The 288358-nt window shown below is 41.0% G+C and overlaps 6 protein-coding genes across 7 annotated transcripts in view; 4 read left to right on the plus strand and 2 right to left on the minus strand.

The window, feature by feature from the left end:
- The window catches only part of C1QTNF3 (C1q and TNF related 3), a 14171-nt gene extending 7223 nt beyond the window's left edge, over window positions 1–6948 (plus strand). For both annotated transcript variants that reach the window (XM_005527984.3, XM_005527985.3), the window contains exons 3-6: window positions 475–629; window positions 3216–3345; window positions 4038–4137; window positions 5265–6948. In XM_005527984.3, the coding sequence (XP_005528041.1) occupies window positions 475–629; window positions 3216–3345; window positions 4038–4137; window positions 5265–5424 (545 nt within the window). In that variant the 3' untranslated portion in view covers window positions 5425–6948. The remainder of the gene's footprint in view (window positions 1–474; window positions 630–3215; window positions 3346–4037; window positions 4138–5264) is intronic.
- A 7075-nt stretch (window positions 6949–14023) lies between these two features.
- On the plus strand, window positions 14024–34154 carry AMACR (alpha-methylacyl-CoA racemase). Its single transcript, XM_005527986.3, has 5 exons — window positions 14024–14369; window positions 17039–17182; window positions 19688–19848; window positions 24444–24630; window positions 33369–34154. The coding sequence occupies exons 1-5, from the start codon at window positions 14111–14113 to the stop codon at window positions 33776–33778; spliced, it is 1161 nt and encodes a 386-aa protein (XP_005528043.2). The 5' UTR covers window positions 14024–14110; the 3' UTR covers window positions 33779–34154.
- Window positions 34155–35821: 1667 nt separating this feature from the next.
- Window positions 35822–52370, plus strand: SLC45A2 (solute carrier family 45 member 2). Its single transcript, XM_005527987.2, has 7 exons — window positions 35822–36260; window positions 37341–37517; window positions 40845–41170; window positions 44851–44994; window positions 46199–46322; window positions 47145–47350; window positions 51177–52370. Exons 1-7 carry the CDS (start codon window positions 35822–35824, stop codon window positions 51399–51401), a joined length of 1641 nt encoding a protein of 546 aa, XP_005528044.2. The 3' UTR covers window positions 51402–52370.
- Window positions 52371–66135: 13765 nt separating this feature from the next.
- On the minus strand, window positions 66136–71390 carry RXFP3 (relaxin family peptide receptor 3). Its single transcript, XM_088054249.1, has one exon. The coding sequence runs from the start codon at window positions 71293–71295 to the stop codon at window positions 69961–69963; it is 1335 nt and encodes a 444-aa protein (XP_087910375.1). The 5' UTR covers window positions 71296–71390; the 3' UTR covers window positions 66136–69960.
- An 8468-nt stretch (window positions 71391–79858) lies between these two features.
- ADAMTS12 (ADAM metallopeptidase with thrombospondin type 1 motif 12) lies at window positions 79859–241324 on the plus strand. The gene is made up of 24 exons (XM_088054251.1): window positions 79859–79988; window positions 84497–84858; window positions 141079–141253; window positions 169828–170024; window positions 171912–171995; window positions 173660–173784; window positions 174967–175116; window positions 177716–177859; window positions 178529–178673; window positions 182662–182754; window positions 182984–183129; window positions 185432–185601; window positions 194671–194804; window positions 201761–201881; window positions 206707–206951; window positions 208291–208432; window positions 215826–215952; window positions 222798–223008; window positions 225031–226164; window positions 231050–231202; window positions 234316–234489; window positions 236086–236232; window positions 237963–238116; window positions 240772–241324. The coding sequence occupies exons 1-24, from the start codon at window positions 79859–79861 to the stop codon at window positions 241005–241007; spliced, it is 4899 nt and encodes a 1632-aa protein (XP_087910377.1). The 3' UTR covers window positions 241008–241324.
- Window positions 241325–265787: 24463 nt separating this feature from the next.
- On the minus strand, window positions 265788–280821 carry TARS1 (threonyl-tRNA synthetase 1). Its single transcript, XM_005527989.3, has 19 exons — window positions 280714–280821; window positions 280385–280465; window positions 279362–279552; window positions 278198–278321; window positions 276994–277115; window positions 276659–276776; window positions 275710–275774; window positions 275550–275628; window positions 274875–275021; window positions 273902–274000; window positions 273040–273206; window positions 272362–272524; window positions 272136–272273; window positions 271368–271445; window positions 269508–269608; window positions 269290–269394; window positions 268551–268623; window positions 267693–267807; window positions 265788–267057 (listed from the first exon to the last, which is right to left on the minus strand). Exons 1-19 carry the CDS (start codon window positions 280732–280734, stop codon window positions 266909–266911), a joined length of 2136 nt encoding a protein of 711 aa, XP_005528046.1. The 5' UTR covers window positions 280735–280821; the 3' UTR covers window positions 265788–266908.
- Between the last annotated feature and the right edge of the window lie 7537 nt (window positions 280822–288358).

Below are 288358 nucleotides of genomic sequence, written 5' to 3' on the forward strand. Positions count from 1 at the left end.
AGCAAAATCTTATTCAAAATTATCTTACCCTTTCATGATTGACTTAATTTACCAGGAAATTGGTTTTTTTACACTAAAGCAAAGACTACTTCTATACAAAAGCAAGAGCACTTCTGCAAGCTACCTAGTACCTGTCAATAGAAAGTGGCTTGTGCTTTTCTTGAGCTTTCTGTCTGCTGAGGTCTTCTTGCACATCTCCCCAACAAAGCAATGACTTGAAACACCACCATTTTATACAGCAAAACCAAGGCAACATGAGGGTTAACTCCCAAGATCTATGTCCTTTTGGAAACTTGCTCACCAAAACCATCAACCTGACCAAACAGCAGTTTCTTACCCATTACAGCTCAGCTTGGGGTTTATGGCACTGGAGAGTACCCATGCGGCAAGCTGGTGGAAGAGGACCCTGTCACACTTATCTGTTAAAATACAATAAATTATTTAAATAAAACAGAAAACCTTGTTTCCCTTCAGGAAATCATGGAAACAATGGAAATAATGGAGCAACTGGCCAGGAAGGAGCCAAAGGTGAGAAAGGAGACAAAGGAGATATGGGACCAAGAGGAGAGCGTGGCCATCATGGACCCAAAGGCGAGAAGGGTTACCCTGGGATTCCCCCAGAGCTACAGGTACAACATCTCTGGGTCATATTAGCTACAGCAAATATCAGTTTATGTTTTTCTTCACTGAAAAAATAGCATCTTATTGCTGTAAGATACTTAAGAAGCAAATCTCGTTGTAAATGAATACTGTAACAGGCATATACAGCCTTTGTCCTTACTGAAAAATGTGCTCTGCCAGATCTTTCTTGAAAAGAAAAGCTTTACTCAGAATCCAGCTGAGTAAGAGGCAGGAAGAATCATATATGTTTCCCTTTGAGGGCAAAAAGCCAGAATCTGGGTTATTGAAGGAGAATAGCAGGGACTATCGTTTTCTTACCAAGCTGTATCACATAAATAATTGCACTTCCCAGAGCATACGAAAAGTAAAGGAGTCATGTTTCTCAGGGCAGCCAGGCTTTGTGAGATTCTCAGAAGTACATGTATCCAGCTCCTCAAAGTATGGGCTCAAAATTTTTGAGTGCAGTAATAGTCCTGCAGTTTCAAAAAATACCCCTCAGTAGTTATCTGTATAGTTATATGTCTAGATGCTTTAAATATGTTTGGGGCCACGTAGTTTCTGCCTGTGAATGAGTAACTCAAAAGCCAGATGAGCATTTAAATATGGGCTCAAGCCTGAGCTGCTGAGCTCAACTCTTATATTGGCACAATCTCACAGCTTTTGTATTAAAGCTTCTTCAAATCCCAGGAATCTGGTAGAGAGCTCGTGTGTGTATATATCTATATATATATAAATATATAAATATAAATACACACACACATATATATATAGATATATACACACACATACACACAGATACATATATTCATATATATGCATATACATATAGTATATGCATTTATATATCTATATAATATATACTCACAGTGTACTTGAATATCTTATAAACATATCTTTAATTACATTCAACATATGTCCTTCCACAATTTTTAAATGAGCTACCACTATTTATTTTCTTACATAAAGACTACAGTAGTAATATAATTAATGATGAAAGAGGATGAGCAACAAAAGCACATATTGTAATACCTATTTCCAACTATTTCTACTTCTTTTAACAGATATGCTTTAAAATGTTTACAGTATAGCATATTATTTCTTACCAACATACTTAAAAATTTTCAAGTAATTGGTGGTATAGGAGAAAACACTTTTGAATGCAATACTGTTCTAAGTACAAGATTATTTTAAAAACTTTGTGTATCCATGTTGACCTGCTACTTCATAATGAGACCTAAGGAGAAGAGACATGTTTTTCTGCTGTTCTGATCAGCCCACAGAAAGTAGCTCAGGGTCAAAGAGACTGTGAAATGGAATCTAGACAAAAGCAATAAATTCCATCAATCTGCCACTACAGCTGCTTTCCTTTAACACATGATGAACTTTGATGTGATCCTGGCTGAGAAGCAAGATTTTAACAATTTGCCGTCATAGAAAATGCATCCATGCAGGGGTAAGGAAAATCAGCCCAAGCTTTCAGCTCACATCTGGAACTCCTTAAATTTCTGAACAGATGGCTAACGATTTCCGTTGTTGGATCCAGACTTGCATTTGATTGTCTGTTTTGGTTTTGTTCTGGTTTGGATCTGAAATCAAAAGGAGTTTGGGCTGTTTTTTAATATTTTTAAAATACCAGCATAGCTGGAATCTCAGAAAAAATGTAATTTTTGTGATGGCCAGTAACAGCTGCAATTGAACTTGTCATTTAAGAAGCTGAGATAGAAATGAAAAGCCAAGTCTCTATGTAACCTTCTGGCAATGAGGTGCAGCAATTCTGATGCTGTCTCATTTACTCACATAATGGATGAGGGGGAATGATAGACTTACAGAAAAGGTCACTCCTTTCCCTGACCAGGCCAGCTAGCAGGGTCATTCCCTGGTATTTTGCTAAGGGTAATTTAAATTGTCTGGTGTGGGATGTTTTGCACTGCATCCTATGAAACATTTCCATGGCAAGAAGTGAAGCATGAAGTTGAAGCACAGTTTTAATTTTCTTATTTTCCCCTCCTGGTCTCCACTAGCCTCTGTTTTCAAGACTGAGAGCAACTGACAAGATAGAAAAAGCATTGAATATTGAGTCCCAGGTGCTGCACTTCCAAAGGACCTCTAATAAAAGTGCTTCATATATTCTAAGCAAGAAACACTAATCTGCATGGATTTTACCAAGCATTGTTTATTTTCACATATGCAGTTAAAAGCAATATCCAGTTTAAATGCATTGGGGAATACACAAAGACTATATAAAACCCTTTTCTCAGAAATACCATCCATTCAATACTATGTTGCTGTTGCATCATTCTAGGGAGACTTAAAAGTAAATAAAATCTGAAATTAAGGTTCTGAACTGCAAACACTTACCATACATTTATGTTACAGTCATGAATAGTCCAATTGAATATGAGAACCCTAGTCTTCCAGTTTCATTCAATGGGAGTTTTGTTAACTGAAGTTTATTGGCCTTGGAGCAAGCCCTAGAAGAACATCTCTGTCAGGAAAATAAACAGACTGCAAATACAAGAAAAAATCTGTACCTGATTGCTCTACACATGTGCTTTCTGTGAACAACTGCCTGAATAAGAACTGGATTTTTGCAGGTTGCGTTCATGGCTTCAATGGCTACTCACTTCAGCAACCAGAACAGTGGGATTATCTTCAGTAGCGTTGAAACCAATGTTGGGAATTTTTTTGATGTCATGACTGGGAGATTTGGTGCTCCAGTGAATGGTGAGCATTTGCAAAACAAAGTAATGCAATTATTGGAGCTATAGGGAGAAGTGTAGTCAATAAGGACGAGGCACTATTTAACTGCCTTTGCACTCGCTCTGCATAGCTCTTGCTACCTACTTTCCAGAAAAATGAATTGAAAACTGAGCAAGCCAAGAGAGGTCTTGCCAGCCAGTGAGATTAGTTGACACCAAGACAGGAGGAAGAGGAATGGCCTGGGCTGGGGAGGGAGCTGGACTGTCTGCTTTGCTGTGGCTCTTAGCCTTTCAGCCACTGTGATGACAGAACCATGGCCTTGATGTAGCAAGCAGCAGCAGCTTCACAGTTGTCTCCTCCACCTCCTCCCTCCTGTCATTCTCTTCATCCCCATCTTACCCCAAGCCAGTTCAGCTGTGAGCTGACCTGCAACAGATGTGTGGCTGGAAATGAGGCATTACAGTTATTCATGGGTTATTTTTCAGCTGCATCAATCCCCCCTCTTACACAGCTGTGATGCAGGAAGAACAACCCCTGCCATACGCAGAATTAGAATTAATCAGATTTTGGAACACTATAAGCAGAAGGAAAATATCTGCAGACAACTGGAAGGCAGTTTCATCCACAGCTGTTGTTTTCTAAGCAAGAAGCACAAATCTGCAGCATGATTTCTTCTTTCTATGAAGCAAACAAGTTGTATTTTATAACCTTTTCAGGTGTGTATTTCTTTACTTTCAATATGATGAAACATGAAGATGTGGAGGAAGTGTACGTGTACTTGATGCATAATGGTAATACAGTGTTCAGCTTATACAGGTAAGGACCAGGCCATCTTAATGCAAAAAACATTTGTATGGATAGGGTAGCTTGCTCATATTTCAAGAAACATAAAATTGTTGATTATTTTGAAGAAATTCTCTAGGGTAAAATAACCAACAAGAAAAACTATTTTATTTTGCCATCCTCAGCTTGCATATTTGGACTATACACATCATAGATGCTGGACCTAAAATTTAGCCTTGATCACCATTTCCTCAAACTCAAGGGAAAGGATTTAGCACTGCAAGTCAGGGCTGGAGTTCAGTGGTATCATGCTGTCATTCTGTTAAATATACCTTTATCTTCATTTTGCTTGTCAGAGAATGGAAATAATAAAGTGTTCAGTGACTAGTTACAGTCTTGTTAACATGAGGACAGAGAAATTTACTTTAAAGTTGGAAAGTGTTTAAGTTGCAGTAGTAAGGATGAGTAACATTTGCTGAGTGTAAGGATGAGTGACATTTACTGTCCTTTTTATCATTAGCACACCACCACAGGCTGCTTCATCCCCAATAGATCTTTTCTGCAAAAGAAAAAGTGTTTCGTTTCTATTCCCCCTGAAGCACTGATGTCCAAAAAGGCCAGAGGTAGAAGAAAGGGGACCAACCCTCAGGCAAAGCCAGGAGGTTAGCCCCATGTTGAATGTACCCATGTTCCAATGAAAGGCTCAGTATGGAGTGAGCTGCCTGTCTCTGCTCCCTGCCTGTGCTGGGAGCACGGGGGCTCAGCTCAGATCAGCCTCCTGGCCTGGAGGCATTTAAATTTAGCTGGGATGAATTCAAGGGAAGAAAAGCATCACAGAAAATCTGGAGTATTGTGATCAATGAGTAGCATTTCATTTTTTCAATTTGTTCCTGTGTCCTGGAAAAAAAAAATAAAAGTTACAATTCCAGAACTTCAAAAAGGAATGAAATAATGCAGTAAGTTAAGGTGCGAAATTTGATCAGGAGATCAAATGCAGAAAGTTGCCAAAATTTCCTTATAAAGCTGAAAAAATGTTGGCAAGTCTTTCAAGAAAGTTTTGCTCAGGATAACAATGTACTTCTTGGAATGTTTTTTTTAAAGTTGTTTTTTGGTCATTGTTGAGAAACAAAAGGCTGACTTGTTAAAATATTCATCTATAGCTATGAATCCAAAGGGAAAGCAGATACTTCAGGAAACAGTGCAGTCCTAAAACTCGCCAAGGGAGATGAAGTTTGGCTACGAATGGGAAATGGAGCTCTCCATGGGGACCATCAACGTTTCTCCACCTTTGCTGGGTTTCTTCTTTTTGAAACTAAGTAAAAAGAGGAAACAACCCAATAGATGTTTATCTGAAGAAACATCTTTTTTGGAACTGGTATGTTTCACTGGACCGTGAAATAACATTATAACATTGGAGGATCAAGAAGTCTTGTTTTGATGCAATGTGCTGCTACTTGTGTATCAGAGATGAATACATTGGGTAGCTGACACAGATTCACAGAGTATGTATTGTCATCTGGGTTGCACCTACTTAATCATTAAATGTTGCTATTGTTCTCTTCCCCAAAATTGAATGAAAAATAAAGGAAAATGAGTTTAAAGAATTTAAAGAGCAGTTTACATAAAGTAAATTTAATCTCTAAATATACTTTAGTTAAATATATGTCAGGAACTGAACAACTGATGCAAAATTTTTGCATCACTTATTCAGTTCTTCTTACATGTTCATTTTAAGTTTGCATCATGGAAACAGGCCTGAATGTATAACAAGCAGGCTCAGGTGAGACCAGATCTAAAGGAAGAAGTTTGTACTGGATTTGAATGAGCTCAAATCGAAGAAAAAATGTGAAAATATAGATGTCAAGGATTCAGGTTTATTGCATTCCCATTTCAAACCTCTGAAGATGTATCTGGTGTAATTTTCCACAGATTTTTAGCACATATTTATGCTTAGTCTCTCTCTCTTAGAAGAGTGTCAGTAGTTCTTGCCTTAGTAGCAGCTTGAAGCTAAGGTAATTTAGTTTGCAGTGTGAAGGGGATCAGGCAGGGGAACTGTAATGTTTCCCCCTAGCCTTAGAATTTTTAAAACCTGATGTAACCCAATGCTGGGTATCAAAGCAAAGGCATATACGCTAGAGAAATCAGGATACACCAACCGCACAGAGACACAGAGACTTTGTGGTGTTTGGAGCTCCTTCAGAAGGATGTACCTTATAATACTGTGTATTTACTTAACAGTGAAGTTGTTGAAACAGTTTTCCAAGCAGCCTTCCAAGAATCAGTATTTCAGGAAAAGCCATTGCAAAGCAGCAGCTAAGCCAGTTCAGTATTTAAACCGGTGAAAGCAAATGTTAGCTGGCTTAGTAGTTCTGGTCCCAATACACTGGGCCACTCTTCAGCATTCATGTCACTGGCTTTTCAAAATTCGGGCACCTGAAATTCTGTCTTGCTATTTTCAGTTGAATAAGCACCAAAATCAATACTGAAGTTTGAATGTAACTTTGTTCTGGCTCTCCACATAAAAGCTAATGAAATATGAATTCCTTTTTACAGACATTATATTTTAATCAAATATTACCTGCCATTAATGTATGAAAAGAAGGTGAGGCTAGGAAAATATTTATTTGAAATTATTTTATACTGAATACAGGTATCAGTAGCACAACAATAGAACAAATGAATCAAAATCTGCCCTATGAATTTGTATGTCTTTCTACACATTCCTAGCGTATGTAACCACATCTTACGAAAAAAAATGCATGTTGATACTTGATGATTATGATGTGATTTTTCAGTTTTTTGCATCAACCACTGAAAATATTAGCTTTAATGAAACTGTTGTCTGATGAGTTTTTATTATTTCTTTTTGAACTTGGGTCAGGTCTGCACCACATAGGTTTTCAAAACCTGAGACCACGTTATTTTGTTAAGCTTACTTTGTAAAACGTACATTTATCCAATAAAGATTAATGGTTACAAAGCTATACTGGTTTGTTCATACCTATATTTACCAAGGACATTACCATTTGGAGACAATAGAGAGACACTATTTTTAATATGCTTTTCCTAAGCATTGTTTTGCTGCTGAATGGAAGAAAGCCAGCACTAAGGATTAAAATATGTTTACTTTACACATGTATATATACACAAAGAGATATAGATATATATATATACATACATATATACATACACATATATATATGTGTATATAAACACACACACATAAATTTTAAATTTTAAATCTGTAAGGTTTCCTTTGGGGTCTTACTCTTCCTTTGTGACATGGCCATTTTAAGCCATTTTGGCCAGAATGAAGCACTTAGAAAGCGTATGGCATACTCTAATTTTAAGCTTCTTATTATCTTATTATCTACTGTAATCGCCATAATATAAAAGAAAGCAATGTTTTGCCATACCCATTTTGTGCTGTTTTCATGAGTTTTGCTGAACTTGGCCTGCTAAGAGGGGACTAAGTGACAAAGAATTACCACAAAAGCTTCTCTGAAAAACAAAGAGCTGTTCCGAAGTTAAAGCTAAATAATTTTTTATATCAAGATTAAAACTTTCTAGGTTTTGACTGAAATCTCAGCAGTCTTCTCTCTGCAAATTACTGCAATCTCTGCTGATTGAGTGTCATAATACTTTACAAATAAATAGTTAACTTACATATTAATTTCCTTCAAAAGAAGAAGGCAAATCCTTCAAAATACAGCAGCTGGTGTGTGTGGGGGTGTGTATGTGTGTTCTTCTTCTTTAAAATTAACAAGCTTTATATTCACTAAGTCATGTGGAGTACAAGATCTTTTTTCTCAGAAATGTTCATGAAGATTAGTCATCTTTCCATTGTTGCTGATAATTGAAAAACTCTTGCTTAACAGATGCTCAAGACAAAATATCTTCTGCCAGAGACTTTCATCCTCTGTTACAAAATACATGGTGTCTTGTCATTTGTGTTAGAACAGAAAAACTTTATGGAAACTGCAAAGGTGTAATTTGGAGTACACTTAATGGCTTCTTGTCTTTGCTAAGATGAGTCTGTACCTCTCTCCCTCCCTGAGCTCCCAGATTTAACCAAAACTTGGCCAGACCCACAAGTCCCTGCCTGCAATGAGTGGTTTAGTAGGTGATATTTGACCTCTGTGGAAGGCGCTGGCATCCTGGCAGCAGAAAATGCTTCTCAACACACTGCCAAGTTGAGCTCTACTCTGTGTGAAACACCACCCCCAAATCCTAGCCCCCCCTTCCTCCAGAGTCCCAGAGACTGCTGTCCTTGCCTGTGACATCTTTGCAAGGCAGCAACTCTCATCTCCAGCTCTGTCACAAGCATTAATTTCTGCATTGTGCAAAACAGGGCTGTGTGTGACTCTGATTCTGGGTGCGCCCCCTTGGCAGGGGTAAAACACAACTTCCATGCAAGACAAACATGAACTAGAACAAAACCAAACTGGGGGGAAAATGTTACAGGTCTGGGTCCCGGTTTCACAAGTTTAAAGGAAAGAGAAATAGTTTTAATTAGAACTCTGTGAGAAAATAAAGAATTTTATGGTTTTACTTTCAAGTTAGTCCATGGCCTGACTGACTGAAGAGCAGTTTAGACTGACAATAGTTTGCAGTCTCAGCCTTACTGAAAAGCCTGTATGCCAAAGGAAAATCTTTAAATAAAGTAGTATTTTTCTAAAGAGAGAAAAAAGAACAAACTTTACACTCAGATCTTCCGTCTTCCCCTCTCTTTCACTGAACTTCCTACATTACAACCTGCTGTTTCCTGAAGCAGTTTTTAATAAAGGTGGCTTTGAATCAAAAATTTTTTTGCCTCCTTCTGTTCAGGTTATTAAAATGATTCTTTTGTGCTCAGAACAAAAAAAAGAAAATACCACAGGGACAAAACATGCAGGGTGTCGTTGAGTGGTGTGTGAAAAGACCCACAGTTCTTAATTTTGGAGAATAAGTTGCAAAGTTCCTCTATTTTGTAGTTAGTTCTAACTAAGAACAAAGAAAATACAACCTGCGTGATCAGATTTAAAAATCTGAGGCAACAAAAGGCTGTCATGCTCAGATACCAGTGAAGAAAGTCACAAACTCTAGACTATCCTCATAAATTAAAATAATTCAATAGAAGGTGCACTTCCTAATATGACCAGGTTCCCTCTTACACCAAAGGGCGAGAGCTCCTTTAGTTCTTGGGCCAAACCACACAGTTTTAAAAGGAATTAGAGCATCTGCAGACCCCCTTTAATTTCTAGTCTTCTGCCACTGGACTGATAAACTCAGTCCAGTTTATGCACAGATGTTGACATGAAGACTTAAGGACAACAGCTGGAGAGGCTCAGTTTTGTGCATCTGCATTTGGAATGGAGCAAACTATCCTCCATGAACACATTCACAGAATAATAAAACCCATGTAGGGCAAGGTTATATAAAACAAAGAGACTCCTTGTATTAATTGGTGAAAAATTGCACAAATAGAGGGCTATTCTGCTGCTTTTCTGGAAACAGTCCATCAGACGTGAAAAAAAATCCTCAAAAAGAAGTGTTTTAAAAGAATCACATTGCTATAACTTCGAGTGGAAACACCCATGTTTAAACTATCTTTGACATCTCAGCTTCTGTTTCCTGTGAATCTGTCTCATGGTGTGTTCCTCCCATCATCTAGTCACATGCTATTTCTTGGCCTTGTCCAGAAGGAAGTATAATATGCTTGCTGAATAAGGACTTGCCCGTATACTGGAATATGATAGGAATAAATGAACACACAGAACATCTTCATCCAGTAACTCCATCCAAATATACAGTTAACAAAGTGACTTTACTGTAGAAAATAGTGCACACTAATTCTAAGAAAGATCAGCAGAACAAAATTAACTGCAGCTACCTTAATTTTAGAATAGTTTCTGAGCGATTTTTTTTGTGGGGGTGGGGTGTGTTTGTTTGTTTGTTTTTGGTTATTTTTTTAATCCTGGCAGCTTTTTGACAGAAAAATGCTCCAGGCTCTTACAGCGTAGTAAAGATGATGAAGGTCAAGGGAATCTGCAAAGACTAGAATTTCAGGAATGGAAATTGGAGTTCAGAGATTGTGCAGTTCTGCCACGTGCAAGTTCTGGTCTGCAGCTAGAAGTGCTGGATGGAATTTAATTTGTCTACTGTTCATTTTTTAACTAGAACATAGTAGAAGTATGGGTGTTTTAAGGAAAATTTTTCAGATACTGCATGACTTCAGGTCAACATTTTCCTTCCTCCAAGACTACCTGCTACACAGAATGCTTACTCTGTCAAATCATTAAAGACTCACAAAATAAGTAACATGTATTAGTTATATCATAAGACGCAAAATAAATGGCTCATGGGCAAAATGAAGGAAACAGTTGATAAAAATAAAGTTTCTCAATATATTGCCCTAGCAATGCAGGAGAAATTATCTCTAGTGAATGTGGCAGACAACGCTATCTGGCAGGAATGGCTCACTGGAGGTTAGTTTAGGGAAGGATGGTTAAACAGTAGTTCATGTGATGTCCAGCATAGACCTCAAGCTCAGTATTCAGGCAAATAAAATGTGGAAATAATCCCAGTCTAGAATTTCCGGCCTCCAGCAGTTAATAATAAACTCATGGGGATTTATTTTCTCCTGGTTACCAAAAATAAAGATTAGCTGTATAATGTTTCTTGCCATTTTCTTCATCTAAATCATGAAAGCACAGTAACACCATAAGCTGTGTCCCAAAGGAAAAAAAAATATTTTGCTTCAGGTACAAGGGTTGAGGTCCAAAGTACAGAAACCATCATCACAGGCATTGGTAATTTGTTTTCCTACTTCCCAGAGTACCAGGGGGCAAATTTCTGACAATGTGAAAGTTAAAGGCAAAGCCTCTTTAGTACAGCTGGGACAAATCACCACCTCAGTGACTGACTGGACTAAAAAAACTTGCAAACTGTAGTTTTTCATGAATATGTCTATTTTAGTGAACAGGGCAGCTTATACAATTACCTTCTGTGAATGAGACAGAGCTTTTATTTCTATATCTATAATTCATTATCTCAGACAGACACAGATATAGCCAGATTTTCAAGTACCATGAATTCACAGCTGCTTTAAAAGCGTATCATGATCTCAGGATAGAGTTTTTGCCGCTGAGTGGTGGGAGGTACACATGGGAGAGCAGCAGTGCACAAATCCACACTCACACAGAAGCATAGAAACATAGAAAGACAAAGTGGTGCTCCAAGCTAATGAACCTATTGAAATGGCATGGATTCAGGTGCTGCATTTGGCAAGAACATTGTACAAGGGACAGTGTGTCTGTCACAACAGCACAAGATACGAGGTTAGAAACGTGGAGTTATCACCCACACTGTCTTTGTGGATATCAAGAAGTGTTATGAATGGAGCACAGCTTTTATTCAGACAAGGCATAAATGTGAGCTTTGGAATAAAGCAAGTGTTTGAAAGCTTTGACAAGCTTGGGACACAGAACTACCATCACAAAATCCATGAGAATCTTTAAAGATCTACATTTCAGTTTAATGCAGGTATCCTTCAATTTACTAGAGAAATTCCACCTGCTACTACATTTTCAGGCAAGATTTGAAATATTATAACAAATGTAATTTTTGCTTTCTCATTTAACAAAAACAATATAAACTGTACAGAGATCAGTATCTCTTTAGCCATACATTAAGACGGACTATATCGTAAACAATACACATGTGAAAGAGGAGAATCCGAAGTTTGTGTACAGCTGTAACTTCACTTTGCTGCCTTAGTATTTTTCCAAAGGACTGAAATGTATGGGTAATTGTAACCAACAAATCTGAGACCAAAAGACTGGCATGCAGTCTGTATTGAAAAGTGCCTGCATCTCTGCAAGAAATGTTGATATAATTCACAGTAAAGATAATTTTAGTCTTTTAACACTGACTGTGAAATATGCATTTCACAGAATGACACAGCAGCTCACTGTGATTTGTACACATCATTGAGTACATGTACTCAGTATTGATTACTTACGTAATACAATAAAGCACACAAAAGCACTCCAACACAGTGTGGATTCAATCCCAAAACAACTCCTTTCCTACACCCATTACCTTTACAATGATGGATTCGTATGCTCTCCTGATTGCTGCTGCTTATTAATAAGAAATATTAAACGGCATCACATAGATGAACATCACACTGTTTTTACTGCAAGCCCATGGTAGAGAAGGTCTCCTTCTTTTTAACAAGTTGGTCTGCTGACCAACTCACTGTTTCAGGAGAGTTTGCTGAACTCAAATCACTAGCCTTCATCTTATGGTTAATTAGAATATTTTTTTCTCTCTCATGCCTATTTATTTTTTGGTTTGGTAAAATCCAATTTTACAAACTGGAATTAATGCTCATAAAATGCTGCCCTCACCTCCCTGAAACTGAAATAACTAAATAGGGTTCTGACTTAAATGCTTCTGCCACTGTAATTCTGATGACAACTAAACAGCAGGTGCAAAGGACTGCTCAGTGAAACCATAGGAAAACCCAGACATTATCCAGTGTGTGATTATGGTGTTATTTAGACAGGGTAAACTAAAGAGCATCAGGTGAAATCAAAGGTGACACAACAGAAATTGCTTCATATTAAATACAAACTCCAAGATGTGAGGGGACAAATTAAACTGAAAATAAGCCAGAGAAACTGTCAGAGTAATATCATAATGTCTGTGAAAACAAATCCTTCTATGGAATAGTATCTCTAAGGCAGGTGGATAACAAACAGAACTAGCCAGCTTAATTTGAATGAAAAAGCAAATACTTTTCTCCTGGCCATTTCTTGTGGGTGGCACCATAGTAGTAGACATAATCAGTGCCTGCACTACAGGACCTGGTGTCTGCGTAGAAAATGAAGGGTAGTCTGGTGACAGACCTGTTATTGTTGAATGAGAAAAAATTCTGCGTTCATATTAGCAGCCTTTACACGTTTTTGTAGTCTAACCAATTTTAAGAAATGTATAAAATGAGCATGGGATTGATATTAAGGTCTTTTTGCTCTGCTTCCTGGTAACCTGAAATACCAGGAGCAGGGTGTAAGTTTGAGAAGCTGAGTCAATATAATGCCAAAGGCTTCATTACCCTTTCTGCATTTATGTCTGTTCCCTGTAAGCAGTTGATGCTGCAAGACTAACAGGGCCAGACAGCCCTCTTTAAAGAAACATCTGGTGAAAAGAAATCCCAAGTTTTAACCACGTGTCCTGTTAATTCCCAGCGTGTGACCTGGGGGTGCTGGCGGTGTGGGTTTTGGCTCATCCAGGTGCCCCAGGCATAGCTGGACCCTCAAACTGAGAACCGCTCCCCCTTTTCCTAACAACGGGCACAACCCTAACAGGGGACTGACCGACAACACCCAGCCTCAGACTTCAAAGGTTGGACTTGAGCATGCTGGAGGTCTTTTCCCTCCGGAATAGTTCTGTGATTCTGTGACTTTCCCCACATTAGGCTGTACGGGTGTAAAACCCCACGGTTTCCTTTGTTCACTGTTTCCATGGATCCCTACATGGAGGCAGCAGACTGTTCTGACATTTTTTGTTATTTGGTTATTGGTATATCAAGGTTAAATTATTTTAAGGATTTGGTTCTCCGAGCCACTGCTATGGGAGAGCTGGTGACTGTGAGTGTGGGGGGGCTGTGCAGCTGCCAAGGGCACCTGGGCTCAGGTGGTGGGAGTCTGAAGGCCAGGGTGGCTGGCTCACGGATGTTCGTGACAAGGGGACCTCTGTATCCCTCAGGAGTTTTCCCAAGAACAGCTGCGTGCCAATCCCAGCAGCAGGAGACTGCCCACTCCTCCTCGCTGCGAGCCGGGGCGGAGGGCAGTGGAGCCGCCCGCGGGCTATCACGGGGTCGGGGTGAATAAACAGCGGACGCGTTCTCCCGGGCGAGAGGCGGCCGGAGCCTGCCTCGGGCGCCGGGGCCGCTGGGGGGCGGCGGGGTGGCCCCAAGCCGCCTCCGAGATCGATGTGAGGGCGCTCGACAGCGGCGGCGATGGCGCTGAGCGGGGTGCGGGTGCTGGAGCTCGCCGGACTGGCGCCCGCGCCGCTCTGCGGGATGATCCTCTCCGACTTCGGGGCGCAGGTGGTGCGAGTGGACCGCCTGTCCCGGTCCGGCGCGGCCTTTGAGCACGCAGACGTGCAGGCCCGCGAGAAGCGCTCCTTGGCGCTCGACCTGAAGCGGCCGCAGGGCGCCGCGGCGCTGAGGCGGCTGTGCGGCCGGGCCGACGTGCTCATCGAGCCCTTCCGCCACGGTGAGAGGCCGCGGGCGGCAGGGAACCGCGCCGGGGCGGCTCTGCTGCCGCGGCAGCCCGGGCCGGGCTGTGTGGGGCAAGCGGGAGGTTGGAGCTGCGGGGCCGCGGGGTGCGGCGCTGGGGGGCTCCCGCCACTTTGTGGCCTCTGCTGTGCTGAGTAGGAAGCGGGCAGGGGGAACGGCTTTAGAGGTGTATTTCCTGTGACTGGGGTTGCGTGCTGTGTGGCGGATTTGTGCAGTGCAGCCGCAGGGAAGGTCCGGCGAGAGCGCCGAGACAGAGCCGTGCCGCCCCTGCCGGGCTCTGGAGGAGTGTCCGAGCCGTGGGTCACACCGAGCTGCGGGAACCATCCTGCGTGATGTACAGGCCTGCTGCCAAAGTCCAGCTCATATTACGGTTGCCGTGCAGGTCAGCGTTCGAGCTTACAGTTCCTCTGAAAACAACAGATCTGACACTATGGTTACACATTTACAAAGCACATATCCCAGGGAGGTGAATATACGACTGTGTGCTAAATAGAGTAGTATGATTCTGTTTTGCAGGGTTACTCTGATTCAGGATCAAATCCAGGTTGTGAACTACAGTCTTCGTCTTCAAACATAAAATTTTATTTTAGGAAGTTTCTTTCCACAAACTAATCACTTCCTGCCATTCTTAAATCTACTTTATGAAAACCTTCCTTGTGTTTTTGCAGGTACTTTGCATTTTTAACATCAGGTTAAAAATAAGACAAATTCTTCAAATACTCTATTACAGAATTTTTCAGTTTTTCAAAACTGTCTTTTAAAGAGAACTTTTGGTTCATTTTTTAATTACAATACGCATATTTACTAGTTTACCACATTTCAGTACTTAACATCTGGTTTTCAAGTAGCAAAATTAATGTCATTTTAAGATCAATAGACTTTTCAGGTTGACCATGTGCCCTCCATTTATAAGCCATACACAGGTATGTAACTGATGGTTATGTCAGTGTGCCCCAGTGCTCCTTGAGGAAGCTGTTCTGTTAGGAAAAGTGCCATCAAGGTCAGGCTGGACAGGGCTCTGTGTACACAAATCTAATTGAAGATGTCTGTGTTCCCAGGGGTTTGGACTAGGTGACCTTTACAGGTTCCTTCCAACCCACACCATTCTGTGATCATGCTTCATTGAGGAGCTAGCTGAAATGTTTTGGGGATTTCACAGACAAGTCAGAAATAGGAGACTTTATCAGTTAGGCATTGCACATCATAGACAGATTGTGTGTCACAAGTAATTCTTTTCTTTGGAAAATGGATTTATTCTTACAATTGTTTGTTCTACTTCCCAGAAGCTGAGAAAAAAAAAATTAAGAAGGTAAATTCCATTTCTTCCTTGTAGCTGATCTCCTGGTTTTTCCTTATGAAATTTTCTTTGTTTTCTTTGGTTTTATAGGCACTTGCTGGGTTTTTTTTTTGCAGAGTTGGAAGTGCAAGCAATTTTGTAACTAGATATTAGACTTTGAGGGCCTGTAAGTGAACTAGGCAAACCAGTGACTCTTCATGGGACTGGTAGAAAACAATGAGAAGGTGAGAGGACCCAAGTGGCTGAACAGTTTCTTTCAAGGCATGTATGACCTTACAGCAATGACTTTGTGAGACCAGAGGGGTTATTTGTTACCCTGTTTCCACTTGTGCATTTGAAAGTCATGCACTTTGCCAAATTTCACTGCTTTCTTCTTGGCAGTAATCACTTACCACTGCCCAGTAATTAATGTACTAGAAATGGATTTTCATTAAATTGGCAGTGTAGTGACAGTATGGATTAGTTTTGTGAAACAAGCTGGAGTAATAGTTTCTGGGGTGGAACAGGCATTGAAGCTACATTATTCTTTCCATTCCAAAATGTGTTGCCCTGCACAACACATATATATATAGATACATATAGATACATATAGATATAGATATAGATATAGATATATAATATATATCATATATATATAGATCATATATATTATAGATCACAGGTAAAAGTCTGACCAAGCTGCACTGTACCAATCAGAAAGTATAATTTATTTGCAGTTCAGATTTCTTCTCTGTTTTATGAGTGCAAGATTAAAATTTTAGCCTTAATTTTTGTAAATCCATGCTGATTCAATTTATGTGCCACTGATTCTAAAAGTTCCTTATTCCCTGCATTACAAAAGAACATAGTTACTTGTGTGTGGTTCCTGCAGATCATCTCTGGAATACTGGCATGGTCCATGCACATCAGTGAGTTAGAGCACACAGGAACGTGAGGTACTGAGAAATGGTGAGGAGAGTATATTCCAGTGAAATACAGATGAAATTTCAAGTGATTTTAATACAGAAAATGTAAGAGTTTTCTCTTCCTCTTTTTTCCTTGTTTTACAAGCCTTTGGTAGCTTTCTCTCTCATCCAGTAGTGCATGGTTTTCTGTCAGTCTTTTGGAGAAGTAAAACAGGAAGAAAAAGTTTAAAAAAAAAAGACCCCTAAAGCCTAATTTCCACTTGGTTTTAAAAATTGTTGGTAATTTGTAATGTTCATGTTGTAACATGGACACTGAAGTAGAATGTGCTGCTTCAATAAGCACAGTTCAGTTCTGCTGTTGTATAATCTAACTTTGAGCCATTATGTTTCGAGTATTACTAAAATTAAATGTAAATTAGAATTCCTTGCTTATGTCTTTTTAAGGTGTCATGGAAAGACTTGGGCTTGGCCCAGAGGTCCTTCTACAGGAGAATCCCAGACTCATCTATGCTCGACTTACTGGGTTTGGCCAGACAGGAAAATATGCCAAGTCTGCAGGTCATGACATCAATTACTTGGCTTTATCAGGTAGGATATAAAATTCCCTGTTAAATAAAGTTTCTTTCCTCTCTTTGATCAAGACTCAAGAACTTGTTGAAAGCAGATAGCTCAAAATTTTTTTGAGGTGCAGTCTGATGAAACACCTGATTTCAAGTGTCTCTGTCAGTGAAATGGGGCTTTCCTTTCACTGTGCTTTTCCCTGATGCTTTCAGTCACTCTGGCACTTGCTTAGTCCCTCTGTAAACTTCCTCACAAGTCAAAAATTGGTCAGAAGAAATGAGGATGTTTTCTGACAGGTTTTTAAGGTGAAGCAGTCAGCACAAGAAAGCAGGAAACATGTCCTGGGCAGGTAGTTTGTTTTGCCAGCAGCAGCAAGCTATATTACAGGCTGGATCAGCATGTCTTCCCAGGCTATACACTGCTTTCCTTCCTTTGTGCTATTCTATCTGAACAAAGGATCCAAATGTTTATCTGAAGACAGAACTGAATATTTGCTTCAGGGCCCCTCTCCTAAAAAATCTGTATACCTATAATCATGAAAGGGCTTCAGATTATTTTATGTGCTTGTGAGTGGATTTTTTTGAGCAAAGAAAACGTAGGTAGCACAAGACAATTGAGCTCTTGTGCTTTTCTTCTTGTAAATATGTCTCCACTGATACCAACTGAAGGGAAGCAGGCTTCAAATAAAGTGGAAATGCTACATTTCATTAAGGTGTTGTGGACATTATGCTAGTTTTAAGCAGTAAGATTTTACAAGAATGCAGTAGCAAAGAGAAACAAAATTACGCACCTCTGGTGCTGCTGGTCCATGCGCGGCCCTTCTTCCTGCTCCTCACACTGCTTCTGTCACTGATGCATCTCTGAGCCTGTGCAGGAGCAGAGAAAGTGGCCTAAAAGTTCTTGGTTTCCCACTGGATAGAGTAGTTCTTTAAGCCCTAGGGAAGGCAGAGGCAATGCAAAACTGGTGAAGTGGTATAACCTATTATGAGGACTTTTAGTGTTGTGGAATTAAATTTCTTTAGGGATGGGTTTGGTCTTCCCTCGTGGAAAACTGTTAGAGAGTAGAAAAGATTAAAGAAAAGATGTCTTGTTTGAAACACTTTTAAGTTCGTGTTAAGATGATTTCAAAGTATTAGGATATTTTTATCTGTTATTAGTGGAGGGAAAGAGTTAGTCCAGAAACAACATGGTCTGTCCCTACGTTAGTTTGTAGGACTTTCTGGTTTGAAAATAGAGTGATTTTTTTATTTTTTTTTTAAACTGGAGCTGATTTAATCAATAATGTTTTGGTTAGTGATACCTTCCTAAAATAAATTTGCTTGAAATTTCACAGATGAAGTTTTTTTTGCCTATTAAAAGGAGATAGAACAAGGTGTTTGAGAGGTATCATTCCTTAAAAATGAAATGTCATATTCTGAGTATTTTCCTAATGAGTGTTGGCTTTCCTTAACTAAAAAACAGTTTGTGTTAGGGACTCCTAGGAAGTCAGTATATTAACTTTCTGGTGCCTGTGTGTCCTAGGGTGACAACCTTTTAGAGTATTAAAAGGAAAGTTTTAGGCAGCAGCAGGGGTTTTAGTCCTGCACTACAGGATTTGGAAACCCTTTATACAATGCACTCTATTGCTTGCCTGTAGGAAGTGCATTAAACCATCAGTTAACCAAAGTCAGAATCATACAATTCTCAGGAAATTCTGACTATGTGTTTTGCAAGTCTCAGACCTCAGGCTGCAGACAAAGGAGAGGAATGATCACACTGCTGTTTCTTGCTTGCCCAGAGGGAATCACTATGAGGCAACTACAAAGAGTAAGGTCACAGTAAAGAGGTTATCAGGATGGCAGAGAAATGCTAACAAATTCAAAGCTCTGACTGAAATAAACTGGCTTAGCCTTTGCTCTAATTCCTTTCGTTTCTGCATAATTGCTGGCATAAACATAGGCTCCCAGTGTTTACACTGCATGCAATCAGAGATAACCTTCCTGTGCTAGTCACCTGTTCTTATATGTTACCTTTTTTTCTCCAGAGGTAGTTGGAGAGGGAGGACTGAAGCACAGTTGTCGGTGTGAGATCCTTTTTTATGATTATCAGTTCATTTGTTAGGAGCACATAAGACTATACAGCTGCATTTTTACTTCAAAATATTCAAAGAAGAGCAGTTTATCAAAGTGTCTCTGAGACACATTCATAATGCCTCTTGCACGTGAGATTCAATGCATGTACCAAGTACTAATATAGAATTATTGCACACAGGGTTGGATTTTTGAAGTAAATTTTTGTCCCTATATAGTCAAAATGTCAATGTTTATCTGTGAGAGTTTTGTTGACCTCTTTAATTAATTACCTCTTCACTAATGTGATTTTATATATTTTTACCCTTGTGAATTGAAGAGTCAGCAATGCAGAAATAGAAAACATTAGAAGATTGTTTTATGCCTTATTTATTTGCATAGATAGAAAAAAATGAAACTTTAACTGTAGAAAGGAATGTTTATAATTTATGCTTATATTTGCTTTTTTTTTCCCTTTTGTCAGGTGTGCTGTCAAAGCTGGGTAGAAAGAATGAAAATCCTTATCCACCTGCAAACCTTCTGGCTGATTTTGCTGGTGGAGGTGTCATGTGTGCACTGGGCATTGTTATAGCCCTCTTTGAACGTGCCAGATCTGGCAGAGGGCAGGTCATTGATGCAAGTATGGTAAGCTTTTTCTCAAGGAAATTGGGTTTTCCTTGGCTTTCTTGGGTGTTCTACTCTAAGTCTGAGAAAGGGAGAAGATTGTAAGGTTTAAAATTGAGAATTAGGGAAAGTAACTGATCTCATAAAATGGTTATTTCTTCACATGCAAGCAATTTTCATGAATCACTGCTGCCATAACATCCTTATGACAAGGAACACATACTGCAGCCTCTCCTCTCTCTCTACTTTTGCCTGTCTGCCTTCCTCCACAAAATATTAGCTGTATATGAAGAGTAAGTGTGGTGTATGGAGATAGGGTGTATAATAAACAATTAGCATACTGTGTAACAGCAAAAATGACAATACTGTTGGAATAAAAATTGCATTAGCTTTATTCAAGATACATCTTTTAATGATTTTGTGACAGGTCATATCCTATTTAGAAGCACTGTTTCCTGGGATAGTTACAGTGGCCATTGATCATTGCCAAGAAGTTAAACACTTTGTGGATGTGCTGTAAAAGAAATGAAAGGCTAAATTAGCTTAATAATGAATACTATGATTTTTTTCACTGAAAGGCTACCCACTTACACGCAAAGGAAAAATATTACTTACATTTATCCTTGAAATTTATGTTATCTGCAAGTATTGTTTCTCTCTGGTTCTCCTGTTCTCTTTTTAAAGAACGTTGCAGTTAAAATTTGACCTCTGTGTCATTGTACAGTGAAGACTAAGGTTCAAGACTAAGCCATAAATATAAATTGAAAAAAAAAAAAAAATCATTAATTGAAACAAATCCCTTTGATGAAGTTGTCTTGAAGAGAGTAGAATAACAAGAGATGTTGGATCTCTTGACTACAGTAAGTTTTTGACAAATTCACATGATGATGTCAGAAGCAATCCATGGCATTATTGTCTAGATGTAAATTTTGCAGAAACAGTGCAAAACAGGACTAATGTTTTTACTGGAACAAAAGCTTCAGTAGATGATTGTCAAAATGAAAAACTTAACAAGTGTAGTTCTATAGATATTTGTTGGGGTTTTTTTCTGTGTTTTCTCCAATAAGCTGAATGACGGATGAACAATTGTATTTAGTAAATTTACAGAGGATACACATATGTGAAGGACTACAAGTATGTTGGACTTGGATTAGAAATTAAAATGACCTTTTCAAATTGGATAATGACCTGAAAAAACTGGCTGCCATTCATGGACATTGCTACTCTGTAGTCCTCTGTAGGCAGAAACAATTTGCTGCACAAATGCAGTAAGAGAACAATTGGCTAAAGTACAATCCTGGGGTTTTGTAGTAGTCACAAGCTGAACATGAGTCAACAGTATCATGCTATTACAAAACACATACATACTGTATTAGGATGTATAAACAGGAAATAGAGCCAGCAAAGTTTCTGAAGTAATTATTCTAACCTATTCAATGTTTATGAAGTCTCAGGAAAATAGTGTTTCAGATGCTGACCATTATCTTTCAAAGTTGCTAATTTGGGGAAGTCCAAGTAGCACAACAAAAATTATGACCCTAAAAACATGATCTAAAAGAAGAATTGAATGAGATTGTGTATATGTGAAAGAAAAACTGTGGAGAATTGTGACAAGTCTTCAAATACTGAAAAAAGATACTTCTTGTAGTTTGTAGTATTACCAAATTTTCCTTGTCATACTCCAGAGAATTAAAAGAATTTTTTAGAAGAATTAGGTAAGTCTGCTAATGTTCTAATGAAATTTGTAGCTCATTTGGAGTGGACTGTGTTGTGGGGGTTTTTAAGCCCTTAAAAATTGTCCCTTCCAATTTTTTCTTGTCTCAACATAATTGTGGAATTTACAGTTCCCTGCTGATGTGCCCTGGTGACCTGTGAAGTGGATGGAATATTGTCCAGTGTCATAAGATGTACTTTACCTGGCATTTGACCGTATTCTTTATTTCTTGAACAGACTTTCAGTGACAGAGTTGATGAAAATCTTACGTGAATCTTTAGCAGTAAAGACTGCAGTAAATTGGCTGGTGGATGAACCTGTTTTTACATCTAAGTTTTTTTTTTTGTGGAAGAAAATATTTTAAAAATCACAATACTGTAGCATTTCAGCTGTCTTGTTGTAACACTGTTTTTTGTTTGAGAGACCCTTTACTTCAGCTGTTGTACAATTTAGGTAGCCTGAATATGTTAATGACTCAGACACATGGTAGAATTTTCTACAGTAGAAACTGCACTGTGCAAAAAGTAGGCACTGGGTCCTGCTTTTCATCTGTCTGTCTCAGAAGAATTAAGTGCCTGGCCTGAATTGATTCCTGCTGGTTGCTGTCTCTTCTCATTGACTCTGTAGGGATCATGGCTGTCTTACAGGAAGCCAGATTGCTGCCCACGTGGAGTGGACACTGATGTGACACAGTAGGCACAATTGTACCTCTGCATTCTTGCACCACACTGGAACAGAGGCATGTGAGTCAGGGCCACAGTTTGCGTTCACTAGTTTCAGCCACAGAACCTTCTGCTGATGGTAGGCATCTGACTAAGCATAACTTACTCTTTGTGAAAAGACAGCCACAGCACAACATACCAGTAGTGATCGCTTGCATAACAGTCTCATGGCAGGAGCATTTAGCAGTCCAACAGAAGACTGAGGTTCCAGGTTTTTCTCAGCCTGGAGGTACTCAAAACCAAAACTCCCACATCCTAGAAGCCTCCACCAGTCACAAGGCTAGTTTAGGTTGGTATGGATTCATTCCCACTTCTCTTTAAGCTGTTTTCAGTCTGTGGAAAGAATAGAAGACTTGTGGAGCAGCCAGGTCATCCATCGGGGTGATGCGTCTGTATTCCTGTGCCTGCTTAAGAGACTGCAGATGTTCTTGATGTGAGGTAGACATGAAACACATGAAACTACTATAATTATTCTGCAATTAGACTTAAGTGGAGTCTCTCCATGTTATCCTTTTCATGTTGTAAAAGAAGGTGACCACATTAGCAAGTGTGTGGTGTTATTTTTACATGCCTTTGGAGGTCTGGTGCAGATGTTAAGGCACTTTTTTTTTACTTGTCTCTGAGTTGCAGTGGGCCTCAGGCATAATCTAGCTGTCTAGTTGCCAGAGATATTGCTAAAGTCCCTATACCAGTCAAAACCAGATGTGCTTATTTTAACTTAAGTGTTTCCAGGGTAAGTAGGATACAGGTATTGTGCAGGTGCTGACTAAGAGTTTTGTCAGCACCAAAATCTAATCTCCAGTTAGGGCTTATTCTGATATTTTCCCTGTCTTTTATAATCCTTACTTTCAGTGCTTTTTGTGAAATACTACTTTTTGTTATCATGAACAATGCCAGATAATTTGTAAAACAAACTTTACTTTATTTTAACATCCATGCAATAATTTTGCAGATATTCAGATGAAGGTGTGCAGTATTTTCTCACAGGAAAGTACTTTAATTGACTTCATGTGACAGTGAGGCTAGAAGTATTCCTGTCCTTGAAGCAGTACTAGAGAGGAGCCGAAGTAACACTCATTAAATGAAGAAGCCCTCTTGACTGCAATTTGCATGTTCTAAATTTTTGCATAGAAAGGTATAAGCTAATATATCTTTCTACATGAAAATTTGGTAGCCTTTTTTATGGTACAGTATCTGTGCTTTTCTCTGAAGACAATATTATGCTCATGCAGCTGAAAATGCATGAATCACGTGATACTCAGGATAAAACAGCTCAGCTTTTAATCTGTTCAACTGGAATGTTTCTGGCCATACACTAGTAACTGGCTTATCTTTCCTTACAGTACTTCCAATGTACTTTGGACAATTGTACAATGCAGTTGAAAGAAAATCAATTGTGCTGATGAGAAAAAATTGTAGGATGTGATTTTTCTTGAAAGACTGGCACAACCCTGTTAAGCACTGAAAGACTGAACAAACCGAATTTTCATCTAGGCATACTCCACATAGACAAAATTTTGAGGAGCAATTTGGATTACCCATGTTTTCTAACACTGTATTCATCAGACTCTTGTCTATGTAGAGATTCCTTTGCTACCTGTGTGTAGCTGCCAGTGATGACAGTAGGAGAATAGTTTTTGTTTAAATTTAGTGTTGGAGGTTTTATTTGATTTCCTTTAAATTTTTTTCTAAAAATAGCAATCTTCCTATAATCAATATATTTAAAGGAGATAAAAACTTGGTATTTATGGGGCTGGTACAGGTATCTTGTTTTCCAGAGGTTTAGAAGGTGTTGATAGCTTTCAGATGCTTAATGTTGTATAGAGCCAAGAAGCTTGTCCCATCACTTGAAATTACTCACTCATTGTGAACATCTAATGACTCTAAACTTGCTAAAGGGGGAAGCTTTGTACATTGAAAGTGTGTTATCCATCTGAAGCTGCCTCAATATGTTTATGCTCTTTCTTATTCTCTAATTCTAGATGATTTCCCATATGCAGTAATTGAACAGTAATTGAAAATTTTAAGAAATTAAACTTCTTACCAGAGATTCTTTTATTAAAAATCTTAGCAAAGGGCAGTACAGGTAGTAGCTTTTTGTTGTTTTGTTTTGTACAGAAATTGTCTAACATTCCAACTAATTTACTGGAACTTTTATTTTTTTTCTCTAAATCTTCAAGGTAGAAGGAGCTGCATACCTAAGTTCTTTCCTGTGGAAATCGGAAAGTTTGGGACTTTGGAGCCAGCCTCGAGGTGAAAACCTGCTGGATAGTGGTGCGCCTTTTTATGAAATCTACAGGACCTCTGATGGAAAATTCATGGCTGTTGGTGCCATTGAGCCTGTATTTTATAACCAGTTAATAAAAGGTGAGTGTGTTGGAGCAATTGTTTCATAACAGAAGAGTATTATTGAGTGAATTCTTTCACAGTTGGTTTTGATTCATGATGCATGGTTCATGGGAGCCTCTCTTGGAATGAAAAATGTAAACTCCTTTTCTCTGAATTATTATAATTTTGAAATCAAGGGGCTCTCAGGCAGAGATCTGGGGATAGGAATAACAGTTCTTTACTAGTATGTATAACAAGGCAAACAAACAATAACCACAGCGTTAACAAGAAAACAGAACCAGGGACCCTGTGATAGCTTTCTCAGCTGAGATGGGAAGGGATGGAGGAGGGGCTTTGTTTCACAAACCCCCTCGGGCAGTCAGTCCCCGTGCTTCTGCAGGGCTCTGAGGAACAGTCGGCTGGAACTGGGATGAGCTGAGATCCCGGGGCGGTGGCTGAGGTGTATCAGCAGAGGAATGAGCAGAGATCGTGGGCCGGTGGCTGAGGTGTATCAGCAGCTCTGTGGCGGTGCCTGGCACTGCAGCACGGCCCGGCAGGACAGGGGGTGCAGAGGCCCACAGAAGAGGAAGAAGAAGAAGAAGAAGTAGCTCTATTTGTGTTATGGTGAATTCTTTTCTGTAAGCAGTAACAGCTCTGAGTGTGTCCTTCTCTGAAGCTGAAGAAACGAGACAGCTAGTAGCTGCTTCTGCTCTCATTTTTATTTGCCCCCTTTCCCCCTGGGGCTAGCTAAACTTCCTGTCTTCTCAAGTACCCAATAAGTAGTAGCAGTCAGGTTTCTTTGAAACTAATAGAGAAGATTCTATAGGTGAGAAGGAATAAAAAGACACTTAACATTCAATAAAAAACTTTTTCCTAAAAAATGTGATATGTGATTTCTTTGTAAAAGCCAAACACTTCTGGAAACTAGTTGGGTAGTTGTGTCACAGTTTAATTAACTTTCTTTTTCTAGCCATTGATTTATTTCCTTTTTACCCTTAGCAGCTACACTTAAATTGCAAGTTTTCTTTTGGAGTTACTGTAATGGTAGCCTGTGATGTGACTGAATACTAAACAACTATTTCTGGAAATCACTTTTTTCAAATGATTGTGAATATACTTTAAAAACACCTAATTCTTTGGAATTGGAAATAGAATTTCAAGCAATTTTTATTATTTGTACTATAATTAAACATAAAACCTATTTAAATTGTTTCAGAAAGCAATATCCACTGGAAGTAGTTCATAGTATTTCTTGATAGAAAAAAAATTTATGGGAGCAAATTCTGCTTAAATAATTAATTTCCACCACACAGTTTCAGAGTGCTTCTAGTGTCTGGCTAAAATTGGATATAATATTTATATTTGACTATGACTCTTTGAATATGACCATTAATCATGATTTATCTCTTCAGTAAATTACAATGGGTTATGCAAAATATTTAACTGGATGAAATCAAAATGAATTTTCAGGTGCATCTTCACTTCTGAACTCATGTGCTTCAACCCTTTTATCACATGGACTCTTAGCTTCTTATTAGTTAATTTTTTTTTTTCTGTCACGCTTCTCTGGTAGATTGCCATGCTTTCCATACAAAATATATAAAAATATAAAAATTTCATGAAAGAATTTAGTATTTATTTTTTTGTTGCACAGGATATGAAGACTATAAGCAGTTCTCAATTTAATTTTAGTTTTGGTTCAATGAATGAGTTCAAGGAATGTCAGCAAAGAATTCCTAAAGTGGAAGTGGATGTACCCAGTGCTTTGTGAAGCATGTTTTAGTGTGCACAGCTCACCCACGGCCCGTCTTGCATGTCAGGAGAGTAGTTCCTTACTCTTGCCCAGTCTCTTTCCCACTGATTATTCCTTGAATTGCAGCATTCATTGAATTGTATCCATTCTACAATTTGTACTGGCTTTGCCGAGGATAGAGCTGAATTTCTTCTTGCTGTGATTTGGGTTTGTGCTGGAAGCAGTGCTGTTACACAGGGATGTTTCTGTTACTGGTAAGCAGCTCTTGCACAGCACTGAGGACTTTTCTCCTCCTCACCCCACTGCACCAGCGGGAGGGCTGGGGGTGCACATGAAATGGGAAGGGATCACAGCCAGGACAACTGAGCCCTGCTGACCACAGGGATATTCTGTACCATAGGATGTGGTGCTTAGCAATAAAACCAGAGGGGAGGTTGGTGGGTGGTCACTGCTCAGGGACAGGCTGAGCATTGGATAGTTGAGGATGAGCAACTGTTTTCATCTGCAGCTCTTGTCTTTTTCGTGTTACAGGGTTGTAAGGTGGGGTATCCCTTTGGTGAGCAGGATCCCAAAGAGAGAGCTTGTTCTTTATGCTTTGGCTTTGTTCTTTTGCAGCCTATGATGCTCCCCAAATTCTTGCACTGCTGTAGCTGTGAATGGCTGCTGCTTTTGTAACTTAAAAGAGTCCATGCCATTGTGTGGAATATCTAAATTGGTACGTGCTGCTTTGTGAAATATGCGAGGAAAGCTCCTGGAGTGACTCAGGGACACGTCCAGCATTATGTTGGACAGATCAAATGTCTGCTTTTGGAAATGCCATATTCTTAGCTGAAGAGGATGGTGCTTTTTTCTCTAATTGTCCTGAGAATAACTTGTTTGTAGACTTAATTTGTAAGCAACCTGATCTTGAAAAAGAAAGTATAGTTGATCATTCCACATTATTTGCAGTTCTTAGAAATGTTTTTCTCATCCAATCCCATGAGATTTTCTTGCTTGTATAGGAGTTGGTGAACAAAAGTAAATATAATAATATAATATAAAACTGTATCAAAGTAAAATGCAAGCCCCTGCACTGGGAATCAGGTAATTTGGAATTCCAGTAATATCTTCAGGGAGAATGCTTGTATTAAATACAAAGCAAATGAGAAAAAAATATGGCTGAATACTCAAATTTCCATATGTTTGGCTTCAATGATCAAACACTGGCCTGCAGTATTCAGGGCCTGCAGTAATTTGTTATTTGGAGACTAAGTTGAATCACACTTAAGCTACAGAACTGGGTTGGAATCTGTACTCGTTCAAAAAGCACAAAAATTCTGCAGTAGGGTGTGGTTCTGTTTGTGACACTTCGTGAACTTTTTCTGGACTGTGAATGTTTTCATGCTTTCTTTTATTGGTCATTGTTCCAGGGTGAGACTTGGGCTTTTCTCTCTCAGCCAGGTTATCTAGAGAGAAGCCTCTGATGGATGAAACCAGTGGCCAGGTGATATAACGTGGTCTCTGTCTTCTTTAGATAACTCTTTACTGAGGAAAATGCTAAAATTCTGCTTTTCTTTTAGTTGTTTCTCAAAAATTTAGAGCATAAACTTAGAGAAGCAACTTTGAATTCATCTGCTTATGTTGGGCACCCCCACTGGACAACTTTATTTTCATGTTTGAAAGTACTCCTTATGCTTGCGGTGCAGAGAAGTTGCTTGTTTTAATAGCTGAGGTTTCAAAACTAGTTATTCCAGCAATAAAGAATGGGTGTCTATCCACTTGTAAGTGCACAACAACTGCAATCATTGTTGCACTTGTTTCAGTCTGGTTCTGCTGTATTTTTAAAAAACAACTTATATGCTGCAGTCTTTGAGGATATTTTGTGTTTTGCCTTTGATTGTATCACTATCTTTGCTTGTTTATGCTCAGTGAGTTTCCTTTATTTGTTTTGTAAAAGTGCATTGTTTAAATTAGATGACCAAACTCAGGATTTTCTCACAATATTGAATTTAAAGTAACTAGTCTTTTGTTATTGTGTTTGAGGTGCATATCATGATCTGTTCAGATTTTCACATAGGAAATACTTATTTTTTTCAGTACTTAGGGTTTTAGTCTTTTTGAAGCAATAGTGTACTAAATTAGAACAGTACAACCTTCTTGTAACTTAGGGATTATTTCCTTTCTGGGATACCTATCGCAGAAATTAAATTCAGAATTTAAGCCTTTGAAAATTATAGGAAAGAGAAAGGTGCCTGTGAGAGTTGTACTGCTCTTTCACAAACCTGAGGATCTTTGACTTATGCTGAGTCTTTTCCAGGCATCAACTCCAGCTTTGAAGTGGGTTTAAAATGGTGTGTTCCAGTTGCACTTTCCATAATTTCATTTCATAGCTTTTCTCCATATTTCTGGTCAGTTCTGCTGATGAACAATTTGGTGCTGTTCCAGATAAAATATATATAGACTTGATGTCTCTCTGTCCATATTCAGAGGGTAAATTAGTTTTGCCTCTCCCATAGAATGAGAGTAACAAGGATATGAATGTTGCAGATGTCAATTGGAGATTTAAGGACTTCAGAATTGCGAAAGGAGTGTGATTTCTAAACCATTTGTCTCTGCTCACAGAATTCTACTTAGCCAAAGCAGAACTGATTTCCTTGTGGTTTTGGTTCACTTCAGTGTTTCCCTGCAGAGTTCCTGCAGGTACCCATTGCTGAACCTGAGTGCAGTTCATGACATGGTGAGAGAAATTTTTATGGAGGCTGCAGAGGGAAACTAAATACCAGAAAATAGAGCATATTAGTTTGAGAAGATTGTTGGCTTTGTAGATTGTGCTAACCAGGGACAATTGTTTTTATGCATGCCAGAAATTTATTAATTAAATAAATTTTTAAAAGGCTTCATGAGAAACTGAAGCTATGTAAAATAGATGCAGTAGAGAAGTATTTTGGGCTCACTATTCAACAGAAAAAATGTCTTTCACCTGACCTGTGAATTGTTTCTGCAGGTTTGTTCTGTTTTTTAGCAATAGGTACTTAGTCTTGCTGCAGCCAGGCTGCAAGGGGCATGAAAAACACAGTAAATACTGTGGAGCAGGTGAGAGTAAAGGTTTGATTCTGAGTTGTATGGTGTAGAGTTGGTTACACAAGCTGAACTTAGTGTCCACTTACATTGATGTGGAAAGCACTGACAGTCACTGAAGTCCTGAACTTTAGTTTGTTCCCCATAGTACCCCTTTCATACTACTTTAGTACTCCTACATTGTATTATTTCTGTTGAAAAAATTAGGAAAAAAATAGGAAGCAATTAAAAAACCAATATGAAGGATTTCTGTGGGACTCTCCATTTTGTGATTGTGAAGTACTGTGTATTGTGTTAAAAATGCTGATACACTGAATGCAATACCACATTGTCACTGAGACATGCAATATGGATAAACAGTTATGAGTCTAAAACATTATGTTTTAGACTCAGTTATACATAATGCTATGTTTTCTTTTCATTTACTTACTATCATTAGCCTTAAACATTGTACACATACTGTAGAGAGCCAGGCTCTTACTGCATCAGAACATTTGCAATTGTGGTAATTAAGTATGTCAACTTGGAGTATGGCTATGGATGCATTTGCAGTGAGGCCTGGTAGCAATGTGACCTTGATTAATAGTCACTTTATAAAAAATCCTTAAGTTTCAGAAACGTTGAGCAGGGAAAAAAATTTTACATAGTTAGTTTAATGAAAATTCACTACTCTGTTGGAATATTTGGAAATTCAATTCCCACTCACAGTGAGAACAAATTCTATTTAGTCAGAATAAGCACAATGGCCTTCACCTTGCAGCTGTTGTTTGGGCCAAATTAAGGTTTCCCATACTAGCTGATTGTATTCAGTCATGTTATGACAACATAATTTTGAAATTACTCTGTTATGACCATACATTTTTGAAGAGAAAATTAGCAAGTTAAACCAAGAAGATCCTGACCAAAACTGTTTTTAAAATAAAATGACTGAAATAATATAAAAATCTCTTTCAATTTCTGACATACCAAAGCAGCTTCGCTGATTTATCTTATGAATGTTGCTGGTTTCTCTCTCTTGAAATTGGTGCCTGATTTTACTAGAGTTTGTCTAAGAAGTTCTATTTCTAAGTAGAAATTTCAGTTTGCTGCATCAAATGTGGGGATATATGTCAATAAAGCTATAGCTTTATTGAAGGAGATTTAAAGCTATAGCTATTTGAAGGAGATTTAAAGCTACATCATTATAAGGACACAATTTTTTGGTTTTCAAAAATAATTTCAGAACTGTATTAGAGTAGGTTGACTGGGCTTTTCCATACAAAAATCCTAGATGATTTGGAACTTGGAACTAAGCTGTGATTGCTTTATAAGATAATCTGTGTAAAAGATACTTTGCTTTTGATTACATTGAGTGTAGTCTGTGCTCCTGTGGTATCCCAGACAATTCTGTGCCATGTAATAGTTTCCTCATTGAGTCAGTCACTCCTGCTCTGATACTGCTCATCTGCACCACAAATGGTAAGCACAAGCTGGAAAATGAGAAGTCGTAGTGCTTAAATGCTTTCAGTTCATCCAGTTTAAAGTTGAAATCTTCAGTGGTAAGCAGAAAATGAGCATGTAATATTAAATTCCAGGTTCTGCATATTGTTCCAGTTTGCCAGAGTATGTGCTGTGAGACTCAGCCAACTTCCCATCTGCCACAATCATCAAAAATAATTGTGTAATGGGATAATAGTAGAGCTCTGCTCATGTTGGACTGGCTGCTAGAAACCAAACCATAGTAAGAAAATGAGTACTGTGAAACAAAGTTTCCACTTGACAAGTTTGCATGCTTTGAGACAGAAGCTCAGGTAGTGAACATACATACACATTTGTGGAAGGTAAATTTGTCTCATGTCATAGTTCTCAAGTAAACTATACTGCATTCTTTGTCTCTAGTGGAAGACTTTGAAAGTCAGTAATCAAATTAATTTTGAAGATACTGCAAGCTTTTATTTGATTACGATGTTCAACCAGTGTGAGTTACCTTCAGCTGATCTCATTTTTAGGATGACATGAATGGTTATGGACACAGGAGTGTAAGGTCAGTGATTTAAGGTGCACATGGCTTGATAAAACCGCAAGGACTGATCATTTGTAGTATCTTCTTCCCTGGTATCCACAGGCATTTCTAATAAGATGTGAAAATACTTATTTTGTCTTTGACTGTGATGAATTTCTTCTGAGAGTGAACAACTGCAAGGCTGTTTTTCTGAGTCTGGAGACTGGCAACTTCTGTGTGTTTTCCTTTGAAGTGCGAAAGTACAATTTCAAAGCACGTATTCATTTTTTAAACTATGTTTAATAATCTTGTGATCAACAGTGAAATTCTTAAATACTGTGTTAAACTGGGGGGGTACTGAAATACATATTGTACAGATTGTGAATGGAGAGAAAGAACTTAATGAGCAGAAGAAAAGGCATTATCTCCCTTTATTCTCCCCTATATGTTTCAGCAGCAATATGTTTACCCTGCTCAATGGTAAGAAGCCATAGAAAGATATTTTAGGTGTTTTCTGCCTATCTACAGCTAAAGACAAGAGGAGGTGTGCATAAATTCTGCCTGCAAACAGCCCTCTGTTACCCAAGGCCATAACAGTTGTTTGTCTAATTATCAATCTGATACCAGATAACCAAAGATACAAAAAAGAATGCTCAAAATTCAGTTTTGTAGAGCTCTACGTTTTCTTTGCATTTTACAGGGAGCTGCTGTTTTCTAAGAAGCTCATTTGTTTTGTTACTTGTGAAGCATTATGATGATATGTTTCCTGGTCTTCCTGATTTCTCAAATTAACTTCTTTCATATCCCTGCTTTTTCTGAATTTTTCCTGCTGTGTTCATGCTCCTGAATTTCAAAGTGGGCTGTTAGAACAGTCTTCAATGTATCACTTCTGATTTCTATTTGATATCATATACTCTTCTTATACCTCTACTAGTACTACTGTACTATCTCAACTTTGTAAGTGTAGTTCAATTGCCTTCTCTCTTTCTTATTTCTACCTCCTTTTTGAGACAATCTCTACAAGAAGTGATGAAAATTCTTGCATCTCCTTGAAGTAGCAGAATGAAAGAGCAGAAACTGCAGAGAGCAGAATCCATGAGGACAGGAACAGATATTGGAAACTGGCAGCACAAAAGAGATGTAAGCTCCACAGTGAGAAGGGTTGTGACACTTAGTTCAGGGATAGACCTAGGACTTGACTAGTTCAGGCAATTGTCATTACAAGGCCTACGTGCCCATGCTTTGCTCTGCTGTCTCAGAAGGGATGTGCTTAGTGCGTACTTGGATGGTCCTTGGAACTGAGATGGCAAGCAGGGTTATTGAGCAGTTAGTGAGAGAAAGGGCTGTAGGAATTGTGGGAACCTGGGAGCTCTGCTGGAGCAGAGGGAGCAGGAGATACTGTGGGAGCCTCTTTGGGCAGTGGAGTGAAGAAGCAGGTCAGTCAGCCTGCAGGCACCTGCAGCTGAGCTGCCACATGCAGATCAAGCTGGGCACATCCATCCACACCATCTTCTCTGTGGCATAGAAATAACCCCATGATGTTGAACTTCAAACACTGTAGCCTGCTGAATGTCCAGCTCTGACAGATCTGCTGGCGCCTGAGAGATAAGTGTATTGCTGTAGTCCAATCAGCAGATTTCTGTGTTGCTACTGCCAGGAAGAGAGTATGATACCTGCTATACAGGCTTTTCTCATGACATTATTACCTTGAGGCAGCTGCTGCTTCTATGTAGTGTTCATATAAATGAGTGTTTATTATACGTACGTACTTAAAAGGCTGTAGATGATGCGGTTTTTAATCTAATTGCAAGTATCATAGAACATTTTATTCCTCTGCTCCCTGCCCTTCACAGATACTCAAAGTTCAAAGTGACTTTAGTATTGCCTGCAAAATACTACCTTCTTGAAGAATATACTTAATTGTGGGAAGCACTTAGTAAATTATCTAAAACATACTACAGTTAAACTTTGCTTTTCTCCTTTCAGGTCTTGGGCTAAATTTTGATGAACTCCCTGCTCAGATGAGTTTCTCTGACTGGCCTGAAATGAAGAAAAAATTTGCATCCATATTTGCACAGAAGACACAGGCTGAGTGGTGCAGCATATTTGATGGCACTGATGCCTGTGTGACCCCTGTTTTATCTTTCAATGATGCTGCCTCACATCAGCATAACAAAGAAAGAAGTTCTTTTATCGAAAATGATCAGGGAGAGATAAGTCCTAGACCATCTCCTGTTCTATCAAGGACTCCTGCTGTTCCATCATGTAAAAGAGATCCTTTTATAGGAGAGCACACAGAAGAGATACTTCTAGAATATGGTTTCACTAAGCAAGAAATTGCTAAACTTTATTCTGATAAAGCAATAGAATCCAATAACCTGAAAGCTAATTTATAATTTCTGACTATGCACATCAGATAAATTACAGGCTGATACTGCAAGCTTTTATGCTTTAAAATTTAACTATATGACAAATAAATGTTTGCATAATACTGCTTTTAAATAATTTATATTTTTCAATTATTGACATCTTTAATTTGAAAACAGTGGAACTTATGTACTTGTGTACTGGGATGATCTGTTGTGTAGAATGATACTCTGCATTCTGAAGATATACACAGTTTACTTAGGAAGCACCTGTAAACTCTCAGAATGTTTGTTTAAATATTGTATCCTTTGGCTTGATCATTTTAATTCTTGGTTACACCACTGATTTGTAATACATATTGTAATTACCTGAAAGCAATTATTTTAATAAAATGTAGTTATATTCTTCTTGAATGAGTGATTGTGATGTTTATTCATGAATTAGAAGGGATTTTTTTTCATCTATTTTTTATATTAATTAATTTGCTTTATTATGCTGAAACTATGGTCTAACTAAGCTATTCCTTACGTGCTGCTGCAGAGCTATTATCTAAAGTTAATCTATTTAACAGCCTGACTATATTTTCTCGATGCAATCTTATTATATTACATTTGGAATATCAGCTTGGCTAGAAACTAAATTCAGAATAATTTTTTTTTATTTTTAAAGTATCTGTCAACTAATAATCCTTTCCTCTCCTTATGGAAAAATTATAGGAAACTTTGCTGCACAGGTTTTAAACAATGGTTATTCCATGTTGGCTTTCATTTCATTCAAACTTGAACTGTCATTTGAAATTATCTCTTTCAAGGCAAAAGAAAATTTGCTTTAAAAAGAATTAGTTACATGGAATTAATACAGTATTGTCTAGTCCAATGTATGAGGAATTAAGACATAAAGGGTTTTGATAATTTTGTCTGTGTTTTGCTGAAGATTGGTTTGTTGGTTACAAAGGCTTCCAAAGCTGAGGTATACTTTAGCTCATTTTGAGCTAAAGTGTCAAAAATGTCAACATTATTACCATAAACAAACCTTTTATATTCTACTACATAAACCCCAGCCTGGAAGCAAGAATTATCTCTTAGGTCCTGGCAGGTTGTCTAAATCATGAAGTTTCCAGCTGATAATCAGTCTAGTGTAAGTTATTGAACATTATAGGCTGTTGCTGTAGGACTTGACAAGTTGCTTAGTCCCAGATATATCTGATCACGTTGGAGAAAAACCAGTGGTGTCAAATGGGATGTCCATCATGGATAAGTTTTGAGACCAAAATTACTGATGTCAATTTAAAAACTCTTGCTGCTTCAGGATAGGTTGGATCAGCTGCCACACTCAGGTGGCTAACCTGAAAGATACAGGTAAAGTTTGAGTAAGGTCACTACAGGTTTCTTTTAAGGCCTTCCCCTGGCAAGTAAGACTGTTTAAGAAACCCACCTCTAAGTAATTCTTATATTCTTTGTGAAATAATCAGTTCTTTTGAGGGCAATACACAGCATATACAAAAAAGTTCTCAACAGTTGCTGCTTGACAGATTTCTGTCAAGCTTTGTATCCGGCTCTAATGCTCAAGGGCAATGGATAGGTTCACTTACTTATCCTTATGAAGTGCATTGAAATCCTTTTCCGGGTAGATACAGATTTTTCCTCCCAGGTTAGTCAGCAGGGAATGGTCTGATGCTCATGTTTTCTGAATGGAAGGATGAGGACTAGGTTCCTGGTGCCACTGCCGTCTTACAGCAAGATCTTACAACAAGAGGAGCAGCTTTGTGTCAGGATAATCCTGTGCCCAGACCATGTGATGTATGTTCCCGTTATATGTGTGCTTCATGCATAAACAGTAATTCCTCAGTTGTGGATAGTCGGGGGCAGTGCAGATGCCCAAAAGCTCAGATCTGCTAATGTGAACACACACTTCCCCGCCCCCTTCCTGGCATAACTTGTGATCGCAGAGCCATGAAAGTATGTGAGTCCCTCCCCCAGCGCAGACCGATCCCACCCGGCATATGATCTGGGCCCCATGTCAGCCGGAGCAGGCAGCACCAGCTCGCCACGGCACTGCTCGCAGCCGGAGCTATGACCTTAACGAAAGAGAGCTTCCACGGGGCTCTTCCGCCCATCTCTGGAGTGGCCAAGGCCGACATGGATGGCAGCAGGGAGAAGGAGGAAGCTCTGAGGCAGTCAGTGATGAGGAGCGGAGCAGCGGTGCCGAGGAGGCGCGCGGTGCGAAGGCTGGTCATGCACAGCATGGCCATGTTCGGCCGGGAGTTCTGCTATGCCGTGGAGGCTGCCTTTGTCACGCCAGTGCTGCTCAGTGTAGGGCTGCCCAAGAACCTCTACAGTCTCGTGTGGCTCATCAGCCCTATCCTGGGCTTCGTGCTGCAGCCCGTGGTAGGTTCAGCCAGTGATCACTGCACCTGTAGCTGGGGCAGGAGGCGACCTTACATTCTGGGTCTGGGCATCATAATGCTGTTAGGCATGGCTTTGTACCTCAATGGGGACGTGATGATCTCAGGTGAGTGAGGGGCACGCGCTATGCTAACAGACAAAACTCATCCTAGCCTTTTGAATCAGAAAAAGGAGAGGGATTCCCCCTTTCTTTCCTAAAATGCACTGTTAAAATTTGGTGTCATGTGACTCGGGTGCACTGAAGGAGCTGGGAAGCACTGTAATCTTTGTGTGCATTCAGTCATAACACTGCATGTTATGTACCCTGTGTATCGTGTTCTGTACTCTGTGCATGTGATTGCAGTTGCTGGATATTGGTTTGGTTGCCTGATAAGCTCCTACAGGTAAAGATTTAGGCCATAGAAGTTTTTATGAGCTAAGATCTACCTTGTTAACTTAAATGGTAGTATTGGTTTTGTGATGTAATACATATCCCAACTGAATCCCTGTTCATCCCTATTTTAGATGGATTAGTATTCAAAATACTCGTCTTTAATTACGGCAGCACTGGTTTGACTCAGGGCTGTTGTGCTGGTGAAAAACAAAAATCCCTAACTGCTTAGAAACCCTGTTGCAGCTGAAACATGCAAAATCAAATTTGAGTGCCATCCCTATTGTTACATTTTAGCTTGGGATGTAGCTTAAAGTGTTGATAGAAAGTCGTTGCTGACTAGGCAGATGGGGGAGGTGTGTGTTCTATGCATTATATAGTCTGTCTTCCTCAATATTATTGGTGTTGAATGTACTTGATCTCACTGACCCAGAAAGAGATGTTGCAGTCAACTCTTGGTTATCTAAAAGAGTATGAGGGACAAAGAGAATAAACTGCAAGTATTACAAAATGCATGTGTTAGGCTACCAGAGCATGCCTTGAAGGTGTAAAGGAATAGATTAAGGATAGTGATGCACTTGGTTGTGGAGCTTGAAGCTTTCTGAGTGTGTGCTGACTCAAGGCAGTAAGTCAATCTAGCCCAGCTCAGTGCACATGGACTCAGCTCTCCTGCTTCTCTGTTGAGATTGTGGTGTTGCTGGACTCTCTCACGTAACCAGTCATTGCTTAGGTTTTGAGGTATCAGGAAAAACTGAATATGGTTTTGCAGAACATGGCATTGTTGCTGTCAGAATGAGGGTGTTTTTCTTTTTTTAGCTTTCATCGATGAGAGAGACAAGCAGCGGACGTGGGCAATAGTCATTACCATGCTGGGAGTAGTACTTTTTGATTTTGCAGCTGATTTTATTGATGGTCCCATCAAAGCATATTTATTTGATGTCTGCTCTCATCAGGATAAAGAGAAGGGTCTGCATTACCACGCCCTCTTTACAGGTACCCTGATCCCTTCTTTTTCTCCCTACCTCTCAAAGGAGGGGAAGCTAATTGCATGGATTTTATCCTCACTGTGTTTCTAATCTTGAATGAACTGATCATCTGATCCTGCACTTCAGTCATGAGACATTTGTTGCTGGGTTTTCACTGCTCCAAAGAGCAGCAACTTGTGATTGCTGCTACAAGAATTCTGAAGAAGGTTGCAGGCACGAACAATTACAGCAACATAGACATGATTTAAGAGTAGTTTGTTATTTTAAAAAGTGAAGTTTGTTCAGTTTGTTTTGGTTTTTTTTAAAGTTTTTGCTAAGGCAAAAATGAATGGATGTAGCTTGTTTCATTGCTATTGCGCATAAAAATAACATTTTAGACTCGTCATGTGACATAGAACAGGAGCTGCACAAACAGATTGATTTCCATTCTTCAGCAGCACTCCAGTATGTGCTGTATAGAAACAGGAGTTTTGAGTAAAATTCAGAAATTCATAACTCCCACAAAATAGGTCCAAGTGATTCAGTTCAACTTCCTTCAAATGAAATTAACAGCTTCATTTGCCTTCATACATTTTTGGAATGTTGCTGAGTTACAGAAGGACACAAAATTGTTGGAACAAGTCCAAAGGAGGGCCACAAAGTTGTTTAAGGGACTGGAGAATCTCTCCTATGAAGATGGGCTGAGAAAGTTGGGGCTGTTCAGCCTGGTGAAAAGAAGGTTGTGTGTCTGAAGGGGGGCCACAGGGAAGTTGGAGACGGACACTTCTTTAGGAAGATAAGTGGAAATTTAGACTGGATATTAGGAAGAACCCATCTATGAGAGTGGTGAGACACTGGAATAGGTTTTTCAGGGAGGTTATGGATGGCCAACCCTTGTCAGTGTTCCAGGCCAGGCTGGATAAGGCCTTGAACAGCCTGGTCTACTGGGAGGTGGGTGGGTGGGACTGGATGATATCTAAGGTCCATTCCAACCCCTGAACACTGATTCTATGAAATCATCTGTACAGTGTGAGCCCTGTGTTGAGGAAATGCATAGGGAAGACACCTAAGGCTGTGTACATGTAAAGTGACCCAGGAGGAACCTCCTGCTATGTCTGAGAATAGTCCCTATGAAAGTACTAGACAAAAAGCAGACTGCATGGGAAGTCATGCAATCTTTGTTAAAGCAGATTTTTGTGGCTACTGAGCCCCCTCCAGGAGCAGAGATACGTAGTCTCAGTAGCAGCTACTCTATTCAAGGAGGGAGGGGTAGCAGCTACTGACAGCTGGCTGATTTTGGACACATGAAATACCTGTGTCCAGGAACACAGATAACAAGGGAAGCTTAAAGCCACATGGGAATGAAATCTGTATTATCCATTAGAAACAGACAGATAAAATGTTAAAGACTCACTTGTTTGGACAGAGAGAGTATTGAGTGTCCATGTATATTCAGCACAACTCTGGTTGCAGTTTTAGTTTGGATGTCTCCCGAGTTTGAAGCTACAGATTTAGCTGCCTATGCATACTCAGATGTGAGAAGGGATGTGGGACAACATGAAATAAGACTGGGGCAGAGTGCGTGACTTAGTCCAGCATCCTGTGCTCTCCACAGCAAGTTCATCAATATCTTAACCCTTCCTAACTGAAAGTTCCCTGGCCTGGTGTTGAAATCCTGCATTGATTGGAGTTCTACAGCCTCCCAAGGCAGTCTTCTCCAGCAATTCACTGGCCTTGGTGTTAGTTTTCCCTAAACTGTAACATTAATATCCATTCCCTACAGTTTACGTTTATAGTTCCCCATTTTATTCCTATTAGACACTGAATGCAATCTTCCCATTTCTTTTCCAGCTTCTGTTTTAGATATTCATTCTTTTTCCCACTTTATTTCCTTCCTTCCTTTTATACTTAATATTTCTAAGATTTTACTCTCCATTTTGCCTTTGGTTCAGGGTTAGAACATGAAATTTGATAGCTGTGCAGTTATGAAATCCATGGCCACTTATTCAAGTGGAAGAAAGAGTGCACACATCCAAGAACTCAACATTCAGGCTGCATATCCAATATCATGATGCTTTTTTTTCAAAACAGCATGCAAAGACATCCTCAAATGTCAAACATTCTCTCTGCAAACATACACTGAAAACATGTAGTGTAGATTTTCTTTAAAAAGTTACTAATAGCATAAATTTTTTTCTGAAAACAATCAAGGATACAGTCCCCTGTGAAATGCCATAGAACACAATGAAGGAGGGCCATAATCAGATGCAGGAGGGCAAGAAAGGTACAGAAAGTCCAGAATGAAATCAAAATCCCATGTTTTGTTCAGGAAGCAAGTGCAGGTGCTGTTAGTTTTTATTAGACATGCAGCTTTGTTGTACACTGTTATCAGTTCTCCTAAGCAGAAGGAGAGAAATGCTTCCAAGTTCTTGGAAGGTGCCTATCCTGTGGAACTCCCAACCATCCATCACCCCAGAGCCACCTGGTTAACAAGGTATCAGGACTCTGCAAAGGTGCCACCCCTACCAGAGCTCAGAGTGTAACAGAGAGCACGTTCCTGTGCACCTCTGTGTGCATTTATAACAAACAGAAGAAATTGTAAAAAAACCCAAACTGACTGAAAACTGGGTTTATTACTTCAAAGCACAAAGTAGCATTCTCATTTTACCCTTTAGTCTACCTCTTCTGAGAAAATTAGTAAATGGATTACGCATTTATATTTGTTCCTTTCTGTTTTCTTTTCCAAGTGGTGTGGTACTTGGATTTGTATAAGTACCTAACATTGCTTTTGGGTGTATGTATCACATGGAGGCAGTATTTCTGCTTGGACTAAGATAAATAAAATACATTTTACAAATTCTAAAGTATAGATATATCTATCTATATAGATATATATCTCTATATATATCTATATATATCTCTCTCTATATATAAAGTATAGTCTCAATATAATTTTAAAAATTTAAAAAATTTTGTTCTGTGAAAATTAAAAAAAAAGAGAAAACCACATAAATTCTTGTAGGCTTTTGTTTAGTGCTACTTGTATTATTTACCATTTCAAAGAAAATGGAGCTTCAAAGAGTCATAAAAAGAGATGGAGCCTATATTGCTTTATGTTCAGGTAGTTTCTGGAGAGCTCTGCCTGACAGATCTGAGATTTTTCAAGAGATGTTTTAGTAACTGCTCATGTATGTGATTAGCTCAGTATTCCTATTTCTTGTGATACGTATCTGTTGAGTGATTATTCCATCATTTCTAGAGGGCATCACATATTGAGGGTATTATGTACTCTTTGTTTATTTTATCAATGCCAGTAGACATTTTTTTTTCCTTTTCTTTTCCCCCACCATTGTAGGTTTGGGAGGAGCCCTGGGTTACCTCACAGGTGCTATGGACTGGGGTCAAACTATACTAGGATATACCTTGGCATCAGAATTCCAGGTGATTTTCTTCTTCGCAGCCTTGGTTTTCATAATCTGCCTTACTGTACATCTGTGCAGTATTCCTGAAGTCCCACTCAGATACGAGAATGAAGAGACAAAGTTCTTGTTGGAAGCGACTGAACCCCATAAATACAACTCCACAGAGGAGCAAATCAAGAACGGTTACTTAAAATCAACATGTTCCGAAATAAAGGCTGCAGCCAAGCCAGAGAAATGTGCGGTGGTGTCACGCACAGAGGTGAGTGCAGAGATGATTTTACAGGATATATCTGCATCCTTGGAGACCCCTTAATTTGCTAATGATGATTGTTTGTAATGGAGTCCTTTCACATGCACAGGGATACAGAAACAGGAGAAAGCCTGCCTGGTTTTTTTAATTTTTTTTTTTTTTCCTTTAGACAGTATTGCCCACAAGAGGGATGAGGGAGATGGCTCAGCTTTCTGTTCAATGTCAGTCTCTTGATATCCTCCTCATATGAATATTGTAAATAGGATCTACTTTGTCCTTTATGCTTGATATAATTAGCATAAAATTGTGGACAAAGACTGCAGACCATTAATCTTTGGTGTAGGTCTCTAATTCTCACCAAAGTCCACACAGTTTTCTACATAGTACCTGTGAAATGTCTAGTAAACATTTAGGTTTTCAGCTGCTCAACATTTCATTGATCATTAATGTGTTTAAAACTGATGCTTCTACAGCAGTACTTCCTTGCTACCTGAGCCCAAGTGATACTGTAGCTGTGCCTTTGGCAAAATTTTGTGGTGCAAGAGAACAGTGAGTTCTTTTAAATCCTCACTGTTACTTTGTTTCTGATGCATTTTTATGAGATTTTTCTTCAATCTAAGGCACCTAGGAAAAGGTGAATCTACCAGAAAAATATCTGGGGAGCCCACTTCTAGCATGGTTTTGGGAACAGATGATCATTTGTTTGATTGATGACTTTCAGTGTTAGAAATCCTCATGGCTATCTCATGCTACCCTAGGTAAGCAAAGTATAACACAATAGTGGTGATACAATTGCTTCTCACTTTAATTTCACTTTTGATGTCTTGGCATTATATCCATCCCTGATAAACTGATAGAAAGGTTTGATAAATCAGGTAAAACATACTAAGCATGTGCAAATGGTTATAAGTAAGAATGCAATACTCTTGTTTAATCTATAAATAAAAGGGAAATATGATCTTTTACTATTTGTAATTTGTTTTATAATAGCACTTGGTGTTTCTAACCAGAAAAAAATATTATTACACCAGATGCAAGACATAGGAAATAAGCACTGCCTGATGAGAATGCCACGCAAACACAGAGTAGGGCAGACAGTGAGGCAAAAGTTGTAGGGAGAATCTGGTAAGAGCACTGTGATGCTGCCTGAGCTTCCCCACTTGCAGGGCAACTTGAGCAGCCAGCACCCTTCACCAGCACTGTTCACTCTGCATCCTCCAATTGTTAGAGATGCTGAGCTTCATTGATTGCTTGGACCATGTAGGCTCTTAAAGAAAAGAAAAAGAGAAGGCAAATAAAGATGAGAGAGCAATGCAGTGAAAGTGGGGGGAGCAGACTGTGGTTTGGGGCAGGCTCTGCCTTGGCAAGAAATAATTCCATGGAGTCAGTAACATGAGTAACGTGGAGCTCCATGTCTGGCACTGGAGGTGAAGCTGTGGTGTCCACTGTGGGTGAGCCTGTGCCATTGCCCTCCTCTCTGATTAGGCTGGGCAGCCTGTTAGAGTCCCCCAGTGCTTTGATCAGTCTCATGTTTCTTTGTATGTATGAATGCCAGACACTCCCTGCTCTAATGATCTGTCTCCTGTGGCACATGTTTTCTGAGTTCATTCATTACCATAATCACTTCCTTGAAGAAATGGTTTGGCTTCCTGTTTTTCAGTCTCTTTTTTTCAATTTTTATTGAAGGCATCATGGCTATATTTCTTCTAAATTAATCCTATGCTCTCACATACTAATAGCTAACATGATTATCAATAGAATTTGACCTGTCACAGCATGAACAGACACCCAAAACAATTAGCCTTGTATTCTTTTGAATGGTGCCAAATTATTCAGTTTCTACTGCCGTAAAACCCAAGGCATATTGCTTCCTCTGTATTCTTACTACCTTATGCCCTGAGTTGTAGTGATTTTGTAGAGATTATTTGGTATTGTGAGGTTTTGAAGAATAAGATGCTTAAACAGAGCCAAACTTCAGAATGTTATTTAAATTAGCATGTAATTTGTGTGCCTGCATGTTTTGAATGTGTACATGAAGCATTTTTTGGTTTCCATTTCCACTCTCTAGAGTATCTAAATAGAAAGAAAACATTTCTATTTAGCTGTCAAACTATTGTTTGTAATCACTGCATTGTCCTTTGTAATTCCATGATCTTATCTTAAAGCTTTGCTTGGAAAGGCTATTTTAAAAAGCAGAGTGGAAGAATTACAAGCTAAATTAAGCCAAGCCAACGATAGTAATTATCTTTGAAATAACACTAATGAGTCCATCTGGAATTTTTTTGTTTGTTTTCCTTTTATAATTGTAGAAGAATATAAAGCTTACCCTGTTTAAAAAGAGACAGTGATGTCAAGAGAAATTCCAAGGGATTTGGACAATATACAGTCCAAGGTGGAAGTCAGCAACTTGAATTTTGGCATTCCTATGAGGATTAAAAACCTCATACTGAAGCAGAGTATTTTCCAACTTTATATGTGGTGATTATTCATAGAGTAGCTTGCAGCATAGCCTACTTCAAAGGAAAGTAGAATTTTGAGAAGTACAGCACTGAAGAGAGAAGGGAAAACATGACATCTTACAGCAAATCGATTACAAAATCCGGTCCAGGAATTTCCAGTAATTAGCATAACTTTTGCAGTTCTTCCACATTTCATAACATACATCTTCCCTTACCATTTCTCTGAGACTGTTGTCTCCAAACATTAGGAAAGAAATTGGAAGTTTCCATCGCGCACAGTTAAAATAGTATCTTTTTTTCTTTAAAAGCAGTGAACCATGCAGGAGCTTTAATACAGGAAGAATTATGTGTCAAAATACCTGATATCAAACACACCTATAGTACTTTAAAAACAAAAAAGTAATACAAGTTATCTGATCAATGACTGGAAAAGAAACTCAGAGTTTTTGGGCACAGGGCTGAGATGAGGGAGATAACATGGGTGATTAAAGGTGGTGAGAAAATTTTATTTTCCTCATCAGTGAGATTTGTTAGCCAGCACCAATTAAGTTTTGATTGTGAAACGAGTTATTTCTCCCATGGTATGAGGTGTTCAGATGCTGGAGCTCACATTCTCTGTGTGCTACCATGGTGAACCATAGCTCCTCCCTGCTTCAAGGACAGTGCATAGTGGAAATCTCATTATATGCCTGAAGTTAGAAGTTTCTCTAGAAAAAGAAGTTTCCTGGGGAATTTAACACATAGACTGGAAAGGGAATAAGGTCTCAGAAATCCACAACTGACACATTTTAATTTTCAGGAGTATTTTGAGCATAGCTTTTTTCTGCAGCAGCTTTAAATTTTCAGTGTAAAGCTGACGGCTTCTTTAAATAAATAACTTTTGTTTCTGGTTGTTTTTGTTGGTGGTTAATTGGGGTTTTTTTCATTGATGAGTTTTTTTAACTCCCTGAGTCTGCTTTGGCAGAAAATTTCCCTGTGATTCTACATGTAAATAATTGTCCTACTGATTATAACAGCAAGAAATATTACATTCCTACTGGTATAATCCATCTCTTCTACAGTTTTTGTGAATTTAATAAATTGAAGGAAACTTGGTACCAAGCAACCCTTCCAAGCAGAAAAGAAAAGACTGAAAGTTTAGCAATTAAAAGATATTACTAAGGCCTTCTGTATTTGCTGTCAGCTATTTCATTAGCCTTCAGGACAATAATACTGAATATTTGCTTTCAGGAAAAAAGGCAGATGACCCTTAAATCACTCTTGAAGACACTTTTAAGCATGCCATCCCATTATCGCTGTCTGTGTGTGAGCCACCTCTTTGGATGGATGGCTTTCCTGTCCAATATGCTCTTCTTCACGGATTTCATGGGACAGGTAAAGCATAATAACCTCTCACTGTTCCTTCCTTGTAGCATCTCCTGCTCCATCAGAAGGAAATGAAATGGTCTTACTATCCTGAGGAAAATGACACTGGTGTCAGAGCCATTTCTATCCGGATGGCTCATCAATAGTTTTGTAAGCCAGCTAATTAAGGTCAGGCCATTGTTCCAAGCCTGTACGTGAAATCACTGGGGAAAACCTTTAGTATTTTTAAGGCTGTTTTTGACTGTTCTAAGGCAAGTTCTCAGAGCTGGTCCAACCACATCCACTTTCAGCTTTGGCTTGGGAGCTGTTCCCACATGGGCAGGTTTTCTAGCTGGGGCAGTGCTTAGATGCAGCTGGCCTTGTACTGGTGTGTATGCAGCATCCACACAAAGCCCTTCACCTGTTATGCAGCCTCCCTGGCCTCAGGCCATGCAGCTCTTTGCACACAGGGAGCTACTTGGTAGCAGAAAGTTTTATCTTCTTGCATTTGTCTGTCCTGAGTCCCTTTTCTCAGCAACTTCACAATACCCAGTGATGCCTTTTCTGTGCCATTCCCAGGGACTGAATGTCCTTGCCAGTGATTCTTCCCTATATGAATGTGCCTTCTTTCTTCCAGTGAATTAATATGCTCCTGGCACAAATCTCTCACTGCCACTCCCTTATTTTCTGTGGTTTCTACACAGTATTCCCATTTCCTTGCCTTTTTTGTCTTTGTAGGCAAGGTGAGGGGGAGGGTTTTTTTCCCTGCAGCATAGATGAACAACTGAAAGAAAAAAGTTTTGCTTGTCTAGAAAAGTAACTGAATAAGACAATAACTGTTTGGAAAAATGAATGTGTTGAGGTAAACCTGAAAGAGAAAACAGAAAAAAAATTGTAGATAAATTAGGGAAAGAAAGGCTAAGGCAAGAAGGCAGAAGTGGAGAGAGAAAGTTAGTTGGAAGTGAGACACCCAAAGGATAAAAGAGCAAATGAGTTGATGTAAAGTAGACAGTGCAGGAAAAGACAGAGGGTAACAAATGAGGCAAAGCCTGGGATGTGATAGTCCAGGAGACCTGAGTGTGAAACCTAGAGAATTACACATGGGGGTTTAGGACACTACTTAACAGATTTCTTGGGTGCTCCCTACCAGGGAAGGGGCCCTGTGCCCATAAGGAGGAGACATTCCCTACACGCAGCCATCCCTGCCTCCTGTGACTTTCGTGGTCTCTTTCAGGTTGTGTACCACGGGAATCCTTATGCACCTCACAACTCCACACTTTACCTTACCTACAAAACAGGGGTAGAGATGGGGTGCTGGGGACTGTGCATCAATGCAGTTTCTTCATCAGTCTATTCTTGTAAGTACCCATGAATGAACCCCCAACACTGTGTTTGCTGTTTGCCATTGTTTAAAAGCATAAAGGGATGCTAAATTTCCTGGACTTCTTTTCTACATTAAAGCTTTAAGGAATGTTACATTCTCAGTGTTGTTAGAAACTCATATCTTAGTACAAACGGTTCATGACCACATAATGACGGGTCACTTTGGGAGTAGGACATTGTTCTGCACATGAACTGATCCTAAACACTAAAAATCATTCTGTAATTAACTGCCACACCAAATTCTTAGGTGCTCTTTCACCTAGCAATGCTGTAGCTGTAGGCTCTCAAAGGTGGCCTCTCCCCATTTGCATTCTTCATACAGAAGGTCTGCCAGAAGCTTGAATCTTGATCTGCAAAATTACATGTAAGCATGCTAGCACAGCTGCCCAGCTCCCCATAACTCTTCCCAAGGATTAAAAAAATTACTTGTGATCCAAAAATTCAAATAAGTAGCATTTTGAGGATTGATTTGAGCATCTAAAAGAGGCTTGAGGGAAATGTTTTCACCTTTGGAGCCTTAACTGCAGGCATTTCTGTGTGGCCTTTCTGTGGATGAACACCTATTCAGCACTACTATCTCTGGGTGCAGCTGCAGTGTGAGCTGCAGGTTGAGCTCTGGGTGGTGTGAGCAAGTATTCTTTGGCAAGTTTATACCTACAATAATTTGCGGTAATTTCCAAAATCATTAAGATTATCTCCATTGCATTTTACAAGATACAACCCCTTAAAAGGAGCTCCCTGATAAAATGTGACCTGTTTTGTTTAATCTTATCGGCATTTTTGCTTTCTTTTAACAGACTTGCAGAAAGTCCTTCTGCCATACATAGGATTAAAGGGACTTTATTTCATTGGATACCTACTTTTTGGACTGGGTACTGGATTAATTGGCTTGTTTCCCAATGTGTATTCCACTCTGGCTCTTTGTTCACTCTTTGGAGTCATGTCCAGCACACTGTACACAGTGCCATTCCACCTCATTGCAGAGTATCACAGGGAAGAAGAGGTGAGTGCAATGTCTCAAGAAGCATTATATCTGTCTGTTCAACCTGTTTTGGGGGTAAACTGGATAGAAATGATGAGCAGCTTTTAATTTTAATTTTGAAGTATTAATAATGACACATATGAATGGGAAGTTTCTGACAGAGAGAGTTAACATCCCAGCTCCAAACTCTCCCAACAGGCCTTCAATGGCCTAACAAATAATTATTTATCATCACGTCTGAAACAAAGCCAATCACAGTATGAGTTCAGGCAGTAAGCATGTAACAGGGCTCCCTCCACTTGTGTTGCCTTCAAGTCCTACCTTCCTTATATCTTTCCTTCCAGCCACATTAGCAGAAGACTTGACTTCTGAGTTCCTGAGGTTAATAACAAGCCTGTAAAGGCTGTCAGAACTTTTATTTAACTGCAAAGTGTTACAAAAGCTCTTCATTAATAAACAAATGACATTCAAGCAGAAACAGCTTTATATAGTTCAGTATTAAATCCTATACCACATTCTCATTATCTTTCTAAATGTCTGTGGTTGGGTTTTTGTCCTCCATGGCCTTAAATCCTGTTTCCAAGGAAAATCTGGAAAAACTTGCACAGCTTGTATCATGTTACTGGACACAGCAGGATCTTCATGTATTGTAAAGTGTTGAGTTCTTTAATGGAAGTTCTCTCAACTCTCTTAAGTCAGTCAAACAGCTGGAAACAAGAAAGATTAAGCAGAGTTGGAAAAAATTAGAAGTTCTCAGTATATCTTGGGAAATCTGAAGAAATTAATAAAGGCAATGTTGAACCATTGGAAGACCACATAAAACATAGTTGAAAGTGGCACATAGATCAGGTATAGATCAGGATAGACCAGGTGCTTCCATACAGCTTTTACCAGCACCCTCTGAATGACGAACACAACAAAAGTCTTTAATTATTCAACTGAATGCTAGAAGGGTGTCTCAAAGTGATGAAATATTTCATATATATGCTTCTTAATTTTTCAGTTCATTTCTTTGCTCCTTCCAACAGAGAATTATCATGATGTTTTATAAACACACAACAAAAGACTGGGAATGAGCCCAGGTTAGGGTAAGATCTTAGTTCTAACCTCAGGTCAGCCAACTCAGAGAGGAGGAGTAAATGCAAAATTTGTATCCATTCCAAGACAGAAGTGAAATAAAATATGCTAAAGTGTGCATGAACTTTACACTTAATAGGCCAACATATTTGTGTCATACTTGTAAGACAACCAGCTGTTTCTTGTTTGGTGTATAGTACTAGCTATGACAGATGTCAAATGATATATAATTCTATGTTAGATTTTATATGAATGGGTTTAGCTCAAATCTTCTATAATGTACAAGATAGGAAAAAATTAAAGAGCAAACATCAGGCACAATTCATTTACAGATTCATGTATTTGTGGTCAGAACTACTGCCACACAGGAACACTGGGAACAGACCAGCAAAATAAATATAATTTATTTTAAAAAGTGTCTAAAATTGGGACTTTATAATTTCAGAACAAGGAACAGATATTTTCCCCCACTATACACTCTACCAAAATCATGTGATGTGTTTTATAATGCTCCTGTTTCAGCTCCTGTTCTGTGCTACTGTTCCCTAGGACCCAAATTCAATTTTTTTCTACTGGATTAGGAAGAGACTGTTTGTCTCCAGTACTTGTGAGCTTTGTGTAGCTCAAAGGCAAGGTAATAGGGTTTGCAAAAAGCAAAAAGCATCTTAATGGCTAAGAGAATTTGGATACCAGAACACAGTGGTGCCGCTGGCCTACAGTGTGGGAACTTCTTGTCGTTGGAACATAACATCCTTTTAACAGCCTATGCAGGAAGAAAATAAGTATGTAAATTATCACATCATCTCCCAATAAAACAGAGTAATTTCTTTCTGGAGGAAGGGACCCCCAGAGATCATGTAGAGGCTGCTCATGAAGGGCAACCTGAAGCAGGCTGCCCCAGGTCTGGTTTGAATGATTCCAAGAATGGAGACTCCATCACCCCTCTAGTTAACCTGTTCCAGTGATCCAGCAGCCTCACAGGGTGCTAATATGCAAGACACTTGTACATAATAAACAAAGAGTTTTGCTCTGCTATATATATATATCATAGCAGATACACAGATTAGTAATTAAAAGTGGTCCTCAGCAGTGTAGAAGAATCCTAGTCCGGATGTTTGTTTTCAGGTTGCTTTCATCCCCAGCAATAAAAGTGTTATATTTGTATTTTAGTACTGATTTCCTTGATGTGCTCTGAGCCGTAACTTCAGGTTCCTGCCTGTATGAGTGTGGGGTACATCAGCACTGCTGTAAAGCCTTTGGATATGTTCCTCACAACATCCTTCCCTCTAAACTGAAAAGACGGATTTGATGAGTGGACTGTTAGATGGATAAGAAAGTGGTAGGATGTCACATCCAGAGGGTCATGATTAATGACTGAGAATCCAAATGAAGATCAGTAACAAGTGGTGCCCTCAAGGGTCTGTATTTGGGATCAGTGTGATTCAGTATCTTCTGTAGTGACATAGATGAAGGATTGAGTGCACCCTCACCAAGCTTGCTGATGACACCAAGCTGAGGCATGAGGACACACCTGAAGGACAGGAAGCCATCCAGAGGGACCTGGACAAGCTTGAGGAGCAGCCCATGGGAACATCATGAGGTTGAACAAGGCCAAGTGCAGGTGCTGCACCTGGGTGAGAGCAGCCCCCGGTATCAGCACAGGCTGGGCATGAACAGACCCAGAGCAGCCCTGCCCAGAAGGACCTGGGGGTGCTGGTGGGTGAGAGGCTGGACATGGCCCGGCCATGGCACTCACAGCCCAGAGAGCCAAACGTGTCCTGGGCTGCATCCAGAGCCCCGTGGGCAGCAGGGGAGGGAGGGGATTCTGCCCCTCTGCTCTGCTCTGCTGAGACCCAGCTGGAGCATCCAGAGCTGGGGTCCCTGCACAGGAGGGACAGGGACCTGCTGGAGCGAGTTTAGAGGAGACAAAAATGGTCATAGGGCTGGAGCACCTCTCCTCTGAGGAAAGGCTGAGAGAATTGCGATTGTTCAGCCTGGAGAAGAGAAGAGAAGACTTCAGATTGACATGATTGTGGCTTTCCAGTATTTGAGGGGAGCTTGCAAGAAAGATGGAGATGGACTTTTCACAAGGACACATAGTGATAGGACAAGCAGGAACGGCTTAAAAGTTAGAGAGAGTAAATTTAGGTTAGATATCATGAAAATATTCTTTATTGTGTGGGTGGTGAGGCACTGGATGAGGTTGTCCAGAGAAGTTTTGGATGCCCCATCCCTGGAAGTGTTTAAGGCCAGGTTGGATGTACCTTTGAGCACCTTGGTTTAATGGAAAGTGTCCCTGCTCACAACAAGGACATTGGAACAAGATGATTTTTAAGGTTCCTTACAACATGAACCATTCTGTGATGATTCTTTGATAATACGATAGTATGGCTCCTTCAGACATGAGTCAGAGCTAAATTATCCATTACAGGAAGACCTGTACTGTTAAATGTCAGTTTAACAGAGCTCAAATTGACCTGAACTTGAAAAAATGTACAATTTTCCCAGTCAATTTTCAATTACTTCTGTAAGAGAAGGAATAGAGGAAAAAATTGCCGATGAGAAAAACTGGACAATTTGGTGGCAGCTTGGAAAATTCACTGTTTCTTGTAAAATCTCTGTGATAGCCTCTGTAGCCTCTGTGGTACAAGAATGGGAGCAGCTATTGACTTGTCCCGCTGCCCCTGGGGGGTGTAACAATGTCTTGGCCAAGAGCTGCATGTTGCTGACACTGTCCCGTTTCTGGGGTTTGTTCTGTGCTTCTTTGCAGAGCCTGAAGCTGCAGGAAGGGGAAAAAGCAGGGGAGCACGGGCGAGGGAAGGGCATTGACTGTGCTGCTCTGACCTGCATGGTCCAGCTGGCCCAGATCATTCTTGGCGTGGGCCTGGGGCTCCTGGTTAGTGTTGCTGGCAGCACCGTCACCGTGATTTCAGCATCCACAGTGGCGCTGATCGGCTGCTGCTTCGTGGCTTTCTGTGTTCGCTATGTGGACTAGGACTGCAAGAAGCAGTTGGAAGAAATCTCCCCAGGGGAGTGTTTCCTTTCTGGGTCAGTAGCACTGGTGCTGTTGCTGTGCTGACGCTGCTGGCACATCATTCTCTCTTACCTCCTTGGATCGGTTGCAATTCCAGAGCTTTATGAAATGGAGACTTGATGAAACTGATTGCCTAATGCCTCTCTCACACAAACACACACACACACTCAGTGTGTTCACATGCTGTGACATGTGATGGTGTGTGTGTGGCCATAGTATTTTGATGCTCTGCACTGGGAATCATTATGAAACTCCTCATTACCAATTTGTGAAAGTTAACAGATGAAGAATGTGATAAATTGAAGTAATATAAAAGGACAGAGCTAGGAAGAAAAATCTTTATTTATCTTGTATTTCAAGTATCTTATGTTGGGAGCTGTTCCCTCCAGTAGATTCAAACAGGTGTCAGAGGCCATGCAAGGTGCAGTTCTGTTATTAGTGGTACTGCTAAGTGGGATCAGTTAATTACCTGCTGCTGTCAAAGCAGAAAAGAGTGTGAAAAATGACCGGATTATAAAAAAGATTGAAGCCTATTGTTTAAAAGCATTGCTGTAAAGTAATTATTTTGTTCTGGATCCTGCTGCTTCTGTATAAATGAAGTGAAAGTATTGACTGAGCTTGTCAGGAAAATCTTCCTAGGGCTGCTTTGCAAATCCATGTGTAGGTACCTAAAAATCTGTCTATGGGAAACAACTGCCATTTCTTCCTTCTTTAAAAAGTAGCCTCTCAGTTGTAATTTAAAAAATAAACTTGGCCAATGTAAGAATTTGATGGCTTGTTGACCACATAAATCTTGACATTGGATATGACAGTGTTTACCTTGAAGAAGCATCTCTCTTTTCTCTGTTTTCTTTCATACTTTGACTGAAATGGCATTTGCTCTCTACAGAATACTGTAAATAAATACAGTTCTGCAAAGCACTGTCAGGAATTATTGTACAGTAAATACGTAAGCACCAGTTATTTGTATTTAATTGCATATGACGCTTCATTCTTATTTTTTTAATACTGCCAGAATTTTGAAAACCTGTTTGTGAAAGCAATATACTGTATTTATGCTGTCCTTACTCTGTCCTGAGAATTATCATATCCATCGACCATGTTATATATTAAGCCACATGAAGCCATCTGCTGATGCAACACTCTTAATGAACATTGAGAGACTATGGGCAAGTATGGTGTTATGGTTCTTTTTGTTCTTAATGTTGCACATGTATCATCAACACCGTTCAAAGAAATGCAGTGCTGAGTTTATGAACTCCTAGATGCTCTGCAGGACATGAACTGACAACACCAAAAATAAACAGCTACATTTGAGCATCAAGTGCCTCTGAGATCATCAGCTTCATCCTTTCTCTATGTTTTCAACAGTAAGAGTGAGTCACATACTCTCAGGAAAACCAGCTTTCCCCTAGGTAAATTCTTATCAATTTTAACAAGTCTGTGGGAGCCTCAGATATCTTTTCTTGATAATGACTGTGTCTCCACTGTAGGCTTCAAAGGAGGCTCAGTGCGTGGCAAACCTCACTACAGCATCTGCATCCTGCCTTTTGAAGGAAACATGTTTTATGGTTTCTTTTGGTTTGTGGTTTTTCATTTCACACCCACGAAAGAGAAAACCTGGGAGGACAGTGTTTGAAACAGTTTGCAGGCACTGAGACAGGTGGATCATGAGGGCCTCAACCAGGACAAACAGGAGGAAGCTAGAAAATAAAGGATTGTTGTCTTCCCAATTAGCTTTATGACATCATTAACTCACTAACTTCCATTAAATCTGTATCCTCTGGGAGGAGAAATTTTCAAGGGAAGAGGAAGGCATCTCTGAAGCCACAAAAACAGATAAAGAAGGAGGTGATCTGGTCTTATAAGACTGCATCATGTAAACCTGTGCACCAGAGCTGAGATCATAAAGCTCTGATTCTACTGTGAGGCTGTGAAAGAAATTTTGCAATGTTTACCTATGTCTTTGTCAATATTTTTTTTGAGGTTTAACACTGTTAGAACATTAACATTGATATGGTCAATGTTATCCCTGCTCTGTTACACAAAGAGGATGCTGGCATTGATTCAGACCAACAAAGGGACCACAGATCTGTGGCAATGTGAGAAGGGTTCTGAACCTGCAGACAGAAGACAGACAAGCCCATCATGAATATCAGTGCTTTTATTTACAGATTTATTCAGAGAAAGTAATTTCAGGAACTCATTATTATTTCTTGTGATCTCATGATCTTTCTCTTTAAAACCCACTGTGTGCTACAGAAGACAGAAACATTTAAGTCATCTTTTCTCTGGAAATCTCCATAAAAACATCCTATATTGTTCCCAGGACTTCAACACAGTATCTTTATGAGTCTTGTTAGAAATAGCAAAAAAGTATATAAAAGTATATACAATTTGGAAAATAGTGTCTAAACAAAAAAAAAATTATGATGGTGCTCATTCTAAAGTTGAAAATGTATCTCAAGTGTTACTGAAAACAATATTAAATGTTACTAACTCATAAAAGGGGATAAAGCAAGTATTTCTTTTAGCAATAGAAATGTACTAATGTACGTTACTAATATATTACTAATACATGAAAGGGGATAAAATATTTATTTCAGCAAAAGAAGTGCTAAAATGTTAAAAATGTTGAAGATATTGAAGGATTGTACTGTAATGCTATTAATTTAAAGAGTTCCACTTTTTCTGTGCTTTTACACTAGTTCTGGACTTTAGCCATCAATATGATCATTTACTGTACTTAACATCAATTTTTATAGCAATGATGTGAGTATAAAGTTAAAAGCACCCTGTGCCTGATCTTTCTCATCTGGTTTTATTTCCATATACATAAAATCAAATAAATAAAGATCATCTCTGTATCATGTTTATGCAAATGATACACTTAGACAAACCACACAGGATCCCAGAACAGGTCAGGTTGGAAGGGCCCACTGTGGGTGATCTGGTCCAACCTCCCTGCTCAAGCAGGGCCATCCCAGACCACAGGGCACAGGATTGTGTCCAGACAGTTCTCAAACGTCTCTGGTGAAGGAGACTCCACACCCTCTCAGTCACCTCTTCTGGAGGCTGAACAAGCCCAGCTCCCTCAGCTTTTCCTCATAAAAGTGATGCTCCTGTCCCTTAATCATCCTTATGTCCCTCCTCTGAACCCTCTCAAAGACGAGATGTCCCGCCACAACCAACCCTCCTCCCTCCCACCCTCACAAAAATAGTCATGGTTGAACAAAACAAGTGTCCTGGGTTGATTATGATGTTAAATTGTATCCCCATTCGTCCACCTAACCCAGACACAGGTTTTGTATTCTTAAAATTCCATCTAAGAGTAAAAGTGAGTGGAAAAGAAGCACCGAGTCTGTTATCAGAGACTGTACTTGCTCCCCCTTGCTTCGGGAGTTTTGACTACAGCACAGACAGACAACAAGACACAGATCACCTTGGCTTTCCAACTAGCCAGAGCAGAGAGGTCTTCCTGGACTGTTTTCTTTCCCTTTTTCTGAAACGAATCGAACCTGCTCTGGACTGGGGACTCGGGGGAGCACTAGGAGCTTGCACCCGTGGACTACCAAGAGCCCAGCCTGGGCAGCGGCATTTTCCAGCACCAGAGGGACTGATAACAGAGAGAACACCCACAGGAAAGAGACCCTCTGAAGTTTGTCATTTCTTCTGAATGGCAAGAGGTTTTGTAATTTGATATCATTCATTTTTGTGCTGGGTAGTGCTGTGCCTGTGAAATAAACAGGTTTTTTCCACTTCTCTCAGAGAAATCTCTTCCCGAACCAGTTGGGGGGTGGGAGAAAAGGGCCACGTGGGTTTGCTTCCCGGGGGGGAGCCCCACTGGAGGTTTTCTCCCAAATTTGCCGTAAACCAGGACAAATACATTCATTGGCGCCCAGCACGTGGCACGAGAGAGTGGAAAAACCCTGTACTGATTGTATTGAAGTGGCAATTACTTTGTATTGGGATAAGATAAAGCAGTCCCTAGCCATCCAGCCATGCTGTTTGAATTAATAATGTCTTTTGGGGTGCAGGCCTTCATGTGTTTCTGGTCGCTAGGCTTTTTTGAGGTTATAATACCTTTATGGTCCCTTGGTTTATTTTCTTATCCACAACTAGCCCCAGTATTGTCCCTAACACATAGCTTTTACAGTAGAGGGGCACGGATTAGAATAGCTATTGGGCCTAGTGATTATGATTTCCAAGAAGTTTATTCAGGTGCTGGAGTCTGTTCCAAATATAAAGGATTCATGGGTGTGGTTATGCACCCAGTTTGTTAGAGGAGGAGCAGGGAATGAGGCTTTTCAACCTTTCCTTTCCTTCTTCTCCTCTGAATTGGTTACATCACTATTGGAGAGTGTTCAGTTTCCCCTGGATGTTAAAGAGACCATCTTTCTGGCATTTATTCTGGTAAGTTTCCTCTATACAGTCTTCAGCCTCTCTAAAATGAGGGCTGAGATTTCTAGAGGGACTGATGAGACCCCTGAACCAAGCATGGAAAGTCCTGAGTGGGGTGGAGAATGGGAGGATAGGGGCCAAATCCTGAAGGAATTTTCTGACCCTGTAGTTTGGGACTTTCCACTTGAACAAATTCTGAATCCAGCTGAGGTGGGGAAATACCTGAAAGAGAAGTGTCAGGATAATTCCAAAGAAAAAAAGATCATTGCAGTAAGCTGGGCCCTGGCATATGCGTACCGTACATTGCTGGATACTGTAGGGCAGCAAACAGGAGGAAGGGGACAGGGAGGTAAATCAACAGCTACCCCAATTACTCAGGCTGCAGCCAACCTCCCAGTTACAAAGCTGGTAGCTAAACTGGACAGCAAGCCTCAACCAATGGCTGTTGCTACTAGCACAAGAAGTGGAAAGTGCACAGACAAAACCAATCAACCAGTGGATGATTATGATGATGATGCAAGAGAAAGACCCTCAACGCCTCCTGACACAAAACCAAGAGTCAAAGCAACTGGCACAAGATCAGAGGCTAATATTGAGTCCTTTTCCCTGAAAGATCTTCGTGGCCTGAGGAAGGACTACACTCGACGAGCTGATGAATCTATAATTAGTTGGTTAGTCTGTCTGTGGGACGCCGCAGGTGAAGCTACAGTTCTGGATGGCACTGAAGCGAGGCATCTGGGATCCCTGTCACACGATCCGGTTATCGACCAGGGGATGATGAGGGGAGCTAACCCTCATAGTCTCTGGGCATGGGTCCTTGAAAGTGTAGCCCAAAGATATCTGTGTGTAGATGATCTCTACATGCAGCAAACGCAGTGGAAAACCATCGAACAAGGGATCCAATGCCTGAGAGAAATGGCAGTGGCAGAGAGTGTTTTTTCAGATGACATACCAACTAAGAATCCAGACTTGGTGCCATGTACATCTGTGATGTGGCGAAAATTGGTACTACTTAGGCCACAAGAATATGCATCTGCTTTAGCAATGATGAAACGGGATGAAAGCGAGGAGACCATGCTGGATATAACGAAGAAGCTTCAAGCACACGCAGATGCCATGCATGGCCCCACACATGCAAGAATCGCAGCTGTGGAAACATGTCTGCAGGAATTAGAAGATAAGATAGAGGAGAATCACAAGAAACTTAGAGATGAGATTAAAGAGGACCTTCTCCAAATCTCAGCAGTACAGATCAGAGGTCCTGGCACTCAACACAGACGTTCCCCAGATCAGAAGAGAAGGTATACCCCACGAGCTGAGCTGTGGTTCTTCCTGTGTGACTGCGGAGAGAACATAAGGAGATGGGATGGGAAATCTACTGCAGCTCTGGCACAACGGGTGCGTGAATTGAAGGAGGAGAAGAGTCACAAAGGAAGTTCCACCAAAAGGGAAGCAGCTCCAGTTGCCCATAGCCAAACTTCCAGGTATGATGATGATGACATGTCCGATCCCCTTGAAGCAACATCCAAGACATATACCAAAGGAAAGAAGGATAACCAGGCTTAGAGGGGCCCTGCCTCTAGCTAAGTAGAGGCTAGGGAAAACCGTGTTTTTTGGACTGTGAGGATTCGTTGGCCTGGCACATCAGAACCACAAAGATATGAGGCCTTGGTTGACACTGGTGCACAGTGCACACTAATCCCATCAAGACATGTAGGGGCAGAATCTGTTTCTATTGCTGGCGTGACAGGGGGATCGCAGGATTTTACCTTGGTGGAAGCAGATGTGAGCCTGACTGGAAATGAATGGAAGAAACACCCTATTGTGACAGGCCCAGAGGCCCCATGCATTTTGGGCACAGACTACCTCCGAAGTGGGTATTTCAAAGACCCAAAAGGATTCAGGTGGGCATTTGGAATAGCAGCTGTGGAGACAGAGGGTGTCCAGCAACTGAACACCTTGCTTGGACTGTCCGAGAACCCATCTACAGTAAGACTTCTGAAGGTGAAAGAACAGCAAGTACCAATTGCCACCTCGACAGTACACCGCCGACAATATAGAACAACTCGAGATGCTGTGATCCCCATCCACAAGATGATCAGAGAGCTGGAGAGCCAAGGGGTGGTCAGCAAAACCCACTCACCCTTCAACAGCCCCATCTGGCTTGTGCGTATATCTGAAGGAGAATGGAGACTGACTGTGGACTATCGTGCATTGAATGAAGTGACTCCACCTCTGAGCGCTGCCGTGCCGGACATGCTGGAGCTCCAGTACGAGCTGGAGTCCAAGGCAGCGAAGTGGTACACCACTATTGACATTGCCAATGCATTTTTCTCCATTCCCCTGGCAGCAGAATGCAGGCCTCAGTTTGCCTTCACGTGGAGGGGAGTGCAGTACACCTGGAACTGACTGCCCCAGGGGTGGAAGCACAGCCCCACCATCTGCCATGGACTGATCCAGGCTGCCCTGGAAAAGGGTGAGGCTCCAGAACATCTACAGTACATAGATGACATCATTGTGTGAAGGAACACAGCAGCAGAAGTGTTTGAGAAAGGAGAGAAAATCATCCAGATCCTCCTGGAAGCTGGTTTTGCCATCAAGAAGAGCAAAGTTAAGGGACCAGCTCGTGAGATTCAGTTCCTGGGGGTAAAGTGGCAAGATGGACGGCGTCAGATTCCTACTGATGTCATCAACAAGATCACAGCAATGTCTCCACCAACTAATAAGAAGGAAACACAAGCTTTCTTAGGTGCCATAGGGTTTTGGAGAATGCATATTCCTGAATAAAGTCAGATTGTGAGCCCTCTTTACCTGGTCACTGGTAAAGAGTGAAGTTACCTGGAAGAAGAATAATTTCCATTGGGGCCCTGAGCAGCAGCAAGCCTTTGCTCAGATCAAACAGGAGATCGCCCATGCAGTAGCCCTTGGCCCAGTCAGGACAGGACCAGATGTGAAGAACGTGCTCTACTCTGCAGCCGGGAGCCATGGTCTGTCCTGGAGCCTTTGGCAGAAGGTGTCTGATATGGTGGGTGGTGGTCCAGATACAAGTATGGGGAGGCCTGGCAGATTGACTACATCACACTGCCCCAAACCCGCCAAGGCAAGCGGTACGTGCTCACAATGGTAGAAGCCACCACAGGATGGTTGGAAACCTACCCTGTGCCTCATGCCACTGCCCGGAACACCATCCTGGGACTTGAAAAGCAGGTCCTTTGGAGGCATGGCACCCCTGAGAGGATTGAGTCAGACAATGGGACTCATTTCAAGAACAGCCTTATAAACACCTGGGCTAGGGAACATGGCATTGAGTGAGTGTACCATATCCCCTACCATGCACCCGCTGCTGGAAAAGTGGAGAGGTACAATGGACTATTAAAAATCACCTTAAAGGCACTGGGTGGAGGATCTTTTAAAAACTGGGAGCAACATCTAGCAAAGGCCACCTGGTTAGTCAACACCAGAGGTTCCACCAACCGAGCAGGTCCTGCCCAGTCTGAGTCTTTACATGTAGTAGACGGAGACAAAGTCCCAGTGGTACATGTCAGAGGTCTGCTAGGGAAGACAGTTTGGGTCAATTCTACCTCGAGCACAGACAAACCCATTCGTGGGGTTGTCTTTGCTCAAGGACCAGGTTGTACATGGTGGATAATGCAGAGAGATGGAACAACACAATGTGTACCTCAGGGAGACCTGATCCTTGGGTAAAAGGTTACTGCCATTGTCTGTACATTAAACCACACAGACATGAAATAGAAGGAAATGTGTAAGTGTTGAAGGTATGAGCAGGAGAAAGATGGTGTTTTGAGTGAGTAAAATGAGAGAGTGGAGAATCCTGCAGCTCTCCAGCGTGGGGGTCTGGATTCAGTAGCTTGGTGTGGGGCTTGACAGGGGCATGATGGATATATTGCTTGTATTTTTTGAGTGGAACGGAGGGAAGTTTCTATGTATGTAAATGTGTGCAGAGTTGGAATGTTAGTTTTGGCAGTAAGTCGACGATATGGGGATAAGGGGTGGAATGTCCTGGGTTGATTATGATGTTAAATTGTATCCCCATTCGTCCACCTAACCCAGACACAGGTTTTGTATTCTTAAAATTCCATCTAAGAGTAAAAGTGAGTGGAAAAGAAGCACCGAGTCTGTTATCAGAGACTGTACTTGCTCCCCCTTGCTTCGGGAGTTTTGACTACAGCACAGACAGACAACAAGACACAGATCACCTTGGCTTTCCAACTAGCCGGAGCAGAGAGGTCTTCCTGGACTGTTTTCTTTCCCTTTTTCTGAAACGAATCAAACCTGCTCTGGACTGGGGACTCGGGGGAGCACCGGGAGCTTGCACCCGTGGACTACCGAGAGCCCAGCCTGGGCAGCGGCATTTTCCAGCACCAGAGGGACTGATAACAGAGAGAACACCCACAGGAAAGAGACCCTCTGAAGTTTGTCATCTCTTCTGAATGGCAAGAGGCTTTGTAATTCATTTTTGTGCTGGGTAGTTCTGTGCCTGTGAAATAAACAGGTTTTTTCCACTTCTCTCAGAGAAATCTCTTCCCAAACCGGTTGGAGGGTGGGAGAAAAGGGCCACGTGGGTTTGCTTCCCGGGGGGGAGCCCCACTGGAGGTTTTCTCCCAAATTTGCCCTAAACCAGGACAACAAGGCAGGAGACAAGTCTGTCACCTTATCTTCAAGGCACTTCTCTTCTTCTTTCTCTTACAAACATCTGCCACTTATTCCCCTTTAACAAGTAGGCATGTGATGCAAGCAAACCCTTAAAGGAACTTCTGGTTCTCTTGTTTAGAGGACTTCAAGTCTTAGTAAGGTCACAAGTGTCCTGATATTTTTTTCCCCAGTGTTCATTTTGTGTTTCATTGTGTTCTCACTAAGTTTCTTTGACTTGCTTGAAAACAAGCAACTGAGGTGGCTTGTGGCAGATAAACCATTTTTTCCGGAAAGGCTACACAAGTCAGCATGAATCACAGATCTCTTTGCCTTGGGAGAACTCACAGCTTTCACACTGGAGCCTATGAATCACAACCAGTCCCTGCAGTATGTCCAAAGATGGTGTAAGTGAATGTGCAATGGTGACATTTGATATTTTTGAACTGTAGAAAGATTGGGTGGAAGTATCTGCTGTAAAATGTCTTTTACTTTTGGCATGATAAAGCTATAAAAAATGAGCTATAAACCAAAATTTTCTTGTCTAAGTTTCCAGCATTCATTTCCATTCTCTAGCTGCTCCATCTTGTTTATTTAAGAGGCAAATGTTCAGGGTCACTTGTTGTCACTAAACTGTGAAAAGTGAAAAGGGCCCTGACATGATGCATCCACGAGTGCTGAGGGAGCTGGCAGACATCATAGCCAGAGGCTCACGATCATCTTTGAAAGGTCATGGAGATCAGGAGAGGTGCCTGAGGTCTGGAAGAAAGCAAACCCTGGTCTTCAAAAGAGGCAAGAAGGAGGACACAGGGAACTGGAGCCAGTCAGTCTCACCTCAATCCTTGGAAGAGGCAGAGGTTTCCTCAGGATTCACTGATGACACAAAGCTGGGAGGAGTGGCCGATACCCCAGAGGCCTCTGCAGCCCCTCAGAGAGACCTCAACAGGCTGGAGAGATGGGCAGAGAAGAATTTTCTCAAGTTCAACAAAGGCAAGTGCAGCGTCCTGCCCCTGGGGAGCAACAACCCCTGCTGCAGGCTGGGGCCAACCTGCTGGAAAGCAGAAGGACAAGGACCTGGGGGGTCCTGGTGGACAAGCTGTCCATGAGCCAGCAGTGCCCTGGTGGCCTGGAGGGCCAAAGGTGTCCTGGGGTGCATTAGGAAGAGAATTACAGCAGGTTAGGGAGGTGATCCTGCCCCTCTGCTCAGCCCAGGTGAGGCCTCATCTGGAGTGCTGTGCCCAGTTCTGGGCTCCTCAGTAAAAAAAACCCCATGGGGCTCCTGGAGCGGGTCCAGTGGAGAGCTACAAAGGTGATCAAGGGACTGGAACATCTCCCTTACAAGGACAGCTTAGGGGCTGGGCTTTTTTAACCCCAAGAAGAGATGACTGAGAGGGGACCTCATCAATATCTGTGTCTGCAGGGTGGGGTCAGAGGATGGACCACACTCTGCTTGGTGGTGCTGAGCAACAGGACAAGTGACAATGAGCAGAAACATGCACAGGAAGCTTCACCTGAATCTGAAGAATTTCTTTACTTTTAGAGAGATAGAGCACTGGAACAGATTTCCCAGAGAGGCTGTGGCATCTCCCTCACTGGAGTTATTCAAGAACTTTCTGGATACGTGTTCTAGGATAACCGTGCTTGAACAGGAAGGCTAGAACAGATGAACTCTGGTCCCTTCCTACCTGACCCACTCTGTGATTCTGTTGCCTTCTACGATCAGTTTCATGCGTTGCTCCTACAGATACGCAAAATGTGTTAAGCAGTTGTGTTTCCTAATTTATTTTTTTTTTAATTGGAAACAAACATTTTACCTCCCGTGTATTAGTATTTTACCTGTGTATTAAGGATAGTGACTTCACATCTCGCAGAGCCGTCAAACTGGAGGCTGTTCCCGGGGAGTAAGCACTTGCAGCAGTAGGAAAAGAAAAGTCAGTGCTTTCCAACCTGGATGGCGCAGCAGACTGAGCCCTGTCTTTGCAGGGAGAGGGCAGTGTGGGGCGAGGTTTCCGGGCCGTGTGGGGCGAGGTTTCCGGGCAGTGTGGGGCGAGGTTTCCGGGCCGTGTGGGGCGAGGTTTCCGGGCCGTGTGGGGCGAGGTTTCCAGGCCGCGGGGCCCACAGGCGAGGCCCGGCCCGCTCCCCGCAGAGCCGGTGGCTCGGCTGCCCCCTGGCGCTCAGTGCCGGCACCGCAGCCCCGACCCCCTCCGCCAGCTCCGCGCCTTCCTCAGCGCGGGGCCCTGCTGCCGTCTTTTGTGCTCGGACAACCAAGGAAAGCTGCTTGTTGCCAGCTGTAGCCCGGCTGCCTAATGCATTGCAGACGCTGCCCCATGGACATGTGGTGGTAGGAGGCCCCCCATGGACACGTTTTGGAGCATCAATCTCATGGCAGAATCTGGCCTTGGAAACCTTCAGTGCTGAAGCCAAGAGTCAACCCTGTAGTGCAGCCGTTCCCTGCTTGTTTGGCAGATGAGGTTTTGTTGCACTGGCTCACAGCAGGAAACGTTCATCACGGGGGGACTTTGGTCCCAGCACAGAGGGAGGCAGCATCAGAGCCTTGGACACCTGTTTCCAAGGCCTCTCTGCTCATTAGATGCTGAGAAGGAAATGTGACAAATAGCAGATTTGTGGAGCCTAAGGAATGACAAGAGGAGAAGGAAACGTTTCTGATAGAGATGTCTTTTGCTGAAGTCTGGTTTATACTGGGGTTGCATGGCTGGCAGATCAGTATATAGGTGCAAATGTATCTCAGATGATTTGCGGTTTTTTTCTACATTCAGATCTGATTTAGAAAAAAAATGTTAGCTTGCAATGCAATTTGCATATTATTTGGTTTCCACAGATTTTGAGGGCTGAAGCACTTCTTTCTTTAGTAAGTGCTGCAGTTTCAACAAAACACCTAATCCCAACAAGCAGGCCTTTAAGAAACATATCCCAAATATCGTTAGATTGTTAGATTATTATAACATTGCAAAGCATGGCAATAAAACAATTTTTGGAACAATGATTCTCTCTGAGAGGAAGATGGTTCCTTATCAAAGGGTGGTGGCCTTTTCGGCACAGGGATTTTGCATTTTGGAATATTTTCCTTGGAATTACTTTATATCAAAGGTGCTCAAAATTCAGGATTTCAGTTTACATCTCTGAAAATGTAATCCCAGATCTGAAATTTAAACCAGATTCTTCTTTTCCCTATTATGATCCACTGTGCACTGAGACCAGTACTACTGTACTAATATACTACTGCTGTAGGACCTCTTTTACCTTCAGTTCAGGAGCTCATGGTTTGCTCTCTATACCTCTATATCCATCACTGGATTGGCCTATGAACTAGGGACTGGATTTCAGCAGGAAGTGATGGGCAAGAGGAAGACTATATTTCCTCTGAGCCCCCTCCATCATTTCAGCAGCAATTAAAAGCAATTACAACATTTAAAAAAAAATATTTAATAGGTGATTTGAAATACATCGTAGGATTTGAGGGCATAAAATTTTTAGAGATTTTTTGAAAAAACATCAAGCAAGACACACACTAATGCTAATTCTACTGTATTGGAACAAAGGCATGTCCAGAGCAATCTATCTGCTATTGCAGAATCACACAAAAGCACAGAATAGTTGGGGTTGCCTCTGAAGATGACCCAATCCAAGCCCCCTGCTCAGTACAGTGTTGCTAAAGCAGTAAAAGCAGGGTGAGTATCTCCAAAGCTGGAAACTCTACAGTCTCTCCAGGCAACCTCTTCCAATGCTTGACCACACCATTCAAAAGGGGCTTTTTTCCCCTTAAATTTAAATGATGGAGTTTCAGGTTTTGTCTATTGCCTCTCTCCCATTCCCTGGCCAATACTGGGAAGTGTTTGATTTCATCTTCTTTGATCCCCACCCACATTAGATATTTACACACATTGATAAAGTCCCCAAGCCTTCTCAGGTCCAGGCTGAACACCTCCAGCTCTGTCAGCCTCCCCTCACATGGCAAATGCTCCAAGCCCTCCATCACACTGCAGCCTTCCTGGTAAATAATCCAGAACTGGGTAACCAGGACTGGACATCACACTCCAGATGTGTCTCACCAGGCTGAGCAGAGAGGAAGGAGCTTCTCACCTGACCTGCTGGCAGTGCCCTGCCCAATGGAGCCCAGGATGGCCTTTGCTGCACGGGCCCATTGCTGGCTCAGGTTCACCTTGTGAACCCAGCTCCTTCTCTGCTTTCCAGTCGATTGGACTCCGGCCCATGCTGGTACAGGGAGTGCAGGAATTTGCATTTCCCTTTATCCAGGTGCCTGAGGTCCTGTCAGCCCATTTCTCCAGCCCATTGAGGACCCCTTGAATGGTGGCACAAACCCCTGGTGTGGGAGCCACTGGTCCTGGTGGCAATGTTACTTCTTCACAAATGCAGACACAAGTAATTTTCCACAAGATTCCAGTTTTATCCAGTGTGAGGTTCAGCTGAGTGAAAGTGGAAGGGTTCATTGAACAATGATTTTAGAGGTCAGTGTTGAACAGTTAATTTGATCATTGTACAACTGACCGTACTCATTCAGCTGATCTGAAGGAAAAACACAAGTCCTAGGAGAAACAGTATCTCATCCCAAGAAATAGGTGAGTAAGGGAGAGAGCTGGTATCTGAGTAAGACATCTTTATTTTGCTATTTCCCACATGGAATAGTAATCAGTCCTTTCCAAAACAGAAAGTCAATGTTTCCAAAAAATTGTTAACTAAAGAAATCACTTCTGTCTGCAGCTGATCTTTTGGCCTAATATTCTCAGCCTGTGAGTTTATATTTAAAAGACATGATTTTGGGAAGGACTATGAGGCTCTGCACAGACATAGGCAGAGAAACCTGCTGATGTGTATTATCAGCTGCACTTTAGCACAGGAATGAGCTGAGTGGCTAGTCATGGCACCAACAGCTACTGGGATTGTACCTAGAGGAGATTCTTTTAACTGCTCTTATCATGATAAAAAGATATTTTCAGTAAGCCCCTTTAAATTGAAAAATATGAATTCTCTTTTGAGATATAGCCCTCACTAAAAAAACAGAAGATCCAAACTCTCAATGTAATGTACTTGAGCTGCACCACACCCATATCTGTTCCTTCTCTAGCTCAGGGATACGAATTAGATCAGAGCTTCTGTGCATGCACTCAATTGAATAATCAAGTTTTAGAGCAGACAGTCGTGAATGGGAATGAAGGGGACTGGACTTTTTTTACTGCTAAAGTGAGTGCCAGAATAACTCGCTGTGAAAGTGAAACAGCATTTCCACCAAAGAGGCATTTCAAAGGGAAACCTGGAAATGCAATTGTAGATTGTTATTACATTAAGACCTTGGTTAGTTATTTAAGGGGATGAGATACTTAAGCATCCCTAAAGAATCAAAGTCTTTGCCTGATGATAATATCCGGTCTTTAAAGGTTCTCTCAGTTTGTCACTAGATGTCAGCCTGCACCTTCGGGTCCCTACCCTTCTATAACCAAGTGCACCTCTCCACCAGCACCCCACCAGGAACCTGTAACAGAAGGAGACCAAGCACAAAAATCTTACCAAGAATTCAGTAAGTATTGTTTTGTATCCTTCAGCAATGTTTATTTTAATACATGAAATGAGGATTGTTACAAATGAAGATATGAACATTTGTGGGAAACAGTGTTTTTGAAACATGTTGTACTCATTACTTATGAAACCCCAGGATACTCAGTAGAATTTGTTGCTGTTCAGCTGCAATGATCTTCTGAGAGGATCATCATGCTGAAGCCACACACCCTATGCACACAGAGCAACTGCACCTTCTGCCAAGACCCAGGCTGGTGCCCCTGCCCATGCAACACGGAGCACAGATTTCATGCTGTCAGCTGGGACTCACGGCACAGGTGAAGCAGAATTTCTCTCTGCTCATGCGTTGCTAGAGCAGTGCTCTTTGGCTGTGCTGGACACACACTGACCTGCACAGCCTGGGCTGCTGGTCTGGCCTAAATCAACATTTGGCCAAGTGTGGATGTGTTGTGCCTCTTTCAAACAGCAGATCCATGATTTCAAACAGCAGATCCAGTGGCATGTGAAAGAGCTGCCCACTAATTTCACTGTCCAGTCCCTACACACTCTCAAGGTATTTTCATGTTTGGGTGATTTGCCAAATGGGAGGTCTTTATGTCTCAAGTGATCAGACACCTGGGGTTTCCTCTGAGAATGGTACACTGGTACTCTGGGCTAACTACATGTTGTTCATACTGTGAACCTGTTTTACTATGTTGTTTTCCTGGCACAAAATTATGTCTACACTGACATCCACAAAAGCACATAGGTTTTGCCATGCTGAACACCAGAGAGGCTGTCTTTCAGGCAGCTTGCTATCTACTGAAATTCATAGTTACACTTTAGACACTTGTTCAGCTCTTTATTAAATGCACAAGAATAGTTAAACATTAGATAGGGAAAAAAATTCCAGCAAGTTAAGCAAGAAATCATGCTGTTCAAAAGCAAACAGTAAGGAGAGCTTCTGTGAGATTCCTCCCATGTCCTTAATTTAGATACTTTTCCTGGTCTACAGAAACACAATTATCTCTCTCTGAACTCTGGACTTAAGAGCTCATGGTATCCTTTTCTCCATACAACTGTGCAACTTTCTTCACCTGCAACACAGATATTAGGGCTTTCTCCCAGAACATAAAAGCAGCTTTTTGCAAATTCTTGAGCACATTAAGCTGTTTTACCTGCAGGTCTAGAAAGATATCAGGTTCCTGGATAGCATACTGGAATTCTAATTGAACCAGGACCTGGGAGCAAGTTAACCACTATTCTTGGGAAGGGGAGACCTAGAACCCAGATCTGGATCCAATTTCTATTCTGTATTTGCAGTGATAAAAAAAAAAATAAAATCTCCACAATTCCTCTTTGGAGATTACACTCTAGCCACTGTGCTGCCAAGCAGAGTTTGAGGGCTTTCACTGCCCCTATGATCCAGCAACAGAGAGCAACTCAGGCAACAAGGAACTGTTTCAAGCCAGTTCACACTCACAAAGTGGACCAGAGATTCAACCATTCCCCTGGGATGTGGGAAAGGGGAAACTGAATCTCTCAAGCTGAAGCTGTGGGGGATAGCTGTGCCCACTAATTTAGCATTTCATAAGGGAATAGGAAGGAGCACAATCCACACTTACACTGAAGCTGGGACAGAAGCAGCACATCCAGGCACAGATTCAAAGGGATGGGGGGGAATGAGTTGAGTTCACAGCCGCTTCTGACTTAATGTGGCCTGGCACAGGGTCTTCTGTGTTGGGATGCAGAGTTGCTTCCCTCACAGGATACACACTGTGGCCAGTCACAACAGAGATATCCCCATAAAGCACAGAAATAAGTGCTACAGAATTAAGCAGATTCAGGCATGCTCAGGAACAGATTTCTAGGCACAAAAATTTCACTAGAAAAAACTTAAGTACCTACAAACTTCACCGGTCAACCAAGTCAGGATTTAGGAGGTTAGAGAGGCAGTTGTACAGTACTTAGATGCTCAAGTTCTTCTGTGAATATGTCTGATGTCTTCGGAATCTTTGCATCTGTGTAAGTATGCCCATCAGCCGCCAGCTCACTTTTGCTGTTCCTCTTCAGACCACTTGTAAATCAATATCTTCCCAATTAGCAAATGCCCGAGGCTGGAGAAGTCTTACCTGCCCTGAAAAAAAGATAACAACTTCTCCTTGCAAGTAGCAGAACCAGCTGCTTTCAGACCAAACACAAATTTTACAACAGGAGTTACCAACACGTACAGTATACCTAACAGAGTCTGAAAAGTGTAATTTCCACTGTGGTGTTGCAGTTTTCTCTGGACACAAATAGCAAGCTTGCTCTATTTCAGTATTTAGAGGTGACAAACAATCCTCTGCATAAATACCTTTTTAGCAGAATTGGGCAGCTGTTGGAGTTAGACTGCAAGGAAAGGGATTTGAAATAGAAAACAGCTTTCAAAATTGTATTTAAATAATCATCTTATATGAACTACTAGGGATTAATGAACTTCTTTTCTGAAAACAAAACCAGAAACACATTTTTCTATAGTTTAAAACAAGTATTTTCATATTTTGATTTCAAATTTTTTCTCATAATTAATTTTTTTTTAAGAAGTAGATATATAGCCTTATCACAAAAACTTTCACAGCTTAAAAATACACTTTTTTAATCCCCCTGAAAGTTTGATTCAGATAAGCCTCAAATTATTTCCCAGAACAGAGGCTGGAAAAGGCCAATCCCTGATATTCTCTAGGCTACATAAGCACTGTAGGCCTTAGGGCTGCTCAGACTAGAGGAACTTCACTTCACTGAAACACTGGCAAGAGTCAGTGCAAACCCTCAGCAGAACTAAAGCCTTTGTGCTTGGTCTTAAGTGAACCCAGAAGTATCCCAGAGCAGGTGATTTGAAGTAGCTAGGATTGTTTCTTTTTCCCCTTGTTTTTTGATGTTTGGTTGGTTTGGTTTTTTTTTTTAATTTTATTTACAGTTGTGCTGATTTCCTGAAGTGAAATATGAACAGTCTGAAGTGCAGCAAAAATTAAGCCTGCAACCTCAGTGCCCTGGGAGAGATGCTGTCTTGCTACACATGGTCTGGGGATGTAAGGTTTCCTTTCCCCTCAGTGGCCTAGAGAGAAGCTGGGGACCACTGGAACATGGGAGTATTAGGGAGCTCACACCCTCCCTCCAAACCCAGGCAAAGGAACACCCCATGAAGCTGCAAATTCTGTCCTTGGGCTTCTCCTTGGCTGTCTGCTCTATACTCTGGCAGCAGCTGAGATGGGGGTAGCTAGAAAAACACATCCTGCACTGACCTGGAGGGGAGCACAGTGTTCCGTGTCCCTGCTCTTTCCTAAGTCCTTAGAAGAGGGGAAAGGCACAAAGCCTGAACAAGCAGGAGCTTTGTACCCACTTGTCCTGGCTGTTCCCCCATGGGCAGGTTTGCAATACAAGAGAGGCTGTCTGATCCCTTTGCCCTCAGTGGAGCCCAGGGAGCAGTAACCAGTCAGGCCTGCACCATTTACAGGGTCCTGCAGCAGGGACAAGGCAGCTCAGCTCCCTCTCCCTGCCACAGTGGGAGGGCTGCTTGCAACTCCAGCTTGAGGGGATGTGGTTTCAGCCTTCCAACCTCTGTCCACCCCAACTAGCCCCTGTGGTGCTTTGCGCATCCTGCATCATCCCTGGCAGGAGTCCCATCGCCCTCATTAGTTCTTGTTCCCCAGCACAGGTACAAGCACCAAAAGGCATCTCATAGAGACACCCCACCTAGTCCTGTTCTCCAGCTCAGGGTGTATCTTCCAGACAAGGTCCTTCAAGTATCTCCAAGGGCAGACAAAACAGCAAAAGAGCATCTCTCACACGGAAGTCCTCCTTTACTCATCCCTCCTCCCCTTGTCCTGACCAGGCATTCAATATCCCCAGGCCATATCTGGCACTGTCCCACCCCCCTCCAGAGCCCCCTGCCATCTCAGCAGTGATGCTCCATGGAGCCAACAGGCAGCAGGTCGTAGCGGCTGTTGTACATCACCACCCCGGGGGGGTAATAGGCCATCTCTGCCTGGACAGCTGCAGCACGGGCAGCAGCAGGGGCAGGGTGGACAGGCATCACGGCATGCAGGGCTTGCTCCTCCTTCTCAGGCTTGGTGGTGTCAGTGAAAGGGCGCATGGTGGTGAGGGAAGGTGAGGTGATCCTCCAGAGGAGGCTCTTCAGTGCCTTGCGGAACTCCCTGCGCATGAGGCAGTAGAGGACAGGATTGAGGCAGCTGTTGGAGTGTGCCAGGCACACGCTGATGGGGAAGATGTACACTTGGGAGAGAAAGTACTCGTTACTGAAGGGCACTATGTTGAGCTTGATGAGTATCCCCCATGTTGTAAGTGCTTGGTTAGGCAGCCAGCACAAGAAGAAAGACAGCACCACGATGGACACTGACCTAGTCACTTTGGAGCGGCGCTTGATTCTGGGGCCACTGCAGGTGCTGCCCACATGCTTGTCACTGATGAAGCGCACCAGGAGCAAGTAGCAGAGACAAATGATGACCAGCGGCACCACAAAGCCCAGCAGCACCTTCTGGATGTGGTACAGACCCAGCCAGAATTGGGCATTGCTGCCTCGGCCCTCTGGGAACTTGACAAGACAGAGAACATCATCAAAGACAGTGGCAGTGGTGGAAAAAATGGCATGGGGCAGAGAAGCCAGGACAGCTGACAGCCAGATGAGTGCACAAAGCCACTTGGCAGAGCAGCAGCCACCCAGTGGGTCACCTCGACGCTGATTTTTCAAGGCTGAAGCTACAGAGCGGTATCGAGCCACACTCATAGCAGTGAGAAAGAATACACTGGCATACATATTCATTGCTGTCACATAGGAGACGATCTTACACATTGCCTTCCCAAAGAGCCAGTTGAAGTCCAGCGCATTCTCCACTGCCCAGAATGGCAAGGTCAGCACAAACTGGAAGTCAGTCACTGCCAGGCTGGTGACAAAGAGGTTGATGGAGGATTTCCTCCAGCCTTGCTTACTTTTCATCAGGTAGAGCACCAGCAGGTTGCCCACCAGTCCCAGGGCACACACCACGGAGTACACCAGGGAGATGACAATCCGCACCACGTCGGAACTGTCCCCCTGCATCCCGTCGGCTCGCTCCACGTTGATCGTCTTGAACTGCAAGAAGGACACGTTGCTCCCGTTGTCCATCTGAGCGCTCTCCAGGAAACCCAGCGGCGTGTCCCAGGACTCCGCGTCCGCTCCTTCCTTTATGCCAGAGGCTGGGGAGCAGGCACCGCGCTCGCAGGGCTCGCCCATCCCATGCTAGGGTGGGAGACGGGCCCGCGGGAGCTTTTCCCCCAGGGGCTGATCAGCGGCGGCAGGGTGAGGGAGCGCGCGTTGCCGGCAGTGCGCTGGCACGGCTGGCGCCGCTCGGCTCCGCGCCGCGCTTTTATCCGCGCCGGCGGGGCGGGGCATGCGCGGTGGGCGCGGAGCTCTCCCGGGTGCTGAGCGCGCCCCGCTGCCCTCACGGCTGCTCCCGCGGATCGCCCCCGTCTCGTACTGTCTCCTCCCGTCCCGTTCCGTTCTGTTCCGTTCTGTCCCGTCCCGTCCCTTCGCCTCCCGCACACCTGGCCCCGAGTGTGAATCAGCCGGGCGCTCCCGGGGACTCAGTGCGGCAAGAGCGCGGCCAGGGGCGATGCCCTCTCCCCGCTCCCCGAGGTCACGCTCTCTCCCCCGATATGATCCCCCATCTCCCGATGCGATTCCCACTTTCTCCCCGATGTGATTCTCCCCAGTCCCGATAGGATTCCCGTCCCCGAAGTGGTCGCCGCGGATCAGCTCTCACAAAACCATTCCCCTCCTGCGTGGGGACAAGTTTTGGGAATGTCGCACCTTCGCCGAGCCGCCGGGTGACGGGGAAACCACCCGCGCTTTTCGCTTGAGAAACCTCGGCACCGAGCCGGACCGCGCTTCGCCCTCCCCTGAATGACCGCACTCCGGACAGGGACCCACGAACGCCTCTCCTGCTTTTGGGGCTTCGGGAGACGGTGTCTCTCCCTCATTTTAAAGCGAACGGCACGGACATCGAGATGTGAAGCCCAGCTCTCGGGGCAGCGCTTGGGCGAAGGCGAGGCAGCAGCCACCGCTTCCCCGGAGACAGAGGGATCCCGCCCGCAGGGGGCCCCCCTGCCTTGCGCGGGGCCAGAAAATCGCTTCCCCACCGAGTCTGCCGCAGAAACAGGGAACAACCGATGGGAATAGGAACTGAGGCTTTCCTTCTGCTGTTCCGCTTTTAAATAACTGCGCATTTTGAAACCCAAATAGATTCTGAATATACCTAAGTAAAGCACTGTGAATCAGTCATCTGGGGGAGATTTATGGAACATTTAACAAGTATATTATTTCTCCATTGATTTATCTCACTGAACTTCCTGCAAAGACATAGTCATGTGTGCTATTTGTTATCATCACTTTGATTTGTATCTGCAGGGACCCTGTAAAAATATCAGCCAGATCATAGTATGGGAGTGTTAAAGGGGAGCAAAAGTAATTAGGAAGTTTTATACATCACTCATATTACTTGTAATAAGGGTGCAATTTACTGGAATTAGCAATGCAAGGCTCTGGGAAGGTTTAGTCTGTAGATTGCTTACTATAATAAATAGCTTGGTACTAAAATGACAAAAAAAAAAAAAAAAAAAAAGAAAATGAAAATGAGAAAAAATGGACTTTCAGAACACTGACCACATCAAGCCTCAAAAAATGTCATAGTTTAACCCCACTCATTCACTCTCCCACCAACAGAACTGGGCAGAGAGTTGGAAGGGTAAAGTAGTTCAGCCATCTCCAGGAGAGCAGTGCCCATCACATCCAAGTGTCACTTGGGAAGACAAATGTCATCACGCCAAACATGTCCCCTTCCCTCTTCCCTGCACTTTATATCCTGAACAAGATGTCACATGGTCTGGAATGGCCCTTTGGTCACTTGGGGTCACCTCTCCTGGCTGTGTCTCCTCCCGGTCTCCCAAGCACCCCCAGCTTCCCTGACAGTATGGCAGTGTGAGAAGCAGGAAGGGCCTTGGCTCTGTGTAAGCTCTGCTCAGCAGTAACTAAAACATCTCTGTGTTACCATCAATGTGTTCAGTACAAACCCAAAACATAGCTCCACACCAGCCACATTGAAGAAAATTAACTTCACCCCAACCAAATCCAGCACATCTTCACAATTTTTCCAAATCACAGATTTTGGTCCTAGATTTCCATACCTCTTAATCACTGACTAGGGTTGCATCTGGGTGGCATTTTCAATACACATCATTAAGTTGCATCTCTCAGCCTGCTGAATGGCAACCGTTTTTCAAATTCTTTCAACCAGAGGAAATCATCCTTGCAGTGAAATTTAACAACCCCATTAGTCCCATCAGTGTTCCACAGTTGACTGTAAAACAGTACATGCAGAAGAGAAAGCCACTGATCCCCTAAAAACAGCAGTAGAATCATCATACAAGCAAGCAACGTGGAAATGCTGAGTTTCAACCTGACCTGCAGAGCTTCTGAAAACAGTGCACAGGGTGAGGTGCTGCCCAGCCCACTGCAGCAATGACTGCCTTAGCACTAGAGTCAGCACTTAGCCAAAATCAAGGTTAGTAAAATATTTTAAATAAGCAAGTTCTTGATCAATTTTCCCTCTCCACTTAGTCCTCCTACTAGTAGCCCCCAAGGTAAAAACAGTCAGTAATCAAGCCATGCAGAGACTATGGCAGGTTCACTTGGTAAATTATTAGTGAGAATGATAGTGCAGAAGTGGATTTTTTTTCTAGGTTGAATTCTAGAAATTCTAGAAAATCAATTCTCCATGATGAGACCTATTATCATCATATTGCTATCTTCACACCCAATTTTAAATATGTCACTGGAAAACATGCAGCAAACGTGTTGCATAGAATGATTTCTGCTACCATTTCTTCTGTTTGGCACGTCTTGTTGATATATTGCTGAGACTGAACAGTAGTAATGATTCAGAAAGGGGAAGAGGAGGGAAATAATGTCCAACCTTATACTGCATTTTCTTTTAGTCACCCAGAGAAAGCAACAGAGTGTGAACTGAGTTACCTCCTGGGAACACTGGTAGTGGATTTTGAACTCAGGTCTGCAAGTGTGAAATGATTGTTCAAGGTTTTTGCTCGTGTTTTGACCCCCAGAAAAGTTCCTTTTTAGTCTTGGATGGCTTTTCTTTTTCTTTTGTCAATCTTCATTTCAGAGAAGTTTTAGAGGCAGGTAAGGGAACTTGCAACACTTAGATGAATAATAAAAGAAATATTTGCTGAATAATTTATTTAACACACTGACAGAACACTGCCATAGCTGAAAAAAATGTTTAAAAAAGCCATCAGCTACTTTCAAAAAGTATTGCAAAACTCCTCAGATACAGTCACAAGGGTTATTGTTCTGGAAGACATTGTCATCTGTTTACTCCCTATTCATTTCACCCATGCTGCCAAAGCTGTGTGTAACTTTCCAGAGTCTTCTTTTTATCCAAGTGTCAGTGTAATGGGTGTTACTTACTCAAACTTCCTCAAAACTCTAATAAACTTGACAGGCAGAGGCTTCCATGATGCACTCAGGCGATAATGGTGAAAAAATGGCTGTTTTGTGTATTTTGTTAATCTCAAACAAATCAGGCTGAGGCTTTTTTTGCATATACACAGTACCATGCTAAAATAATCCACGGGGCTGAGATTGCTAGTTTGCCTGCAGACAGTACCAATCACTGCAGGAGACTTAAAAAGGCTTTCACTTGTTCAGACCACCAACAAAACTGCCCATTGGTTTTGACTTTATTGTGTCACTGTCCTGCAAGTGTTTCTCAAATAGCATTAAAAATTTTTTTTTAGTCATATATGCCAAATAAACATTTCCTGAAAATGGTAATTTTCCTACAATTTACCCCAAAGAATTCCTATAATTTTTCACTCCCTTTACAGACCTCAAACACAAACAAAAGATTTATTATAATTACAACAGTGACTGAACAAGCTGTATGCTCCTCTGAAATATTTTGGCAAGGGAGATGGTGTTCTGTTTTCAATATGAAAAGCATTTTTATAGCTTAAAGCAGATTTTTAAAATATTGAATGCATCACTAAATGCAGAAATATGGGACAATTTCTCAGGATATTTTTGTAGCAGTAAGAGATTTTAATTTGGTTTTTTTTTTGTATTTGACACACTGAAGCAAAAAGTAGCAATAGTAAAGTTCTAAACAATATTTTATTAAAAATATTTACTAGTGTGTGTGATTTAAATGGGCTCTACATTACTTAAATGTTGCATTCTTGCAACTGAGTTCTGTTTTATGAGTAATTCTTTTTATGGCATCTTCTCTCAAACAAAATTCTGGATCAGGAGAAGGAAACTAGAAAACAGGAAAGGGATATTTCATATTTATTATATTAAATATTTTATATTTAGTTTTTCTGTTCTAATTTCTGGAACCAATGGGGTCTTGTTTTTGTATGACCTAAGGCCTCCAATCTCATCCTTCTGACCAAATTCAGACAGTAACTGTTAACAGTTACATTTTCAGCTGAATTTCACAACTCTACCTTCTCCACCATGAGAGTGAACTTGGGTGACTTGATGTGTGTCCACCACTGGAAGACTGGCAATTCTCTTAAAAGTGTAGTAGGAAATGGATACAGGCCTTCATTACAAAATCTCAGATAATACAATGGTCATACCATGATTCCAGGACCACAGACATATTCTCCAGAAAGCATTATTTTGACAGAGAAATAGGTTTTAATAAAACAAAACAAAACCCCCCAAAATGAAACAAATAATCCCCCCAAAGACTTTGATTATGTTCATCATCCTCTCATCATTTGCTTTCTAGGCAAGTGCTTTCATCATTTGCTTTCTAGACTATTGAGAATATATTTTTCAGGCACTAACTTTCATAAAAGATAATTCAAAGTGATCTGTTGCTCCAGAAACATGCTTTTATTTGGTTAATATAGATAGTATGACCAATGACATAGTGCAAGCATGAAATTATATTTTTTTAAATTAGCTCACCAGTTATAAAAAAAACAATCCACAACCAAAGACTGACTAGAAATCTAAGTGTGAGCATACAAAAAACCCTTCATGTTAAAGAATCACTGACTACTTTAGAGTTTGCTTCATTCTCTAACTTAAATCTGCCCTCAGACATACCAGAAGTGGAATGTCAGCAAATACTTTTTTTTTTTCTTGCAAGAGTAACTTATGAAGTTCCAAAACTCTGTAAAGACTTTAATGAAATGTAAGTTGAGAGATCCAACAGTGCCTCTGGCTCAATTTCCAATAGTTAGCTGTGTTAAGAGGCTGCATCTCTAATGAGAAATAGGGAATAAGACTAAAGATTAGAAAAAGATACATTTAAAAAAGTGTACTCACAAACTTCTGTATAAATCTGGCAGAGAAATAATACATCAACAGTGGTAATTACCCAGCAAATTCCACAGGGTCCTTGGGATTCAGAGTCACTCTCAGTTCATTTCCCTGCCAATAGTCACAGAATCACAGAACAGTCTAAGCCCACCACATCATGTGTGATACATCTTCTTACCATGTCTAGTCTAACCAAACTGTAAGCTGTCTGGATAGCTGATAGTCAGGTCTGGACAGTGTTTCACCTTGGATGTGACAGACAAGGCTGTGTTGTACTCCAGAGGTATCTCTTCTCCCTGTTGACCGCAGAAGCAGAGCAACTGTGTATTATATAATTTTACACCTTTAAATTTTGAGGAGACTCACATTCCTAGTAAAATTTCCTAACTGTCTTCACATGGACTTTATTTTGTAGCAACTCCTCAATGCCAAATATTGTAATTCATGTTTTAGTTGCTCACTGCTCAGAACCTCTGCTTTTCTGTCTCTCTGTAAACATTTCTACATACATTTAAATTGCAATATATAATTATTTTATGGCTGTCCTGGAAGTCTGCTTAAATTTGAAAGAGTCCAGAATTGTTTCTGGTTTGTCAGTCCATGATTGATTGTGTCTCCTGATTGTGGCTTTTCAATAAATGTACAGGCTATTCTGTGAGGAGCTGCACCTACTGAACAGCAATAACTCTGTTGCCACAAGAACACAGATGATGTGGTGCTGTATTCTTTTTCTTTTTATAACTGAGGTTGAGTTAGCAAAAAAAAATCTCACTTTCTTTCAAAAAAGACTCCAAAACCTCAGGTAGCACCTCTTTGGAACAGGAAACCATTGGGAAGATGCAGTGCCATAAATTCTGTTCACTTAGAATAGCTGGCCTCAGTATGTACTCACATCAGGAGAGCGCTTTCTACTTGTACCATTGCTTCACAATTTGACGGTTTTCAGTTGGTTCAGACGTAGTTTTCTCCTTAGTAGCTGGTACAGTGCTGTGTTTTGGACACTGTGTCAGCTACAGCCACAGCATCACTGAAGAAGGAACCCTACTGTCCCCCAGGGTATTTTCAGACACTACACCCAGTGAATCATTTTTCCTGTGTATGTGCATGCTGGCACAAAGCCGAGGGAGTTATAGATGTCAGACCAGATTCCCACAGCTCTCTTTCTCCACTCTGTACAACTTTTCAATCTACAAATTTTTGTCATTTAAAAAAAAAAATAAATAAAAAAAATCATCAAATCAAAACAAAACTCATTCCCACAAACTCTCTTGAGTTCCTGAAGCTTTTAGTTCTCCATCACTTCCAGGGCTGGAGAGAATTACAGTCAACAGGAACTAAGGTTTCCTGCTGAGGAAGAAACCTGAGGAAGATGGAATCCTGCATAAAATGCTAGTTGCCTCCCATCTGATTCACCTACCAGTGAACACCTACCTAAAGAGATGACTGAAAGTAGAAGCAAATGTCACGGAAGAGCTATTTTTCTGATGGTCTTTAAGAAGTATGTCAAACCAGTATTTTGTAAACATATGCCCATCCCTTGAACTGTCATACCTTCTTTCCACTGCTCCTAGCCTGTTCTCCTCATTTTACAGTATATTCCCTTTTTATTTCATTTGGTGTAGGTACTTCCTTATTTGCCAACTGAATTATCTTAAAATATTAATGTCAAATTGTGTGGCTTTTTCTACGCAACAATTGTAAAGTGCTTTTTAGATGTTAAATATTATATATAAAATATCAATTCCAGGTCACACTTAGCTTTAAATTAATTTCAGGGAAATACTGATAAAGAGTTAAGCAGGCTATAATACCCAGTCTCACAAAACAGCTTCTTGCCCACTGTGTGACTAGACTAAGAATCCTAATGGCAAGAGCACCAGGAAACTTGTCACTGTAACAGATGGGATAATATTAGTCATGTGCAGAATATATGGGCATACATATTGAAATAAATACCTCACAATTAACAAATCTTCTCTTAGCAAGTGCTGTTGGATATCAAATATCTCATGTCTTTTGCATGGTCTGTGTCCTTTGGTTGTCTAGAAGAGAGCATAGAATAATTCCTAAATCAATTAACACTCTTATAAATATGGTCTGTTTCCAGAGTTACCTGTCTGAGTCCTGGGGGAAACCACATTTTTTTTCTGATTTAGAAAACCTTGGAGCTTTAACTGTTTTTTGCATTTTTGTGCTCTTGAGTCTGGAGCTCACAGTTCTTACAGCTAAGGCAGTTGAACTGTGGCAGCCATTCATCTTGAGAAAACTGAGCAGAGAAACAAGCATAATTAAGCACAGATTACTATGAAAGTAAACTAGAAGCCCATGGTGGAGTCACCTTTAAGCAGGAGGCTATCAAAGCAGATGAGAAACCCAGTCCAGGTCTCAAAGACAGGACAGCATCAAAATGTGCACCCACCTGTGGAGCCTTCGCCAGGCAGTAATCACAGCAGATGCAACATAAGGAGACTCTTGGCAGAGAGCACATGGCATGTACTTAAAAATGTAGATGCCAAGGCTATCTACTTGGGAACTTTCTGTTCAAAGAGAGGACACTCAGAAGTAACCCTGATGTGCTAGCACACTGCTAAAACACAGAATGGTCTCAGCACCTTGAGGAGTCTTAAGCTGCATCAGCGGAGTTTTAGGCTTGACGTTAGAAGAATTCCTTAACAAGGAAGGATGATTAGACTTTGGCATGGACTGCCCGGGGAGGTGGTGAAGTCAGCATCCCCGGAGGGGTTTAAGAAAGCACTGGATCTGGCTTTCAGTACCATGGTCTAGTTGACATATTATTATTCAGTCACAGGCTTTACTCAATGATGGCAGAGGTCTTTTCCAGCCTAGCTGACTGCGACTCTGTGAGGCAGCCTGGAAACCGGGCTCTGGCTGCTGGGCCCGAGGGTCCATGGAGTACGGGGTGCTTCAGCCGGGGAAACCCCCGCCATCCCCTCCGGCCGCGTCAGAAAGTGGTGGAAAACGGGTCAAACTCCCGCGTGCCTCCAACACTTTCTCCCGCGGCTGGGGAGCCTCTGCCAGGGCGTGTGCCGGGCTGCGAGGCGCCTTGCCCCGGCCCCTCAGCGGAGACCACCGGCGTCAGACCCGGGAAGCGACGCTGCCGTGTGCGGGCGGCCCTCCCCAAGGACTCCGGCCGCCGTGGAGGGCGGAGAGGGGCGGCAGCCCCTGTTGGCGGCCTCGCCTCTCCTCCCTCCCCGCCGGCCCGGCCCGGTTCGTCCGGCCGCGTTAACCCCGGCGGCTCCGAGGCGGAGGCTCCCGGGGGCTGCTCCCTCCCCACAGCCCTCCTTCCTCCGCCGGCAGAAACCAGACACCGGGACGGCCCCGCGCAGCACTTGTGCGGAGCGGCGCCTGTGTCCGGCGGCGCCGGAGCGGCCCGGCCATGCCGCGGCCCCGATAGGCGCCCCGTTCGCAGCTCCCCGCCCGCACCATGCCATGTGTCCCGCGGAGCCGGGCGGCACGCATGGTCTCCCTCTGGCTCCTCGTCCTCCACGCCCAATCGCCCTGCCTGGGCAGGGCCCCGCCGGCCGGCAGCTCCCCGTTCCCCGACGGCGGGCAAGGTCAGTGGCAGCGGGCGGGGCGCGGCGGGGAGCGGGCCCTGCCGAGGGCGCAGCGGGCCCCGGGACGCTGCTGGGGCGGGAGGGACGGACAGCCGGGCCGTGTGGGCCCCCGGTGCTCCCCTCGGCGCTGCCGGGACGCCCTGCTCTGCTCCCGGGGCACAGCGCTCCGGCTGCGCCTTCCTGCCGCTCCTGGGCAGGCATCGAGGTTGGCTGTGTAGAGATGAAGGTATTGCCTTTTGCAGGTCTTCCCCGTTTAGAGGCAGCTCTCTAAATGCCAGAATAATTTTGTGCTACTAAACCGAAGAAGTTTCCTGTCCTGATTATTTATTTTTAAACAAGAGATCGCTTCTGTACCAAAGCAGCAGGCGCTGCAGAAGGATTGGTGTTATCAGGGTTCAATACCCGCTGTGAGTTTCTCACATTCAGTGAGACTGGTAAATTACAAGTCAGACTTCATCCGCGGGAGGGGTTTCTTTGAGGCTGCCCTCACAGTGGGTTATTTTGCCGTGGGGAAATATTCCGTCAGGAATTTTCTTTTTTATTTTAGTTTTTGCCTGTTTAAGAAAAATTGTGGCTCCCAAGGGAGAAAAATTATGAGTAGTTGGAAGACTCTGCCTGGTGGTAGAAGACCCAAAAGTATGTGAGGAAATTTTCCTTCCTGATGCAATTAACAGCTGTGGTGCTTTCAGGAGAGCTTGAACACAAAAGAGAAAAATCTTCTGTACCCCTCAGAGAACATGGAAAAGTGTTTCAGTAGGTGCCTGAAAAGTGAATTTTCAAGTATCCTAAAGTTGGTTCCTTTTGGATTCATTGAAAGTGGATGCTAGCAATAATTACATCTCTGTGATGCCACATGGGACAGAACAGGATGGTTGTGTTAGCATATAGTGGCTGATTTTCAGGCATTTGGAAATGAATGCAGAATTAATTCAACTTTCTAAGCATGGAAAACAGTCTTTCCCAAGAGTTTGCAAGTAGCATTGAGTAAAGGGGCAATTAAAAATGTGGCTAATTTTCTACAAAGTAAGGTTTCCTTACAGTGTGAGGTATGGACTGAAATTTGTATGTGGTACAGCTGAAGTGTTCTGCTCTCTCTACATCCCTAAATGTGGTAGATGGGACAGCTGGGATTGCCCTTCCTGAGTGCTGAAGGCTTGCTCTCTTTCCTGGGTATGATGCTTCCTCAAAGATGAGCCACACTGTTTCCTATCCCAGGGAATGGTTTGAAAAGAAGCCAGAGGGTCTGAGGGGCAGATGTACTCAAACTACAAAGATGGAGATGAAACAGTGGCAAATGATGATGTGTCACATTTTAAACAAATTTTGTCAGGGAACATGTTATGCATTTAAAGTAAATTGTGGTTTTCCTGTCATGTGTGATAGATCATGTATGTTTTTGTCTTTATCCTAGTTTATTCACTTTGTGTATAGCTATTCTTAATAAGGCAGTTCTCTGCTGTGTGTGGCGAATTTGAATCCACAGAGGAGGAGAACGCATGGGAGGGGTTTTGAATATTATCAGATGTTTTCAATGATGCAGAATTAGGAAGGTCTGCAGGGAAGATTTCTCTGACAACTTAAACAATGCTTGGGCTCCTCAAAACAAGTGTGAAGGGCCTGAACATTGCCAGTCCTGCGTTCTCAGAGGGCCTGAGCAGATACTGTGATTGCAGAGCAAAGTCCTGACTTGAATGTGTGCTGCTCGTTACTGTGCTTTGGTCTTGTTCACAGCACCAACGCAAGCCAGCATGCCCAGGCTGTAGTTTTGCAAAGGCAAAACATTCTCTGTAGCTACACAGCCACCTTTCCTGTCCTGTAAATCCTGAGCAGTGCCCACTGGACAGGCTGGACTCCCCTGGAGTGAAGAGTATGCTGGGTGTCCAAGGGAGATGCTGTGACATGCCAGTGCCATGGCTTATCAGTGGCATTCATTATCTCCATGTTTGCTGCTGCTAAGTTTTATAGGAACGTGTGGTGTTTTAATAAGAATTCATGTAACTGTATGAAAATAGAGGCATTTGGTGTTGAAGGATGTAGCCCTTAATTTAATTTTGAGCAGTCTGGGTTGCATATATTTAGTTCTTCTTTCCTAGAAGGGCAGAAAGGGATCACCAAAATTGTACCTCCCATCTTTGTTATAGTTAGGGTTGCCTTTTACCCAACAGTCCAGGCAAAACTGTACTGATAGTGATTTCTTGCAGAAATATCATTAGCCTCATCCTGTTAGACTTTTGTGTTGTAGTCTTATTCCCTCTGGTCTTTTGAAGGCTTTTTAATAATTCATTTCTGCAGTTGTATTACAGTTCATTATTATTGCAGCATAATTCCCCTCTCCAGTGACTAAACAAGTATTTAACAAGCATGTGGAAGAAGTTCAATTTCTCTGCTTTGATAATACAATGCTTCAGCATTATTTTCCATCTTACTGACACTGATGGTCTACTTTTCTTTAACCTCTATGCACTTAAGTGCTGTAATGTGAAGTAAAACACTTCCTTGCATAGTCTTAAATCCAAAACCATAAGTATTTGTCTTGCATGGAGTTCAGCAGTTAAGCCAGAACAAATTAGGTTCAAAGACATCAGGCACAGTGACAGCAAATGAGTAAGTTTTCTTTTTAGGAATTTAATTTGATTATTTAATGTGTTGTGCTGAAAACCGTAGAAATGGGGGCCTGATCTTGCAGCATTCTATGTTAGTCTGACTTTGCTAGCACAATACGGGATGTGGGACTTCCCAGAAGTCTCACAATTTAACATCTGCAGATAAGCTGTATTTTCGAGTGTTTCTCATCTCTTCCACCTACCTTTTTTTTTTTTTATTTTATTTTTCTGCTTCACTGTGGACTGTGAGTAGGGGGAACCATGGTTTAGCTTCAGTTGCTGAATTATCAGGCATCTCGCATCTTTTGTGCTGTCCACAGGCTGTGCAAACTGCAGGCATGAAGGTGTGCACTGAGTGTCAATGTCTCCGTTCCCTAATGTGGACAAGGGCAGATGTCTCTCAGAACCTGTGGTAGGCATTAGTGTCCATGTTGCCAAGACCTGGCTTTGTGAAGGCCCAAAACCCCACTTCTGTGGCTTGTCCTGCAAAGGCTCCAAGTCGCTGCAAGCTTGTGGGAAGGCTTCTGTACTAAGAAATCTGTTGCGTGAGCGAATAAGCTTGCTTCTGAAGTAAAGGTGCTTCTGACACTAGGCCAGATTTCTGATGTAGTTGTGTATATGCTGGGAGGCTGGGGGTTTTGTGTGTTTTGTTTTGCTTTCATTTCAATTGGAAGGGTTTCAGTTCACGTGTCTCAGGGGTCCGTGGCCTGAGGAAACTCAAGCAGCCATATCTTAAACTAAAGAGGACAGCTGAGATGTGTTCCTTCCAGAAGGGGATGAATCTAGACAGCTGCCTGCTTAGGCAGGATTTTTCCTCTGTGACTTTGAAGGAACAGGCAGTGGAGGGAGAAGTGCTTCTAAAAGGATTGCCTAACCAGACCTAGCCTGGAAGCAGCTGGAACAGCCTAATTGCTTTGTTAAGCAGCTTAGTTAATGAATGAGGTGTAGTCACTTCATGTGTAAGTGGTTGGGACTTTGGGTATGAAGGGCAACTCTGGGTAAAGAAGAACTGGATTAATGTGTGTCATCATAACTTCTTTTTAATTAAAAATACTCAGACTGTAATTTCTTGGGTAGAATTCATCAGATCTGGCCCTTAGGGCATGAGTTCTTATGGATTGTGTTTTACATGGATTTGTGTTGTTTGCATGGGGTTTTTGCATTTCACAGTAACTTCAAATAAATAAAACTTGGTACAGGTAGTGTTTCTTTTGTATCTTCTTCTTATATATGCTTCCCCTGTTGTAGCAGGGGACAAGTCAGTAATGCTCTGCTAGATTCTGCTAGATTCAGAGGAAGCTCTGCTAGATTCTGACAAAGTGGTAAGATTTCCAATCCTTCCCTGCTTGGAACTCCTGATACAAAAGAGCACGATTACTTCAGTCTCTTCAAATCCTTCTTTGAAATTTGGAAGCTGCAACTGCAACAGCTGCCAAAGCCTATGCTACTGAGATGCTGTTACTAAAAATAATCAAGCCAATTTGTGTTCTCTTCACCTTTGTGTGTTTGCAAGGCTCTGTGTCCAATTTCAGGTGTTTAGTTTTTTCAATGTGTGAAGGTCACACTCCTAGATAAGTCATGTGCTGGAGACCTAGGCCATGGATGGTTCCCAGCCTTTGTGGGATTGGGAAAGGGGGATGTGTATGACAGTCAGTCTTTTGTATGAGTGGTGACAAAATGTTTGAAAAGAAGAATGTTTGGCTTCTAAACTGAGTGTTACAGTGGGAGAATAGAAAGCCCAAATGAGGAGTGTAGTGGTAGTCTGTGCACTGCCTCCCTTTGTGTCAATCGGATGTTGGGGTAAATTGCTCTCACTTTTGACTTTTCCTTTAAATTATGTGAGATCTGAACAGACTCACTCATTCTAGTTTTGTTTCTTTTATTTTTTTTTTCCCTTTCTCTCAGAGCAATTTGTGAAGACAGTGCCAGATTATCATGTGGTTCATCCAGCAAGAGTAGATGCAAGTGGGCATTTTCTTTCTTTTAATCTACACCATCACATCTCAAGCCCAAGGAAGAAGAGACATCTTGGAAAAAGTGAAAATGTGGTATATTACAAAATTAATCATGAGGAGAAGGATCTGTTTTTTAACTTGACTGTCCACATGGGATTTCTTTCCCATAACTACATAGTAGAAAGGAGACGTGGCAACCACACCAAAGCGAAGATTTCAACTCGCTCGGGAGTTCCTTGCCACTTCCTTGGTACAGTGTGGCAGCCCGGCTCTGGCAGTGGGACAGCAGCAATCAGCACTTGCAGTGGCCTGGTAAGTGGTGCGGCCTTTACTGGGGTTATGGGCTATTTCTGGTGTCATTAGAAATGAGCTGGTACAAATATGTCTGCTAAGAAACTGGATGACCCAGTCTGATACCTGACTCAGAAAAAAAGATTTAATTCTATGGGTGTTGTTTGGATTTTTTTGAAGACTCAGGAAGTCAAAAGGTGATGCTAAGGCCCAAAAGGCTTGGCATTTACTTTTGGCTAGGTTTTTTCGGGTTTTTTTGTGATCTGGAGTGAAGGTTTCTATCAGTCATACAGCTTGAAGCTAGCCAAATATCGAGTCATTGCTTTGATTCCATTAGTAGTTGGATTGCCTTTCCAATGCATCTGGAGCTTCTGTTCTGTTTTCCTCTAAAAGGAATGTAGCTCAAGTACACTGAAATTGCTCTGTGAATCACAGCCATGGATAGTTAGCTAGGGAAATGCAATTGTTTCCTTACGAACTGCACTGCAGCTTCAGATATGAATGATAGGTTAGATGCAACCTTAGCCAGAGCTTTGAATTCAAGTGTTAACCACTGCTACGCATCCCTCATGTCAAAGAGCACTCCTAAGGCTGGAGCTTGAAGTTGAACATTTCTCAGTATCCTGTAGTTTACACTGAGGCAAGGAGATAGAAACCTTTTTTTCCCCATGCTTTGATGTTTTTAATCATGGCCACGGCTTAGTGTGAGGTGCCTCAGGGAGGCAAAGCTTTAGTTTCAGATAAGCATTGTTAAAGTGAGAGGTGTGGCTGTAAAGCCCGGCTAGTGTGTATTCTGAATTTCTGCTTTGGGGCCTGGGCCCTGTGAGCCCTGGAAGAGTTGCCACACCCCAGACCCCTCGTGGAGTGGCAGCCCAGGAGTTCTGATTTGGTTTGAGCCCCTGGGGTTTCTCCCTAGCTGTGTTCCTAGTGGTCCCTGACCCTGAACTCTACCCTGGTTCTGTCCCTCAAAACCCATCATCCTGCTCTCTGTCTCTGGATCTGAGTTTGTTCCCATGCTGAATAAATGACCCCATGAACAGAAGCCTGTCTCGTTGGTGTCCCATGCTGGTTCCTGGTAACTGTAGCTTCTCTGGACACAACAGCTTAGGTTCCTGTTTGTGCTAGAGCATGAGGCTGGGTGTGCCTTTCTGGAGGGGAAGAAGAAACAAACTGCCTAAGTGTGAAGGGGATGTAGGGAGGTGTGAAAACAGCACATGTGATTCTTGAAAGGCAGAACCCAAAGTGTTTGTGGAGTGTGCAGGCAGAGGTGATGATGAAATGATGCTCTCATGCCTTGATCCTGGAGGGGCAAATGATGGTGTTTGAGAGCCTCTGAAGCAGGGGACTGATGCCTTTTGGCTAACACATCTCAAGTCTAAAGCAGGCTGGGTACTGATGCCTAATTTCTGAGCCTGAGCACCACGGTGAGTAAAGTGTAACCTTTCCCTTGTGATCAGTATCAAAGTGTGTTCCATGCTGTATGAAGCTTTCAAAAACTATGGAAAATCTTCTGGCAGTGTGTGAGAAGCAACATGAAGACAGCGCTGGTATATATGAAATAGGAAACTCTGGAGTTCACAAAAGTGCTGATAAAACCTTTGGCATGTTGCCTGGAGAAACAAGCCATTGCTTGAGGCCAGAAGTTTCAGTCCCACAGGTATGACAATCAGGGATTTTATTTTCTAAGTTACATTTCCAGTGCGGACCAACTTATCAAGATTTCCCTGAAACATGTTTTGGTCATACAGGGTCAGTAAGTAAATGGAGATATAATGGTACAAATAGTTTCCTTGGTTGTTTTGTCCTGTGCTTTATTAGAATGTCTTTGCTATTTTTCATTAGGATGAGAACTTGAAAATGAGGTGCAAGATATTCATGATGTCTTTGGAAGTATTTAGTCTGCAACAAGAACTAAAAAAACCTCAATTTGCATTTTAAATCCAGCTTGGTAATATCCTTTAAAGTTATCCTTTCATTTGTGTTACAAACTTTTTGATTGTCCCAGGCCCAGGGGTCACTCAGCTAGCTCCTTGTGTACTGGGGGGAGGAGGTACAACAGTGGACAAAGGTAAAAGACAAAGGAGGCTCTTTATTATGGGACACCATCCCAGTTTATTCTTGGAACAAACTCCAGGGAAAAAACAGACTGAGGGAGAAACTGTGGGATCTTTTAAACTGTGGGAAAGCAGGCTACAGCCAATGGGGTGAAACTGAAGAGGAGGGGCAAGGGGAAGGATCCAACACACCACAGACTCAGGGAGGGGGACAGCAGGGAGAAACCACTTTAGTGAAAACATAACAACTAGCTTAGTGCAACACCACATCTCCCCCTTGTTTTAATTATATAAAGTTAAAAGAAGGGCATTGGGTTTATTCTGATGCAGAACATGAATTTGACCACCACTCATGATTGGTGGGCCCATTAGATTGTTCTTGATCCGTTAGTTCTATGAGGTTGACCTTGACCTCTGAGGTGGCAGGGATTAAATTGCCAAGGGCTTTTAAAATCAAGCAGCGTATAATCCTGAATGCCAACACTATTAGGAACAAAACAACAAAAAACAACAGGATTGTTTTAACTATTGAAGTCCATCACCCTGTGAGTCCCCAGCCTTTGAACAATTCACTAAACCAGTCCTCGGATTCTTGCTTCACTTGTCCAGTCAAACTCCTCATCTCTTGAAGGGCTGTGTGGATGTTGGGAGCTTTTGAGGTTAGATTTAGTCAACAAAATCCTTCAAATTCCTGGCATTCGTGCCCATGCAGCAGCAGGAGGAAGTCTATGGCAGCTTAGTTTTGAAGAGTGGCTTGCCTGGTGACTTTCTTGTCTTCTAGGAGGGGGCTGAGGGTGGTGGATGTTAAGTTTGCCTGTCTGACTACCCAGCTCTCTATGTGTCCTAACTCACCTAGAGCTTTGTCAGCTGCGACCCATGGAAGAAATATGGATGCAGCAATTCTTTCTGATTTGTCCCAATGACAAATTTCAGAATCACAGTTTGGGTCCAAACTGTCAGTGTTTCTTTTATGAACTTTGTTGGTCAAATTGTTTTTCTGAACCCATTTGGTAATTTGGGTTTGGTTGGGTGCTAACAGGGACAACCGCCCTATGGTACATGGCCCTCCTAAAAGCTGAGATGGGATTCCTGCCCATGCCCTATCTCTGCAAATTAGGAACAAGCCCTTAGAGAGATTTTTTGGATGTAAGTGGAATGGTTTGTCTGCTGTAACATGACTTAGAATATTACACCATTTTTTGCAGTGAATTCTTCTCAAAATTTTAATATGTTGTTAAAGGCTCTAGTGTCAGATAATGAGTTGTAAGTAAAGTGAATACAGTAAGGTGCCAGGGAGGAATCCAATAGTTCTAATTCCTGGGGTTCCTTATCTGCTTTGGGCAGTTTTGATAACCATTCTTTTACAGGGTTCCTAATCATTACAGCCCGCCAGCTACGATTTTCACATAGTCGGATGCTGTGTAATTTGGGACCTGTGTTAGGCATAGGAGTGTCAAAGCTGGCTGGAAATTCTCCATCCTGCAGTGGAATCCCTACCAGGCAGGTGGACATAGCGTCCTTTGCTGCTGCAGTGGACAGGCATATATTTTCTTGCTGGAGCATCTGTGCCAGGGTCACCCAGATGTTCTGTCATGGCTGAGGGACGATCCATGCAGCTGTCAGACTGCTCAGCGTGAACAGGATACCAACTGGGATAGGGCTCATCATGAGGTTGAGTGGGAGGTAGGTTCTCTCTAAATGGAAAATCCAAATGTTTTTAGAGGATGTTAACAGTTAGTGTGTGTCTGCTGGTGAGTAGCCAGGTGTCAGGAAGGTTTCCTCTCCTTTTTTCCGTCAGCGTCTTCTTTTGGAAGTGACTGCTGCTTGTTTTTCATCCCTTTCTGCTGGAGCTGGGTTTTTGGGAACGAAAGGCTTTACCCACTTTTGGGGTATTCAGTGCGGGCCCGCAGAGGTGGACACACACACATAGCCACACCCCCAGGGTAACAAGTTCATAGGGCCCCTTGGTCTGCCAGGTTTCTGGGTCCCTGATTAAGACTGGTGAATGCTGTGTCAACTTAAATTGATCACCACTGTTAAAATGCCGAACCACTGGGGGACTCGTTATCAGATGAACAGTTCAGGAAATTGATGGTAAACATAGCTTTGCAGAGCTTTTGCTGTGAAGACATCCACTCTGTTCCACTACTTTGCCTGGCTAGGACTTGTCTGAGCGTCTGGTTGGTACGCTCAACCACAGCTTGACCTGTGGGGGAGTGGGGGATGCCAGTCTTATGTTCCACCCCCCACTGCTGGACAAATTCTAGCAACTCCTTTATACGCCGGGCCATTGTCAGTTTTAATTTCCCTAGGGATCCCCAGCACTGAAAAGGCCTGCACCAGGTGTTGTTTGACATGCACAACCTTTTCCCTGCGTGGGCTGAGGCATTAACCGCACCTGAGTATGTGTCAATGCTCACATGTACTTATTTAAGGCGACCAAAACTGGGAATGTGTGTGATGTCTATTGCCACACTTTGCAGCTCCAAAGGCCTCGGGGTTTAACCCCAATACCCAGCGATGGCATGGCCTGGAGCTGGCAACTGGGACAGGTGGCCACAGTGGCTTGAGCCTGACTCCGTGTTAGTTGGAACTGATGGATCAGTCCTGGCACAATCTGATGGTATTGCTGGTGGCTCAGGTTAGCCTGCTGGAAGACATCTGGAAGACGTACCCATTCAGCTGGGGCATCAAGGGAATCAGTTTTGCAGTTCCCTTCTGTGATTTTGCCTGGCAAATCAGTATGTGACCTCACATGCATCACATAGAAGGGATGCTCTCAAGTTGAAACTAAATAAATTAGTTTTGAAAGCAACCTAAAGAGATGTTCGTTCTCAATGTCTTTGAGAACTGCCTGCTCTGCCCTGGACACTAGCCCCACCACGTAGGCTGAGTTGGTGACCAAATTGATTGGCTCTGAGAACTTCTCAAAGGCTCTCATGGCTGCAGGCAGTTTGGCTACCTGGGGTGACCCCCCCCACAAACTCATTATCAGCTTCCCAATGCTGAGTCTGAGGATCTCTCCAAGTCATCACCAACTTGTGGGACTCCCCAGTTGCATCAGTGAACACTGTAAGAACTTTGAGCGGCCTACACCTCCTTTTCTCACGAGGAATGAGGTGGAATTCATCATGAAACAACTTATGTGATGGAGTGTGGACTGATATTTGTCCACTGTAGCTGTCCAGAGCCAACTGGAGGTTAGCGTTGCTCTAGAGCCGGTGCTCAAACATCTTGGTCAGCTTCTCAGAAGAGTGCTTTCCCTCCTCAGAAAGTTTGACTGGGATGTGAATACACATAAAGTCACAACCAGCCAGTTCCCACAGCCTCACCCTGGCCTTTCAGATCAGCTGAGCCGTCAGCTCTTGTGGCTTGATGATGGTTTGGATCGTTGGTGGGAGAGGAAGACCCACTCTGCAATTAAGAATGAATCTCTCTGCCCTTCGACCCATTGGAATATCAACCCATGTAAGTGTGGTAGTTTCTCCAGGACAATGAATTTGAAAGGCAGCTCAGGCTTATAGCGATGTGCCTGTCTCTTTTTGGGCAAAAAGCCCTTTTTGCGTTTTCAACTGTGGTTTTTGCCTCTGGGATCAGCTCCCTGGGAGAAAGCAGCTCTCTCTCCCCCTTCAATAAATTGAGCAGGGGATCCAGGTCCTCATCACAAGGACCCAGCCAGGGTCTGACCCAGTTCAAAGACCTGCATGGGGAATAGAGATCTGCTAGGGTTTTGGGATCACTAACGGTTTCCAATTTCTGTGGACAACAGTCCATGCAGTGGTGTCCAAGCCCAGGTACTTCCAAAGTGGCATCCTTTGAACTTCCTGCATTTGGAATCCAGCAGAGGTTAAAACTTTAACCACTACGTCAAGTGTGCATTGGAGTATAGTGTCATCGGGGGTGCACATGAACACATCATCCATGTAGTGTAGGATGATGGCTTCCCTTTTTTCGGCGCGCACTGGGGACAGCAATGAAGCCACATATCACTGGCAGATGGAGGATGCACTTCATTCCCTGAGGCAAAACTTTCCAGTGGTAACATTTCACTGGGGCCTTCTGGTTGATTGTAGGAACTGAGAAAGCAAACTGAGGCTCATCTGCTGGGTGTAGGGGAATTTGGAAGAAACATGTCTAGGGCCACTAGTTGCCAATTTTGTGGGAGCATTGTTGGGGAGAGCATCCCAGGTTGGAGTGACCCTATGTCCTCAGTTACTTTGTTTATCTCCTTCAGATCCTGAAGGAGGCGCCACTTATCCTTCCCTGACTTCTTTATTACAAAGACCGGAGAATTCCAAGGGCTGGTTGTTTCCTCTGTGTGGCCTTTGGCCAATTGTTCCTCCATGAGCTCTTCAAGCGCCTTGAGTTTATCCTTAGTAAGTGGCCACTGACTTACCAAGACTGGATTGTCATCCAGCCACATTAACTTTTGGGTAAGGTGCTCCACATTGGCTGCTTCTAAAAATCCTGGGTAGTCTCAGGGATAACTAATTGGACTCTCCACTGGGACATAGGGTCTATTCCCCACGGGGGGCACTTGTAGTCAGTAACAAATAGATGAACACTGGCCAATTTCCCATCCGACCCCTCAATTTGAACGATGCTCTTAGAGAATTTTTCCAGTTTTACTCCTCCTACACCTTGGATTTTGCCAGCCACGGGTTGCAAGTCCCAGTGTGACAGTCACACCCTTTCAGGTATGATGGTCACATCTGCCCCTGTGTCAGTCAAGCCTTCCACATGGAGATGATCTGATTCATGGGTTAGGTTGCATCCCATGATGGGTTTGTCCTCACCAGCCACTTCAGCCCAGTAGACACCAGGTGCTTTGTCATCTACTGGGACCTGTGCTGGAATAGGAATAGCCTGGGTGATGATTTGCCCCTTGGCGAAATGGAAGGGTGGCTGAGGGCAATGCACCGGGAGAGTGAGGTGTGTTAAATCTCCCTTGATTGTCATGGGAGCCACCTCTATTTCCATGGGTGTGTGTGCTGTGTCCCCAGTAACAAAATACTCACTATCCAGTCCTGCCATATCTCATTAATTGTCTGGCAGGTCCACTCCAATGACTGTCCACTGAGTAGATCTGAAAAGAAAAGCTTTGGCAGTTACTGGATCGCTTGTGAGGCTTGTGAGGCTGCCAAACCTTGTTAGGCACAAGTTCCCCAAGATTATTTTTCCACAGTCCCACACTCCACTTCCCTTCCTCCCCATTTTTTGTTAGGAAAGAGGCTTTTCCCACTTTGGGGCCTGCTACATTTATATCATTGCGCTGGGTGGGACTGCGCTCTAGTCCCAGTTTTTTTTGTTGATAGGTTGCCACTTCCTTTTGGTATTCTTTTGGTTTTGGCTTTGAGGACAGTCTTTGGTAAAGTGTCCTGGCCTTTTGCACAGGAAGCAGATGATGTGTTGGAGCTGCTCCGATGACATCTGTGGCTTCTTCATTCCTGGTGTTACCACTGCTGCAGTCTTTGGGTTTGCCAGTCCCAGTTTTCTGTCTTGTGCACCACACAGCTCTGCTTTCTTGGAACACGCTTCTGCCGTCTGCGCTATAGTGGGGGGAGGATCAATGGGCAGTCCCAGGATCACCCTGCAGCAGGTTTCATTGACATTCCTCTGAGCCATCTCCCTAATCAGCTCTGCCTATGCCACTGGTCCTTCTACTTGCCTCTCTATTTGTGTGTGAAGCTGGTCGACAAACTGCAAAAAACTTTCTTAGGGATGCTGTTTAACATTAACATAGCTGTCCTGGGTTTCAATCATTGGTAATTGGTTAGAAACCTTTTCTGCCATGCCACAGATCTTAGCTAAAATGGATTTTGTTAACACCCGAGCTTGGTGCTCGGGTTTAGCCCACACCCCTTTGCCGCATAGATGTTCATATGTGATCTCATTATCATCCGCATCTTTTGCATCCTGGGTGCTTTGCTTGAGTTCAACCACAAGCCCTTTTAAAGATCTCTTCCACGTGCTTTCCCAAAGATAAACTCAAGGGGTTAGGAGACACCAGAAGAGATCTCAGAGATCGTCCAGAACTAGCTCATTAGATGTTAAAGTAGCTCTCACCATTCCCTTAAAGATCTCACTATTTCTGCAAAACTCCCTTTGGGCTTTACAGATTTCTTTTATGTTTTGGTAAGAGAAGGGCTGGTAATGTCTATTTGTTCTTCTTTTACCAATATATATGACAGGAGCAGCTGAGGGTACAGCTTCTTCTTCTTCTTCTTGATCCCCAGGGGCTTCGCCCCCTGGATCCCCCCTCCACCCCCCCCCCCCCCCCCCCGGGTACTGGGCAGGGGCTCAACCCCCCCATCCCCATGGGTGCCGGGCTGCCCTGTCCCCCACCAGGTCTGGGGAGGGGCCCAGCCCTACTGCCATAGGAGCCGGACAGGGGTTCACCCCCCAACCCTGCCACTATGGGAACAGGGTGGGGATACCCCTCTCCCCACTGTGGGAACAGGGGATGGACCCACCCCCCTGCCCACCATGGGATCAGGGTGGGGGGTCGTGGGAACCAGGGTTGCAGCACTTGGGGGCAGGGCTAAGGGTGATGTCATGCAGGGTGGGAACATGGTGGAGGGGGGAGGGATGTCCAAGGGAAGGAGGGGGTTGTGGGCGGGGACAGGTGGGTAAAAGGGGTTGTGGAAAGGAGAAGGAGTGTAAGATGGAGGTTCCACCATGTGGCCATCTTGGACCTCAGCCGTGTGGGGATGGAGGAGTTACCACATTTAAAGCTAACAGAATGTTTTAACGGAGGAGTAACCACCAGGTTCAAGGAATGCAGGGAAAGATCTCTGTCAGTCTGTGCACAGCCACCAAAGACAGGGTGCTGAATGGGAGGCAGGGAGCCAGGACAGCAGCAGCTGAGCTGGTTGTCCTGCATTTCTCAGGCTGCTTCATGTGTTCCCTTCAGCTCAGGGGCAGAGGGTTTGGGAGAAGGGGTAGGGGAAACTGAGGGAATCTGCTGTGACTGTCTCTTCACTTCCCTATTAACCAGTTCTTTCTGAATTAAAAGAAATAACGGAAGAAATTTAGAAGCAACTTTGTCTCCCTGTTCTACTTTAAGAGTTGGTAAGTTTCCGATCCTGTCCCAGGAAGCGACAGAATCCACATCTTGCAGGGTGAACTGGGCAAACTGGAGAGACAGCCAGCGAACAAGCTGTTCAACCGAGTTCTAGAAATTTTAACATTTCCACCACCTACATTTTATTGAACTTGGGAAAACAATCTCCTTTCTTGCACAGAGAGCTGTAAGTCCATCCTGATGTTAAAAGCAATCTGCATAGCAATCTACCTTCCTTTACAGCAAAAACTTCACAGCTAGCTCTGGGAGGCTTTTTCACAGTTCCTCCCCCCACCCCCCAACAGTGGGGTAAGAGGCGAAGCTGCCTGGCAGAAAAAGCCTTTTTTTTTGTTTGTTTTTTTCTTTTAAAACTCAGCTGGCAGCCACTTGGGAACGGTGCTGCTCCCCACTGCCATGCAAAGCTGAGCCACCAAAACCCATGTAACCAGAGCCACTGATGCCCCTTACCCCGCCACAAGCTTGCCGTGCGCTCATGCCTGTGCGTGTGCTCTTGCCGCACTGCAGCACTGAAAAACTGCAGTTCCTGCATGCGCCAGAGCCAAAAACATGCAGCTTTTTTGCCACACTGCATTGCTGGCAGTGAACACACTCACCCCTTCCAGTGACAGGGATGTCAGCTGGCTCGGGGCTGTGTAGGAAGTCCTTATCCTGGAACTAAATTTCCCAGGCTTAGGAAAAGCTGTTGATTCCACCCTCATACGCGTAGCTGCATAAAAACAAACTTGCTGCTGCAAGGTGGCTGACGATCCAATGCTTGTACAATCCACACATGAATTTCCAGCTGCTGTGTGGGGTCTTCCATTCTCCTGGAAAGCCCCACGTTGGGCGCCAGCTGTCGTAATCCTCTTCTCCCAGCCCCAGGGGTCACTCAGATAGCTCCTTGTGTACTGGGGGGAGGAAGTTTGATGATGGACAAAGGTAAAAGAAAAACGCGGCTCTTTATTCCAGGATACTGTCCCAGTTTATTCACAGAATGAACTCCAGGGAAAAAAGAGACTGAGGGAGAAACCGCGGGGACTTTTAAACTGGGGAAAAAGGGGAGGGGGAAAGCAGGCTACAGCCAATGGGGTGAAACTGAAGAGGGTCAAGGGGAAGGATCCAACACACCACAGACCTGGTCAGGGGGGCAACAGGGAGTTTGCAGCTTTAGTGCAAGCTTTAGTGCAAATGTAACAACTAGCTTAGTGCAACACCACATTTTACTTTTATTTTTACTTGAAGGTTTTGAGAAAACACTTGTATCAGAAAAATCCCTCTTGTGATTTTGTGTTTCCATCCTGCCCCAAAATGAAACTTTGAAAATATATAATCATAAATTAATTCAGATTGAATAAATGAGTTTTGCCTCTGGGTAAGAACATGATAATTTTGATGTGATGATTTTTGAAGTCCGGAAGTTGGTGCTCTGAAGAGGCTGCAGTAAGAGTTGAGTCAGTATCTTGATTTCCCTGGTTGCCACAAGCTGGGGAAAGGTGATTTAGCTTGCCTTTACCCTGAAAGTTTTCCAAAAGATCTAGTGTCTTATGAAGACATCTGTTGATGAATAATTTTGTCAGCTATGAGAAATGAAATCTGATTTTCATAATAAAAACCTAACATTTCTGGAACTTTTTTTTTGTGGTTGTCTCCACATTTCTGAGCTCTAGTGTTGATTTATTTTCATCCTGGTGGTCCCAATTTTTTTGCTCTTCAGCATTAAGTTTTTTGCTGTCTTCTTTTTTTCTTTCTGGGATGAATTGTGCTTTTCTATTGAAAATATTTTTTCCATTTACTGTTGTGAAGGAGGGGAGGAGAATAAAGGAGAACTGAGAATAAGTAAACACCATGGAATTAGAGGTATTTATTTTAGATACTAAAGTAACCTATGACATGAGGAGAAATGGATGGCTTGTTTACTGTCATAAAACTGTGTTGATATGCTCAATCCTCATAACCCAAGGGCTGGTGAAAACCAGTGTCTTAGCTTTCTAATTCTGGGAGCAGGAATGTTAGTGATGCTCCTTCCCTGATGCTGTTTTGTCTTGACACTTCGGGTTCATCATGAAATGTCAGCCTACTGTGCAATTGTTGCTGAGGCATTTTTTAATAAGCTCAGTGAAGCACCAATTTACCATGGTAATGAATGGTAGGAAACTCTGTGACCCCTAAACTTCAAATTTTTGGCTTTCTTAGTTATTGGAGTTGGTAAACAAAAATACAATACTGAAAAATACTGATTTGATTAAATAAATATATTTTATGGAATATCCTTTTGATTGTCATTTTTAGTGTCAAATGCTTACATTATTATTTTGTAATGTTGCCCAAGTCAATTACTTAAGAATATGTTTGTCCCCGTTTTACAAATGGTGGCCTGAATTGGAGAAAAATAAAATCCTAGAGATGCCTGTGGAGGGAGAATCCTAGTTCTAGTCTTCTTTCTGGAATGACTGCTTCTCATTTCTTCTGTTTGGTTTGTATTTGACAGTTTCTTAATTTCCAGGACAATAGCAATATTGAACCAAACAAAGATGTGTGCTGTAGGTTTGTGTTTGTCATAAGAATCACTCACATACTGCACTGAAAACATAGAAAATCTGGAACTGTGTTTTCATTTCCCTTTAATTTTCACTTTAAAATGTATTCCTACTTTCCTTGGCATTACACAGGCATTGCTGATGTATTTTTTATGTTCCCAAAATGGCCTGCAAGGGAAGTAACAGAGTGATAGGTGTGAGATACAAGAATGGGTGGCAGAGTCATTGTGTGGTGTTATTTTTTAAAAAAATGTAACTGTGTCTCTGTTTTCAGGAGTATACATGGGAAAAAATGATTCAGAAAGGAATTTGGTCAGAGTTGGACAGGAGGATACAAAAGATAATTAGCAGATATCTGGAGGAAATAAGATGTAATTTCCAAATCCATTTCTTTCTTACACCTTGTGAAATCTTAGTTTTCCTTTTGAGCTAAATAGATCATGACCTTCTTAGCAGGCTGAAGAACATGATGCTGTAATCTCTGTCTTTTGTTCTGTGGGTTAGTTGTTTCATAAAGTCTTTTGCAATTCTGAGCCTTTTTGAATAATGCATGTGTTAACATAGGAAGAGTGGGACAGACCTCACTGTTTATTTTGGGTCACACTTGGATGTGGAATCCTAGAGGGGAAATCACTACTACAACACAAGAAGCATCAAACTGTGGCACTTGGAAGGGGAGTAGACATGAAATCACTTAGATACAGGAACATTTCCAAGATGAAGTAAAGAGAGAAAATGGTTAATTTTTATATCTTTGAGCGAAAATAATGTTTGAATTGGCTGTCTTGGCAGACTATTTAGGACACTCTTCTAATAATGCTTTGAGTTTTCCAGTGCCTTTCCACAGAAGGCTACAATGAACTTTCCCAGTACCAATGCCTTAATTGTCAGTTGTTTGCTAGTCCTGAGAATTCCTTGTGTTGGAGCAGTGGTGTCAGCTTGTCCTCGCAGTAGGGCTGTGAGCAAGCAAAGCCCAGTGAAGTTGAATGAATACCCCAGGCTTATACGAACTGAGTCCTAGGGAGCTGAGAAGTGAGTTTTCCTCTGATAGTCTATCCTCTTCATTAGGAACAAGGCCCTCTTTTATCTGTCAGTAACACAGACATTGTTTATGGTATTCTTAGATGACAGAGCATCATTAAGGCTTTGTTTCCTTGACACTTGTTTACAGAGAAGAGCTGTCAATCAACAGTTGCTTGTTGGGGGATGCATTATCTTCAAAGGCAATGCAAGCTTTAGCATGGAAAAGGGAGGAGAGTGGAAGGGCATTAGTATGGAAATCTGTGCATGAGTATCTGGTAAGCTCCTGGCCATACAGGACCTGTGGGCAGATTCTGTGTTGGCTGTCTCCAGCTAGTTAGAGGGTTGCCTCTGTCCTGGTGGGCATTGCTGTTTTTAAGAAGTGCTGGGTGCCTTTGAAAATATTTTTGAAAAGTTTCTCCCCCCACTTCATTCTTCCGTCACAGTCAGGGCAGTCCTTTGTGGACCTTTAATTGGTGGCTGTGTGACTGTTTGTGTAGCAGCTGGTACGAGATGCTCCAAGTGGGACTTCTCTGGACACATCTTTGTCTATCCTGACACCTGTGACAAGCTGAAGTGGAATGTTGACTGAATTCTGCTTGAATGTAACTGTTCTCTTTCTTGCAGGATATCACCTTTGTATGAAGCCCAGAATGAGCTCCAGTACTCATACAGTTCCACCTCTCTCCTCAGTGTAGCTAAAATCTACCAGCAGCATTTTATCTTTTGCAGACTTGCATCAGTTCGGGGGAATTCAGCATGATCTCTGTTCTCCTTCAAAATGCCAATAAACTTTTCTAATTAGTGTGAGATGATTTTGAGATGATTTTTTTTTATGTTGACCCACATGTTGCTGTCTTACGATCTCTCTGAAGTTGAACAGTTCTGTACAGATATCATAACAGTATTTTAGTAATAGTGGGCCCTATGACAGCGGTCTAATACTGCTGTTTGGACTTTCCTCTCCTATAAAGAAAACATCCTTCAACGTATTGGACTTGATGTTTTCCTTAGATGAAGTTTAGGAATAAAAGAATCTTTAAAACAGTTTTATAGTATTTGTTCTAAAGTAATGGAAGAATAAAATGTCTTGATAAGCTTTTAATATATGTTTTTATCTTCTTCTCTCTCTCCCAGCATTTGAGCTTGTTTGATTACTGACCGTTTGTTAGTCTGTTGTTAAAGGTTGTTACCAGGGTTTAGCAAAAGTAAAGTACTACATAATTCACTCCTAAGGCCCAGAAAAAATATCCCTGTCTTTTTATTCCCTTGTAGTACACATGCAGCTAGTAGAATTGTTCCTCTTCCAATGGAACTGACTTTTGATTATTAAAAGTGGCAAAACGTGGCAGTGAGAAAGACAGTTAAGGAAAAGGGGCATGTTTCCTCACTTGCTGAAACTGGACTCAGTGCTGATCGCTGACCTGTGACTGGACATCACCAGAACACATTTGGGAACATGTGCTGTTTAGGTGGATGTTTCAGTTTTAGGAGTTGAATTGGAATGTGTTCCTGTAGTGCTTCCTGAGATACACAAACTCCACTCTGTGAGCAAGGCTTCTGGGAGACAAAACCAGAATTCTGCAGCAGTCTCCTGCTCTTCTCACATCTCTTCCTTCTTACTCTGTGACAGTCCCTTGCCTGTTTCTTTTTCTTTCCACTGAGGGATGGTACTGGATGGTTCTGCTTGTGTTTGGAAGTATGGCCGTATCTGCCTATCTGCCAGTTGTGTCTTCTTACTTAGGTGTCAGTGGCATCTCCACCGCAGCCTCGTGGTTTGTCTGGCAAGGGATAATCTGGTGGAACCAACATGTAGGAATGTGGTGTTTGGAGAGTGGCAGGAGTGAAGTTAAGCTGCCAACCTTTTTGTCAGGGATGGGAATTGTTCTGTGGCTGGATACTGTGGAGCTTTCACAGTCTGATTATTGCAATTTGGCTTGTTCTGGCAATCTTAAAGAAGGAAAGACCTGCCAGCTAACCTGGTTATGGAGGTCCTGTACATCTCTTCTCACATGCAGTAGTATGGAAAATACTGCAAGTAGAAAAATATGCCCTGAAAATAAATGCGGTTTTTGCTATGCATCTGTTCTTTGTTGTGCTTGGTTTGCCTTATTTCTCCATTATAGTAATAAATATCTGGGTATTCTCCTTGGCTGATTTACAGTTGTGTTATGGTTGTGTTATGTGGTTGCATTGCATAGATTAGTTTTTCTTTTTGAAGATAATCCAAAGGTAGGGTTTGTGGTGGTCTGTGGTGGTCTACCCCCATCCCCCAATGGATTCATCATTCAAACTTTCTTTAGTATTTGCTGCAGTACTTTAATATCCATCCCTTTTCTTTGTGTTTGAGCTTCAACTATCCATGTGCCAGCTCCTTTCCCCCAGTCTTTTGTCTGCAAAAATACTCTAATTGACAGGTCAAACGACTCTCATCAGTGGTCTCAATACATGAGAATCTAGCTCCTGCTTTTGACCCTATCACCTGTAATAAATATGAAGTTGTGAGACCAGAAGCTGTGTCTGACTGGAGCTTTTATAACATTGTGGTTACATTACAGTGGAAGAGTCATTGATGGAGTAGGTTAAAATAAGGATTAGTCTTTATGACCAGGTTTGGATGGAGTACCCAGATTTAGAATACTTCTTTAAGATAATGATTTTTTTTGAGAATATGAAAGAAAGACTCTTATAAAGTAGTTTTAAGTAATCTTAATCTCTTGTTTGAAATGTATCTATGTATTTGCTAATGATTTAGGAATAATATTCATGTGCAGAGCTGTAAATCATATTTCCAGTTTCCATGAGTTTTTGTAATCAATCTACTATGTCAGTAAATTCATTACTTTGGTGTTTTTTTAATAAAATGTTTGTATTTACTGAGAGAAACCTGTGAGATTGTGACTTCAGGTTCAGGATGCAGAAGTGACAAATATGTGTAGGATCTGTTTTGCTTTGATTCTTAATAACGTAAGGTTTGTAAAATGGTCTGTTCTTTATTTATTTTAATATCTTCTATTATCTTTGGAAATTCTGGGCTCATTCTCTGAAAGAGAAATGGAGGTATCAAAGCCATTAAGTTCTTAAAAATTTTGTGGGTAAATGTGGGAACTTTTGTTTGGTGAAATGGTGGATATGCATGCTCAGCTTGGCCAGTGGGTCCCCACAGCTGTAAGTTGTTACTGAGTGAGGTGCAGTGCTACCCATGTCCCTGCTGATGGTGAGGAGCACTGAGAGTTCAGGAGACATTGGAGGAAATTGCTTTGACTGGGAAAATGGAGCACATGTGAAAAGCAAATCTGTGGGGAAACAAGGCTTTGATAGTTCTGCTGTTCATAGAATTATTTTTTTTTCTTTACTCCATTTTCATTGTGGCCTCTTCAATTCTCTTTGTCAGAGAGGAGCAGCTGCAGTCTCTGATGAGTGTTAGCATCACAACTTGGTTTTATTTACACAAACATCAGAGACACACACACATATGCAAATCTGTATACATACGTGTTGCTCTGACGCTGCAGAACAGCTGCAGTGCAGCTAAAGGTCTTGGGTTCAGATCTTCTTTGGTGTGCTGAGAAGGGTTTTGTCCTGTTGTATGTATTGCTTGTTACCAGCCTGTGGCCAAAAAAATTGTGTTTTTTTTTTTTCCCAAGAATCCAGTGCTTAACAATGGACTTTCCCAACTCTTTTGTCAATTGCAGCAAATTTAGGTTTTTAGTGATTTAGTTTGAAATATTTAGGTGCTTTATATACACACTGACTCCAGGCATTTTCTGGAGAAGGACCAGCATTAAAAAATAGTAATTAGTCATGAAAAAGCTGGTAGTCTTGGTTAACCAGTGTCTGTGTTTAAACTCATTCATGGTGTGTTCCAGTTCTCCTGGCAAACAGCATATCCCTAACAAACTGCTTGTTGATGCATGGAAAGCCCAAGAGTAGATCTGAATTTGTTCTGGTTGGAACTCACCATAAAGGCTCACAAAGATGTAACTTTGGGTTTGAAGATTTCTTTTTTCAAGTTTCACTCCTCCCTCCCACCCCCTTTTGAAATGTATATTTTTGAAACAAAGACAATTTTAAATGATCAGTTCAGACTTGAATATCTGCTAATTTCTATGCAGTGTTAATTCTAGCTGTTTTCTTATCTAGAACAGTCACGGACCAAATCTTGTCAAAACCATAAAAAAGGGAGACTGTGAATAGGGTGAATGTCTGTTTTATCCAGCATCCTCTGTCCAGCAATGACTAAGTAAATATACAAGTATAAGAACATGGCAGTTGGACATCTCCCATTTGGTCATCTGTGCTTCTGTTTTCAACTCAGATGAAATTTTTGGAGGAAAACCTATTGATGAATTAGTATTTCATACATTATCTGGGCATCCCTTTACTCAGTGTTAGAAATATGAACCTTTACATATGAATTATAACACTGAAAAAATTATTTAAATGTATATTCATTTGTTTTTCACTAGCTTTTTCTATCAGTTTCATTTGATGCCTCCTGAAGTTGTCATGGAGGACACAGTGAACAGTTAAACACTGAGAAGAATGCTTGAGATTATTTACTCAAGTGACATAGTGTATTCCTAATTACTTTTTTTGTTTCTTACTAATTCCAAACAGTTGAGAGCTTTGTTGGACAGATGTTAAGTTTAGTTTATTATATAGTTCCAGTTTTTTTCCTCATGAAAGCAGCAGCTCAGGTTCTTACCAGGTTCTTTCCAAACAGTAGCAGGTAGAGAGTCCATAAGCTCCCTTTCTCTCTTCAGTGTACAATGCTGTATCAATTTCCATTCATCTATTCATTACATTTTTTTTTCTTTCTTGTCCAGCTGTTCACGCTCAGGAGTTTTCTGACATTCATTGGTTGTCCTTTGTCCTTACTTTCTTTAATAGCTTCTTAGAGTTTTCTAATATGCTGTGTAACAGATTGTAAATTAATTTTTGATCCAGTTGTTAAGGCAAGGAAAGTCATAGCCAAGAAGCTTCATTAGTAAAAAAAACACACACAAAAAATGTTAAGTTTCTTTTCCAATTGAATTGATATAAAATTGCTGAATTACTAACTGTGAGATCGAATCTATCATTTCACTTCACTCTGTAGAAGATTGGTTTTGTAGACAATGAGGTTCTTGAATGGCAGGAAAGTAAATGGATAAAATGAGCAACTGATGGGGAATAACTACAGCAAAGTGATGAAAAAGTAGCCTTTAACTCAAGACATCCCACACTGGAAGGTTTCCAGAACATCTGGAGGTCAGTGATTGTGTTCTTTTGTCTTTGCTCTGTTCTTGCAGCCTTTCCATAAAAACCTGCTTTGTCTGCTGATGAAGGCAACTGAGTTGGAAGGACCTTTATTTTAATCCATTCTGGCCATTGCTGTGTTCTTATGGCACAGGGTATATAGCAGGTTTTCACCAACCCAGAGTATTTTTGCCATATCTCTTTACCTTTTAAATACAGGTTCTTTCTGGCTGCATTTTCTATATGGAGTGCAGATGTCCTTTGTAGGATCCTTGTGCTCAAAGATCCTCAGTAGATCTTAATGTTTATTAAACTATTTTTGCCATGTCTAAAGACAACACCCAAGTGTTTGAACTGCATTGCCTGCATATTTTACAACAGTTGTTGTCTTTTTCTAAATAACCTATAATCAAACTTATAATCAAAAGGAGAAACTATATTTCTTATAACATTATGTCAGTTCAGAGTGGCTAAGTACTTGCTGAGATTTTTGGATGTATCTTTATATAATGTAATTAAGTCACAGCTAGTGGCAGATGCTTGTCTGAAAACAACAGGTGTGTTATAATCCTTTTTTCAACAAAATGCACAGCACAAGCTACTGTTGCTTCTTAGAAGCAGGACCCCAGTCCCAGCTGTCAGAAAAAGGGATAAATTAGAAATGTACAGGTTTCTCCTTATTCAGAGAACTGCATGTTTCTTATTTCATTGCTAGCTAAGCTACAGAGACAACATACCACTTATTTATCCAATTAAGTGTTGTCCTTCAAATCAGGAAACAGATTTCACTTGGCTTTGGAAAAGAGATCAAAAGTCTAAAAGTAGTAGCAGTTCAGGAGAGAAATGCCATGGAGAGTTATGAAGCTAAATGACCATTACTGTACCTGTGAAAGCAATCCAACTCTAAGGAGGGAATGAAATTGGAGAGCGTAAATTAGCTATGACTAACCACAAAGCCTCTGCCTGCAGTAGCAATCACTGCCTACCAGGAAATTGCTAACTGTCTATTGAAATAATATAAAATTTAATATTACTATTTTATTAAGATAAAATAGAGATAACATTAAATTCATTAAATGTCATACCAGATCATCAGCTACAGTTATTTACCCCGGTGAGGTTTTGGGCTATTAAATTTATTTTGCACTAGTGCTCTGAATTGCTTTGGTCATTAGAAAGAAGTATTATTTCCAGCCCAGTTTTGTTATCTTTTTGGGCCATTTTCTTATAATTAAGACACATCATCTTCTGACAAAGCAGCAGAGCAGCTTTTGGCATAGTCTCTTCATGTTATGGCTATGAATGTTGCTTTATATGGTACTATTTCTAGTTAAGCTGATTATCATAACAACTTCTCAAGAAATGTGTTCTCTAAAGGACTGAATGACAGTTAGATATTTTAAAATATAAACAAGCCAAGTTTGTTTATGTCAAGCTTCTTTATAGAGACTGGAACTAGCTGAATTGAGTTGCATTTTTTCATCCTTCGACAAATGTTCTGTTTCCCCATTACAAAGAACTTTTGTTCTTTGAACTATGAAGTCCTATGTAGCAATTGAATTAAAAGCCATTATTCATCCAGACAGTCCAGTGTGAAGACTCAAAATGCAAAAGATGAAGTTATGTACAAAAGTCTAAGTGCAGAAATGTTGTGTGAATTAGAAGCCCAAATGAGAAAAATACATTAGGCATAATAGCTCAGATTCTCACAGTGTGAGAATTAATTTCTGTGAAGTGTAGGAATTTGTGAGTTGTCCACCTGCCACTGGCATTCTTAGCCTTCACACAAGCTATTTTTGTGTACAAGCCAGGAGATCAGAATGATCTAAATTAAAAATAAAACCAAAAACTCAAGCAAAAAACCTCCACTAACCCATCCCCCTCCACCCAAACCCTTAAGCTTCAACTAGGGTTCTTAACGACTTTCTTCTTAATTTTTTCAACATGATTACAAGACAAAGTCTCTTTAGAGTTTAACCTGAACATGGCAGTAGGTTGGCCTGCTTATCTGTTTATGGTCTGCAGCAATGCAATGGAATAGAGTAGTATTTTTCACTGTCATTTGTTCTTCCACTGTAGAATTAAATCAGGTCACTAATTTATAGTTGCATGGTACATCTACCATTGGTGGAGTGCCACTGTGACATGGGCAACTGAATTCCTGGGAGGCATTTGGGAACTGGCCATCATCCTCCTTTCCCACCTGGCTGCATCCCAGTAATTGGGCTAATGGCAACAATGGCAAGGTGAGTATGTGTTTATTTATGTGCAGCATTTACTCTTGCATATTTGGGATTAATCAAGGGTGCCTATTAGCTCTGCATTTCATTCACTTGGGGTGACACATTTCAGTTCCATGGTATTACTGGGAGAAAAAAGGCTGTTCATGTAGTCCCTTAAGTCTCTGTTCTGGGGCTGCTTTTATTTAAAATTTTCATTGATAGTTACGGGACAAGAATCAATAATGTGTAATAAACTTTGCTCAGGATGCAGATCTAGAAAGTATCATTAGTATGGGGAAGGACCAGGATGTTGTGTTATAAATCAGGAAATGGTAGACATAAAGTTGAAGAGGGGAAAATTCAAGTGTTGTAGTGCAGAGTCTAGAATGACAGACGTAGCAAATGATAGACATTTCTACCTTAAAAGCTCATCTGTTAGAAGTGTGAAGCTAAGACTTGGATATATTTGCTTTATACTTTGCAGAAGATTTGTTAGTAGAAGGATGTTACCTTGAAGGGGGAAAAAAAAAATCATAGGATTTGAGCAGAGATTAGAAAAATGTGGGAAAATTTGTCTGTCTGAAGATTCATTCTGGATACAGCAGGCATTTCTCATCACACCATTTGAACCTGTAGGAAGTACCACATCTTATTTTACTATTCCACAGGTGTTTGCTTTCAGCAGTTTTGAGAAATAGGATGGGGGTAAGAGATATTGGTCTGAGACAGTCCTGTCCTCTTTATGTGAGATTTTTTTTATAAGGGAGAACTAACAACTGGATTTGTAGATTTAGGGTTTCCCTTGTCTTGTTTCTAGCTGCCTGAGTTCTGTTTTGAGCACTGAGACCACAGTGATTTGTAAGGATTCACAGTCTCTTCTTGAAACAAGCAGGTTGGCATCCTTGGGAAGACCTGGAAAACTAAGAAAACATGAAGTTTTAAATTGGGGCATAAGAAATAAGGTAACAGTGGGAGATGATTTAGACATACTTGGCCCTACATGAAGGTGAGATTTCAGGAAGTCAAGACATCACCTTTCAGCACTGTTGTGAAATCTGATTGTTAAACATCTTGTGGTCTTTGTTCACTTCAACCTTACTTCTCTTCTAAGGATATAAAGACTGAGATAATACTCCAGTGTTCAGTGTACCTGTATTTGTATAGGTCTACATAATGTGATTGATATAAATAATAAAACCAACACCTTTCCCAAATACAGCCCTCTGATTACCCAAAGGCTTCTGAACCAAGTGAGGTAAATTAACACACTTGTGGGTGATGCAGGAAGGCAAGGGAGACAAGGAGCAGAGACAGAACTTTAAGGGGAAAATAAGAAGAAGGACAGGATGTTGTTCATGCAGTTGATTGCAGAGGAAAGATCTTGGCAGCCATAAAGTTCAGTTGTCTGGGAACTGTTAAGCACGGAAGCTGAGGCAGCATAGAGTGTGTACACCCAGAGGAGTGAGCATGGTAATGTTCCTGCAGGGCTTGCATCAAGGGGAGTTTTGCTGTGGTGTAACTCAGCTTTGCAGCTGGGGAATCTGGCACATGCTGTTTATGGCAGAGAAAGTTGTTCTGGGCAAAAGGCACATTTACAAAGGGTTTATTTCAGGGTGTCCCATCTGCCTTTCCATCTGAGGCATTTCTGTTCCTTAGTATTATTTGTTTCTCTACTCTTCACCACAGGTATACAGCAAGAGAAAGTGAAGAGAAAATGAAGTGGATCCTGATAGCAGGGTTTGCATGTGGACTGTACTCTGGACCCATCCAGTATCATCCTTCCCTCATCAGACTTTTGCCCAATCTCTTTCCTTGGGAGGAAGCAAGAAAGGTTACTGGGTGGTTTAGCTCAGAAAAGCAGGGGAGTGCACCTCAGTGCATTGGTATGAGAAGTGTGTTGTGCCCACAACAGCAAGCTCTTTGGCATTTGATAGAATAAAAGGAAGGAGACAAGCATGAGGTGCAAGCAGGACTTAGGATGTTTTTATAGCAACTTTCTTTGTCCCATTCTGAGATCAACCTGCTGATGCAAATACATTTCATACCTGACCACTGTAAACAGTGAACCCAGAGGAGCAGTGATTGTAGTACATCTTGGCCAGTCTTCATTTAAAAAGAATATCTGAGACCAGTGAGGGTTGCTGCATCACTTAGTCTCGATGCACTAAAGAAAACGAGTCTATCATAATTGTTTTTAAATTGTTTTCCTGTTTTACAATACGTAACAGGAAAATTTCTCTTAAAATTTTCTTCTGCTTTGATCCTACTGTGCTTCCTGTGGTATTTTGTATCTGTTAGAGTGTATGCTGTCTGAAGCAAGTTAACTTTTCTGTCTTCACATAATCTTAAGACCCCTTTTGTCACTTCATAGTTGATACACTGATGCTGCATTGCTTTGTGAGTGCAACTCTTCCATGTAATGGCAGCTGGGTGTGACTTCTCACTCTGCCCTGTGTGGTGTGGCTCAGCCCTCTTCTGTTCTTCCCTTGCTCTGGCTTTTGTTGCTCCTTCTGACCCCTGCTTGCAGGTGAGGCCAACTGCTTGCATGACCTCTCCAGTCCAAAAACAAGGATGGCATTGGATTTGGAGGTAGTCTGGGAACTCCTTTAGCCCCCACAGTCCCTTCAGCAAAGTGCTGTGGCGCCTTTGGGCAGTACCAGAAATACTTGATTGCAGGAGAAGGCTGTTTGAGAGCAGAAGTCCCATGCTCTGAGGGAGTGTGGGGATGACGGGGGTACAAGTTAGTCTAAATACAGCCTCTGACTTTTGCAGTTAGATAGGCTCCAATTACTGCTTTTCATCTTTTGTTGGTGTCTCCCGGGGCCGTATCCTTGCTTGTCAGCAAGAGTGGGGAAACCTGGGAGTGACTGGAGGTGCTGCCTAGAGTGCCCTGGAGCGCACTAACCTTTTGTCCAAAAGGCTTAATAGTGCTACAGTTTCTAAGACTATCGTGTATCTTTTTGGTGTTGGTTTCATGAAGGATTCAAATTCTTTGCTTTCTGTTGCTGAAGTAAGATAATGTATCTTGCATTGGTTTGTTACATGATCACAGTGCACTGGAGTTGCAGAGAGAAGCCTGGGCATTCTGTGCTTGCATGCTAAATTCTGCAATGTAAGAGCCAGATTAACTCTTCAGAAAATAATTTTCTGAGCAGTTTGCCATGGCTGGAAAGGCTTCTGGGGGTCATCTTTCACTTTAAGAAGTTAGTGAGCAAGTATGTAAAGCAGCAAACTATTTACTTTCTGGCTTGGATTCTTTTCTGCATGGACTTGCACTGGTTTTAGTCAGACAGCAGACATGGTGCTTACTCTGTAGTCTCTGCTTTTTTTTTAAATCTCTGAAAGGCTTATTTTTACTCCAGCAGCTGTATTAAAAACAGAGGTGAACCTGATGTGAACAAGAAGAAATTCTAATTGTTTGACTCAGCATAGGTGTTAACATCACAGAAAAAACACCCTAGTAATTCCAAATCTGCCTTGTATGGAGGCTGAGGCAGAGACCAGCTCTTCTGTTTTACTCTAATGCTGAAGTAAGAAATGTGCTGCCTGTGTTCTGCAGCAGTGTAAACTTAATGGCTGACTTGTGACACAGTTCTGTGTGACACAGTTACGTGTAATCAGAGCAAAGGTTACCCAGAGGGGCATTTTCTTTCTGTGGGTACAGTTGGTAAAAAGGAAATAGTTCCAGGTTATAAAATGCATTGGTTTTTACTCATCAGTTGTGACAGATTTTTTAAATCTAGGAAATGGGTAGAACTGCTCCTACTAGAGATGAGAAGAGGTGTGGGGACAGGACTGGGTTGGGAAGAGTGATAGAGCTGGGCAGCAGAGTGTGTCAGTGTGGTGGGTGTCCACAAAGGGCACATGGGAGCTGCTGGAGACCCTGCTGTGTTTTCTTGGCTGTCTCTGTGGGCAATCTCTGACAGGTTCCTTCCTGAACTGGCCAGCTTGGCCAGCTGGCTCCTCTGCCCAGCCAGCTGAGTGGCTGCTTGCCCAGCCTAGTTGTGAAATGCAAATTAGAGAGAGTATTTAAATGCAGAGGATTTAGTTTTGCATGTGAATTTACTGTAAGAGGTCTAATAGTATAGAAGCAGTTTGGCATAGTATCTCATGGGGCTTTTGGAGTATGAGAAGAGTGGGGATTTTTGTTCTAAGCAAAACATTTTTTGAGCAATAAAAAATGATAAGATTATTTGCAAAAGTTGGTCACAGTTAAGGGCCAAATTCTGCTCTTGCGTAGATGTAAACATCAATGTGATGTTGAATGTTTTTGTATGCTCAGAGAATTTTAGATCTTTAAGTATGTTGATGCAGATTTCCTTGCATATAATGAAGTAAGAAGGCAGTTCCTTTAAATAATGTTACCATTTTTGCAGGATTATTAGGCTACATGATGGTCACATAAGAGTGGGATCTATAATCTGTTTTACTGAAGAGTATTATGTCAGCATCTTCAGTGCAGCTCATGTTACTTGTGTGGGTTTGTCAAGAACTTTGTATAGAAGTACTGTTGTTATCTAGTGGGCTTTATTAAATACAGTTCAGTGCCATTTAAAAATGGATGTGTTGCTTAGTAGAAGGTTTGAAGTGAACTACTTGTCTCTGTAACTACTAGCGGTAGAAGTAAGGTTACAGGAAAGTTTTCAAATCTATGAAAGAAATGCTGGAGTCATGTCTGATAAAGTTGGTAAAGAGTGGGAAAAGCCAGGCATGAGAGGCAAAGGATGGAAAGGAACAGACAGTGGGACGTTTGGGAATAGCATCTTTGTCTGTGGACAGAAGTGAGGGGTGCAGGTTACCACTGAAGGGATGCCTATGAGAGCTAGAAGTCTGCTTGCTGCAGTTCAGACTGTTTTGTATTGCTGTGTCTCATGTCTCATAAACAGATGTGGAAATTGGATGTCTGACATGAGGATGCAAGATCAGCACACTCCCAATTTCTGTACTTCTGTTATCAGAACAGCTTGCACGCATCCACACTGGTTGGGATTTTTTTTTATTGTTTGTTTGTTTGTTTGCTTGAGGTTTTTTGTTTAGTGTTTTCTTGTATGTGTGTTTTTTTGTTTTGTTTTGTTTGGGGTGTTTCGTTATTGTTTTTGCTATTTTGTTTCATTTTTGTTTGTTTTTATTAATCGAATGTATTTTAATTTTAAAGTAGAAGACAATCTCATTGCATACAGAAAACTACAGCAGGCTGCAGATGATACTTATTAAAATAACAAGCTCATAGGAAAGAGAGGAGGTAGTTGGGAAGAATCCCCTGGGAATATAAACAAAGTTAATTTTCAAGCAGTTGTATTTTTTTGTGTTGTTCCTGCTTGCATGATAATGCTTTCAAGCTTACTGGGAAAAATAGAAAGTTCATGTCCTTAGGATAAGATGGACTTGAGCCTGGTTTAAAACCCATAGGGTATTCTTTGCTGCCACACATCCCTTCCTTCTCCTTTGTACTCTGTAGTAAAAACATCTTGTGTGTGTCACTGCAGAAACACACATCAGAGAGTCATAATTGAAGGGCTGATAATGGGGACAGGTTTAGACAGTTCAGACCATTGAGTTTCAGGAGCTGTGTGTGCCTTTCAAAGAAAGTTAAGTGCGGAATTGGATTTGCCAAAATAGAAAGATTGAAGAGGAGCAAAGCAGTGGCAGTCACTGTACCACAGAGAAAAGTGTGTTTCTGAGGAAACATGAGTCTGCTCATGTGAGTAAATCAACATTGACAGATGAAAGAATAACAGGGTGGCAGTAAGTATCTCTTGAGTAAATCAAGCTTTTACTGTACAGACAGGAAGACCATGGAGAAAAATACAAAATACTATGTGGTAGGTAGATAGCAAATGTGTAATTTTGAAGTGAATACCTTTTCTTGTAATTCGGTGTGGCATCTCTGAAGAAAGCAAGCAAGTCTAGAAAGCAAATACCAGTATTTGCTTTCTAGGAAAACTATTCTGTGCTGGGAAAAGCCTGGATGTTGGTGAAAATGAGTAAATGTAGTGCTTAGTCAAAGCAGAGGTGACTTTGCCATCAGAAGAGGGGTAAAGGAGCACTTGCAACAAGAGATGGTAGTGCCAGGAGAGATTCGCAGATCTGTTGTGCATCTCCCAGGATTCTGTTAACCCTTTTGACTGCAGACATTTGTTAAGGACAGTTTTCAGCCATCCTAAGATGAAACCAAGACTCTCAGAGTTTCTGCTCTGCAAATAAAAGCCTTGTTTCCAGAAGCATAGTTTCTCTTCTGTGTGAATTTTTGTTTGAACATGTAGAAATTTGGACTGTTTCCTGGAGCTCAGATTACAAATGACAGTGGTGGGTGTGTGTCTTATCACCTGTCTTCCTGAGAAAGACGTGTTCCTGCACTGTTTGTGCTGTCTACAGATGGGACCAGGAACATTTTCATGGTGTCTTTCAGATCTTTGTATGACTGTTCAGTGCCAGAAGGGATAAAATTGATAGCTCCAGAGAGTTAGAAGTGTACCTGATTGATAATGGCTCTTCATTTATAATTATAACTTCAGCTCTCTCAGTTATCAGATTTTGAATCAAGAGGAATGAACATAGCATTGCTTTAAAAAAAAACAAACACCATTCTTCATAAAAATGTGCCAAGACAAATGCCTTAGAAAACCTAAATGTGTCATAGACATATGTTTTCTGGTCAAACTTGCAATCTAATTAGGAAATGTGATTAGAAAATGTAAAAAATGTAATCTCATTAGATAGGATCTGTTGGCTTTGGCCATACTTCCTGCTGTTAATTCTTTACCAGTCTGGTTAATATCAGCTGTCCTTCCTTCTTTCCCTTCCTGCCCACCCTGAATCATGTCATGCTGACATGACTATAATGTTCTGTGATGTGCTGTGTGCCTCCAGTACATGCTATGCAAGCACTGACTCTTCTGAGTTCTTGGAAAAATTCTTCTTGTTCTTCATTGAGCACCCACCACCTTAAGTTCCCAGGTGTTCTTGACCTTTCCTTTACAACTCTTGGATACAAGTTATCAAAATTTGCTGTCCCTAGAAATATAAAGATTTAGGGAACAAGCTTCACTCCTTAACACTTTCTTTAGTAATTTTCAAAGTAGGAATAGTATGACTACATTGCAGGACAATGCTACATCCCACCTACAAAACATGAACACTGAAAACAATTCTGTTTTGTTTTGTTTTGTTCTATGTGTCAACAGTTCGCTCATTTTAATTTCATTACAGAGGTTATATTTGTCATTTTTAATTTTTCATTGTAATTTCATTTCAATACGAACAGGTATTTTATGTTTGTGTTTCACTGTCTGTGTAATCAGTGTACCCTGAGGTAGAATGAGTGTAGACAATGTAGATCCTACAGCAGTTCAGATTTTTAATTCTCCCTCTCTGCTGACCTAGGAATCTGTTCATTTTGCCTGGCAGCATTGCTGGGGAAATTTGTAAATATCAGTCCTTGTTTCTGAGCCAGGTATTGTTGTTTATGATGTCAGTGGATGTAGGTAGGTTTTGTTTATTAATGTGAATACTGCAAGGACTGTATCAATTAAAATAACACAGCAGTATGTGGGCTGATAAGCCATTGTGTTTAAACTTAGTTTGGACTTGAAAAAAGCTCTAGTGGACAAATTCAGAACCATAGCTTTGATTTACCAGGTTTTGATTGCAATTTTAGCATCATCGAAAGACACAGACTCTTTTTAAAACGGTGGTTTCATAAGAGTTTTTCAGAGCAAATGAGGTTATTCAAATTGTGCCATCTGCATAAGCTTGATCCTTTAAAATACCTAATAAAAAAGCTGAAGAAATGAAGACCTGAACATTTGTCTCCCTGATTACATCAGTTTCTTCTTTTCAAAGATTTTAAATTTTATTACTGTGTGGCTGTGTCATGTTTTAGGATGGCTTTATTTGTTTGGCTTTTCACTTTTAGTTTCAAAAACTGATATGAGATAAAAATACAAAATAGATGAACTATGTGAGTACAAAACATTACCAAAAATTTTGTTTTTCAGGAAAGGAAGAAATGCTCTAATAGTGGCATTATGGTTTATGTGTCAAATTCTCCCCTGTTGATGATAGCTTATGTTCACTCTCTTGGGTCTTTTATAAGTTTTGCTTCATTGTGCAGGCTTGTAAATCTCAATTATACTAATGGGTGTCATGCTTTCACATTATAGGAAAGAAGTGCCAAATACAGGCCACAGTGGGATGCCCTCATCCAGCAACTAACTCTTACACTATGAAGCCTTTCTCTTAGCTATCAAAAACATTTAACACTGGGGAAAAGAACATGAATACAGCTTGTATGTGAGTCCAGGAACAATGATCCGTAAAGTTGTTTGCCATTGTGTCTGTCAGGCTGTTGCATATTGAAACGAGAGGTAAAACAGTTGTCATAGGAAAGGAAGTAAGTGGCATTTGCGGGGTTGATGGTCAGTTAATTATTGCTGAAAAATACATAGCAACTTGCTCTTGCTCTTTTTAGAGATGGTATTTGATATGCTTCCCTCATTTACTGAAATGTCTTGTAAAATAATTCTTTGCTGTGAATTAGAAGGCCAAACATTTGTGCTCGCTTGTTTCTGAGAAACCGGTTCTCAGGAGGGCATGAAACATAGGTTGACACCATGATACAGCATTTTAATGAGGCCTGATGTCCTGTCTCTGTTTTGAAAAAATCGAGCCACAGATGTTAACTGGGCTTTCCTGAGGATTTCTGAGTGGGATGGGTAACTCTCTGATTGGTACTGTACTGCTGGTTTGGTTGCAGCGTTTTAAAGAGAGGCTGAGCAAAACTATGTACATCCAGAGAGAGCTATGGAGCAGTTTTAGGGGGTTTTGATGATTTAAACAAGTGCTCTTAGAACAGGATTCTTAAGTGTTTATTTCAGACACTTTTATGGGTTTATTTTAGATGCTTTTGGATTTTGAGGCAGGAGTGTGTTTGCATGGGATGGGGTTCCAGCCTTCGTAAGGGTCATCCTTATGAGGGCCTCTGAGAGTGTCCTTCAGCATCTGATCTCTGAACTGAGGTTATTGGTGCTTCACAGCTTTATCTATCACAGGTCATGTTTATTTTTCACTAAAAACTTCCATAGGTATTTCAAGCACATAAAATTATATGGAGGGAATTTATGATGTTATCTCTGACTTGAGCAGGGGTTAAGCCCGCACATTCAGAAAGGAATGAAGTTACTACAGCCAGGATTTTTGCTTTGACTAATTTGGTTTTACTCCAGGTTTATGTCATACCTGGAGGCTCCTAAAGGTATCCCTGTTCTTTGACTGATTTAATGAGATATTTTGTCCAGTCAAGGCTCTATAATTTAACATCAGCTCTCAACAAAATGGTGTATTTTTGCCTTTTTGTGTCTTTTCCCTTTACTTTCTCCATTCCAGCCAAAACAAATTATCTTGACAAATATTTGATCTCACTGAGTATGCTTGAGACCATAGCAGAGCTGATGGGGTTTTCTGCTCTGGGGTGCAATAAACAGATTGACACTGGAAAGATTAATGTTCAGTCTCGTAACATTCCCTGGAAGTCTCTGCTGCAGGTGATGCAGCAGTTAGGATTTCTTAGAATTTAAAAACATGTGCGAGCAAGACAGTACCAATACTTAATATGATGGAGTAATGATTTCATATTATAAACTTGTAACTCAGAGGGAAAACCATCTGGTTAAAAATATCTGCATTTTTCTCATTTCAAGTATAGCCCCAGGGTTGTTTTTTCTCATTTTATTTCTTACTGCTTTTGATTTGGTTGAGGAACTAGTTAATGATGCATGACAATCAAAGTCATCAATAGCTAACAACAAAAATGAGAGTTAATTTTGGAATACTCTTGTCTCTCACTTCCCTCTGTTATCCAGTAAAATGCTAAATGAGCCTATTATTCCTTATCTTAAATTAAATTATTAGAAGCAGACACTGTGGTTTTTCATTGGATTTTTTTGGCATATTGATCTTTCCGTCAATGTCTCCTATAGGTGTTAAATATGTATGCTACGGAGATATCCATAGATGCAAGAATAGAGGGATGTCAAATAAATAAAAGTGTGATTTCCTGCTCCGTTTATAAATGCTTTTATATTTTAAAAACTGCTTTTATGGTATGAGGTTGTTTTTTTTTTTTAAAACAGAGTGAACTGTCTGTAAATGTAAATAGAAAGCACTGGGTTTCATATTTGAAGGCCAGATTTTGCTCTTGATATAACACATAGGTCTGCTATGTTCAAGAATTATTTCTTCTCAGGTAGTTGTAATGAAGGGAACAGACTCTGTAATGATACTGCAAGAGTGAAGAGCTGGACAGGGCTGAGAGGCAGTCGGGCTGTTTAGCTGCTACTCAGATGGACAAGAGGGCTTAGTGGCCTTCTGTGAATCATTGGGTAATTGAAGGAGAGTATCACAGAGACTGTGTAGCAGCTCACCTCATCTTCACTATGTGAGTATCAATGTGCATGAGCAAGGATTGGATGACCTCAGGTACCAGGAAGGCCCAGTTCCAGCAAACTCCACCTCCTGACAGCAGCCCAGATACAACTCTTCTGTCCTGGACAAGGTGAATTCAACACCAGCTGTTGTGTTTTACCCCATTGCTGTCTTGTGCTGTAAATAAATACAGGCCTTATTTTAAGTCTTAAATGAGAGGCAGTTTATTGAAATCTAGAAATATATTAAATAATCAGGTATCCAGGTTCATTCTTGTTATCAACAGCTGCTAAGTTACCATCTTATGACATTGGTTGCTTGAGTCCTACCACTTAGCTGAACTTTAAAGATAGTGTGGAACTTTAGTTCTGCCTTGAATAAACATTTCTGTTGAAAAACTTAATAAAGTCCAGAGTGTTCTCTCTGTGTTTTTGCCTGCTTTGCACCTCTGCTATGTGAAAGTAATAAATGAAATTGAAGTGCCTTTTTCCTGTGGCTCTGGGCTATAAGGCTTTTCATACCTGGTGATATATAGGAGTGTCTTTGAAATAATAACTCATCTTTTTAGAGAAAGTGGAGGGATGTGCGTGACTGACACAGATGACCTTCCTTCATATTATCTTCAAGTAAGCTCTTCTTTATTATTTTTCTTGTGGTCAAAGAAGAGGTACACATTAATCTAGATAAATCCTAATCTCCCAAGCATTTTTATAGACTGCATCTCATAGTTGTTGGTTTGGGTTTTTACCCTTGTCATGTCCCCTTATTGTACGCGCTGAACTTAGGAAAACTGATGAATGCTCTTTAGCTTGCACAGAGAGGGGATGTATGAGAAGGATGCATTTTCCAGCTGAAGCATGCTTGAAACTCATTACAGCCTTCTTTTTTTTTGAAGCCTGTCAGATCTGAGTTTTCAAATATATTCTTCTTGCAGAGTTGCAGGAGCATAGACTGTCCCTGCAGTTGTCAGTGATTGCATTTCCCTTCCTTTGGTGCTGCAGCTCCAATCTCAGTCACTCCTTTCTCCTGTGAAAGTAGTATCTGAAAAATGCGTGTGTTTGGTGGTGCATGGTCACCCTCTGTTTGATACACTCTTATTCTCTATAATACCTGTATAATTCTGTTGTATGATGAATTCATGACAAGTGACTAGTAAAGAAATTTGGACAGCGGTCACTTCTGTGCATTGATAGGGCCACATTAGTGGCAGATGGAGGTAAGAAATTTTATTTCAAAAGTGTCTAGAATTCTCAGTGAAATGGATATTAGTAATTCTGTGGGTTCAAGACATTACCTACTTTTCAAAGTGATGTTTGCTGAAAAACCTATTGTGTTCAATAACAGAAGTTACTACAGTATGTATTTTCATTCAGTCCTGCTGAAGAGAAAAAAGGGAGACCAGACAGATGAAGATAAGATTCTGAATCCTATTCAGTTGTTAAGGCAGCTATGTAAAATCCTGGCACAGTCCCACAGAAGTATTCAGGCTTTATAGATCTATCTTACCCTGACAGCTCCCACACACCAACATCTCATCTGCAGCTTGGCTGTAGATGTGGATTCTAGTGAAGGCAAGGTAAGGTTAATTGTAGTCATGGCGATGGTTTTAGGAAATAATATTCATCTTCTTGGGAGAATATTGTGCTCAGTAAGTAGGTGAGCCATGTCAAGGCTTAATTCAGGAGGCTTTCTTTTCTCCCTGGCACATCCAGAAAATGCAGGACTTACTTTAGCCTTGGATCTCTACTATCTGTAATTAAGTGCTCAAATCTGTGGTGTGTTTGCCTAAATAGGTCACTAAATTGATTCTATCTGAAGTATTCAAAGCCACTGAGCTGAAAGAAGGACTTAATTTTATAGCCCTTCCCTGACATAGACCACATGAATCTTAACGTTTGCTTTTTTCATTTGCTTTTGAAAGGAAGATCTCCAAGCTTTCAGAATGTAAACATCCTAAAGATAGAGAACTTTATTTTTTAGCCTTCAACTCCAGCTTTTATCTGAACGTCCAACATCAGCAGCTGTACAGATGTAATCAAATTGGAAAATGAGACTGTTTTTCTGGTTTTGACTGTAGATTTCTTCAGAATGTGTGGTGCCCAACTCTTAAAAATGCAGTTGTTGGGGAGCCAGAGCAGGGAAATGATCAAGAAAGTTTTGTTCTTTCTTTTATCTGCATATACACAGTTCAGTTCCTGCTCTTTTTAGGGGAAGGTACCTATTCTCTCTATGGAAATGAAGAGGGAGGCATAGCCATTTAAAAACCCTGCCCCAACCCCTACAAAGAAAATCAAACCAAAACCCACAATAAAAAAAATCTCTGACCAAAAGTAGCTGGTGCTGTGCATGCTGAGGAGAAGCAGTGTGAGACAGTACAGTAATAAAACCAAAATGGATGATGTGCAGCTTCTTGTATTTTTTCTTAATGCTTTAATTACCCAGTGTGCTAGACCTGAGAAAGATTTGTGATGTTCATAAATGACAGAGATGGGTCAAAATGCCATTTGAAAACAAACACCTTACAATCCTAGCTGGTGTGGCTCTTACTGAAAATCTGTCCAGGCTGTACTGGAGACTTAATGTCATTTAATACCATGCTGGTCAGTCTGGTCTATATTTACATATTTGTCTTTTCTGGTATAGGCAAGAGTGCTTTTGTACTACCCAGTTTTGGGTCAATGGATCAATGGAGACTTTAATTTAAAGTCTTACTTTTCTATCATTTGATAAACTTGGTGTTGTACACAGTGATTTATGTGTATTATTGAGAAAACCCTTATTTGTGTTTTTTTTTTCTCCTCTCTGAAGCTTTTTAAGCTAACTAGCATAGATGTGAGCTTCATGTTTTGTTTAAATTTCAGTGTGTTATGTTTGAATTTGTGGGTTGTATTGTTCACCAAATCACATCTGAGCATTACTTCTAAAAAAAACACTAAAGTGCAAGTGAGGTAAGCAGATGGACTTGACTTTTTTTCTGGGCTCTTTTGTTAAGTTGACTAAATTTCTTTTTACAGGAGTCAGTCATTATACCTTGGCTGTATTTTTTGAATTTGTGAACATGCATTGTAAAGTCATGAAAACTGGGTAGTCCCTAGTGTCCCTCTAGTAGGCTGCCTGCCTGAGCAGCAAAAATTAAATGGAAGGGTTGAAACTGAGTTTAGGTCCTAAATGGATGAATCTGACCTACTGGTTCAGGTTTAGCAATTTCAGAATTATTGTTTTCAAACTCATGCATGCAACGTGCTGTGGAATTATTTACTGAAGTGCTAGGGAATATGGCAGGGGGAGGAAGGGAGGGGGAAGGACTTTTTGTGTTTGTTTGTTTTTCTTTTTGGCTCAAAGTGATACCAGTTGATTAATGTGTCCTACAGAGATAATACAACATACCTACTTGAATTTAGGTATCAGACTCTTACTTTGAATTTCACCCATTTAGACATGTTTTGACAGTGTTTAACATTAGGAAGTGAAATGTCCATGTGCTGCTGGTGCAGAAGGGAGACGAAAGACGCCTTAAGTACCTGGAGTTCCACAAGTGCAGGAAATTGTTTGGCATATCCAGATGATTCTTGTAAGTTTGCTGTGTTGCAGAAACTGGTGTTGGTTCCTTTCAGATATTAATTGACAATTTGATGTGAGGAAGATCCATTCTAATCCCACAGATGCAGGTTAGTTTCATCTTCACTGCTTCAGTTGGATCTCTAAAGATGACACTTACTGGCACAGATTGTATTCAAGTTCTTTCAGTCTGTCTTCAGAGTTTTGTTATTTCTAGGAAGATACTCAGATTGCAATCCCAAATATGGTGGCCTTACAACATGAGAGACCAAAAGTGTCATCTCCCTGGGAAATGTGGGGTTTGCGGGTGTGTGGTAGCTGGTTGTAGTGATCTGTTGGATGACTGTGCTGCTTATTGAAACTTACCTTTTCCTTTCCTCTGGTTAAGATTGGTAAGAAATCTCCACTGATGCAAAATGTAACCATTTCTTCTTTAGAAAGACCATTAGAAATCAGTAATGTCCGTTATTGTCAGTGGCCTTTTCAACTTCATTGTTGCAATTGCAACCTACAACTGCGTTGTAGGTGCAAGGTGGCAGTTCTGTGCAGGTATTCCTGCTGCTCCCAGTATTTAAATGAGTGTCCCAGATGTGTTTTTTTATTCTGAATTTGAGTGTTTCTTTTCCAAAGTCAAATTTTCATTGAAGGCAGTTTCTCTAGGAAATCTTCCACAACCATGTGCAGCTAAAATTTTGATTAGGGTGTTTCTGAAAGGTATTACCCACTAGTGTTTTTTTCCAGTCCTTTAGCTGGAATGCATTTTTATCTGACTCATCCCAAATGTCAGCAGCTAGAGAAAACTGGTTGGAGTTTAGAATTGCACCTGAGACCTGAAGTTATTCGGATATTCTATTTCTGTCACTAAAGACACCTCATCCATCATTGCTGTTTGTTCTTTAAAGTTCTTCTTTGGTGAGATTGAGAAGCCCTGTCCTTCCCACACATGGTAAATTTGTACAGAAGTGTCCCTCACAGGCAGTTTTTGGAGTTCCCTGGAGAGGAGAAAGGTTTCTAGAACCAAGGTGTAGAGGCTGTGTGTGGTTGGGTGGTACAGTCTGACCACTGGAAAAGGTGTGCACAAAGGAAAAATGTGGAAAATGACATGAGCCACATGAGCGCAACAGTGGGTGAATATGTTTCTTTTCAATCAGCTTTTTGCTTCCTGGAAACTCTTATTTAGGACTCCCCTGGTTCTGATTGTGTTGAAGTAAACTGAGTTAAAGAAATGTAGGTGAGTCTCATGAGAAGAATTGCTTAATCTTCTTCCTTAGGAGAAATTTTATGGAAAGCTGTTAAGTGCCCGAGAAAAACTCCCCTCAGGTTCCAGGAATAGGATGCTGATTCCATGCAAAATAAATGAAGAGAAAAACAGATCCAAAATGGCAAAAAAAAAAAGGATTATTGTATCTGGAAGTTTGAGATTATGAATGTGTAGTTATGTCTGGATGTTCATACAAAGTAAAACGCTCAGTCTGTAGAAAGCAGACTCAGTGTCCTGCATCCTTTTGAGCTTTCAGAAGTAGGATTTTGCTGATTTCATGTGTTTGTGAGTAGTAGGTACTGGAAAGCCGTATGTATGGTCTTTTTTACCATGCTGTAATTCTGTCACTGAGAATTAGAACAGTTACGTTAAAGCACTGTTCTTGGTGGGTTGTGTGTACTTTGTTTTCTTTCTGGTTTTGGTTCTACTTTTTTTAATAGCTGCCACTCAGTTCCACATAGTAATTTCATTCTACTGTATGGCCTTTATTATTGATGGAAGATGCTTTGGAGCAGGAAGAATAGTGTATTTGTCAAATATATCACTCCTGCAAAAGATGACAATGTGTGGGAAGAATGCAAAGCAAATTAAAAAAAAAAAAAAGGTTTTATTGAAGAAATCCACCTTAACAGCTTTAAGGTTGAGAAATGCCTGCTACAATGTTTCTGTTACAAGTAGTATTGAATCAAGGGTGCATGTGGTATATCTTTCAAACACTTGGTCATAATGCTTTCTGTATTGTTTCTTTCAAGTGTTCATAATGACACCTAATTGTTGCTAATTCAGCAGTTTCTCATTGCTTACTCTGTTCTGCTTGATGAAAATACGTTTGTTTGTGGTTTTTTTATTTTTTTTTCTGAACAGACTTTGGTAATTCAAGTTTTTCCATGCTTACAAGTGTGACACACAAAAATTCATGGATTTTTCACAAACCTAAATTGGCTAATGTGGTAGTAGTATCCCATTTTATACATACTAACTGAATACAGAGAGATGAAAATCAGATATGCTCAGTGCTTTAAAACATTTAGTATAAAGCATCAGAGAGTTCATTTATTCTTTCCCTGAAAACATAAAATTGCAAATTTTTGGCTGTTCGGTTCCTTTCAGCTTCCATTGCAGTTTTGATACAAAAACAAGCAACCAAAAACCGGATATGTTATCAGGGCTTCCTTATGAGGCTTTATGTTAGTGATGTGCCCATGATTTGTATGTTGTTGTTTAAAGAAATGTTAGTTAAGTACTTGCACAGGGCTTGAGAAACTGTTGATTGTATTGGGGGAAAATTGAGTTAGTGCAATAAACTGAAGTGGAATGTGCCCCTGCTTTTTCTGTTCATTTTATAACTTGGCTGATGAGAAGGATTTTAATCAGAAATAGGCTATAAGCACAGTGCAGTGCTCCAAAGTCTGGAACTCAATGCCATATTAGGTATAGCTGCAATAAGCTGCAACTTTGTTGGAATGATTACAGCTGGTGACTGGAATTTGTAATATGAACAGGGTTATTAGCCAAATAAATGTCATTTAAGCAAAAATGCCATTCTGGTTGTTATTTTGCTCTTAATTGTTTGGGGAAACTACACTTCATATTAATGGATTTTCTAACACTCTTAGTGTCTTTAATCAGCAGCCTGTGAAGTTATTGCACTGGAAAAGCAAAGCTGACATCATTTGGACTAAAAAGTAATGCTGTTCTCAGGTGAAAGCTTTTAATTCTGACTAATGGTATTACTGAATTAAGGGGAAGATTTAAGTACCCTGAAAAGTCTGTGGCATGTAACTGGCGGTGAAGACCTTGTCACTAAGACTGTGTACAGTTTTACCCATATTGCTGTTTTAAAACCAATTAGAGTTCCTAAATAGCTAGGAAAGACCCCATTTGTCTAATCTAAATTTTTCTAATTTTTGCTCCAGGAACAGCCAGAAATCCAAGGCAAGCATGGGCTGTGTGGGACACTGCATTAATCCCAGTTTAGCTGCCCTTTGCTGACTCCAGTTTGCAATTACTGGAAAGCTGGTAGAGAGCCTTAGCAAGGAGCGAGGGAAGAGGGTTTGAAAGGGATAAACAAACATTAGGTTCTGGCTGCTGTTGCAACTGTCTAGGAAAGGATTCTGCAGGACAATAAGAATCTGCAAAGAAGGTTTTGAGGAAATGGTGTTTAAGTCCAAAGTATTTTTGTAGCACTGCAGAAGCCAGAATATGAGAGAAGAATGATTTTTACCTGCCGCACCGCATAGTACATAACAGCTTTATTGCTGTTACACTTTGCACGAAGAATGTGTTTGTGTTTTCCACTCACATGACACTAAGGATTGCCTCCCCTTTTTAATGGAATTGTCCTGCACCCAGTTGACAAGACTGTACTCTTTAAACCTTGTTCCAAGCACAGGCTGTCCTTGCACTGAAAAGCACTGGCAGAGTTCTCTGTGACTGAATTCCCCTTCACCTGTGCAGTCTTTGAAGAAGGTCTGCTTTTGTACAGGTATTGTATTCTTCTTGGCACCTGAGATAACAGTGTTGGAAAACAGAAGCAGACAGATCTCAGATTTCATATTTCAGTCTTCCAGCAATCTCAGACAAATGGAAGATTCATACTGACTCTGACTGTGCTTCCATAGTCTTGCACATCTCTTATGTTAAGAATCTAGCTTTAAGGAACTGAATAGTCTGAAGTTTCCTGACTTTATGTGCTTTATGGGGTCCCATACCTTATGCTTTGAGAATTGACATAGTATACGTAGCACTATGTGCTCTAAACTGTACCAAGAGGGCACATATAATAAGCATATGAATTAGTTAATACAGATTAAATTACATTGTTTATAGTGTTTATGCAGTGTCATTTAAAAAAAAAAAAACTGCTTTGTTTTGTTTTTATTTCATTATAGGTACAATTGGCTGATGAAAATGTACACTGTAATTCAGCTGTATTGGAATGGAATAGAATTAAATGTCTTACAGGACTGCTTTGTGTGGTGTAGGGGTAAATACATACAGGGAGGTAGTATTCTTTGAGTAGCGTTATTCACAGCAGCAAAAATTTACACAGAGGCCTAAGAACCACAAAAAGGGTGAACTGTCTGGTCCAGTATTTTATTCACTGGTATTACTACTCTAACTTCAGTATTATGAAGTGGTCAACAAAAGGAAATAAATGAAAATAATAAATTCATAAAATTTAGATTAAAAGCAGAAAATATCAGAAAGCTGTGAAGAAAAAAAATCCACAAAGACATTCAGTTACATAAATTAATGAGAATATTAGATATGTTTTTCCTCAATTAAATACTTTCTATATTTTGCTTCCAGGGCTTTATGGTTTTAAGTGTTTTAAATGTCTTTTATGGTTTTAAATTAGTTTGATATCTGAGGAGTTACTGCAAATGATCATAATTTAGAAATTAAACATATTCCAGAATGTGCATCCATTCCTCATGTGGTGATTAGAACATCTCTATACAATATATTCTCACTACTGCTTGTAGGGCTGCAGTGTTATGTACACTTGACAAATTTTACATAAGTTAAATGAAGATGTTGTTCCCCAGTGTCTGAACTTCACACAGCAATACACACTTGGCAATACTCAGGTTTTTACAGCTGAGTAGAGGTGGTATTCACCAGTGTGGCAGAGAGAAGGCTGCAGTGGAACACAGAATACTGCAATGGTATCCCAGGTCACTGTAAATGAGATGTATTGGGTGGAATATGACTCTGTCCCCTTCTCAGCTTCTCCAGACCTACAGGATCAGTGAAGAGGACACTTGCAGGGCACTTGTTTGTGTGCAGTTTAACTCATCCTAAGACTGATAGTTCAGACCAGATTAATTTGCCTGTTCTTCAGTGATGGTGAAAGAGATTCTGAGGGCACAAGCTTAAGGGTATATATTTACAGAGTGGCACATCTAGAGTTTGATATTGACCAAGGTCAATACTAAAATACTAAAAAATACTAAATTATGGGTGGAGCTGAATGGCCCCAGTCAGCTCAGTATTAGGACAGTAATTATTTTTTTGTGTGTTTTAACTTGTAAGAATAAATTTAACATCTAGGATTAATTTTTACCAGCTCTGCCAGAGACAGGACACTGCAGGGACAGGGAGAGAATCCGAAGGGATAAAATCGACAACAAAAAGCCTTCCTAAAAATAGTCATCATGTGGCCTCTTTTCTAATGCAGGACATTGGTTTACATGATTAAAGCAATAGTTTGATAGTTGATAGTTGTTCTGTAATCATCTAGCACATAGCCACAAAATCAGTAGTGCTCCTTGGTTCTGCTGTAGAGCATCTTCTGAGTTGCATAAGAGCTTCTGCTGAAGACTTTGCAGTCACCTTGCTGCGTAATATGGGCTGATGGTGACATGCGTTCCTTTCCTTTCACAACCAGTAATCTCTCTTCCCTTTCAAACTTACACTTCTGACTTGTGTCTCAGCTTGGGATCACTGACCCTCAGAGTGTAGTCATGAGTCCATTCACCAGAGTCCAGTTCCCACTGATGTGAATTTACTCAACAAGAGTTACAGTGAACTCCCTCAATTTACTGTATAGCATAGCTTAGAAAAGAATCAGAGCATAAACAAGGTCATTATTGCACAATAACTGCTTAAGTGTGTTTGGTCAGGATTTGAGCTGGTGGCCAGCTGCAGCCAGGGAATATATTTCCTTCTCCTGCTGTAGTGCTACACATAGTGACTTCCCATGGTGTTTTTGAACTCATTTTTGTTTCATGCCACTGCTGGAAGCTTGATAATGTTGCATAAGAGCAATTGATTTATTTTAACTCTGTCTGGTATTCATTATCACATGTATTGCATCAGAATGCAAGTTAGACTTGTATAAGTCAGAATAAAAAAAAGGCACTTCCAGAATTGCATTCTGTGTGTTGCAGATTAAAAGAAATTAATATCTTTACCTCAGACAGCAGGTGCTTCTGATCATGATGGTAACAAAGGATTTGTCAGTGAAGAAAAGGGATGGGCGAACATGACTAGTCAATGCCAGAAGATTAGAGATCTTTAACTGAACTGCCCACAGGCAGTCATTGTCTGGTGAGGAAAGCTCTTTCTTTCTAGTTCTAGAAGAAAAAGGCAGTCCATTTCTTGAACCTTGGTGATTTAGTACTTCCCATAGGTGCAAGCACAAGTCGGGTTTTGGTGCATTGAACTACCATGAGAGGTTTTGAAACTATTTTTCCTCCTGGCTATTGACTGAATCCATTATTAAAAACAAAAAAAAAAAATCTTGAGGGAACTTTTTCTATCAAGCTAAATTGTTTAGTCTGGAGTCATCACTGGGTCTTAGTCTGTCTCTTAAATCATGCTCTCAAATTTGAAAGTTTGAGGACATTCTGCTTGTGAGGATCAGTGGTTTCTCAAAAGGTCAGAAAAACACCTTTTTCAAAAGACCTTCCTGACAAAACATTCTGCTGTCCCTCAGTGCCACACAATTATATGGAAACCATGGGCTTTGTTCACTCCAGGTTGCAATACCCTCACTGGGTTTTCTTCTGGGAACCGGCAGCAGAACTTCACATGAGCTCATGTGTACTAGAGTGTAGTAGCTTGTTCTGCTCCCCAGCCCTCTCGGTGGGCTTGACTATTCATATCCCTTCCAGTCTCTGAATTTTCAAAGATGCTTTGGTGTCTCAGTGAGGAAAGGCCTGAGTTCTGCTAAGCCTGCCGTAACATTCAGCAACCTTCAGTGTTAGAAGAAGCAAAGTAAGCGTGAAGGAAGGAAGACTTTAAGGTTATTTCTTGCACCCACACAATTTAAACATTACTATTTCAGAAAGTTGGAAAGTTTCTGGCTTATCTCCAGCTTGACTCACTGTTTACCACCCCACAGCAATTCAGTCTGAAATCCCACATAGAGCAATGATCCCAGAAGCATTTGGGAAATACACCAGAGATAAAAGGGTGCCTGGAATATCTGCTTGGACAGAACAACAGAGCCTCTGTCACAAAGTCCATCCCACCAGAGTCCAGATCTCCACCGTCAGACACTTGTCATGAGGTGAACTGCCTGAAGAGTACCTTAAATCACTCTGATGCCTACAACTCTTCTTCTTTTTTTGTGAAAGCTTTCACAACTTCATCACATCAGGCTATCAGCCCTCAGAATCAGTCCTTTTCCTTCCAAAATGCACAATTGAGATTTAGCTCAGTAGATGGTTTTCAAGTAGTTCTTGGATGGCAGACACAAGTAGAATTCTGCCACAGCAATCTTCAAAGTGAATTGAGCAGAAGCACAAACTTTGGTACTTGATTCCTGCCTATAACCCATGAAAACAAAACATGATGGCAATATCACTGACTTCCCCAAACACTTGGTTAGTCGTGTCCAGATGGACAGACAAGACATCCAGTGCAGGTGAAAGGGCTGTCAGAAGGATAATTATGCCATGAGGAGGCAGTCACAAGCGTACACACCTGGACACAGAGTAAAAATACTGTGGGTATTTTTCAGCAGGACCTCTGAACATAATAAATTTCTGTGTGCTCTTCCAAATGTTGTAAAACTATGTTCTTCTTTGATGGTGAATTACAAAAAGTGCCATTTATTAAATGGATGTGTTTTTGAAATTCCAGCTTTTGGTAGAAGGATGCTGTGATCTAAGTGGATAGGTCGGAACTTGGATAGAAATCTAATAGGAATTAATCCAAATGTACTTCTTACGTGCATTTCAGTATCCTGCTTGCAGATTCTTTTTCTGTCTTGGATTTCCTATTAGAAATCAGTTAATGGGCTTTCCTATTAGAAGTCCCCTTGGAAGCCCTCTTGGAAGAGGGGACTGTGATGAAACTCTTATTCTTTCACTCCTTGCAGGGATGCCTGGTGTTAATTATCCAGGAAAAGATTGTGTTTTGTTTGCAGCACAAGGATTGTTAAATGTTTCTGGGAATAAATATGATACTGTTTTTGAAAAGAAGTAAATGTTGAAAAATAAGAATGAAAAGATTTACCCCAGACTTTGTTACAGTTTGGGAGGAGATTATTTGGAATAGATTGCTGTTCTGGAGGGCCAGAAGTGACCTCGATCAGTGTATCTGTGGAAGTACAGGCGGACAAACTTTAATACACAGAAAATTGTCTCATTTGTAGACTGGCTTTCTGATGTGCTTCTGATGCCTCTCAATATTGTGTACCTGTATATGTATAACAGATCCTGGACTCTGGCAGGCATTTAAAAAAACAACCCAAGAACTTAATTGGTGGCCAGTCATAGAGTCATAGGAGGCATGTTTTTCTGATGAACTCTTCCTTGGCTACCACACAGAGAGTTTGCTGGATTCCTCAAGAGGTAAAATGTGGTCCATAACATCTTGTAGCTTTGGCTGTAACATGGGTTTTTTTTGTTTCTGAGACTCATAGGGAGGTCTCTAAACCCACATATGCATCCTATTTTGGCAAATGAGTGTACATGGTATTGTTTGTTGGATTGTTTTTCAAGCTATATCTCTATAGGGAACCCAAATGATTAAATAAACCTTCCTCATGTGGGGTATTACTCATTTTTACTGTTACTGTTAAAAAGCATAATAATTCATATGGCAGTAGTGCTGTGTGCCTGAGTCACAGGCATTGTGGTAGGTTCTGTGTAAATATCACCAAAAACTGCTGTGAGACTGTGAGTGTAGAATAAAAGGGAGTAGGAGGAGTGCAGACTGAAAAGGGATGTTTTTCTTTGGAAGATGTTATGTTAGACATATATTTTGCTATTCTAACTTTTCCTCTCAGCAAAAGGAATTAAGTTTTCTGTTTGATTCTGAGAGTTTGTTGGGCCTTTCAGTTCAGAAAGCCATTGCAAATGTGGCAGTCCTGTGAGTGGCCCTAAAATGTGCGGATGGTGTGTGTCACCAAGGAGACTGTGCTATTGGGTATTAGTGTCACTAATGTTAGTGTTAGCATCTTTTGTTTGTTGACTGTTAGTGCTTACAGGTAATTTGGGGTTGTGGGTTTCACTCTGTTGTCCAAAAATCCATGTGGATTCCTTATGTCTGAAGAATCTGTATTAGTGGATCAGTGATACTGGCTGATCCTCTCTGTCCCTTTTTCATATACAGGTACACATGCAAGCAGGAGTGTGATATTTCTAAAAGATCTATGGCAGTAGAGGAAAATAATTTCTCTACAGTTTGAAAAGGGCTACTATATATACATATTTTCCATCTGAAGGACCGCAAATTCAGTTCAACCAACTTACTTGTGTTTATGTGTTGCCAGTAGAATGAAGCAAAGGTCAGAAGGTTTATTGCAGGTTGAGGATTGATTATGCTGAGGTCTTTTCTAGTGTAGCTAGTTGCTCCGTTGCTCAAATGCAACACAGTTGCTCAAATCATCTGTAATTGTAGGGATCCTACTGAGATGCCTGTTGTACTTCCAGCATTTTGTGTGTTTTTGATTTTAATGTGTGTGTGTGTTTAACTGTATCTTTTGCTCATTTGTCTGCTTTCTCCACTACACCTTGCTGTGGCTGCGAGCTGAGCATGTTTTCAAATGCTGGAGCTAGAACTAATCTTTCACTTCTGCAGCTGTGTTACAGTCTTCCTGAATTAGCAAGATTATTGTTTGAGAACATTTGACAATCAAATCCCAACAGTTTCCCTGGAGCCTCATTAAAGTCTGAGACTTGAACTATGGAAAAAGCCATCAGAAAAGACTGAAAACTAGGAAGACCAAAGATAAAAGCATCTTATTTTTATGTGTTTTTCTAATTCTTCTCAGTGAAACGTAATCAAAAACTGCTAAATTAATGGGATCACATTATGTGAGGAAGCCAGACACGGGGTTTTGGATAGTTTGGGCAGTAAGTGCACAGGAAAGTCTAGAGGCAAAGGAGGAGGTATCTGAGAAGTGTCTGAGAAGGCACAGTGGGAGGGTGGCTGTTGTCCTCTCAGCAGCACTGGGCAGACCTGTTGAAACTGTAAAAAGATTAGTGTGAGTCTTGTTTACTGAAGAAAATCAGGCAGAATCCAGAGATCTCCTGCCCAACAACTATTTTTGGCTTTGGAAGGGCTAAAGAAAGTGTATGCTGGTCTAGGATTAAGTGGTGTAGCTATTGGAAAACAGCCAGCAGCACTGGGGAAAGAAGCCTCCCAAAAGTGATTTTTAACTGCCAGTTGCACTAAACCAGCTCTGTGATTCTGGCTCTGCTCTGGCAGAATCTGTCTTGAATGTCTCCTCATACAAAATTTGAATTTGGAACCTGTAAGTGCTGCTGTGTTTTGAGTATTGAGAATAGAGTATGCTCAAACATCTTAAAGTGACGATAGAAGGGATAGGAGCAATGCGTTTTCATCTGAGCCTAGAGGTGATTATTCATTGCCTTTGGAATCCACATATAGTTGTGTGATGTAGGCTGTCAGGTCCATTCCAGCTGCAAATAAATCAATGAGGTTGAGAGCCAGGGAGGTCTTTGTTTATTTTCTGGTTTTCATTGTCATAGAAGAGAAATAAAAAAGGCTGACAAAAAATACAGCAACCTGAGAAAATTGTTTTGAATAGGAACCACCCCACCCCCCCCCAAAAAAATAAAAAATAAAAGAAAAGGGGGACTTTCCCTTCCCTTGTGCAAAAACATTGTTTTTCAATGATAGCATTTCTATTACTGATGCTTCAGTGGCATTGTCAGGATCCAAGATTTGGCATCATCCTGTAGAAAAAAAACTCATTTGAGAATGTTTCTTTCAAAAGGTCATGGTCTCATGTCCCAGTTTAAAAGATTTCTCTAGTTAAACTCTGGTATTTATCTGTGCAACTCCAGCTGATTGTGAGAGCAGAATGAATTTCTTATTGTATGCACTGTTTTTCTAAGTTCAAGTTTGAGAGGTAAATTGTGAAATATCAATGATTAAGTCCTGAATTCCTTCATAAATTTGTTTGTAAACGGTCCTCTGGCTACACAAAAGCCTATTAGAGGTTTATGAGTCAAATATACCTATCTTTTAAAGAACTCTTAAGTCCATTGGAGTTCTGTCACGGCTGCTTATGAATTAATATATAATATATAATTAATAATAATAAATAATAAATAATATATATTTTATAATCTTCTATTTCTTCCCAATGTTATCACGCTTTTGAATTTTTAGTATTCCTCAATTAGTAAGAGTCATACTGAGTAGTAGCTGAAGATGTTTCTTACATTTTGTGTTTATGTAAACTTTTTTAGTAAAACATTTTATTGTGTAGAACCATGAGCATGTCTTGGGGAACATGTGTCATTTGCAGACAACATCTCTTGTATCTGTACAAAAAATATTTTCTTACTCTTTTGTGTGTTTCTCTACATATCACTGTATCAGTGTCATATAAAAAGTATTGAAAGTCCTAAGGGAAAAAAGAGCTGAATTCTTAGAAAAGCTGAACATCTGTGCTTTTTTTTATGTTTAAAGGGGTGTTCATGGTTTCTGAATTCATGGGAGGTGCATCATAAGGATTTCAAAACATGGTGGTTTTAGAGAGAAAACTTTAACATCCTGTGAGCAAAAGAAGGCAAAGGAACTTTAACAGAAAGAAAATGAATCCTTTTATTATTATAGCAAAATAATTTTCCTCACCTGCTTGGTTCCAAAGAATGTCTTATTGCAGTTTTTTCTCTGATAAATAGCTCAATTCTTTTCTCTCTTGGCCTTTTTTTTTTTTTTTTTTCAGTGCTACAGCATACAGCATTCAAACATGAAAGGCTGACTGCTGCTTTTAAGACAAAATGAAATGCTTTTATTGCAAAAAGTGTTGTATTTCCAAAACAGTGAAACCAATCTCTTTGCGGATAAAAGAATGATTTGATGGAAGGTGTAATTCTGTCAGTTTGAAATAAAACCAGTAATTTTTTTCAACCATCAAAAATAGTTATTTTACAGAAATAGTTTACAAATAAAAAACCCACACATACCAAAACAGTGTGAAATGGAAATCTTAAATGAATAATTTTTTGACTGAAACCATATCCTTTGATCCTCTGAACTCATGGGTGAATTCTACAACTAAGATATTTTCTTTTTACAGGCAGACAAAAGAGTATTTCCCAAGAATGGTTTGTACAGTGGACACTTCTAAAAGAAGTGGTTGCTGCTTGCATGAGAGTCTAGGACCTATGGGAGTACAAGGTCAGCCCAAAAGCCCAGCCTGCCCATGGTTAGTTTGGGACAAGAAGGATTAGTCTGACATGAGAGAGGTAGATGCATGTTCTGCTCTGACGTCCCTGGAGGGTATCTCATGCTGATGTCTCAGCTTCAAGGAAATAGAAATCTGGAGCATGAAAGGTACAATAGGAACAAGCCCTTTGGACTGCAAAAACAGTGAAGAGGCACTCAACCAAGAAAGCCTTTTTTTCTACTAAAAAAGCTCCTGCAGTGACAGCATCTGAGCAGCGGACTGAGATTTCCTTCTTTCTTTAATTTTTCAGACCCTTGGCTTTGTTGAGTGTATGACTGACTTTCAGAAGGAGATCATGATCAATAGCAGATTCCTGGCAAGAGGCATAAAAGAAGGCAGGAAAGTAGGAATATCTCCTTGACATATAGTCTGTTTCTGAGCTGCAGCTGGTATTTTTCTATTCAAAAATGAGGGGCTAATCTTTCCTACATAGATTTATCCAGCCATTTCTGGTATGTCTCTAAAACATTTCTGATTTCCAGTTTTTTGTGGCATCTAACAGGACTTGAGAAAAGCATTTGACACTGTGCCACATGACATCCTTGTTTCTAAACAGGAGAGACCAAATGTTTGGCCCAGGACCCAACTGTTTTGTCCAGAAGCCCATGGGCAGCAGGGGAGGGAGGGGATTCTGCCCCTCTGCTCTGCTCTGCTCTGCTCTGCTCTGCTCTGCTCTGCTCTGCTCTGCTCTGCTCTGCTCTGGTGTGACCCACCTGGATCACTGCATCCAGAGCTGGGGTCCCAGCATAAGAGGGATGTGAACCTCCTGATCTGGGTGAAAAAATGTTTGTTTCCTCCCAGCTTGTTTTGAAGCTGCCTACCTTTTTTGCTAGAACAAAGAGGCAGGAGCTCTCTGGATTGTCTGTGCCACTTGCTGCTTCCCCACGTTGTCTGTTTTCCAGCCTTTTTAGGTGCTTATTATACACAGACTTTCTCTGGAAAGTGTTGAACTTGTTGATTTCCCACCAGCTTCAGAAGCACTTTAAAGTATTCATCACCTCAGACACCCTTGACATTTCATCAGATCACTCTCCTAGCAGAAGTCCTTGAAATTACCAGAGTTTTTAAGCTAGTCTGTCTAAGTAGTTTACTGAGTTACTGGTTTTGTATCAAATTTGATTTGGTTTCTATTGAGAATGTCCTGCCAAGTTTTGAGCAGAAACTTGATTGTTAGTAGATTAAGGAGTATTTGTCTTGCAGGCTTTTTCTTTTACTGTGGGCTTTTTGCACAACTTGTATTTCACAGTACAGGTCATCTCTCTTCAGCTCTGAGAGAGAAGTTGATTTTCTGCCTGTGAGCTGTAGTGTCTTGTGCGCACAGGTAAATTTGATGATATATCAGTGCGTGCACTGTACCTCTCATATTAATGGGGATGAGTCTCAGTCAGAATTCAGGCTTCAAGGAGGATTCACATTACATTCAGAGTTAATGCAAATGGTTCTTGCTTTTAAACTGACCTGAATCCAGTGCTGAATCAGGTCAGCCTCCAGCTTTGGTATGTATGAGAGGGAGCTGGGATTCATACTAGATTTGTAAAAACATTCATGGTGGTATGCCAGATGCAGTCATGAAAACATGAATCGTTCTCCATACTTAGGCTGACAGAAATAACCAGGAAAGTCAAGTGTTTGGTATGTGCTTTATCCCAGGCCAGAAGGAGTTTAGCACATCACACTGTGATTGCCAGTTACCATCATGCTGGTTCCCAGAGTGGCACATGCTGAGCATGAGCTGTGCACTAGAGACTACACTTTATCCTGGATCTCAGTTTGAATCTTGTTTTTATAGTTTCATTTAATTTCTTCTCCCCTCTCCTTCCATATCTCAGTTCCGACTTTCTGTCCTTTTCTAAACAGAGACTAGTTTGTGGTGCAGAATAACCTTTTTGCTGTAATGTGTCACTCACTTGCTGCAGCTGCCCTGTGCAGTTGCCCTCAGCCAGGACTGAATTTTCCTGTTTTGTAAGGTATTTGGTTTTGATAAGCTCCCTCCCCCTTCATTCATCCCCAGGGACAGCACAACAAGCTGCAGCTTGAGCATGGCTCAGGCTGTCACAAGGCTGTGCAGAGCAAATGGAGCAGCTGCTTGCGCACACCGCCCTGGAAACAAGGGCAGTGTGTTTCAAGCTGCAGTTGTTGAGCAGAATCCATGAATCCTCATGGATTCATCAGAAGATTCTCCCATGTCACAGTGCTGCTCCTTTGCTACTGGAAAGTCTCCTTCTGGAAAGGCATTGGAAACATGGGTGGTAAGTAAAGAAGAGGCTAAGGGCATCATTATGGGCTGCCTTTAAAGTCACCTTGAAATGACACTGATGATAAGTGATGGCATGACCCTTCCATGGCATGCTGAAATTCATTCCTCTGTCTTGTCTGTGCTGTGAAGCTTCTGAGTTTGGAGGAAGGAGAGGCAGAATCCTCCTCTCCCAACACACCTATGATGTGCAGACCTAAAATAGACTGTCTGCTTCTAACAGCACTTCTTGGTTTTGGGCTGAACAGAGTGAAAGGAGGAGAAGAGCATCAACAGATGGGTCAGTCTGATGTTGATTTTCCTCACACACTTCTTTTTCATCAAGAAAAATAATTTCTGTGGGGAGGAAGAAGTTTGGCTGTGACCTTCCCTTGCTCTACTGTTGAGAGAAGTAAAGTTCCTGACAGACTTTCATCCACTGGAAAATGGGATAATTGTGCTTTCTTTCAATCTGCACATGTTGTGGCATCTGTCATCATTTGTATCTCTACTTGCTAGCTGTTGACTGGGGGTCCCGTAGGTCACAGTAATACAAACAATACTTGTCAGTAGAAACAAAGTCACTTGTCTTTTGATCAAATGTTTGCATTTAGTTATTCTCTAATAAAGTTTGAACTCCGCGGTATTAACACTGGCATGCTCACTGGCTTGAAATTAGTTTTAGAATGTAAGTGAGCAGGAAGCCAAAACAACCATAGTGCTTTCTGTCTTTGTGATTAGAGATCATGTCTGCTTTGTGAATCCTCTTGCCTGTCTTTTCATTCTTAATTGAAAGCACTGCTTAGGCACAAAACCTCTTAACAATCTGGTATTAAATCTTTACTCTTCAGCATTAGGTAGGCTTTAACTCATCAATTGTAACCTGTTTTGCAAACTGTGGAAATGTATTGGGTTTCAAATCAAAGCCTCAAAACTTCTCATTCAAAGTGTCGGAGGGGATTTCAAATACTGAGAAGTACAAACTATTTTTATGTAGTTAATTTGCATTTTCATGAAAGGCAGTTTTCATATTAATGAGATAAAAATCCCCAGTTTGTACAGCATAAGCTTTCTGAACAAATTTGATTAGAAAAATTAGAGTGAGATATTCCAAGAGTATTTTCCATGAAGAAAACAGCTGTTGTTTTTTCTTACTCTCCCAAACTGTCTTTGGAGGAATTGGGCAAACTCTTTGTTTTGTCTCAGAACAGTAACACTTGCCTGAGTTGTTTTTTGATCCCAAATGAAATAAAAACTTGATAATCTCACTCTCCTGGGACTAAAGTCAGAGTAAGCCTCTTGCTCTTGGTAAAGCAGTGGGGTTTTTGTTACTTTTTTCCCCAGTAGTTGCCATTAAAGCTTCCAATATAGAAACGAGGGAGGAGGGGAAAGGGGAAAGCATAAATATGAGGAATAGAAAAAAATCTCATAAAAGATACATTATTGTTCACCAAAGAGCATCCTTAGAGCTGGATAGCAAAGCTGATTGATTTTCAGAGTTATATTTAGCTTGCTATTATATTCAGCCTGAGGTAGAGCTTGAGACCTTATTACTTTTTCGTAGTCCTCGCTTGATGCAGTGCCAGTGTGACATAGCTGACTTTTGCAGGAGGAAACTCATCTGGTCATATTTAATTTTCAAGGTAACATCTGCAACTGATATAACTTGCTGTGTGGCTCAGAGCACTAGTGAGGGACCATGCACCTGGTCTGTGCTGGTGGGCTGTCACCTCACCCAGAGGTGTCACCAGACCAGGCAGCCCAAAGAACTGTGACCTTGTCTTCCTCAAAGACCCAGGGGACTCAGCAGCAACTGAGCAACAAGGCAGTACTGACAGAAGGAGCCTCAGATCTTCAGAGTCTGGACTTCAGGCAGTCCTTGGTGGTCTGTCTCAGCAGCAGTGTGAGAATCACACTGGTAAATAGAAGAAGATTGAGTTAATGAATTATTAATCAATAATTGCCATGCCATCTACCTGCTGGATGCTCAGCGTTTGGCAAACACACCTTGTTTCAGCTTACTATAACCAGCATTGAGAGCTGAGTAAAATTTATTAAATACTATCTTTGCTCTATTTCAAGACCATAAAAATGTCCTGTTGCTAGTACTCTAGTGGGCAAAAAAGTTCTACTCTGTTGGAATTTAATAGTCTGAGCTTTAAGTGTAGCAAAGAAGGACAGTTTTGGCTTGTGTGGATCCAATGGGACTTCAAAAAGTATAGTGAGAATGTGGAAAGGAGCTGGACAACATGAAGTGACTGCTGCTGGGCACAGTTACAGAGACAGGAGCTTCATGTTCTTCATGAACTGCTGGATTTCAAAGCTGCAGAGATGCTACCTAACAAGGCTCAAAGAAACTTCATGGCCAGGCAATTATCATCATTTGTGGATCTCCTGCAGTGAGAAAAGGAGATGTGATATTTCTACAGTGCAAATATTGTAGAAAGCTGCAGCAACAGGGAACTCACAAGTGGACTGTTTATTCTTAAGGAAAGTCACAAAACACAAGAAATATGGATGTTTTTAGGATGGACAGTAAAGATGGTAGTGGAGGATGCCAGGATCTGAATGAAGCATGAACAAAGATGTCTTTTAAAATGGTGTGTTCCAAGTTGTACATTTTCAAGTGAGCATGCTGCAGTCCCTACAGAAGATTAATTTCACAGAGAATTTCCTTCAGTAGAAATTAGTGTACCTAGGCTGTTTCAGATTCTGTGTGAGATGCAAAGCTTGCATTGAGCTCAAGGTCCACAGAAGTGACACACAGTTCAAAATTATTTAATGAACTGTATCTGTGGCACAGCAGAGGGACAAATGAAGACATATTTTGAACTGTTTGCTTCTCTTACATGTTTTTACAAAAGCTGGGGGTTTTTAATGCCTTAGCTTCTTAAGACTTATCCTAGATAACTTACATCCAGGAAGTGTGAAAAAAAGAAATGAAGTTGAGTGTGGTCACCATCAAGCTGGTGCTATAACCCGGAGTATTGATTCTCTGCCAAGACTCTCAGCTGAGTGATTGTGTATTTTAAGTAGTTGTATGGTAACTGATAGGCATGGCACTAGAGACTTGATTTCTCTCCTTTGCTGAGGGATATGACCCTAGCCAGAAAGACCCATCTCTCTGAAGTATCCTGAACTGATGTCTGTCCCTTAGGAACCTGGGAATTGGAGGATGTCAGAAAATCCTTCCTCGCCAGATACCTTATTTTCCTCTAAAAAAGTCCATCTTGCTATAAATTTGACTGTTTTCCTCCCTGCCCTCTGTATCTGAACTTTCTGCGTCCACATTGTTTAGGGCTTAACTCTGCACCTCTGGCCAGTTTTCTGGCAGTTCCTAAAATATTATAGCAAGTGTGACAAAAGAAAGTAAAATCTCATGGAATGATAGTATTCTGTTCTTCTACTTACTTTGTCCTAAAAATAAACTATTTTAATTTCAGACCTTTTTAATAAAGCTGTGTTAAACCACAAGGCTTCACCATCACAACACCTTCTTCACTAAGTCATGCTAAAAGCATAGTTTTTTTCTGTACAAGTGTGTAAGAGTTAGAGTGCTCTCCTCTTCTGTGGGTTGTGTTCATAAAAGTCTGATCAAATTACTCAGTACCTAAAAACCCCAGCCTCTTTCTGTTCTGAGTGACATCATGGCAGGTGCATTTTTTTTTTCTAGCTCTGTCTGAGGATGTAGTGAAAAATCTCATCTGGATGCTAGGTTTTTCTTTTGGCTGAAATAGGAACAGATGAGAAATTCAAAAAGGAAGATCCCTGGGGAAAAAAGGGACATACAGAAAGGAACTAAGTGATTAGCTAAAATAAATTTAGAGTGTGTAACGCTAACAGATCGTTTACTTCACCAGCTCAGTTTAGATTATTTGCAGCTGCAGTTCTCTGGTAATGCATGTTTCATATGCCACAATTTTTTCTTTAATTCTTGTATTCAAACCTAATTTCTCTTACCGTGTATTACAGTTATAATAAACATCTGGAACAAAGTACCTAAAGGTAAAACCAGGATCTTGCCCTCTTCTTTTTGTTTCATGTTGCTTCTAAAACTCACTGTGTTTTCAGATTCTGTCACTGTCCTGTTTTCAAAAATATTGTATGAAATTTGTTGTCAGAAATATTGTATGGTTTCAAGGAGTTACTCACTGTTCTCACTACAGATTTTTTTTTTCATTATTATCAACAGATTCAGTTATTGTAACTGTAGACCGCAGATTGTAGTTTTTCCCTCCCTTTTTATACTGACACCCACTAATTCCAGGCTCTCATGTCTGGGGTAGTATTAGAATTTCAAAACCATAGCCAAGGGTAAAGCTGCTCTTTCCTTTCCCACAGGACTCAGCTTCAGCTTCCCACATGGAACTGATTGGAAAAAAATATGCCAGAAAATGTATTTTGATAAATCCCCAAGGTTTTGACCAAAAGAAATATGTGAAAAATATGTGCTTTCCACTGGAAAATGTAGATTCTAGTGAAATCAAAACAGTTGGTTGAAAACTTTAAGTCAGAGGTGTCCTAGGATCATCATTATCCTTTTGGCGAGTGACACGCAATGTAGGAGATGTGATGTATTCAGGGAGCTGTTTGTGTCAAAATAATGAGGCACATGAATTAAAAATCCCATTAAATGATGTAGCAGCACTCCCAAATACAGTATGGTAAACATTTGGAGCCACAGCATGTCAGAATCTGAGGGCAAAGAGTGATATTTGAAAGAGGGGAGAACAACAGTTTACAAAAACTACTGTGATAGATTTGTAGATTTTCACCTGTAGGCTTTGAGAGAAACACATACCCCCCCAAACAAACACACACTACCCACCCCTATTTTCTGACCATTTCTGTTGCTGTATTACATAGTAGCTTTTCATAAGGAAGTTCAAACGTGGAAAACTTCTCTGCAGTCATTTTTTTCTGTGGTGATAACTAAACCCTTTCATAAATGTAAATATGAATGGCTTTTTTCTGATGAGGCTCTCATAACTGCCCTCTTTTGTGTATTTTGAAGCTGTGTGAATGCAGTCAAAAGCAGGTGAAGCTACAAACTCCTCAGAAAAAAATTATATTGTACTTGCATAGCTTGAAATCTCTTGAACTTTAAATGAAAAATTCTTGCTGTTATATTTGTGAGTCAGAAAAGTTATGAAGAGCAAAACTAAAGATGTATTTAATCAGCAAAGGGAATTTTGCCAATCCTCAGTGCTTTGAAGAAAGTTTAATGTGAAGATTGGTCTTTTTTTTTTTCTTTGGTCTCAGTTAGTGTCAGCATTTAATTTCTTGGATAGCCTGTGCAGGGTGAAAGTGCAAATGCAAAACAAGAGTTCAGTAAGTGCTGGAAGTCTCTGGAAGCTTTTGGAGAGCCCCTGTATGCTGGAAATGGGCTTTTACAGTCACATTCATATAATGAAGTTTTGCTCTTTTCCCTGCTCCATACAGCTTGGATAGACAGCTGAATTTTAACATGCAAGCATTGATGAGAGAGCTTGAGTTTACCACTGAGAGGATTGCTTCACCCTTTATAGGATTGTCTGGCCTTTTTTGTTGCAGATAGACTTCGACACAATAATCCAGTGACTATTGACACTTGCTTTAAAAAATCAGGGTCTGCAAGTGAAGATGGCTAGTTCTTCCTGGTCCCAACTGGCTTAAAACCCCACAAAATGATCAAATAATCCAGTCACAAATCACAAATATCCAGCCAAGATTGAATCCTGTGGAATGAAAAGGAATGGGCAAGGATTTGTGAGGGTGCATTGATTCCCTGAGCAGGATGAGGAAATCCAGATCACAGATTTCATGGTCTGACCACTGTAGATGCATTCTTGCTATATGGATTCACCCTTCCTAACAGTTTTGTCCAATGTGAACATGGATAAAACTGCTGCTTCTGTAGTGTGATTCTGGTCATACACCTTGATTTATGATTTAAAGAGAAACATAAACATCTTTTGTATGTTGTTTAGTAATCAGGAGTCTCAGTCTCTTTTTTCTCAATAATAAAACAAAACCCATACAGGTAGTAGCTCTTATCGCAGATGAACAAACACATGTGACTATGAGTCCTGAACCTTTGATGCTTTAGGGATATAAACACAGCTTCAAACCAACTCTAACCTCTGGCTTTAAAACTTTGTCTTGCATTGGAAAGAAAACATTTCTGATCTTCAGAACTGTTGGGTAAACTGCAAAATGACAGTCACAGTTATTTATTTGTACAAGTTTGCTGTGGGATGTATTGGGCCTGTGGCAATCAGTGTGGAGGTAGAAGGTATCTCACTGAGCTGCCCCTTGTCTCATTGTAAGTAGAGCCCATGGTTATTTTATAGTTTTATAGGAGTGGCTTTCTTTCATTCACATGTCCTTAGCCTCATGCTGACTTTCCCAGCCATCCAGAGAAACCCTAAGGCTTTGGAGTATTTAAAAAGATGTAAAAATTTGTCTGTCATTCTGTGTTTGAATACAGCAGCTGCAGGAATAGTGTTACTGGATTTTTTTCCCTCTTCCAGAACAGCCTAAGAGGGGTGCACTGACCACAGCAAGAAAGTGAAGAGGAAACAAAGCCGTGAGACTGGATTACCCTAGCCTCCTGTCACATCCTCAATGTGGTCTGGGTTGTCAGTACATCCTTTGCTTTTAGATTTAATACTGCTCCATATATCTTGATGTGGAAGGGCGATACAGTGGTTTTGCAGTGTTTGCAGTTCCTGCCGAAATGCTGACACAAGTGGGCCAAGGCCATGCCTGGTTGGAAGTGTGTCCTGGATCATGGCCGAGTGATCCAGTAAAAGGAGCCTGTACAGCCCAGATGGGTATCAAGGGCCCTGTCGCTTAGGCAAAGCAGGGAGGCTGATACAAAAATTTCAGCATATGAAGTGTTGCAGCCTTTGCTAGCTGATCTACTGGATGTTCTTAATGGCTTGCTAATTCACAAAAAAACTTATTTCTTCCATTGTAGTGTTGGCCTGGGCTCCAGTGAGGGTTTATAGTCTGAGTCAAACACGGTCCAGCCCGTCTGATGAGTTAGGTAATTGATTGTGGGACTGCAGCTGGGAGCAGAATTTCGATTTGCGCTTATGAAACAGCTTCTATTCTGGACTTGATCTCTGGGGAATGGATGCAAAACACCAGAAGAACAAGATGCAGCTCTTCCTCATGCATCATGTTTGGCAAATCAACTTTTGACCTTTTAGTGGCTTTGTAAAAATATGAGAGTCTTTGCCTCAGTTTCAGGTTATTAGGAAGGAGATATTTTTTCTGTTTCCCATTGGGTTGTAATGGCTGTGAGGTATGAAACAGCCTAGATGTATGCAGCAAAATAAATACTGAAAACCTGTTGTGTTCATATTTCTCCAGTGTAATCACTGGCATATGAGAAAAGCTTGGGATTGGTGGTATGAAGAGTATATTTTTGACTTCTAGTACTGAACAGAAGAGATTAACCCTTTTGTGTTTATTTTCAGACTGGATATTTCCATCTGCCCCATGGGGATTACTTCATTGAACCCATTAAAAAGCATCCACACAAGGAGGGAACATCCCATCCTCATATTATTTATGGTGCAAATAACCTTCAAAATGCTTTAAGGAGAAGACGAGCTATCCCGATGGAAAAGGAACAAGCATGTGGACTGAATGGTACTAATTTTGCTGGATTTCTGCCTATTTGCTTTCTGAATCTTTTTAAGCAGATATTTTCCAGTGGTGTGTGCCTTTCCTTCTGCCAGGCTTTTTAAAATTCTGTAAGAAAAGATTATGCAAAATGAGAGCATCTCAATCAAAACACCATAGGAGCCACCCATCTGACTTCCTTTCTGAAAAGTTAAATACTCCTTATGACTACTGGGATATGTTTTTGACACTATTGATCCTTTGTACCTGTCAATTTTTCTCCAACCAGAGCTGTTCAGTGAGGCTGAAGCTTGAATTCTTGAGGAGTTTTGGGATAAGATTTGCAGTCAGCATTATTTTTAATAAAATGTTCTCATTCCATGTGAATTCTGTCTTCAGCATAAAATAACTCCCCTCTAATCCATGGTTTAAATTTAGGATTTCTAGATTTTCTGTGATTGTTAGCAGATTATTTGAAGAGTTTTATTTAGTTATTCTGAAAGTGAAGTACAGGTTATCAACAGCAAGGTTTTTTTTTGTAGAAGTAAAAATAGCTTAGATATTGGTGCAGTAATACTCAGGATCATGTCTTTTGTGAAAACAAACTAATACACTATGCTGGATAGGAAGAGTATATCTAGAGGGTAGATGGCATCTCATAATTACAAAATTAGTTCCTTTATTTAGTAGAATAATTTGATTTATTTCACACCAAAAATATACAGATTTTGCATTGGTTCTCTGATGTTTGAGGCCTTGAATCTGAGTCTGCACCAAAATTTAGACAGGCATAGTATTGGTAGGGATGAATCAGTGATTACCTACATGACCTAAGGCCTGAGTTGCATACAAGTAGAGCTGCAGAATACACAGGAATGTGTTTCTGTCTTTCACAGGTCAGTGGTTTAAGAGAAGTTGGTTCCTTTCCAGGAATAGGGAATGAAAGGAGGAATGTAGGAATTTTTAATCCCCAATCATGACTGCTGGTGAAGTTTTATTGCTGTGTAATATGGATTGGTAAATTAAAGAAGCAAAGAACAGCTTGACCCCCCTATATTTCTGGTCACAGACCTGAATTGCACTTCTTGCTTTCTGGCCCCAGGTAGTGCAAAATGGTAATGGGAAAAACAATCTTCCGTGATACCAGGAAAGTAAAGTTAATGAGAAGCCACAAAAATTAATATGAATGCTGCTCCATTTTGTTTTTCATCAAGTAAAAATATATATCTACTTAACAGAAAATAACCCTGGATTTGAAAAACCAGGAGTGTCTAAAGGTAATATTTATATTGGTGTCAGTTTCAAATAGCTCCCTGAATTTTCATTACTTCTGATGACTGCTGGTCTAAACAAGAGAAATTACTTTAGATTTACCTGTGAAGAATGAGGAAGTTGTTCTTGCCTACTGTCTTCCAGGTTTCTTTTATGGATGAAATGACATAATTATTTAAAAAATGCAGTAATTTTAAGTGTGGAGAGAAGATAGGAGATCCTTGGGAACATGCTGTGTACTATGGTCTTCTTATTTTCTTTCTACCTCTCACTTTTTGCCTCTTGTGTCTTTCTTCAAAGTCATGCAGAATGAGACAGAAGAAGATTGGCTGTACCTGGACACTCCAGAAAAAGAGCATAACTTCCCTGCATCACTTAGATTATCTAAGTCTGCTCTAATAGGCTTGTCAGTATAAACTCCCTGTCTGATGTCATTCAAAAGTGAATGAATTTCTGGTGATAGCATGTTCATGATATTGCAGGCAAACAAAGGTTGGTTATGAACCAACAAAGTAGTAAGCTGTAATTTAGGTTTCTATTTTTAACTGAGCCAGACAGCCTTTAGAGCTAATATCTGCTTTTGACCAAATAGTAATCTTGGCTATCATGAAAGTCAAAGAATCGGTGTGAAAAAGTGTGTGGGGGTAAAACCATTTCCTTCATTATATTTTGCCCTTTGTGTGACAGCATATAACCATTACAGATTCCTCAAAAGGCCTTAACGTCTTCGTGCTGTGTGTCCTGGGCTGCATCCAGAGCCCCGTGGGCAGCAGGGGAGGGAGGGGATTCTGCCCCTCTGCTCTGCTCTGCTGAGACCCAGCTGGAGCATCCAGAGCTGGGGTCCCTGCACAGGAGGGACAGGGACCTGCTGGAGCCAGAGGAGGAACATCAGGATGAGGGGTGGAGCTTTTTCCATCCTGGAGAAAAAAAGTCTTTGGAGTGAACTAACTGTGATCTTCCAGTACCGGAAGGGAGCCTGCAAGAAGGATGGAAAAAGACTTTTTACAAGGGCTTGGAGTGATAGTACAAGGGGTAATTACTTTAAACTGAAAGAGAGTAGATTTAGATGAGAGATTAGCAAAAAATTCTTTATCTCGAGGGTGATGAAGCTCTGGAACAGGTTGCCCGGAGAAGTTGTGAATGCGCCTCCCCTGGAAGTGTTCAAGGCCAGGCTGCACGGAGCTCTGAGCAACTTCGTCTAGTGGAATATGTCCCTGCCCATGGCAGGGGATTGAAAGTAGATGATCTTTTAGGTCCCTTCCAAACCAAGCCATTCTGTGTTTTGTTATGTCATTCCTGAGTAGCCAGCTTTTCAACAGGGATAGAAGAAAAAATTCAGTGTCGTCTTCTATTGATACTGCACATTGTCAGAGCAGTTGCTCTTGTTTGAAGTGAAATACAGAACAAAAATGGAAAGTGATACAATTATTGTTTTCTGTGCCAAATTTATTCACTGCTTTGTCTTTGGTAAATACTTTGTGCATAAATAAATTTTAAAGGTAGTAAGTTGACTCTACCACCTTTTCGGGATTTCATGTATTTCACACTTTTGAGGGTGGTGCCAGAAAGGTTGTATATCCACATAACATCACTGACAGCTTAGAATAATGCCTTTTGGGATCACTTTAAGGCAAAGCATTTTCAATTTGCAGTTCACAGTTAATTGTTAAAACCAATTCTATTTTATAGGTTAAACTCAATTTTGTGTTTTCAACCCTGAGCAGCCACTGAGCTAGTGCTTAGCTGATGAAGAGTTGCCTGCTGTATGTCTTACAGAAGCTAGTGTTCAGGTATTTTTACCTTGTGGGCTGAGATTCATCATGCAGAGTGTCTGCAATTGTTTATTTGAGCTCTGAGTTTGTTAAGCTTTTTTAAACTGAACTATGATGGTTGAGGTATTTCTGTGACTTACTCTAGGTGTGTATTCAGTTAAAGTGTAGTGATGATTTTTGCTTGAAGAAATTGAATCACCTGGATGTTCACAAGTCATGCACAGTGCACAGAGTTGAGTGGTGATAATACAAATCTTTTAGTCAGAAACTAACCTGTCTGTCAGCAAGGAATATAAAGACTTACACTTGTTATGTATGTTATACTGACAACATCAAAGTAAAGGAATTACTAAGGGAGGGAATAGGGAGAGGATGCAGATCTCCAGTACAGTCTTTTTCTAGGTTTGATTTTTTTTAGTGCAAGATTTGTGTCTCTTGGAAGAAGCCTTGTGCAACAACAACTTTTACTGTGGCAACAACTGCATGAATATCCAGGGTTCAACCTGCTTGTTACTGGTCTCGCCTACATGCAATAATACTTTAGAATCAGTGACTTTCCTGTAGTCTTGCAATGATTACATTAATTACTTTATAATTGGCATTACCTTTAACATTTTCAGATACTTGGAGAAAAATCATCGCAGTAAATTGCATAAATTAGAACTTATGTTTGTGCTGCACACTGCCATTGCTGCTCAGGCAAATGCCAACTGACTCAGTCATTAGCTGCATGAAAACTAAGCTACTAATCTTGAAAGCAGCATAACAGTACTGGACACTGCTAGTACTATCTTACTGTACTATTTGAAATATGTTTGAGAAATAGCAGAAAAGATAAATGAAAAGTATCCCTATGCCTTATAAAAAAATCCTCTCTAATCCTTTGTACCCACAGGAGAGGAAACTGAAGATCCAGGAATTTGTTTTATTTTTCTAAATAGGTTATTTTAAAAACTTGACAGTGCTCTGAGATATAATGTGAGAGAAAAGAAATTATCCTACCTTCTACAGAAAAAGAGGTGATCTCCCATTTCTTCTGCTTGTTTTCCTTGTTTCATACCTTCAGCCTGATACGAGGTATTGTTTTTCTTTGTGACCTTCAAAATAAGAGAGATTTTGTGAAATTTGTGAATGAAAATGCTGTGATGTAATGAAACTCTTCCTAAATGCTACTAAGAGGGGAACTGATACAAACATATGAACTTATTTTTCTTGGGCTGGAGAGAAGGACAGGCTGCTGTTGTTCAGAGGGTGAGGGCAGTTAAGTGTATTCAGATTGCAGCTCAGTGTTTGCTGCAGAAGGCTGTGATATATATAACTAAGGAGTGAAATGTTTAGGATATTAAAATAGATCACTAAGAATATTTAATTGGAGCTTTATGTGTAAAAAAAAAATGTCATGTATTTTTACCCTCATTTTGGCATTGAAGTATTTGATAGATCAGAAGTTTGTATTAGTTTGGATTTGACATGGGTCTCCAACTCCTTGTCTGCAGAGAAGTTACACATCTTAGAACTGATTTTTTGCATTTGGAGCAATTTTGCTCCAAAATTGGAACTGTGATGGAATAAAGTTGGGGTGGAAGAAAGGAGAGAAGAGGCTGGCTGCTGTGTAAAATGATGAGGAGGGGAGAGGGAATTAAAGAAACAGAGCTTCTTTTCACATTGTCTGTGCAAAACTGTTTTTAAAGTATTTTGATTTAAGTGTATTTGAGTGATGGCATAATTAATTTAACAGAAGTTTAGACTGCCATTAAGCTGTTTCAGACAGTGACTACCTGTTGTACTTCCTGTGTCTGACTAGAGGACTTTATTCAATCATGGTCTTGCTTTTTGATGATTAACTTGATACTGTCAAAAGCTTCTCTTCAGTTTTTATGCTTGCAAGTGTACAGGATGAACTACTAATACTAGGTTTTGACCCTGAAATCCTTCCTTTAATCACTCGAAGAAGGAGAGGGAAAATAAACCAGGGCAATGGTTTATTCTCAAGTGATAACCGATCTTCTTTTGTTTTAGAAGGACATTGTGGTATGAACAGCTTGGCTTGGGCTCCTGGTTGTAAGCTCAGAACTCCTGGTAGAGACTCTGTCACTTCTGTTGCTTTTAAAGAGAGTTGCTGGTAATTTCCCAGTATTTGTTTATCCTGTATTTGAGCACATTGGTTATAATTCAGCTTAGTTAGCTTGGTTTCTCCAGGACATGAAGACTCTTATCCATACGATGGTAAGTTGGCACATTGAAATTTAGTAACTGAGGTTAATTCAGCCTCAGTTTAGAGAGGAGCACCTTCCTCCCTGCGTGGCTTTTCTTCCTACAACTGGCTTTTCTAAGCTGTTCGTGAGATGCTTGTCATGAAAAAAAGAACAAATAGGGACATTCAGTCAGAATGACCTCTATTTTAAAGCTGGAACAATGAAGCAAGAAGCTTGCAGAAGAACACAGAGTATCTCTCATCTCTGAAACAGTTTGCACTGAACTGAAAAAAGTGAGTGCCTCCTTGTGTGGACAGCAATATTTCAGAGGTGGGGCACCTGGGGAATAAAGACATGAGAATTGGTTTATCATATCAGTCAATGAGACAATTGCTGATAACTGGTATCAAAACACTTCCCCCCCTCCCCAGTCAACCTCGTGGAATGAAACCAAAAGATTCTAACTTCCTTTTGGTTTTCAGGAAAACCCTGGAGGTTTTTTAGTTGCTCTCAGTACAGGTAGAGGAGAAGGGAATAAAATACTGTATTTTCTGTCATTCTTCCTCTCCTGTTAAATGAGTGAGGAATCAAAACTAGAGGTTTACCCAAATGGATCAAAGTTTATGCTGAGCAAGAGCCTGAGATGGCTCAATGCTGACAATGCTTTCCCAGTCCCTGATTATTTATCATTTTCTTTTCTGATGGAATTTTACTTTTATTATTTCACTTGCTCCTATTAACTGAAGCAGGGTGAATTCCCTAAGTGCTTGTATTATGCAAGAAGAGGGAGAAAATGTGGTAACACAGGATTGTTGTTACAAGGTCATAATTGTCACTTGTTGCCAAAGGTGTCATACACGCTACCTCACTCAAAGACTGAATAAACTTTAAAGTTCTGTGACAAGCCGTTTTCCAAATAATATGAATCAAACCTATAAGAAGGGAAAAGTTTGTCTTCATTGTGATTCTCCAGTCTTTCTGTTCAGTAACTGTGCCACTGGAAAGAAATAGTGCTTGCTACACCATGCTTGCTTACTGTACTTGATTTCCTGTAGTTTTGAGGGTAGTCTGTGATCTCTTCTGTGTCTTCATTGAAAATTTGCTTTCCTGCTCATCAGACTGAGGAGTCTCAGTCTGCATCTAGGCTAACTTAATTCAGCATGGCTAACTGAGTACTGGTTTAGAGGAATATATTGTGCTTTTGCTCTGTACCTATTGCTTTCTTTGTCAAACTGTGTCTGATGCTATTGAACTTCTTGAGTTTAGCAATTGATTTGGTAAACAAATGCCTTGGTAATGTAAATGTTCAATTGCTGCTATCGGTATGGAGAGCAATTTACATTTTAAAAGTGTACAGAGTACACTTTAAAATTAAACTGTTATGTACCACATCCATCCCTTTTTTCTTTTGTAGAATAACAATAGCCTTGTATAATTGTAAACCACATTTTCACAGGAGAAGTAGAAAACCCAGAAAGCTAAGTTGCATTTGGTAAAACACTTCTGATGCAGGAGTCTGAAAATTTGCTCAGAACACTGGATCTGTTAATGGAGTAGTATTGGCAGAGATGTTCAGCCTTCAGTCTGGTTAAGGCCTGATTTCTCAGTCATACTTAGCTCCCTGGGAACCTTTTAATAAGAAACTACAATTACCTTATTATTTCAAGGCAGATCACAGATTTCCAGTTCTTCTCAGAAGTGCTGGACTCATTCTGTGGGGCTGGTGAACTGATATGGGCTCAGTGTCCAAAATTAGTTTCTCTGGAGTTGGATATATATGATGAGCTGTCTGTTGTAGATGGCCTGCTTTAAACAGGTGTCTAAGTTCAGTTTTTCTGCATGAAACACTATGTCCTTGCAGCTTGCCCACTCCTTGCTTGAGTCTGTGTTTTCCACTCTTTGTGTCCCAGCAGCTGCCTGAACTTGGATCCATTTTTCTTGAGCCTGGGGAGACAATTTTGGAGCAATTGTACTTTAAAGGCATTCATAATATTCCTCTAAACATAGATATTAGCTTTATGGTTAGTTGGGAATGAGGGGAACTGCATAACTAGGAAGGTTATTTTTTCTATCCACTACTACTTCAATTAACTTGTATGCTCCCTCCTTCTTTAGGGATAAGTGAGGCCCCATGTACATTTATCCCACACCATGTACAATTGTTTGGTCATCACAGATATTCTGCATCCGTGTGCTATTTATGTACTGTCCTGAAGTAAAGTATATATAAATAACAGACTGGAAAGACACCGTTTACAGAAAGGTCATACAGATTACACCCTTTTTTTTCCAAAAAACGAAATTATCCCAAAGAAATAGACATCCATCTTTATGCAAAAAAAAGTGGATGGAAGATTGCTATGCTAAAAGGTGTAGGAAATGTTTTTATTTGTTGCCCTTAAGTACTGCACTTATTTGAAGATTTTGTGGAACTGTTTTCTTGCATGTCCAGGTTTCTTTATGAAAGAGCATAGGAGAGAATATCGATTTTTCCACCCCCCTCCCCCGATCTCATTTAGAGTTACCACATTTTTCTCTTGCAAATACTCAATCTAAACTTACTTCAGCAAACAGCATGTAATAAGGTGTCTTAGCTGAGTAAAAAAGTAGATGTTCCTGTGCTGTTTAAACAACAGTGATGAAGTCTTTGTGCACATAAATTAGACTGCTACAGAAAGTCTCTTCTAAGCTGTTCTAATCAATTTCAAGGAACACTGTCCCAAAAATAATGTTTGTGCAAATGAAAAAGTCCAAAACCTTTATGTCCATTATTAATCTTTCTTGTAAAAAATTGGTCTAATAAATAAATCTTGGTCTAATATTTTGCTTGTCTGAAGAACAACTTTTGAGTTGAAGCTACAGAAAGACACATTTTTTATATTTTAAATACTTTTTAAAGACAGTTAAAACACAATGTCAGCCTGTCCCCTGTTCTGCCAAAGCTGAAATTAGCAGCAAGTTTCTTTTCTGCCCAAACTTTAAAACAAACTGAATCAAGTTCCTCTCTGATCTGTACTGCTGTCTGTTGAGACCCTAGTCTGGGTTCCTTTCAGCTCCGTAGAGGTTTGGATTTCAATCAAACTCTTCTTTCAAATACTGTGGTTTTAAAAAGGGATCATTCCTGTCATTTTCTGCATGATTTGCCTGACATTACTTGCCTGACATTCTCCAGATAAAATATTCACTGAACCACTCTCTGCTTTATGGCATTTTCTTTTCAGCATCCCACTTGCATCTATTGCCCATGGTGAGGTGCTTCTGTCAGTCAGGTCTTCCTCAGCGTAAATGGAAGATGATGAGAGAGTTGAAATTTCATCTATCAGGGAGGTCACAGGAAAGGAGAGCAGTAAAAGAAGAGAGTTTCCTGCAAAGCCTGGGCTGGTGACGTTTACAGGCAGCTGAAAATTGTCCAAACAAAAATAACCTTTTTATTGGAGAATGAATTACTAAATAACCTCTTCCTCAGCTTAGGTTTGTAACTTGGTTTCGTTCATCATTATATATTTTTGGATGTTTTTTCTATCCTTAAACTATAATTAATCATACTGTTTTATGAAAAATGTGAACTGGATGTTTCTTTCAGCAAAACCTGCATTTTCCCTCTTTCTGGTCCAATGCATTTATATATCTTTATCATCTTAAAGCTTCCTGGAGAGAATAGGAGCCAGAGAATTTTTGCAAATAAAAACTGAAATTGTAATTTAGAAAAAAACAAAGGCCCGGCTGGTTGACAGGGCTTTGTTTGATTCTCTTTCCACAGAAGTGGAAATTTCAAAGTTCAAACCCAGTTCTCAGCAAACACTTTCAAACTTCTTGGCATTTTAGTGTGAAAGGCTCAATTGCTCCTGTCTCTGAAGGATTCTGGCATAGTTTTCTGTGGGTAGTGACCACAGGGAGGTCAGTTAATTAAACCTGGTGTTACTGGTGAACCTCCAGTCCACGCCTGACAGAAATGCTAATAAATTAATGGGCTTATGACATCCAACAGGTTGTAGTGCCTCTGGCAATCACTGTCTAATAGGACACTGGAATCAAAAGAAAATAATCGCCCTCAAAACTCTGGCTAAAACTGGAAATATCCCTTAGCCCTGTAGTGCTATTCACAAATTGCTGAGTGTGACACGGCTCACCTGAAGCTGATTGTCTTAGTTTAGGGCAAATTAGGAAGGAAAACTTCAAATGGGGATTTCCCCAGGGAAATTCCCACTAACTGGTCCGGGAAAAGAAAAAATTCCTTAGAGAGAAGTGGAAAAAGCTGTTTATTTAACAGAAATTGAGTAATATTAAATAATAAAACCTCTTGCTGTTCGATGGGATGGCAAATCTAGGAGGAAAAAAAAGTCTTTTTCATGTGGTGTAGCTCGGCTCGCTCAGGTTCTTATCAGTCCCTCCGGCGCTGGAAAGTGCTGAGGCCCAGGCCCCGGTGGGCCACAGGCGTGAGCTCCCGGGGTTTGGCTGGGTGTTCAGTCCAGAGCAGGCTTGCACAGATCCAAGAAAATTGGGAAAAAAACAAACAAAGGTCTAGGGAACTCTTCTGCCTCAGCTAGCTAGAACTAACTAAAAGCCAGAGAGAAGCTCTGTCCCGCTGTCTGTCCGTGCTGCAGACACCACAGTCCAGGAGCGGGATGTGTGGGAGTGATTTTTTTACTTAACACAAACTGCGCGCTTCTTCTTCCTCCTCTCTTGCTCTCAAAGCCAGTCTTAAAGGTGCAGAACTTAATATATAACATAAACTAGATGATTGGGGATACCAGTATCATAAAGTCACTCCAGGACATTCCACTCCTTATCCCCATATCGTCAACTTATTATCAAAATTAATATATATATATTTTAACTCTACAACACATACATTATATACAGACAGGGGCATTTATTCATGATCTTCACCCAACCATCAGATCTCCCTGAGGTACACATTGTGTTGTTCTATCTTTCCGCATTATCTACCATGTGCAACTCGGTCTTTGAGCAAAAACAACTCTACGAATGGGTTTGTCTGTACTCGAAGTAGAATTGATCTAAACTGTCTTTCTTAACAAACTTCTGAGATGTACTGCTGGGACTTTGTTTCTGTCTACTATATGCAGGGGCTCGGATTTGGCTGGGCCTGCTCGATTGGTGGAACTTCGGGTATTAACTATCTAGGTGGCCTTTGCTAGATGCTGCTCTCAATTTTTGAAAGATCTCTCACTCAACGCTTTCAAGGTAGTCTTTAACAGTCTATTGTACTTCTCCACTTTTCCCGCAGCAGGTGCATGGTAGGGGATATGGTACACCCACTCAATGCCATGTTCTCTAGCCCAGCTGTTTATATGGTTATTCTTGAAATGAGTCCTATTGTCTGACTCAATCTTCTCAGGGGTGCCATGCCTCTAAAGGATCTGCTTTTCAAGTCTTAGGATGGTGTTACGAGCTGTAGCATGAGGCACAGGGTAGGTTTCTAACCATCCAGTGGTGGCTTCTACTATTGTGAGCACGTAGTGCTTGCCTTGGCGGGTTTGGGGCAGTGTGATGTAGTCAATTTGCCAGGCTTCCTCATACCTATATTTGGACCACCGCTCACCGTACCATAGCGGCTTCAACTTCTTGGCCTGCTTGATCGTGGCACACGTCTCACAGTCATGGATAACTTGGGAAATACTGTCTATGGTTAGATCTACCTCTCGGTCTCATGCTCACTTATAGGTGGCATCTCTACCCTGATGGCCTGAGGCTTTATGGGCTTATCGAGCTAGGAACAACTCTCCTTTGTGTTGCTAATCTAAGTCTATCTTTGACACTTTTATCTTTGCAGCCTGATTCACTTGCTCATTGTTTCGGTGCTCTTCATTAGCTCTACTCTTGGGGACATGGGCATCTACATGACGGACCTTCACAGACAGTTTCTTTACTCTGGTGGCGATGTCTTTCTACTCATCAGCAGCCCAGATTGGCTTTCTTCTGCGTTGCCAGTCGGCTCTTTTCCACTTTTCTAACTATCTTCACAGAGCATTGGCTACCATCTATGAATCAGTGTAGAGGTAGAGTTTTGGCCACTTCTCTCTTTCAGCAATGTCCAGGGCCAGTTGAACAGCTGTGAGTTCAGCAAGTTGGTTTGATCCACTTTCTCCTTCAGTGGCTTCTGCGACTTGTCATGTGGGGTTCTATATGGCTGCTTTCTACTTCTGGTTCATCTCTATGACGTGACAGGAACTATCAGTAAACAGAGCATAGCGTGTTTCTTCTGCTGGCAGTTGGTTGTACGGTGGAGCTTTTTCAGCTCGTGTCACTTGTTCCTGCTCTTCTTCATCAATGAGACTAAAGTTTTCACCTTCTGGCCAGTTTGTAATTATCTCTAAAATCCCAGGGCGATTTGGGTTTCTTATACGGGCGCGCTGCGTGATGAGGGCGATCCACTTGCTCTATGTAGCGTCGGTGGCGTGGTGGGTAGAGGGAACTTTTGCTTTGAACATCCACTCCAGCACTGGCAGTCGGGGTGCCAGGAGGAGTTGTGCTTCTGTGCCAGTCACTTCTGAGGCTGCTTGAACTCCTTCATAGGCAGCTAAGATTTCCTTCTCTGTGGGAGTGTAGTTGGCTTCGGACCCTTTGTAGCTTCGGCTCCAGAATCCCAGTGGTCGGCCTCAAGTCTCTCCAGGCACTTTCTGCCAAAGGCTCTAGGACAGACCGTGGCTCCCGGCTGCAGAGTAGAGCACGTTGTTCACGTCTGGTCTTGTTCTGATTGGGCCAAGGGCTACTGCATGGGCGATCTCCTGTTTGATCTGAGCAAAGGCTTGCTGTTGTTCAGGGCTCCACTGGAAAGTGTTTTTTTTGCGGGTGACCAGGTAAAGAGGGCTCACAATCTGGCTGTACTCAGGAATGTGCATCTTCCAAAAACCTATGGCACCTAGGAAAGCTTGCGTTTCTTTCTTGTTGGCTGGTGGAGACATTGCTGTGATCTTGTTGATGACATCAGTAGGAATCTGATGCCGTCTATCTTGCCACTTTACCCCCAGGAACTGAATTTCACGAGCTGGTCCCTTAACTTTGCTCTTCTTGATGGCAAAACCGGCTTTCAGGAGAACCTGGATGATTTTCTTTCTTTTTTCAAAGACCTCTTCAGCCGTCTTTCCTCAAACAATGATGTCATCAATGTACTGCAGATGTTCTGGAGCCTCACCCTTTTCCAGGGCAGCCTGGATCAGTCTATGGCAGATGGTGGGGCTGTGCTTCTACCTCTGGGGCAGTCGATTCCAGGTGTACTGCACTCCCCTCCACGTGAAGGCAAACTGAGGCTTGCATTCTGCTGCCAGAGGAATGGAGAAAAATGCATTGGCAATGTCAATAGTGGCGTACCGCTTCGCTGCCTTGGACTCCAGCTCGTACTGGAGCTCCAGCATGTCCGGCACAGCAGCACTCAGCGGTGGAGTCACTTCATTCAATGCACAATAGTCCACAGTCAGTCTCCATTCTCCTTCAGATTTACGCACAAGCCAGATGGGGCTGTTGAAGGGTGAGTGGGTTTTGCTGACCACCCCTTGGCTCTCCAGCTCTCTGATCATCTTGTGGACGGGAATCACAGCATCTCGAGTTGTTCTATATTGTCGGCGATGCACCGTCGAGGTGGCAATTGGTATTCGCTGTTCTTCTACTTTTAGGAGTCCTACTGCAGATGGGTTCTCTGACAGTCTAGGCAAAGTGTTCAATTGCTTGATGCCCTCTGTCTCTACAGCTGCTATCCCAAATGCCCACCTAAGCCCCTTTGGGTCTTTAAAATACTCACTTCAGAGGTAGTCTATGCCCAAAATGCATGGGGCCTCTGGGCCAGTCACAATGGGGTGTTTCTTCTACTCATTCCCAGTCAGGCTCACATCAGCTTTCACTAAAGTAAAGTCCTGTGATCCCCCTGTCATACCAGCAATAGAAACAGATTCTACCCCTACATATCTTGATGGGATTAGTGTGCACTGTGCACCAGTGTCAACCAAGGCCTCATATCTTTGTGGTTCTGATGTGCCAGGCCAACGAATCCACACAGTCTAAAAGACACGGTTTTCTCTAGCCTCTACCTGGCTAGAGGCAGGGCCCCTCTAAGCCTGGTTATTTTTCTTTTCTTGGGTATGTGTCTTGGAGGTTCCTTCAAGGGAGTCAGACATGTCATCATCATACTTGTCAGTTTGACTACAGGTTACTGGAGCGGCTTTCTTTTTGGTAGAGTATCCCCCCTGAGTCTTGCTGTCTTCTAATTCATGCACTCGTTTTGTCAGAGCAGCAGTAGATTTTCTATCCCATTTTTTCATGTTTTCTCCACAGTCATGTAGGAAAAACCACAGCTCAGCTCGTAGCTTTTTCTCTCTATCTGGGGAACTTCTGCGTTGAGTACCAGGGCTCCTGGTCTGTACTGCCGAGACTGGAAGAAGGTCGTCCCTGAGTTTCTTGAGATTCTCCTCTATTTTGTTTTGGAAGTTTTGCATATCTGTTCTCACAGTTGCAATTGTTGCCTGCATGGGGCCATGCACGGTATCTGCATATGCTCGAAGCTTCTTCGCCATATCCAGCACAGTCTCCTCCTGGTCATCCCGCTTCATTGTTGCTAAAGCAGAAGCGTATTCTTGTGGCTCAAGTTGAACAAGTTTTCGCCACATCACAGATGTACATGGCACCAAGTCTGGATTTCTAGTACCTAAGTCACCCACAAAGACAATCTCTACTATTGCCATTTCTCTCAAACGCTGAATGCCTTGTTCTATGGTTTTCTAACGAGTTTGCTGTATATAGAGATCGTCTGCACACAGATATCTTTGTGCCACACTTCTTAGGACCCGTTCCCAGAGACTATAAGGGTCAGCCCCCCTCATCATCTCCTGGTCAATAACCGGATCGTGTGACAGGGACCCCAGATGCCTCGCTTCAGTGCCATCCAGAACTGTAGCCTCACCTGCAGCATCCCACAGACGGACTAACTAACTAATTATAGATTCATCAGGTCGTCGAGTGTAATCTTTTCTCAGGCCACGAAGGTCCTTCAGGGAGAAAGGTTCACCAGTGCCTTCTGATTTTTGATCAGTTGCTGGTCTTGAGGGTCCACCCGCATCACCATTATCATCATCTACTGGCCGATTGGTTTTGGTTTTGAATTTCATTCCTCTCGTGGCAGGAGCAACAGATACTGGCTTAGGCTCACTGTCTGGTTTGGCTGCTGGCTTGGCTGCAGCCTGAGTGACTGGGGTAGCTGCTGATTTATCTGCCTGCCCTACAGTATCTAGCACCGTGCAATAAGCATACGCTAGGGCCCAGCTTATTGCAATGATATTTTTCTTCTTAGAATCATCACAGCAATTCTCTTCCAGATATTTCCTTACTTCATCTGGGTTCTGAATTTGTTCACGTGAAAATTCCCAGGCTGGGGGATCAGAAAATTCTTTCAGAGTTCGGCCAATTCTCTCCCATTCTCTACACCAATCAGGATTTCCCACACCTGAGTCTACTTCTGGGGCAGGGGTCTCGTTGGCTCCTCTGGATATCTCAGCCCTCATTCTAGAGAAGTTGCAGACCATATAGAGGAAGCTCAACAGCTGAACTACCAGGAAAGTGACCAGGAATGTGGTATCCTTAACACTCAGGGGAAACTGGATATTCTCAAAGAGGGACATAACAGATTCAAAGGAGAAGGAAAGAAAAGGCTGAAAAGCCTCATCCCCTGGTCTTCCTCTAACAAACTGGGTGCAATTACCAATAAACTCCCAAAATGTGCTACTGGGACTGGGAGGCAGGGTCAGGCGAAGAAACCATAAACCAAACATACCTGACAGAAACTTCAGTAGTTCTATAAACTTCCTATAAATCATTATCACCGAGCCCAGCACAATAACCATTCTAATCCGTGCCCCTCTACTGTGAAAGAGGGCAAAGACAGGTATTAAAACCTCAAAAACTTTTAGGGACCAGGTCCACATGAAGGCCACCACCCCGAGAGAGATTATGTATCCAAACAACATGGCTACTGACTGCTTTATCCCAATACAGAATAAATACAACCAACAATCAGTACAGGTTTTTCCACTTTCTCTTGCCCCACGTTGGGCGCCAAAAAACTGTATTTGTCTTAGTTTAGGGCAAATTAGGAAGGAAAACTTCAAATGGGGATTTCCCCAGGGAAATGCCTCTCCCCACTAACTGGTCCAGGAAAAAGAAAAAATTCTTTAGAAAGAAGTGGAAAAAGCTGTTTATTTAACAGAAATTGAGTAATATTAAATAATAAAACCTCTTGCTGTTCGATGGGATGGCAAATCTAGGAGGAAAAAAAAGTCTTTTTCATGTGGTGTAGCTCGGCTCGCTCAGGTTCTTATCAGTCCCTCCGGCGCTGGAAAGTGCCGGGGCCCAGGCCCCGGTGGGCCACAGGCGTGAGCTCCCGGGGTTTGGCTGGGTGTTCAGTCCAGAGCAGGCTTGCACAGATCCAAGAAAATTGGGAAAAAAACAAACAAAGGTCTAGGGAACTCTTCTGCCTCAGCTAGCTAGAACTAACTAAAAGCCAGAGAGAAGCTCTATCCTGCTGTCTGTCCGTGCTGCAGACACCACAGTCCAGGAGCGGGATGTGTGGGAGTGATTTTTTTCCTTAACACAAACTGCGCGCTTCTTCTTCCTCCTCTCTTGCTCTCAGAGCCAGTCTTAAAGGTGCAGAACTTAATATATAACATAAACCAGACGATTGGGGATACCAGTATCATAAAGTCACCCCAGGACACTGATGTTGTCCCAGCAGGATAGCTCATGCAGGAGTTATTAACCTCTCACCTCAGAGATGCTGTTGGCTGCCTCCCCTGAGATGATGTGATTTATGCTGTTCCTCCCCTTGTTCTTTCCAGGAGTGTACAGGTGCCTCTATCAGATCTCCCCAGCTGCAGCACCAAGCCCCTGCTCTGCTGCTTCAGTATCTGTTGTCTGTGTATGGGGACCTCTTCAGTGGCTCAGTCAGGGGAATGAATTCTTGTGTGCCAAGTTAGAGCAGGAGAGCCTCAACAGTCATCTCTCAAAATGTTGTGAAGCTGGAAAATGTTGTCATCAGGACTTGCTTCTAAGGATGTGTCTAAAATTTTCAAGATGTCATATTAGCGTAATTCATTCTGGTGACTGACCAGCCCCTTCCCTTCTTCAGGGGGGAAGTTCTCATCTGTAAGAGCTGTGCTTTAAGTGCTGATCTTTGTGGCAGAAGCACAGCAGGGTTGAGGCTGAGCCTGAGTCTTTGAAGGCTGTGTTGCTTAGTAACATCATCTGATATGCAAGGTGTTTGGCCTCAGCCAGGGACAAGGAGGCCCCTCAAAATGCTAGCATGTGCTTTCTTTTTTTGGCATACTAGTGTGAGTGGTATTTTAAATACAGTGGAGAAATGGAATGGAAAAAACAACAGCTGGTCCAGAGAGAAGTCAAATAAACTCTGTTGTGTAAGTCCAGAGATAAGAAGGTTATAGCATATGCAGTGTTAATGATCTCATATGAAACCTTGAAGGAACAGCATTTTGGTTCAAGATTAATTCCAGACTGCCTTTCTCTTATTTTCCTTAGTAATCTAAACCAAAACCAAACTAACTAAAAGTCATTATTTAACTATTCTGTTGGTCTTTCTAGAACTGTTTCTCTTTCACATCATAGACATTATACATTAATTTAGTTGGGGTACTTCATACTTCTTGAACTGTGGTTTGAACATTTAAGAGTGAGATGTCAAGTTTCAGGAATTACAGTTGCTATTTTTCATGAGTAATGAACTTCAGTGCAGGGAATGTTTCTTGATGAGGTGCTTTCTTGAGAACGTGGCCTCTGTGTCTGCAGCATACCTCTAGCATGGAGATCTTCAGATAGGTGCAAAAGGATTGAGAAACAGAGAAAATGGAGCACAGAATTTCACTAAGTTGACACCTGCCAGTCAGTGCTATCCCTTTCTCCATCTTCCTTTTAAATTTCATCTCACGTGACAGTACCAAGAGGACTGAACAGCCTACAGTATTTTATGGAAATGTGTATTTATTTTGGGTGTTTCTAAGGCTGGCTGATGGCAAGGATCCAGCCATTCTCTCCAGCTTTCACCCTTGTTTACACAAAATGGCTCATGCTCATCTTGCTCCTCACAGTCCTTTCATAATGAAAATAAATCATGATCGCTTTGAGTGATGTCTGGAAAAAGTGCTGTTTTCTTCATAATTTCAGAAAAAAGCAAGGGAAAAAAAGCAGTTGAAATATAAGTCCTGTACATGTAACGTTACAAATCAAACCTAGGGGCTTTTGCAGTCCATTAGAACAGCTAATTAGTTCTGTTATAAAATAAGTGGCATTACTTATTTGTTTGCTTTGTTAGTTCAGGTAAACAATTTCTGAATATTACTGTGAATAGGCATCTTCAGACTGATTTGTAATTTTTGAGGTTTTTACGTAGCAAAACTCAGTGGTAGTGGGTGAAACGGTAAGAGTTGCTTTTCTTGTAGGCTTGGATCTTGCTACAGAAATTGCTTTGGTACTGCCCTGTTTCTAAATCCTGAGGTGAGAGCAGACAGTGACAGTGACAGACTGGACAGGGTGATGCAGACATAGCTGTCAGATAAAATGTGTCTGCCTGACAGTGCTGGATTACCCTTTGCATTGGAATTGCAGCTTTATTTGCTGTCTAATCACACTATTTGGTCTGGTATGTTCATGGAGGTTGCTGTTTCTTCCAGATCTGCAGAACTTTCTGAGCTTGCAGTTAGCTACTGGCTTGCTGTTTGGCATGAAGAAAACAGGGGAGAGCTGAGCATCCTGCCTGTAGAGAGGGTTGCAGTAGGGGTGCAAAAGTTGCTGTGGGTGAAGGCTGTAGGGAGCACAGCTAAGATAGCTCTGGCAATATGGGAGTCTCAGAAAAGGCTATTTTTCCTTGGTTCTTACACGGAACTGGCACTGTGACCAAAATTCTGTTGTGTTTCAGCCTGTCTCCTGTACCATGTCCACTGTGCCACAACACGTTCTAGTTTGTCCTGTATAAACTTAACTTTTGTGAATTAATAGGCAGGTACAATTTGTGGAATGGGATTTTTGGAGAAATCCTGAGAATGTCAATAACACATAAAAAAGCTAATGTAAGCACCAGATCTCATCTTCGCTTCACTAAAATCCAAGGACACCTGTTTTTCCCACAAGTTTCACAGCATTTGTAAAGCACTGATTACTGTCTTGCTTTCTAGCTTTTAAAATCACGCTCAAGTCCTTTTAGTGCATGCTACCCATTAACTGTGAAAAAATATTTTTGAGAAAACAAATGTGAAAAGGAATGTGTTTATACCCATAAGCTAAATAAAATGCTGAAATGCAGCACTAAAATAAAATCTGGGAATTTGTACAGGGACCCTAATGGACCTTCTGTTCAGCTACTTGGATGATTGAAAAAGTTTTGTTTAAAAGTTATGGGGAGTAGTGTAAATGCTTTATATTTGGCTTTAGAATACATTTCTTCCACCTTCTTGTCCCTCTATGTGTTTTGCTGATGAATTGTATGATATATTTTCTTTGATGTACCATTTGTGCTTCTGCAGCTGACATAGAGAATGCCTTCTGGTAAGTTCTGGAAAAAGCAGGGTTCCGTTTTCTATGTTAATGGACTTTGGATAAGACATTGAAAAAAGGGGAAAGTTTAATCTAGATGATTTTTTTAACATTCAGCTGCCCTTTTGTGTTATAAGTCAGAATTTCAAGGCAGCTTACTGACAATTTTTAAACTATTGATTGTAAGCCCAGGAAATTCTCATTGCCAGTGCTTAGTGAAATAACCCCATATATATTTTAATAGATGCTTTGTTAATTTATATAAGAAAATGCATCCTGACACATTTTTATTTAAAAATTTAGGAACTGAGGTCAGATTATTTCTTAACCAGTCAATTCTGCAGGTCCAAAGACAAACTTCCATCTGAAACCATTTTTTAAAGAACAAATCAATTTTATCTGCTTAATGCTTAGACTTGAAATGATCTATTTCTATTTAGGGCTTCATAACTGGACTACCATGTTATAACTGGTGAACTCTCTCAAATCCATGTGTTTTAATCTGAATTCTTGAATTACTTTCACATCTGAGGGGGTTAGAGTAGATAAGTCTGTCTTCTTGAAATCCACCCAATGTTTTTGTGGTGGCAGTTCCAAAAACATAAGGGGATAACAGTAGGGATAGTTTCAACTAGGCTTCCTAATTCCTTTGCATATGCATATTCAGTAACCTGTCTGTTGACATCTGGAAAGAGATTGTTTGAAATATCATCAAAGCAGTACTTTTTGAAGGCTGAACTAGAAACTATTATTTCTTATAAATGTGAGCATATTTGAATAACTGAATGATAAAATACCCAGAAAATACCAATCCAATGCCAAAATGTGTAGCAGAAACCTGACATGTTAAACATACAGAATAGCTGCAAAACCGGACAGTTTATATGGTGAACATAAAGAGATCATCTTTAATAACTTTGCCTGAGGAATTTTATTTAAAAGTTGCCTCTGGTATTCTCTACAATATATATTCTGGGTCACCATGTAACTTTTAATATGTAAGGTAAGTGCTGAGCTGGCATTTGTTCTCATTGTGAAACACTGTGGATATTCATGTTCGCCACTATTCCCATACAATGAGATCATATTTGTGCTAATCAGTGAAATACTCCAGTATTCTTTGGCATGGCTACCAAGTAGCACACAGCACTCTTTAGCATACATTAAATTTTCTGTCTCTCAATCAGAGTGGCCAGATCCTGACTGCTGGGAGGAATGGCTGGGCTGTTCCTCTGCCATGAAGGTTCACACTGTCACAGCAGGTCTGACAGGCACAGCTGTCTGCTTGCTGGTTTTGACTCTTAGAGCTGTTTGGAGTTTCCTAGGGGATGAGCTGAACAGCACTTTCTGAGCTGTCTTTGACCCAGAATGATTCTGAGCAAAGTGGAGGTGTCAGGGCAGAGAGTGCTGACATCTGAGAGAGTTGGCCTGAAAATGGTGTGAGGGGCTCAGATGTCTGGGCTCCTGAGGGTCACAGCTGAGCTGGAACTTTGCCAAGTATTCAGTGAGGGGAGTTGTTTGATGTTTTGGGAAGGGAAGAGGTGCAGTTAGGGAAGGAGGTGTGGAAGAATGCTGTAAGATTAGGACAAGGAGCAGCTCAGTAGTGGGATGATGTGAAATAGCTTTAGTTCATTAGCTGTGTCTTTCACACACAGTTTCTAACCAAACTGCTGAGATTCAGCTTTTGTGAGGGTGAAGCTATGAGCTGGAGCAGAGTCTCAGCGTGGAGGGAGGCTGCACCTTCTGGGACCACTCAGCAGTCTGGGTAACCACAGCAGTGGTAGCATCTCCCAGCTGTGCTGTGCTGCCTGTGTGTGTTTGCCTCTGACTTCCTTCCTATCCCTCCTGGAGAGGAGGCAGGAGCAGCTGGTCCCAGCTGGCTCTGTACCGATCATTTGCAAGCACAGAGAGATGCAAGTGGCTGATTCTTCTTTATTAACTTGAAGGAAAATGGTGAGCCATTGAGGAGTTCCTGTGGTGCACAGGTTGGGTCTTGGGGACCTGGAGGAGGCCCTTAAATCCACTTAAATTTGTGATTCTGCATGGGGGAGCATAAGCAGGCAAAACAGTGCTGGGCATATGTTAAGATCTGATTAGGGAGAGATGCCTCTGCCCAAATTAAGGTGCAGACAAGACCATATGCTGAAGTTAGCAGTACAGATTTTATTTAACAATGAATGTGAGGTAGAGAAATAGAAGTAGAAGGGGGAGGATGTAGGAGGTTGAGATCAAGCAGAAGACAGTCAACACCTATGCATCAACCTATGGACCACCCCATTGCTCCTTATTCACGTGGTGTCCTGGAGAACCACTTCCATACAGCTCAAGTTCCAAGGAGCCACAAAATGGTCACAAATGGTGTTCCCATAACTTGGGGTGATACATGGATGAGCAGGTGCTTCCTTTTCCACCATTTGCCACAGGAGAAATTTTTGTCCGTATGTGTTAACCAGGGTGTGCTAACCAGATCCTGCTGCCAGGCCTGGAACAGCGCCTTCCTGTTGCAAATTCCTCCCTTCTGTGCTTAGCTCAAGTTCTCACTGTGATGACTTCTCACTGTCTTATGGCAAGTTCCATCTGTGGATTTGACAGTATTTGAGATGGGCACCTGTACTCCTTAAATCCTTAAAACATGCTGGTTTTGGCATGATAAGGATATTACAGGCAGCAAAGTGTGTCTGTGGAGGAAGACCTTCCTTGGTTGTTGCAAGGCTGAAAAGGCCAATATAGTCCCCTTGGGTGTGTGGAGCAGCAGTCTGTCCTCTCCAGGGAGGTGCAGTGATATATTGAGGTGTTTGAAGAGGGCTGTTCTACGATTCTGTGAGCTAAACAAGAAAGCAAGAGGGACCAGAAACCTCTTGTATTTTTTCCATGGGGAAACCCAAGTCCCATTCAGTTCTGCAACAGTTTATCCCTGGTCAAATCACAGGAAACCTGGCTGAGGATGGACCAAGGAAGTGTGGAAGAAAGCACATTACAGTCCAGAGGAGAGAATTATGCTGTCATACCTGCCTTCTTTGCTGTTCTTCAGCTTCTGGTTCTGTTGGGAACAGAACAAAATGGTTCTTCATATTAGAATTTGATAGATATCAGTATCATATAGACCTTGGTGTTTGATAAAAGTGGAACTGCTGATTTCTGAAGTAAAATATTTTCACAAGGAAATGCCCAAGTTTACTTAGAATCCTTGAATCAAATGTGATTATTCTCAGGTATTCTTTCATGCGGGGATGACTGCTAATATTTACTGGGTTTAGATTCAATTGTGAACTTCCCTATGTGAGCCCGAATACTGTAATTTGCCCAAGTTGCTTTTGTGCAAGAGGAATGACTCCTCCCCAGTCCCTGTGGCACAGCACCCAGCCTGCTGCTGCAAGCACAAACTTAATAAAGCCAGGAAGCCCCTTTTGAGCTGCCTCTAGTTCCTTTAGAGTCTGGTTGCAATCTTCTGTAAACCCCATTCTCTCTTGTCTGAACCACCTGCAAAGGGCAAACCTTCCATGTGAAGCATTCACAGTGCTCAAATCCTCGGAATTACAATTCTTAGTAGTCCTTTCCTGTCCTTTGCTTCTTCCAGCATAATTAGGGTTTTTTTTCTGGCACCTTTCCTTGCATTGGTGCTCTGTCCATCATTCCTACAGTCTTGCCAGCTCTTGGAGCTTGGCATTAGGGCAGCCTGCAATGAGTGCCTTTGTGAAAATCACTTAAATGACTTTAAAGAGCTAATGGGCACTCCAGAGACCTGTGCTGCCAATTCCTGAATCCTGCTGGTTTGTAACTCTCTTCCTGTCCATGAAGCCCATAAAACATGTACCCTTTGAACATTTCAGCACTTCATTTCACTGCTGAGTTCTGTAGTGCCCAGCACAAACTTACCTGCAGCATTCAAGCTAAGGGAACAGAGTCACAGGATCATTTAGGTTGGAAGAGACCTCTGAGATCATTGAGTCCAGCTGTTATCCCAACACTGCCAAGTCCACCATCTCTCTAAGTGCCACATCTTTTAAATACCTCTGGGAATTCTGATTCCACTGCTGCCCTGGGCAGTGTCTTCCAGTGCCTGGCATGCCTTTTGGAGAACTTGTCCCTAATACCCAACCTGAACCTCTGGCTCAACTTGAGGCCATTTCCTCTCATCCTGTCCCTAGTTCCCTGGGAGAGGAGACCACCTCCCACCTGGCTGCACCCTCCTGCCGAGGAGTTGTAAAAAGTGATCAGGTCCCCCCTGAGCCTTCTTTACTCTAGGATAAACACCACCAGCTCCCTCAGCTGCTCCTCATCACACCTGTGCTCCAGAGCCTTCTCCTGCCCCATTGCCCTTCTCTGGACACTCTCCAGCACCCCAGTGTCTTTGTTGAAATGTATAAGACATTGTAGCCTTTTAGCGTTGTTCTTGGTCCTGACTGCAGCTGGTTGCTGACCTCTGATTGCCAGCATGTAACCAGTTTGGATTTTTTTTCATTATTATGTGAATTAAATTTATGAAACATTAATTTTTTGAACAAAACTGTGGAACATAAATTCTTGGTGCCTGATTTGAGAGCTTCTGGATACTATTTGGAAAACCAAACCAAAAAATCAGGTCAACATTGACAATGTAGACAACAAGATATCACTCTAAGGTTTTTTGCATTATTTTTGTGTGAATGAATTTAAAGAGCAACATAAAAAAATAAATATTATTAATAAAGTGCATGTGTTTTAATTCTCATTTTCATCATAATGGTACCCCAAAACTGCATTTCTCTATTATTTTTAGGTTAGCAGTTCTTAAATTATTTGGTAAGCGACATTATTACATAGACATAATTCATTGTAATCTGCATAATTCAATTTATAATCTGCAAATTTGTTTCACAGTGAATGTATTCTGTTTTAGATGATACTTATTTTTCTTTAAATTATAACAGAATTGTGCTGCAAGTTAAATTGTATTCAGATGCCATTTTATCAAGAGCTAGATTAATTCATAGAAATGTCACCTTATTCTTCTAATCAATTACATTAATGTTTTCACCAAAATAAAAGGCACAAGACACTAAAGTTGCCAAGTGAATGAACATGGAAAGTTCAAATTACATGGAGTAATGTACTCCTAGGAAAACATCTGACACAGCTATAATTTTTAATTGTCCCTTACTGACTTGGCTTCAATTCCTGGGTAAAAAAATAAGAACATTCAGGCAGAAGGACAGTCATTGAGGCAAAACACTGGCAACTTCAGGTATATGTCTCCCACTACATTGTTCTCTGTGTACCTCCTGATGCCCAGCACATCTGTCATTCCATCTTTACAGCCTGAGTGGTAATGATCAGCAGACATTCAGCAGCAGTATCTGATTAAGTGCATCAGTCAAGACAGGTCCAATTTTAGCTTCACTCTACTTCAGAGTGGTGTGACTTCACTGTTTGATATGCCACATTTCTGACAGCAGGAATGTCAAAGTTAAACAAACCTTGCTGAGTTGTAATCTTTCTTTCTCTGTGCTTGTTTTTGCTGGGACATGGGGGTTGTCAGCATGGGCTTGTATGTGATTAAGTTGTTGTAATAGTTTCCTGTGTGAACACTTCTTCACACTCAGAAAGCATTTGTGTGACTTAGCTTGGCCTGTTTTAGAAATGCTTATAAAAAGAGCTGTTTTGGTTATCTGTCCAGTTTTAAATTCACAGAATTGCTTTGTTTTTTTTACAAGAGTTTTCCCATTTTAGCATGTGAGTCTTTACTCTCACATTGTCATCATCCAGACTTCGTTTTATCTGTTTATAAGTAGATCCTGTGTGTACAAAGCTACCACGTTTATTTCAGGAGGGGTAGTTAGAACAGGGGAAGAGGATTTCTTACTGCATTTGATTTGTAAAAAATTAGTAAATTATTGCAATAGACCAGCTATGAAAGTTGTTCACTTATGAGTGAAAGAGAATACTGCTTGTGCAGTGGTTGTGTTTCAACACAAGTTGTTGACCTCTTGAAAAACTCTCCCCTAAACAGTATAATTTTGTTAATACTTAAACTAACAGCATGCCTTAGAACAAAGTGAAGGTTTTTGGAAGAGTCATAATGTAGCAAGTTACATGAACAGTGTGGAATTTATTCGTCTAGCATATTCACACCTCCTGTCTGGGGCTGTAGTATTTTGACTGTGAACATTACAGAGTGGCAAAAATGACAGAGCTCTTGCGCAGAGAGAAGGGAGCTGAGAGTAGAAAGTGAGGACACAAATCAATGCTGCTATATTTTGTGTGACAGTCTTCAGTTGTAGAGTTCTCCTCTACAACTCAGTCATTCTCCTCTTCTGGGAACTTCCAGACATTTTCACCTTGCTTCTGCAAAGCCCTGTGTACCTCCAAAGATGTTGAAAGCTGGCTATGTGTAGTTAGCACCCTGAGATCCCCTTGCACACAGTACTGTATGCTGCACTCTTCCTTGAGCAACACCAGCAGGAAACAAAAGCAGGAAAAAACATTTTCTGTGGAAATCTCAGATAATGCCTTTAAGTGAGGTGAGTCATGTTTGCTCTTTAAGGGAGTTTGGAGTGGTGGAAGGCAAGCAGAAATTAACTGCTTAACAGTCAAGCTCATTTTGAATGGATGAGTTGTTCAAAGTGAAGAAGAACTTATGTGGGGTTTTTTTAGAGGTGAGATCATTGATAGTTAAAGATAGAAAGCTCTTTCTTAAAAAGGACTGGTAAAGAATGTTGTCACCTGATGAAAAATTAAATAGATTTGTTAGAGGGTAGAACTTTTCTTTCATATACAGAATCCATATGGCTTTAAACTGTCCTGAAGAAATTTGTGGAAGATTGTTTTTTTCTTATATGGTTGAATCTTACAGATAACTTAAAATCTTTCCTAGTAGCTGAAAATTAAGGGTCTTTTATGTTGTTAGTCAAGTAGGATTTCTGGGTAGTTTCAAGGGATATTTTTATTTTCACTAAAAACAATTTGGAATTTGATCTTAAAACTCAGCCATTTTGCTGAAGTTTATCAGCCATTTCTGTCTAGAAGTTGATGAAATGTTGTCATCTACACCATTTCTTCTTGTGCAGTCAAATGTCTGGATATTACGTATCTATGTTGGGACATGGTATGTTACTTGTTGGGCTGAATCAGTTTTTCTAATGAAAGCTTCACATCTGCAAAATTATCTCCCACAACAGCTAGAAACTTCTGAGTATTGCTGCTTGCATTTTATGCAGTTTGTTACATGAATCTCTTACCAACCTTGTGTTCATTTAGTCTTAGACTGTCCTGGCTACTCTCTCAGCACTGCATTCCTTTTCTGTTCCTAAGGACTCCAGCATTATACCTATCTCTGTTATCCCTCTTCTTCAGAAATGCATGGAAGCCCTCAGAGTAGGACTATGCCTTTCTCTCTTCAGTTCCTTGTGGAATGAGCTGTGCTCAGCAGTTATGATGGAAGAGAGACTTTGCTCAGCCTGTGTTCCTAGTCTCAAGTCATTCCTCACTTCTTGGATAGTCCTGAACTGGTAGGCTTCCAATCAAGTCAAGTCAAATCATGCCTGGACGACAGGGTGCTTGTGTTTATCAGTAAATCTGAAATCACTAGTAGCATTTTACTCACTGAAAGTAAAAGCAAGGTAAGGTTATTTAACTTCACTGTTAGATGGTTAAAAGAGACAGTTGAAATTTGGAGAGACATAAAAGCAGAACTGTACTTTGTGGCTGCCTGTATTTTAGCCTGTATTTAGCCTGTATTATGTGGCTCCAAGAGGTTATCCATCTCTGTTTTGTCTAACTAAAGAAACTGCCAGGAGACTTCACACAGTGGGGATCCAGTCCTTAGATGTCACCTGTCCAGGTGATGTACCCTGTACAGGAAGTTGTCCATCACTGAGGAGAGTTTTTCGGCAGAATCCTTTGGCTATCTGGCCTTCATTTTCACCTTTTCTCAGATTTTTGTACATTACAGAGCCTCATGCTTAACCAGAACTCCAGACTTTTCCCTGAGGGTTGTTCACCACTGCAGTCTCTATGACTTTAAACATTTTTACCTCCAGTGCTATCAGCTGCCCAGACAACTAGCAATACTTTTTGCTAGCTGTAAACAGAAAACCTGACAGCTGGCCTGAGGTTTTATTTGGCCATAAACAAAGCACTTAACCAGCAGTCTGAATGGAGTTTTTTGTTCAGATAGCTGTGGGAAAGTTTTTTCTCAGCACAAAACCCTTAAAAATTTAGATAATGAGAACTGTGCTTCATAGAAATAAGAATGCTGAAAACCGTGGAAATGTGCAAGGGAGGTTAATGAATACCAGCTCATAAATAGCCCCTCGTTGAGTTGCTGGAACTGAACAAAGATTGAGGGAGACAGCTGGAGTGGTGCTGCTGTGTGGGTTAGCGGGGTTAGGGTACAGGTGATAGCAATGATAGCTCATTGCTGTTGTGTATAGCACACTTGTGCGTGGTGGCTCAGTTCTAAATGTGTCTGGTCCTATTCTGTTTATTAATGTGGCATATTTCAATTGTACACATTATGTGTTACCTGGATTGAGGCATCTTTCAGGCTGACGTCAGAGAACGCACTTCTGAAAACCTGAATATATAAACCAAGATACTTACCATCTTTTAGACCAAGAGATACACACATCTGGTGGTGGTGCCACATTTTGTTAGGTACACAAGATACCATGATTATTCTGTCTGCCCTTGGGTCTAAAGGGCAAACAGCTCATTCATGATGAAGGTGTAGCTGGTGTGAACACAAGGCTTGGGACCCAGCTGCCAGGTTGTCCATTCTTCAAGGGCAGAGTGTCTGGGTAACTGCTCCTCAGCCCTGGGTACTGCAGGATGTGGAGGTAATGCTGGATACCTGTCCCCTGCCACACAGCCATGGAGGTGATGCTGGAAAGGCTGCAAGCACTTGGAGTGTCTTTCTGGCCTACAGATGTGTCCCATCTGGAATTAGGACATCCTCTTTCATGAGTGAGAAGACAAGGGACTACTGCAATACATGTAACAGAAACAAGTGCTCCTGATCCTTGGTAGGACTCAAGAAATGCCACCACTCTAGAAGCATTTCTCAGGTTATGGTTTGGAAGTTGCTGTCAAACTGGCATCTCGTCTGCTTTTCAGGCCCTGCATTATTTAAGTCTCTGGTATTTCCCTGGTAACATGTACAGCTGGCATTCAAAGCTAGAGTGAGTGGAGATGCATTAGCCCCACTGAACACAGTACAAGGTTGCTAGCAGCCCTGCAGAGCAAAGACTTCTTTCTGAAAAGCAACAGATCCCAAAATTACAGTAGAAGCAGTGTCTGTCCTGTCATCAGGCAGGATGGCTGCCCTGCTGGTATTTAGATGACACCTGCTGGTCAAGTGTCCCCATTTGTCAGGGATGTTCTCCATGCACAGAACAAGGCATTCTTGGATGTGCCACAGCACTAGACTTAATGTGCCGTCCTGATGAGAAAATGAGCTGCCTGTGAAGAAAGCATATCCCTTAAACTATCATCTGGTGTCATTAGGGAGGTTAGAGCCAAACAACAGGAGAAAAACTCCTTGAAAAGGGCATCCCCAATTCAATTTTTTTAAGCTTGGCTCTGTCTCACAATGTAATCCCTTGTGTTTGAGTGGGGTGACTTTTTGATGCGTGTTTAATCCATCTCAGGAAATTCAGAACTTCACTGGACAGGGCCCTTAGCAATCTGGTGTCACTTTGGAGTTACCCCTGCAGTGGGTAAGGTGGGTGGCAGCCAGAAGAGTCACTTCCAGCTAATATCATCCTTGTAAGTGTTACAGCCATACAGTTCAAGCTTGAAAATGTGTTCAAGACAGCATTATTTTTTACTCTTCCAGATACCCAGAGCTTTTTCAAACAGCAGCAGCATCGGAGGGAGAGATGGGAACAAAACCATGCAGCTGCCAGAAGGGTTTCTCGGCGCTCTGTCAGCAAGGAGCGATGGGTGGAGACGCTTGTGGTTGCAGACAGTAAAATGGTTGAATATCATGGAAGTGACCATGTGGAGTCATATATCCTCACTATAATGAATATGGTATGTACAATATTTCAGGTTTTTTAGATAGATGAATGAAGTAAGTCTGAATTTGATTATGCTGCTGTTCTTCTGACAGGTCTGCAGCATTGCTCATGGAGAAAAATGTAGTATCATTAATATATATGATTTGAAACTCTGCATTTTTAAGTATTTTTTACCTCGTATTTTATATAGGCACAATTTTTCTCTGGATTTATGTGAGAGAAGTCCCATAGCTATAAATTCTAGCACTAGATTTTTTTCCACTGAAATTCTCTGTCTCCCTTGCAACCTCTTGCTCAGTGGTGATTTCAGATTTTTGGCTATGGCATAGAGAAATTCTACAGGTTTTATGCATATGAATTCTTTCACACGTGTGCGGATGAGAAAGGCACACAGGAGCCTTCTGGAAATCGTAGTACCTTTGCAAAAGCTAAAAAAACAACTAACAGCTTGTTACTGTTTTGGTCACAAATCCAAACAGCAATGTATGAGTTATTATGAATCAAGTCAACTGTCCCAGTTGAAGCCAATACAACTGTTTTTCCAGATAAGTATTCTTGGAGTGCAGAGTTCACACTGGGATAAAGAAAAATTGAACTTTTGGCAAGTTTCAAAATATAAGCTGTTCTGGGAAAAGCCATAGCATCTGCCCATGGATATGTCTTCTGTTATTAATACCTGTTATCAATATTATGTGTGTCATGGTAGATACTGAGCTTGAGAGTATATTGAGGATGTGTTCTGCATGGTTATCATGAAAATATACAATATATGTGGAAGTAATCAGGGTGTAATTCTGTCCATGGTGACTGGTCTGTCTCTACAGTGCATTCCCAGCTGTGTCCCAAGCAGTCTGACTTCCTGCTGAGGCAATGGGCCTGAGTAAACAGGTACAAAGGTTGTTCAAGCACGTGAGGTTTTATCCACACAGGGGAAAATGCTTGGAATAAAACCCAGTCATTATCAGGTTCAGGAACAAACAAGACTCGACATTTTCTCTGCAGTCTGACCTTAGATATTATGGTTACTTAAAATGTTTCAGTTTTCAGTAGAGTACCTGGAAAAAGATCCATACCCAAATCAGACCTCTGTAAACACAGTATCTACTTCATTTTGGTATTTTCTCCTTTAGTGGTCTTCTCCATTACAGTTTTGACCTGAAGGCAATCCATTTTGTTCATTCATATTTCCTGTGATAGGTGGCATAGGTCACATATATAGATATGTATAGATAGGTTGTGATTATCTTCTGCTCTGATTCCTTTTCCTCCTGCCTAATTCAACATTGTGATGATGTTTATAACAATTGGGTCACATTTTTGCAGAGTTCAGTTCTTGTTCTTTTTATGTGGAGTCTTTTTTGAATGGAGTCATTATCTTTGCTATTGTTCTTATCATCCTCTCCTGTACTCTGAAAACACAAGAGTAGCCATCATTCAACTAATTTCTCTTTGCTTAGTACTAACTAAATTTTGCTTTTTTGTGACAAAATCCTGTTCATTTAAAACAGGATGATTTGATATGCTGGTTTATTTGCACCCTGAGTGCACCTCTCCATCAGTGTTGTATGACTGTAGATGTGCTCTTTTCTGCTAGTGTTTTAATGAACTCAGAAAATTTTAAAGGGAAATAATGTAACATTTTTGGCTTTTCACTTCATGTTTGGGCTTTTTCTCTTTAGCTTAGTAACTTTTGCCAAGTGCTGTATCACCATTCATTTGGCAGTGTTAGGTAGCTGTAATATTTATTGCATTTCAGTAAACCTTCAATGATTCAAGAATTTAGAATAATCAGAACAAAACTCAGATCAACATTGTGCTAGAAGTAAATGTATTTTCTCTTCGAAATTGTGTTCTGCTATAGAGGAATCAGTTAATCTTACGTCTCCTGGTTCTGGCATAGGTCACAGGGCTGTTCCATGATCCAAGCATTGGCAATGCAATTCACATTGTGCTGGTCCGGCTCATCCTCTTTGAGGAAGTGGAGGTAAGGTTTTTATTGACCTCCAAATATCACTTACAAATCTTTTGGGTTCAATGCATTGAGCTGTAATCTTATTTGCTTAAAATCACGTTTTAAACTTACTCTGTTATTAACCTTTAACATGTCTAGTTTTAGACTAAATGCTGCCCCAGATAGCAAAGTATTTTAGCTGATGACTTCAGGTATTTCTGCATAAAATTACATAGGAAAATGTAATTAAAACAGGCAGATTAAGAATGGGGAAATGGAATCTCCCTCCATGTCAGAAGAACATGGGATGCCAAAGAAGACTAGATGAGAAACAGAAACTACACATCAACATTCAGGATTTAATTTTCTGATATCGTCTGACATGTATTACGAGCTGTAGCACTATGCTATTTGCAGTTCTCTGAAGAGGTAAATCTCTTAATGTGCAGTTCAAATACATATTTTTATTTTAAAATCTCTTTGAAACAAAGAAAAATGAGGACAAAGTAAATGTTAATTGCTGTAATTGGCTGTATAGTGGTAGTTTCCAATGTCTCTGTTTCACAAATATGTTACTATGTGCTTAAATACACGCTGATTGTCATGATTTTATGGTTATTTTTTAAATGCTGTGCATGATATAGCTAGCTCTGACCAGAGAAACACTTTAAAGGGATTTTCTCAGTGGCTTAAAATTTATAACCACAAGCCAGATGGTTCCAGTGCTATTGAAGGCACTACACCAAACCTCAAGGCTATGTCTTCAGAAATATTTGTTGGGATAGAGCCTGCCCAAATAGCTCTCAGTGTAATTATAAGTGGGACAAAAGCTTGAGCTTGCACCTAAGCAGAACAATTAGTACCTGAGATCCAGTATGACCTCCAGTTAACTGTATCTGCTAAACTTCTGTGACTGTTTGGATAAAAAGCGTGGATTCCTGTTCAGTCAAGGAATAGCAATGTTGGAAGTAACAGTGTTAAATACCTTTTGAAATTTGTTTTTAAGTTCTCCAGAAATAACTGTCTGGTGACAGTTAATCCCATACTTCGATGCTTGTTAAAAATGAAGCAAACTGAGGCAAGATAAAGTGAGTGTCCAAGACCAGAAATTAGAAAATTCAGTTTTGGATGAATTTATTTTGCATACTTTTTATTTAAATTTTTCAGTAATTTGCATGTGAACCATATCATAATAAGTTGAGGAAGAAACATTTATGACTGCATTGTTTCTCTTTGGAATTGAAAAATATTGTGAAATAAATACTCTGTTAGAAGCATAATTGTTGTCTGAATATGACAGTGTTCACATAACATTGGAAAACAAATTCGATCACAAAGTCCCAGAATAAGTAATCTTCACCTTCTCTTCAGCAGAAAATTTGATTTCAAGAGAATATAAAATGTTTTAAAGTTTCAGTTTAGTGTTGGATCTTATGAATCTCATTTATCAAAATGTATGTATAGTTCTGCATTTTGTAATTTTTCCTTTAGCTGGACCAATTACAGAAATGTCAGCATTTTAACTTAATATTCAATGTTAGATAAATAGGTGTCATTGCTCCTAATGATGGCTCTAGCTTTAGGCAAAAGCATAATCGATTACATTTATACTACCCATTTTCACAACTGACTTCACTGAAGTGTTACTGCAATGCAGTGTGGTCTTTACAGTAATATATTCCTTCATTTCCCATTAGCAAGGCTTGAAGATAGTGCACCATGCTGATAAGACATTAGCCAGCTTCTGCAAGTGGCAGAAGAGTGTCAATCCCAAGAGTGATGTCAACCCCACACACCATGATGTGGCTGTCCTTCTTACCAGGTATGACAGCAGTGACTGACTGTTGTTCAGTTGCATTTCTTTGGTGATGATATTTCCTTTATAGGCTCATGCCGTTGCTTAATTCATCCTGCACACAGCTCAGAAACGTGGTCAAAGTATTTATGACACTATGTGTGCACAGGGGTTAGAGATGCATCTTAGTCACAAAACAGAGATTTTTGGGTCCCGAGAGATGAGCAGTTTCTGCAGCTCAGGTCATTTTCCCCACTTGATCCTGTCTCATTTTGTGCTCAGTGATTGCTCTATTCTTCTTTGAGACAATATACCAAAACAAGGTAGCATGTAGATGAACAGCTCCTGAAGAAATGTGCAGGGGCAGCTCAGAAAGGAAGAGCATTGTGCAAACATGGTGCCATTCATTTTTAAGCTTTAAAACATACGATTTTAAAATATCTCCTTATTTAAGGAGACACAAAATATTTTTAATGTCCAAGCAAGGGAGGAACGGAAAAGTTGAAAGTGAGGTTGTCTGAGGCTATGGAGGGAATTTATGTCATGGCATGAAATGGGACTTCTGCAGGTCTGTAAAAATTGATTCAGTCTTCACACAGGTGGCAGAAAGTTTTGGATCTGTGATCTAAAAAACCCAGTCCTCGGCTGAAGTCTGTCAGGCAAAAATAAAAACCAGCCTGAAACACCCCTCAAGGGGCTCAGCAAAAAAAGAGTCACAGAGTCATTAGGTTGGAAAAGACCTCCAAGATTATTGAGTGCAACCTTTGACCATTCCCCACCTTCTCAACCTTTTCTCAGTCAAAAATCTTAAAGTAAGAATGTGAAGTCTGACAATGATGTGAGATTTAACTTGTCAAATATAAAGCACTCAGTTCACCTGAATGAAGCTGAGCTATGGTGACTTTGATAAACCATGCTTTAAAATGCTGTTAGATGTGGAGGTTCTAAAACTTTGACTTGTGTGAGTTGACAATAAGTGTATATATCTAGGCACTACAGCCACATATATACTGGCTACAAATTATGGCAGTATGATAGTAGTAGAACAAGTGCATGTTGTTCTGTACATGTTTGTAAAAGACTTACCCCTATGATTTATTTAAAATGCGAATTAGCACATTTTAAGATGGAAGCTTGCTAACCAGTGTCAGTGACAATCTGCAGTTGGTTTTAAGGGCTTTAAATGGCACATCTCTTTTGTGATTCTAGAAAGGACATTTGTGCTGGCATGAACCGTCCCTGTGAAACCCTGGGCCTGTCTCACCTGTCAGGCATGTGTCAGCCTCACAGGAGCTGCAACATCAATGAGGACTCTGGCCTTCCCTTGGCTTTCACTATTGCTCATGAACTTGGACACAGGTACAGGGAAGGGGGAACTTGTCTGACTCTGATTTGTTACTTGCATGTTAATACTCAAATTGTGAGACAGAAACGAAACCAAAAGTGAGTTAATGTTTCTGCTATTAAATCAAAACTTAATTCAAAGCAAAGAAATAAGAAATAAATTCCTAAGCCATTGACCTGTGTTTTACATACAATTATTCAGTATGTCAGGATGGAATAAGTAAGCTACGAAGAAGCAGCACGCAGTCGTGCTAGTTTTTCCTAACATGTGCTACATTTCTGTGCAATTACTTTAGATAAACTCCAGGTCAATCCTGGAGATTTACAGAACATTTACAGAAAACAAACCTGTCTCATTATGTCTTGGCATTTCAGTAGTGCAGATTAGCTGGAAAACATTTTTAACTCATATAGTGAAACTCATAGAGAAAAACATAAATTTATCTTATAATAGATTGTATGTATGTATGTATGTATGTATTTATTTATTTATTTATATGAACCAGTAAAATCTTTTTTGGGCATTCTTAGTAAGTGGTATTTTCTGTATAATACTGCTATTGTGGGTACCCTTAAGTCAAGGTAAATAAAGTTCCTGGATATTTAGTTTTAGACATGGTTAATTTTTTGTTATTTTTTTAATAATTTCATATTTTTTTTTAAACTAAATTTGTCAGAACTTTAGATTTTGAACTGTTTTGGTTGGTTAGATGGTTTATTAACTTCCTTAAAAAAAGGGTTTTTTGAAACTGTTTTGGTGCATCTCTTCTCCTCAGGGCAGAGCGTTATCTCATGGATACTCTGGTTTGACTGTAATGCCTGCACTTTTCAACTGGACTGTGTTGCTTGCCTAAAGCACATGTTCATTGTTATATCTAGAATCACATTAATTTCACTGTGCACCCAGCTACCAATCAGGATGGAGTCTCTGTTTCCTGATAGGATATAATGATGATGATGATGATGATGATGATGATGATGATGATGATGATGATGATGATGATGATGATGGCAATAAGCCTGTTGCCCATTAATTGGCCACTCCTTATTCAGCCTCTCCATTGCCAGAAAGGAAGTATAAGTATATAAGTATAAGTAAATGCTGAAATCACTATGATTGGATCTGGGTGCTGTGGCTTTAAGTATTTTGGTCCCCATAGCCTGTTGCTGGCAGGGAGCTGTTTTCATTCACACTAATGATCTGAAGAGACTTCTTCCCCATAGATTGATCCATGTGTGACCTTCTCCTCGTCTAGCCTGGCTGGCTGGTGACTCTGGGACCTTTGGGTGCTGTGAGACTCAGAACTGCTGTACTTGCCCTTGCAGGAGTGGTGCAGGGCCTTTCCTTAAGGACTGTCTCCATAAGGAATGTTGTATACTGTAGGGTTTGTTGTCACCCTGTTAACCTCAAGCCAGGTTAGTGTACGCACATTGAGAAGTTCAGGTATAGATAAGTTTGTAAGAACAGATAAACAAAAAATAAGAAGACAGACATGCTCCTATGCCTTAGATGAATGCCAAAAGTCAGCTCTTCCCCACACTGTCCCTCCAGATGTTTGCAGCCTTAGGATTCAACAAATTCTCTTTGTGGGAAAGAGCCTGTCAGAAAGGGGTGATCCTTGCATTTATGCTTCTGACTCATTACTGGAATTGATTCTGACTGAAATTAGCTCTGCTTTCAGAACTTTTGAGTCATGATACGATTACATTTTTGAGAAACACGGTCTTAATTAATTTGAACACACTTTATCTGATTTGTGACTGAATCATGACCTGAGTAAGCTCTCACTGCTCTTAGGACTTACATCTTAACATCTTCAGATGTTAACAATGTAGGTGTCAACATCTTCATATATCAATAATATTTGTATGTTATAATCCTTACACTGAGGTGATGAAGAGGCATGTGAATTTATTCAGTTGAATCCCATCCAAACTTTTGTGTTTATGACTTCTGCAAGCTGTTGAATAAAAAAATTTCTCAGCAAGTCAGAGATGCTGGAGAGAACCTGCTATGGAGATCTGTTTGTATAGATTGATAAAATTAAATAAGATGAAAGAATAGAGGTTGGAGGCACATTCACTGAACATTCAGTAATTTTGTAAACCATATCTCTGGTGCAGTCTATCAAAAGTTCTGTAAATAAAAAATCAGTAGAGACTTAATTATAAGAGAGTCTAAGACAGAATGTAACAAAGCCTCATCTTAGTCAAAGTGGTGTTAAGTTTGGTTTTAAGAGTTAGGAAGGAGTCTTAGCTGTAACAGCTGTAACATAACCTTTAGGTTTAAACTGTGACTTCTGCCCCAACTATGCACTAGTGTTTGGACTTCCTTAAAAGTACACAAATATAGTCTATGACAGTCTGTTCTTTATTTTGTGCAGGGCAATATTGCTGTGTATAACAGACATGTTTGAAATCCTGTGGGGTTGTGTATTTTTCATAGATTTGGGGTCATATGTTCTATGTGTGCATTTTCTTTTAGTAAAAATATGACTACAGCTCTGCAGGGGAGGAAGCAATGTAAGTGTCTTTAACCAGAGTGGAACCTGTAGATAGGTGTTGTGGTACAGAGAACCAGCTGGAATTTTTAGATGTTGTTTTTTATATCTAGTTTTGGAATCCAGCATGACGGAAAGGAGAATGACTGTGAGCCTGCTGGAAAGCGCCCATATATTATGTCCCGACAGTTGCAGTATGATCCCACTCCACTCACCTGGTCACAGTGCAGCAAGGAGTACATCACACGGTTCCTCGAGTGAGTGATCAGGTTGTAGCATTTGCCTAAATTGAGCACGACTGTACTGGAGTTTAAAGTACATCTTCTATTATTGTTCTGATAATTGCAGGGGGTTTTACTGTGCTTGAGTTAATTTCCAGGGGGACATACCCCTGTCCTGTTGCTTACTTATTTGGGAAAAGCTCTGTATAGTCTTGTAGTCTGGAAGTGAACTCAAGTCTTGTCATATTGGCTTGGCTTTGGTGCAATCTGAAGCTTTTTGCAGTTTCCAGGAGGAAAGAAGTCTTTCCATCAAGGGCACTGACAGAACTTCATAGACTTTGCCTTTGGCCACAGTGCCATGTGTTTGGCTTCAGTGACTATAGTTCAAGTCTGTTCCATTCTTTTTAGGAGCAGTAACCAGAGACTTTGGGGCCTCTTGAAGCCACTCTGCAAACCATACTGAGCTCATGATACTTTTGCTTTGACAAGCTGTGTTTTGCCATTTTAAAACCGTCTCTTGCTTGACAGAGTAACTACTTTGTTTGTAGCATTTCAGCATAATTTGGCTGGAATCTAGAAGTATTATTTACATGGGCCATAATCAAAATTATCCATAAAAAACAGATACTAAAATCTGTATAGAAATGTAAAAAAAACCTGTGGTGGTAGGGAGTTTTCTTAAATACAGAAATTTTTGTCTTTCAGTCGCGGTTGGGGATTCTGTCTGGATGACATCCCTCAAAAAGAAGTTCTGAAGTCCCCAGTCATTGCTCCTGGTGTGATTTATGATGTGCACCACCAATGTCAGCTTCAGTATGGTTCCAATGCTACATTCTGTGAAGATGTGGATGTAAGTGCTGAATGTTTTTCTTTATTCTCCTAGTAAGAATTCCAAGTTCTTGAGCAGCATGGAAATGTATTCAGTGCACCTCATTTACAAGTGCATGTTTAGAGTCTCATAGGCTAGATGTGCAGTGCCTAACACACTTAATTCTGCATATTCTGGAAGCAGGTTGGTTACACTGTTTACCTTGTATTTCACAAGATCTTTGCTGGATCTTAACCATATCTATGATTAGGTGCTGTCCTTCAGCAGTGGAGTCATTTTGGTTTAAAACTTATAATACTAATTCTTAGGTAAATGATTAATGCAACATAAGTCAAATGTTAAAATATTCTTCAGCCTTATGCTTTCAATTGATCAGATCATTCTGGGAACTAATCTTCAGTTCCAGGAAGTTTGCGGAAGAAATTAGGGTTGTGTTCTCTTCCCATACATCCTGATTTTTCCCACTCTTTATGATCTAACAAACAAAATAATATTTCAGTCCCTATGGAAAGTAATTATTTTGAAAACCCAATATTTTTGCGTGGAACATTAGATATTTATGCAGAAGGGGATAATTCATAGAGTACCCTGTGTCTGTCTCACAGCATAGCAAAACAGTATTGTGGGGAGATGCAAGGGAGCAGTGTAGTCACAGCAACCCTCACAAGATCATGGAGCCCTGCAGAGTAACAGGTTGTGTTAGCTAAAGTACATTTGGTATGGTATTTTACTGGTACCTAGAATGTTCTGAGCTCTTTGGGTCTGTACAGCATTTTTATACATAGAACAGCTCAGAAACAGTGCTTCCAAGTGCTAACCCAGCTAAGTGATCAATCCTATCTTTTGAGCAGCAGTGTTCAGTAAATACTGGAGACAGCACGCAGCCCACTGGCCCTGTCAAACACAGATGTGTTTTGGCTACTGGCAGTGCTGGTATGAACACAGCTGTGGACTGGGCACTCTGATGTTGACTGTTTATTCCATTCAGATAATTGTGTGTATCTCCATCTACCCTTCTCTTAGATAAAGTATTTCTCATTAATCTTCTCAACCTTAATAGATAATATGATTACCAGCATTGAACTACAACTGCTGAATCTGAAGAAGGTATTGAAAGATTGCTTTCATTACCTGCTGTTACAGTTTCCTTAGTTACTGTAATTTGTCTGTTGGTACAGATAGAAAATTAGGATGTAATTTCCCAGTATTGGCTCAGTCTGTCTCTCCTTGAGTTTTAACCTAATAGGCCTTTACATTTGCATCTCCTGATTAACCAATTTCGCAGCTAGACACATGTCAGAAAATTAATTGGTATCATCTCATTTTGCATTTTTCTGAAAGGCCTGTATTTTGTTGGTAGTTGCACAGGCAGGAGATGGAATTGTGAACAGCAGAGTCAACCTGGAATGTTGAATCATCAGTCTTTTTTGTCATTTTGTCTAAGAGGTCTGACTCTTTTTTTGTCTTTCCTCTGTTTACTTAACCTTGCACACTGACAAGCTGCTTTTGTTTTGTACATTTTAATGTCTGACTAAATTTGATCCACAGATCCTTTCTGAGAGAACAATCTGCATTTAGCTGAAGATACCCTGGGGTTCAGTGATTACACTTAGCAAAAATGGATAATTATAGTTCAGATAGCAAATTCTATGAAGCACTTAGGCAGCAAGTGTCCTGTGAAGTATATAAATATTTTCCCTCTAATAAGGTAAAGAAAAGCAAAATATGTATTAGATGGAGGAGTTTTCCAAGTCATAGTTAGACCCATAGCTTCCTACAGAACAGCCTGTAGGAGATCAGAGCACTCATTCCCTTTCCACTGGCTTCAGTGAAACTGAGTTTTTGTGGATTCAAGTTTCTTTAAGGCACAGACCCTATTCTCATCTGTTGGGTGGAAAGTGTATATCATACTGCTCATGAAAAGAAAACCCACTTGCTTTGCAGCGAGTCCATAGCAGAGTCAAGAATTTCTGCATTTTACCTCCAAAGGCATGCAGTACATACAGCATCCTCGCATGCTGCTGTTGTTTCAGTATTCCTAGAGAGGGAAAACAGTTCTGGGACATGGAGATCAATATGGAAAAATCCTTGCGAAGCTAAAGAGTTCCCTCTGTGAATTCTTGACTTTGAAATCTCTGGGTGCACCTAATAAAAAAAATAAACTGCCAATGAAAAGCTGTGTTTGTTTTCTGTGCCAGTTTCTCTGACATCTGAGGTATGGTGCAAGAGTACACTTTATACACTAAAACCACAAAATATATTCTATGTACAAGAGTAAAAATAAAGGATGACTTTCATAAAGAGAGAAAATTAATCAGCCAGAGCACTTGGGTAGCTCTCCCTTAAGAACCTGTCAATGATGGCTTCACAAGGCCTTCATAAGGAGTGCTACCCTTGAACTATAAACAGAGATCTGCAGAACGATGTTTGTCTAGTGTACATTGCCCAGAAACAGTGAACCAAGATGCAGAGGTCCAGACATTGTATTCCAGCTGGAGTGCTGGACTGCTTTGAGGTGTTTCCTGCCATCAGCTTTTTTCTGGTGCTCTTGTTGATAAACAAAGCTAAACACACAATGGAGAAAGTAACTAAAAGGGAACTCTCTCAAAGCTTGTGCCCATTAGCACAAAAAGCTTAGCCATTTTAAACAGAACCAGGTCAGAAATGAGCAGCCAAACTCTGCATTTCCACTTGGATGAACATTGCTGCTTGCTCACTGGGGCTGTGTTTTTGGAAGTGCGTAGTTTATATGTTGGCTTCCAAATCTGGGATGTGGCTTACTCTCAGAATCCCAGTGGGAGCTGCTAGTGGGATTCTTCTTATCAACTCCTTTCTCTGATGACACTTGGAGCTGTCCCTTCTTCACAGGCTGATGCTGCCAGCTCTGTTCCCTTTTCCAGTGCTGGACTATGGCATCCAAACAGCCTGAGTCAAGACTTGGGCTTTTGCTTCTGCTGTTCCCATTGGCAGTGTCCAGTCCCTCGGAGAGCCCTGCTTTCCCCACCTTGGAAGTGGTGTTTCACGCAAAGCCCTGATCAGTCAGGAGTTCCCAGCATGCAGGGTTCCTGTATGCCAAAGAAAAGCTGGTATGCATGGGAACTGAAGAGGGAGAGATGGCCTCCAGCTCTGTCCTCTCTTTCTAGAAAATAATTCTGAATGAGTGAAGTGGGTTTGGTAAAAGGTAGCTGGAATGTTTCTTGCCCTGCTTTCTTTGTTGCCTCTCAGGAGTTTGTGTCTTTTCTGTGGAGTTTAGCCACTGCACATGGAGCAGCAGCTGGAATGCTGTGTTTTATTGGCAACCTACTGCATTAAACTGGCACCAGTTTCTGAGTTGCTTAATATGCAAACATTCGCTAACCAGAGCCTTCACTCTTCCCAGCCCACTATGCTTTTTTTCAGCCAACTAGCTGACTGCTTTTTTTTTCAGATCATTTCCTTGCCATCTGCCAAGCTGATGTTTTAAGAGACCTGATCACTTTTTCCTCATCTAGTTTTGGGGCCTCCATTAATACTGTTGGAGACACGATGTTGTTTGAATTTGCCTGGTTTCCGTAGCCTTCTTTGAGTTCACTGTATGTTTTCAGGCAGACAGCAATGCAAAATTGAAGATTGTATTGGTTAGTACTCTTCAAATGAAAGTTGTTCAATTTTCTGTTCACCTTATCTGCAAAAAGTATTGACCAAAGTTTGTTATGCCATTTTTCTTGTGTTTATCTGGGAGCTGAGCAGCCAAATAGGAGAATATTTGAAGTCACACAGTACAAGGAATTCACTTGATAGTATTTACCATTTTTTATTTTTCCAATAGTCCCTTTTTGCACAGTAATGATGAGTACCTGAATTTGGACCCTTGGTGGTTCCTATCTTGTGAAAAACCCTGATCCCTCTGGAAATACAGCCCTTACAAGGTGTTTTAAGTGGCTGTACAAAACTGTGGGAAGCTTTTGAAAATCTTTGCCATGGGAGTTCAGCCCTGCCTCAGACTGCTGAAGTTTTCTTTCTTTTTCAGAACCTTTGCCAGACGCTCTGGTGTTCAGTGAAAGGCTCCTGCCGCTCCAAACTGGATGCAGCTGCGGATGGCACTCGGTGTGGAGAAAACAAGGTGACTGTGAGCCACTCTGTTTGCAAGCTGTGCTGCCAGCCAAAGTGCAGATAGGAGCTATGAGTAGCTCTGCCATTGTCGAATGTGAAGGAGGGTCATCCTGTGACATCTCCATTTACATTTCCACTTAAGTGTTCAACCCTCATAATCTGAAATAACAAGTAGTTCACAGAAATATTTCCCTGTGAGAATGATCTCAAGCTCTTTGTGCTTTCTCTTCTCTCCTCAGTGGTGCTTCTCTGGTGAGTGCATTACAGTAGGAAAGACACCCGAAGCAATCCATGGCGAGTGGGGCCTTTGGTCGTCCTGGTCCCATTGCACAAGGACATGTGGGGCAGGAGTTCAAAGCGCAGAGCGGCCATGTGATAATCCAGAGTAAGTTGAGTGCACTCTTTCCCTACCTTCTGTTTAAGATTTTTGAGGTTCTTAGAACATTGGAAACTCTTTTATATCAGACTGTTACCATCAGTTCAAGCCACATCAATACATGTCACAGATACTGACACCTCTCTTCCCAGTTAGATATACCTGTGTGAAATTCAGCTGGCTTATCTTTTACAGCAGTCATCTTGTTCTGTGTTTCTTGCTCTCCACAGAGCTTATTTTAACACAAAATCAATAAAAAAAACCAAACATATTTAACATTTAGGCTTTGCAGAAATAGTGTAAATATTGCTTTATTAATACTGCAACGAGTTGTCATGGAGTGACTTAACCTTTAAGGTGGTTTTGGGAGCTATGGAAGTTGAAGTTGCTGGTGACTGATGGGAGTCTTTTCTCCTGACCAATTATCAGTCATTTCTAAGAATTGACAGCAGTTTTGACCATTGAAAAGGGAGATCAACCTGTGAACCCTACCTTAAGATGTAAAGCCAGAGCTCTCTTGCTCTCTTTGTTTTCCTGGCTGTTAAAGGTAGCAGAGCTCCGGCTGGCCTCCCGTTCCCTGCCCAGCCCATGCGGCCCAGGCGGGGGCTGGGCTGGGCCCAGCGGCTCCTGGCCGGGAGATGGGGCCTGCGGGGCTTGCCCCGGGCTCTGGCCGGGCCAGGCCGGTCCCTGGCTCCGCTGCAGTTTTTGCTGTGACTGAATTCACCAGAGACTGCTGAGTAAAGAAGGAAAAAAAGCTCTTGACCTGTGGCAGGCTGAGACAGTGACCACACTCTCCAGAGCCGCCATGAAGAAATCTTCCATCGCAGACAGCTCCAGCTCCTGCTCCAGCAGAGGTCACAGAACCATCTACAAAAGCCTGGGCAAGATTTTAACCCTTTCATTACCCAGATGAGACTTGCAGATTAATCCTTTTATCCAAAAAGAGAAAAAGAGAGTGATCAACATGTAAAGAGACTTTATAAACTATCAGAGACAGTAAAGAAAAGAATTAAGCTTCAGAAAAGGTAGAGAATAAGGAGATGCTTTATAAGCTGAAAATACTTTTCTGTTAAAGCTATGGAAATGGACAATAAGGTCCTGAAAAAACTCCTTTAATTCATAATAGAGTATATAGTATATGAAGTGTTCAAAGTGTAAATTTTGAGTAAAAAGTAGAGTGATTGTGATGCAGTGAAGTGCTGGAACAAGGTGAAGTGAAAATTTGAAGCCTTGGGGGGGCAATGAGAAAACTGTTTTCCAGTAGAGCTCACAAAAACAGATAAAGAAGACTTTTGCCTTTAAATAACTCATCCTTAAAATGACATCCCTAAACTCATGGCCCATAACACACTTCAGAGTGATGTGAAATGGGAGGAGTGAGCTCTGATGACAGCATTTCTGGGCAGCTGACATCAGAGAAATAGAAAACTATAGCAGAAGAAGTTTTCTTGTGAGAAACTCCATAAATAGCAGAAAGAGACTTCTGTTTCTCTACAAAGACTGATGAAAAGACTGTAGCAGGAATTGGGACTGTTTTAACCACCAAAGTTCCAAAGTTTTTGTCTCTGTTGTCATGTGAACAAAAGAATGGTGGGTAGTAAGGGATAAAAAGGGTTTTCTGAAAGTTTATTCTGGTGTTCTTATTCTTGTAGTTTGCTAATAAACTTTCTTTATTCCTTTTAAGTTTTAAGCCTGTTTTGCTCTTGTTCTAATCCATATCTCACAGCAAGAAATAAGTAATTTTTTTTAGTTACTGGTTTAAAACCATGACACGAGTAAATAAATGTCCTTAAACACCAGGTAAGAACAGTTTCTAGCAATCTGATCCTGAGGACTCACCTTTCATGTTTTGTTCTAGTCATCAGCTTTGTTTGAGCTTCAGACACATGAGTTTTCAGGTACAGAACATAAAAGGCAGAATTCCCTACTACATATCTAGAGTTCATGAAGACTCCACATCTCATTTTCACAAATCACAAACAGCAGGAATCATTTGTCTTTTTAGAGAGGACTGTCAAATGCACTGCAAGTATGGGATTTAAAGAAGTCCATTTGATAGGTTAATTTGTTGTGAGCTCAGCTCAGCCAGCCAGGTAATGCCAAGCACTTTTTTGGGATAGAGGAGTTGTCTAGATTTCTGTGCTTCATGCTGACATGTTTGAGTACTCAAACATGTGATGTGAACAGTATCTTCACCCTGTCAAGGATTCAGTCACCTTGTTGTGCTGCTGGGACCTGAAATATGTTGTTAGTTTGTAACCATTTTTTCTACCCACGGTCTCATGTCCCAGTCTCAATGTTCCTTTTCTAGACCCCAGTTTGGAGGAGACTACTGCACCGGAGAAAGGAAACGCTATCGCATGTGTAACGTCAGCCCCTGCCACAAAGACTTGCCAACCTTCCGTCAGATGCAGTGCAGTGAATTTGATACCGTTCCCTACCAGAACGAATTCTACCACTGGGTTCCCGTTTATAACACAGGTATGAAGCTACAAATTTTCTTAATATCTTGTATAAAAAGTTAAAGTTACACTCCTATGAGAAACTTCTATGAGGGTGAGAAGTCACCAAGCTGTAAGTTTTATAATGAATTAGAGAGAAAAATCTGGTGTGCTCCCATATGCTGATGTGCCTTTTGTGTGCACAAAAAGGCAGTGTCTTCCCTACACGCAGGCATTTTTTCACCTGCTGTGATAATGGATGTGATTGTAACCAGTTCCTGAAAAGATATTGCACTAAGAAAAGCTGTTGAAGTCATGTCTGTACTACTAGATTAGAATAATCTAAACAATCTTTTCCTGTGTCAGCCACAGAACAAGAAGTAGGGTAGTGTGGTATAGAGCCAGGAGGCATCACTGCACACAGTGAGCAGAGCTCTTCCACTGGACAAATGTGCTTCCTTGCACATCTTTTTGGAAGAAATACTACTTCCAAACCAAGATCTGGGTGGTAGGTGTACTTGGCATTACAGTGAAGAAATAATATCTGAACTGGTTCAGTATCATGTTGTCCTGTATTGTAGAGGTAGAGTCAAAGACTCTACTTTGTGACTTGCTCTGGAACAGCTAGTTATTAAATACAAGGAAAATCATTATTAGTGTGTAGTTTGATTCTTGGGTTGTGCATAAATGTAGGGTGTAGATTATCCAATAGAATCACACAATAGTTAGGTTTGGAAGGAATCTCTGGAGATCATCCAGTCCAACACCCTGGACAAGGCAGGGTCACCTGGATCCAGGGACACAGGAACACATCCAGGTGGGTTTGAATGTCTCCAGAGAGGCAAACTCCACCAACTCCTTGGGCAGCTGTTCCAGTGCCCTCCCACCTTCTCTATGTAGAAAAGTTCTTCCACATGTTGAGGTAGCATTTCCTGTGTTTTAGTTTATGGCCATTGTTCCTTGTCCTGTCACTGGGCACCACTGAAGGGAGTCTGGCACCATCCCCTTGGCACTGACTTTGAGATATTTGTATGCATATGAGACCCATTCTCAGTCTGCTCCTCTCCAGATGGAGCAGGCCCAGCCCCCACAGTCCCTCCTCACAACAGAGAGGCCTTTAATCATCTTTGTGACCTCTGCTGGACCCTCTCCAGTAGCTCCTTGCTTTTCTTGTCCTGAGGAACCCAGAATTGCCAAATCTTCCCAGTGCACCCCAGGAGCCCATTGGCCCTTCTGGCTGCCAGGGAACACTGCTGGCTCATGGACAACCTATCACCCACCAAAACTCCCTGGTCCTTCTCAGCAGAGCTGACTCCAGCAGGTTAGACCCGTCTGTGCTGGTGCTTGGGGTTATTCCTCCCCAGCAGGGCCCTACACTTGCTCGTTTTGGACCCCATTAAGTTTCTCCCTGTTCAACTCTCCCCCCTGTCAAAGTCCCATTGAATGGCAGCACAACCTTCATGTGGATCAGCTGGTCTCCACAGTTCCATAGCAGCAGCAAACTTGCTAGCAATGTATTTTTTAATGAAAAAATAAGACAGGATAGGGAAGATCAGGATTAAACTTCCAGTTTCATTTGCTAGTAGTATTTCTCAGCATGTTAATTGCTTTTTCAGTTATTGGCAGTTCTGAATTTATTTCCTAAATTTCAGCTACTGTTTCCATTTCATCTAACAAATACACCATTGAAGATGAAACTGGAGCAGGCAGACTAAAAGGAAAATTTCTGATGAAAGAAAATATGGTTGATAGAGATTTTTCTGGAAGAAATCCCAGTAAAGCCATGACAAATGCTAACAGCTTAATGTTTAGGCCTAAACCAAACTCATAAAACATTTTCTGCCGTCACCTGTCATTGAAATGGAGATTCCAGACCTTTGTTACTCAGGGTGTACTACTGCAGGGTACAGCATTCGTTCTGTTCATGTTCTCTCTGTGACACTACAATAGAACTGGTAGTTCTGCATGTGCATTTGTTACAGAAGGTCTGTCTTTAAAGGACATTGAGGATCATGAGTCAAGTGCTTAGTGCAGGCTGGAAGGCCGGGCTGTGGTCTGTCCATGCCGTACTTCAAATAGAACTGTTGGGAACTGTACACACAAACCAGTTCTATTTAAAGCACCGTGCTGCTGAGACTGAAATACTTCATATAAAAAATTATTTGCAAAATCCTTCAAATATCAAGGAGATTTCTTTTCTGTCGCTTGAAAGCTTTTTGACTGTTTTCACTCATTTTCTCAGCAGCCAGAATTTCAGCATAGATATCCATGTCTTCCCCATTTCCTTGGAGGCCCTTAATGTTTTCACTTTCATTCTTACATTCCACTATATGTATATACTATATTTAAAGTGTTTTCTTGCTGCTAAACTCATAACTTTAAGTAAAATTGACTTCCTCAGATAGGTAGGCTCTCCTGGTAATACTCAAATAAACAGAGAGCTGGCCAAATCCTATGCTGATTCTTCATCTGACATCATTGTATGACTGAGGGTGGAAGGCTCTCATGGGCACACTGCTTCCAGTTTTGTCCAGCCAGCATTACCTAAAATACATCTGAGAGTTTTCCTCCCATCTCAGTTTCAAATATTTTTTCGCCTTCTATCAGTGGCTAAGGATGTCCTGGGCAAAATAACTGCAAATAAGGTCATGAAACAGTGCTGACTCTGAGAGGCACAGCAGTTTGAGCCTTCCTTGTATGTGTGTGTCCAAACAAACCAAGACTTTAAACAAAAACAAACCAACAGTGTTTTGTAAACCCCCCACAAAAATGACCTGATGTTTCAATACTCTGGAGACCTACACATAATGTCCTCTGTATGTACACCAACCTTTGTCACTTCCCTTACTTGTTCTCTTAACTTGTGCAACCCAATTTCAAGGATTTTTCACATCATTCTGTTACTACATTGTCTTGCTGCCATGGTGGCTTTGGCATTTGTAGTTAATCCTGCCTGGATATCAGGCATCCACCAAATCCACCCTGCTGCTCCCTTCCTCAGCTGGGTAAGGGAGAGAGAATGTAATAAAAGGCTTGAGAGTCGAGGTAAGGGCAGGGAGAGATCACTCGCTGTTAATCATTGTGGGCAAGACAGACTGGACTTGGAGAAATTTCTAATTTATTAGAAATTAAATCGGAGTAGAGTAGTCATGGGAGACAGTATTCCTTTACCCTTTCCAATGTAAGTCCTTCCATGCAGTTCTTCCTGAGCTGCTCCAGCATGGATCCTTTCCACAGGCTGCAATCCTTCAAGAAACAGGCTGCTCCAGCATGGATCCCTGGTCCATGGGTCCTGCCAGGAGCCTGCTCCAGGATGGGCTTCCCATGGGATCACAGCCTCCTTCAGGCATCCCCCTGCTCTGGTGTGGGCTCCTCCAGGGCTGCAGGTGGATCTCTGCTCCCCCCTGGATCTCCAGGGGCTGCAGAGGCACAGCTGCCTCCCCATGGGCTGCACCTCAGGCTGCAGGGGAATCTGTGCTCTGGTACCTGGAGCAGCTCCTGCCCCTCCTCCTTCACTGACCTTGTGTCTGCAGAGCTTCTCTCTTACAGTCTCACTCCTCTCTTCCAGCTGCAGTTGTGCAGGATTTTTTCCTTTCTTAAATACATTATCCCACAGGCGTCACTGGTGGTTTGGTCTTTGCCACTCACTTGGTGGCAGCAGGTCCTTCTTGGATCTGTCTGATCTGGGCTCTGTCAGTACTGGAGGAAGCTTCTGGCAGCTTCTCATAGAGCTAGCCCTGTAGTGCCCCTGCTGCCAAAGCCTGGCCACACAAACCCAGTACAGCTCTTGTTTTGGTATCAGGCATTTTGGGTCCTCTCATGCTGCACTTGGGATATAAAAGGGAAAAGAACCATAGAAACCCTGAATGAACATACAGCTTTTATGTGGAAGTGTCTAGCTGAGGAAATGGATTTGTGAGCCAGTCATTCTATGACATTTTAAACATTCTCTGTTCTTTCATACAGCTGGAAAAAAGGTGTAGATTATCTGGATGGTCACGATTCCCTTCCTGGGTTTAATTTTGTAGCTTGCATAAAGCAGTTATAACCAATGTACCTAAAGAGTCTTTTCTGTTGTGTAAATTTTAACTTCACAAGAGATGAAAGGCATTTTTAAATAGCTTACGGTTTAATAAAACAACCAGCTTTAGCAACCAGTCTCACAGAAAAGCAGTAAGTCACATCTTGCTGTTTCCTAGCCTACCTATGTTTGAGGTTTCAATTGAGAATTTTCTGGTTCACGTGGCTTTATGCCTGTTGGGGAAAATGCATAGTCCTGTTAAAGAATTGCTCTGGACCTCAGAATGGTCTCAAGCTGGAGCATCAGAGTACCCTTGGGAACCTTAAAATGATGGAGACCTCCAAGTTCAAGGGTGATAAACTATCCAGGAGCCTCAGCAGGATATTTTCTGAATTTTTCTCATGACCCAGGCCCCTATTTTGGCACTTTTGTCAGACTTCAGTATGTATCCACTTCTCTTTCCATCAGACTGACCCCATGTTTATTTATTTCATACCATTTGATAAATTCCATTTCTGTAAGTCTTATAGCTTCTCAGGGCTTAACTTTCATCTATAAGTCCTACATTAACTGATATAATTACCTTTATTTTCTGTATCAGTGCCAAGATCACTTAGTGTACAGTCAGATAGGGGTTGTGTTAAAAATGTTTGAAACTTCATATTTCTTTCAAAATATTTCTGTGTACCAAATAAGATATGTTCTGGTACAGTCACAGGGGCTGAGCTAACAGGATGAAATAATGTTTCTTCTGCCCCTGTTTAAAAATTAAACTCCATTTTGGAGCTCCAGGCTTGGTTAAAGTGATAAGTAGCTTCAGCTTCAGCTTTTTTTCCTATTTTGCCTGTTTGGTAATCGTCTTTTCTAATTTTCTTTGTTTGGGATTTCCTCAGCCAATTCTGAGTTCTTACAGATATGAGGGGTTGGAGAGAAGAGGCCCACCTCTTTTCTTCCTTGTGAAGTTGGGAGAGATATTGAAGCCTTATCTTCTTCTGACACACACCTTAATCACGTCCTTCTTAGTCAGGGTAAGCTGGATCCTTCCTGCATGTGAACTCATGGGAATCAGCTGTGAGGTAAACAAATTTAAACTGGGAAGGAAATATGTTCCTTTCTACTTATCTTCATGTTGTTCTGTTTACACTTGGTGAATCTGAACTTTTTAATAATATACAGAGGAGAAAAATATCATATGCCCAGATTTCAGGATTTTCACTCGGCTTTGCTGATTTGCTTCTTCTGTCCCATTCTGATTACAGATAAGTCACTGTGCCCTTTCAGGGAGCTCTGTGGCTTGGGATTCCATTACATCTGTGTTTCTTCTATATATTATGGGATTGATCATGTCTCTGGTCAAATCAGCAGCAGGTGTAAGATGTGGACACTGCATAAAAAAGCAGGTTGTAATTTTTCTGGGCTGCTGAGTGTTGGTGGCACTTCAGCTAAAATCTTATGTCCAGCTGGGAGCAAGGCACGGTCAGGAAGGATGCAGCCAGACTAAAGAAGGTTTACAGGAGAGCAACATGGAAGTCAGAAAGTCACTGAGAGGGACTTTTTACAAGGGCTGGTAGAGATAAGACATACAGAATGGCTTTAAATTGACAGAGGGCAGGCTTAGATTAGATATAAGGAAAAAAATCATTACTGTGAGGGTGGTGAGGCACTGGAACACATTGCCCAGAGAAGTGATGGGTGCCCCATCCCTGGAAGTTTTCAAGGTTGGACAGGGCTTTGGGCACTGTGGTCTAATGGAAGACGTCACTGCCCATGGCGGGGGGGTTGGATGATCCTTAAGATTTCTTTCAGTCCAAAACATTCTATAATTCTGTGATTTGAAAAACAAAGATTGAGAAAAGCAAGTTTTGCTCCAGAAGGGAAAACAAGGAGTGAGTTAAATGCCAGCTACTCAGTGGAACATTTAAGGAGTGTTTAGCATGTGTACCCCTGATCTGGTAGAGACACATGGTCATTAGTGAGTGCTCACAGATTGGCTCTAGTATTTCATGCACATGCTGGATGGCAGGAATTTTTGTATATTTTGGCCTAAAAGTTACAAACATGACAGCCTCATTGTTAAAATTGCATCATGATTTAATCAAATTTGCTGAAGTAACTGAAACTGAACTAGATGTTTTAATGAGCTCCTTCTGAACACCCAAGTGTTCCTATTCATCTGAGTTACGTCTTTTTTAGATTTTTGGATCTGAAATAAGAAAAAAGGCTGAACTCAGTGCAAGTCTTCCACAATTTCAGGAAATGTATTTGTTTTCCTTGTGTGTGAGTTTAGTATCTGCTCTGTGTTTAAAATATTAGACTTTTGGAGGTCATTGGCTGATTCTGACACAGTTTATTTACAGTCCTAGAAACCCAGAGCCAAGGGCCCTGAGCTCAACCATAATAAATAATAATGACAGATAAATAAATAATTTTAGATAGTGAATGCCAAATACAGTGCTAGTATAATTTCCTCAGTGGTGGCCTAACCTAACCAGCCTTTCTTCAGATGAAAAATCAAATGAATCTCAGATAGAATTGAGCTATGGGTGGAAAAATAAGTACCCTGTAATTTCCAGAAGGGCTTCATAGAAAACATATAGAAAGAAAAACAGTAAGAATCTGTGGGTAGGGTCTAATTTTAGATCAGTTAACACAATCAGGAAAAACAGAAAAACTTTCATACATAGAAAGTATTTGCATATATGAAAGTTTACATGGTTTGTTTTTGTTCTTTTTCTTTTGACTTAGGGAATTATTTTTCTTGACAAACTGATTCTGAGATTTACGGCATCATAGGTAGGCCAGGAGTATGTCAGCACTGTCTGCTTCTTCTTTTTCAGTGATTTCTGAAATGAAATTTCTTGTTTTGTGAACACACAAATAGAAGGAGGTACAGATATCAAACTTCTGTTCTACATATTTCATTAGAAACAATGCAAAGCTGAAATGGCTTTCCGTAAAATCTGTGTCTATCCGGGCAATTCTGAGCATGTAACAGAGTACCTGGAATTGTAGGATTCTCCTTGTCATATTGGGCTTTGTATAGCAAAATGCTATATTGGGAAAGCAGGCAAGGTGAAGCAAAATTTAGAGCACTAAAGTAATAAATTTAATTACATGGCCAGAAAAAGAATTCTGCAGACAGAAATAAAATCACTTGTGTACTTACTGTGATAGCTCTTATCAAAACAACTGATGAGTGTTATGGCTGACAGATTTCACAGAGGGGCTGGGGATTGGTGATGATTACAAATTTTATGTTCTTGCCTGAAAATATTTTTAGCTCCATCTCCACTGATATTCTTGAGTACAATTCACATCAGCTGGAATTCCACCAGTTGTATAACCATGGCCCATGCATGTGCTCTGGGTCTCATCATCACTGCACTTTATGAAGGTGTTTTCCTTTGAGAAACAAGAAGCACAACATTGGTGACAGACTTAAGATGCCATTTTTTCTCTACTGACAAGAGGGGGAAAAAAAAGCCTTCATTAAGGTTTTGAATTTCCTTTACTGCTCTTTTTTTTAAAAATTTGTTTTTGTTCCCAATTCTGCAGTGTTTCTGTTTACACTAATGAGATTCACAGTACCAAAGCTCAGGCTGTGGAGGATTCAGTTCAGCTGTGGGAACTTTGAGGGGGGGAGCTGTAGTCACCTTTGTGTACTGTGTGGTGTTCTGTGTATGTTGGTGCTGTACAAACCAGAGTAATGAGAGAAAATTTTCCTCCTTCAAAAGGATAAATCCTTTTGTTTGAAATTAATTAGTTTATTTACATTATCAGAAGTTTGCATTTCTCTCATTGCCAAAAATTTATTTAAACACAGTTCTTTCTATGACACAAACAAAGCCAACGAAGGAGGAAAAGATAAAAATAAATTCATCAACCAGGTTGTGGAAGACATACTTACACTGCATCCCTCTGAGACCAAGGGAGCAGCTTCTGTCAGCTCTGTCAGGATAAAACTCACTCAGCATCAGCACCTCTGCAGCACAAAGGGAGATAGTTTTAAAAGGATTCAAAAATGGTGCCTTGAAGTCACTATTGAGTGGTGGGTTTAAGGCCCACTGCTTTTCTCAGTAAAGCACTTCAGGTTGCTGAGTATGAACAAATCACTTCAGTGCTGGATGAGCCTGAGATCTTTGAACAGAGCAAAACCTGAAGACAAATCATCTGTTGATGTCCTTCATTAATATGATAGTGGATGATTTTTAATTCAGTCAGATAGTTCTAGTTCCACTGGAGAGTTTTCAGGGAGTGTTATAAAGGCAGGGATTATGTCTGTCTCTGCTTTGAGCCTAATTTGAGCTCTAACTCATCCTCCACGCACACAATTTATTTATCAAACTGGTGCCCTTTGGCTCTTCTTACTCCATAGATGGAATAGATTAAAGCCCTGATCCATTACAGAAAATCTTGTTTCAGAGGCCACTCTCTGTTGCTGTCAAGTTGCTCTTGCTACAACTTTTCTCTTCCCTGTTGCTTCTGTGGGACATGTATCTGAAAATAGCCTGAGTCTGTGAGAGTTGCAAATATTATCCCTATTTCATAAGTTGTCAATCAGGAAAAAAAAGAATGTTTGAAATTGTTTATTAAGTGCCAACAGGTAGTTGAAAATTATTAACAATGCAGAAGATCAGAAGCAAGCAGCTGACTGCTCTCCTAGAGAGGCACATGGCAGTGATAAAAAGTTTGAATTACCTCTGAAATTAGTCAGTCACCAGCTGGTGGAAAATTTTCTTGTCAGTGTCCTTGGCAATCCCACTCCTTCAGTAATGACTGCTGGATTTGCTGGTTTCTCATCCCTTTCTCCATCACAGCTGATGGCTTTGATACAGCCTCACTCTGCAGGGGCTGCTGATGTACCGGCGATGTGAGGTGTGAGGGCGCCAGCCTCCAGCTGCTTCCCACAAATCCACAAGTGCTGTTTATCAGGCCTGTGTCACCCTGGATCTGCTCAATTTTTCTAATTCTGCCAGTTCTCACAAATGGCAGGGAAACTGAGCAAATGGTTCTGCAAAGACCCTGTGCATTTCACTTCAGTGTCCTGCTGATGTTTGGTCTGAGTGAATGTGCTTGTTTTCCTTTCAGCGAACCCCTGTGAGCTCCACTGTCGCCCAGTAGATGGCCATTTTTCAGAGAAGATGCTTGATGCAGTCACTGATGGTACTCCTTGCTTTGAAGGAAGACACAGCCGAGATATCTGTATTAATGGCATGTGTAAGGTATTGGGTATGTTTGCATGTTTCTTTCTCTACAATTTAATTTTAAAAAGTTATGGGAAAATGCTTAACATTTTTTTTTTGTAGGATCAAGACCAAGTACTCCACTTTATTGCATTTTTATAGCATGTTTATAGCAAAAGCTTTCCAAGTAGACAAAAGAGTAATTTCCTTCCTTTTTAATGGGTCTGTTAGACTGACTGCTGATTACTTTTGGTGCCTTTTAAATCCTCTGGGTTTTCCCATTATTTTAAAACATCAGTTCAAGAAGATCTGTTTCTGATGAGAGGTTTTCACAAAGTATTGTAGCTTTAAATTTGTAATGGTGTCACCACTGTCTGTGGGTTTTTTATGAAAATGAAGTTTAACCATACAGAGCAGTGTAGCTGCTCTGAGCTGTCTTTTAATAGGATCAGACTTTGCAGCTGAGGGGAGTAAAAATTATTTTAGTTTACAACATTGAATTGAATAATGTTGTACAGTGAGCTAATGGGTAAACACAGACTATATGGCTCAATAATGTTGTGTATTGAAAAATAATGGTCTCTGCATATTCTGTGTATTGGTAACAGATTTATAGGATCATGTGTATGTCTGTAGGGCATTTGAAGGAATGTTCTGTAAATTCTGTAACTTCCACGGCCTTAGCATTGCTTTTAGTCAATTTCTTATAAATAAAATGAGTACTTTTCTTACAGAGGATGTATTTACATCTGTGATTTATTTCTTCAAATTGAGGGTTTGTGTCCTGTACCTCCTTGAAACCTGATAACTTTTTTGCTTTTAGCATCTTTGGAAACAAAAGCAGGACTTGGTGACTTGCGGAAACTACATTAGGTTATCCAGTATGGGGGTTTTATGTCCCAAGCCACTTAATCATATTAAAATGCAACCAGAAGGCACTTCAAGAAGTTGTCTATTTCATCCCTTTACAAATTGTATTCCTTTTTTGACATTTTTTGCATTATTTTCTTAAAGACTTCCAGTGATGAAAACTTTACATTTTTAATAGGTGATTGGTACATCCTTTTTAAACTTCTTATTTTATTAGAATGACAGTGCCTCATAGACCAGTAATAAAAGCTGAGTTTTAGCTTCCTTGCAAGACTTGCGTTAATGAAAGGGAGTTACCAAGACCCTGCTCAAGCTCACAGTGAAGAGATCCTGCCTAACTTCGTTGAGAGCCAGCATGGGCCTTTGAATTATGATGGCTTTGTGTGGTTCAAGCCAGAATGACTCATATTTTATCATATTGAAACATACGGTAGATGTTGCATGCCATAGCAGAGCTTTTAAACTTCATGTAGAAGAGACCAATTACTAAATTCAGAAAGGCTGTCCTTCTGAAACATTCATTTTCTGTTTTCCAGCCCCACTGGACTGGGATTACTATGAATAATTTCAATTTGTATATGCTTTCTGTATTGAAATCTTGCCTGTGGCAGTTCAGATTTATACCTATTTTACAGATAGCAAGACTTAATCCAAAATGAGAGATCAGAGGTGAGAGGGAAGCTAGTCTAATTGGAGTTTGTAGAGCCCAGATACACTTCAGCATTAACAGTTCTGTGGACCCAAAGCACTTGTGAGAAATTCCCTCCAAGGTGCTGTCAGTGTTGCACATGGTGACTGCTGCTTCACATCTCGTGGCAAACAGATTAATTTGAAGTCAGGATCACAGAATGAACAATATAGCCATGCAAAATGAGACCAAATGATGAATAGGTAACCCAAACAGCTCACAGTATTGAAAGATAGCATGCTTTCATCTGAAATAAGTACCCAGCACAACACCTGAGGAGGAGCTTTTTCATAATCTTCATCTAATTTACTAGTATTTGAATCCAGCTAGCTAAACACAAAAGATATGCTACAAGTCATGGAGAATAGATCTGGAAACACATTTAATATAATTAGTCTGGTACATCACTCTTGCAGTTTGATTGCAACATGTTGCTAATGATATAGAAAAGACATTTACAGCTGTTAATGTGCTGTTCTGATTTTCAGAACTGTATCTCACAAGAGCACTTCACATTTGTCCTGAGCACTAAAATAACACTTCACTTTGGTCTGAAACGGAGAAAAAAATTAAATTAGTAAGATATTAGACCCACTGTCTAAATTGCTCACATGTGATTGGTGTGTAGTTATTTTTTACCAAGCGAGTTCAGGGTTTTCCTGCTGGGTGTATCAAAACAAGATAAATAGATCCAATAAAGAATTTCATCTTCTAAATTCATCTGATTTCAGTCTGATTTTGCAGTTTGTCATGAATTGTTCAGTGCAGTCAGAGAAACTGGTCTTACTTTGATGGCTAACTGTGGATTGAGATACTTCATTTTAGCTACCCGTTATACACTGGTTACTTTCCTAGATGGCCTGACAAAGCCACAATGTGCATCTTCAAGTGAGAAGTACAGACCAACCACTGATTGACTTGATCCTTTTAATTTATCCAATATCTCCTAATTTTTTAGAAGTGCTGCCCATGCAACAGTGCTGAAGGAAGGCTTACAGTGAGGTGTTGTTAGCATGGTAGTAATCCTTTTGAACTTGTCAATTCAAAAACAAGCTAAAATTGTTAACTCATTTGAATACCTGGCCTATAAAATAGCTGGGTCCTATCAATGTTGATCTTACACAGAAGAAGGGTTGTATCAGGAGATCTGACAAGATCTGTCAATAATTTAATCTCAAATCATCAAGCTATAGTATGACTACTTTGTTTTTTAACTGTATTCCTTAGCACTCATTTTTCAACTGTCATTTTCCACCTTTTATTTAGAAGATCTTTAAAGCACATAGCCTGTATTCCTGTGCTTAAATTATACATCACTACTGCACTCCTAATTCTTACTAGGTGAGTCAGTTGTTCCCCCAGTGTTACTGAGTGAAGATACTGCCACCAGAGAATGGTTGTTTAGCACTGATACATAGATAATGGGGATATTTGATTAAGGACAAGCTATCACATCATCTGAAAGTGAAGGCTTACATGTTCTTTGCGCTGGAGTGTGCAGATACTGAGGGTGGAGGATCTGGCATCTCTGATGTTTCTAGCAGCCAGTCATCTCCTGCACAGTGTTTTGATAGGCTTAAGTGACCTTCAGTCATTCAAATCTGTGGCCTGTTCTCTGTGGTAATTCACAATTGTGATTTTGAGAAACTAACATTGTACTGGAGAATTACACTGCTGTGTAGTACTAGGGAAGGAACCATTTTTTTTCTGTTACTGAAAAGCAGATTACATCATTTGGATTTTTATGCAGTAAAAATTTTTATGCACTGCTTCTCACTATGGTTCAGCTTCCTCCTCCCACTGCTAGTCCACAGGACATTTGATTCAGATCCATGCAGACAAATTACAAGACAAATTACTGACATCAGGGCACATTTCTTCATGATTTCTTCATTTGAAGATTTAGTGGGGGAGACAAAATCAGGAAGACCTTAAAGTTAAACGTAGCATTCACTTAATGGATATTCAGGCAGTACATCCAGGCCATAGCCTACAGTGATAGCAAGGACTTTTTGTATCTGCCCCCCACTGCCAATCCGACACGAAAGCCTCTCCCTCTGGAAATGGAAAAAGGGCAATATCTCTGGCTGTTTTCCATTTAGTCACTGATCAGCAGGAAATAAATTGTTTCTCCTTCCTGTAATTCAGCCTGGCAGTTCAGGTCATTATATCTGCCTCTGCACCAGAAACAAAGCTGGTCTCAGATGCATTAAAAAACGGCCCTTGGTGAGTGGGATGATGGCAAAGGGCTGCAAGGAGGGATGCTGAGTTGTGCTGCCCATGCCGTGGCACACAGTGGTTCCTGTAACACAGCATGGTTCATGGGCAGAGGGTGCAAAAGGACACAGGTGTGTAAAACAATCAGAGCCTAATTGCTGCTGATATTCTTTCCTGCTTTATAACCTGCATTAGTCTCCAGAACCCCTTTAGCAACTCTTTGTCAGAAATTCATCATAGAGTCACAGCATGGTTCAGGTTGGAATAGACTTTAAATATCATCTAGTTCTGGACTGCAAGTGCACATTAACGGGTCATATTGACCTTCTGGAAAGTTTGAGGCATGTTTAGAAAATGCAGCAAGTGGATCCACAAGAATAAGAATAATGAGGAAAGCAAGTAAGAAGAAGAGTGAAGTATCTTGAAATTATTCTGATGGATGGCAAAAATAGTGTAGGATTCACTGGAGACATAGAGGAAAACATGGTCTGGAAATTAAAGTTCATGGAAATGTATCTAGAGTAAGTGAATGCTGTTTATTTTGACACATGAGAATATTGCTTCGTGATGGTTTTTAATGGCTTTCTAAGATGAAGCCCTGCTGTTTGATGAGGGTCATGGCAGCACCAGCAGCACAGCAGGGCCAGGGAATAAAACAAAGACTTCTTTTACTGTAGCAGAATAAACTACCCTGCCTCATTCTTGAGTATTCCAAAACCCCAGAAATGTATAGGAATGTTGCATTTATAGATAAGGCTCATGTCTGCTCAGATACAAACTGCTACAAGTATCAGAAGAACATTGAAATAAAAACTTCTGCTGTTATTATTGGAAGGGACAAAGGGATTCCCGTCATATTGCAGCAATGCCATATTTTGGTGCTATAGACCTGTTGCTAAAGGAAATGGTCAAGTGAAAAGAGCTGAGCTGATGGAGTAAAGCCCATGCAGAAGCACTGAGTGCCACCCCAAAGGCAAGGAAGTGATGATACTGTGGTGCTGCCATCTCAGCTACAGCCAGAGCTGCAGCAGTTCTAATCAGAACTAATTAGTTAAATCTTTGGGGATTTTTACACCACACAGTACTTGGAAGGGAAATAGGCTCAGTGATGTTCATTTCAAAGTATCTGATTAATGGTGTGAACTAGTTAAATTAATTCTGTGTGCAGCCTCTCAAACAGAATGCACAGTTAAATAAAGATGGACAGAAACCTTTTCCAAAACACAAATTTTCTGCCAGAAAATGATAATTTGGCAAAAATTACACAATTTGAAAACAGTGATTTTTAGAGACGTTCAAAAAAAGAAGCTCCTAGAAGTCATTAATCATCATTTCTAATAGCAAAGCACAAAGCACAAGGATTCTACCTTCAGACTTTCCCCACTTTCTGTTCAAGTGTATGTGTGCATAGTATAGAAAATAAACCTAAACTTTCATGACTCTCCAGAGTGTCTCATTATTTCTCTGGTCTAATAATAAACTAGATAACTATGACTTTACTGTTTGCAGATGATTAACAGATGTATTAATAGCACAGTAGATGTACTGTGGAATGCATCACTGAGAAAACAGTAACACTACAGCCTCTCTAAATTATTAGGAAGTGTTAAACTGGTGAAGGGACAGATCTGAACTCCTAGAAAGATTAAGAAACATCCTGTTCATGCAGCAGTGGTGTCTGTGTATTCTGAATAGTTGATTAAATCCATCTTTGGTCAGATAGCTACATTCTTGGAGGCAAAAAGTTAGTCACCTTGCTAACATATCCTTATCTCTGTAACCTTCTGTACTGCTCATAAGTGTGGTCCTTTCAGTGGTCCTTGGTGCCAGGATCTGTCTATGTGCAAGACATTACAAACCTTTCATTTTTTGAAAGTGTCCTTCAGTGAAAGGAGGGAGAGGCTAAGGCTGCTGCAGAACCCTTTGACACAGCTGTGACTTTTCAGGGCTGGTGTGAAAGGTGCTGGATATGAATTGTCAGTAAGTGGTGGATGCATCTTTTTTTGAATCTTCTTTAAAGTGATGCAGTTTAGCACCATCTGTAGCTTGAGGCCTTTCCTTACTTCTGCTTTTCACAGTTTCTCTAATTGTTGATCAAATCATTGGCACTTAGACAAATGTTCTGGTGTTTCTTAAACTGAAAATTATAGAAAAATACTAGAGAATGCAGGAGCCTGTATACCTAGGTTAGTCTATTAGATGGATTTTCCTGTCAGAAGCTTGCAGAAAATTACAGTAGCTGATGTACTGAAGGTAAAACAGGATCAATATCAAAAGAGGTTTATTACATACATTACATCTAATTTCATACATAAGATTTTCATATATCAAGAGGATGTTAGATATGTTGGCAGGTATAACACCTGAAAGCTTATTTTGAGAAAAATCAACTGAGAAAACCTGTCTTGGGGTGACTTTATGATACTATATCCCCCATCTCAATCTATTTTGAGACAAAACCTTTACATATTACCAGACTTCTGGCTATTCATCTATATCACAGACTTCCAGATATCTTAGATACTATTGACAACCATTAAGTGTTGGACATTATGTTGTGTTCTGCAATCTTGCTTGTTTTTGAAGAGAGGCAGAAAAAAAGTCCCGAAAACAAATGAAAATTCTGTTGAAATTTAAAGACATTAGAGTACAGAATTTTTGGGTTGGGCAAGGAAGAAGTTTTTTTCCTGACTCAGGATGAATAAATTCTTCTCTCATAAGCTGGAAAAATCAGTCTTTACTAGAACTTGACCCACTTTATCTTGACCCATGCCCCTGTGCTTGCAAGCTGAGACTCATTGAAGTAAAATGATGACTGCTGAAGAGTTTCTCTTTGCCAGCGTGGTTGACTGTAGCAGGGGTTCTGTGCTGTGAGATGGCCACAAAAAGCTGGCAGAGATTGCAGTTCTGTTACTGCACTGTATTCCCAGGAACCTGTGGATGGCTCTATGACATAAGAAAGCAGACACAAATCCTGGCAGTAGTGGCCAGTCCCAGATAATGATGCCATTCATGTGTCACATTTCTGTCTTGAGTGACTGGTCACTACTGCATGTTTTGTGACATGGTGATGGTTATTTTTGTTAGTTTGTTTATCACCTTGGTGGAATACACTATGCAGGATATATACTACTCCCCTTCTCAGAAGTGCAGTGATAGATGAGCTCTTAGTACTTCATTGTGGAGGCTGCATTTATTCTGACACTGTTTTTCCTTCTAGGCTGTTGGCTGTGATTATGAGATAAATTCCAATGCAACAGAAGACCAGTGTGGAGTTTGCCTGGGAGATGGCTCTGCTTGTCGTACAGTGAAGATGATGTTTAATCAGAGTGAAGGATTTGGTAATATGGGTTCTTCCTTTAAATTCTTCCATTGGTGAAGTCATTTCTCTACGTAAAAATGATTAAAGTGCTTTTCATTGAAAACCAAGTGATCATCTGTGTGGGAAATTGCAAATGGGTGTTTCAGTGAATCATGCTTCTGCCAGAAAAAAATGCATACTCTGTGCTTTTTAAGTACACCTGGGTTACAAAACTTGTCAGAGACCCAACAGGTTCTATGCAAGTTGTGCAGTTAACAACAAAATCCAAAATAGCAAGTGCATTTACAAAGTGAATGTAATGGCCATCTTGAAAAATGTGAACCTAATCTCTGTAAAGTGGAAAGCATCAAGCAAATGCTGGAGTAACTGGCTTGGGATTTATTTCTAAGCATCATAAAGGGGAGAAGAGTAACTCCCTGCAGGGCTGAAGTGGTCTGAATAAGCACTTGGAGGACTGAGCCTGTCTTTACTGATGGTAGCAAGACTTTCAGGCTTTAAATTGACTTGTGTGGGATGAATGGGAACTAGAGAGTCTGGAAGCAGGAGTGGGACTAAAACTGATTAAATATAGCAGCAAGCTGGAGGTGAAGAGATGGCCGGGTTGAACAGCTTTCCGTGGAAAACCAGGACAGGAGGGGGAGAGGTGAGAAGACAATATAATAGAATTATATCTCCAGAATAACTGGAGAGTTGTGCTTGGAGTAAGGTCTGCAGCTAAAGAAAGAGGCTGATGCAGAGATGAGAAGTCTCAAGATCAATAACTGGTACCATTGCAGTGAGGGAGGGGGAAGTTGCAGTGCCTTCAGCTTTGGGTTTGTGGGGTTTTTCAAATAAAATAGTCCTGCCTTGTGCAAATATGATTTGTGCTACTAATTTAGAGCTAGTTTGATTGTTTTCTCCAGACTTTGGGGTAAAAGCTTCTGTAATATTTCAGGGGGTTTTTCTGTACTTGAGTTGCTTTCCTTCTCTCTGTGTCGCAAAGATAAACTGTGAAGACAACTGCAATCCTGAAGCAGTTCAGGTCTCATATGTATGTGAGACTTCTTCCAATACTACAGTAATCCTTCAGCCTCAAATGTTTTGCTTCTGCAAATCTAAAATTCACTCTGCCTTTGACTGTGTGGGAGTTCTCCAAGGCTGAAGATGTGAACTTTATTTTTGAGTAACGATTTTACATTAAAGTTCCAGTACTGTAACTTATGAAAGGATAAGTGCCTTTTATTTTATTGAAATTCATTTTGTGTTTTATATTCACTTACCTTTTCCTTGCCACAAGATTCAGTCAGCCTCACTGACAGATGTGAGGGATACTGAGTGTTAAGTAAAATGCTTTCTTTAGATTCAGTAAAAAATGTATTGATTCTGCATATTCTCTCCCTTCCATATAAATTTACTCCATTGCAGAATAAAAAAGGAAAAATGTCAGGCAAGGCAGAGGTTGGTGGGCTCTTCAGGACATGTGGTTCTCACTGCACAGGTGTTAAACTGGGAAATGGAAAAAGGCTTTGTTTACAATATCTGTTTTCTTTCTGTGTCTGACAGATGTGTTGTGAGTGTTTTGTCAGATTTTATAGCAGAGTGGTTGGTGGAAAGATTATGTGAACATGAAAACTTCAGGCTCATTAATTCAGCATAGGTAACAAAACTACCAAAGCATGCTTCCAGTCACTGGCAAAGAAGATTTGAAAAGTTTTTTTTGTGTCCAGTGGCATAGAAAAACACAAAGCCAAAGCTATTATATTCTGATTTAAATCTTTGTTCAGAACCTCAGTCCAGCAGGGCCCTTCTTGGTCTAGCAGCTGCAGCAGTTTGTGTTCTCTGACTGACTTGACTGAGTTGCCATGTTTAACTAAAGAAATGCTAGGGAAGAGTTTTAATAATTCAGCTTTTCAGTGAAGGTGAAAGGCTGGGGAAGGTGATCAGTTTTACCTGAAGAAGTCTTCTTAGAAGTCTTAGAAGTCATACTGCCTCATGGTCAAAAACAAAAGTATTGAAATCTGTATTATTACTTGCATTTTCTCTAAAAGTCTTTGTTTTTCTCATGGATGAAAAACGGGAATAGCAATCCAGGGTCATCCAACAGAGCCACAGGAATGGCTGCATCATCTTGGTAATGGCTTCTGTTGGAGTTTCATGAAGGAAAACAAATCAGAGGTCTAATGTGAACACAGTGTCTCAGCTGTTGACACTAATATTCACCACCTTGTTTTCAGGGGGTTCGTTTGAAAATCATTTAAGTTGCCTCTGCTGAGCTTTGTGGGCAGAAAAGTTACAGCATGAGCTGGGCATGGAAAAGCAAGAAGGTCAAGCCTGAGTGGAGAAATCATGGTAGTGTCTAGAGCTTGGCATAGAGGAAGGTTGTGCCTCAGGAATGTGTATTTTTAAGAGAGGCTTGCAAATACAACAGGCTGGAGAGTAGAAAGTGAACTGTTATGATAAGGAGAAACAGTAAGATCTGGTCATCATTTGAACTGCAATGCTGTGCTAATGGCCTGAGTAAAACTACTCTTTTCTCACAGAAGTGAGGAAGGAGAAACAAGTTTTCCAGTTCTTGTAGAGCTGTGTGTACAGCAAGGGTTTCATTAATTTGATCATGTCTGTTTTGGGAACATATAGATTTAATTTTAATTAAAAAGGGAAGGATTAATCTGAGGGTTGCCAATTCACAGGTGTGCAGAAGCACCCACAATAGGTTTGCTCCACGATTTAATGAGCTGTGTGTAGGTAAGACAGCTGACAATTTGACTTCTATTGAATCTTGGATCTCTAGATCCTTATCAAATGAAATCACATAACCAGGAGCAATTACATAAACAGCATCCACAGAATTTTTAAACAAAAATTCATTATGTTGAGTGACAAACTCAAAAGCTTGCTGCTGATTAGCTTTCTTTTCAAAATCAGATAATGTTTACTGGGAATCAGCAAGAGGCTCTGGGAAATAAGGAAGTAATTTAGTTGATGGGGAGGGGCAGGGAGAAGGAAGTGTGATACACTGAATAAATGGTAACTTCCCTTACCAGACAGTTGCAATACTTTTAAAATAAGGTTTATGAGCAGCAGTAGGTGATTCAGGCAAAAATAACTATGCAAAATCTTGAAAGGATATACAGGTTTTTGTGTTGCAAGAGAACAAAAATTGTTTTATAGTTTTTATGCTTTGTGTTTTAAACAAACGTTATTCTAATTTAACTGAAAAATACCACCCCAACCCAGTCCTACTGTAAAAGGACACCAGCATTGCAAAGCCAAGCTGTCAGGATGTGACATAATTAAGATTTTCCATTCTGTGTTCATTTGTCCTGGTTGTAAGTATGCCTTCTAATCAAGCCTTTAGTTATATAATCACACACTGTTCATAATGTGTCTTCTCTTCACAGAATGAATAGAACATTTGGGAGAATCATTAGGTTTAGTTACTTACAATAGACCTAGAGCACTGATATACTGAATAATAAAAGTCATTCAGTGGGCTTCCAGATTTTGTTACTTCATTCACTTAGAAAAAACTGATGCACTTGAAAAAAAGAGTTTGGAATTCCAAAGTCAGTCTAGAAGACTTGCAAAAGGTAACATGAAGAAAATGCTCCTTCTTAAACATCAATCGCTGGAAATCCATATATGTAATGACCTGAAGTGGACAGATTCTGTTTTGTACCATACTCAGCATATGACATTTTAACCAATATTTATTTCAGCACAAAAGAGCTGCAAAGAAAATTCAGATGTTAAAGATTCTTGGGCACTTACTTTCAGCAGCAGGTTGTTGTGCAGCACAGAAATACTTCTGGTAGGTGAAGAACATTGATACTGAAGATTGCTTAGCCTGCCCAGTGTGGTTTATCTCACTCATGTGAGTGAGTAATCAAAGGTGATAAGCTGATTTCACAAGAAAGATGAACAGGATGTGAGTCTAAGAATTTAATTAATGATCTCAGAAGGGTGTGATGAGAACAGGGAACTCATGTTCCAGTCTTGAAGTAAACCAGCACAAAGGCAGCTCACACTCCCAATGCACCAGCTTGTAGCAACTTCATCCATCTTATTCCTAGGGCTCAGCTAGGGGCAATAACAAGAAAGCTACCTGTGTTTGTGTTCAAGAATCTATGTGAACTTCCTATTTTTACAATTTAGTAGCAACAACAATAGAGCTTCCTGTAAGGTGAGAAGCACAGAGTCTGATGTCACACATTGCCTGTGATGTGAACAAAATTCTGTACTAGACGCTTTGGGTCATTCTTAACACACAGACCAGAAATCTCTAAACAGATAACTACCCATGAAGAACCCTTGAACTTTGTTATGAAAATAGGCAATTTACAAAAATATGATCAGTTTATAGTAGTAATTTGACACATTTGAATAACATCCTTTTTTGTTGTTGTTGTAACTTCATAGAGAAGTTACATTGAAGTAAAATTCTGTACATACCTCTACATTGGGTACAGATGAAAATGTTCTTTGCAAATTGAAAAAAACCTATCCCACTACAGGCTGTTAACTTGCTGGAACTCCCTGGCATTTCTCCAGATTACAGTATGCCAGAGTCCTTGGGCATGGTTATGGAAAGGTTGATGCATATGTGTGGAGTAGACTTCCCCTGGCACAGCTCTGAAAGTCATTCACCTCTGCATCCCTTCTAAATGCCACTGGCATTGCCTAAACACTATATATTAGAAACGCTGACTTGGAAATCACACTATTAACAAAGTGAAATACAAGCTCTGCGACAGGACATTTGTTTATTTTTTTCCAGCAAAGCTGTTGTTTTAATCATTTTACAAACAAGTAAAATGCAGTGACATTTCTGTTGCTCACCTCCATAATTTTTTCTTGTCTCTTAGGATATGTTGACATTGGGCTAATTCCAAAAGGCGCAAGGGGAATCAAAGTCATGGAAGTTACAGAATCTGGAAATTTCCTTGCTGTGCGAAGCAAAGACCCAGAAAAATACTACCTGAATGGAGGCTTTATCATCCAGTGGAATGGTGAATACAAAGTGGCAGGCACAATATTTCAGTATGACAGAACAGGAGATCTAGAAAATCTGACTGCTCCAGGACCCACCAATGAATCAATATGGATTCAGGTAAAGAGGAGATCACGAGCAGAACCTGATCATTTGGATGGCAGCAGAATGTGCTGGGGCCCTGGAAGTGGGGCTGGGAAAATATATATGTTAGTGTACATATAAACCACTATTAATGTACTGTCTTGAAAAAAAATAATTGAGCTGTTTTGGAGAGAAATAAGCACCTTGCTTTTGAACGTTGTTCATCCTGCCTAAAAACATGTCCTGTATCATACTCCAGTATTTGTTAAAGGCTGGTGTAATCCTGTGCTGCCACTAGAACAGGGATCCTGACACCTATAGTTGGACAGTCCCTTGCCAAACTTTCTTGTCTCTTGTACCAAATTTTTCCAACACATGGCTGTGATGTGAACCAGATCCAGATGAAAAATAAGTTGTCAGAAAAAGGGAGCTGATGTCAGGCTGTGAACAGTGAGAGCTAGGGATGGCTGACAGCAGTGACAGCTTACACAGAGCAAGAAAAGCATTACATAGATGGGTTAATAGCTTATAGTAAGTGAAACTGACCCATTTAACATCCACAGAGGCTGCTTTCTTTTGTTTCTTTCATGTTGCTTTATGGATTCTGACTTAAACATAAGCAGCTTCTGTCAGTTCTGAAAAAATAATTTGGAATTGGCCTTTGATCTTTGAAAGTATCTCTCATGGCTTGCTTGCACATGTATCCACCATGCAATTAAAACAAGTATTAGGGGTGTGATGGGATACCACTTTCTTCCTTTGAATGGCTGGTGAGAAGACATAACTAATTAGTGCTCAGACTTCACTTCTAGTACAATTGGGAAGAAGAGTAAAATTTCATGGCTGAAGTCTTTTATCCCTTGGTGATGTTTACTTTCTCCCTCTCAAGTAAATTTCTTGAGTGCCTCTACTCAGCTGGAATTTTTCTTCCTAATTCAGAAACACTGAAAAATAATATTAAAGCAGTGTCTGAATAGCATCTGTAATTTTCTGACTTAATGGTTGTTTTGTAACAGCTATTTCAGAAGGTAGGAAAATTATAATTTATAATGGGGATAGGCAATAGCTCTTAATCAGCAGCATAGGGATGTTTTGGATGGACTTTGCATTATCTTTTCTTATAGTCAATAGAATACCAATTATGGTGACCCATTTATTCCCACCTGTATTTGCAGAAGTACACAGTAAACAGCTGTGTCTTTGAAAGATTCACATATGCCACTGTCGACACAGAGGTGGGAATTCTGCAAGTCTGCTTCTCTGAACTGGTAGCAGACTCCAGGATGGGCAGTTGTAATTCCTGCAGTTCCACACTTTGCAAGCCTTTGACTGGTAGATTATTAATTAAACAATTAATAAACCCCACTCTCTCTAGCTGCTTTTTCAAGAAACTAACCCTGGAATCGAGTATGAGTACACTGTACGTAAAGAAGAAGATAATGAGAATGAGATTGGAGAGCCAGAGTATTTTTGGCAATATGGAGAGTGGACAGCCTGCAGTGTTACCTGTGGAAGAGGTAATTCCTCACTTCCTTTTTCTCCTACTGTTTGCCTTCATTACAGATGTAGTCCTCAAAGAGGTAATGTTATTTAATCTGTATTTGGTGGGAAATCAGGTCACGTGGTTACAAAAATAATGTGAGGAATAACTTGTTTACTTTGAGGGTGGCAGAGCACTGGAACAGGCTGCCCAGAGAGGCTGTGGAGTCTCCTTCTCTGAGACATTCAAAGTCTGCCTGGTTGTGATCCTGTGCAGCTTGCTCCAGCTGATCCTGGTTTAGCAGGGGAGTTGGACTACATAATCTCCAGAGGTCCCTTCCAAGCCCAGCTATTCTGTGATTTTCTGAATAATGCATGTTGACTTCTAAATAAAAATTTTTAAAATTATGTAAGTCAGGTTTCTAAAACACCTGCCCTGAAATTCTCGGCTTCTGTGAACCAAAATAAGAAGGTACAGCTTCCTTTCCCTCAAAATTTTTCGTCAATATTCTTCACCATAGTTCTTCTGTCCAGCAATACAAATTTATGACCTATTATTGTTTCCCTATTAAGTCTTTTCAATATAATAACTATAAAAAATATTCTTCATTTCATCACTTGACAAGTAACAACTCTTTTTTGTGCATTGCTCAATAATTACTTAATTGTAATTAGTCTTGAGAACTTCCATGTCTTTGCCAGTTTGGCAGTGGCTTGGATACCACTGCAGTTATATTGTAGTTCTGTGCAGCAAGTTAAAGCAGACAAACAGAACGGTGACTGTAAAGAAGGATTTAAGAACAGGTCTAGAAGTTGGCTTCTGGTAACTCACACAGAATACTAGCAGGAGAACTTCCTCTAAAGCAGCTAACATGAATGATATAAAGTTAATATTTGTAGTAAATCAACAATAAGGATAAAGAGACCAAATTTTCACATTAGTAATTTTTTTTTAATCCATCTATTGCAGAAATAATTTTGAAAATGGAAAAGTTTGAATATGAAGGGAAGTCTGAACTTGGAGGAAAGGAATTGTAGCCTTCTGAATTAGCTCTTGATTTTCACAGGACAGTGAAAGATTTCTGGAGATAAAACCATAACCTTGTTCTTTGACCATTCTGTACACTCAAAAAACTGTACAGAGGAGTAGAAGATCAGTGTTACAAACAGATCAATAATATGAGAAAGGCCTTTTCTAATGCTAGAGTATTGTTAGTGGGTTTTGGTAATTACTGCTTTTTTAACTGCTTTGTGGAAGGAAAGAGTAAGGACAAACAAGTATTTTAACAAATCCACTTGTGATTCTAAAAGTAGTGATGACTGCAGGAGTAACAACTTTACATCTCTTCAGTCAGGGAAGACACTAAAGTAATGCATTTTCAGTGGTTTGGACAAAAGGCATTTTATGGCCTAATTTTATAAGATTAAAAGAAGAACTTTTAGAAGCCTAGTGTAAAATACTCCATCTGAATTACATCAACATATTTAAAAAATACTTTTGTATATATAATCAATATAGTATAGAAATGTGTGTTCATTCATATATATCTATGCTTGAGTAGACAGATGATGTGATTTGTTTTCTTGACTTTTTGCTTTAAGAAGAGTCTCTCAGCACGAAACTGTGTGTTTTCTGGTGGGGAGACACCCACCAGTTTCTTTAAATAGCTGCACAAAACAAGTGTTTTACTTAATTGTGTGCTGTAGGTTTTAGTCCTGATACCGCCTACTTGTGAGTCGTGTTTAATGTAAAAATGGTTGTGATAAAAAGGGGAGAGGAGGGAAATGTGTTAGTAGACTGTTTATTATGCTCTTTTGAGGTTCTTTTTTACATTAGGTGCAGTTTTCCCAGAACTGTTTCTCACTAGGTAAATTGTAGTCCTGTGTACTCTCTTCTGCATAACAAACTGTATGATAGGGCTTTGATTTTTAACTGCCACATGGGTTCCTTAGATAGAGAGCTCTGGTATGTGAGGTTTTTCAGTCTTTATTTACTAATTGACTTCTGTTTGCTGCATTTGTGCTTTTCATAAATGTTTTTTGAGCTTATTGCCTTTGTATAAGCAGAAATACATAATGTGTTTCAGAGAAGATTATGGATTTGGTGGAATCAGTTGGAAGGGGAACTGAGAGGTGGAGCCCTGTTCAGGAAAGGCACAGGCACCTCACCAGTTCTCTGTGTTCCTTCATGGACAGAAGAAAAGAAACAAATAAACATCTAGCCCTCTTTCCTCTGAGATACAGATGTTTAGAAAAGTAACTGGGCAGATCTAAAGAAGGACATAGTTAACTAATGCAGTGATGCAGTCAGGGTATTGTCTCTCACTCCCTGCCCATTAAAACAGAGAAATCCTGGCACAGAGCTCCAAGGGAACACTTGGAGCAGGGAAATCTGATATGCCAATCTGCCTGCAGTTCTCTGCAGGTACATGTTTTATTTGTTTGTGCTCTGGGCCGTTGGGATGTGGACCAGCATCACTGTTCATAGCACTGAGTTTGGAAAACCACCTGCAAGATCATGGAGTCTAAGCTTTGTCCAAACACAACCTTGTCAACGAAATCATGGCCCCAGGTGCCACATCCAATTGTTTCTGGAACACTCCCAGGGATGGTGACTGCACCACTTCCCTGGGCACCCTGTTCCAATGCTTGACAACCTGTTCAGTGAAGAAATTCTCCCTGATGTCCAACTGACTTCCACAAAACTTCCTTCTGGCTATGAACAATGTGATTGATTTTATGTGAATGTTCACTCTCTTTAGATTCAGAACTTACCAGTGTTGGCAGGAGCACACTTGTTGTACCAAATCACTGTCATTTGAAGTATTCTGGAAAGTTTATAACATAAAAGTGCACTGAAGTAGACAAGATAATCTTCTGCTATGTGTGTGCTGCACAAGTGTTATTGAAGACAAGCCTACAGAGAGATAAATAAGAAAAGCTATATTTATTTAGCCTAATGTTTGTGATAAATACCTTTTAAGGATTATTACAATTATGTGAACAATAAACCAATATTTTTAGGATAAAAAAGAAGGACCAAGGAAGATGAACTGTTGAACTAACTTTGACAGCCTCACCTAGTGGGAGAAATTGATCCTTACTTAGACTTGTGTTCCCTTGGCAAACGTGGACCTGCCAAAGATCCAACATAGGTTCTTTTCATCACCACTGGTCAAAACCACAACAACAATTCCAAGGGTAGGTCAGCCTTTGGTAGCCACAGAAATTGGTACAATACAAACAAATGCTTTCTGGAGCCAAGAGAGAAAATTTACATTAGGGAATAATAAATGGGGCTGCAGACAGGGCAATAGACTGATACAGGAAAGCTTCATCAGTCCTAAGAGAAAAACTGTGATTTTAGCTCTATGGTGCAGCTCCTTATCCATGAGAAATCTATCTGGAAGAAGTTCCAGTGGTGAATAAAGACTTCGTAGAGTAAAGCTGTCTCTTCATTCAGAAGAGATATTCTCTTCAGAATGAACTTAGGGCAGTTCCCTGGACATATTTTTCCCCAGATTATTGGCCTCGAGGTAGCACCATGCCATGCCTTGATGCATATCCTTCTCCAGCTCCACTGCAGTGGAGAAACAGAAGATTCAAATGTTTTCATGTGTTCTCATGTTCCTTCATGTGTTCCCATCTATTGTAGTGTCAAAGAAGGCTCTGGTCAGTCTATTGTACCACTGCATGGGAAAAAAATACTCACTGAAAAAACAATGTTTTCTGTGGCAAGTATACCTAATACTGTGTACAGGGAAAAGGAGAACACATTGCAATACCTGATACTCATTTGCAATGTAGAAAATAAGTAATTACATTGCTATCCAGTTCATGGCAAACAAGTGCCAAAAGGGGATAAATTGTAGCAAAAGTCATAACCCTTTCTTCTGTCCTCAGTGCAGGATAGGTTGAATCTCTTCCTGCCATTTGCTTTATGCTTTATGAAAGGAATTGCTTTGCAGTCAGAATGTGTGCACACTGGTGTCCTGCAAACTGCTGCATCCTCTAGACAAGAGCTGTCCCACCAGAGTCTGCTCTCAAGACAACAGGTAGAGCCTTTTAAATTAAGAATAAAAAAACCTTTTTTACATGCAGACTAAATTCAATGTGTCACTGAGTTTCTTTTTTAGACCATCTACCTATTAATCCTTCTTTAAATAATCAAGAATGAGTAAAGTTGGAGTTACAAGTATAAATCTTTCCTCTTTCTCTAAAAGGCTTTAATCTTGTTTCTTAGAACCAGCTTTTTAGTGGCATTAAATGTAACAAAAAGAATAGAACAGGACAGCCACAACTAAGGGAGAATAGTAGCCAATATAAAAAAAATTTTTTCTCTATAGATAGCATCAGTAATTGGCAGATTTTCAAAGCTCTGCAAAAGGACTTAACTTGAAGATTTTTGGGGGGTTAACTGTTATGTGCCCTCTAAATCCTTCACAACCTTCATAAAGGATGCTTTGCAAAATTGTCTCCAAGTGTCCCTAAACTTGCAGTTTAGAATTGATTTTAAATACAAAGGCCACTCTGTTTCCATTCACTGCTGTGGGTCTGAGTTTTATAGCAACTGAGTATGTGTAGCTAATGTAAAGATTGCCACTTGTATTCTGTGCATAACTTGTACATGAACAGAGTATAATTTGTTCATTCAAATACAAAGTGAACTCCTTGCAGAGTATCTAAGTGCACAACTCAGTTACATGTTCAAATGAGCTCTAAAATCAAATACATTTTTTTCTCAAACATCTTTTATACATTTGCTTATAATCCTTCATTTCTGTTGTTTACAGCCCAAACTGAGGGCTCTGCAGCATCAAGATTTCTAATCTCTCTTTCAAAAGCCTTTCACACCCAGATGACTTTGAACTGGTACCTTTCTTTGCAAACCAAGTGAGAAATCAACATCTGTGTGGGTCAGCCTCACATCTAAAGAGTCATGCATTAGGGATGAAGAAGAAGTAGAAGGAATCTCTTAGCAGATTTAGTGAAATGAAGATTATTCTCTGATCTGATGATTATCTTTCTAAGTTTCTCCTGTCTTTCCCCAAAGTTTTTTTTTTCACAGAGCTGAGATAGTTCACATCTGGTGAACCAGTCAGCATTAAGGTCAGAGAGAAGTAAAAGCCTTCTATGAAGTGAAGGGAGGAAAACAGCTACCTCTCAAAATGCTTTAAAAATAAAGTTTAGGTTTCAAATATTACTGAGGTTTCAGTATATTTAGAGTTTTTAATCTGTGGCTTAAATAGGATGCTACCCACTTAAGTTATATAACTGTGTAAATACTTGCTAGGGCTGGGTGAGTAGTGACTAGCTGTCTACTTCTGCAGTGTTTTCTATTTTAACTTGCTCAAGCTAATAAAAACAGCTGTTTTGTTATGTCATAACATGTAAACATACATTTATGTGTGTCTATGGATATATGTGTATAGGATTCTTTCCAGCTTTGGAGCTGAACTACCAGAGATTTTGAAAGTACAGTGGGAGTTCACATAACTTTCATAAAGAAGTTGTTTGTCAGAATAAAATAGTTCGTTGATGTCAGCTGATCATTTTATGAGAATGTACAGCTTCAAAGCAAAACTTGTGCAAAGGTTTATAGGGGCTTTAAAGTGAATTGCAGCAGCTGAAATGACACTAAAAATTTATCAAAGCAAAAGATTTCTTGTTGTTTGTATTTGGAACAGCAACATATCATGATTTTGAAAGGGATAGATACATTTCTGGGAACTGCTTTGTTTACAGTTAGCAGAAAGGTTGCTAAATTTTCTAGTCATATTTATACCAGAGCATAAAAGAGAGCACTGCTCCGTTGGAGTCCTATACTGAGCCAAAAAGCTTTCTCCTGCTTCAATTCACCTACAAATAAGAGATCACCATGTCCAAATTTACTTCAGTCTTGCAGCAGCTTCCACACCATGGACCCTGGAGCTTGAATGGCTCAGTCTCTTAATCTTCCCTTACAGGGGACACTGATCACTGTTCTAGAGGATCAGCCTTCGTATCTGACTAGAGCAAAGTCAGTCATCAAATCTTGTGCTGGATTCAGCAGTTGTTTTATATGTCTCTTTCAGAAGTCTGAAAGTAATCAAAGAGTGAAAGCATTTCCTCACACACCTGATGTTCTCAGGTGGTAAAAAAGGGGACATAGGTTTCCATTGGTTGCTATGAAATGATGCGAATATGCATTCAAAACTCTTTTCTGTGTTGTTGAGCCAGTACAGGATTAATGATTGGATTTATTGATCCAACAGGGCTTTTCCAACCTCAACATTTTTATGATCCTATGTGTCTATATGTTGCAGGGGAATATATTAGTATTTTCCAATTATTTTCTATGGATTGATGTTCTTATCTTCCACACAGTTTCCCACATTACTTATTAGGAGGCCTGAGGAAAGGAAAAATTTGTTTCCTAAGTATAATGCAAAATAGCCTGACACTTATCCTTGATGCAATGATAACAGTGCTGTTAGGCCCTGTGCATCCCAGGAGAAGTATAAAAGTCCTAGAGATGCAGTGATCTACCATGTGTGTATTAATTGCTGTGAATTAATTGCACAGTTAATTTAATGAGAGTTAATAAATACTTTTTCAGTCTTTTTAATACTTAAGATTTGCTTGTACTGTTTTAATGCCTCCATATCAGACTCATTGCTACCTTTCAAACTGTAATATTGCAATACTTTTGTTTGCGTTGAATTTGAGGCATGAGATCTGCCTCAAATTATTGCAAAACTGTAGGGAAGCAGGCCCCTGGAAAATGGCTTTCTGTAGATTCAAACTAGGGTGATGTAGTATTTTGATTCATGTTTCTTTCTGTTAAATAAGTGGGATTTTGTATAAATGGAAATGTTAGGAAATAACCCAGATTGTTTGTATAGATTGTTTCTCTGTGTCTCTTCATCACTGTGCTTTGCCTCTTATGCTGTGTATTACTGTATTGTGTATTACTTACTTAGAAAATAGAAGACCTTTTTCATCATCAATTTCAGTCAAAATGTGTACCAAAACTTCTTAAAAGTTGAATTCACATTAAGTCACAGGGTTATTCTGTGACTCTGATTTGTGTTCTGCTTAAACAGCCTTCCAAACGAACAAACAAAAGGTCAGCAAAACCAGGCTTGCTGTGAATAGCCTGATGCTGCTGTGTTTCCTCTTGTCTGTGGGTAACTCAAGAACCCTTTATAGCCATTTAAACCTGCTTGAGGGTCTGCAGGAGCCATTTCTGAGGCCAACAAACACATTAAGCAAAGTGTTTTCTAATTTGTCACTTAAGCTCTGATCTGATCCAGAAGAGCTCTGCTTAACCTTTCCAGCTTGGCTGAAGGATGCACCAGTCTGGGGATATGTGCAGTTCTCCCCAGCCTGCGGGGATTCCTGCTCCATTTTTTGTGTCTGTGTCTGTGTGTGTGTGTGTTTCTCTGGAAGGCGTGCGGCGGCAGATCGCCCACTGCGTGTGGAGGGGCAGCGGAGCCATCAAGAACTCCTTCTGTGACCCAGCAACGCAGCCCAACGGGCGGCAGAAGAAGTGCCACCAACAGGACTGCCCGCCCAGGTAATGGCTTCTGAGGGGCTCTGGGGGTGGCAGATAACATCCTTTCTCAAAGGAGGGTGTTCCTGATGCCAGGCCAGAGCATCCACAGCCTTCCATGGTGCCATGGTGAGCCATGGCTGCCACACGTTGCAGAGCAAGGTGCCAGAAACCTCATAATAAACAAAATCAGAAGTGAGAGACATCCTGAGAGGTTTCTAAGGCAAGTTACTGAGCAGTCTGTGCTGAAAATGGCAGAGGTTGTTCTCTCATGTATGTAGATACTGTTTTCATTCGGTTTGGGTGCAGGTGTGCCTGAAGACCTTATAGGTACTTATTTAAAAACTGTATTATTGGCTTAGCTCAAGTGAGCTAAGAAGAATTGCTTTCTTCTTGAATTTTTTTGAGATAAGAAGAATTTTTGTACCAAAAACAGTTAGCAGAGCCTTTAGACATTGTTTTTCAGTATTTTTTGATACACCTTTGTGTTTTTTATGAGAGGTGTTGAGTGGAAATGCCTACTTCTAAAACTTATTTTTGCACTTTCTTTATAACACAGTATTTGGCATTTTTTGTTATGTACCCTCTTACTTTTAACTTTGAGTGAAGTGCAGTTTTCTTCATTCTGAGATCACATGGGAATAATTCTTTCCTTTCTCACAACATTGTCTTAATTTACATTCATCTCTGTTTTTTCTGTGCTACCATTTTAGTGAGTACGGTAAGGAAGATTAAACATTCCAGGTGCCTGCAGAACTGTGGGCTTGTACAACAGGTACAGATTTTCTGAAAGAGATCAATATTGGATTTTGTTTCATGCTTTGGTACTTTGGTTTTGTCTTCTGTTGTCTTTGAAAGTTGTTTTTCATGGTGTTCACAAAGGTAAACTAGTCTTTCCCTAGTAACACTAGTTCAGTCAGAATCAAATCAAAGCAATGAATCTTTGGAGTTCATTGTGTTGCATTTCTCAGCAGTGAATTTCATTAAACTTTTATGTTAAAAGTTCTGCATGGTTGTTGGTTTTATTAGTTGTTTCCAAGTATCTCCACAACAGTATATGATGCTTCTGTGGGAGTTTTGTGCTTGCAGCATAGACTACCAGCATTTCGTAATTATTTGTAGATTTCCAGGAAATCAATTGACAGTAGACCAAACTTTTTAATTACTTGACTAATTAAGAGCTGAGACTACCCATACACACTGAGGTGTTTTTTATGGCACATATAAACTGTACTATCAATTTAAAAATTCCTAATTAACTCAATTTATGCCATTTGTTCTAAGTGACAGGATTATTCAGACCTTCTTTTGAAAGGGAGGGGAATTTGTCCCTTGTTGAGCAGATTGCAGAATTATATAAACCAAACTCCTCTGCAGACCAGGCAGAGAAGCACTCATGTGCTGACAACCTGTGATGCTTCTTGAGCTCATTCTGTGCTGCAGGGGAAATCACAAGTCCTTCTGAGGACAGCAAAATCACAACAAAGTGCAGTGCAGGAAAACCATATGTATTTAATTCAAGAGTCATGTTGCATATTTATTTTTCTTAGTAACACAAAAGTGACTGTAGGAGCTTGACCAAGGGTCTGAGTCCCTGTTCTGGCTCTCAGCAGGGCCTACATGCCTAAGGAGTAAATCAAACATAAATCAGATTTCTTTGTAATGCTCTTCCAGCTTCCAACTGGTTTTAATTCAAGGCATTTCCAGAGGTTTTTGTGGCTTGTCTAATCAGTAACCTCCAATGAACCTTACTCATCCAGTCTCCCTCTGCAGCCTTGAAAACTTCTATTGTATACGACTTCCTTTGCAAAAAGTGCCATGGTTCTAGTGCCTGTGTGAGACACCACCACATTTTAACTGTTCTGAGCCTGGCTCTCACTATCTTCTGTTGATGGCCCTGAGTTTTTGTGTCAGAAGAGATGTCAGCAAAGAACAGACTATTGCTCACTCTTCCCAAGCCCTTCCTTTTCTAATCTGCTCTCTGTTCCAGGCTGGGGTGAGTTGGTGTTCACCTTTCCACGGCAGATGTGGCACCCCTAATCCAGACAAGATGGTCACTAATCTTCCTTTGAAACCCAAGACAGCTTAGTGCAGTCTGTTGGTCCTAAAGAAAGTCTGAGTGTTGGAGGCCGGTGTGACTGTCCCACGTGGCATTATATGGGATAACTTAGAGTCCACGTGAGGCTGCTGAGGACAAAGTGTTCCGTAGAGAGGTGGCTAAATTCTGTGCTGCAGGTGAGGACAGTACTGTTAAACACAACACTGCAGGAGACCTTGGTTTAGTGATGTAGCCAACAGAACTGAAATCGCTGGATGGCCTTGTACTTCTCAACAGTGAACCAAGTGTTTTATAGTACATTCTATCCAGAAAATGCTGGTTGCTCCTTGCTGAGTCACACTGATGAAAAAAATGCTGTCAGACCACTAAATAAGAAATAGATAATTTATCAAAAAGAAGCTACAGACGAAGGATAAAATGGTTATGGCTCTCACAAACTGATTTTATCTCATTAGTCTATTTCAGGAAGTCATTTAAATTGCAGACATCTAAGCCTTAACATTCTTATTTGTCAGCTGATTTGCTCTGTGTTTATTTTATGCTTATTATTACACTTACTTTCTCCTAAAATAATTCAGAGGAAAATTTTAAAAATATTAAAAATATCATAATACATGTATGCCGTGTTTTGATTCAGAGCAGAAGAAAGGTGGCTGGACAGCTGAGAGTTTAAGTGTCATGCAGCCACTCATGTACTACTTCAGTGATACTGCTTAGGGGCAGTACATTGGGACTGTAGTGTAAATGCATGTTTTTTTACAAAATTATGCTATGGAGTATGGTTTCCAGTTCAGTTGTTAAGCAGGTATTTAGTCCCATAGGTGTTAATTTTAAAATCAATGGATCCTACTTGAAAAAGAGTGACATTTTAACTACTTAGAGCATTGTGAATAAAGTTTTGCTTTCCCTTGTAAAAAAAATTGTCTGGAGCCTTTTTAACTTGACTACCCACTTGAACAGAGTAACCATAAATAGATTATTTTACAAGTACTTGGAATCTCCTGCTTTTTATCTGTTGTTATTGTGTTGTCCTGCTTCCAGACTTCTTAGTACACCTCCAACACCATAATAAGAATAGAAATTCTTAGATAATTCTTCATAATAAGAATAGAAATTCTTTGTCTCTATTCCAATGCACAGGGTGAGAATCTGTTGGTATTTACTGTGCCTGATGCTGGAAAAATACATAATGAAAGACAACAGTATCTCTTTAAGTGTGACATTCCATGATGGGAAGGAAGGAACATTCAGCCCCTTAGCCCCAAAATCCCATGCTACTGCTTTTTCAACAGGATTCACACATCATTCACCACACATCTCCTATGTGTAGATGAGGACTATGTCATAGGATCATATCTAAAACTTGTAAACTTGTAATTTGTTGCAAAACTTAGAAATCCAGTTTATAATGAAAAGATAAGTCTCATTTAAGGCAGCTGAATGCCACCTGAAAGAAAGAGATTTCCTTCCTATCTCTGCCCCAGGCTTGATGGCAGAAGAGCTGAGCACTGACTCCTGCAGCTCAAAACTACCTGAGGTTATGTTTTCACCAGACAGGCTGTTCTCTATTTTGACAGTCTGAGGAAAATTAGTGCTTATGCAAATTAATTAATTAATAAAATCGTGCATTTTGCTTGTTTGTTTGCTACCACAATCTTTCCATGCCATGCCTGCCTGTGGAGATAAGACAGTCATTTCACATTTGCAGGGATATATTGATGCATTAATACTTAAGAACCACTCACTTGCTGTAGCAGTAAATGCCAATCAGAAACCAAAGGTAGGAAGAAGTATTGGGTGGTGACTTCCATGAGGCTTTAGTTTCCACCAGGTTGTCCCAGTCTCTCACCACAGTCTTTAGCTTGGCTGGGAGACCCAACAGCTTGGTCATTTCATCTCAGAAGTTTCATAGTTGGAGCTTGGATTGCTGTGTTAGTTCTGGATGTGAGTTCAGCAGTCATGTCCAGTTTTGGTTATGTCTCTGCAGTGTGAGGAGACAGCAAAAGCTCCAAGATAAGCAGAGTTTAGAAAAGCAGTCACTCACGTGCTGCTCTCTTCTCTGTGGTCCAGAGCCTGCTCTGGGGAATCCTGTACCAGAACAGACAAATGGATGTTGGCTCTTTTGCCATCTTTGTTTGCCTTTATTCCCCTTTGGCTGAGATGCCACAGTTCAGGTCCTCAAGCAGAAACCACAAAGAGACAGGAGCACAGGTGAATCCAGGTCAGGTTTCTGACCCTTGGATGTTTAAGGCATATACATGTACCCCAAGATGAAATAGGAAAACACAATATCAAAAGTTCCAGTTACTGATGGGAGTAAACTTCCAGTTAGAGCAAGTTTTTTTGAAGTTACCTGCACTGAGTGAGGAAGAAGTCTACAGAAAAAATTACCCGTCTGACTGTTGGGTTTTTTTTGATCATGAAGATGGGAAAATGGAATAGGATAGTATCTTAATTCTGGGATTTTCTAACTGTGGAGCACCTGACTTTTTTGACTACTTACACAGCTTCTAAAAGCGTTTTTGTGTGCAACAGTTAATCATATACCATTACTGCTGCTGAATGCAGGTTCTTTGGTAAGCTCTGATAATTTATTGCTTGGAGTTTGGTATTTCAACATGCCAATTGTTAAACCCTCAGTCACAGCCATTTGAAAATGTTGAGGGGGAAGAGGTGTCAGTTTAGCATATCTGTACCTTGAAATATGAAATCCAGTCCCATTAAAATTAATAGAGCAATTCACATATTTATGTTCCATTTGTGCTGAAATGCCAGCAATTTACAAGATTATAGAAGAGATAAAATTGTAAAGAAGATGCAAGAGATGATAACAACCCTGAAGTGGCTTGATTCAGGTGGTGCTAATTTTTTATTTTTTTTTTTATTGCTGTCTTCTGCTGAGGTGTACTTACTTTTTCTATTTACTTGTTAGAGTTCCTTTGTTGTTTGCAGACCTGGAAGAACAAGAAACAATCTGAAAGAAGGCAGATGAGGAGAAGGAAGATATTTTGGGGTTTTTTTAAGTTTAATTTGGTCCAGAGATCTTACCACTGGGCTGTGGTGGCAGTGGACTGCATTCTGGAGCAAAGCAGTCAGTGCCACAAAGGGCTTTGGGGCTTTTAAAAGGAAATGCTGTATATATAGATTACCAAACAGGAAGAAGATAAGTGTAGGTACCACAGAGAAGACAAGACGGCTGCAGAAATAAGCTTTATTGTAGATTGATGCCTCTGAGTCTAGGTTGTTTGGGTTGTTTTTTCTTTAATTATTAGGAATAGATACCAGTGCCTTCCACATCAGTGGCAGCTCATTTGCAGTGGAAATAAATATGAATTAAGGAACATGAAAACTTACAGTGGGGAGGGGAGAGAGATTATCAGCAAAGACAAAGCATAAAAACTGTTATAAATCTGGATGCTGAGCTTTGATGTATTGAACAGAACAGGATTATTTTGTCTCCAAGTTCATGGACCTTAAAAGGAAAAAAAAACCCCAAACCAATAGAATGCTGTTGATCATAAGCCAAAAGCAATTTTTTCTGCCTTTTTTCCTAGAAAGGTGTTTTTTAATACCTTTTTAGACTCGGTGATCTTGAAGGTCTCTTACAACCTAGTGATTTTGTGATATTCCTGCTTTGTTTTCATTATAAGGCTTTGCTGTGACCTCCTTGAAAACTCCAGAGCAAGCAATGTTGTTTAGGAGCTTTTGTGGCTTACAGTTTATAGAGCTGGGCCAGATTTTTTATGCAGCACCTTGAAGTTGTGTGCTTGCTTAGGGCATGATTAACTGAAGGAAAAAGGCTTTTCATGGTTTGATTTTGTTCCTTCTTTTTTTCAACTTCAAAGAAAAACCTTTCGGTAAATGTCACAGTTGATGACAATGCTTCTCAGACTGTAGAAACCCAGAAATTTCTGCTCTCCTTTCATATCATGGGAGGCAGATATGCAGGAGCACAATCTGCTCTGGGTCAGCATGATTAAAAATAGTTGGATGATGCTGGAGAAATGCTAAGGTGAACCAAATGTAAAGGGAACAGCTCTTGTTGGCAAGGTGATTTGCATTGGAAAATACTGTTCTAGAGGAAAGAGTTGCCCTTAGTTTGGTAGAAAATTTCATACCACAGTATGGAAGACTGACTTTAATCAGGACAGAGACACATAAGGGGCTCATTTCTACTTCTTGAAGGAATGAAGTACAGAAAAGTCTGGTGCAGACCTGGACCCCATGCCAAGAGGGACAGTACTGCAAGGCACTGATCCCACACAGAATAGCTCTGTAACCTGTTTCTGGGGCTGTATACCACACTGCTTCCCCCAATGGGAGCAGGCCATGTGAAGATAACCCTTATAGAGAGCCAGTTTGAGTACTGGTGCAGTACTGACTGCTTGGACATGGGTAAAGGGACCTCTTCCACTTCTGTGCTCTTGTTATAGACTCCCCAAATGATTCTCATTTGTTAGCTCTTCTGTACTGAGGGAGCACTAAACAGAAAAACAATAGAATAGAGCAAATAGATTACTTTCTTAAGTAGATTTGCTAGCAGTTCCTCAAATTTGGATTTGAAGGACTACCTACTCACAAGATTACTATATTTTATTGAAGCATAATACTTAGTGCCTACTTCTGTCTGGAAATCCTGCCTAATTCTGTCTTCTATCTTTGACTGGCTGGTACTAGAGCACAGGGTAGATGGGAGAGCTTGAGTGAGCTGAACTTAATGTGAAAAGCAATATCTGAGCCCAGATTTTAAATTACTAGCTCTTTTTCTTACAGTCTCAGACATTTTCATTGATTTGCTGCTGGTTTTCAGGTGGTGGGCAGGGGAATGGCAGAAATGTTCAACCACGTGTGGCCCAACAGGCCAGAAGAAGAGAACTGTACTTTGCATCCAGACAGTGGGATCTGATGAGCAGGCACTGGATGTTGTGGAGTGCCAGCACCTGCTTAAACCAAAGACCCATCTGTCATGCAACAGAGATATCTTGTGCCCGTCTGACTGGACTGTGAGCAACTGGACTGAGGTAAATTCATGTCAGCAGAAACACTGAACTTTATCTCAAAATGACCTATTATAGTCAACAGAGACAACCAATGACCTGCTGTTTTGGCTTTTTAAATTTTTTCTAAAATACTTTTTTGTTGTTTAATGTGTTCACAAATCCTTTGTGCAGAAAAAAAGAAAAAGCAGCCCTGCTTTCTAAAGGCTTTAGGAAGTGTTGCATGTTAACTTGCTGAGCTTTTGGGACTGCAGCACATAATGTGCTTAGTGCTAAAGAGTCTGTGTGAGGGCACTTGCTGCTGTGGGCCAGACTGGGGTGATGACTACTGTCATCTCTGTAGGTCAACAAAGTGTTTTTAAATTCTTTACATTCATATCTCTTGCATCCAAGACTCTGCCTTTTTCCCCATAGCTTTGGGAACATATGGGAATTGTTCAAAGCTGCACCAAGAGAGGTTCAGGTTGGACACTGGGAAACATTTCCCTGCTGGGAGGGTGGTCAAACACTTGAACAGGCTGCCTAGAGTGTTCAATGTCCCAAGCCTGTCACTGTTTAAGAGAGCATTTGGACAACGCCCTTAGCAGCATGCTTTGACTTTTGGTCAGCCATGAAGTGATCAGGCAGTTGGAGTAGATGATTTCTGAGGATCCCTTCCAGCTGTAAATACTGTCTTCCCTTCTCTTTTGAAAACTTCTCTCTCATCTTTCTCCTCAGTCTTTTTTTACATTAGACTCACTGCTATGAGAACAGTCACATACCGAATTTAAAAAATCTTGTTAATCTTGTAAAAATATTGGATTGCTTTATGCTGCTCACACACCATCATCACAGAATGTTGTTCTATGAATTGAGTAACCCCCATGTTTTAAGTACCAATGAAAAAATAGATTGAGCTTACATGACTAGCAAAACAATTATATAGGAATGTGCACTGCCAGTGCTCATGTGCTCTTAGATTATAGTTACAACTTCCTGGCAAAAATACATTTTTGCACCTGCAGAAACTGGAGAGATAGTGTAGCACAGGCTATTTCACCCGCACAAATTGTAGGAGCTGATGAACCTATCTGCTGTGAGGCTACTCTGGTTGCTTTACTGCTCCTGTTGCTACAGCGCTGATGTTATTTTACAGCTGGAAACAACAGAGTGCCCCAGCAACACAAAGTCACTGGTGTTTCTACTGCCCGTGATCCAGTCTAGCTCTCAAATGTGGCAGGGGCAATAAAGTCCTGGGAAAAGGAGAATTCATCACTTCATGTTGAGGTTAGGCTGCTTAGGCTTCCTTGCATCCTATGAAGAATTCTTCCAGTAGGTTTTTTGTAACATCTCCATTCCTACTTAACCAGACAACCTTAGTATCTCAAACCAGAGAAGTGTGATTTTACAAAATCCTTAGTGGAGTGACAGCTGCTGAAGTCATGTAAGTACCTGTGGGCCAGAGGGTGAAAAACATGACAGAAAGGCTGGGTCATCTTAGCTCCCAGCACCCTTTATGCACAACTGCTCTCATTTAAATAGAAGCCAATTACTTTCAGTAGGAAGAGACATGCCAGTAGCTCTGGCAGCAGTTCATGGTTGTACTAGGACTGAATGAAAAATCCATTTAATAAAGTCAGCAAGGGTCTGTGAGCTGCCTGGATCACAGAGCTGGTCTGTGGCACTGTGAGCAGCACTGAGCCAGTCAGGTGTGGGCATGATTCCAGGTTTTAGTCTGTATTTTTACAAATCTGGTGGAAAAGGTATTGGCTAGATGACTTTGCGAGTCAATGAAGAAATCAAATTCTATTGTATTACTTCAATATTTTGTCTTTATCATGTAGGCTTTTTTCACTGCTCTTTCCCCAGTGTGACATTTACTGCCAAAAAATTTGTAAAGAGCTCCATGGTAGCAGAACATCACTAGAATGAAAGGCTTGTTCTTCAGGAAAAGCTTTGTAATTGATTATTTGTCATGATGCTTCTTTTATTATAAACAAAGCTTGTCTGATACTTCAGTGCAGCAGAGTGAAGAAGGGAGATGCATTAATTCTGTTTCATTTGCAGTGCACAGTCACTTGTGGTGGTGGAATAAGGACTCGTAGTGTCACTTGTGCCAAAAATAATGATGAGCCATGTGATAGTTCCAAGAGACCAAACTCTAAGGCCCTCTGTGGTCTTCAGCAATGCCCTTCTGCTGGAAGATTTCTGATGCCTCCACAGGCACCCAGAAGAGGCAAGATCATAATCAGAAAAACAACTGCTGGTCCTGAACGGAGTCTTCCTCGCAGAATACCCAGACCAAACCCCAGGTTCCATACAACAACAGAAACACCCAAGCATGAAAGTGTAACTCCCTGTCTGCCTACATCCTCTGGTTTGGTCAATGTCTCAGGAAAAGAGGGAGCAGCCAACAGGACATTAGAAAATAATTCTGCTGAATCAAGTGATGTTTACAATTATCCAATTGTTTCTACTGAAAATAGCTCATATCAAAATAGTACTTCATGGCCTTTTCATAACAGCTTAAGTACTGAAATTATAAGGCATGCTGAAAACACTTCTAGAAGTGAGCCAGTTTCTACTGCAGAAAGTGAGATGCAAAGAAGTGAGGAGACTCCTGTTTCCTCTTTTACCAGTAATCCAGAAATAACTTCCAACTATGACTATTTAACTGAGGAATCTGACAGCACTGATTGGCCACTTGGAGCCAGCAAGAAAACAGTTGATCTCTTTTACAGCACAGAACTCAATCCTGAAATCAGGACCAGAAGCACAACCTTGGACACTGCCTCTCCTGTCACTCAGAATGAGAGTGTGACTTCTCAGTCCCCACCAGCATCTCATCACCCTTCTGTGCCTGCTCCTGTTAGCAGAGCAGCACAAGGGCTGCCTTTTCCAACAGCAGCACACTATGTCAGCCTGCAAGTTGATGTTCCTGTTGTAGAGGCAACTACCCCACAAGCACTGGTTACAGAAATGCCCACAGAGCTTGGTCACCCACCAAGAGACCAGACTGAGAGCAGAGAAGAAATAAAGCTGCCTGACACCATAACTACCAGCACACAGTCCTCAGCTCCCAAGCATGCTCTGAGCAACCAAAGTGCAGGTGTTCTAATGAATGTCACAGACAACAGACACATAATAACATCCAACAGTTTGCCCAGTGATGCCTACTGGATAGTAGGGAACTGGAGTGAGGTAAGTTATTTTTTGTTCATAGGAAGTGGAGAGTGTGAACAACTGTCTGAAACACTCCTAAGGAAATGAAGATTCTTAGTTTGTCAGTTTTCTGAAATCAGTATCATACGTATGAAATATTTATCACAAAATAAGTGATAGCTTGGGATATCTAGGATTAGGTTGCTTACAGTGAATTAATACAGTCATCACAAAGCCTGGTCATATTTTACAAAGTTTTACTTAGTACCCTACCCACTGTAAAGTTTTATTTTTATATAAACAGAGTTCCTTTTATGCTAATGGATTTTATATTCTTGAACCCATGATGCCTAAAGTGAGAGATATTGGTGTCTGAACTAATCATCTCATTTTTTGATGGCCTTTTTTACCAAGCTAAAGAGGGTCAGGACTGGAAACCTCCTAGTGCTGATCTGCCTCTGTGTCTCAGTATTGATGGAGAATGTTATCAAAGATCTGTTTCTTTGTGCCTGTTTGCTCTTGGTCTGCTGGGAGCGATTCACAGTCATAGAAATGCAGAAATTCAGGGCCAGAAAGGATGACATAAGATGACTAATTGTATCCTATGTCAGTGGAGGAATATCTAGACCCCTGAGATCGTGTTGTGTCGTTCTAATTAGGAACGGCGAAAAGAACGACACAGATTCTCAAAGGAGTCGGAACAGGAGAATTTTCTAGTTTATTACTTCAGGCCTGTTTTATAGACAGATACGTGGAAAGTACAGAAAGGAAACTCTTATTGGTTCGCAAATCAACACATCACCATCATTGGTCAGTGGGGCACAACACCCCCTGACTTTCTCTTGCAAGGAAAACAAGAGGACAGACAAACAGCACCTGGCAGTTGTTTTCTGTCTCTGAGGATTGTTTTGAAATCCTCCTATGAACTTCCCAGGCTAGCTCTCAGGCAGGACTGAGAGGCCATGGGGCCTGCAGCTTGCTCCAAAGCTAGCATCCATAGTGTTGGATGCAGACAGTGGTGAGACCTCTGCTCTGTCCCCAGTACTTGTTCAGGGTATGCACTCCTGATAGCAGTTTGAACTTTCAGCTTGTGCCTTCCTGTGGCCAGGTGAGAATGGCCTTAGCTTCCTTTCCATGTTCTAGTGGGACTGGTGAATCATTCCCTTCTGCACATACCCCTGTAAGAGAAGCCCTGCTTTTAGATCTGCTTTTACAAGGAACATCAAGGGAACATGGCCCCAAGCCCCCACAGCCCGAGCAAAGGCCTGTCATGCAGAGATTCTACAGTCTGTCCTACTCATTCATTATCCACCTTGAAATATTTTCCTTATACATAACCAACATCTTCCATACTGAAAATGAGGATTTTCTATTTTTTATATGCAGACTGTGGAGGAAAATTATCTTCTTAATAACTCTTTTGGGGTCTGACATCTAAATTATTTTGAGATTTTCCTTGTGTTCTCTAAATATCTGGGGACTCCATTGTTCTTGTCTGGTCTTGCTTCAGTTTCATCACACATTTTTTATCAGTGATGTCCATTGTGGCCCCAGTGGACACATGACATATAAAATCGAATAATTACTATCATTTTATTTATTACCCTCTTTATGAATGCAGAAATGAGATTTGTCTTGTTTTGTAACCGTCTTGCTTTGATGTATTCAGTTTGTGGTCCATTGTAAACCCTGGATCCCTACTACAGTATTTCTAGATCAGCAGAAATTCTCAATTACATTTGGGAACTATGTGTGTTGTGTGAATGTATGTATAAAAATTTTTCCCTCAAGGTAGTATTTTGCATCTATTTTTTATTTCAGATTACTGGTTGCTTACAGTTTTTATTGTGCTGAGTTGTCATTGGATTCAAATTTCAACATTCCTGCTTACTCTCCCAGCTTCTCATCATCTTCAAATATCTCAAATACATGCTGTCTTTCCTCATTCAGTTAGTTAATGAAAATGCTGAGGAGAGCCTGGCATTGGACAGAGCCCTGCAGAACTATTTTTTGAACAGTCTGTTCATTTTGACATTGAACCACTGAGAACCACTTTATTACAGTTTTTCAGTTAGTTGAACACCAGTCTTGTAATTAATAATACCTAAACTGTATTTCCATTTGCTAAAAGAATGCTTTGCACAGTCACGTAAAAATGCATCACACCAGCCAGTTTCTTATTTCCATTAAGCCATGTTCCCCTGTCAGAAAAGCATATTAGACTCAATTGAATTATTTCTTCTAGATAGGTCCAGATGTGGGCTTTTATATTGCTTTATCATCTTCATCAGTATTTGCCATTTTGATCTTTATTGTTTAATAACTTGGTTTTTATCTTCTTGTGAAGTCAGCTTGGGTTAAGCATTCCATTAGACCACAGATAGGATTTTTTATTTTCCTAGAGCTAAATTGAAAGATGTTCTTATCTAATCCTCTGGGACTTTTCCAATCTATTATAAAAATTCCCAACAGCACAAAGATTATTGAAAGAACATTTGAATGAATTTAGAGATAAGGTTAATCCATTTGGTTTCACAGAACTAATGAAGTCAATTTGAGGATACTTAATGCATCTAACTTTGTTATTCTTTAATAATTAAGTAATCTTTTGCTACTCTCATTCAAGCTGTTGTTTCTTGTTAAAATAAACTTTATGGGAAGTGTGCCACATTGAACTTCATTTTTCAAATTTGAAGAAGTCATCAAAAAGAATTTAAGTAGTCTCCATTTTTGGAGATATTCTGAAGCCATCTGGACATGGTTGTGGGCAAATGCCTCTAGGTGGCCCTACTTGAGCAAAGATTGTTTCCAATTTCAACCAATTTTTCATAGTTCTGTTAATAAAGTCAGCTATTCTCTTTCTCATTAAATAAATGTTATTTATTTCACATACACACCTTGAGTCTGACATTCACAGAACCTTTTCTTTTTTGTTCATTACATTTATTTAATTTTCAATCTACAGTTTTCTGACTTTATTTTTGCTCTTTCTGTTTGCCCATCCTTAGTAAAACTTCTAATCTGTTTTTAGATGACATCTCTCCAAGGCATTGGCATTTCAAGACCTCTGCACCTATCCTGATGAACATCTTGCTGTGCTCTTTCTCTTTTAGTAGCTGCCAGTATTTTGACATTGCTTTGCTGTGTAGGAGATGTCCATACTGGTAAATAAATAGTGCCAAGAACAGTGATAGTCACTGAGTTGGAAAGGTGTGACATGTCCCATAACAGGGCTGGCACTTGCCCCTTCAAGGAAGGGCACTAATTTGAGTAGGGCAAAACAGTGCCCTACATCCAGTTCCACCAGTGCTTGTCTAACTTTTACTTCCTTTCCTACTTCTTTCCTAGGCCATTCTGGGCTATCACTTTTCCCTTTGTAAGAGCATTCTGCTAGCAAAGATACTCCATTCCTACCGGACCAGCTCATTCTAACCTTTGCAATTGGTCATGTAAAGTCTGCACTTTCTCCCTCTGTGACAGACATCTACTGTGCCAAGAGGAAGTCTTGGTTCCCAAATGACAAAGGGAAAAGCAGTATGTTTTCAGAAACTTAGCATCAAACAACAGTCAAGAAACTTAAGGCTTGATCCTGGAACAATTTAAAGTATGATGCCTTTCTCTCCTGACCCCATGCCTGTAGTAAACAGCGTTTGAAAGAATCCTGCTGTTTCACCTTCCTCAGACAAGAACATACGTCTTCCTCAGTGTGATCTGCACAGCATCACCCGTGGAGACATCTTTGCTCTTCTCATGTGTGCTCAGAATGGGGCTTTAGTCAAAGACTAAGCATCCCTTCAGTAAAGTCTTGGTGTTGTCAGACTGGTATAGCAAAGCTGGAGAAGGCATCAAGCCAACAGAAAGCAAGACAAGGGCAGTCCGTCCTCTCAGTCAGAAAAGCTGTCTTGGATATGTGTGTCACTAGGCAAAACTGAATATTCCTTTAACAGGACCTTTGTGGCCACTTGGACACGCATCCCAGGAACCACCATGAGATCAAAAATCTCCACTGTTGATTTTTTTCCCTGCCTTAGCTTCAGCTGGAGTTTCCTTATTTTTCCAAGGACACTTACTCAGTGTTCCATATTTAACTTTCCCGCTTCCTCACAGGGAGTTCAAACCACACAGTGGCATTTTCTTTCTTCATCATTTTGCTGATCTAACTCAAGGTTATTTATGCTGCTTCTCATGCCAGCTACAGGCTGATTAGTGTGTGTTGAATTAGGCTCTACATGTATAGTTCACTGATCCACCCTTTCTAGGCAGAAAAAGGTAAAAAACAGGTGTCTCCAAACACTTTTCAACTCCTTTGTTTCAGAATACAATGACAGTATTTGGGGTTTTTTGTGAGTAGTGTGCACTCTGGGCATATGGACTGGAATAATAAACGTTCTCTTTCCTCAGACACAGAAATCCTCCCAAATGTTGAAAACACTCAGCCACTTCCTGAATTAACAATTTAGAGAAACATTTTCCTGTACAGTTTTCCTAAGATTCTCAGATATTTATTTAAGATTTTCAACATCATGCACTCAATTAGCTGACTATCTCATCAGCAGTATTAGTGGTAGAGCGGGAACAATGCTGAAGATTTGATGCAATTATATTTTACTTTGGATCCCCAAAGATAACAGAAGAAAACAGTGAAACAGCTGGTACAGATTTAGAATGTCTTGGTAAGCAGGGGTTTGCCAAAGAAAAGAAGTGTGTAGTATAAATCAGGAATGGTATTGTCTTAAGAAACCAAAAAAAGCCCTCCTTCCAAATGTTAAGTGAAATTTAGGTGAATTTGAAATATTTTTTTGGATATCTCCAGTAACATATGTCATCTAAAATGGCTCTAGATATTTGTATTTAGGTTCCAGGATTGTTTCCAGAATGATGTACTGATGTTGAGTTTGTCCCTGGCCCTCTTGCCTTTGTGCAGTGCTCTACGACCTGTGGAATGGGCGCTTTGTGGAGACATGTGGAGTGCAGCAGCAGGAATACATCTCACTGTCAGGACATAAAAAAGCCTGATCCTGCAAGGAGGTGTTATCTCCGCCCATGTGCTAGCTGGAAAACAGGAAATTGGAGCAAGGTAACTTCATTCAGAGCTGTGTGTGAACAGTAAGCTTGCAAATTTCAGTGAGTATGAAATCCTAAATACTTCATTTTTAAAACAATTATTTACTCAGTGAATGCATACATGATTCCCAGTTGACCATTCAGCACTAATTTACTAATTTCCTGACCAAGTTATATCTGGAAACACATCTGCTGTGAATTTTGTTCTTCCTGTGGTGGGTTGTGCTCATTAACTCTTGCATCTAGAGCCAAAGCAGGACTTACTGCTCATGTTCTATAGAGATGACAGGGAAAAGCTGTACATAGTTGCTTGTGGCATCTTTTTAATCTCTGCCTCCAGGGGCATATCCTAATTTTAAGAAGCAGTGGGAATTTGGGAGAGGGAGTTGTCATGTTCCTATTCACTCTTGTCATCATGTACTATCTCTTTCTTACATAACATGGTCTGTTCCCCATTCATGTAACCTCTAGGTTTTACATTAAAAAAATATGTAAAAAAGGAAAGAAAAGAAAGGCAAATTGTACTAGACAGAATGCCTGCTGTTTGTAGGATTCTGCTTAGTCCTAGTTTTGTAGCTATGGTCAAAGGACAGAAGAGTGTCCAGGGTGCTAAGTGGAACCCAAAGAATTGTGCTTGAGTCCCATTTTGGTATTTTAAGCTGTGTGAAGAACACCTGGAAGGACTTTGGTGACTTTTTGAAGCTTATTACATTTTGTCTTCATGCAGTCTGAAAATTGAGTTTCAAACCACAGGTTATTTTTCAAGACTAAAAAGAGATAATCTACAAAATTCTGTTTTAAATATTGTTGATTGAATAAGGAAGAAGATAGGTGTCTCAAAGTTTTCCAGTACAGACCATCTTTGTGGACAATTGGCCACAGTTGTTGCCATTGGGCTAGAGGGCAGGTTGATACAAATATAAGGTTATAGCTAAAAAAACCTGTGTTATTATTGAGCTCTTAGGCATAAAATTGATTTGTACAGGAATTACATGCCTCTTTAGAAAGTTCAGGAAAGGCCAAGGCTTTACATAACTGCATTTAAGCCCTTGAAATTAATTTTGAAAGATACATAGACATCCTGCCCTCCCAGCTGCAGTAGGGCAATTTCACCTTCACTTTTTCTTCATAAATGTCATTGCTCTTGCAACAAGTGAATGATGGTCATGTCACAAAAAATAGCTAGCAATCAGGTTTAATGATAAAATATAACAGGAAGCAAATATTTTAAAATGTCAGGCCAGTTATGAAACAAGTTTGAGGCAAGAGGCTTCTCCTATCAGATTTGTGTTACCCTCCTTATTTTCCATCAAGTGAACTATACAAACCTAATCACAGTTTCATATATAAAAATGGTTAAATTTTGCTTTACAGGTGGCAATTGTTTTTTGTTACTCATTTCAAACATTTTTAAGAAATGTTGCCACACATGATGTCTGGGTTCCCTGCTAGTGCTGTAGAGCTTTTTCTCTTCTTCTACTCTCATTTAATTTTTCCCTTCCCCTAAGATAAAGGTGCTTCAGACTAAATCTTAAAATCTGTCTTTGATGCCAGATATAATTTGCATATATTTTGAGACTGCTGTACTCAGTTTCTTATGCAATTACTTCTGTTCACCGTTTCTATCCAGTCAGAAATATGTCCTGTGGACAAGAGAAGAGATTCCCTTTCCATCCATTCTTCATCTCCTAGGGCAAGTTCTACATTCACGTTCCTTGCTCAACTAAAGGATGCTCATTTGTGCAAAGGAGAACAGCATCAATTGCTATTGCCATTACCAGTAGGTAAAGGTGAAAAGTGATGTTAGAAGCTTTCAGTGCTGCAGTTGGAATTAGTTTTAATTCTGCTTGAAGACAAAACATGTATTTTTCCTTATTCCTGGGTGTGGAGGCTCAAAGGCCTGCCAGTGGAGCAGTGATACCTCAACCTTAGAGGGGCAAAAATAAACAAAGAGAGACACCTGTCTAAGATTAGGGCAAGAAGAGCCTCCCTCCCATAGGCCTCTGCAGACACACGTTAATGTTTTAAGTTCTGTTAGTACATAGAGATGAGACCATCCCTGTTCAGCCCCTCTTCACCTTATTTGTAAGTTCCCTAGAATGTTCTCTGTTTTCTGATCCCTATTGGCCCTGATTTGCTGCATTGTTCCACCCCCGTTGTCCTGTTGGTTCCCCTAATTGGCTGCCCCTCCTCTGCACCACTTCTACCTGTTCCTATTGACCCTTGACCCTCAGATCCACCCCTTTTCCCAATATTTAACCCTGTTCCCTCAACCCAGTTTCATCTTTGTCTCTGGACTTCCTTCAAGGCTCAGTAAAGGCTCAGAATTCTCTGCAAAAGAATGTATAAAAGAATGTCTTTGCCTGCTCTGTCAGCAGTTTTAGCAAGCGTGTGCCAGGCCCCAAAAGTGCAGGTCGCTCTCAGGAATCTGCTGAAGTGCACCTCTTCACCTGGGTGGCAACTTCAGCTCTTCCTCAAGAGCAGGAAATATCCTGAATTTTGGTGCCTGGAGACAGGACCTGATGATGCTGCATGAGGTTTGGAAGAAGCTGTGCCTAGAAAAAGGAGGCTGGAAGGGTTCACATAGCTCCTCAGCAGAGCTCTAAGCTGAGCATTGATTTCACAGGCTGTGAGTGAGGCTCAGGGAGCCCCTCCCTTCCCTCCCACCCTCTCAAACTGAGGCTGCTCTTGGGGTATGGAATCTTCTGGTGCCATGGAGGGGCAAGGAAGGTGAGGGTGGGAAACTGCTACTCACTCCTCTCGTCTCACTGAAGCAACTAAGGAACTGACAATACCTCTGCATATAGAATCCATTTTTTATATTTATTGCATTATGACTCTTTCACTGTGACATTTTTGGAAACAGCTGGCAAGATTTCCTAATTAGATATGTACCCATATTATTCATGGCCATAGCAGTGTAGCAGGGGAAGTACTTACATGGTATGTTCTTAGCTGCTGTGAGGAAAACCAGTGTTTGAGCCTCACGACAGATTGGTGTTACAGTAAACTGGAAATTCCTTCTGTTCAGGATGCTGAAAGCTCAGGCTGTCCTCCTGCTCTGTGTCTGGGGAAGGTGCAGTCCCTCAGCAGATCATCCTGTGCCCCTCTCTGTTTTGTGTACAGTGCTCTGTGAATTGCAGCGGAGGCTTCAAGACCCGAGACGTTCACTGCATTGATGTTCGGGAAAAGCGGCTGCTCAGGCCTTTCCATTGCCAGCTACTCAGCTATAAACCACAGTTCAACACTAGTTGTAACACAGAACCTTGCTTGCAATGGCATGTGGAGTCCTGGAGTGAGGTACTGTTCTTTAAAAGAAGCTTTGTGAATCAGCAGTTTCCCTTCAGGTAACAGCAGCTGTTGGAAGCCGTGTTGTCAGGTAAAATTCTGCTCCAAGGAAGACACACAGCCTGTGAGCTCTTGTGTATGGCTACAGCAAAAATTAGCACAGGTGTTCATAAGGCTTCACAGAATCATTCTTAGGATTGTGTGTGATTTACAGCTGGAGCTGTAAATTACCATATCCTGAAAGGGAGAAGCAGATGGCCTGGAAGAAAATGTGTTCTAGCTATCCTATTGGATCAGTAAATGTGGTTCATTTATATGAATCCTTTTTGCTGCTGTTTTAATGTTGCCTTCTCATTATTGCAAATTTAGAATTTTCCTTTACACTTTTGGACTGAAATTTTATGGAGCAAAGGCTTACACCAGACATAATATAAATCTGACTTTTGGGTCCCTTTGTAATATAAATCTGTGCCAACAAACTCAGAGGCAGCCAGGCACATATTTTTGTCAGCTAAAGCACGTGGCCTGATTATATTTTAGGATTTAGCTCCACTGAAAGCAGCTCTGGAGAAAGTGTCTTGATGTTTGCAGCCCTGTGTACCTATTGCTTTGGGATTTTAAGGGAGGTGATCACATTTTCTTTACAGGGTACCAGCAAACCACACCTGGAGGAGACCAGGGTATGCTGTCAGCACAATAAGCAGGGATTGGAAAAATAAAAATAGCCAAATGATTGCATTTGATTGCCACTTAAAATAATTTATAAAAACACTAGTCCAACCCTGGCAGTTGTCCTCATGCTAAGGATACTGGATAGAAATGGATTGAAAAGGTTCATTTATCACATGTCATATATATTGTTCTGTCCATGCAATTCCTTGTAGGACAGTAACAATACATTATTCAAAGTATATTTGATACCTTATTTCATATCAGAGTATGAAATACTTTGTGTATTTCAAGCAGACCCTACTACAGACTTAGTGAAAAAATAGTAAGAAATCAGTGGCTAAGTAGTTCTAGGATGTAGACAGAAGAATGTTTAAAAAATAACCTGGGTCACTATCTTTGCATGACACTTTTACTACCGAAGAGTTCAGTTGATGTATGGATTGAATTTCAATGTCCCCAACCAATTCATAAAAATGAGATGCTGCATTTTATGAACTTGTTCTTTCTTCATTTAATATTACAGATTAATCCTGCAGACATATGACTTCTAATTCTTGTTAGAGATGCTACTGGTGTTGGTGATGCTGATGAGCAGTTCTGTGCTGCCTGTTCTGTGTAGCCACTTCTACTCTGCCCTTTAGTCCTTCCAGTATTATGTGCCAGGAGCAGATTTTCCCCAGGTGTCATATTTTTCTCAGTCTTCTTCCAAGCACATGCAATAAGTGTCTCAGTGCAGAGCTTTTCTTCATGCCTGGACTTCAGGACTTGATGTGCCAGCTAGCCTGTACATCTTTCTAAACCCGTGGGCCTGTGACCCTGGGTTCTTGTTATCTGTGGCCCCACATTTCTGAATGAATATGTCCAGCCATCTTTGTGATCTGTTTCTGGTTTCTCATCCTTTCCTGGCTCTCTCTGACTGTGCCCCTCTTTTGCCAGTGTTCGAGGACGTGTGGTGGTGGCCAGCAGGAGCGGCACATCTCCTGCCCACGGGAAGGGCACTGTGACTGGACCCAAAGACCTGACACCACTGTGTCGTGTAACAGGCAGCCTTGCACACAGTGGACTCACCAGGCCTGGAGCCCGGTAGGATTCAGTTTATTTCTGTTTTACTTTTTGTCATGAGTTGGCCATATTTGGTCATATTATCCACTTGTCTCTCAACATCAGCGCCTGTGGCAAGTACAGTTTTTTATGCACAGCTGAAGCTGCAGGAGAAGAACTTCTGAAAACATTACTGCACATTTCATAGCCAGCCCATGTTCCTTCAGGTGACAGATATTGTAGCTTCTACTTTTTGTTGCTTTATTAGATGTCATTGGAAGCCTGGGATTTTTTGTCTTGTCTAAGAACAAAGGAATTTTACCAGTAACATTCTTCCACTGCATGTTTGAAATTTTCCACTGTTTGAAGCTATTGAGGGGACTGGGTGATCCTCAAAACAACTTTGGGGAATATTGTACTTGCCTACGCAAGGAGAAATTCTGAATTTTCACCAATTGTCTCCTACTTAGTACCTGGAAATTTTATTGACAAATATGAGGTATATCTTTGGGGAACCTTCCAGTATCTGCTATACATATTTATCTATAAGGAAACTAGTATATCTAATAAACCTTCCTCTCCAGTTTCCTTAATAAACATTGCATACATTACAAGAGCTCCTCACAGCAGAATGGGAGACTGAAGGAATGCTAAAAGCAGGAGCCACAAATCAGGAAACACTGGAATCTCATTTAAGACAGAAAATTCAATTAGTTGCTTTTGACACAGGCCATTAGATGAGACATGACTATTATGTAATGTAGAGTTAGTGTAACACATATGGAAGTGAAGCACATAAAATTAGCAACGGAATACCAAACATTATACCAACTATTTTACTTATTAATCCCATATCAATGTATTCATTAATGATTTTACTTTATAAAAATTCTTTAAACATCAATATAAAGTTTTTGCAAGAATACTTAAGGTATTTTAGTGTACCTCATGCCAACACTATTGTTCTTCATGTACAGAGATACGCATTAGAGAGGGGATAATTTGCAGAAATATGGCAGAGGTTCCACTCTTGTCTTCATCTCTTGTGCTTCATTAGCTGACATTCTCTATCTGCTGAATTCTTTATCTCATTTATCTGCTGGCATTATTTATCTGTACAGAAAAAAAAATTAAAACTAATCAGGATTCTCAGACACTCTGGGAAGTCACAAGAGTTAAGTACATTTACAGAATGGTACAGGAATATATTTTAAAAGTGTTTGCGTTTTATGGCCTTCTATGTGCAGCCAGAACAAGCATCTGGCAGTTCTTTTATGATCATAAAAAAAGGGTAAACTCTGTTTAAAAGCCAGGAAAGAAACAAAACCTTTTGGGGTTTTTTTAAAAATCTTAGCTTGGTCATTTATAGACCTAACATTACAATTGGTTATTCATGTTTAACTTAGATATTCAGAAAACACAGGGAGCAAAAACCATCCTAATTTGTATGAATTTGGTTTATGAGTCTCTTATATTGTTGAACTGACACTGCAAAGTAATCCTTTTCCTCCTCTGTAGAAAACAGTCTTCTTCCCCTATTTACACATTCCAAGATGCTGTATTTGTACTATTTACCCTCTACTGTATCCTGCCAAATCTGACCACAATGCACCATGGGGGTGTCTGGTTGGAGTGTACAGTACACAGAGTACTGTAATGCCATTGCTTCTGGATCACATGGCAGTTTTAGCTTCCTGTCACATCACAGCTCAAATATTGCCATATTACAAAATTTCCATGCAAAAAAATTTATGTATGTTAAAATTTTTCAGTGTTCTGTTTCTTGTGGAGGGGGAATTCAGCAAAGAACTGTGGAATGCATGAATACAGAAATTAATGAAACTGAAGATGACAGTATGTGCATGGACAAACCCAAGCCCACAAAACATCAGAAATGTAATCTGCAAGACTGCAGGAAAAATACAGGTAAAGTAATACACCTGCATGGAACAGTTTTCTCCGTTTGTGCTGAGATTCTGCAAAAAGTGAGAGCTGACTCAATCTGTCAACTTCTTCTGAGTAGTGTGGGCTCAGTAATTACAGGTCACCATGGCCTGCTACTGCTCAGCTGCTCTGTTGGCAGAACCACACTGTTGTGTCTTCCAGCACTTCTGGCCTTGTGCTGCCATGGTGGGGAGTGCAGCCTCTGAGCATGCATCCCTAATTTATGATGGCACAGCTAAATTAGTAGGTCTGCTTGTGCTGGCCTGTTTTAGGTACCTCATGCTGCAATGAGGGCTGTGGAAGGACACACAGTGAGTCCAAACAGATGCCATTTCTTAAGATAGATCGCTCTATGTAAGCTGTAAGTTCTGGACTGGGAGTGCAAGCAAGAAAATTCTAACAGATACTGTAAAAAAAAACAGTGTCCCACTGGGTGAGACTGTCCAAAATCAAGAGGTGGAGAGAAGTACTCTTGTGAGTACTTGTGAGGGTGTCCTGTACCTTCAAAGGAGACCAGCTGTGTACATGGTTTATAGCCCAAAAAAAAAGGCATCAGGGGAAGGGGGAAGCTTACGGAGGATACACACCTTTATGTGCAGTCTGTGTACTGCTGTATCCAGCAAGTCCCCTCTAAGAACAGCAATGGCTCACAGTTCTAGAAAAACTTCCAAAGTTTTAGAAAAAGTTGTAGAAAAACTTTCAGAAGCCTTTTGGAGCATGATCTTCCCTATTAGTCAGTGCTAAGGGTCTAATCTGACAGTGAGACAATGGTTTGAATCCTGAGGGTAGTGCAGATCTGACATGCTCTTGAGAGTGATGCATCAGTCCTGCTGCTTTTCAAAGAGTTTTAACACATGTTTTTCCCTGGGGTGGATTGGTCTGCTTGTTTCCTGTCCCTCCCATGTTCAGCAAGACAGAGTCAGGTAAATACTGCCTACACATATTAGTAATAGTTCCTTCTGTGAATAAAAGTTCAAGCAGCCTGTAAAACATAAGAAATGCCCTGCTGGGTAAGCACTGGTCTGTGCAGCCCACCCTTATGTCTCCAACAATGGCATAAAAAAATGCTGCTTAGTAGGAACGCAGGAGCTTGGTGTTTTCCTGAGATTCATTTCCGTGATAGTCCTCCAGCATTCCCAACTGACATATATTAGGACTATTAAGAGTTCTCCATGTAGTGCATTTTTATTTAAACTTCCATTAATATGTTGCAAACTCTTTTTGATGCTGTGATGCTGTCTGCTTCCACCCTCTCGGGGCAGCAAGTTCACAGAATCATGGAATCGTCAAGGTTGGAAGAGACCCTGCAGTCCAACCACGCACCCAGCAGTGCCCCTGTAACCCCCTGAACCACTAAAGCACATCACCCAGTGCCAGATCCAGACACCTTGTACACCTCCAGGGATGGTGACTCCACCACCTCCCCATGCAGCCTGTTCAATGCCTGACCACCCTAACAGTGAAAAATTTTTTCTAAAGCTATTCTGAGCCTCCCCTGTCTCAGCTTAAGGCCGTTCCTCTCGTCCTCTCACTGTAGGTGTGGCAAGGCAGGCTGACCCCCACCTCACTACAGACTCCTTTCAGGTGGCTGTACAGGCCTGTAATCCCCTGGATCATCCTTCTGACCCTCCTGTAGATGGGCATTAAATTTGCTAGTTTCCAGTCAGCTGGAAGGTTAACCAGGACTGCTGGTAGGTGGCTGAGAGTGGTTTGGCAAGTTTTCTCACACTGGTTTCCTCATTACTCTGGGACAAGTCTCTTCTGGGGCTGTAGACTTGTGAGTGTCTCAATTGGTAAAACATGTCCCTAACCATCTCCTCCTGATTTATGGAAGCTTTGTTCTGTTGCCTATCCCTAACTTCCAGCTCTGGGGGCTGGATATCCTGAGGACAGCTATTCTAGAGGTTCACAGCTTGGTGTGAAAAAAAACTGCTTTCATCTGTTTTAAACTACCTTTATACAAGTTTTCATCGAGTTTCTCCGATTGCAGTGTTGAGGGATTTGCTGGAGAACAGCCTTGCTAATATACCATCTTCCTTCTTTTGCACACCTTGTCTTCTCACAGCTGAGGACCTTCAGTTTCTGATACCTGTCTAAATCTGGCCCATCTCAGTTCATTAGAGCTTCCACAGACCTATCAGACAGCAGCAGTCCGTGCTGTACTCTGATGCTGCAGGAATTAAAGCCTAGCCAAGCTGAACATGCATGTGCATTGTCTGTGCTCTCCTGCCTGCCCTGACTGGCTGTGCAGCACTCTGCCAGCCCATGCTGCTTTTCTTAGGGGCAGTTACAAGAACGCAAAAGTACCAAACTCAAATCATTGTTGCCAGACTTTCTCTGGCAGTCCTTATCAGCAGAAAAGTCAAAGTGGAAAACATAGATCAGCTGTATCTGGCACAAAAGTAGACTCACTGAACAGTCATGAGTGCTGTGTTTTTCACAACAGAAGGTCTTGTGTTCACTAAAAGATCCTAGAATTTCAGAGGGAGGTCAAGCTGACCCATAATACAGGGAAGAGAAAGCCACCATAAGAAAGACCCTTAATAGACACGACTGTCTGGCACAAATAAAAATTCTAGAAATACAGGGAGTGTGTCAGCAAATTACAGCTAATTCTTACTATCTTCTTCCCCACAGGGCTGCCCTGCAGCAAAGACCAGCTGTCAGTTCACTTCTGCCAGAGGCTGAAAGGCATTGGCAAGTGCTTGCTGCCATCAATACAGACTCAGTGCTGCTTCACATGTAGTCAGCCCCGAATTAGAAGCAAAGCAAGACATGGAGATCAGCGAGGCTTCAAACAGCAAAATTACACTAAATCTAGAAGAAAACCACCTCAAAACCAAGGAAACAACAACCAAGCAGCTTGGCACTAGCTGTTTCTTTTCTTGTTTCCTTGAATAGAGCTTCTGTTTACAGGTTTTGTGTTCCTTACATTTTTCTGAACCATCCGGCATAAATGGAAATCTGTGATCAAAACTGGGAAAATACATTGGCTAGGGTTATCAGTCATAATTTACTGCTTCAGTTTTTCTCTGTAATACTCCTAAAATTGTAACATAATTTTCCATGTACCAGCAGCTAGTACTTCTTAGGCATGCATAGGCACTAGAAACAGGCTTGCAAGAATTTTCTGATTTTTTGTAATGAGTGCTTAACTTGTTCTTCCAACTCTTTTCCAAAACCTACTTGAAACACCAGCCCTGCTTATTCAAGAGTGCTTAGTGAAGGTGGCCCTTGGGGCAACAGACATACCTGTGCCATGGGCCAGTTCTCTTAATGCTCACTTGCCTTTCTTTTTTAGGAATAAAGGTGAAGTGGCAGTTTTTCTCTAAATTCATTGCTCGCTTCATAAATTTAAAAGCAGAGTTTTGTAAAAACTGCTTGTGATAGGCAGGATGAATTGAAATACTGTTTTTTTTCAGGAAGAAAAAAAAATCTTAGCTCAGTACTTGACTGAACCTCTAAAGGATACCTCAGCCATAACCTGTTCTTGACAGTTTTCTTCTGCTACAAATGTCTTGCTGTAAATTGAAAATCCCATAACATATGGGATGTTAAGTTCCCAAATATGTTTTAAGCAGTATTTCTTGGTAGCACAAAAGCCAAGTTGTTTGCATCTACCACCTTAATAGTCATAAAATCATTTAGGTTGGAAAAGACCTTTAAGATCAACAAGTCCAACCTCTAACCCAGCACTGCCAAGTCCACCACTAAACCACACCCCTAAGTGCCATATCTACTCATCTTTTTTACACATTTAGGGGAGAAACCAGCAATATCTTTTAGACAGTTCTATACATTCCATCTGATAGAATAATTTCAGTATAAAGGAAAAGTGGGTTTTGCAGATCTTTTGCTAGACAGACAGTAACATTCTTAAGTATCATCTATAGTTCCTCTCCATTTAAAATCAACTATCCAAGGCCATTTGAGATTAGATAAGGCAACCAAGTCAAAACTATGTCCAGTCTCTATAGCTGCAGGTATTCAGATACAAATGGTACGTGTCAGCAGGGCACAAAAAGCTGTCTGGAAATTGATGGAGCATAGTGGTTGTACCAGCTAATTCTGCAACAGAAACTTAACCTCAACACTTACCCTCTGGAAAGGGTGGTGTTCTCCCTCTCTTGACTTCTCACTTCCACCAGTTTTATGTCAGTGGTCAGCTCCATTTAGTTCAAGAATGTTACAGATACTGAACAGAGGAATCAGGAAGCTTCACTGTAATGGTTTCCACTTTTTACAGCCCAGAGAGTAAAGGGGTCACATAGTGAGAAAGCAAAAGACTTCTAAGCTGATGTAGGTGAGGAGAATTGGAAGTTGGGTCTTTTGCATTTAGAAACTGGAGTCTTTCTGTTCTTTGACAAATGAAAAAGGAAGGAGGAATGAGGTAGGCCAGATAAACAGTTTTTCTAATTTCATGTCAACTTACATGATAGAATTCAATTTTACAGACCTTGTCTGCAGCTTCGGATATGGCATGCATGCATTTCAGGTGGAAATGTCTCATGCTACATTTTCAAATCAATTTTACATCATCAGAATAAAGGCCAGCTAGCAACTGGAAACTCTGTAATACACACAGATATTCAGTGATAAAGCTGTTGTTTCTTCCAGTATCTCCCAACAGAGAGATAAACCCACATTGACAAGAGCACTCTACCACCTCAGTTACAGCGGATTTTTCCTGCAGTGTAAATCCATGATCACAGTGGAGCTGAGGGCTGCTGGAACAGTAATCTGAGGCCCAGAATAGCATCTGCATAGCTCAGGCCTCAGGCATAAGGGCACAACTAGCCAAATAGCGTATCTCTTTTGGTAGTGAAGAAATTGCCAAAACAAACTTCAGGGAACTGAGACTGGACCCTTTGAACAAAGCTGGGTATTTTGAAGAGAGCTGGATGAGAGAAGACATTTAGATTCCTTTGGAATTCAGTAGGATTTGGACACCTTCGTTCTTCTGGCTTTTTTGAAAAATCTCAGATTTTCACCCTACTTTACCCTACCTTAAAATTTCAGACTGTAGTACAGGTAAATGCACATTTTATGTAGTATATGGTGAGACACATGGTCATGAATCCAAGTGTCACTGTGGTTATAGAACTATGACTAGAAGTAGCTTTTTTTTCTAGGCAGGCCTTTATGAAAGTTAATAGAAGTATTTCAGCCTGGCTATAATGTATTAACCTAATGATGGCCACGAGTCGAATTATCATTTTTCGAAGGTTTGTGTCCTTTGGCTGAGGACTTACTTCTTCACTTGAAGTCTCTGGGAGTTCAAAATATGCAGCATGGTAAGGTTAGATTTATTAACCTCTGTGATGGCAATATAACCCCAGTTTTAGGTGCTGATAAAACAAAATCCACTGTTTAAAATGTGGTGCTAGGTTAACAGACATGGGGATGACTTGCAGTGGTGCACGTGCGTGTATGCACACACTCTTACAATAGTCTGTGTCTGTGGTGTTGCTGGCCAATGCCAGACATGATGCTTTTAAGTTTCACAGTTTGCTTCTCTCCTTCTGGGGACCCTTTGAGCAATAGAAATCTGAGCGGTTCTTACTCCTCTGGGCACAGAAATACTGAATCATGTGCTGGAGTAGAACTGTCCTGCCTGATTCAGGAAGAATTTGGGCAGGGCTTGGGCTTGGGCTGCATGGTGTAGAGCAGTTCCCTGACAGCCAAACAACCTGGACTGGTGGGCAGTACAGGTGCTCCTCACATTCCCAGAATTCCATAGGATTTGGGCAGGACAGAGTTCTGTGTCAGATTACTCTGTGTAGAGGTGCCTGCATAACACTTTATCCAGAGGTCAGCAGAAGGAGGCCACCAGGTATGTGGGCTAATGAGAAAAGAGCTGACTGAGTGGATATGGTGCAGGTTGGAGGAAAATACCTGCAAGAGTTGTCCTTTCCAGTGCTTCTTAGAGCTAGTATAGAGTTAAACCAATTCTGCCTTCATTGTTTTCTTCAGGGAGCTATTATTTCATTTGAAATGAATAAAAAGTGAATAATTATATTATGGACATTAGTCAGAATAATCTTTCTACCCAGGGAAATACAGTCATTACTGTTTCTCATCTTAAAACTTTAGGGAAAATACTGTGACAACAGGAACCTTTTTAACAGAGCAGTGCCACTGCTATTATGACACAACTGTTCTTAAGTAAAGGTGGATTTATAATTGGAACCCAGATGGTCATTAGTCTCAAAACTGAATTGAATACTAACTGCAGAGGTGTATTAATATTATATTATTGTATTAGCCCGAGACACGTCAGCTTCAACAGATTGCTCAGGAAAAAATGTGTATTTGTCACATTCACAGCTTGTTCTAACATTTCAAGGTTTAAGAAGCAAACTATGATGACATATTTGTTTCAAGCTTCAATAAATGGCATTGCATATGTTTGATGTCTCTGGTGTTTTGTGTTTCCAGCGCAAGAAGATTTGTACAGTGAAATTTCCAGGAAAAAAACAAAAGTTTTAAAAATATTTTTTATATGCCAGGAATCCCCATCACCGAGTTGTTTTGGTGCTTGATACTCCAGCATAAAAGAGATCATTAAAATGGGTGAGGGGGAAAAGTAGAAGAATAGGACATGGTGCTAAGTAGAAATATACACTAAAAGGCTTCATTACTTCCTGTGAAACAGAGGAAATCTTACCACTTCTAGTCTAGGCAGGTATGTCTTAATTTATTGGCAGCAAGTGTGTGTGTGTTGTGTCTGTTGAAGGGTTATATATGATATTATCATGCCCCTGGCCCCCCACCCTGAGTCTTCTCACCACCAGTCCTGCTGGTGCTTATGCCCAGAAACTTGATCAGAGCAGCCCTGATCCTTTCATGCTGCCCAGGAGCAGAGTTAGACTTGGGCAGAGAGCACCATCAGCTCTTGTTCCGTCCCCAGACTCCACCCCGTGCATCCTTGCATGGGCTCAGCCTCACAACACCCCATGGAAGCCACAGGAAGTTGCTCTGTCTCACTTTAGGAAGTCCAGCCCACAGGGGCAGCACCCTGCACAGGTGCACTAAGGGAGAGGATTGAACTGATCTGAGAAGTGAGTGGAAGCTCCCGCTACTTTGCCAATCCCATTAGGCATTCCTGGATGACCCACTGCTCAACACAGCTTGGAGCAGATCCTGTGCTTGCTGCACTGTGTGGCACAGCTTGCAGCACCCCCTTGGCTCAGCCAAGCATGTTACCAATGGATGTGGGGGTTCAGATAAGTCCTTGGCTTTTGCACAAGCCTCTGGCAGCAGGCAGTAGCTTTATTGAGGTGGCTAGCACCCCAAAACCCATACTCGTTAGCAAGTTTTTTATTAATTGCTGATTCAGTCTATTACGGAATGAATTATTTATTTAATAGACAGAAAACTAACAGACATAAGACTTAAATGAATAAAGACATACACAGGAATAAGGACAAAAAGAGACTACTAGTAGGTAAATACAGCATGAGGTTAAAGATACCTATTAATGTTACAGATAGTGAAGAAATAATGTAACTTAGGATTCAATATCTCTTACCATCCAGTTGTTGGTGGAGTGCACATGGAGATCCTTTCCCTCAGTCCCCAGGGAAGCAACCACAGAACCTGTGTTCAGACTCCAGGGAAAGGTCTTCAACACTTTGAGGGTGTGTGTGTATGTAGAAGGTTTCTGCCTTGGTGATAACTCATGTGTCTTTTACAGTTTGTAAAACAAGAGTCAGTCAAGAATATCTCTTTTATCTCTTCCCACAACTTCTCCCCAGACTAAGAGGTTGATCCTTAGCTGAGGCCTGTGCTCCTTTGGCACCAGAGATGCCCCCTTGCTGAGCCTTTCAGCCCAAATTATCTCTTTATGTCCTATCTGTTATAGGAGCAGGGGTAGATGTCCTGCCACTAGCACCCACTAAAGGAACTGCCTGTTGGCTGCCAACATCAGCTGTAATTAAAACTGTGGTGACAGGATGAGGTAAGAGAAAGTGATTTCAGGTGGGGTGTTCCAGACAGAGGTACTTGATACAGCAGAACTGATAGTTTAATTTTGTGGATATAGAAACACAGTATGTTGCAGACCTAAGAGGGAGAAATTTCAGCTCTGCTGAATGTCCTATCCTTGTTTTCAGAGGGTTCTCATATTCCCTGGAGAACAGGAGTTGGTGCCAGACCCCTTTTGCTTCCTTGGACTGGCTGATCCGACTGTTTTTCAGAATGATGACTAATAAGAAACTTGGATTATTGCTGCTGCCCAGCACTGCAGCCTCCCTAGCCCTTATTCTGTCAGTAAAATATGGGGAGCCCACATAAGGATACCACTTATTTCTGTCACTGATTGAGCCCAACCTCCTCTTTTCTCTTAGTGAACAAATGCAGATACCTCCAGCACACGCACAGGAACAAAACCTGGGACGTGTCAACCAAGGAGAAGAAGTTTCTCCTACAGATGCAGTGATTACCTGTATTAGCAGATACTATTTAACCAGGTCTTAACCAGCACTAAGACCCAGGGAATGAGAAATAAACACAGGACCCTCAGAGTGTCCGACCACAGTCTAAAAGCTGTGGTGTCAGGGTTTTTAAAGGAATCTCTGGAAACCAATGAGCTGATAAATAACCTGAGCATCACTCAATGCCAACTTGGTATCACAAACTAATAAAAAAGAAAATATCAAGATTCTTGAAGGCTTCTCCTAATTCACTGTTACCATTATGAGTCATCAAGTTATCATTTGCTAGATCAAAGTTAAAGATTTGGGACAGAGGAAAGTAATTTCCTGGAGAGATTGGATGCTTTGGAAGGCAGTCTTTTGCTAGATCTCTGGAGTTACCTCTATCTCTGTCATGTTACAAGCAGGTAAGATGGTCTGTATTCAGTGGTTCAGTGGCTTTAACTGGGGCCTGAGCCATCAGAGAATGAATTTTAAAATCTCAGGATATTTTGGGTTGGAAGAAACTTAAAAGATGATCTTGTTTCAAAACCCTGCTGTGGCCAGGGACACCTTCAACTAGACCAGGGTGCTCAAAGCCCTATGCAGACTTGAACACTTCCAGGGATGGGGCATCCACAGCATCTCTGGGCAATCTGTGCCAGTGCCTCACCACCCTCACAGGGAAGAATTTCTTCCTAATATCTATTCTAAACCTACCCTTTATCAGTTTGAAGCCATTCCCCCTTCTCCTGTCACAAGATGCTTTTACTAATAATCTCTCTCTCCATTGTTCTTGTCAGCTCCTCTCAGGTACTGGAAGGCCACAGTTAGGTCACCCCAAATCCTTTTCCTGTCCAGGCTGAACAATCTCAGCTTTCTCAGCCTTCCCTCACAGCCAAGGTGCTCCAGTTCTAAACAACTTGGTGTCCCTCCTCTGTGCTGGCTCCAGCAGGTCCCTGTCCCTCCTGTGCAGGGACCCCAGCTCTGGATGCTCCAGCTGGGTCTCAGCAGAGCAGAGCAGAGGGGCAGAATCCCCTCCCTCCCCTGCTGCCCACGGGGCTCTGGATGCAGCCCAGGACACGTTTGGCTCTCTGGGCTGTGAGTGCCATGGCTGGGCCATGTCCAGCTTCTCACCCACCAGTTTGGGTAAAGGCCACTGCAGTTTACTGTGGTGCTGGTGTTAAGGAAAGCTCCCACTTGCAACACTGGTGTACTTGAGTGATGGCAAATATGGCATTAATGGGAAAATGCCATAAGGAAAACTCCAGGGTGAGGGAAGCTGATCAGTGAACTATCAGAGAGTGAATGTTTTATTGCAAGCCCATCAGGAATCACTGTGAACAGAAGTGCAGTGAACCTTCCAGCTCCCCACATGGTTATTTATACAGATGCCAGTCATGGAAATATGATGTTTTCTGTTTATTCTCCTATATCTTTTATCTGTTTCATACAAGAGCTGAACTAAAGAAGCTTGACATTTAATTACCACTGTGTTCACTTGGAGGTATATTTCCTTGTTGTTTGTCTCTGGAAGTAAAAATATTGTTGGGTTATAACATAAGGGAGCATGAATCAGACTCATACCAAACAGTGCTGGCTGATAAAATTACTGTCCTGTGCTGCAATGCCTATCTGAAAGCTAATGAATGGTGGTCTTTTCCAAATTCTTTTCTATGTGACACTGTCACTTGTCCCAGCCCTCATGGGACACACCCTGGCCCTGGCAGTCATTGCAAATCACTGGATTACCACACACACTGGAAGACAAATGAGATTTTTTTTTCCCCCTAGCAGCTGTGGACATAGAAGTGACTGATTTTATCGTCCTGCCCATCTGATGAGATGTTGAGCCCAGCTGGTCTCAGCTTCACAGCCCTGTAAAGTCGAAGTTTTACTTTGCACCTGAGCTGAGGGGAGATCATGAGCACCCACAGGCTCCAGCATAAGGCAGGAGTTTGCATTTATATATCCCTCTTGTCAGCAAGTGCTCCCTGTGTGCCACCTGGAAGCTGACAGTTCCCTGTTGCTCCCAGGCCACTTCATTTCTGTTCTTGCCTTTCTTCCAAGTTTGTGTTTAGGCAAGGAGGCAGAGGTTGCAGCTGCCAGATCCTGCTACAGTTAATGGGAGCAAGAATGTGTCTTGGTAATTATTGTTGTTAGATGATCAGCAAACTTCAGATTTTGGCTGAAGCTTCTTGCTGGCACCCTCTGCCCTCCCTCAAGGGTGGTCTGATTGACCAGGGTACCCTGTTTATGTGAGGACCCTGCTGGGAGCAGGCAGCGCTGGCCTGTGTGAGGGTGCTGAGGCATTGGATCTGCTCCTCTGCCTTGGCTCCTCTGCCTTTCCAACACCCACTGGGACCCAGCATCATGCCTGACCTGCAGTCACCCTCCAAATGGGAAATGTGTCTTTCATGCCTTGTTGGACTCATGGTATCCCAAAGAGTTGTGAGATGGAGAGCACAAAAACATTATCTGCCGAGCTCAACAAATCATTTGAGCAACCCGTGTCTCAGTGTTCACTGACTGCTGTTGCAGCAAGCATGTGAGGAGGTAAAAAGTGCCACTAATACATTGGAAACTTTGTTCAGAGAGCTTTTATTCTGGTGCTGTGAGTGACATGGCCATGACCTTTATTAGGTCTGAAACTGCAGAAAGATAACCAAAACTGGAGTTGAAATTTTCCATCCAATAATGTGTTCGTCTGTGTCAATGGGAGGCAGAAGTGGGAACAAACTATGCTAGAAAGTTTAGTTTCTGAAGAGTAGAGTATTGGAGTGTATCATTTTTTCATTAATTCAGGTTTCATGAGTAACCATGAACAATGGCAAAACTGACAGTTCCCATATTTCTGAAAGGAAATGTTCTTTTTTGAGGGGTGTTGATCAGTGCTCTTCACAGGACAGAAACTGTTGGGTAATTTGTCTACCAGCTGCTACTCACTTGGAGTTCACATTTGGATGAGTGTCTTCATTGCAGTTTTGTGGTTTCCAGATGCTGGAGGGGACCCTTTCCTGTATTTCCTCTTGACAGTTTTCCAGCATATAGTGACAATTAGGACAGCACAAACAGCATAATGTCTTGACCGTAGATTACCTGTGTGGGATTTTTGTTCAAATATATAATCAATCCACTGAGGAAGAAAGAACTATGCAGAAAAGCAATTTATTTTCTGGTGGCCAGATATGTTGTGCTGGTTTCATACAGGAAATCTGCTGAGCTCAGAACTGAAAGGTGATGGTTACCCTGGATGTATTTTACTGGCCAACAGCTGTGAGAAGCTGGTGCTGAATTGGCTTTGTAGTTACCAAGTGCCCCCAAACATATTTAGAGGGTGTGTCTGACTGACACTGTTTGTGCACACACACAAAGCTCTTAGGTGTTTGAGCCAGAAGACCTTTTATAGAGAAAGTAATAAAATAAATCTCTGAAGGAAGAACATTGTGTGTCCTCTGTAACAGCCCATGACACCTGCCCCTCTTGAAGGAGAGCTGCCTGCTGAGATGAAGATATGCAGGATATGGAGTGCCAAACTCACTGTAAATTAGAACTACAAGGATGACATGTTTTTTCCTTCTCTTTCATTATCTTTATTTATTCAGAGAATGACTGTAAATATTTAGCCCTTGATTAGTGAATTAAGGTTGCTGGTAAGAGGACTCTTGTGTCCTTAACAGTACTGATTTTGTTCTTGATCTGACTTTGTTCTGCTCAAAGGAAAACAATGTTCTTAGTTTGATCTATGTGGAGGTTGTGTCCTGGTGGAAGCAACACATTTTGCATGCTCATGAGCTGGGCTGCTCAGATGACATTACGTTTAGGGGGAGAGATAGATTTGACGAGTGGTCTGTTAGATGGATATTGAAGTGGTTGGATAGTAGCATCCAGAGGGTAGAGATCAACACCTTTGACCCGTCAGTGACAAGTGGGACCCCCAGAGGTCCTTACTGGAACCAGTGTTGTATCTTCATTAATGACACAGAAAAGGGATCAGGTGAACCCTCAGCAGGTTTGCTGATGACACCAAGCTGAGGCATGAGGACACACCTGAAGGACAGGAAGCCATCCAGAGGGACCTGGACAAGCTTGAGGAGCGGCCCATGGGAACATCATGAGGTTGAACAAGGCCAAGTGCTGGTGCTGCACCTGGGTGAGAGCAGCCCCCGGTATCAGCACAGGCTGGGCATGAACAGACCCAGAGCTGCCCTGCCCAGAAGGACCTGGGGGTGCTGGTGGGTGAGAGGCTGGACATGGCCCGGCCATGGCACTCACAGCCCAGAGAGCCAAACGTGTCCTGGGCTGCATCCAGAGCCCCGTGGGCAGCAGGGGAGGGAGGGGATTCTGCCCCTCTGCTCTGCTCTGCTGAGACCCAGCTGGAGCATCCAGAGCTGGGGTCCCTGCACAGGAGGGACAGGGACCTGCTGGAGCCAGCACAGAGGAGGCCACCAAGATGATCAGAGGGATGGAGCACCTGTCAAAGCCAGATTGGATGGGACTCTGAGTAATCTGTCCCTAACCATGGCAGGGGGTTGAAATAAGATGATTAAGTTTCTTCTAACCCAAACCATTCTGTGACTGAATCACCATTCTATGACTGATTTTTCAAGACTTCTGTTTTTTGCTAGCTGCCATTTTTGTACTTTCTTCTTCCAAACTCAGGACTGTGCTCTTTCTTTCCAGGCCAGGAATAGGTACAGCTTCCATTAGAAATCTATTTCACAGTGGAGTGCTTGCAAACTTTGGTCAAATCACCTCTCTCTTCCCTTAAATGAGATAAACACACTGAGCTTCTTCAGGCTTATTCCATGGGCTTCAATTTTTTCTGCTCTTGTTGAATGCTTAAAAATATAATTTTGAAGTGCAGATGCATAAACTTGCGAAACTGAATTTTTCACTGCACAGAACATTGGTATTCTGTTACTTTTTCAGCCTCACATTTTAGTTATTACACCTTTTCCATTACATTATAAACACAAAATCAGATGGTAGTTTGTGATTACTATGATGCTATTTCCCACTTCAGCATACAGCCCCACTTTGTATATGACCTCTCATCTTTCCTTTTCCTTTCTTTATGTAAGTGGATTTTTAAATTCCACCAACTTCAGCAAGTGACCCAGTTCACCCTATCTAACCAGTCTTCCTCATTTACTGTCTTGCCGATTTTTGTCTCATTGGGAAATATGCTCTGCATTGATTTTCTGTTTTCTTCCAGATCACCAACAAAGATGTTTAATGGCAGGAATATCTTTCTACAGGAGTAAAAGGTTTGGCTGACATTCCCCTTTTATTTTTATGATGAATTCTGAATGTGTTTGTATTTGACTTAGTGATAGTTTTTGAGATCAAAATATCGCACGGGGCAAATCAAATTTTTTCGTAGATGTCTTTTGCCTCATTTAACCCAGCTTGTCTGCTAGAGGGAAGCTGTATGAGGACTGTGGTTGTGCTAGATTTGAGAATCAAGCTAGCATAAATCACAGCCCTAACCTTTGTCTTACTGGCACACTCAAAACATGCTCAACAACAGCTTTGAAATGTCTTTAATGTCAGATTTATGTTAGCATAACCATTGAGGCACCTTTGAGTCAGATGGATGGTTTCTGTCTTAAATATCCAAACTGGGAAGGAAACAAAATAAAATATTCATAGAGATCTATTCCACGACATGCTTTTCTGTTGCCTTTTGACACCTCTATCTATACATTTGGAAACAGGAATTGTGAAAACTTAAGCAGTTGCTGTTCCATTCACCTAGAGAGTAGATCAGGAACTCCACTCTGAGAATCAAGACTCCTGAAATTTGCTACAGCAGAGAAAATATCTGGCTTTTCTTCACAGTAATGGCTGGTAGGCTGCCTGTAAAGCTTCAGCTTACAAATATAAATGTTCTTATGACATCCCCTAAGCTGTCTGCCAGGAACTTGCAGGCCCAGTGCTTACAACTGGGTGAGGCCTTGCTATGAAATAAGGGCTTATGATGTGATCCTGGGATTGAAGGTCTTCTTGAGCCAATACTTCTGTGTGCCTGAAGATTTGATCAGCAATAGAAGATGGGGTACTCCAGGGTCATGTTGGAAAAGGTGCATCCCAACCCCACCATGCTACCTTGGTCCACATGAGCATTAATCCATAGCTTTCCTGCTGTTCCCCAGGGACCATTAGCTGGCCATGGCTCCTACAAAATAAAACCAAATTGAGGAAGGAAGGAAAACTGGCAAGGGAGCTGGCTGTCCTTATCACTGCAGTAACTGAGCAAGTAATCCCAAATACCTGTACAGCTGAAAGCAGGAACAGAGCTGCTTTTGATCTATTCTACCTCAGAAACAGCGTAGAAAGGGAAGTATTTTGTTTTATTTGCAGCTAGTTTGGCGCAAAACAAAGCAACTTGGAGTTCTGGAAAGTAGTGAGAGGATCCAGGTAACACAGATCTTGTTATGAATCCAGGTGCTCTTTGGATCTGCTTGCCTGTGTAGTGCTAAGCTGGTGATCCCTCCAGGTGGATCCCAAAAGCATAGCCATAGGCTTAAGGTCAGGCAAAATATCCATGGAAAGCTCCAAAACGGTGGTTGTCATTGGTGACTGATAAATTGAAGTCAAAATATGTGCAGTTTTCATAAGAAAAAGAAATTTCATCGTGTCAGTGAAGGACTTGTCACTTTCCTTTGTGCTACCACTGTTTGGGCTTGTGGATAAGGAATAATTTGACTCTGAGTTGACTACTTTTGGAACACTTACCTTTGATGATCAAGGCTCTGAGCCATTTATGACCAAAAATGCCTTTTTCTATACAAAATAATACACTATTTCAAAAGTCAGTGGTACTTACCTTGTAAAAAAGTTGAACCAGAATGTCTAGGCAGTTCAAAACTAGCAGTTCAGGAGCTTTTTATTGAGTAAAAAGATACTTCACTGAAGATACTTCATTCAACTCTGAGAAGATCAGAATTCATTTTAAAAATGTGTATTATAGAATGAGTGACATCTTATTAGATAAAAAACATAGTATCATAGCTATCATTTTCCTTTCAGAGAAAAGATGTAGCAAATTTGTAGTTACTACTGGAAAGTTGATAAGCAATTAAAACCTTGGCCTGTGTCTATTTGTTTGATCCCATGTGCAGCCCTAGCAACTACTGAGAAATAACACTTAACGTGTTTCTGAAATTATGGTGTTAACTCTGATATCCTGTTTAATTTCCTTTCTGCGCCTACATTTGCCCTCCAAATACTGGAGGGGTACTGTGTGGCAACTGATGAGCTGTGCTATCATTCACTATTGCTCTTTGCTGTTGAATTGCTTCTATATGCTATGTGTTACATGGCAGTGGATGTTATTTATTAACACATGCAATTCAAACCATGATTCATATGAAATTGCTATCTGTGACATCTGAAGACAGTCCTAAAATGATGTGCTGAACATGATCTCAACTTCAATCTAGGATTCTAAGTCCTGTTCCTTTGAAGAAGAAAGTGAATAAAACTGAACAGCAATTCATACATTTTTCAACAGTGAGGTGCTTTCCCTTTCCCCATTTTTTAAATGAGAAATGAACTTACAATTGCTTTGCAACATTTCTTTTCTTGAAATTCCATCTCTGTTCATATAAAAAACCAGCTCTGCAAAGCTTTGGATAATTTTGAATGAAGTTTCAGGTGTTGAGCTAAATATGCCTTGGATTAAATGTTTATGATTGTAAGTACCCAAGCTGAAAACTGTTCTGATAAGAGTGCACAGGTTTTTACTGAACAGGTGTCTGCATGTGTATCCTTTCCAGTCTCCAGCTGAACTCCTTTAGCCACCTGCTGCTATTATTTCTGCTGTTATGCTGCTCTTCTATTTCTATCACATCTGAAGCAGCATGTATGATTTCTTCCTAACAGACTTCCTTCATCATCTTTGTGACCCTTGATGGTGCTCCCTCCAGTACCTCTGTGTTATTTCTGCTCGGGAGCCCATCACATCGTGCAGCACTCCAGATGTGTCTCACCAGGCTGAGCAGAGAGGAAGGAGCTTCTCCCCTGACCTGCTGGCAGTGCCCTGCCCAATGGAGCCCAGGATGGCCTTTGCTGCACGGGCCCATTGCTGGCTCAGGTTCACCTTGTGAACCCAGCTCCTTCTCTGCTTTCCAGTCGATTGGACTCCGGCCCATGCTGGTACAGGGAGTGCAGGAATTTGCATTTCCTTTTGTCCAGGTGCCTGAGGTCCTGTCAGCCCATTTCTCCAGCCCATTGAGGGCCCCTTGAATGGTGGCACAAACCCCTGGTGTTGGGCCACTCCTCACAGTGTGAACGTGCTGAGAGTGCACTGTCTCATCATCCACATCACTGATGAAGGCATTGAACAGGACTGGTCCCAGTGTTAGCCTCAGGGCACATCACCAGCCACTGCTCTTTGCTGTTAATCACAGCCCTTTTATTTCAGACACCTCCCACACCCACTTACCCAGTCCATGCTTCATCAAGTTGTCAGTAATGGTGCTACAGAAGACAGGAGCAAAAGCCCTGCTAAAGCTGAGACAGACTTCAAGTAGGTATTCAGGTGGGTGTTCAGATGTTCAGCTCTTCAGACAGAGGAGTTAAAGTTGTATTCACAAAAATCTCTTTGCTGACAGTCCCCACAGCTGCAACTCAAAAGTAAAAGGTTGTCAAAAGCAAGAATGGACTAGAAACATACCCAGCAAGTTCAGCCCTTTTCAGAGTGTGTCATAAATGTCGTGTCATAATTCAGTCCCCAGTCTTCTCATTCTGCATTTACTGAAGGGTAACTGTGAGCCAAATGTTTTTTGCAGCTGGGATGGAGAAAAGAAAACCAGCCTATCTTGCATTGAGTCATGTCTGAGGATGGAAACTATTGGGCTGCAGTTCTTTAATGAGATTAATTTTTATGAAATTCCTGGATGCTGCTATTACACCCCTTAATCCTTGCTGAGGGTGGTGATGCTGCCACCCTTGCCCAGCACCTCCCCTCTACCAGCTCTTCCCTTCTCTTGAGAAGCAATGCTTCCTGTCAAGTATAAATGCCTCTTTTTATAGTCCTGCAAAAATCCAACAATAATTAAAACCTGTGGAGAGAAACATCTCTCCTCCTCCACCGTGAAGACTGAAAGCCATTTGAGGGAGGAAGGGAAAAAGTAAATTGCTATTTTTGTCCTTTTCAAGAGGATTATACGGATCTTTCTGCACACTCCAGAACCACGTAGCAACATCTTTGCTCACCCAATTTCTGAAGTTGCTCTTACATAACAGAATAGAATCAAAAGGAGAAAAAGTGATGCTGAGTCCAAAGCACCATGCACAGCAGGCTGAGTTAATTGGGACTGGAGAAGGAAAGCCTTTGGGGTGAACCAATTGAGTCATTACAGCAGCTAAAGGAAACCTACAAGACCAATGGAGAGAGACTTTTAGAAGAATTTGGAGCAACAGGACAAAGTGGAATGGCTTCAAACTGACAGAGGGCAGATTTAGATTAGATACTAGGAAGAAAATCTTTACTGAGAGGGTGTTAAGGCACAGATTGCTTAGAGAAACTGTGGATTCCCCGGTCCTGGAGATGTTCAGTGCCAGGCGGGATGTTGCTCTGAGCAACCTGGTCTAGTGGGGGAAAAGTAATCAGCAGGTTAGACTTTGTTTTTTCCAGACTTATTTATCCATTACAGTTTCTGAAGATAGTTGTCTCCTGGAGAATTGAACACCTTCTATTGATCAAAGCAGTTTAAGGGCACTGTTGGTATTTTGAGCACTGAATCAATGATAGGCCTGACATACCATAAGTGAGGGTAAACCAGAGAAGGACAGATTTATTGACTGATTTTAGCTTTTGCAACTTTCAAAGCAGCACCTCTCTGGGCTCCCAGGACTCCTCTCTACAAATGGTGGGCAGCTTTTGGGTCAAACCAGCACTTGAAGTATGGGGGAAGAGAGCTGAGGTGCCAGTGATGACATAGAAAACAGGGAGTCACTGTCTCAAGATGTAAATAAAACTATGCAGTGGCTTGGACAAGGGCTGATCATGACTGCAATTTAAACAGCTGAGCAGCTCCATCATTTTCAAAACACAAAAAAGTTATGACCATGTCTCTCTTCTCTTTTTGTGGCTGATCCTTGCTGTTCTGATGTGAAAAACTGGGTCAGGGCATACTGGCAGCTGGTGAGTGTGTGGTGCAAGTAAAGCAATCCCAGTGTGCTGTGGCTGTTTGCAGTGCTGCAGACAGACTCTCACCTCTGCACACACACAGGCGTGGCTGCTCGTTCTTCTGACAAAAGGGAACTCATAAAAAACACTGCGTGGCAGAGCAAACAGAAGAGGTGGTGCAGTGCAGTGCAGGGAGCAGAGCCCTGTTTGCCAAGCCCCAAGGTCCAGCTCTTCCAGGGCTGGGCAGGGTGACAGGGATTAAGTCAGTGCAGTGCTGTGCACTCCTGGTGCCCCCACATAATTAGATCACCATCACTTCAGAGCAGAGCCTGCTTCTGTACAGATTTGAACAATGAGGTTTTGATCTTGTTGGGGTTCCTTGGCACCACATTAATACTATTTTATTGAACATATTATAAGATTTACTGCCACATCAGGAGGACGATTCTTAAGAAAGCTGACCCTGTGATGAAGGGAAAGAGCAGAGGATGGGAAATTGAAACTTTAATCTGGTTTTCTGTTATAGTTTTGAGTCGGACATTTATTCCTTCTGCTGGCATAAACCCCTGGCTTGCACAGGTCAGCTATCAGGGAACTAAGATTTTCAGAAATTCTCTTGAGATTGCTCTGGTACTATTGTGATGCATTTTGTGTCTCTGATAGAGATAATTGAATTAGGTTCATATTGTCATGTTCAAAAGGTGGCTACATAAAGAGAAAATAAATGACAGTCCATAACCAAATGGTATTGTCACAAGGGCTTGAAGCTGAGAATGAACTGGCTGTCCAGCTGTGCTGGGGAAGAGGAAGGAGTTGCAGAGAGGACCTATTTAGCAGCTCATTACACATATGCAAGCAGAGGTGTCACTGTCCCTGTTTTGGGTTGACACACACAGCTCAGCTCCACACTGTCACTTCCTCTGTTATCTACGATGGCATCTGTGCTAGGAGAGTGGGGAGAGCAAGCCCCCACCACCCCCTGAGCCCTGGCACAGGCGTCTGTGCCTTCCTAGCAGCCCCCAGTACAGCAAGCCCATAAATACTAGTCTGAGCAAGCGAGATGGATTAGCTGTGGGTGTGTGGTAATTTCACCAAGATCAGCCTGTTGTTTGGGGCTCTGGTCCATAACTCTGCAGTAACTGGAGGTTGGAATATTCTTCAGCACAGCCCAGCACTGGCCCCTGCTCTCAGCACAGCTGGGCATGGCCAGGGAGGCAGCTGGAGCACACAGCTGTCAGAATGCAGCCTGAGTGTGAGTTAAGAGCAGTTTAATAACATCAGTCGCACCTCATCCCTGTGGAAAAGCTTGGAATCTGTCCTCAGAGCTGTGCCTTCTCCTGAACTGGGAAAGGTTGGTACAGCTGGACCCTTCCTTACCTGCCTCCTCTTACCTGGCACATGGGGATCTGAGCAAGTGTTTCAAGAACATTTTAAAATCTTCCCAAATGTTTGTCCTTTGCAGCCAGACATGCCATAGATATTGTCTGTGCCATATTAAAGGGCATGCTGTCTTCACTTGAGGGAGGGGAAAAGAGAGTTTTGGCCTTGGAGATACAATTCCTGACACATCCTTTTTGGTAGTAGAGGTGATGTTGTAGAGGAGGTTCTCCATTAGCCAGGGACTCTGGGTAAAAACTGGAAAGGAAAATTGATTTTCAGAAGTTTCTCACTAGGCTCTGAGTTGGGGAAGAGCCTCCCTGAGTTATCCTCACTTGCACCTTGGTTGTTTCAGGTATAATTCCTGCAGCAGTTTGACAAAGCCCATTTGTGAAAGGGAAAGTGAAGAGGAAAGTAAACCGTGCAAGTAGTGGCTTCTGAGAGCTTGGCTTTGCCTCTGCCTGGAGCCTTGCCTTGTGCTGGCTGCAAAGTGGTGCAGAGGTGTAAACAGGCAGGTAACAGCCCTCCTTCTCCATTCCAGGTCTGAGTTTAAAAGCACTCCCTTGTTTACTGTACTCTGCTGTCTCCTTCTTTTCCTGTCCTTCTGTCACACAATTCCTGCATATTTTTCCTTCTCTCACACAATTCCTGCATCTTTTTCCTTCTCTCACTTCAGCACAAGCCAAAATGTCTCCTGTTTGCTGTTCAGAAAAGCTGAAATGTGCTCCCTCACAGTTTCCCAGCAGTGGCAGTGCTTTATCCTGGTTACAGCAAAACAGGACAAGAATGCTGTCAATGTTTTGACCTCCAGCAGGTTCTTCACTTACTGTGAAGAGGCATGCTGAAAATGAAATATTATATACATACTGATACCTCTCTCCATTTAAAGTTTCATGGATAGCACTATTTCTTAGCAAAGCAATACTTGCTTTTCTTCAATGACCAGAAATCAAAATAGCATTATTTGGTGTATCTTAATTCATGAGCAAACTGATGTCACAAACTAGAGCTGCTACTCTCTTCCCTTCACTTGGAAACACTGATAGTCAGAGTGACAGCTTGCCATATAGTTCCCCTGCATTATCTCCCATACATAAAGATGATTGAAACCATTTTATCGGTGATTTATGATACTGGTTCTGATGAGTTTGTTAATTACAGGATAACAGACTATCCTGTAAACAGGGCACTGCTTTGCAAAGCATGCTGTCAGGAACAAAAAGCCATACACCAAAGTATGTGTGTTTTGCTCTGCCAGATCTGCGCAGAGCATCTTGAAAACACAGGATCTAGCTGCTGAGAGTTCAAGATTCATTAAAACAGAAATAGAAAAACTCTAGCTTTATACTTTATATGCTGGTGGTGAGAAGAGAGCATCTCTGTTCTATAAAGTATTAATGTATTTGAAATCCCCAATAAGAGTCCCAGATCCGTTTGGTAGCCCAGGCCCTGTTTTGTCTGTTTCCTTACTGTCTTCACTTTTCTCCTGTCTTTTTCTACATAGGAGATACCCAAAACTCTTCTTTGCTCTTCTTTGGATGTTGGGGATTTGGGTCTGAGCCCCTTCAGGCAGAGGAGGGAGCTGAATGAAGGAATGGCACATCTGGGACAGGGACTCAGAGTATGACAAGCAGCAAGCTTCAAGAAGAGTAAGACAATACCTCTACAATTTAGGTACTTCAGGGCCAGGCTGCAGCTGGTTGAGGAATTCCCACCTGTAAATCCAGGATGATACAAGTTCATGTATCATATGAGGAAATGAAGGTTTGTTGTTTGATGGTTGTTTCTAGTCAGAGCTTGAAAGCCTTGTCTGTGGAAAAAGTGTGATACTGAAAACAACCAAAACTAACTTGTCATTGTCATTGGAACATAAAGCCCAAACATTCTGAAATAATTCTTATTTCCACCCTGTGAACAATCTCAGAAAAATGTCTGGCAGGAAAATATACAAATAGCTCAGCCTGCTGATGCTGAGGAGTTAGAGTCAGAAAGGAGGAAATTGATAAAGTGAATGTATAGTCAGTTCCGGGATAATCTGTTCAAAAACATAAAATGGTTTAAAAATCCTAAAGAAAGAAATGGGTTTTTTTTTCCTAAATAAACCTGTATTTGATCTCTGTGTGCTATTACTATGATCTGAATGTGGTTTAGACTCCACCTGATCCCTCTTCTGACACCACCTATCCTTGATGTGAGGAGCAGAACTCAGAATTATTTACATGTTAACTCATTTCCCATAGCTAAATACAGGGCTTATTAAGAAATGTCATTGTGTGATTATTAAATCTCAGATGGCAATGGCTTCTTGGAAAGGTATGCTCAGCAATTCAACCCATTTTGGTATTTCAATGACTGCACCAACAAAAGGGGTAATTTCAAAAAATCATATTCATTCAAAGCTGTTCCAGTGTGCAGCCTGACATCCTTGCAGATACTCAGAGACAGAGATTTCACATCCTTTATGTGACTATATCCCAGTAAAGGAAAAAACACAGAGAAATTTTCCTTTTATTGCAATGTGCTTTAGAGAGGTTACAGTCAGTCCCTGAAGCATGCAATTGGAAGGCCACACATAAAACATAAGACTGTCATTCCGAATCTAAGCTCTTGCAGAGTGTTAACCTGTGCTGATGTTGCCATACACATTCAGTGTCCAAGGGTAAATTCTGAGTATTTAAAAAATGAAGAGTCACGTGTCAGGAATGCAATGAAATCAATAAAAGTCTGGTTTAAAAGCCTACTTCTTTTTGTGATGGATTGCAAAAGGTGTTCTAAGTGTCAGCCCCAAAATGGCACGCAGTGAACATACTCTCTTCTAATCTGTGAGATAAACCTTTCACAGGGTGGGATGTTCTGACTCCAAGGAGCTTAATTGTACTTTGCATCTGGATGTCAACAAGGAGAGCATGGAATGTCTTTGTTCCATATTTCTTGTCTCGTCTCTGCTTCCTTCCAGTTTCTCCTTGTCCCTGTGGGGATCTTAGGGAGGCAATTCCAAAGACTCTGGGGAAGACGAGGCTGTCTCATGATGCATCTCTGTCATGGTTAATACAGAGATGATGGATAGATAGATAGATAGATAGATAGATAGATAGATAGATAGATAGATAGATAGATAGATATAGTTTTGTTGTTTTTTGTTTGGTTGAGGGTTTTTTGTTTGTAGGGTTTTTTGTGGTTTTTTTTAATTATATTATTTTTTTCCTTTTGGGATGCTGAACACTTTGGGTTTGGTTGGTGGTATTTTTCCAGTTTTCACAGCTACCCTCTGTGCAACTCAGAGCATTTTTTTGTTTGTGGAAGAGCTTTGTGATCCAGTTTGAAGGCTGAAGTTTTCAGAGGGATACAGATACTTGATGTACTGAAACCAAACATGTAGCACAGATGATTTACCCTCAATGACTGAGAACACTACAAAATGTCCCTGGCTGCCCTGGTTTATCTGAGCACATGTTTGCAGTGATTTATCAGAAGCTGTTAATGCATGCCTTACTCCAGGGACTACATGAAAAAAATTAAACAGAAAACTTTTGGTGCAAGTCCAAATGTATCTCATTCTGTATGAGCATGCTCAATCACAGTGGCTAACAAGGCATCAGCTGCATTCAGACAACTGTGAAAAAAATATTCCTGTCCAAGGCAGATGGAAGGCACTAGTGTGTAGAAAGGCTGAATGATTTTATAAATTCTCTTTAAGCACCAATCCCTAAATTCTGTGTTTTTAAAATAAGTGTAGCCTTTAGCAATTCTTAATTTCATCACATCAGTTTATCATTGTCAGATTTGAGGGTGAACTGCTTAGATTTTTGCCAGAGATGACTGTGCAATTCAGAAATGATGGAGAAGGCAATCATGAAATTATACAGAACACGAGCTGAAGACCTCAAATGAGTTTTCAAAGACCACTTGATCTTGTCTCACAAGGGAAAAGTTAGACTTAATGAAACAATTCCCTTTTATCAAGGAGCATGTATGGACTGGGTTTGGAAGCAGTGGGGAAAATGTAAGCAAGACTGACTAAGTAACTGTGCCTACAGCAATTCGCAGTTTATCTCACAGCTGGGTTCTCCCCAAAGCTGGTGCTGCCCTGCTTCTAGAGGAATTGATAGCTGACTGAATCTCAATACTGGAAGTGCATCAGACTGACCCAGTGGTGTAATGGAGTAAGTTTTATCATCCCAAGATATGACAGGAAGCACCTCAGTGGAATTACTCTTTGTAGTAGCAGCATCCAAGTGGCTCTGATCCAGGGGAAACTCTTTCAGGGAAGTTTGCAGAACTGAGGATCTACACAGAACACTGAATCCTGGCACAGTGATTCCTGACAGATACAGAAATTACCGCCATACATTATTTGTATATAGTTGGATGATCTATAAATAAGGTATCTTCCCTGTCATTCCATGTGCCTCCTCACTTTTTGCATTTCAGCAAAGCTTTTGATACTGTCTCTCACAGGATGCTTCTGGACAAAATGTCCAGCCCACAGCTGGACAAAGACTTTCTGTGATGTGTGAACAGCTGGCTCGTGGGTGGGACACAAAGGGTTACAGTGACTGGGGTGACATCAGGCTGGTGAGCTGTCACTGGTAGGTTCCACAGGCCTCCATCCTAAGCCCTCTGCTCTTCAACATTTTTATAAATTACCTGGAAACAGAACTGGAACAGATGCTAAGCAAGTTCAGAGATGATACAAAACTGGGAGGAGCTGTTGGCTCCCTTGAAGGCAGAGAGGCCCTGGAGAGAGACCTCAACAAATGAGAGGACTGGGAAATCACCAACTGCATGAAGCTCAAAAAGGGAAAAACTGAACTCTGCACCTGGGATGGGACAACCCTGGATGTACAGACAGACTGGGGAAGGAGATGCTGGAGAGCAGTGCCATGGAAAAGGATCTGGGGCTGTGGGTCCATGGCAAGTTGAACAGGAGCCAGCAGTGCCCTGGTAGCCAGGAGGGCCAACCCTGTCCTGGGGACATCAGGGACAGCATCACGAGCCAGGCAAGGGAGGGGATTGTCCTGCTCTGCTCTGCACTGGGCCAGCCTCACCTCGAGTGCTGGGGGCAGTTTGGGGTGCCACAGTGCAAGAAAGGTGTTAAACCATTACAGAGTGTCCAAAGGAGGGCAGTGAGGATGGTGAAGGGTCTGGATAGAAAGCCATACAAGGGGTGGCCAAGGTCACTTTCTTTGTTCAGCCTGGACAAGAGGAGACTGATGGGACACCTCACTGTAGTTACAATTCCCTCATGAGGGGAAGAGGAGGGGCAGGTACTGATCTCCCCACTGTGGTGACTTTAACAGGACCAATGGGAATGGCCTGAAGTTATGTCAGGGGAGGTTTAGGCTGGATATCAGGAAAAGGTTCTTCATCCAAAGGGTCGCTGGGCACTGCAACAGGCTCCACAGAGAAGTGGCCACAGCAGCAAGCCTGACAGAGCTCAAGAAGCGTTTGGCAATGCTCTCAGGTGGCACTTTTGGAGATGGTCCTATACAGGGCCTGGAGCTGGACTTTATGATTCATGTGGGTCCCTTTCAACTCAGCATACTCAGTGGTCCTGTGAAACTAAATTTGCTGTGAAGTAAAGCCAAGTTGGAGATGTACCTTCCCAGATACCCCACAGGAAATGCCCATGAAAACTTGCCTAGGGAAATGCAGACTGAAAAGCAAATTGCAAAGGACTTGAATTTCTCTTACCTAATGCTGGTAATTAGAGCAAGTGCTGCCAAACTGGAGAGGTGGCCTTCAGCCTTCCCAAACTCTGGAGTGAACTACATAAAAGCTTCTCTCCTGCTTGATAAGTGGTCCCACCATCAATCTGTGACACCAAAGCTGCATTATCCTACCTTAGGAGACACACACAGTACTTTGATGGGAGCTTATCCTACTAAGGATGATAAGCAGTGACCAAAGCCACTGTTCAGAGGATTTCTGGTTCAACCAAGGGAGAGAATGTGATGTTTGCGCCTGTCCAGTGCTACAGAGAAGTACTGCACTTCACTTGCAACCAAGAAATAGCATTATGTTTATCAGTGTAAAATAGTGATTTAATGAGGTTCGATGTGTAGATTTTTCAACAAGATTCAGTGGCAAGGTTTACTTGATTTTCACTGCATAGAGAAGGGGATCAGGCAAAATTGTTGAAGAGACCCTACTTGCCATTGAGTCATGAGTTTCAGGGAGGATCCCCATGAATTCAAAGTTCCTTTCTGAGGGGAGTCTAAGTGCAGATGGATCCAGGTTTAGTCCTAGACTCAGTGAACAGGTTCTGCTTAAAGGATTACATGTGCACAGTCCATCCTTTGAAGCACTTAGCCAATATTTCAAAGTTTAGCATGCTGTTAATCATTTGCTGAGACTCTGTTGTGGTAAGGATTCTCCCAACCTCAAGGATTACCCTTGAGCAGAATCCTTACTCAAGGGGACATGCTGGCATGAAGCCCATTGCCATAAAGCAGAGCCCAACAGGCCCTCAGCTGTCAACTATTTATAGAATAAGACAATCGATTCACAATAATATTTGCATACCAGACATATCTCGGGTTGGCATGTGCTCAACTAGCCCTCAGCTGCTGAGGAAGATTTATGGCCCTTAACTCCTGTGGTGTTGTCTGTAAGCCAGATGTAGCCAGCAGGAGCACTGCTGAAGGCTGCTACTCGAGCAGGGAAAGGGCTGGGGGAAGTACAGCCTCAGAGGCAGCTCGACTTGTGCATATATCCACAGCTGAACTGCGCTGACCTGATCTGGAGGCAGGCACCTCAGTCCTGCCACCACCCTGCAGGGGCTCTGTGCTGTGCTGAACTGCACCTTGGGTGGTTTCTAGAGATATATGCACATAGTACACACCCATTGTTCTACTGGTATTCAAGAGCAGAACCTCAGAAAATGAGGTGGCTGTAGAGGGACAGCCTCTCCAAAACTGACACCTGCTGTGCCATAAACAGCAGCAGCTGCTGCTGCACAGCACCAGCTTCTCATTACACATCCTGGGAAGTTTCTGGGCAGTTTAATACTGGTGTGTGCAGGGATCCCCAGAAAAAGGAAAGGAGAGCTCTCTGAAAATCAACAAAATACATCAGTGGAAAGGCAGTACAAAGCACAACTCCTACAGGAACAGAGCTAGTGTCTCCTTTACCCTGGGCCACTGGTATCTACACTGGGTTTGCTTCACCGGTTGTGTAAGTCCTTTTGCCCCAGGGGTACCCAACATCTCCTTCCAGTGCAGTGACTGCATGGGCAACAGTCACTTTTCAGCAAAGTAAAGCAGGTGCAAAATACAGAAAATAATAACCATCACAGAAGTAACTCTGAAGGCAGCAAGACAGTGAAAATCAATTTCCCCCTCTTCCCCCCAGCAGTTAGATGGAACCTTTAATCTCCACGAATCAAAGGAGGATGAAATAGATTTTGCTGAAAATTGCTGGGGTTACAGTCTGCAGAGTCTGAATTCACTAAGGGATCAAATGCTGATAAAAATGTGACCATCACCCCTGAGTAAAATAGGTGAGAAAAGGCACGATGAAATGCTTCTGCCCAGACAATAATGGAAAAGGAAAGACACGTAAGTTCTCAAAAGGTGGGAGTTCAAACCTGTACTCAGACTTGTCTGATCTTTGCTTTGGCTGTAGGAATAGCTTTTTTTTTTTCTTTTTAAATGAACTGTTATCAACCACCTTTTGAAGCTGTTCAAGTTAGTTAATAAAATTATAAAGATGCAAAAAGCTTCAGATAGAGATTTTATTTTTTGTCAGTGACAGACATTTGCCCCTTGTTAGCCAGATGCAGAGAAAAATCCCAAACCAAACCCAGAATTAATAGATGAGATCCCTCAGCATTAAGATAGGAAGGGCTGCTAATTATGTAATGCCTTAGACTAGAGGCTTGGGAAGGAAGTGTGCCATGGATAGGACTGTACCTATTAAAGTGAAAAGTAGCATTTGTCTTAAAGAAATAATCACTACCTGTTTTGTTCAGTACATTCTTGTTTCTGTGTGACAGATGCCCCCACTGTAATGACAGCTCAGACAGGAACAGAAACACCCTTTGTTCCTAATACTACTGGTTTCCTCCGCTGCTTCTTTGGCCCTACTGTGCCCTGCTTTTTCCAGACAGTGTTATCCCCTTTCTACAGCTCTGAGGACCTCACCTGCAAAGCCAGCACATTTCAGAGACTGCCTTTGGAAAGGGGCATGGTAGGCTTTGGTTAGCAGCCCTGTGCTCTGTGGCAGAAGGCCCCACTGTGGAGTCAGGAATGCCTCACACTCTGGGAGCTGAGGCACTGCCAGAGGTAACAACCACAATGGAAGCAGGAGGCCTCTGCTCATCTCCCTGTTCATGTGACTGGGAGCTCTGAGAGTCAATAACAAGTGGTAATAGACCATGAGACAGGATGGTAAGGTATAATTGTCTTCGCTCATAGAGACACTCCAGAAGCTGCTGCTGCAGCACACGGCTACTACACTGGTTCCTAAGCATGAGGTCTATTGTTAAGCTGGCATGAAAAGTATTTGTTATCAAAATGTATGTTACTCTTAACAGGGCAGTTAGAATGTCATAGATACCCTTAATTAATGTTTCAATATTCCCTTGCAGTCACAGAAAGTAATTTCATCTTGCTTCACATCTCATTGGTTAAAAGCCAGGAAACTTTACTTCAGAGTTTTTTGAAAAACTTGATTTTTTTTTATATAAAAAGAGGCATTTTTGACTAGAGAAAGATCCCCATTAAAATAAGCAAGAGGTCCAAATGTGAAATATACTTCAAATCTGGCTCAGAACAAAAACTCTGGTTAACTAAATTAGGAAAACTACAAATTCTCTGTATGCCAGGTAGAGCAGATGGTGTTAAAATTCTTCTTCAGCTTGTCTGGAACGAGAGCATTTCAGCTGCAGCAGCCTCTCCACCGTGTCTGCAATGGTTCTTTCCCCGTGCACTTTGTTGTCTCGGGTGCGGATATTCACTGTTCCCCCTGCCTTCTCCTTTTCGCCAACAACTAGAAACAATCAAGAGGCAAAGGAATTAACTTTTTTTTCACAATTCTGTCAGTTACTTGGAGAGCAGAGTTGCTCTATCAAAGGGCCTTCTACTCTTAATGGATCCCAGATGGTTTTTAGGCCAATGCTGGATCCCCAATTCACACAACAGGACTAACATGCCGCTTCAAATCATGTACTTCAGGATGAGTTTCTAATTTTTCCTGCTCTATTTCTTACTCTGAAATAGGCTTCTCTTATGCACGCATGCCAAGTTCAGAAGTGTACCACAGCTGAATGCAATGAAAACATATTTCTTTTGATAAAGCAGAAGCAAGAGCATAAATTATTGGGAGGATGGAAAATCACTTAAAATCTGACTGATAAAGGACAAGAGACTTCATATCTATCCCCATACCGCTGACGAGAACACAGCAAAAAGTATCAATAATGCCTTGGATCACAGTGATCTCCCTTCAGGGACAGTTATACAAGCCAGGAATGCCTATGATGTCAGCAGGAGGGGTTCTCTGCAGCGGAGGCTCTTAGGAACAAATTGACCTAAACCAGTGATTACAACTCTCTGCCTTGCTCACAGAATGATCAAATCCTGTAACAAAAGGGTCTGCCCAGTACAAGGAAACTAATACATTACCCAGAATAAAGTTATACTGTGCAAGCTGAGCGTTTCTTATCTTCTTGTTCAGTGTGCACCCAGGATCTACATCAACATCTGCCATAAATCCAGCATCATGAAACTGCTGCCTGACCTAAGGAAAAAAAATATTTAAACTGTCAGTACTGGATATTCATGACCATGAACTACTCATGACTTGTAGATTTAAACCATTTCAGATTACCTGAACCCTAAAACAAAGGCATTGTCATGGGTTCGGTATTGGAGATGAGCCCAGTTCATGAAACTAAAATACATTGGTTATCATGCAACTATTTACACAATAAACAAGTAAGCAGTGATGTGAACATCTAATGTTGGGCTGAGTAGTGATTTGATATTGTAAAAGGCAACAGGATGGTGGAGCTTACTGATTGTAAGAGATAATTTTATTTTTAAATTTTGCAGACTATTTTATTTATATATAATGTGCTTTAAAGAACTACAGGCAAAGGTTTACTGGATGCTAAATACGCAAAGACTCATTTTCATCTTTGTTAATGCTCTGCAAGAGGCACATGGCACATGGCCATGGGGGATTAGAATATGAAGGGTAGGACAGCTTTAAGCAAGAGAAAAACTAAGTTTTCAAAAAATAAAAGTCTCACGAAGATCAACATTTGTTATTCACGTATCCAAAATATAACTCAGGTCATCTTTAAGAGAACTACAACTTTGGCAGCTAATTTTGTATCACTGTGATATAAAAAATTACTCAATATAATATGCAAAGACTTGGAATATGTCTCTGAAATAAATACTATTAATCATTAGTAACTAAGTATTTCAGATCAGTACAATATACTGAAAACAAAGCCCTGAAACCATATACATCACCTTTTGGGCATACTCATCACACGCTGGTCCTACTGGTACCACCATTACTTGCTGTGGGGACAGCCAGAGTGGCCTTCAATAAACAAAACAAGTTTATACACCTTTCAGTGTTTTTTCAGTACAAAAAATACTATTTACAGAGAGGAATAAAATCTACACAAGAGACTCTTAAAGCCAGCTGCACAGATTGGGTTCAGAGGTGATGAGAGCCCTATATTCATTACAATATTTCCCCAAAAGAACTTAGTGTCTAAAAGGATTGCAGTGTGGGCATGAGCACTTGCTGACTGGAAGACTGCTGCTGTGTTTTATGACAGTAACACAGCCTAATTGATTGAGCTCATTCCTAACTAAGTACATGAAAACCTTTACTTTTGAGTCTTGTCATAATCAGAGGGGTCACTCCCACTGGGTTATTAACACAGGTAAAGTAGATCATCTACATAAATGACTCTACAACACAGTCTTGCTGCAAAAGCAGTTGGGATGCATATGCTGTGGACAGACTAGCTGTATGCTGTACCTGAACTGGCAGTATCATGTAGAATCTACCATATCTTGAATAATTTCATCTCTAAGGAAGGCAGTAAAGAAAAAACTGCCCTGTGCTGTTCCCAGGCATGTCACCCTAGCAAACACAGGGAACAAACAAACCACAATGACTCTCCAATACTTGGGGCTAATTTCTCTCCTACATGAAGAGTTTGCTTGGACTGGAATAATAACTTTTCAACATTACCATTTGCCTCCATAGTTCTCAGTTAGAATGGCAATCATTCTCTCCACAGATCCCAAGATAGCCCGGTGAATGATAACTGGTCTTGTCTTGTCATTGCCATCGTGGCTGTAAAGAAAAAACTTCTGTAAAGTTTTTTTTCTTGTTTCTTTTTCTTATGCCTCTAAGTGCCACTGCAGTTAGATTACACAGAAACTGAAACTACCAGCCCTTATGCTTACCTGACAAAGGTGAGGTTAAATCTGACTGGCAACTGGAAGTCAAGCTGAATTGTAGCACATTGGTGGTAGCGGCCAATGGCATCCTTAATCTGAATGTCAATCTGAGGAACAAAAAGACATAAAACTTTTACAGTTAAGAGACAAGAAAATTCATTGTCTCTGAAAACAAATTCATTGTCTTGAGATGGAAAGTTTCACTCAATGCAGAGGAATTCTATGCAATTTTAGACACTGTAGTTTTACTTCAGTCTTCATTAGGGTTTAAGTGATTTGCAGGTTCCGATGCAAAAGATGCTAGAGCTAAAACAGGGTGAGTAACTAGAGAGATAATATATCAGGGGAGAACTACATTTAATGTCTCAGACTACATTTTGTGAGTTTCAGTCTGGAACTTTCATAAGCCTTTTCACTGAGTGAATACAGCAGAAGGTAAATGCAGGACTGAACATGTCTCCCCACAAATGCAATTTCTTCAGCCTCAAAGTGGCAAATTTACATTTCTTTATTATGTAATATTTGAAGACTTTGTAACTTGTGTTAGAAAGTCAGGGCATGAACACGGGACAAGAATCTGTTAAACAGCCCACTTGACAGCAGGAACTCCTATGGATCAGTAACACTTGCTCTGACCTACAAGTCAAGCCTGTTCTTTTTGATCTAACACTTAAATCCCGAGTACACTTGTGACAACTTAGACAGAGAAGGCTTATAAAAAGGAACAGACTTATAGTGTCCTGACCTTATTTTTTGCTCCTGACCTTAAGTTGCTCACTTACTTATCACTTTGCCAGTATATATCAGGCTATATATTGAGGCAGTATGCCTTACTATAATTTATTTAATAAACAAACAGATCAGTGTTTTAACAACTCAAGATCTAGATGTCTTTTAATCCTGCATCCAGAATTCACTTAATTGGAATTCAGCTTGTCACCAAAGAGCTTCTAATCAAAATAAATTATTTGCAACTTAATTTCAAATCCAGACTGTATGAAGAGCAAGTGTAAGATTAATGTTAATAAAGGTTCCTGTATATTTGTCTTCCTTCAATCAAATACGGAAATTACTAAATACCACCTGCTATAACACATTTTACCTACAAGACACAAACCAAAACTGATTCAAGTGGCATACAAATAGAGAAATCAGAACCAGCTTACTAGATGGTAACACAAATGAGATGAACATTTACTAGATGAGAACACAAATATAAATGTAACGTAGGTGTATTAGGGAAAGATTTAAAAGCCATTTCATAATGCTCTGTGTCCTTGCATGCAAAGACAACAATGACATTTCTAAAAAGCCCTACTTAATCTGTCCAAACTGAGGAGACTGTTCTTAGGAAACCCAACAAGTTTTCATGATCAATGCATGGAGATTTTTGAATTTCCAAAACCCACCAGTAACTCAATGCAACTTGGAAGCGTGTAAAGGAATAAAAATTTGTTTAACAAGTTTACTTTTGGTTTTCTCCCGACTTAATATTCACATACTGGTGAAAGGATTATTTCCAATGCAGAAGTTGCTCTGCTAAAACAGGTCTTACAGTGCCACCTTGTGTTCATTTCACCCACTAAACCAGCCAGCTGTTTAAGCAGTAGACAAATATTTTATTCATGTTAAATTAACTAAAAGAGTGTTAAAGCAGTTAAAACTATGTGAAAACCAGGATCACAGAAGATTATTTCTCTCTCAAGTATGTTAGAGTTTACACATCTGGAAAAACCTAGAATTTCCGTCAGACAGCATATTAAAATGGGACAACAACAAAAAAATTCCTTTCTTCCTCTTCCCAGCCTTTTGCCTTGCAAACAGAATTGAAAGCCAAATCCAGCTAGGGGTTAGCACCACACTAACCTTAGGTCCATAGAAAGCTCCATCACCAGGGTTTAACTCCCACTTCTCACCAAAGGCATTGAGGCTGTTTTCAAGTTGCTGGAGATAAAGGACACACACAGTATTTCTTTACACATAATAATTTCAGGACAGCCAGCTACTACAAATAGGTGATTCCAAATTCCCACTACTTCTCAATTACTGCTGAAACACATTTATTTTCTGAAAAAGGGAAGAGGAACCACCAAAGACCTTCTGGAAGAGGACCGGCAAAAAACAAAAAATAAATTGTGTCCAAATTTAAACACACAAAATTAATGCACTCATTTTGGAAGAGGCCAAACAAGCACCAGCTGAGATACAAGAACTTTTTATACAAAATTCAAAGTTTGTAGTTAATGCTGAGATGAAATCTGCCCTGGTACACCAAATGTCTATTCCTGCCCTATCTTCTCCCCAGCACTACACCTGCAGTGACCAACTCCATCCCTTTCACCCTCACTTTTGGAAGATGGCTTTAAGTCTATTACAGGGGCTGCCAGATTTTATTCTCTTCCTCCTTTTTAATTATCAAAAGGAGACAAGGAGAAAGATTTCATTTGATGCTTACATGGAGACTGCCTCTATACTGAGAGCAAACTATTTATAGCAGCTAGAGTGAACTGAAGGCAGTTATCCAAGTCATGTTGCTCACGCCCAGCCCAACTTCACTATACCTCCCAGAAGGCAGTAAGTTCTTACAGAAGAGACAGCCTTACATCATTGAAAAGAACAAGACTACTATTTTACCTTTTCAGCTTGATTCCACACTTCAATATCTCCCAGGTACTTTTCAGGACGAGTGGAGAGATTCAGTTTAAATGAAAATCCAAAGACATCATACACAGTACGCAAGAACTCCAGACAGCTTTTTATCTCCTCTTCAATCTTGATGACAATAGAAATCATGTCTCAAATACTGAAATTTCAGTTTACTTGATTATAATACCCAGTTTCATTTATCAGCAGCCCCCACCTGCTCCATAGCACAGAAGATGTGAGCATCATCCTGCTGGAACCGGCGTACTCGGGTGAGTCCTGTGAGAGCTCCTGACAGTTCGTTGCGATGCAGGACACCAAAATCTGCCAACCGCAAAGGCAGCTCACGCCACGACCTCGGGCGATGGTCAAACATAAGGCTGAAAGAAAAGTTTGTTACTTAAAGCTCATTGAGAACTTAAAATTTGCAAAGAATAGCCAGGGAGAAGCAGCCAGTGATGAAGCACGTGCCCCTAAGGCAATCAGTGTAATCTGACTGACAGAGTCTTCAGTCTTATCTACATTTGTCAGGAAAACAATCTCACTTTACAGCTGGTGGGCCTTCCCCTCCTCATATAGAGGAGATAAAACAGCTCCCAAAACTGAGCATTAGAAGCTGAATGCTTGAACTGCCACAAAACTGGCAATGCCCCTGTAATGATGGGGTGACTCTAATGATATTAAAATGACATGACATTTCTCAGTGTCTCAAGTGAAGAAAGCATGTAGACAGCAAGACATGTAATTACATCATTACTGACAAAATGAATAAGGCTGGAGATAGTCTTCTTTATATTTACACAGGCAAAGGAAGCAGAGGGGATTTGTTTGGTTTTTGTTTTTTTTTTTTTCAGTCAGCACAATCTCTGGTAAACTGAATTTGCTATCTATTTACCAGTGTCCTGGGCAGTTCATAGGCTTCAGAGCAAAGATTTCTTTCTCCACTTCAAAGGAAAACATATTCTCACTGTAATGCTGCCAGTGCCCTGAAGTCATCCACAGTTTGCTGTTGAAAACATTTGGAGTGACAACTTCCTGGAATCCACGTTTTCGATACTCACTCTAGAAATGGGCACAGTACATAAAATAAGTAATAAAGAAAGCAAAGGTAAGCACAGGCTCTGATCTACTACCATAGAAATATAAAAATTATGCCATATGAAAGGGAGAAAGGAAGACAAAACTTCAAATTGGGTGTGCCAGCATGCATCCCTTCCACCACCCTTCCCCCAAACAGTTTCTTGCAAGAACAAGTCTCCTCCCTGCAAGCAATGCAGCAGTCTCTAATTACTCAAGGATCCTTGATATATTACACTGCAGCCCAAATATACAGTAATGACACAGACTTCAAATATTACCACAGGAAGATCAGAGTTATTTTCCTGTATGTATTTTCAAAACGAATAGGTCTACAACATCAAATTATGTATGTTTATTAAAACAAATCAATATGCATCAATGGAACAGCAGTAGTGTGAGCTTAGCCCTGCTATTAGATACTGAAGAATTCCTATGACAAAGCACCTTTATCACAACTTTAACTACAGGTATAAAGTACTGAAAAAACATAATTTTACAGAGATTGTGATAAGACCAACTCAAAGAAACAAAGAAACACTTCTTTAGTTCCATGGCTCACACAACTAGAAAATACCTTATAATGAAGGGCTGTTAATACTGTTAAATGTAGCATGCTGTTAAGTGTTTTTTTTAATTACCCAATTTCTCCTACAAGATTTCCAAAAGATATCACTTACCCGTATAAATTCAATTAATGTGTTATAAATATAAGCTCCCTTCGGCATGAAAAAACAGCTACCAGGGCTGAGCTCATGGAAGAAAAACAGTTCTTGGTCCTGCAGGAAAATATTACTTTAAAAACATAGTATTTGCACCCTAACTTTTTCACTTAACATTCACACATGAATTGCTACTGACTGGGCATCACTAATCAGAGTTTCAAAAAGAGAAATATGGGAAAAAGGCGATATCCAATACGCCAGATGCATTTTCACTAGTATTTTTTTGTCTGTCAGCAGTTACAGCGGAAGGAAATCATTACTGATGTGCCAAAACTTTACACTGAACTCCCAACTGTGCCCCCACAGCTCCCTCTGCACACTGACAAGTAAATGTTTTGTTCTGCTTCTGCAGCTCTCTAATTATCTGCACTTAAACTGAATGTGTGAACTACAGCTGGTTAATGTTGTTACAAACTGTGCACACACCTAAGGTCTTCATACGGGGAATTCTTCAGTATTTTGTCATGATGTACGACCCGCACTTTAACCCTGTCCAGAACTATCAGTTACTTATCTGACAGGGGTTTCCATCTGAAAAAACAAACCCAGAAACAAGCCAACTGAAAAACACAGCTGTATACTGCAGATTCTGAAGTCATGCAGAAGGAAATAACTGCATGAGCAGGCTGCAGCAAACCATAGGAATGAGCATTCCGGACTGGAGCATTCATGGGATGCAGACTGAAGTCTTTATATTCTGTTCTGACCAATGTGTACAATAAGGTGGTCATTGTGTTTACAGCATTAAAAAGTTATTTATTTTAGGACTTTAATGCTTGCAAGAAAAGCAGTTGACTTCACAATCCAATTGAAAATAAAATTGTGTCACACCTTGGTTGTGGCAGCAAGTATAGGCTGTCTTAAAGATGCTTTCAATTTAATATTCACACAGTGCTTTTGAAATACACTACCAGAAAAGCTGTCTCACCCGCCCAATTTTTCTGTGATCTCTGCTTTTAGCCTCCTCCTGGAATTTCTCCCACTCCTTCAGCATTTTTGTATCTGGAAATGAAATTCCATAGATCCTCTGGAGGGATTCCATATCGGCCTTGCCTTCCCAATAGGTAGAAGAATTCTGCATGCAAAAAAGAAATGAAACATTGAAGAAAAGGAGAAGCCTCCACATTTTACTATTTCTAGTGGCCATGAAAAGGCATGCAATTATTATTAAATCATTACTGTGGAACAACAAAGGCATGAAGAGAAATTTAATGTGAAATTCAGAGCACAAATTGGAAAAATCCTTAAAGGTAAATACAGTAAGTAGAAATGGTTTCAGGTCTTGTCTTTTTTAAAAACCTATCTTCCTCGTATCTACCTCGTAGCTATTCACTAATAGCTGTAACCATCAGCTCAGCAAAAACTATCAACTCTAATTGACACAGTTCAGGCAAACCTTAAACAGAACTCACACTCCTGTGCAGGTCCTGGACACCTAATTTGGCTTCACATGTGAGTACCATTCTAGCATACAACATTTTCAGTATGTAACACCAAGTTTTTGGCCAGGTTACCCACTTCACAGTACATTCCTGACTAAGCCCAAAGACAGCAAAGCAGCTGAAGTGTGGCAGTGAAGACATTTGTCTAAGGCAGCACTTACCTTATGAATTTTTATGGTCTTTATCTTGCCAGTATGTCTGACATGAGGACCTCTGCATAAATCTATCAGGGGACCACACCTAAGAAAAGGAAAGCATTTATTTGGTATATTTAATCCTAGAACCATAAATCCAGTAATATTATGATCCATACATAATTACCTGTATACTGTAGTAGTTGGGGTATTGACCTTCTCATTCAGAATGCGACACTTGAATTTATTATACTGAGAAGAAAAGCAGCACATGTACTTGTTAATTCCTTGATAAAAAAAAGAGAAGTGGCCAACAGTTTAAATTATTTGCAAACATGATGCCATGTTGCATCAGAACAGGCCTGTGAAAGAGATTGACAGGAGGGCAGACAGTAGTGAAGCAAGGTGCAAGTAGTGAAGCAAGTGAAGCAAGTGAAGAGAGCAGGCTGTGCAATCTCTGTCCTCACAGGTTTTGAAGGCCCAACTGGACAAATCCAGGAAACCTGGTCTGACCTCAGTGTCTCCATGTCTGACCCCATGTCCTGGGGTCTGGACTGGAAACCTATGGAGGCACCTTCCAACCTGAATGATGCTATGATTCTCTTGATGTCCTAATACTGAAAACTCATAGACGTCTATCTTGGGAATGCCAAATAATTACTTGCAGTTAGATACTAGAGAGAAAGGGTTAGATTTTAGTGTTGCTTGGACTCTCGTAGAATAGAAGTCCTTATTCTAAAAAATGCTTTATGAAGCTTTCTGAATGCAGCAGTAACATATGCAGTCCCAGTATCACCACAGACAAGATAACACAACATAACTGCATACACAATATGCTGCAGATTTACATTTCTGGGAAGTAAATAAAGAATATGGCTTCACAGAACTTAGTTAGATTACCCTGGGGAAGAATGAGCATTCTCACAGTTTTAGAAAATCAGAATGCCTGCTTCCAAGAACCTAAGAACTACTTTCCTTTTCTTTTTAAATATCACAAGTGAGTTTCTAAGAACGTATCATCTTAAAAATTTAATTTGATACACTTTCTTCTACCACTAAAAAAACATGCCCTGAAATTATAAATACTTAAAAGACTGATTGCATGAGGGTAGAAACAACCTTTTGTAACAGCCCACCTTAAACATTTCAAGCAGTGTTTCCTTCTTAACTTCCAGTCTTTCAAAGGCTTGCTTTTCCTTCATTATCTTTTTGCATAATGTTTCCAAAGCAGAGAAGTCATTGCTTGATACACCCCTAAAATAAACACACACAGAGAAGTGAGTAATTTTTGCTTTCATTTGCAATTTGTGATCCAGGTGCAATGCACAAACTTTGGTTGGACATCCTGCAAAAAACCAAAGCCATCTGCAGCAGTACATATGACTTTTTCTAGGAACAAGTACACAGCAGAAATTTTGCTGTGACTGCCACCCACTCCCAGCTCCTAAAAAAAGAAAAATACAAAACCTACCCTTCCTCAAGAAACATGTCATAATAAAATCCATTTTCTATTGGTGGGCCATAGCACAAACAGCCACCATAGATTCGTTCCATAGCTTCACCCATTATGTGAGCACTTGAGTGCCAGTAGACCTAACAGAAGTGAAAAAAGAAGGGATCAGTCTGAATACACACAATACATTTCCAATTTTTTTATTTAAAACCTTTTCTGAAAACACTTGCTTCCAAGGATGCTTGAAGCACGTCCCACATTAGAGCAGTGTGCAGAATAGGAGTGACCTGCCCAGCAGCACTCTCATCCTCAGCATCAATGTTTCCAAAAAGCAGCATTTCCACCAGAAAACTGGAAATGGAAAACTTATATTCTGGTAGCAAACAATTCTTACTTTCAACTACTGCTAACATTATGTAACTATTGTCAAGAAGCTAAATTCAGAAACCTTTATTTCTACAAACTTTAATCAATTAGATCTGCATAATGATCAAAAGATGTGCTTCAACATAAGGCTGTGGTTCTAATCTTGGAATCTTATGCATGAGAAATCCTGCACACTCCATCTTGTAGAACATCTGAGGTTTTGACAAAACCAAATCTCTTAACTTCAAGAAGTTAAGTCTGTCTTGGTTAGCACAAATTGAAATCATAAATTGGAAGCTGTCATTTAGCCAATATGAAAACCGTAAGTTTGAATGTAAGACTTCTGTGTTAAGTTTGACTGACAGCTTCTTCTACCAACTGATTTTTTTTTTCTTGAGAGACTATTCACAAATTTACTGGCTGTGCACATTTATCTGATTGAGTAGCCAAAATAAGAAAGTAATTACTTTTGCATACACAAAGAAAAAGAGCAGTCTACTAAATACTTTTATGGTTCTCCATAGAAAACATTTATGTACTCTGTTTTGTTCCCAAAATCAGTGCTGAAGATGTCAGTTCAAAAGACCTACTTTACATTAACATGAAGGCTGAAAATAAAAATTTTTAACAAGAACTACAGCAACAGCAAGCAGACTTGCCTACAAGTACACAGCAGAATGTACATTATCTATAGTACCACAACCCCTCTGGTAAGGAACTAAGAGAAAATGCAGATGTACCGAAAACACAAACTCGTTCTCTTAATTTTCTGAACAGAGTAAATATTTAAATAACTCCAAGAGCCTGAGTTAAATGTAAACCTGACACAAAAAACGTTATGGTGAAAGATACTCACTGCTTGAGCCTCTTCATCTTCAAATTTAAGCAGCTCCAAGGAACAGTCCTCCTCCAAAGGACGATCCAGATCCCAAACCACCTTGTTCACTTTGGCAATAACCGTGTTGTCAGCTAATCCCTGACTACAGAATAAACACAGAAGTACAATTATAAGAAGGGATATTTTGAAATCAGCAAGCAGAAGTTCCCATTTGCCCTCCAGTTTGAATAAGACTTTAGAAGTGCACAGAGTGGACATAATGTCATAAATAAATTCTAAATAAAGAACCAGTTTAGCCTGAACATTCATTAAAAATCCCACTTATATTCTACGCATATGGGAAGAAAACTGTGCTTAACCTTCACGCACATTTGACTCAGAAGCAGTGTCCTCCAAGTACAAACCTGACTTCACAACCCTATTGCAATACCACTTTCATAAAAGTTATCAAATACCCTTTTTGATATACTAGCTTTACTGTTTGTACCCACTAGGCAAAATACCCTTTTCATGATGCCAAATCACAGAAGCAAATAAGGTTTTGATGATATGGCACCTTATTATGGACAGGAAGGAAAAAAAAGAAACAAACAAAAAAATGAGACAAACAAACCAAAAAAAGTAATGAAAAAACAAACAAAAAACACCCCAAAACCCCATATTTTTCACCTTTAGGAATCACCCAATCTTGGCAATTTTAGCTGTCAGGGTGTTCACTGTGTATCCTGGAGATGTGTAACATTCCTTTTAACAGATATCTCCCATGCAAATAGAAGTGAAGAATACTCATACTGTTAAATTTCTCTGTAATCAATTGAAACATCACCCAACAGTCATCTTCCTCAGGTCACTGTAAATTGGTTTGCAGTGCTAACATTCCATTAGGTAGTTTATTAGCAAACCAGTTCTTAATGCAACAGCAGTACTTGGATGGAAAAACACGCTGTTAGAATGTGTGTAAAATACCTCAGTTTTATAATTATTTAATTTTAGAAGCTGCATCTTTACAAGGCAAAAGAAAATTGCACTCCCAAACTAAAACCCTACAGGTTACCTTCAGTTTATTGTATACAAGATACTTTGAGAAGACCTGAGATAAATGACAAAGAAATCTTACATTACTCATCCCCTTGAACTCACTGTCTGAAAATGAGTGTGTAGTATCACAGAATACAAACATACCTGATCCCACAAGCGATTTGATAAGGAGTAGTCTTCCAAGATTCAGCATCAACCTGCTTGCCATCAGGTAATGTAACTTTAATGGGTTTACTGTCATTTGCAGCTCTTTCTGCAAGGAGTGCATCGTGTTCAGCCTTAAGTTTATTGTACATCTCTAAACGCTCATTGATAAATGCAGGCCAGGGATTCAGCTGTATATAATAAAGACAAAGGAAAATGATTAATCTGACTATTAATCTGATAGCACATCAGGTCAAGAATGCTAATGCAACAGATATAATTTTCATAAGCAGCTATGTGATGATATCCACATTATATGTAACAAATAATCACCATTGTTTCAGTTTATGTATTATTAATTATGCCATAATACCACACGGCTACAGCTTAATGAAATCTCTACCACTGCATACCTGTTCAATAAACCACATATATTACCAAATAGCTACCCCACCTAATAAACTATACACGGACAAAAGCCAGCTAGAAAAGACTGTGTAAGTTCGAAGTAAAACAAGATACTTCTTACTAGGTCAAAAAACTGAGGGAACACTCTAGTCTGAGCCACCCAGACAGGAACTGGCTCCAGTTTAAACACGTGTAATGACGTCAGGACTATCCTGGCACAGCCAGGCATTTGGCTCAGGACCACTGCTGACTAGCAGCTGGCCGTCCGTGGAGTCAGAGGGATCTGTGTTTACCCACCACGAAGACGAAAACGACGAGAGCACCTTAAACAGGCTTTCTTCCCCTCAGAGATCTGCTGCCTGCTTCCCGCTGCAAAGAGGCACAGGGAAAAGCACCACCTAGCCCAGCTACGGGAATCTGACCTGTTCTATTACACCCATGCAACTTAATGTAAAAAAAAAACCAACAATGGCACTTCAAGGCACACTATCGGAGGCGTAACTGTAACGCCTGATAAAATACTTCGAAAAGACAAACTGTAGCAATGCCAGCAGCGCGCAGGGCAGCAACGAGGCCTCCGCATCCTCTTCCCCCCGCGGCCGAGGGGCTGCTCACCTCCGACCGCCCTCCATCGCCAGCCCCTTCCTTCATCTTCTTCTTCCCGCAGTCTGCTTTCTTCTCTTCTCCAGCGCCCACCTGCGGAGGGCGAGCACCATTCAGTCATGCCCCAGCAGTCCCTCACACCTAAGGCACTTTCCCTTCCTCCTGGCCCCATACACCGCGGAAAAGACCCGATCTCCTCGTCCCGCAAAGCCTACGCACCCCCACCTCCCTTCTCCTTTTCCCTGGGGTTACATCCCAACGCCCCTCGGAGCTGGGGGAATCCTCGGGAAGAGGCCGAGCTTCCCCCGGTTCCTGACAAGGCTGCGGCTCCGCGGGCCCACCTGGCTGTCAGTGCCCGCCATGGCCGCGCGGGGCCGCCCGGGAAGGGGCGGGCGCGGCCCGGCGCAGGCGCCGCTCGGCCCGCGGCTGATGCAACCGGGGCAGCCGCAGCGCCGACAGCGGAGCCGAGCGGGCCGTGGGGCTGTCCGGGCCCGCCCTGGGGTGGTGCCAACGAAGGCGGTCCGTGACGGGCTGTGAGGGATAGGAGTGGCTCACGCTCTGTCCGCTCTCGTAAGGAGCCGTCTGGAGCTCTGCTTGGTGTCGCGGGAAGAATCACAGAGCGAATTAAGTTGGAATCGAGTCCGACCTGTGAGCGTACGCTACCTTGTCAAGTAGACCACGGCGATAAGTGCCACGTCCAGTCTTTGCTTGGACATCTCCAGGGACGGTGACTCCACCACGGCTCTGTTCCAGTGGCAGCCGTTCCAGTGTGGAATCACCCTTTCTGTGGAGAAATTCCTCCCGATGTCCAGCCTAAAGCTCCCATGACGCAGCTGACGACCTTCCTCTTGATCTGTCAGTTGTTGTTTGGGAGAAGAGGTGGATTCGCACCTGGCTACGCCCTCCTGTCAGGGAGTTATGTAGAGCAATAAGGTCCCCCCTGAGCCTCCTTTTCTCCAAACACCCGCAGCTCCCTCAGCTTCTCCTCATCACACAGATCCCTTCCCAGCTCCACTTCCTTTCTCTGGACTCACTCCAGACCTCAGGAATACTTGGCTACCATTCCCTCTGACACAGATACTCAGTCAAGGATGGATCAGTGAATGGGAGTACTCTTTGCAAAAGAGAGTAAAATAAAAAAAAATCAGATTGACCACTGTCTGATTTCCCAGGGGAGGGGGCAAAAATATATGTATTAGAGATTTTGAAGTGGTTGTGTCAGACTTGAGCCACAGGAGCCCCTGTGCCTGTCTCAAGGGAAGCCTCAGCTCAGTGGCTTGGAAGCTACAAACAACTTTAAGGAAAGGATGTGATATTCAGGCATGGCTTTTGCTCTGCAACCATCTTTTCCTCCTCTCCTGCTGCTGTTCTCAGCTAATAGTAGTATTTTCATTTAGGAAGATTACTAGCTTGCAGCACAATCTCGTGGTGGCTGTGTACTCCCAAGGTTGCCAGACCCAAGGCCTTACAAGTGTTTGGTAACTTTGGGCATATTAGTACATCACTGAACTCATTTAATAGCTGAATTTAAGCAGGATGTTTTAACAGATTTCATGTTTTCAATAAATCCTGCCATAGCATCCTTCCTTTGAAGATAGTAAATCAGGGGTCAAGTCTTGCCTTGGACTTCTGCTGCCTGCAGAGGACCCAATACCACTTCTACCTCCTGGAACAGCTGTCTTCTCTTAATCTGCAGCACTGATTGGGTCCAAGAGTGTTCAAAATGTGCTCAGATGGATATCGGGGTACCTCAGCTTCCATGGACTTTAGTGCTATGAGCCAGAGTTTCAGGAAAAAAAGGAAGATTTTTTTATATTGCTTTCAAATACTGGTTATTTAGTGATGAAGGATCGTCAAGAGAATGTCACTGGGGTATTTGACCACAAATTTAGGAGCTTAAAAAATAATGAAAATATTTTATTCTATTTGTTAAAATATGAAATGGGAAGATGTAGTAAATAAGATCTTAAAGACAGACTCGGGCCTGGATCTGGACAGTTCATTTGTTGTCTGAAAGTAAAGTATGAACAACATAAATATTGGCAAATATATTTATTAAACAGCTAAATTTAATAATATATGTATCATCTTTTGTAGAAATACAATGTTTAGTAATACAAAGGACATTTGTTTTATAATACTAATCTGTATATTTGCAAATCTCCTAAAATCTTTTTCATGTAGACAAATTATAAGTGGCTAAGAGACAGAACATTGCAAAACTTACAGATAAATTATGTAAGGCCAAAATGAACAAAAATGCTGTTCAAGGGAAAAAGCTATTAAGTATTTAAAAAACAATTGGGAAACTGTAGAACTGTCTCTTATGCCAGAAGATGGCAGCAGAGAAACACACTGATCTCCTGCGACAAATTCCGCTCAGCTCTTGGCTTTAGGAAGTAGGTTTCATAGCAAAAAGCACAAAATTAAATGAATGTTTTACTGACTTCGCTCTCAAGCAGTGTAATTAATGATGTGCGACAAAATTCAGCCATGCTCTAATAGTGTAAATTGATTTCAGTGTGCTTTAATGATTATCAGCAATGAATAGATGTTTCTGGTTCATGAGATGTTGGGGAAAATGTGGTCAGAAATTTCTAATAGAATTGCAGGGTTACTTGGCTTATATTTCATTTAGGAAAACTAAAGATCAAAATGAAATCAAAATGCAAATAAAAATTTAGAGCAATGAATGTAACACACACCATTTACTTGCACCAGCTGCTCGAGGGAAACCATCTGACTTGTAATACAGCACTGGACTTTCTGTAAAATGTCTGGGTTTGTTTATATTTGTGTACATTAAATCAACTCTATTCATTGCAGAGTATTTACTAATTTCACAAACTCTGCGTTAATTTGAAAATGAAATTGTATGAATGTCACCCATTTACTTTGAGGGTTCAAAATATATCATTTGAATTCCAGGTCTAGTGGATTTCCATAAGCCCACTTCAAGCAGAGTTATTATCGCAAAATTAAGAAAACATAAATATATGAGAATCTCAGGTTAAAGAATTTAAATACTTTTGTCCAGTTTTGTCTTGTATTGGTTTCCCCTGCGTTAATGCAACAAAGCAGTAGATTTCTTAGAAATCTAGCATAACAGTCTTAGAAATGTATATTCAGAAATTGAAAAAAACGTGTGAAGGTAAATAAAAAAATAAATTTGACATTAAATTTAAACACTGTGAAAATGACTGAAGCCCTGACTCAAACTGGAACATGCTAAGAAAATGAAACCTAAGCCTTGACTTTTGATAGTAAATGATGGTGACTGGTGACTAATTACTAAAATACTTATCTTTTTAGGAGGACAAGAAAAAACATCTGATATTTCACACAAAAAAAGAGACAATTCTAGTTTGGTTCTATATCCATGGATGGCTTTATGTACAGCCACTATCATATGTAGTCTGTTAATCTTCATGCACCAAGAGGTTTGCCCAATTACTGGGCTTGTTTCTACTTTTTCCAGGAGAGATACACACTCATGCATGCTAGGGAGAAATTCCCCACTAACAGCAGAAATTCCAGACCTTTTGTAAACTGGAAACATACTTCACAGAGAAAGCCTCATGCCACCTCTGTCCCCCAGGATGCAGGTCCTCTCCACCTTTCCCTCCTACCCACTTCACACCTGCAGCAGTGTAGATAATACATTCAAATTACACAGGGTCAGTTTGTTCTCTATGGCCAGGCAGGTTTTCTGAGTAAAACATAATAAAGGTGTATTTTGTAAAATGAAGGAGACAACTGGTTTCATTGCTCATAGTTACAGGTGCTGAGATCAGAGGTTACAAATTCCAGGTGAAACTTCAAGCCAGAGTTCACTCCTTGACATCAGATGAGCATCAGACTTTTACTAGGAATCCTTGGGCCTTTTAAAGGAGGGAGATGCAGGGTGATTTTCCCTCCCTCCCTCCCTGTCTTTTTCTCCTTTCAATAAAACAAGATTTGGCTTTCTAGTTCTTCATAACAAATATACCAATTATAACTCATGTCTCATTTCCTCTGCATCTCAATTTTACTCAATTAGTCCACTTGATTAAAATGTTTTAGCATTTAGCATGTATAGCTGAGCCAATAATATTTTGTCTCACATCATAAAAAGTAGTACATGTGTGTCGCTAAAGGACACGGAATGATTCACATGAACACGTCTCAGTGGTACGACAGGAAAGGAAGTAACTTTATTTTCTGACTCCAGTATTTATAGATTCTCGACATTGACCAGGGATTGGATAACTAAGTTACCACCTTCCCAAGCACACTGGTCATGCAAAACATCCATCAAAAGGCGTTTCTTAGAAGGAATGTGTAAACAATTTATGTTTACAAGACTTTCATGGGAAAATAACTTAAACTATGAAAACATTATCAGAAGGTTTAGTTTTCAGTGTAACAGGTATGCATGCATTCAGACAAACTCAGCTCTTTCCTGTGTTCTTTTTATAGAGCTCAGACATGTCATTTTGGGGTGTGCATTGTTAATCAATTATTAATTTATATATCTAGGATTAAGGTACTTTTCCAAAATCCTACCTTTAGAATAAACTGTCTCTGCTTCACAGTATAAGAGCAGATTCCCCCTGTTCTGATTATATTTTCCAGTAAGATTTTCACTTAAAACTATTGTTGTTTTTCATTTAAAGCTTTTGTTTTGGATACTGGTCTCAGGAAAACATATGCTATCCGCAGTTATGACTGCCACTCTGGTCTCTACTCTCAGTCTTGTGACTGGCCTGAGCGATGTGGATCCCAAGCTCCTCTTCCATTTCCTGTTTGTAGGTTAACATCAAACAGTGAGGCACCAGTCATTTTACAAGGAAAATAAAATGTTAGCTATTTTGTATACTGAGGAGGAGGGGTGATAAAGAAAAAAATTAAAATCTCGTGCCCTTGACTGTCCTTAAACCCCATGTTAAAAATCACATTGATACATTTTATGCCAAACTTCTGAATCTTGGATGCATCCTTGGTTTTTACAACTAAATTAAAGCTAGCTTTTAATTTAACTGAGCATCACCAAGATATTGCACTGCATAAAACTTTTTTGCTTATATGTGCAATTTTCCAGAATACAAACTGCTTTATTTTTAACCTTTTTTCCCTAAAAAAAAAAAAAAATGGTTCATTTTAGTGTGCATTTCAGAATTCAAAGTCTGAGAATGTGAGTTTTGACAGATATGTTTGTAATGAAGGAATTCCCTTTTTTTTAAATAGATATCACTGATATTTTTTCCCTCAGAATAACATTTTCTTTTTCTGCAATGCAAGATCATGGCTGTATTTAAGTAATACCTATACAATCAGAAGATAAATTTCATAATTTCCAAAAAATTAAGAAATAATAATCATCAGAAAAAGAAAGAAAAAAAAAAAGGCAAAAACAATGCCTTGTCATAAAACCTTCCTGATACTCTTACCAGAAAATGAACTGATTGTCACATTACTGGGATCAAAGTGTTCCTCCTTCTTCTTGTGGGCCAAGTCCTCCATGCCATGGCATGACATGGCACATGGAGGAATTTTCTACATAATGCAATCAGAAGCAGGAAATGCTTTTTCCACTAATTTCCTGGGTACAGTCCATAACCTTTGATTTTCCAGACTCAATTTCTTATTCCAGGCAATATCTGTTATACTTCATAGCCCTGGAAATTATCTCCAGATATCAAAGGATAAAAAATACTTTGCATTATCTTCTGTTAATGCTTCATCTAACAATTTTGTGAGGAAATTGCAGTCAACACAGGGAATTCAGATACTGCATTCTAGGATTTGGTTGTCTTTACCATATTTTTCATTGCAGTTGTGACCTAATTTCACATATTTCCAGTGAAACTTTTTTTATTTGAAAAGTCTGTCCTTGGTTTCTCTATTTAGCTATGACTCAAATGTTCTGGTGATGTTCTTATTAACATCCCTTTTTAGTGATCTCTCATGGACACAATCCAGTAACATTGCTTCAAATAAAGGAACACATGACAGCTGATGAAAAGAGGTACATCATAACTGTGAATTTTGTCAGACCTCTTGTGACAAGTTATATAAAAGCTTTTTTCTTTGTATCATTTTCACTTGGAAGTATTTGGAATATTTCTAAAAATAGTACAAAACTGGTAAATTATTTCAAGGTTTTATAACTACAGGGATAGAGGACAGAGAATGCCTCAGTTAGCAGTAGCTGCCACGAGGTGGATTCCTGAGGGACTCCATTGTTAGCTGCAGGACAGAGGAAGAAGATATTCCTAGGGGACATACAAAGTTTAATTTATTCACCGTTCACCTAGAAGAATGGGATGGGATGTACTGGCAGTAGCATGGAACAGAAAACCAACTCATCACTGTCTTTGAGACATCTGATCTGTGTAGAAGGACCACAACATGTCTTTGCAGTCCTTTCTTTCCTAGACTAAGCAAACTTAATATTTTAATCTGCTATAGGAAACATGCTTCCAGACTCTGGTTCTGCCCTTCTCAACTCTCCAGTCTGTGATTTTCTAAAAACAATGATGCTTGAAACAAGCACAGTATTCCTGTAGAGCAGAGAATACTATTGCTCAGACCTGGCATAGAGCACTTAAGTTGATAGAACACCACAGAATCACTCATTCAGCTTCTGTTGGTGGCTTGTTAGGATGAGCGGCTCCATTCCATAGTGTGTCCTGCTTTTTTCTGTACACTTCCCTGAACAGAAAAGTACTGGGCAGTAGCATATTTTTTCTTTGATTTCAAACTACCTCTCCAGTTCGTTTGGCATAGATTTTTAACTTGTACTCTTTCCTCCCTCATTAACAGCTAATGACTTTATGGGCAAGAACCAAACACAGGATAAAATCAGGGTAGAACCAGCTTGAAATATCCTAGTTTAACACAGCTTCATTTAATCATGGAAGTGTTCAGTAATTAATGCAGCCTATATTAATACAGAGCTTTTACTTTCTAATAATTAGTAATTGATTATTATCACAATTAGCTGCAAATCTCATTGCTCTCATGTCTCCCTGATGTCTTCCCATTAGTTTGGCACAGTTCTGGCTCTGTCTTCTTGTGATTCTCCCTTACAAGGAAAGCACTGCCTCATTCATTGTACAGAGCCCATCCTGCTAAATAAAGCTCTCCTTTCACAAACATCAGAGATTCAATCACCTCTTTAAATAATGTCACGGTTTAATATTGACACCAAGGGTTAACCACAAGTAAGGAAATACAGTAAAATATACATATTTTCTACATTTATTTGTGTATTTTATCATCTAGATCACCTGAGCCTAATATGCCATCTCAGGTGCAGCGGCCTTGGGATAAGAAATGTGTTATTGAAGCTCACCTGGAACTGTTTTCTCTACCAGAGATTTTCACCCCCTCCAGCTTCTTGGCATTTCTTCACATGGATCTGCTCCCTAGCCAGGTTTTAGTGACCTGGTTTAGCAGTAACACCTTCTACACTCAAATCAGGCTGACAGAATGAGGGTAAATAGCAATTACACATGCACTTGTCCTGACATATCTGGAAGGGCAGTGAAGTCTGGTGGCAGAACCCAGCCAGAAAGCCCCATGTTTCACATCAGCTACTGCCAGAATGGGCATGACCTGAAGTCTATTTTTTCACTCGTGGCAGTCTTATTGATTTTGGCAGTTGTACACAATAACCCAATAGTCCTGCTTCAGCTACAAATGACATTGGGGTCTTGCTCTTCTCTGTCCTATGTTGGACCAGCTCCCAACTGCCTTTGAGAAAATTAAATTGACCAAACACATCTACCTAAAAAGGTCTGTCTGGTGTAAAAAGAAGAACAGTATAACAACTAGGGTTGAAGAAAAAAAGAATTAAGCCCCAATATTTTCTGTCCTTTTTTAAATGTGAAAACTGTTGGGAAAATTTGGGAGGAAAATGGAAGTGTAGAATTGTTTACTTCTTCAGAAAGATGTCTAACTCCTGCTAACATTTCCACCACTGTGTTTGTTTGCTCTTTCTGC

The sequence above is a fragment of the Pseudopodoces humilis genome, chromosome 4, assembly GCF_049639895.1.
Source record: "Pseudopodoces humilis isolate 2021_Gansu_Grassland_sample_001 chromosome 4, ASM4963989v1, whole genome shotgun sequence".
NCBI lineage: Eukaryota > Metazoa > Chordata > Aves > Passeriformes > Paridae > Pseudopodoces > Pseudopodoces humilis.

What these genes read in the sequence shown, in the direction of transcription:
- AMACR (XM_005527986.3), top strand. Translation starts at nt 14,111, where the DNA reads ATGGCGCTGAGCGGGGTGCGGGTGCTGGAGCTCGCCGGACTGGCGCCC. An exon ending in CAATTACTTGGCTTTATCAG is followed by an intron (nt 17,183 to 19,687) that starts GTAGGATATAAA and finishes CCCTTTTGTCAG; the next exon opens with GTGTGCTGTCAAAGCTGGGT. An exon ending in AGGTCATTGATGCAAGTATG is followed by an intron (nt 19,849 to 24,443) that starts GTAAGCTTTTTC and finishes TAAATCTTCAAG; the next exon opens with GTAGAAGGAGCTGCATACCT.
- SLC45A2 (XM_005527987.2), top strand. Translation starts at nt 35,822, where the DNA reads ATGACCTTAACGAAAGAGAGCTTCCACGGGGCTCTTCCGCCCATCTCT. An exon ending in CGGTGGTGTCACGCACAGAG is followed by an intron (nt 41,171 to 44,850) that starts GTGAGTGCAGAG and finishes ATTTGCTTTCAG; the next exon opens with GAAAAAAGGCAGATGACCCT. An exon ending in AGTATCACAGGGAAGAAGAG is followed by an intron (nt 47,351 to 51,176) that starts GTGAGTGCAATG and finishes GCTTCTTTGCAG; the next exon opens with AGCCTGAAGCTGCAGGAAGG.
- RXFP3 (XM_088054249.1), bottom strand. Translation starts at nt 71,295, where the DNA reads ATGGGCGAGCCCTGCGAGCGCGGTGCCTGCTCCCCAGCCTCTGGCATA.
- ADAMTS12 (XM_088054251.1), top strand. Translation starts at nt 79,859, where the DNA reads ATGCCATGTGTCCCGCGGAGCCGGGCGGCACGCATGGTCTCCCTCTGG. An exon ending in GGTTCCCGTTTATAACACAG is followed by an intron (nt 185,602 to 194,670) that starts GTATGAAGCTAC and finishes TTTTCCTTTCAG; the next exon opens with CGAACCCCTGTGAGCTCCAC. An exon ending in CTGTGAGCAACTGGACTGAG is followed by an intron (nt 223,009 to 225,030) that starts GTAAATTCATGT and finishes TTTCATTTGCAG; the next exon opens with TGCACAGTCACTTGTGGTGG.
- TARS1 (XM_005527989.3), bottom strand. Translation starts at nt 280,734, where the DNA reads ATGGCGGGCACTGACAGCCAG. An exon ending in GCGATGGAGGGCGGTCGGAG is followed by an intron (nt 279,553 to 280,384) that starts GTGAGCAGCCCC and finishes TATTATATACAG; the next exon opens with CTGAATCCCTGGCCTGCATT. An exon ending in CACTGCTTGAAATGTTTAAG is followed by an intron (nt 275,775 to 276,658) that starts GTGGGCTGTTAC and finishes TTTTCTTCTCAG; the next exon opens with TATAATAAATTCAAGTGTCG.